Source organism: Mesoplodon bidens, assembly GCF_964165515.1.
Source record: "Mesoplodon bidens genome assembly, chromosome: 2".
NCBI lineage: Eukaryota > Metazoa > Chordata > Mammalia > Artiodactyla > Ziphiidae > Mesoplodon > Mesoplodon bidens.
The window spans coordinates 54450402-54738759 of record NC_138177.1 but is presented as its reverse complement, the minus strand read 5'-3'; the positions used below and the strand labels follow the sequence as shown (position 1 = coordinate 54738759).

The following is a 288358-nucleotide window of genomic DNA, read 5'->3' as shown; positions in this document are numbered from 1 at the left end:
GTTAGTTTGCCAGGGCGGCCATAACGAAGTAACACCAATTGCGTGGCTTAAGCAATTGAAATTTAATTTCTTACAGTTCTAGAGGCTAGAAGTTTAGATCAAGGTGTTGGCAGGGTTTGTTCCTTCTGAGGACTGTGAGGGAGAATCTGTTCCATACTAAGCCCTTAGCTTCTGGTGGTTGGCTGGCAATCGTTAGCATTCCCTGGCTTTTAGAAGCATCACCAAGATCTCTGCCTTCATCCTGACAAGGCATTCTCACTATGTGTGTGTCTCTATGTCCAAATGTCCAAATGTCCTCTTTTAATAAGGACACCAGTTCTGTTGGATTAGGGACCACTCTAATGACCTCACCTTAACTAATTATATCTGGAATGACCATATTTTCAAATAAGGCCACCTTCTGAGATACTGGGGGTTAGGACTTCAACCTATGAATGCTGGTGGGGGGGACACAATTCAACCCATAACATACAATGGAGTGTTCAATATATATCTGACACGCTGAACTGAAACATAATATACTTGTGAAGAGCTAGAGGGGCATGTACTTGAGAGGAGACACTTCTCAAAACCTCTAATGACAGTGTAACCATGTATATATCTTAGCAACCAAAGTAATCCAAATCTCTATCCTTCTTTAAAGTAACTTCTAGCGGCTGTTCTTAATTTTAATTCTGAAGTATCTGTAACACCAAAGAATGAACACATGGAAAATTTTTCCAGAAATGTATTTGAATGTTCCACCATCCTCCATAACATACGTATGTTTTCTAATACATACAAAGAAGATTTCCATGAGCTCCACCTGGGTAATCTTGACTCTCTACTGTAAAGATGGGTCATGCTTACACGGTAGTTTCTCATTCTCTCAGGAACATATTGGTTTTGACTTTCACACAATTTGAGGAGGGTGTCCTTACTGCCTAAGGACTTTATGTTCCTGAGAATATGTCCAAAGCAGTGAGATAGGCCCTGGATAAGTCTTTGGTTGAAATAATTTGAAGGAATGTGTTTAACCCAGACTTAAGTTCCAAATCAAACTTAAGGAAGAACTTTCCCTTTACTACTTATTTTTCCCCCGATTTCTATTGAGGATACTTATATACATAGTTTAAAATGTCAAAATTCTGTAAGTCTTATAACTAAAATTGACAATCCCTATCCCACCTCTCCCCATCCCAAATTATTGCTACCCAGAAACAACCTCTGGTAACACTTTTAGGTCTTTCTTTTGGTATTTACCTTCATATTTCTGAACAGCATTTTCATAATGTTTCTTCCTTGTGTTTTTCATTTTGATTATCATTTATCATTGATTTCTGTGTAAGAAGGGGCTTTAATACTCTCATATCTCTTTTTATTCTTCCCTCTTCTCACTTCATCTTCCTACTACATGAGTTGGCCAAAAAGTTCATTTGGGCTTTTCCGTAAGATGTTACAGAAAAACCCAAACAAACTTTTTGGCCAACCCAATAGTTATATCGTGATTTTTGGTTAGTTGAATATGTGTTTAGATTCTTATGACTATGTAAATACTTTGCACAACTAGCCATGTAGTGAACCTTTTTTTGTAAAATAGGTTTTTTTTTCCCTCTTGTATTAATAATTGTCAGGGCTGGGTTTTTTTCTTTCTTCCTTCCTTCCTACCTTCCTTCCTTCCTTCCTTCCTTCCTTCCTTTCTTTCTTTCTCTCTTTCGCTTAGTTTTTGATATATCTATCATTAATTCACCTTCAAACTCACTTCCAGAGCATAAATACCTTTCAATAGTTCATCAGTAGTTCAAACCTTTTTCTTTTCTTTCCTTCCTTCCTCCTCTTCACTCCCCCCTCCCTCAAGCGCTCCCCCGACTCTTCTCTCTCTCTCTCTCTCTCTCTCTCTCTCTCTCTCTCACACACACACACACACACACACACACACTTTCTGTCTTTTGATGCATCCCTCCTGGAGCCCTGTATCTTCCTGCTCCAATCAGAGATCCTGATTGCTCCCTAGGCTGCTGCCTTTAGCAGTCATTCTGGGTCTTTCATTATCATCATTCTGGGATTCCCTTTACCTCATTCCTGTGATCAATCCCCTATCTCTTGTTTCTTGGATTTCATATATTCTTCTTTCCTAATTTACTTTCTTTTGGGGGATCACATTTTTAGTAGCTTCCTGAGAAAAGGCACTTGGGAGGTAAATATTCTGAGACTTTGTGTGCCAGTTATCAATTACTGCCTCTCGGCTCCATTGTCCTTCTTTATGGAAGTAGAGGTGGACCTTGTGAACATGTCTCCTTTTCCAGCAGTGTTAGGTTCGGTCAATAACCAGGTTCTGGAAGGACATTGCAAGGCATGGCAGAGGAAAGGGTTTCTCCTTCTAGGTCCCACGTGCAGCTGCCAACAGTTGTGCAGGGAACTCAGTGGCTCTTGCCCTCCAACAAGTTTCTCCACTCACCTCCAGTGAGTTCCTCCAGTTCTCCAACAAGTGATTTCTAGTGAGCCACCTCTCGCTTGCTCCAGTGGGTGGTCTCCTGCACACTGGCTGCAGTTCACCACACCCCAGTGGGCAGCTTCCTGTGGACCAGCTGTGGCCCACGGTACCCTAGTGAACATCTCCACCAACTAATGGGTCTCAGCAGCGCCCTCTATGATGAGGTCTGAATCTCAGCCTTAGGGAGAAGAGGCTCTTCTGAGTTTATTCCTTCCTTGGTTTGGGGTACTCTGCCTCAGCCCTAGAAGTAACTGCTGCCTACACCTGGTACTCCTGTATGCTTTAGGGTTCTTTTTCAAGGGATCTATTTTTCTTTTTTTTTAATTGAAGTATAGTTGATTTACAGTGTTGTTAGTTTCAGGTGTACAGCACAGTGATTCAGTTATATATATATATATACATATATATACATATTCTTTTTCCAATTCTTTTCCTGTATAAGTTATTACAAAATATTGAGTATAGCTCACTGTGCTATACAGTTGGTCCTTGTTGGTTATTTATTTTACATATAGCGATGTATATATGTTAATCCCAAACTCCTAATTTATCCCTCCTCCCCTAGGGTTCTTTCTTTTCTTTTCTTTTTTGTGTTTTTTTTTTTGTTTGTTTTTTACCACATTTATTAGTTAAGCATCTTCTACTAATTAATAATTCTTCATAATAAATTTTCCTTGTTCCAGTCAGAATACCCACTTGGCACATCTAAAAACGTCTTTATCCTCTTATTTGATTACTTGGTTAGGTAGAGAATTCTGGGTTGAATATAATTTTCCTTAGAATTTTTAATATTGTTACATTTTTTCTACTTTCCATTGTTATTATGGAGAAGTTTGATGCTCTTCAGCTTCCTGATCTCTTGTATATGATATTTTGAAAATCTGTGGAAGCTTTTAGGATCTTATCTTTATTACCAGGGTTCTGAAATTTTATGACATATCATGGCATGGTAGGGTGTTGGGCATAATCCGAAAACTCATGTCATTGAGTTCTGGGACATTCTCTTGGATTATTTCTATACTAACACCCTCCTCTTCATTTTCTCTACTCATTCTTTCCAGAATACCTATTACATGGATTATTGGTTAGTCCACACTAGTCCTCTAATTTTCTCTCTCTTATTCCACCTCTGCCTTTTTTTCCTTCTGTGAGAGTAATTCAGCTCTATCTCACAATCTTTCTCTGCTATTGTGCGTCTTACTTAAGGAGTGAGGCACTAAGAAACTGTATTCAAGCCCTTGTGTGAGTGGTGGTGATGCTCCTGGAATGGTGATCTTCATCACAGGGTGACCGGGGTGGACAGTGTCATAAGTATCCTCTGCAGTCAGTATCTGTGAGTTTCTCGGGTTGGTCAATTTTCCCAGAGAAGAATCTTCCCATTTTCTGCTTGGGGGTATCAGCCTGGATGCCAGCATTCTTGGGCATCAGATTAAAGAAAGGCAATGAGATTCTCACCTTTCATATGCAGACTTTCATTACCAGCAGTGTATCCCTGTCTTTGGCTTCCTGATGTCCTATGTTCTGAGCCACCTGGTGCAGCTCCTTCAGAGATTAAACCAGTCTTCTACTGGGATGTTGAAAAGGTAGTCACTATGTGAGGTAGAAGAAGGGATTTGAGAGCTTTATTTCCTACACAGATTTACCCTGTCCTGTTTTTAGCCCCACCTGACCAGCACTTTGAGGTATATGGTACCCATAATTTCTGAGACCTTTTGAGGTTCTGTGGAGTTCATTGTTTTGATTCTGGATAACCCTACTTCGCCTCGCTGCTGGTTTAAGTTTCAGCGTTCTTTTCTCTATAAGTCATTTACCACTCGTCTATTTACTTTTCAAATTCTAACATGTTATGCTGCCATATCCTTTCTCTTTCTCATGGCCTTTCTTGGTTTATGTCTTTTAGGAAATCTATTTCATGTCATGAGGTTCTGGAAGGAAGTGGAGGTAAATATATGTGCTTAATCTGTCATGTTTGATCAGAAGTCTCTTTTGCTTCTTAAAGCTTCATTCTAGGACTTCCCTGGTGGCGCAGTGGCTAAAAAGCCACCTGCCAATGCAGGGGACATGGGTTTGAGCCCTGGTCCGGGAAGATCCTACATGCCACGGAGCAACTAAGCCCGTGCACTGCAACGACTGAGCCTGCACTCTAGAGCCCGTGAGCCACAACTACTGAAGCCCACATGCCTAGAGCCCGTGCTCCGCAACAAGAGAAGCCACCGCAATGAGAAGTCCACGCCGCAACTAAAGCCCGCACGCAGCAACGAAGACCCAACACAGCCAAACATAAATAAATAAAATAAATAAATTTATTTTAAAAAAAGCTTCATTCTAAGAGATATGGAATAGGAAAAATGTTCTCCCATTAGGCCTGTAGGGTTGACCTAGATGAAAAGGCCACATTTTCTAAATGCAAAGCTTACTACTGGGAGAACAGAGAATTTGAATCAGGATATCCTACATGAATATAGACCTTTCAGACTGCAAGCATCAACACTTCCAGCATATTAGAAATTTGCTAAATTAATAGATTAAAAAATACAATCAAGATTAATAGATTAAAAATATAATCAAGATGGCCAGAATTAAAAGCAGTCTATACATTCCACGATAACATGCTTCTTGATATGAATGGACTGGATAATCTATCCCAAATCTCGAAAGATAATTGGAAGCAGAAAGTTATGCCCTTCATGTATCTAAATTGGTTTGCAACCTAAATTATTTATAAAAGAGAAAATTAACTAATTAATTTCTTTCTTTCTTAATATTCTCCATGTTTAGAGATTTTCTATCTATTGTCACTTCTCTAAAATTTCAGAGAAAGAGAGAAAGGGGTTTGGTAGAGATGAGCAGAGGGGAACAGGTTACAAGCTGTAGGAGGTGACCACTTGGACCTTTAGATTCATTCATCAGCAAATTTATACTCATCAGCCACCAGAAATGTGTGAAAACAATGTATGAAAATGTCTGCTTCTCCTCACTCTCACCGTTAATCTAAAATAATTTAAAATTCCTTGATTCTTTGTATTTAAAATGGTTTTTTTCTCTGTACATTTGTAATAGATATAATAATTTTGAAGAATTTAAACCAACGTAGTCTTAAGTTTCTTTTAAAAATGTGAAGCTCACAGGATGATGTCTTTACTCACTGAATCAGTATTTCATTGTTTTAGAGAGAGGGCAGATACCAGCTAGAAAAACAAAGTTATTGTTCAGTTCTGACTGCCATTTTTTTTTTGCATCTGAATAAGAGAAAAGTCTTAAAAGCCAGGCTTGGTTGAGAGAGAAAATGTCAAGCCTTCCCTTTACTTGCTAACACCAAAGCTCAAAGATCTGAACGTAAAGTTCTGCATAAGAGAACTTGGAATATGAAATAAAGCAACATCTCCTTGCCTGGAGAGGAAGTGGATGGCATTTTCAGCTGAAAGGTGGAGTGGGTGGAAGGAGGAAGATTCAGAAAGTGCAAGATTAGGGTGGAGAAACCAGGAGATTCCTGAGAAAGGATCCAGCAATCATACTCCTGTGCTTAAGGGTGAGGGTGTGCATGTGAGATCAGAGAAACTTCAGATGGATTGAGGGAGACTCTGGTAATATCTAAGCTTGCACTTTGGGCTATGAAGGATAAGGCTTAATCTATTCCCACTTGAGAATAAATAAGGAACACCATCTGCAAATAAGTGACACCTTGCAACTTGGTCTTCTATTCACAAACTGCTATTTTAATAATAATAATAATAGGTAATTATAAAAGCTCTTTTTATGGGTTGGACACTATGCTAAGTATGCTACATGGATTATCTCATTGTTTTTTCACAGTAGTCCTAAAAGAGACACTATTTCGCTGAGGGGCAGTGGAGTTTAAAGATAAGTACCTTGCCCACCGTGACTTGTTAGTAAGTGGTGGAAACAGGATAGGGACCAAGCTCTAGCTCTCCAAGCTCTGAATCCCTCTGCAGTGCTGCCTCTCTCCTGTACGCCTCCTCTTCCCTTCCACCCTCCCAAAAAGCCTTTCTGCTCTCCTCAACCTCTCCCCAAACAAAAGAGGCTAAGCTCTATAACTAACCACCCATATTAGTTCAGAGTTTGACTAACTGCAGTGTACTTGAGACTCATTCACACTAAACTGTTACCTCAAACAGGCACTCAGTTATTTTTTAACTTTATTGAGGTATCTTCTACATATTGTAAAACTCACTCATTGTAAGTGTCCAATTCAGCAATTTTTAGTAAGCTTACTGAGCTGTGCAACAATCCCTATAATCCAGTTTTAGAATATTTTCTTCACCCCCTCAAATTCTCTTATGTCCATTTACAGTATATCCCTGTAGTCACCCTCAACCCCAGACAACCACTAATCTACTTTCTGCCTCTATAGATTTGCCTTTTCAAGACATTTCATATAAATGAAAGCATACAGTATGTGGTCTTCTGTGTTTAGCTTCTTTTACTTAGCATAGCATTTTTTAGATGCCGTAGGAGGCATCAACACATTCTCTTTTATCACGGAATAGTATTCCATTCTGTGGATATACTACATTTTGCTTATGTGTTCACTAGACCTTCACTGGACATTTGGGTTGTTTCCAATTTTTGGCTATTATGAATAATGCTGCTGTGAACATTTGCATGCTGGTCTTTGTGCAGACATATGTTTCCATGTCCCTTGAATAGGTATCTAGGAGTAGAATTGCTGGGTCATATGGTAAGTTTATGGTTAACTTTTTAAGAAACAGCTAGCTGCATTTTAAGCCTCATCTCTGAATGTGAATTTCAAGTCTTTTCCCTCAATTAAAGGAACTTCAACCATCAGTAAGCAATGGGAACTCTGACTTCATTCTCTCTCTTTTTTTAAAAAATAATTTTAAAAACACATTTGTTTATTTATTTTTGGCTGCGTTAGGTCTTCATTGCTGTGCGGGGGCCACTTCGCTGTGATGCATGGGCTTCTCATAGCGGTGGCTTCTCTTGTTGCAGAGCACAGGCTCTAGGCATGCGGGTCTCAGTAGTCGTTTGTGGCCTCAGCAGCTGTGGCTCAGGGGCTCTAGAGCGCAGGCTCAGTAGTTCTGGTGCACGGGCCCAGTTGCTCTGCAGCATCTAGGATCTTCCTGGACCAGGGCTAGAACCCGTGTCCCCTGCATTGGCAGGCCAATTCTTAACCACTGTGCCACCAGGGAAGTCCCTGACTTCATTCTTTAAGGATGCTCTGCAGAGTGCCCCAGGCCCTCACTGAGGACAGCCGTAGCTCCCTGTGCCACACAGCTCCTCCCTACTTGGGGTCAATTGTTGAAGGCTCCTGAGGTCAAGCCTCGTTGTCATGGGAATTGCAGAGGACTCCTGCAAGGGCTGGTGCTCTACAAGAGATCCACCAGGAAGTCTTTTCCTTCTGACAAACTGGCAGTCTACAGACTGAATTCAGCCTACAGATACGAATTGTTGGCCTACACAAATTTTTAAAAATTAGAGTGTTTATAGATTGATCATACATTCTCCACTTTACCTGCATTTCTTATCACTTCCCACTGACTTACACAAGAACAAAATTGGAGGACTCACACTATCTGATTTCAAGATGGGCCATCAAGCTATAGTAGTCCAGACTCTGGTATTTGGTGAAAGAATGGACATATGGATAAATGGAACAGAATAGAGAGTCCAGAAATAGACCTGCTTTGTGCAGTCAATTGATATTTGACAGAGATGCCAAGGCAACTTAATACAGAAAAGACAGTCTTTTTAAGAAACAGTGCTAGAAATTCGACACCCATATGTAAAAAAACCCCACAAAAACTAAACAAAACAAAACTAAATACCTCTGCTCTTCAAAAACACTGTTAAGAGAATGAAAAGAAAGTCACAGACTGGGAGAAAATATTTGCAAAACACTTACCTTCTGAAGGACTGGTAACCACACTACAAACGTAAAGAACTTTAAAAAACAATAATAAAAAACCAAACAACCCAATGTGAAAATGGGCAGTGTTTAAACATATACCACACCAAAGAAGATATACAGATGGCAAATAAGTGCATGAAAAGATGCTCAACGCTACCGGTCATTAGGGAAATGCAAATTCACATCACAGTGTGTTACCATTACACATGTAATAGGTGTGTAACATAGGTAATGGCTAACATGAAAAATCAAAATAAAAACTTCTTTTGATAACAAATGCTGACAAGGATGCAAAGCACCTTCACCTTTCATACATTGCTAGTGGGAATAAGAAATGTTAACAAGCTTTGTGGAAAACAGTTTGGCAGTTAATAAAGTGTTAATAAAGTTAAACATATACTTCCTATAAGGTCCAGAAGTCCCACTCCAAGAAATTTATCCAAGAGACATAAAAACTTATGTTCACACACACAAAATTGTATATGAATGCTTATAGCTGTTTTATTTATAATCGCCCCAAACTGGGAACAAACCAAATGCTTGTCCACTGGTACATGGGTATGGAAACTGGTACACCCACACTGTGGAAGAGTGTTCAGTCATTAAAAGGAACCGACTGCAGATAAACATGACAACATGAGTGAATCTCAAATGCATTATGCTGAGTGAAGGAAACCAGCCTCAAAAGGTTTAACACTGTATGAGTCCATTTATGTGACGTTCTTAAAAAGGCAAAACACAGAAAAAAGATTAGTGCACTGCTGGGTTGAACTTGGGGGAAGAGGTTGAATAGAAAGAAGCATGAAGAAACTTCTGGGGAGAGGGAGATGCTCTGTATCTTGGGTGTGGTGGTGGTGATGGACTGTGAATGTTTGTCAAAACTCACAGGACTGTACACTGTACACTAAACATGACGAATTCTACTGCATGTAAATTATTCCCCAAAGAACCTGAACGCAATATAGGACTACTTTCAACTTTAGCATTTATAGGATAGTAACCTAATGGTTCCAGGTAACCTTACCATATGGACAAAGTCTCTCTCTTTTTTTGGATTAATTATTAAGTTTTCAATATGAGAAAAGGAAGGTTACCAAAGTTAGCTTGTATAAAAAATGCTTACAATTGTAGAGTATCTCTCTAGCATGAATCTAAATAACACTTTTCCGTTCATATTTATAGGCATGCTCACATTTTTACCTCCCTAATATAGCTGTTAAGAGTGTGAAATCTTCCCAGTTTCCACTTCAGCTATGAGCATTTTTCATTTGCATTTTCTGGTGTGCAAGCAGTATAAATTTTGTTGCGTCACTTTACACCTTTTGTTATTTCTGACTGCACCATTTGCAAATCACGTTTAATTTTGTTTGCCCAGAAGAACAACGAAATGCTATACATATATAAATTTTTTTCCTATTCACCCTTCACACTCTTATAGTAACATAAGAGCCTTAATGCACTTCTGTCCTCTGAGGAAGCTTGTGGTAAAACAGGAGAAACATTATGAATAATTAAAAATATGATATTTACTCCAGGAGGAAGATGAATCTTTGAAAAGAATCTCTGCCAGCAGAAAGCCTCACAATCAGGTACCATATCCTGATAAATAAATTGCTAGTCTTTTCAGGTGTCAAGGGATTACACAGTCAGATATTAATGAGATAAAGATGCTCAGCTTGATCATTAAGGGGAGAAGAATAAGGATTGAGTTGCTTCTTATTAATTCTTATCATTCTTCATTATTAGCTAACAAGTAGGTACCAGATGCTTACCTATGTGCCCAAACTAGAGTTATAAAAAGATAAGGAAGATTCTAAGTTGAAGAATTAATTCTGAGAGATTCCATTTCAAAATATTCAGAACTTAGGATATTAACTTAATTTTTCTTCATTATAGAGATCTGGTGTCTTTTGTGTGATTGGCCAATGACCCCATTATTCTTTTGTATATTATTACAGAAAAATCTCACTTTTCTCTAGTTAAGGAATATGATCAATTGAAGAAAAAAGTATTCTGTTAGTCAACCTGGCCAATAAATGGATACAGTAGTTGGCTCGAACTCAGTAGATTTGGGATCCAGCTGCACTGTGACATTAACCAGCTGCATGGCTTTGGACAAGTGACTTCACCTATCTGGGTCCTTAGTTTTCTTATCTGTACAATGATGCAGTTGAATTTGATAATCTCTAAAATCAACTATTGTTCTAAAATTATTGCTGATTCTGCATGCAATGTCAATTTTCAAATTATTTGAATATGATGCATAAGCCTATATTAAATATAATTAAGTCCTTGATAATTCAGAATGCATTTCAAAACAATGCAAAGTTTAGAGTTGTCATTATGAATGTCTAGCAAAATTCTGGTTAAATAGAAGTTTCAGACTAATGAAAATACTTATTAGATTGGCTTTTGCAAACATTTTACACAAATATAAAATTCTAATTGTAATGAGAAATTTACTCTCATTTCAATAAAACAAAGCCAAATTTTGAAATTAACCAGGAAAGAAAGGGATATAAATCCTCTATACATGGGTTGAGGAAGTTCACATATAACATTCTGACAATCATCAGCCAATCCAAACTCTCTCACTAGTGTGAAAGGCAGATTATCAGCTAGTGTTTATGAAAAAATTCAGACAAGAGAGAACTTTCTTTTCTTTTTAAAGTATATATTTATTTATTTTTTGGCTGTGTCGGGCCTGTGTGGCACACGGGCTTAGCTGCCCCACAGAATGTGGGATCTTAGTTCCCCGAACCGGCGCCCCCTGCACTGCAAGATGTATTCTTAACCACTGGACCACCAGGGAAGTCCCAGAGAGAACTTCCTGATGGGCTCTAGGTAGGCATCTGCAATGCATTCTATGTGGATTTTATTATAATTGACTGATTTAGAAGCCAACATATTAATTAAAAAAAGGATACAGTTAACCTATTTTAATATGATTATGTGAACTGAAATCTGTGATTCTGTGGACAAAGACCAGGTTGAAATTCACATTTCTTTCCCTCATTTCTTCCTTCATTCCAGCCTTCCTTCACCAAACCTGTATTGAATGGTTATCATACCAGACTCTGTAGTTGTGAGATAACTCAAAAATATATAAAACAAAAATCCCTGACCTTAAGGAAGGTCACAATCTATCAGGCAAAACATACTTTGATAATTATAAAGTGATGTGACAATTTAGTGATAGAAATATGTATATAGGTTGTGAGGGGAGAATTTACTTACCTTGGCACTGTGTCACACACACACACACACACACACACACACATTTGTGTGACATGACCATTCCACATCAAATTTTAAAGAAAAACTTTGAACCACTCTGAAGCATTTTCAGAGCACTAGGTTTACATACAAGTAACACCATTCTCATTGGGGGCTTTTTTGTTTTTTAAGATTTATTTATTTATGGTTGCGTTGGGTCTTCATTGCTGCACGCCATCTTTCTCTAGTGGCAGTGAGTGGGAGCTGCTCTTCATTGCAATGTGCGGGCTTCTTACTGCGATGGCTTCTCTCGTTGCCAGGCTTCAGGTGCGCGGGCTTCAGTAGTTGTGGCTTGCAGGCTCCAGAGTGCAGGCTCAGTAGTTGTGGCACACGGGCTTAGTTACTCCGCGGCATGTGGGATCTTCCCGGACCAGGGATCGAACATGTGTCCCCTGCATTGGCAGGCAGATTCTTAACCACTGCATCACCAGGGAAGTCCCCATTCTCATTGTTTTTGAAAGCAGATACAAGAGTCCATACTTAAAAAAAAATTACTATACTTTTGTAGTCACTATCAGTAGGAGAAATCAGAAGTAATAAAACCACATTTAAAAACAATCTTAGATGGAATGGCCATCTTGTTTTGGTGAAAATGAAGAGAGGCAGGCATTTTTCATATATTTCTGGCTAGGAGTAAAAACTGGTGCAACCTTTCTGGAGGACAATATGGCACGATTTATCAGAAGGTTTAAAAATGTACATACCTACTTCCAGCAAATTTATCCTAAGAAAATAACTGAGTATGAATGCAAAGATTCAGCTCTAAGTGCATACACATTTAGGATTGTTATGTCATTTTGTTGAATTGACCCTTTTATCAGTATGTAATGTCCAGCTTTATTTCTAAAGACTGTGAGAGAAGTAAGATTCTCAGTAGAGGGATACAAATAAATCAATTCCTGTTGTAAGAAGTGGAAACCTGGAAAAATATGTTCTTTAACTTACAGTTAAAAACAGTTGCATGGATTCTGCTTGAGCCAGAGCAGGTACCTGTTAGTGATAACGTATATTTGTAGAAACAGCTTCCTATTATCAAAAATCTGAGAGGCATGACTTCTAATTAGTCACAAAACAAAAGTAAACTTTACACATTGTTCATAATCATATTAAGGGTTTATTGTTTCTGTAAAATTCACATGACTTATTATCCCTTTGGATAAATTTTATTGCCTTCCTATGGCTTTGTGATTTTTCTTAATATCATTTTAGAGCACCCCTTTGAGTTCATATTATAGGATTTAAAAATGATTAGAACTAAATAACTAAGCAGAATGCCAAACACAAAATAGAGAAACTAAGCTACATTGCCTTCTTTAGACCAACTCTTCCCTACCCAATTATCCAGATATTTTGATGAGAATTAATTGAATTCAAGCTTGTGCTGACACCTTGTGTCTAAATATATTTGAGTGAAGTTTTGCCAAGTTAAAAGAATACGAATATGAAAACTAATGTACAGCTGTATCTGCTTCACCATTTCAATGGTTTGAATTTTTCTTAATTATAGTCAATCACCCATTTCACTTTCCACTTGCTATATTTTTTTGCGGGGGTGTTGCATTGGGTCTTCATTGCTGCGCGTGGGCTGTCTCTAGTTGCAGTGAGCGGGGGCTACTCTTTGTTGTAGTGCGCGGGCTTCTCACTGCGGTGGCTTCTCTTGTTGCAGATCACCGGCTGTAGGCGCGCGGGCTTCAGTATTTGTGGCTCGAGGGCTCAGTAGTTGTGGCTCATAAGCTCTAGAATGCAGGCTCAGTAGTTGTGGCGCACAGCATGCTTAGTTGCTCTGCATCATGTGGGATCTGCCCCGACCAGGGATCGAACTGTGTCTCCTGTACTGGCAGGCAGATTCTTAAACACTGCACCACCAGGGAAGTCCCCATTTGCTATTATTTGACATTGCAATATATACAAATGTTCATATTCCAAGTAATTAAATCATGTTATAAAAGTAGATCTCTTTCAAACAAAGATGGCTGAAAATTCTCTGCTATTCTTCCCATTAACAGGTGGAATCTAATTTCACTCCCCTTAAATCTGGGCTGGCCATAGGGATTTGTTTGACTGATACAATGTGGCAAAAGTGACATTCAAGGACCTTTGAGGCTATGTCATGAGAAGCCTTGCAGCTTCCTCCTGGGCCACAGTACACTCATTCTTGGAGCTCTGAGCTACCACTTTTAAAGGTCTGACTACCTTGATGCCTCAACGCTGTAAGGACACCCAAGCCAGCTCCTACTCTGTTATAGTTTCCAGCCATTCAAGTCCTACCTGCTGAGGCCTCAGACATCCGGAGTAGAGATTAACCCTCCCCACTGTTCTGTGTCTGAATTCCAACCCACGGATTCATGAGCAAAACAAATGATTGTTATCCTGAGGAGCTGCACAGCGTTGATAACTGAAACAGAATTTGGTGCCAAGAATGGGGTGCTTGTAACATTGGTTTGGGACTGGGTGGTATGTGGAAACTGGAAGGGCCTCAGGAAACTCTTCATAAGGCCTTGAAGGATGATGAGGAAAATGTTATCAGAGGCGGGAGGAAAGGGCACACGCGTTCTGTCCTGGTAGAATAGTTAGCCAAACTGTTGCCTGTGGTAATGTGGGAAAGAGAGATCTTGAGCATCTGGCTGTATAGATCTCCAGGCAGAATCCTCAAAGTGCTACTTGGCTTTTCCTAGTTACTTATTATAAAATACGAGAAGTGAAGGAAAAAATTAAAGATGGAACTGTTCAATTTTTGAGAATCTAGAGGACCTATTAAGGAGTCACGACATTTTTTGTTTTTTGTTTTTTTTAGTATGAACTCAATACATATTTATTGAATATTTGAATAACAGTATGATTTTCAACTCACTTGGAAAATGTCTTCTTTTTTTTTAACATCTTTATTGGAGTATAATTGCTTTACAATGGTATGTTAGTTTGTGCTTTGTAACAAAGTGAATCAGCTACACATATATCCCCATATCTCCTCCCTCTTGCGTCTCCCCCTCACCATCCCTATCCCACCCCTCTAGGTGGTCACAAAGCACCAAGCTGATTTCCCTGTGCTATGCGGCTGCTTCCCACTAGCTATCTGTTTTACATTTGGTAGTGTATATATGTCCATGCCACTCTCTCACTTCTTCCCAGCTTCCCCTTCCCTCTCTCTGTGTCCTCAAGTCAATTGTATATGTCTGTGTCTTTATTCCTGTCCTGCCCCTAGGTTCTTCAGAACCACTTTTTTTTTTTTTTTTAGATTCCATATATATGTGTTAGCATACGGTATTTGTTTTTCTCTTTCTGACTTACTTCACTCTGTATGACAGACTCTAGGTCCATCCACCTCACTACAAATAACTCAATTTCATTTCTTTTTATGGCTGAGTAATATTTCATTGTATGTATGTGTGACATCTTCTTTATCCATTCATCTGTCAATGGACACTTAGGTTGCTTCCATGTTCTAGCTATGGTAAATAGAGCTGCAATGAACATTGTGGTATATGCCTCTTTTTTTTTTTTTGCTGTACGCGGGCTTCTCACTGTTGTGGCCTCTCCCGTTGCGGAACACAGGCTCCGGACGCGCAGGCTCAGCAGCCATGGCTCACGGGCCCAGCCGCTCCGCGGCATGTGGGATCTTCCCAGACCGGGGCATGAACCCGTGTCCCCTGCATTGGCAGGCGGACTCTCAGCTACTGCGCCACCAGGGAAGCCCTATGCCTCTTTTTGAATTATGGTTTTCTCAGGATATACGCCCAGTAGTGGGATTGCTGGGTCGTATGATATTTCTATTTTTAGTTTTTTAAGGAACCTCCATACTGTTCTCCATAGTGGCTGTATCAATTTACATTCCCACCAACAGTGCAAGAGGGTTCCTTTTTCTCCACACCGTTTCCAGCATTTACTGTTTGTAGATTTTTTGATAATGGCCATTCTGACTGGTGTGAGATTATACCTCTTTGTACTTTTGATTTGCATTTCTCTAATGATTAGTGATGCTGAGCATCCTTTCATGTGTTTGTTGGCAATCTGTATATCTTCTTTGGAGAAATGTCTATTTAGGTCTTCTGCTCATTTTTGGATTCAGTTGTTTGTGTTTTGGATATTGAGCTGCATGAGCTGTTTGTAAATTTTAGAGATTAATCCTTTGTCAGTTGCTTCATTTGCAAATATTTTCTCCCATTCTGAGGGTTGTATTTTCGTCTTGTTTATGGTTTCCTTTTTTGTGCAAAAACTTTGAAGTTTCATTAGGTCCCATTTGTTTATTTTTGTTTTTATTTCCATATCTCTAGGAGGTGGGTCAAAAAGGACCTTGCTGTGATTTATGTCATAAAGTGTTTGGCCTATGTCTTCCTCTAAGAGTTTAATAGTGTCTGGACTTACATTTAGGTCTTTAATCCATTTTGAGCTTATTTTTGTGTATGGTATTAGGGAGTGTTCTAATTTCATTCTTTTACATGTAGCTGTCCAGTTTTTCCAGCACCACTTATTGAAGAGGTTGTCTTTTCTCCATTCTATATTCTTGCCTCCTTTATCAGAGATAAGGTGACCATATGTGTGTGGGTTTATCTCTGGGCTTTCTATCCTGTTGCATTGATCTATATTTCTGTTTTTGTGCCAGTCCCATACTGTCTTGATTACTGTAGCTTTGTAATATAGTCTGAAGTCAGGGAGCCTGATTCCTCCAGCTCCATTTTTCTTTCTCAAGATTGCTTTGGCTATCCGGGGTCTTTTGTGTTTCCATACAAATTGTGAAATTTTTTGTTCTAGTTCTGTGAAAAATGCCATTGGTAGTTTGATAGGGATTGCCTTGAATCTGCAGATAGCTTTTCACAATGTTGATTCTTCCAGTCCAAGAACATGGTATATCTCTCCATCTGTTTTATCAGCTTTATTTTCTTTCATCAGTGTCTTATAGTTTTATGCATACAGCTCTTTTGTCTCCTTAGGTAAGTTTATTCCTAGGTATTTTATTCTTTTTGTTGCAATGGTAAGTGGAAGTGTTTCCTTAATTTCTCTTTCAGATTTTTTCATCATTAGTGTATAGGAATGCAAGAGATTTCTGTGCATTAATTTTGTATTCTGCTACTTTACAAAATTCATTGATTAGCTCTAGTAATAATTTTCTGGTTGCATCTTTAGGATTCTCTATGTATAGTATCATGTCATCTGCAAACAGTGACAGTTTTACTTCTTGTTTTCTGATTTGGATTCCTTTTATTTCTTTTTCTTCTCTGATTGTTGTGGCTATAACTTCCAAAACTACGTTGAATAATAATGGTGAGAGTGGACAACCTTGTCTTGTCCCTGATCTTAGAGGAAATGCTTTCAGTTTTTCACCATTGAGAATGATGTTTGCTGTGGGTTTGTCATATATGGCCTTTATTATGTTGAGGTAAGTTCCCTCTATGCCTACATTCCAGAGGGTTTTTTTATCATAAATGGGTGTTGAATTTTGTTGAAAGCTTTTTCTGCATCTATTGAGATGATCATATGGTTTTTCTCCTTTAATTTGTTAATATGGTTTATCACATTGATTGATTTGCATATATTGAAGAATCCTTGGGATAAACCTCACTTGATCATGGTATATGATCCTTTTAATGTGCTGTTGGATGCTATTTTGTAGTATTCTGCTGAGGATTTTTGAACCTATGTTCATCAGTGATATTTGCCTGTAGTTTTCTTTCTTTGTGACAACTTTGTCTGGTTTGGGTATCAGGGTGATGGTGGCCTCATAGAATGAGTTTGGGAGCGTTTCTCCCCCTGCTGTGTTTTGGGAGAGCTGGAGAAGGATAAGTGTTAACTCTTCTCTAAATGTTTGATAGAATTCACCTGTGAAGCCATCTGGTCCCGGGCCTTTGTTTGTTGGAAGATTTTTAATCACAGTCTCAATGTCAGTGCTTGTGATTGATCTGTTAATATTTTCTATTTCTTCCTGGTTCAGCCTCGGAAGGTTGTGCTTTTCTAAGAATTTGTCCATTTCTTCCAGATTGTCCATTTTTTTGGCATATAGTTGCTTGTAGTAATCTCTTATGATCCTTTGTATTTCTGCCGTATCAATTGGTACTTCTCCATTTTCATTTCTAATTCTATTGATTTGAGTCTTCTCCCTTTTTTTCTTGATGAGTCTGGCCAATGGTTTATCAATGTTGTTTATCTTATCAAAGAACGAGCTTTTAGTTTTCTTGATCTTTGCTATTGTTTGCTTCATTTCTTTTTCATTTATTTCTGATCTGATCTTTATGATTTCTTTCCTTCTGCTAACTTTGGGATTTTTTTGTTCTTCTTTCTCTAATTGCTTTAGGTGTAAGGTTAGGTTGTTTATTTGAGATATTTCTTGTTTCTTGAGGTAGGATTGTACTGCTATAAACTTCCCTCTTTTTTTTTTGCGGTACGCCAGCCTCTCACTGTTGTGGCCTCTCCCGTTGCGGAGCACAGGCTCTGGACACGCAGGCTCAGTGGCCATGGCTCACGGGCCCAGCCGCTCTGCAGCATGTGGGATCTTCCTGGACCGGGGCACGAACCCGTGTCCCCTGCATCGGCAGGCGGACTCTCAACCACTGCGCCACCAGGGAAGCCCTAAACTTCCCTCTTAGAACTGCTTTTGCTGCATCCCATAGGTTGTGGGTTATTTAGTAGTGTATTGTTTAGCCTCCATGTGTTTGTATTTTTTTACAGATTTTTTCCCGTAACTGATATCTAGTCTCATAACATTGTGGTTGGAAAAGATACTTGATATGATTTCAATTTTCTTAAATTTACCAAGGCTTGATTTGTGACCCAAGATATGATCTATCTTGGAGAATGTCCCATGAGCACTTGAAAAGCAAGTGTATTCTGTTGTTTTTGGATGGAATGTCCTATAAATATCAATTAAGTCCATCTTGTTTAATGTATCATTTAAAGCTTGTTTTTCCTTATTGATTTTCATTTTGGATGATCTGTCCATTGGTGAAAATGGGGTGTTAAAGTCCCCTACTGTGATTGTATTACTGTCAATTTCACCTTTTATGGCTGTTAGCATTTGCCTAATTGAGGTGCTCCTGTGTTGGGTGCATAAATATTTACAATTGTTATATCTTCTTCTTGGATTGATCCCTTGATCATTATGTAATGACCTTCTTTGTCTCTTCTAATAGTCTTTATTTTAAAGTCTATTTTGTTTGATATGAGAATTGCTACTCCAGCTTTTTTGTGTGTGTGTGTGGTATGCGGGCCTCTCACCTTTGTGGCCTCTCCCATTGAGGAGCACAGGCTCCGGATGTGCAGGCTCAGCAGCCATGGCTCACGGGCCCAGCCGCTCCACGGCATGTGGGATCTTCCTGGACCAGGGCACGAACCCGTGTCCCCTGCATCGGCAGGCAGACTCTCAACCACTGTGCCACCAGGGAAGCCCTCCAGCTTTCTTTTGATTTCCATTTGTATGGAATATCTTTTTCCTTCCCCTCACTTTCAGTCTGTATGTGTCCCTAGGTGTGAAGTGTGTCTCTTGTAGACAGCATATATATGGGTCTTGTTTTTCTATCCATTCAGCCATTCTATTTCTTTTGGTTGGAGCATTTAATCCATTTACATTTAAGGTAGTTATCGATATGTATGTTCCTATTACCATTTTCTTAATTGATTTGTGTTTGTTTTTGTAGGTCATTTCCTTCTCTTGTTTCCTGCCTAGAGAAGTTCCTTTAGCATTTGTTGTAAAGCTGGTTTGCTGGTGCTGAACTCTCTTAGCTTTTGCTTGCCTGTAAAGGTTTTAATTTCTCCATCGAATCTGAATGAGATCCTTGCTGGCTAGAGTAATCTTGGTTGTAGGTTTTTCCCTTTCATCACTTTAAATATGTCCTGCCAGTCCCTTCTGGCTTGCAGAGTTTGTGTTGAAAGATCAGCTGTTAACCTTATGGGTGTTCCCTTGTATGTTATTTGTTGTTTTTCCTTTGCTGCTTTTAACATTTTTTCTTTGTATTTAATTTTTGATAGTTTGATTAATATGTGTCTTGGCATGTTTCTCTTTGGATTTATCCTGTATGGGACTCTCTGTGCTTCCTGGAGTTGATTGACTATTTCTTTTCCCATGTTAGGGAAGTTTTCAACTATAATCTCTTCAAATATTTTCTCAGTCCCTTTCTTTTTCTCTTCTTCTTCTGGGGCCACTATAATTCAAATTTTGGTACATTTAATGTTGTCCCAGAGGTCTCTGAGACTGTCCTCAATTCTCTTCATTCTTTTTTCTTTATTCTGCTCTGCAGTAGTTATTTCCACTATTTTATCTTCCAGGTCACTTATCCATTCTTCTGCCTCAGTTATTCTGCTATTGATTCCTTTTAGAGAATTTTTAATTTCATTTATTGTTTTGTTCATCGCTGTTTGTTTGCTGTTTAGTTTTTCTAGGTCCTTTTTAAACGTTTCTTGTATTTTCTCCATTCTATTTCCAAGATTTTGGATCATCTTTACTATCATTACTCTGAATTCTTTTTCAGGTAGACTGCCTATTTCCTCTTCATTTGTTTGGTTTGGTGGGTTTTTACCTTGCTCCTTCATCTGCTGTGTGTTTCTCTGTCTTTTCAATTTTGCTTAACTTACTGTGTTTGGGGTCTCCTTATCACAGGTTGCAGGTTTGTAGTTCCCGTTGTTTTTGGTGTCTGCCCCCAGTGGCTAAGGTTGGTTCAGTGGGTTGTGTATACTTCCTGGTGGAGGGGACTGGTGCCTGTGTTCTGGTGGATGAGGCTGGATCTTGTCTTTCTGGTGGTCAGGACCACATCCAGTGGTATGTTTGGGTGTGTCTGTGACCTTATTATGATTTTAGGCAGACTCTCTGCTAATGGGTGGGGTTGTGTTGCTGTCTTGCTAGTTGTTTGGCATAAGGTGTCCAATACTGTATCTTGCTGGTCATTGAGTGGAGCTGGGTCTTAGCCTTGAGATGGAGATCTCTGGGAGTTCTTTCACCATTTGATATTACATGGAACTGGGAGTCCCTGGTGGACCAATGTCCTGAACTCAGCTCTCCCACCTCAGAGGCACAGGCCTGACACCTGGCCAGAGAACCAAGACCCTGTCAGCCACATGGCTCAGAAGAAGAGGGAGAAAAAAGAAAGAAAGAAAGTAAAAAATAATAAAATAAAGTTATTAAAATAAAAAAATTATTAAAGATAAAAAATTTAAAAGTCATAAAAAAAAGAAAGAACAACCAAACCAATAAACAAATCCAACAATGATAACAAGCACTAAAAACAATACAGAAAAAAACAAAAAACAAAAAAACGGACAAACAGAACCCTAGGACAGATGGTAAAAGGAAAACTATACAGACAAAAACATACAAAGAAGCATACACATGTACACCCATAAAAAGAGAAAAAGGAAAAAATATATATCTTTTGGGAAGTCTGAGGTCTTCTGCCAGCATTCAGTCAGTGTTCTGTAGGAGTTGTTCCACATGTAGATATATTTCTGATGTATTTGTGGGGAGGAAGTTGATCTCCAAGTCCTACTCCTCTGCCACCTTGAAGGTCTCCCATTTTGGGGTTTGAAATAAAACTGTGTTATCCCCAGATTCTTTCAGCAAAAATTCTCAGTGTAAGAAATGGCTTCAGAGCAAATGAACTCTTGATATGGATCTGGATGGATTTCACAATGATTGTGAACCAGTGACTATTAGAAGCCTTTTATTCCAAACTTCTCTGTTTTGAATGGCAGTGTTTATTGCAGTTACCTTACAGCAGATAACTTGTATCTTTATTTCCCAAGTCTTCAGATTCATATGAACTGTATTTAAGGAATGGCACCCAGGTGCTTCATCCTGATTTGCACGATGAGATGCTGGACTTTGGGTCAGTGCTGAAATGGAATGAGACTTTTAGGAGCCTTGGGAGGGGGTAAGTGTATTTTGCATGTACAATGAATGTAAATAATGTGGCCAGAGGACAAACTATGGGAGATTGAAGATGGCTATGAATTCCTTGCTACTGCTTCCACTGAGAGGCGGAGTCTATTTCCTTCTTCTTGAATCTAGCCTGGTCTTAGAGACTCACTTGACCAATAGAAATTGGCGGAAGTGATGTTCTGGGACCTCCTGAGGCTAGGTCATAAGAAGACCTGCAGCTTCCTCCCAGGCCCTCTTAACGACACTTATCTTAGGGCCCTGACTGCCACGTAAGAAGTCTGAAAACACAGAGGCTGTCATGCTTTGAGGATGCTCAAGCTAGCCATGTGGACAGGCTGTGCGCAGAGAGAGAGACAAGGGGTGGGGGAGGTTGTGGGAGCTCCCAACTTTGGGGTCATCCCAGCTAAGACCTTCAGACATCATGGAGCACAGATGAGCCATTCCCTCTGTGCCTTGTCCCAATTCCTGACCACAGACTTATGAGCAAGATAAATGATTTTTTCTTATAAGGCATTAAATTCAGGAGTTGTTTTTATTTAACAATAATTAAGACATCCCCCTTTGCTCTTAGGGATCCCACAGCCATTTCCTGTGATCCAGACTTGGTTTGGTCCTACCTCAGTTCATCAGAAATGTTGTTTTATTCTTAAGCCTCATTGGATGGCAGTTACATTCTTGCTGCTTCCCCTCTCAAGGGGACACCTCAGTCCATGTGTAAATCAATGGATGCAAAGCACTTCAGTGGAAGTTAAGCTGACTGAATCTACACTTTAGTACCTATGAAGTTGGCTCAGTTCCAAAAAGATTCTAGTAGTGACAAGGGTTAAAGAGAAGTTCCTGCCCAAATAAAATGTCCTGCTAGAAACAAACATATTTAATGAACACATAACTGGACTGAAACATTTTGAAAACAATATTCAATGTATAACAAATATAGTTTAGTTCTACAATAAACATTAAAGCCAGGTAACATTTTCTAGACCTCCAGAGAACACACATTCATTCAAAGCCTGAAGATGCTTGAGAGTAAACTCTGCACCTGAAATTTTTCCAGGTGACATCAGGGTTTGGCCTCACGTTCAGGCTACTTCAGAAGAAACATTTAAAGTGTTTTCAGAGGAAGGAACCAGAAAGGGTAATTCTCCCAAGTTTAGAGGAATTGATGCATAGATCCAGTCAAGGGTTACTCCGTTGGCCCTAAATCTATTTGATCTTTGGGGTTGTCTCGGGATGCATCTATGAGGCCTGAAAATCTGTATTTTTAACACTTCTCCCTCCCCAGGTGATTCTCAAGCACATGGAAGTCTGAGATCCACTGATTTAAGAACTGTGATGCCTGAGGTTTTTGCCTATGCGCCCCCCCACACCACCGTCTACCACCTGACCTCCCAAATGCCCTTTGAGACATTTCACTCTGTTGCTGTCAAAGAGAGACCCATTTAGAATAAAATCAAATGCAAGGAGAGAATCAGAAATACCTTTATTGGAAACAAAGTGATTAGATTTGTAGTGATAATGAGTAGGTAGATGACCATCCACTAATGGGTTTCAAGAAATAAAGACTAAAAAGCCTTGGATGGTCCAAACGATTTTTCTTTCTTTTCTATGCCTCAAGTGCTAGGCACGTGTCTCTAGTTTCTAGTGCATTTGGCATTATTTCAGTGAGCATTTCATTTTCATACCATGACCCCCAATTTGACATCTTGAAATATAGCCCTGTAACTCACATATTATTTCACCCAAAGGTTTTTATGGATGATAACTTCTTCACTTAATATTAATATTGCTGCATTCAGAGCCCCAATCAATCCAATTTGGTAGGTATTTTATTTCAAAACTATCATATAGAGCAATTTCCCCTTCAAGAAATTTTACTCCGTTGCTGTCAAAGAGAGATCCATTTAGAACAAAATCAAAATCAAAATGAAGGAGAGAATCAGAAACAACTTTATTGGGAGCAAAATGATTGTGTTTGTAGTGGCAATGAGAAGGCAATGACAAACCTCCACTAATAGTTTTCAAGAAATACAGACTCAAAAACCTTGAATATACCTTGAATAATATGAATAACCAAATTCATTTTCACCTTTTAAGATTCCCTATAGCCTACCAGTACAGTGTTAAAGAAGGTTTATTATCTATCACCTATCATCTATCTATCTATCTCTATCTATCTATCTATCTTTAATAATGATTCAAAAGAACAAACTTTTACTTTAATTTTTTTTAAAAAAGAACATAAGCGGGACTTCCCTGGTGGTCCAGTGGCTAAGACTCCATGCTCCCAATGCAGGGGGCCCAGGTTCAATCCCTGGTCAGGGAACTAGGTCCCACATGCTGCAACTAAGAGTTCGCATGTGGCAACTAAAGATGCCATGTGCCACAACTAAAAAAAGATCCCTCATGCAGCAAGGAGGATCCCGCATACCGCAACAAAGATCCTGCGTGCCGCAATGCTGAATAAATAAATAAATATTTAAATATTTAAAAAAATAAAAAAGAACATAAGCAAGGAAGTTTCCTTTGCATTCAAAGGCTGACATTAAGATTTATGTAGTAAAATCAGTATTTATATATTAGTAATTAGTATGGCTAATGTTTAAGTTTACTTTTGGCTTATAGAGTAATTCAATTAATTAATCAAAATACTACAATGACTCAAAATAAAATTGATCTGAATTATACTTTTAAACATCTTATTATCCTTTAAGAAGTATTTCAAGTCCCACAATCTCCATAAGGCTCTCTCTCCTTGTTCTCAATGACAAAGTAGAGTCAGTTGAAGAATCAAGATCATATGACTTGGAAAAATTAGGTTGATGCTTAAATCTAGGAGAGAAAGCTGAGGAGCTGTAGCAACCCTCCTAAAGATGGCTCACATAATGTAAATAGAAGAAAAATCTGTCAGTTTCTCTAAAGTCATGCTTAAACTATTCTAAAACAGTATTACCTCCTGAATCTATGACTATATTTGCAAATCTGATACTCTAAAGTTTGGGTGTTTCCTTCCTTCTGCAGTTAGAATAGAGCAACAGTAAATGGCGGTGAGGTCTTGGTAAGAGTTACATGGTCCCAAGTGAAGGCTGTCATTCCAAGCATGCTTATTTGACATGTAAAGATGCAAATTTTTCTTTTAAAATCTATTTTTAAAGAAATTTTTTTGGAGCATAGTTGATTTACAATGTTGTGCTAGTTTCAGGTGTTTTAAAAGTTGAACTTGTAACTATTACTAACATGATTTAAACTGTTATACCTACACAGCAAGTATGTAGAGAAAGACACCCAAGTAAAACCTGCTAATTTTCACTAAAACATAACTTATTAATCACTTTTGAGTAAGAAACATTTTTTTATTACTCATTCTGCTTCTCTTACTTTTAAGTCAAAAGTCCTGTTCAGGGTGACTGCAATGATCCAGACTATCTGTAGCCACTCCAAGCATCTCTCTTCCTGTGCTTATTTTTCTTCTGTAGCCCTATGCCTATAGAATATTCTCCATGTGTTGAGTGTCTCAAATATAGCAGAAAGGATTATATATTAAATACTTCTCAGGGATTCCCTAAAAGTCTGCATCAGTTATGTCTTCCTTTGGATACAGAATTTAGCAAAAGATCCTACAACCAACTTTTAAAAAGCTACCTCTTGGAAGAATTAAGCATACAATTAGATTGTTACATACTCTTGGGCTATATTCACAGAAAGTATATATTAGTTGATTTTCTTCATGGAAGTGTGTTAGTGGGAAAGAAAAATTAAGCATGCTAATAATTAACCATATCAAAGGTCTCATAAAGTTATTCACAGGTTTTGGGAAGCTTGGGAAATTAACTAGTCTGCCCCTTGCCAGCAAAATTTAATTCTCTTCTTGATAGTGATAATCTAACCATTGTAATTGATAGTCGAAGTAGACAATGCATTCAATTACACATATAAACAATCTATTTTAAAGGGTTGAGTTAGAATTTGTTCAAACAGTTAGACTGTTCAAACAGTCTTTCCAATATCTTTGTTCAAAATATTTAAAAAACTCTTTGGGTATTTGAAAGCCTCCATGGTATTCTTCCCAATACCTCAGTTATAGTTCCTTGAAAATGGGTTTGATCTTCAGAAATATAAAAATATCATTTGGGACCCAGACTTGTGAATGAGATACAAGTTAAAACTGTAAGTTAAAGCTAAGTAATATCCCTCAACAGTAGTGTGGCAGATTTTTTTTCCCCAAAGATGGCTGCCACCTCATATTATATCTCCCATATTCCCTCCATTCTCACCTGGATAGACCTGTGTAACTGTGTCAACCCACAGAGAATGGAGGAAGTGACACTATGTGGCTTCCGAGGCTAGGTCATACAAATGCCACACACTTCTGCCAGTTCTCTTGGGACACTAGTTCTTGGAACCCAGACACTATGGTGCTAGGAAACAAGAAGAATTCATGTGTAAGTGTCCTAGCTGACAGCTCATTATCGACTGAAAAGAAATTGAGGAAAATGTTATTGGGAATTGGGGAAAAAGACCTTTTTTTTATAGTAGTGGAGAGTTGTCCCCAAAGTCACCTGCAGTAATATGGAAAATAGGAAATGCACCCAATGCAATCAATAATCCAGTTAAGGAGATTTGCAGGCCAAGTGTGAAAGTGCCACTTGACCTCTCACTGGCTCTGGATTAGAAGAGAGATAAGAGAAAGAACAGTTAAACTTAGAAGAACCCAGGAATTGCTGGGTGCAAAAATTAAACTTTCTCATTTTCAGCCTCTCCAGATGGTAAATGACACTCAAATTAAGAAATGGCTTCTAGGAAAATCAGTGGTGCTGCAGAAAAATGTGGTCTAAATATGAAGCCAAGGACATGACTGGAAATTTCTTTGTTAAGATCTCAGAAAGACAAGATGGTGTTTTATGGGCCTTTTCAAATGGACAAAAAATCCTTCTAAAGATCTTGAGGGTGTTGTCAAGTAGCAGCCCCACAGAGATTCCTAGGTAGAGAAGGGCTTTTCTTAAAAGCCCTTCTACATTTAATGGCAAAGAAAGGACTACTCAGAGGGCAGAACTCTTTTTGAACAGCAGGGTTTGGAGTGGCTATCCTCTGCCTGAACCATCATTGTATGGAGAGTCTATGTTGAGTATAAAATGTATTTCTTTAGTTCTTAGTTCTTCAGAACTCTATTCAAGGAGCTGAATTCAAGGAACTGCTCCCAAGGAGCCTCAACCACACTTAGACTTGAATGACATGACATAATGAGATCTTGGACTGTCAGTGAATACCATAATGGTTAGAGGCTTAGGGCTCTTGGGAGAGGGGTTGAATGTACTTTGTATGTGGGAGGGATGTGAACTCTTATGGCCGAAGGGAGACTGTGGCAGATAGCATTATCCAAAGATGGCTATCATAATATGCTCTATCCCACACATCTTACAGTGTGACATTGACACTTATGAGTCATGAAGTCTATGTGCTATTCCATTGAACCTAGATAGAACTTTATGACTGTGATGGCCAATAGAGTATGAAGAAAGCTATGCTCTGTGATTTCTGAGACTAGGTCATAAAAATGCCACACTCCTGCCTTGTTCTCTTGGGATGCATGTTCTTGGAGCCCAGCTGCCAGGCTGTGAGGAAGCCAAGGCCCCAGCTCAGTTCCCAGCTAACAGCCAGCATCAACCATCAGGCATGTCAGTGAGTCTTCAGATGATTCCAGCCTCTAGCCCTCAAGTGACCTCCAGCCTTTGAGTCACCCCAGTTGACGCCATGTAGAACAGGGAGAAGCTGTCCCTCCCATGCCACAGACAAAGTGCAGATTCATGAGTGAAATAAATGGCTGTCAGTTTTTTAAGCTACTTAGTTTGGAGTGGTTTGTTAGGTGGACATAGGAAACTGGGACAGGGAGGATGGATAAACAGATTGTGGGCTATCCATACAATGGAATAGTATCCAGCCATAAAAAGGAACGAAATGCTCATACATGCAACAACACAGGTGAATCTCAAAGCTCTTATGCTGAGCAAAAGAAGCTGGACGTGAATAGCATATACTGCATGATTCCATTTATTTGAAATTCTAGAACAGGCGAAATTAACAAAAGATGAATTCACTAAATAGTGGTTGCTTTTAGGTGCAACTGACTAAGAAGGAATACAAGGGGACATTCTTAGTAGATGAAAATGGTTTATATCATGATAGAGGTGTAGGGTTCCAAAGGTGTATCCATTGTCAAAATTGTACAGCTAACATTGGTGTATTTCAATGTACGTGAAATTTACCTTAAAAACTAAAAAATTATAAATAAAAATTAAGTGAGAGTGGGAAGTGTGTCTGAAAATATAGATGCATTAAGAACAGCAAAATGTTGATAACTATTAAATCTGAGTGAGCAATACATAAAAGTTCATTTTTTTCTATTCTGTTGAATTTGTTTATGTTTTAAATTTCCCATAATAAAACATTAAAAAAGAGGAAAAAAAGTTCTGATTTTTCTGAAAAATGAGACTTGACTATAAAAAAATGAAGTTTTTTTTCTTGTATATGGCCACTAGGGAGGCTCTGAAAATAATACCAAAAGAATATGTTTCTAAAATGTTTTGAATAAGCAGTATTATTTATTTAAAATTAATTTTTATTTTATATTGGAGTATAGTTGATTAATAATGTGTTAGTTTTAGGTGATTCAGTTATACATATACATGTATCTATTCTTTTCAAATTATTTTCCCATTTAGGTTATTATAGAATATTGAGCAGAGTTCCCTGTGCTATACAGTTGGTTCTTGTTGGTTATCTATTTTAAATATAGCAGTGTGTGCATGTCAGTCCTAAATTCCCAATCTATCCCTCCCCCCGACACTTCCCCTCCGGTAACCATAAGTTCTCTAAGTCTGTGAGTCTGTTTCTGTTTTGTAAATTAGTTCATTAGTATCATTTGTTTTTTAGATTCTGCATATAAGTGATCTCATATGATATTTGTCTTTCTCTGTCTGACTTACTTCACTTAGCGTGATAATCTCTAGGTCCATCCATGTTGCTGCTGATGGCATTATTTCATTCTTTCTAATGGCTGAGTAATATTCCATTGTATGTATGTACCACATCTTCTTTATCCATTCCTCTGTCAATGGACATTTAGGTTGCTTCCATGTCTTGGCTATTATAAACAGTGCTGCCAGAACATTGGGGTGCATGTATCCTTTTGAACCATGATTTTCTCTGGATATATGCCCAGGAGTGGGATTGCTGGATTATATGGTAGCTCTATTTTTAGTTTTTTAAGGTATCTCCATATTTTTCTCCATAGTGGCTGTACCAATTTACATTACCACCAACAGTGTAGGAGGGTTCCCTTTTCTCCACACCCTCCCTGGCATTTATTGTTTGTAGATTTTTTGATGATGGCCATTCAGACTGGTGTGAGGTGTGATATATCACTGTAATTTTTTTTTTTTTTTTTTTTTTTTTTGCAGTACGCGGGCCTCTCACTGCTGTGGCCCCTCCCGTTGCGGAGCACAGGCTCCGGATGCGCAGGCTCAGTGGCCATGGCTCACGGGCCCGGCCGCTCCGCGGCATGTGGGATCCTCCTGGACTGGGGCACGAACCCGTGTCCCCTGCATCGGCAGGCGGACTCTCAACCACTGTGCCACCAGGGAAGCCCCACTGTAGTTTTGATTTGCATTTCTCTTATAATTAGTGATGTTGAGCATCTTTTCATGTGCCTTTTGGCCATCTGTATGCCTTCTTTGGAGAAATGTCTATTTAGGCCTTCTGTCCATTTTTGGATTGAGTTGTTTGTCTTTTTGTTATTGAGCCACATGAGCTGTTTGTAAATTTTGGAGATAAATCCCTTGTCGTTCGCATTATTTGCAAATATTTTCTCCCATTCTGTGGGTTGTCTTTTGGTTTTGTTTATGATTTCCTTTGCTGTGCAAAAGCTTTTGAGTTTGATTAAGTCCCATTTGTTTATTTTTGTTTTTATTTCCAATACTCTAGGAGACAGATCGAAAAAGATATTAGTATGATTTATGTCAAAGAGTGTTCTGCCTATGTTTTCCTCTAAGAGTTTTATAGTGTCCGGTCTTACATTTAGGTCTTTAGTCAATTTTGAGTTTATTTTTGTGTATGGTGTTAAAGAAAGGGCAGTATTATTTAAATGTATAAGTAGCACACGATGTTTTAAGACTACCAAAGACAACGCTCGGGCCTCCCTGGTGGCGCAGTGGTTGAGAGTCCGCCTGCCGATGCAGGGGATACGGGTTCGTGCCCCGGTCTGGGAGGATCCCACATGCCGCGGAGCGGCTGGGCCCGTGAGCCATGGCCGCTGGGCCTGCGCGTCCGGGGCCTGTGCTCCGCGGCGGGAGAGGCCACGGCAGTGAGAGGCCCGCATACCGCAAAAAAAAAAAAAAAAAAAAAAAAAGACAACGCTCAATGTAACATGTAAATACTTGTTTTAAAAATGTTTTATTACTTTATATGGTTCAACGTGTTACTTTAACCAGCTTATAAAATTTTCATTATTTAGTTAGTATTTACTGTCCTTCCACCTAACATCAGTTATGTCCATCCACCAGAAAACATCAGTTGTAGAAACTAGTTCCAAACAGAATAAAAAACACAAACAAAAGGAAACAAAAAACAAAGAAAAAGAACTAGTTCCTAATAATGATCTAAATGGCAGAGGGACAACAGCCACTTAAGTAAACACAACATTAATTATGGTTGCTCTTTACAATCTAGTGTGAATTTTTAGTTGTCATTTAATTTATTTGAAATCTCTTCTAATTATTTTATAATAATCCTTTTAGTGAACAGTAGGAGTGTTTGTTAGACACTATGCCATCTTCCCATTGGGTTTAGTGTTGCCTAAATGATTTTTTAAATGTTCACGTAACATATACTGCTTATACTATATACTATTGGCATATAACAAACCCCATTTATCCAGACTTCAAATAATTTGAAATTTGATGAACCACAAATTCATTTCTTCACGTCAGAGTTTTCTTTTTTTAATGTAAAAAATTATTTTTATTTTATTTATTTATTTTTGGTTGTGTTAGGTCTTTGCTGCTGCATGCAGGCTTTCTCTAGTTGTGGCGAGCGGGGGCTACTCTTCGTTGCAGTGTGTGGTCTTCTCATTGCAGTGGCTTCTCTTGTTGTGCAGCATGGGCTCTAGGCACATGGGCTTCAGTAGTTGCAGCACACAGGCTCAGCAGTTGTGGCTCACGGGCCTAGTTGCTCTGCGGCATGTGGGATCTTCCTGGACCAGGGCTTGAACCTGTGTCCCCTGCATTGGCAGGCGGATTCTTAACCACTGTGCCACCAGGGAAGCCCACCTCAGAGTTTTCTTCTGGGCTTTGGATCTGCACATGCAACAACCTGTTGGAAATCTTCTCTGGGTTATCCTCACAAGCATCTGAAACAAACTTACCTTCAGAGAGGCTCACCCTGTTAGTAGATAGCAACATCCTGTATCCAACTGTCCAAACCAGAAATGGAGTATCTTCGCATACTTCTCCCTCTCTAATCCTCCACATCTAGTCACTCACCAAGGTCTGTTCTGTCTTTTTGAGCATTTTCTCTTTTTTCCCCCTGCTATTATCCTAGTTCAAGCCCCCAACATTTCTTACCTAGATTACTGCAATGACCTATTTATAGGAGGTTGTGCTTCTAGTTTTTCCCTTTGCTCAGACGCATCCTCCAAATAGCTGCAAGAATGGTCTTAAGAATATGAAAATCTCATCGTGTTACTATCTAGCTTAACATTCTTCAGGGATTCTCTGCTGCCTATTGATAAATGAAACTCTTAGCAAGGCAAACACAGACCTCTATGGTCTAATCCTTGCCTGTCTCTCCAGCATTATCTTTCATCCTATCATCCTCACATGTTATGCTCCAGCCGTGATCAATGATGTATGGTACTCATAAGGAAGCACGCTGCCTCTGTCTTCATGCCTGTGTTCAATCTGCTACCTCTTCATCCCAATTCCCTAGAAAATATGTACTTCTCTTTTTAGATTGTACTCACGTGTTAGATCCTTGTTGAAATGCCCCCCTCCCCAGATCCCAAAGAAGAACCAACCATTATAGCATTTGTAAGCCTGGGTACAATTTATAGCCTTATAGCATTGCACTTTAACGATTTTTTGCCTTGTTTGGTTTTCAGGCCCAAGTAAAAGTGGCTTTTTTTGATGTTCTACTTTTATCAAATAATAAGAAAAAATGAATATCATAAAATCTACAGGATAGATTCAGATTATAAATAGTTAAAGTCCTTTGACAAGTATGAATATTTCTACAAAGAAAATTTTACACACATTCAATCTCTCTCTCTGTCTCACACACTCACACATGTAGTCTGAAATCCTATCACTTGTAAAGCTGGGATTCATAATAAATATTCTAGGGTTCTGTTTCTGATTCATTAAAAAATCTCCACTGAAGTTTAACATATTTTTGTTGCTTTCAAATTCTCTGGATATCTATATGCATGTATGATATGCAATATATGGCAGCTTCCAGTTAACAAAATGTGAAAGTAATTTGGGTGAACATCTGCATTGCATAGTTTAAGAACAAATATAGCAAAATACTGCCTAGTAGTTAAAAATAATCTCAAAATTTTTGTTTTGTTTAAACAAAACTTTTGCTTAAAAAGTCTGTAAATAATTAAAATTGAATCCTCATATGTGATTCAAAAATAAAGAAAATGAGTGGTGTAAAATGTAGGGTCATAAAGTAAGCCCTTATCATGTTCTGACCCTTGATAGATAATTAAGTAGTGGTTTAGATTTCACAGATTAAGAGGATGTTAAGATAGTAGTTCAAAAAGATCTAGAGGATGGAAAAGCTGGAAAATAGAATTTATGGAAGGTATTAGTATTATTTAGAATAAAGATGGTCGATTTAATAATGCTTCTTAAGCATATGAAGTTACTATTCTAAAGCTCATGAGTTTCTTTTCATTAAGCATGAAAAGATGGAAATAAAGAAATAAAAGTACCTAAACAATAAGTAAGTGCTGGATAATCCCAGTCAAGCTACTTAAAACTCATAACTCTGTGCTGAGTAAGTGTATGGTCAGGCCACTCAAGACGGCTGTTCTCTTGTTCTCTGTAACTCCCCTGCCCGACCAGTGCCTGTCTCACCTGTACCCTTCTCACATGACTCACATGACTGACCTTCCTACATACTTGCCCCTGCCCCAGCTAGTGACTCTTCTTATCAAAGGGGCGGTGAGGGGCGTGCCCCTCTACTGGTTTCCTTAGTAACTAATGAGCCCACCTGATGCCAATGTCAATTCCCTTATAATCTCCCCCCCCCACTCATCTTCCCCCCACCCACTTCGCCCCCTCCCCCCACCCCGGGAGGAAAGACCGCCACCATGTCCTCCTGCCTGTCCTCAGAAGTGTAAGCTCCCCCATCCATTAAACCACTGATGTCTCTGTTGCTGACTCTGGGCTCTTTCTTTGGTCTCAAAGCTGGGCAAGCACAGGCCTTATAGGCCTGTAGGGTGTAGCCCAACAGTAAGTCATATCTCCAAATGAGAAAATAAGCTCAAGTGGTTAAAAACCTTTCCAAGGACTTCTGGTTTCAGCTTTAACATATAGAGCTTGGAAATTGTCACTTATATCTTTAAAATAAGAAAAAGCTGAACAAAGTAAAAATCAACTACATTTCTTGATTTGGAAATTAAATAACATGCTTCTAAATAACACATACAACAAAGGAGATGTCTCAAGAGAAATTTTAAAAATATTTAAACTAAATGAAAATAAAAAATATAACATCAAAATTTGTGGGATACAGCAAAAGCAGTGCTTAAAGGAAAATTTACAGCTTTAAATGCATATATTAGAAAGGAAGAAAGTTCTAAAACCAATCATCTAAGTGGACCTTAGGAAACTAGAGAAAAAAGACCAATTTAAAATTAAAGCAGGCAGAATAAAAGAAACAATAAAAATTGAGCTGAAACCTATGAAACTGAAAACAAGAAATCAACAGAGAAAATCAACAAAACCAGAAGATGGTCTCATAAAATGTTAATGAAGTTGATACACTTCTAGGCCAGGCTAGTACAGGAACAACAACAAAAAAGAAGACACAAATTACTAATACCAGAAATGAAAGAAGGGACATCCCTATAGATCCCATGCACATTAAATGGATAATAATGGAATATTATTAAGAACTCTGTGCCCACAAATGTGATAATTTAGATGAAATGGGCAAATTCCTTGAAAGACACAAAGTACCAAAACACACAAAAAGATGTGTGTTTCTGTGATGATCTGAATAGGGCTTAATCTGTTAAAAAATCAAAGCAGTAACTTACAACCTTCAAAAAAGAAAGCACCAGGCGCAGATGGTTTCACAGATGAACTTTAACAAACATTTATGAACCTGACATTACCCCAATACAAAAACCAGATAAGGACATTACAAAGAAGGAATCTACAGACCAATATTTGTTATAACATAGATGCAAAAATGCTCAACAAAATATTAGTAAATTGAATACAACAATATATAACAAGAATTATATACCATGCCCAAGTGATATTTGTTCCAGATATGCAAGGCTGGATCAACATTAGAAAATTAACCAATGTAATCCACTACTTAAACAGGCTAAAGAAGAATCATGTGATCAGTATCAATTAATGCAGAAAAAGCATTTGACAAAATTCAAACCTATTTATGATAAAAACTCTCAGCAAACTAGGGGCAAAGGAGAACTTCCTCAAATTGATAAAGAATATCTACAAAAACCCTACAGCCTAACAGCCTTAATGGTGAGAGACCAGACAATGTCCCCCTAAGATTGAGAACAAGGCAATGGTGTCCTCTGTCACCACTCCTACTCAATATTTTACTGGAAGTCCCAGACAATATGTAAAGAAAAAGAAATAAGATACACACATTGGGAAGAAAGAAAGAAAACTGCCTTTGTTTGCAGATGACATGATGGTCTATGTAGAAAATCCCAAAGAATAAACAACAACAAAAACTTTTGAAACTACTAAGTGAGTATAGAAAGGTCACAGGACACAAGATTAATATACAAGTCAATTGCTTTCCAACATACGAATAATGAAAAACTGGAATTTGAAATTAAAAATACAATGCCGTTTATAATAGCACTAACAAGAAAAGAAGTATTAGGGACTTCCCTGGCAGTTCAGAGGTTAAGAAGCCATGCTTCCAGTGCAGGGGGCAGGGGTTTGATCCCTGGTCGGGGAATTAAGATCCTGCATGTCGCATGGTGTGGCAAAAAAAAAAAAAAAAAAAAAAAATTAGGTCTAAGCCTACCAAAGTATGTACAGGAGCTGTATATGGAAAGTTATAAAGTTCTGATGAAAGAAATCATCTAAAGATCTAAATAAATGAAGAAATATTTTGTCTTCCTGAATTATAAGATTCAATATTATGAAGATGTCAATTTTTCCCAAGTTGATCTTAATATTCACCCCAATTCCAATCAAAATTGCAACGAACTATTTTGTAGATATCAATAAACTAACATTAAAGTTTATATTGAAAGGCAAAATACCTAGAATAACCAACACAGTACTAAAGAAGAACAAAGATAAGAGTACTCACAATACCCAATTACCAAGACTTATTACAAGTCTACACTAATCAAGACAGCATGGTATTGGTGAAAGAATGGACACACAGATCAATGGAAAAGAACACAGAGCCCAGAAATAGGCCCATACAAATACAGTCAACTCATCTTTGACAAAGGAGCAATAGGCCCATACAAATACAGTCAACTCATCTTTGACAAAGGAGCAAAGACAATTCAATGGAGAAAGGATAGACTTTTCCACAAATGGTGGTAGAATAATTGGACACCCAAATGCAAAAATAAACAAACAAAAAACACATATGATATACCTCTCAAATTTTTTTTACTCAAAATGAATCATAGATACAAATGTAAAATGCAAAACTATAAAACTTCTAAAAGAAGATCAAGAAGAAAATCAAGGTAACCATGGATTTGGCAAAAAGTTTTTAGATACAAAACTGAAAGCATAATCCATGAGGAAAAAAATAGATAAGTTTAACTTTTTAAAAATTAAATACTTCTTCTCTGTGAAAGACAATGTTAAGAGAATGAAAAGACATGCCACAGACTGGGAGAAAATATTTGCAAAACTTATTATCTGATAAAGGATCTGTATGCAAAATATACAAAGAACCCTTAAAATTCAGCATTAAGAAAACAAACCAACCAATTTAAAAATGGGCAAAGATCTGAACAGATACTTCATCAAAGAAAATGTACAGATGGAAACCATATACCCCATCTGTAGGGAATTGCAAATTAAAACAACAGTGAGATACCACTCCATACCTATTAGAATGACTAAAATCCAAAAAACTACCAACTGCTTGCAATGGAGTAGAGCAACAGGAACTTTCATTCATTGCTGGTGGGAATGCAAAATGCTACAGCCACTTTGGAAGACAGTTTGGCGGTTTCTTACAAAGCCAGACATAGTGTTAACATACAGTCCAGCAATTGTATGCTTAGATATTCACCCAGTTTTAGTTTGAAAATGTATGTCCACACAAAAACCTGCACATAAACGTTTGTGGCAGGCTTATTTAAAGTTGACAAAAACTGGAAGCAACCAAGATGTGTTTCAAAAGGTGAATGTATAAACAATAGTATATCCATACAATGAAATAATAGCCAATGATAAAAAAATACGAGCTATCAAGTCATGACAAGACATGGATGGTTTTTTAACGCATATTGCTAAGTGAAAGACGCCAGTTTGAAGAGGATATATACAATATTATTTCAATTATATGACACTCTAAAAAGAGGCCCCCCAAAAATGATTGTAAAAAGATCAGTAATTGCTTGAGCTTGAAGGAGAGGGTTGAATAGTTAAACACAGAAATTGTGTTCATTTAGGGTGGTGAAACTATTCTCTATGGTACCATAATGGTGGATACATGACACTGCATTTATTAAAACCTATAGAAGTTTCAAATACAAAGAATGAATCTTAATGTATGAAAATATTTAAAAATCATTTAGGAAGTCAAGGAACCCCAAGACGGAATACAGGATGTAATAAAATGATCCAACTGTATTATGAATATATAAGACAATCTCACTGAAGGGAGTAGGGAAAGGTGCTCACCTAAGTAGCTTTGAAAATGGGAGGAATTTGTAAGAAAGAATAAAGGCAAAATAAACTGTACTATTCCCTAGTTGATACAGTTGTTACTCATGGGGTATGGTTTAATGCTGTACATGTATACTGGAATTGAACAGATCCAGCAAAGGGATGGCGAATGCTCACTGCTGGAGTGGGATTTTACAGACAAGCAAGGAGAGGAGGCTAGAATGATCCATGTGGTAATGGGTTAGAGTTGAAGACAGTATGAACTCATGTTTAGCTTAATATAGATACAGATTGTTAAATACACACATTTGTAGATATATGTATACGCAGGTTAGTATACACATTATATATTTCCTGTCAGCTTAGAGGGCCTGGAGTCAATGATACCCCAGTAGCAACAAGCATACCTAGTGCTCAGATATTGGTTTCTGATACCTTTCCCTAATAGCAGGAAAAGAGACTTCTTGGAGAAATGGCTGATTCTAGGACTGGGGCCAGAAATGTACAAGATGAGCTGAGCTTGGAGCATCTCTACAGTGCCAGAAAGTAAGGAAGTACTAGAAAGAAAGAGAGGGCAAGAGGATGAAAGAAAGAAAGAATGAAAGAAAGAAAGGAAAGAAGGAAGGAAGGAAGGAAGGAAGGGAAGGGAAGCAAATAATGCACCTACAATGAAGGAGGTATGTCAAAAGGACACCGGAGCCAAATGAAGGAGTTCCTAATTGGCAAAGCTAGAACATTTTGAACAACAAAATAAATATAGTAGTATATACCCTAAGTATAAGATATCTATGAGTCTATACTGATATTAAATGATTGAATAAATGGGAGAAGAGAACAAATCTCCTGTGCAGAATTCCAAATAATTTATGTAGATACTCTGCCTTCAAGAAGGTGGAGCACAACTCCTTAAGTGTTGGTGCATAGTGACTTCCTTCCAAAGAGTACAGTATACAAAGGGAAAAAAGAATAACTTTACATTGGAGAATTACGTTGGAGAAATCTGACAAACACTACCTTGGCCAGGTGATCAAAAGTCAGCATCAACAGTGATAACGCATGTGGATAGTATGCACCCTTGATAAGATGCACTGAAAATGGCACTTTGCTTCTGTGGTCTTCCTCCTGAAAGCCCATACCCTCAGTTCACTCGCGAGAAAAACATTCGACAAAGCCCAAACTGAGGGACATTCTACACAATACCTCACCAGTACTACCTGAAACTGTCAAGGTCATCGAAAACAAGGGAAGTCTGAGAAACTGACAGGATGAGTAAATGTAGTGTGGTGTCCTGGATCAGGAAAGGACATTAAGTGGAAACTAAGGAAATCTGATTAAATGATGAACTCCAGTTAACTGTAATGTATCAATATGGGTTCATTAATTGTAACAAATGTGCCACACTGATGTAAGATGTTAGTAATAGGGGAAACAGGGTGCAGGGTTTGTGGGAACTCTGTATTATCATGTTATTCTTTTTCTGTAAATCTAAAACTGTTTTTTTTTGGTTGTCTCTTTAATTTTTCTTTTTTTAATTTAAGTTTTATTTTATATTGGATTATAGTTGATTTACAGTGTTGTGTTAGTTCCCGGTATGCAGCTAAGTGACTCAATTATACATATAGCCATTCTTTTTTCAGATTCTTCTCCCATATAGGTTATTACAGAATATTGAGTAGAGTTCCCTGTGCTATATATACAGTTGGTCCTTGTTGATTATCTATTTTATATATAGTGTTGTGTATATGTTAACCCCAAATTCCTTATTTATCCTCCCCATAAAACTGTCTTAAAATAAAGTTTATTTAAAATATTTATAAGCTTAATATTAGCTTAATATTGCTTTCCCATTAACAATTATAACTATGTCAGAAATGGAATTTTTATCAACTAATGAACCAGAGATCACAGATGCCATGGGGCTTCATAAATCAAATTTCATGGTTAGACAAGAAATTTTTCATTTCAGGTACTAGGAAATATTTCCAAAATGTATTTGTATATTTTTCTTGCTTTGGTAAATTTCACACATTAAATAGCACCTTTCTGGATAATTCTATTCAAACAAAATAATTACCAAAAAAAGAGACAAAAAACAAAAAAAGAAAACACCAAAGAATCCTCCCACCCATACTTCTCAAGATTTCAAACCTCAGTCAGAGGTTCATTAATATCAGTTATGCCCTAGACACTGTTCTAAGCACCGGGAATACAGTTATGAACCAAATGAATAAACAGTTTCTGTGCCCAGAGGACTCACATTCTAGTGAGAGGATGTGTTGGCTCTTGACTCCTGTGACTTAATCACTCTACGGCTTTGCACGACACCCAAGACACATTTTAGTTTGTATCTTTTCCCTAAATTTCAGTCCTTCATTTCCAATTCATGGACATTTCCCACAAAATGTCATTTGAAAGCCAACATAGCTGAAACCAACCCTTATAAACCCAGCTTCTTTTCTGGACTCCTTTATTTGGTGGTCCCACTCCTCACTCACCTGATCCTCAAAAATCACTCTATTTAATTCCATCCTCTCTCAAGCACTATCCCCATCACCACTTTCAATTAGTCATCAAGTCGCAGAGACTTTTCCTTAAACAACAGTGTCTTACCAATTTTATTATTATTATTTTTTTGGCTACGCCCTGTGGCTTACAGCATCTTAGTTCCCCGACCGGGGATTGAACCCAGGCCCTAGGCAATGAAAGCACTGAGTCCTAACCACTGGACCGCCAGGGCATTCCCTCACCAATCTCATGTTTTAAAAAATATTTATTTAGTTATTTGGCTGCACCAGGTCCTAGTTGCGGCATGCAGGATCCTTAGCTGCTGCATGAGGTTTTTAGTTGTGGCATGCCAGGTCTTAGTTGAGGCATGTGGACTCTTAGTTGCAACATGCGAACTCTTAGTTGTGGGCACGCACGTGGGATCTAGTTCCCTGACCAGGGATCGAACCTGGGCCCCCTGCATTAGGAGCTCCGAGTCTTAACCACTGGACCACCAGGGAAGTCCCACCAACCTCATTGAAAAAAAAATTTTTTTTTTTAACCTCATTTTTAAAAAACATTCTCCACCCACCTAAGCTAAGCTGCTGGTATCACCTCATGTCTAGTTATTTAACATTTGTAAAACATCTGGATTCTAAGAATAGCTTCCTAACTGATCCCCTGTTCGACGACAGTTCTTAAAACCCACTCATCTACTCTAAACCTTATCTCAAGTCCAGAAGTCTCTGAACTGGATTCAAGGTGTTTTTTTGTTTGTCTGGTTGTTTTTAACAATCTGGCTCTCATCTCATCCCTCATAATGTTTCCTGAGGTCCTTGCCTTAACTGTGCTGTGTTATCTGTTCCAGCTCGATTTCCTCCTCTCCCTCACCCTGTGGTCCTCCAATGTTCTTACTGCCTTAGTTCTGTCTCTAGGTTTGATGCCTAGGTTTTAGGCTTTCCACCCATCACCTCATCTCATCTCTTGGGTCACAGTTTAAACCCACTTCTCTGGTCAAGGTGGAGAGACAAGTAATTTGAATCGCTCCAGTAGCCTTAAAACCTGTTCCTCAAAATAATCTCTTCAGGGAGTGCTGGCAGGCAGTGTTCCTGAGACCTACCTCGTTCCTTGGTTTTGGCTCCTGAACAATCAGGTGTCAGACATGGTCCTTCCAAGTCACATCATATGAAAGTCTCGTCTTTTTGGCAATGGTGACATCCAGACTTCTCTCAGTTGCTAGCTTGGAACCCATGAGCTTACCTATTAGTGTAAGGTAGGTGCTGCAGGAACAAAATAGGCCTGAAATGTAATTGATATAACAGCTCACAAACACAGATGTTTATTTCTTGCTCATGTAACATGGGAAGATGGCTGCTAGGAAGACGATCTCCAAGCAGTGGTTCAAGAACCTAGGCTCCTTTCGTCCTGCGCTCCACCATCCCCTTGGGCACTCATAATCAGCTAATGGATAGGGAAAGAGAAGATGAAGGAGGCATTTGGCCTAGAAATGACATGTATACTTCCCTTCAAATTCCAGGTGGCTAGAACTCAGTCACATAGCCACAAACATTTGCAAGAGAGGCTGAAAATGTCGTGTAGTGTGTGTTGAGGAAGAGGAGAACAAAGAGTTTGTTAAATAGCTTACATTCTCCCTAAGGGAGACAACCTCAAGTGCCACCCAGTTACTGCAGTCCTTTCAAAGTCCCATATCTCTGGGGATGCGCTCTCCTTCCCATCAAATCCAGGGATCTGGGAATTTAAAGACAAGTTACCTGCCCCCAACTTCCACCAAATATACAGTGTGGAGCTGGAAGTGGATAACTGCAATTAAAATTCTCATTTGAAAAGGGGAACAATGAGAAACATATGGCAGTCATTGATAAATAGCAGTGAAAACACCTACTTCCCTCCTAGTAGAGGAGTTTTGATTTGCTCTGGGCTTCTTCTCTAAGAGAAACTCCCTCATCCATAATTCTCAGTGGTTCCCCGCTTTGACTTCTGGGAAGGTTTTCCTTTTCCCTCTTATGCTATGGTTTCATTGGAAGTAGGCATTGAGAATTATTTCCTTCTTGGGGGTTATACAACTTTCATAGCTTGCTTCATGAGCATGCAAGTTTACCTTTTCTTTGAAATGAGGCATCGCTTTAAAAATTTTGAACTTTGCCACATGGTTGAGTCCTTTTGTTTTCTTGTGCAGATTTAATGGGTCTTTTTAACTCAAGACCCGTTTTAGTCTAATCTTAACATTTGGGGTTCAGAAGCAGCAGACTTTTCAAACCCCTAAGGGACTTTATCTCCGGGCCCTCTCCATTCCCTTCAGTCTCTGCTGGAAGACCATTTATTTATAGCCTGAGTTGACTGCTTTCTTGTAATATCTTTTAACAAAAAAAATCTCAAACACACTGTTACTCTGGCTTTTCTGTCCAATTCCCCTAAACTATAGGTTCAGCAGTCACACAGACCCCCTTCCAAGTAAAACTCATATTGCCACTGCATAATATGAATTACAGTTTTTCAGCCTGCTGTATCTATTTCCTCTCTGCTGGCTGCTTGGCTGCTAAATAAACCAATGAACCATATTGAAGGTTTTCATCCTCACAGAGCACCCACTGTAAGGTCCCAATATTTGTTTCAGTTTCAATTGTTTGCAGTAACAAATGAGTCTAAATGTGTATGGCTCAAATACAATAGAAGTTTTTCTTCTCATTTATGTTAACGTTCCAAGGGAAATATATCTGGTTGTCTCTTTTCTGTGATGTGACTCAGTGACCCAGGATCTTTCCAACTCATGGTTCTGCCATTCCCTCGGCTTTCATTTTCCCCCGCTTCCAGCCAGTGGAAAGGGAAAGAAGGCATGGAGAGCACAAAATTGTTTCTTAAAAAGCCTCCTCGAAATTGGTGCACATCACCTTATGCTCATATTCCATTGGTTGAGCTCAGTCACACGGCCTTACCTAATTTCAAGGGAGGCCAAGAAAAAGTAAGCTAGCCATATGACCAAGAAGAAGAGAAAACATGAATTTCGGTAGAGTGGGTATATTAAAAGTATTAAAAGTACTGTTTGGAAAGTTTCCCCTTAGATATATTTCCTTACGTCAACTGAGAATATACTCTCATTTTTTTCCTTTTACTGATTGAGTTTGTGAGATCCTTCTAAAATTTGTTCCCATTTTTTGGCATTTACTTAGTAGAAGCCTTTAGTGTGTTATACTATTATTATTTTTTCTAATGTATGCATTAATATTTTTTATTGGAGTAATATTGCTTTACAATGTTGTGCTAGTTTCTGCTGTACAATGAAGTGAATCAGCTGTATGCCTACATATATCCCCTCCCTTTGGGCCCCCCTCTTCCCCTCCTCCCCCCACATCTAGGTCATCACAGAGCACCAAGCTGAGCTCCCTATGCTATAGAGCAGGTTCCCACTAGCTATCTATTTTACACATGGTGTGTTTATGTCAAACCTAATCTCCCTGTTCGTTCCACCCTCCCCTTCCTGCCGTGTCCACATGTCCGTTCTCCGCCTCTATGTCTCTATTCCTGCCCTACAAATAGGTATATTTCATTATAAAGTACTATTCAAACAAAATACTTCACATATTTTACTGAGACCTTTTATTTTTGAATGGGAAATGACTTTATTTTCAAATGGGAAACATCATGGAATATTTTGATAATCTATGGAGAGAAAAAAATTGACTTAAATATTACTTTGTATATTGAAGATCAAAGGAGTTATAGTCAATTTACAATTAAAACTTAATCTTAAGTATGTAACATGGTATGATGAATAACTAAATCTCTCTGTAACAATAAAAAATGATAATTTATTGATTTGCTTGTTGTAATGCAGATGTGCCTATTTTCTGCTGGAATTTCATTTTATATCAATTGTAATTCTGTGAAAGACAAGCCATGACCCAGACGAATATGACTTTTTTTGCATAAGCAGGTCTATTATTTTTCCTTCTTCAACCTTAAATGTCTTAATAATGGAAGCCCAACATGGGGGAAGGGGGGAATGCAGCAGCACGTACTGGGAAGGGATACAAATTCTGTAAACTTAGTTGGAGATTAAATTATGAGTCCATTTATTTTAAGCAGAAGTGTTTCATGTTTTCCTTGTGTTTAAGTAACGATGACTCTTATAAAAAGAAAAAACCTAAACCAGACCAATTGGGCACTGGTGTTCTATTGTTTAAAAAATTAACTTAAAAGGCTTCTGGTTAGGTTATGGAACTAAGGATTCAAAGGCAATCAGAGGTTAATGTAGCAACTTTAATTTCTGTCAATTTTAGAGCACTAAAAGTTTAAACTCTTTTGAATATGGAAAATAGTACTTGTTAAGTCTGTTCTTATAAATCTTTGTTGCTGGAAATAAAATGGACAAGGGAATGAAATATGAAAAACATCTAAATTCAAGGTCTTTAGGAAACATACAATAACTACCTAATTAAAAAAGATTTAGGGGGCTTCGCTGGTGGCGCAGTGGTTGAGAGTCCGCCTGCCGATGCAGGGGACACAGGTTCGTGTCCCGGTCCGGGAAGATCCCACATGCCACGGAGCGGCTGGGCCTGTGAGCCATGGCCGCTGAGCCTGCGCCGTCCGGAGCCTGTGCTCCGCAACGGGAGGGGCCACAACAGTGGGAGGCCCGCGTACCGAAAAAAAAAAAAAGAATTAAAACTCAACAAACTAGTCTTGCCAAATAGAAAGTGATTTTGCTAAACAGAATGACAATACTCATATGAATTATGACAAGTTCACATTAAATGGAAGAGCAGGCTAGATAACAGTGTGTATGTATGCATACTGCAGCTAAAGATACTATGATCACTTTAAAGCTACTTAGTTTTATTCCTGATTTGAAAACTTTAAAGGAGATTATTTTAAAATTTGTTTGTAGTCTATTTTCTTTGCATGTCAGATTTGACTTAGAATTAAAGAAAATAATATGACCCAAACATTTTGATAGCAATATTTTATAGCACATTTAAATAAGATTCCTTTCAAACTCAAGATCTGAATAACATCTACATATATCCACTTGATATCTGCTTATGGAACTGACATTATTTTATTTTGTGTAACAGTCACAGTAACACTTATTTGTCGATAAGAATTCAGGCTGATTTTTGTGTATCATCATCAGAGAAGTCAGATGCTTACCCATTCCAAACGAGCACTAAAATGTAAAGAGATTTCTTACAGAAAGGTGAAGAAAAGTAACTTGTAACCCACACAAAAATTTATTCTCTGGAAAATTAAACTGCCATTAAAATCTCCTTGGATTAATAATTTTAACAGTTTTTACATTGTTTACACAGAGGTCAGCAATTTCTTTAAGTAATACAATTATACAAAAGGAAAAACGCACCGAGACAATCGGTGTATAGATAGTAGAAAAGTTGATATGAGAAAAAAATGCAACATACAGCACATTTTCAATTACATGAAAATGGTTAGATATATGCTCATTCTATAAAATGGGTTGTTTCACACACACATCTGTTTATATTTTTAATCAAAAATGCAAATTAATATGTGATAATAATACAACACTGTTGATAACCATACAGACGCTATATTAGTAAGGTCCATTAATGGTATAGAATCACTAGAAAATATTTGGAGACAATTTAAGACCAAAGGAAATGTTAATCAGCAGTGCATTTCTTCAGGTTGTTTAATAGAGTATTTTGCTCATAGAGCATTTAAACTTCATCACGCTGTTATATACACTATTAGAAAAATAAGTAAGAAAGCTCTGTAGAAACTATACTATTCAGCTTCTTGCCTCGAAAAGAAAGAAAGAAAGAAAGAGAAAAAAAGAAAGAGGAAGGAAGAAGGAAAGAAGAAAATAAGGGAATACTGAATAAAAGATTCCACTAATTGAGTTTTCCATAAAAATTACATTATTTTGACAAGTAAAACACAACGTAAGAGTACTGAGCAGTGATAACCATCATGAGTTTTAGAAAAAGAATAGATGCCAACATTTATCAAGACCCTTAAAGCCCATATAATAACTGTTTCTCATCAAGACTAATTGAACTGAAAAGTAATATTGATACATTTTCTTATTTCAAAATTCTAGTAAAAATCCAGCCAAAGTTTGGCTATCCCCTCTGTGACAGCTTTAAAGATTCCTCAAAATTGTTGCCACTATATTATTTTCACCACAAAAAGAAAACTCATCTCAATAAAATTATGTAGAAACATTATAAATTAATTTTGTAATGCAAGCTACTACTGGAAATTTTCTCTTAGTAAATTTAAAGTAATATTTATAATTGCAAAATACTGTTGGAAATGTCACCATTATTTCCTAGCTGTGTTTCAAATGACTGTTTAAATATACGTAAATACTAAGAGAGCCAATTTCTATGTAAAAGGTACCCTGGTCTCCCCTCACAAAACAAATGTGACATAATTATAGAATGTTGTAAATATTCTCAATATTTATGCAAACAGACTGCCCCAACAAAAACCCTCCCTGCTCAAAGCCTTCCAATGACACTATCTACTTCAGTTTTCCTTTTTAATTATGAAAGTGCCCAGTTAAGTCAACATTAACAATTTTAAAACCAGGAATTTAGAAAAGGGTTTCTCATAAAATTTATAATAAAAAGAATGTTCAAGCTAGAGGAGGAAGAGAGAAGACCAAAAGGATAGAATTTATGATATAATGACCTAAAATCTCATTTCCAAGAAGTTGGCTTCCACTCCATTACGACTGAAATCATATTGAGGTATTAACGGGGTCATCTTATACCAGAGTGCTAAGATATTGATCCTTTACACTTTAGGGGTCTTTTCTTCTACTGGTGCTTATGTATTACTTTCATCAACATTAATGGGGGGCTTCCCTGGTGGCGCAGTGGTTGAGAGCCCGCCTGCCGATGCAGGGGACACGGGTTCGTGCCCCGGTCTGGGAAGATCCCGCATGCTGCGGAGAGGCTGGGCCAGTGAGCCGTGGCCGCTGAGCCTGCGTGTCTGGAGCCTGTGCTCCGCAACGGGAGAGGCCACAACAGTGAGAGGCCCGCATAACGCAAAAAAAAAAAAAAACAAAAACAAACATTAATGGGGGTTATGAACAGGAATCACTGGTAAGGACCAACCTTGAGGGTATAAAATGTTTGGTGGTTACCCAAAATAATACCATCTGGAGGAGGTGAGCACACTCAGAAATTGACAAATGAAGTGCTGGCAAGAGGTTCACAGCCTTCAACCAGATGTAAAAGCCAAGAGAGACAATAAATCTCAGAGATAAGGGGAAAATCCCTATTTTCTCATTGAATACAATAGCCATATTTAATATTAACTGCTTAGATTTATGGAAATAAGCATTCTAGCAATGCCTGAATATATAAACAAATTTCAGATAATTATTTTTTCAGTGTATAATAGAGTAGTATATTTCATCTGTTGGGTGTTCACTTTAATCACAAAAAGTGTCAGGTGAGAGATCACATGTGAAAGGAAGAAACAGAAAGGTGTTAGGTTTTTTCTTTTAAAAATAGTCTCGAATATTTAAAAGACAAACTCAAATATCAAACAGTCATCAGAATAATAAAAAAAGAGTGAAAAAGGACCCTGAAATAATAGGACAATTTGAGATGCAGACTGTCAAAATGACATTGAAATAACGTCAAACATCTTGCAAAACTACTGCCACATCAGTGACTTTGTTCTCATAATTATTTAGAAATTTTTATGTACTAGGGGGTTGAAATTCTACAATAAAATTATGCCATATTTTTGTTAGATTAATAATCAAATTTCCTTCTCTGCTCCCAACCCATACAGCATGATATTAGGGAACTTCACCCTATTCAAGATTAGGTGCACAGCAACAATAGCAACCATCACAAGAGATACAACAAACTTAATGACTAAAGAGGGTTATGCTTTGCTCTCTCTCTAGTCTCTGAGAAAACCTATCCAGTCCTCTCTACTATCCAGCACATGTGATTAAAATGAAAAAAGTCAGGGTATCACTTTTTGTTAGGAATTATGCAGCTGTGATGAACTCAGAAATCCAGTGTGAATGTACATGAATAGGACTGGGGAAAAAAGTCTGGGAGGAAGAAAGAAGGAACATTTTAAGCAAGATACATACTTGTCTATTAGGGAGAGAATAAAGCAAGATTCTTACATTCATTTTTGATAATGGACTAATAATTCAAGTTTATCAAACACTTTCACGTTAAGATTATGTTAACCAGATTTCAAGCTATAACCGGATCAAACACAATAATACAGCAGCAGTCACAAAACAGCCTAATTCCACACCATATTATTTCAAAGTTCAAATAACCTCATTTTTCAGTGGGTTAATCACAGATATTTGTTGGGAAAAATACTTTCAAAATGTAAAATACACTCATGCAAAATATTACACCAGAGAAGGAGGTATGCCTACATTATAAATGAGGGAAAATAGGAACTCAGATGAACCTATATATGGCATTTATTTTTAGAGAACAAGGAGGACTTGAGGCTGCTGTATTAACTTGTTATTTGAAATAAAAGACCCTAAGAAAGAGCCAAGCAATCAAGGAAATAGAGATCAGAGCAGAAGTGATAGAAACATTGCTATTTCTAGTGAAGAATCCAGGAATGAGTTCAGGAATGACGTTCATCTGATGAGTGTAATGACAATGAAGCCATTCAGGATGATGATAAAAGACGAGAAAGCTTACTATACACAAGAATGAAAAATGCCACCACCTATGGCTGCCACTATACATACTTAAAGGTCAGCCTTATTTCATTTAGAATATTGACAGATGTACTAGGTAAACACCTTCCTCAGACTCTCTCTTTGCCTTGTGTCTATCATTGTAAGGACAGTTTGGAAGGAAATATTTGAAAATAATCCAAAGTAATTTTCAGGAATCATAAAACTAACATAATAGAATTTATTTATTATACCATGAAACACTTTGAAAAAGTTATCTTGAATGTGAATGCACGGGAACTCACAATTAAATATCACTTTTAATTTCTCATTAAGTCTCTTTCTCTTTAAGGCAGCACGCACACACACACACACACACACACACACACAAATCAACAGCACTAATCCTAGTCTTAATCTTGCTCTTCTTTATTACTATCACACTTCAAGAACTAATCTATGGTTAGACAGCTGCCAATAATTCTATATAATGAGCTCAATATTCTATACCAGTGCAGCACAGACAGAATTTCCTGGGGAGCTTAATAAAATGTAGATTCTTGGGCTCCACTCCAGACCAAATGAAATAGAATCTCTGGAGGTGGGGATTTGGAATACAAATTAAGCTCTCAAAGTACTTCTTAAACACACCATAGTTTGGGAACCCCTGTTTTAAATTTTGCCCTCGGGGAGAGTAAGTTCCTTGATGGGAGTCTAATCTGTATTTATTCTCTAAGACCCAACCCAGGGGTTATTTTCTCCAGGAAGACTTTTTTGAACTCCATGTTGTACTCCTGTGCTAAAGTTATATCATTCTGTGGCTATCCCCACCTTAGCATGCAAGCTCCATTAGGGCAAAGACTTTGTCTACCCAATTTGTTATCTCTGCATTTGTAGCACTTAGAAAAACACATGGTACATAGTAGGTACTAATGGAGACATAAATAAGTCCATGCATAAGATTCATAAATATTGAGACATATAACAGTATTATTGATTTCCTCCATAGGGAATTTAGTTTATTCAATATTTATAGTGTGCCTACTATGAACAAGGGGCACATAAAGATAACAAGACAGAGCATTAAGTACTACCAAGGGGAGAGACATATGTAATAAAATTAGCTGTAATCCAGTTAAACCCTAAGAAAGGGTAGAGAAGCAACTTAAATTGCAATCAGAGTGCAGAGGAAGACAAAAGTCTTTCCTTTCACCACTGGTGTTGGCAAGATATGTGCTCATGGACACAGGCTATCCACTTCGTAGGGTAGAAAGGGGATCATGTACAATTAAAATATTTTGGATTCCCAACAGTGGACAAGGAGCAGAACAAATTGATTAATACACTTTCAGAATATAAGTAAGTATAGGGTAAACTGGCAGAGTAAATTAATCCCCAAGTCTTTGAAAATATGTCATCTACGAAGTACCATTTGTGTCCCAAGAAGAAAAAAAACCCCTCTAATCTTCTTTTCTTCTTTGCCTTGTACTTCTTTTTCCCAAGCTCTGTTTTTTCCTTCTCTTTTTCTAGCTCTGCCATCCAATTAAAGTGGGTGGGGTTACTGATGAATATAATGTTGTCCTGTTTTTTCTTGCAACTAGTAAAGAGGGATGCAATTGCAATATGTATAATACAGGGTCTAGAGTAATTTATATCTGGGCTCTAATCCCAGTTCTATTATTTACTTACTGGATGACCTTAGGCAAGTCTGTTTAACCTCTATCCTGCAGTTTCTTCATCTATAAAATGTTGATAATATTACTTACCTCATACCACTGTTGTGAGAATCAAAATAATAAATTATTGTGCTAGATCTTACTAAATTATAGCAGTTACCATCATCATTATTAGACATTTTGGTGGATACAGATGATGTTTTAAAGTGAAGTTAAGAAAAATGCTCCATAGTATGTTTAACCTTGTGCTCAGTATTGAGTTTGGTTGGTGATGATGATACTGATGGCCACCTCCAGTGTAGGTCATGGGTGAACTGGGGACAGTAAAAAGGAAAAAAAAGGGAAAACTTCTGAATAATAGCTATCAATGAGAAAAATCTCTATGAGTAGACTATCTAGTCTATGTAGGCAAATGGCAATTTCATGGAAGTGAATTTGTGTTATCGCTATTAACAGCTGGATAGAGACCTTGAAAAATTTGTTGGTGACTACTGTTCTAGTTTCATCTAAAATTTACACTTTCAAATAGCCTATCTCTCAGTTCACTTGAAAAACTATGATATCATTTGATCTCTATCATCTTCATCTTAAAGAACACCCTCAGTTCTATGAACTCTTGCCCCACTGGTTCTACCTTCCTTTTGCAAGCATTGATTATGCTTCTGATTCACTAGGTAAGTGAAAATGATGATGGTATCAAGAAAATGATTTAACATATAGCCCTGGGCTTCTGAACTAGACTAGATGAAAGTGCCCTACCAGGCCCTACACTTAAACATGTATGTATTAATAAGGGTCGTTTAGATATTTTCTCACTGGTTTTTCTTTTTTAAAAATTATGATTCAGTTTATTATTTTTGTCACTAAATACAACATTACTGAGAACTCACTGAATGCACAGTAAGAAAATATGCAAAAAGATTTCACACAAAATGCGAGTAGTATAGAAGACATAAGATTATGGAAGAAAACTTCTTAAAGGTAAGAGGATATACTAAACAAATTCTTTTTTGATTTAAAATACACTTTGCTTCCTGGGCAGTAATAAACAACTACATGTTGCAGCTCATTTGGGAGACAAATAAAGCTTGTAATTCCATGCTCAGGAGCTCCCATGAATGCCAGTCAGTCGCTGTATTTGGACTATCTCATTTTATTATAAAACTTAGGAGATTTTAAGAGAACAATAAGAAAGTGGGTTGTCTTTCTCAAATTTCTCAGACAACACCTGCTGCCCACCAGTGGGCCCCTATTTGCTTTAATTGCTAAGATACAAGATTTTGCCTTTAAGCTTTCATGCAAATCCAAGCACACAAAAGAGCAGTAGTACTGTCTCGTACATTAGATTCAGTAGAGTGAGTGGGTCTCTTGAGCCCTATTTAATCTTTTTCTAAAATAACAGACAAAGTTGGGGGAGTAATTACTCTAAGCTGTGTCAATCCAAAGGATAAAAAGATATATATTTTGCTGTGTGTGGAGGAGAATGGCAGCAAATAGCACCCAAAACCAAATATAATTTCTAGTAAACATACGGAGGAGAAAAATAATCCATAAACTTGATAAATGCTTTTCTATTTAGTTATCTGAGAAAGCCAGGGCACCTTCACCTATACAAATACATATATATATATGTATATACACACACACACATATACATATTGTATATATATGTTGTGTGTATAGGCATGTGTGTGTGTGTATACAGATACACATACATACACTTCATGTGAGGACTTGGCAGCTGGGGTGGAGGTAGGGTCTTTCTTGAAATATTTAAAAATTGTTGATTAAACTTTAGGCCATACTGGATTTGATATACTCAGACCAGATAAACCCCTAAGGATATATCCAAGCACACACACACAATTCTGGGCATAGTCTGAAGAAAGACAGATTTAACGAATAACATTTAGTTAGTGTTCTTTTCCTTGCTGTAGGAGGAAGCACCAAGCTGGTCTCATATGTATTTGATTAGGCTTTGTTACAGCTACAGATAAGACTGGTAACTCTTTTTATTATTAGGACGATCCCAGTTGTTAGCAATGCAGTCAGTTGTTTCAAAGCCAGAAAAGATACTTGCAGCATCCAATGCCTAAAACCAATTTCTCAGTAAAATCTACAGCCCCCCTTCCAATCTCTTTCCATAACTGTTGCTAAAAATACTTTCATGAGATATTTTATCATTTGATTCATGTTTTAACTTTATAACTTAACTCATTTATAAAACCCTGGAAAATGCTCATTAATGTAATAATAAAAGAATAGATTTTTCCCTTTAATGCAACTCTCTAACACACATTCTTAAACCCCATGTCACCTGATATAGCATTTGTATTTTATCATATAACTCATGTGTATGAATGCATAGAGCTGCCATTTTTTAAACTAAAAAATATTAGGAGTTCACTGTCTTTTTGGATTTCTTTTAAGGCCTTTCAGTACAGCCAAGCTGAAGTAATAATATCTATGCATGGTTTTGTTATTATGGTAATAACAAGTTCTAGCTTATAATAATACATAGTACTTAGTTGGGACTAGGAACAATGATATACCGCTTTTTAGTAATTGGTAAATAGTATGTTTCTAATTTAACTAGAAATTAGAAAGAGAAAAAAATATTTTCATATATACAAAACATATTCTATTTAATAAAGTATATGCATAAAATTATATATTGGATAAGAAGCAAAATTAAAAAGAAAACAGCTTATAATATTCCTGGTAATCAGAGTTCCTAAATATAAAACAACAAATGCCTTGCCATTTAAAAAAATTAGCACATTATACAACTTTTACATACTTCAGAGGAAATAAAGATCTTGTGACACTGTTCTGAGGAATCTAATCTTCACATTTATAAAAATTGAAGGCCTAATTTTGCAAATACAACTTTCAAGCTGTATGAGCAAATTTAACTTACATGGAAGGCACAGGATGACATCACGCTGAAGAACGTACCTGTAAATTTCATAAAATCTAGTCACAAGTCACTAGAAACTTCTTAAGGAATCTCAGAACTGTTTTTAACATGATGTTCTGATTCACACTTAGAACTGGAGAGTCTTTAGATCACAAATACAAATTGAAGTAAGAGTGAAGAGAACTGTTTCTTATTTGAATGCTACCTGCTTTATGCAGTGTTGGTTACTAAATACTCAGAGCAGATGATTAAAATTTTCTTTAACTTGAATTGTTTTCAATTTTCAACAGCTTATTCACTATATTTTTTTAGTTTGTAAAAAATGTATTTTCACATTATTACAATTTTAAAGAGTCAACCATTGAAAGAGATTTTAAAGTGAAGTCCTGCTCTATTAGCTTCCTACATTGGAATACAAGAATACAGGAAGTGCTTTCAACAGAAAGTTACATGGTCTACAGTACAACCTGTCTAGAAGACTTGCAAGGGACCAGTAGAGTAACTTGGTCTCTTTGGATCAGGCAAAATCAGAGGCAATTGAAGAAGTGAGCTTTTCTTAAAATAACACATAAAAAACATTCCCTTATGAAAATGAATACTTGCTTGCACTTAGATTTAGTGCTATTGAGAAGAACTGAGGCACAACAAAACTAAGTGCACAAAGGGAAAATATCTGAAATAAAATGATTTTCAATGTGATTGAAACCTTTCACCATTAGATCTGACTGACAACGCTGGAGAACGACCTTCTCATATTAAAGAACATTATGAACACCAGGGATGAGCCAGTCAAAATATGTCTTGTGTATAGTATGTAGGGTGACCTAAAAGGGTGCTGCAACTAAAAATTCTGATTTTCAAAATAATTTATAACTTTGATTTTTCATAAAATTATTGGCTCTTTTGTTAAAGTTAAATTAACTTCAAACCAAAAGGATGCTCTTAAAGCTCTGGAGGATTGTCAGTTTAAGAAAGATGAAAGTTTCTCATTTTCTCAAACAAGCTCTACTAGAGACACTTCTTTTCTTCATTTATGTCAGTATTAGATGTTCTTTCCACAGAATTTAAAGCATTTGGGTAGAATGTTAAAGATGATTCTTCAAAGAAAAGATCTTCCCATGGTGACTAGGTAAGAAGAGTAATGTTGTACTCAGAAATGATGCTGCCTTGAACTGCAATTGCTCATTAATCCTAGTCATCACGACTCTAGCAACGCGTGCCATCTACATACTTGCTGTCCTTTCGACTCTTTCATTTCAGTCCAGTGATTGAGTTCCTCTTCTCCAGAGCTGTTCAGACCTAAAGAAATCCAGCCTATCATCTCTTTTCTTTTCATGCTGCGTTTGTTATACACAGACAGTATGAGTGTCACATCAGAGAGTTGAAATAGGGCCACTTGAAAAACAAAAGTTTCCTTGTATACTGGATTTGGCTGCCCTCTGCGGATGGATGTCTTGCATTTGGACATCTCTTGACCCATGGAATTCAGTAGAGTTAATTTAACATATGTATCTATAGAAAAAAACAACATACCACAAATATCATTTGAAACAAACTCAAAACGTCTTTCTTGTAACACTTGCTGAGAAGATTAAGTGTTTATACTTTATAAGGATATGGTGTATACCATGTTTAGTAGAAATCCAATAATTCCATTTTGATTAAATGATAATAAAATGTGACAAGTACAGAGAATGCTAAGTAGGCATAAAATCTTTTGGGGGTAATAATATCTTAACCTCACTATTTCTACATTATAGTTAGAATTTAAAGGTATACCTCATAATCCTTCCTCCACCCTCCCACCCCCATCCTTGACCTCCCACTACCCACCCTTCCCATCCCCACCCCCGTTTAGCTTCACTAAGCAGGACATCATAGCATTAATAAACACTTAGCAAGCTCAATTAGCCACAACACTGTAAAGCATTCCACTGTGCTTTCAGAGTGTAAGAATAAACAAACAAATAGAAATGAAGGCAAATGGTAAGGAGGAAAAGAGAAAGACAAGAATGCAAAGATGACATCAAAACAGCTTAGGATGAAATGTCAAAAAAATCTCTGCATGGATGTGGTTTTTAAATATATTTTTAAAACATTTAAGGGCCAAAATGAAGCCAAATGCACTAAGGGCTCAAAGTTTAGCAAATCAAGTAAAACTGTCTTCTGGTTTCATGCAAGAATACATTTAATGTGCTTTTTGGATAGTTAAATACTACAGGATTCCTTTTTGGCACAATTTAATGTGAAATTTTAGGTATGGTATCTTAACTATTTTCATGAATTATAAAAAAAAAATTGATGTGATGTTTAGTGTACCAAGTGAAACATAACAGTTCATTACCTGGTTACTTGGGAGATAAACCCTCTTTTCAAACAACTGTGTTTTCAAGTTCTTTAGACTCATGCAAATTATATTCAGCATGTAGATCCATCATGTGTACTTCATATCAAAATTTCAATTAATTTTAATGAAAATTGCAATATTTCTCATGAAATATCTATTTCTACTTATGAATCAAAATATAATGAATGAAAAAATAAACCTTTAGTTTAAAAAGTTTTGCTAGTTTTGTACATACTCTGAATACCATCATCCATAATCAGAGATAAATTCTAAGTTAGTTTTATTTAAAGTACCACAGATAATAAATGTGCATTTTTTTGGGAAATCAACATGGTGGACAGCTTCACTGCTGGCAAGTTTTAGGGTATTTTGTTTTTGCATGAAAAGACAACATCCAATTAGCCTCTACAGGAACTCACCTCGGATTATATAAACCTGTCCACCTATCAAGTGTTTTAGACAACAGAACAGTCCATCTGACAACAGGGGGTGGAAAGCAGTAAAAGAAATAATGACCAGATGTCAATTGTTGGGTGAAAGAGGGTCAAAGGTTAGAATTAAAGAGGAAACACTGTTCACTGGAGTGGAAGAACACAAAACTTTAGCATTTTAATTCAGGTAGAGGGTTGAAAAAAGGGTATGTTGGGTAAATTTCATGGAATGAGAATTTTTAAGGTCATTGTGTAATCTTAAACAAAAATTACACTGTTTTAAAGGGGGACACCTTTATAATGATATTTTCTTGGTCTAAAGCACATTGAACATAGAATCATGCAAATTATCGGACCATAAAAGACTGAATAAAAGTCATTAAAGGATCATTATTATTATTATTTTCCTAAATTTTTAAGTTTATCCATGCAATATTTAACATTTCAAACACTTTTTTTTTACTCCCAATGTAATATAAAATTAAGTTATGCAAAATAAAATAGAACTACCAAAATTTTTGTTCTTGAATGTTACCACTGTTCCTTTGGGATAAAAATTGAATTAGTCAGTCTATAACATAGTTCAAAGTTTAGAACCTAGGTATATATGAAGGGTCACAATCTTATATACAATAGACAAACTGATAAAACTGTCATATTTTACTTTGTAAATACTCTACTTCATATAGTTAGTTTTAATGTTGACTTACATTTACCTACTAGTTACTTCCCAGCTAATACCATGAACTGTCCTACTACTGAAGATCTAATTCTAAAATAATGGAAATTGCTACAACCTATTCTTTAACCTGATAGATCTACTCTATGTTGTGGATGCAAAGTTCTCTTAACTTGTTTATTGTCCACCCCTACCTCCACCCACCCCCTGCTTCATTTTAGTTCTGATTAGTGTTTCTCTGTTTCTATCAGAGTGGGTTCAGCAGGGACAGAAAGGCAAATCTGTCATTTCATTCTGCTGCTTTCTAGCATTTCAAGTTAAAGATTTGTTGAAGAGTTAAACTATTAGCTAAAGCAGGAATTGCAAACTGACAGCTTGTGGCTAAATGTAACCCCAAATAATAGACCGTGTTCAAAAATTTTGAACCTGAATGTCTTAAGGCAGGGTGTGCATCCCTGCATTTATCACAGGCCTCTCCATGCTCCTTCTCTTTCATCTACAAATTCTGCTCATTTAAGTTACTTCTCAGGCCATTTGAGTTTGCATTCCTAGTGTGGATTAATGAAGATAACCAAGTCACACTTCCAAAGCTCTTTACTCTAGTAATTGCTTTTTTCCACCCTCTGAATGTTTCCTTCTGAAAGGAAAAAGGGGACAATAATAATTCCATCCTTTTTTTTTTTTTTTTTTTTTTTTTTTTTCTTTTTGCGGTATGCGGGCCTCTCACTGTTGTGGCCTCTCCCGTTGCGGAGCACAGGCTCCGGACGCGCAGGCCCAGCGGCCATGGCTCACGGGCCCAGCCACTCCGCGGCATATGGGATCCTCCCAGACCGGGGCACGAACCCGTATCCCCTGCATCGGCAGGCGGACTCTCAACCACTGCGCCACCAGGGAGGCCCTAATTCCATCCTTTTTATGTGCCTTTATCTGATTTGAGTATCACAGTTACCCTGTGAGAAACACAACCTTAATTTTACATATAAGGCAACAGCCTTAGGGAAGTTAGGTCACTGTCCAACGGTAGAAATAGAAATCTAATTTTGGCCTTCTGACGTTTAATGAAGAGACAGATACATTGCATGATGTATGTAAGAAGTGAGGTTTCCAGTACTACTGAGGGCACACTAAATATATTTTTATGACTTTTCACTTTGATTGAAAAAATAATTTTTAGGATATTTAGAAGTAAAGTTAATTCAAGGGTGGAAAAAAGTTTCCCCTCCAACAATTATTTGATACTTGGAGTGAAATATTGCTTCAAGCAAGTCTGTGAGAAATTGTTAAACAAATTTAAGATTGCCATTATTATTCAAGATTTCCTTTAAAATTTTGAGTTTAGGCCGTTATTAACAGCTTTAATTTTAGAGAAATATAAAGAGGCTGCTACTTTCCCAGTTTATTTCTACAGATAACAATAAACAATTTTGGACGTATACTGCGTGACAATTTCTCTGTGCATAACCTATCCCCAGCCTCCTGAGCTGGGAGGGAGATAAGGAGAGAGGAGTGAGAGGCATATAGACAGGGCAGAGGTATCTATACCATCTAGCTTTCTTTTCCTAGCATCGAGCATAAATATCAAACTATTCCTTATTCTGTTTGTCCTGGTAAAAGCAAAGCACATTCCATGTAAGAAAAGATTCTGCTGGCAGTACTGATTTATAATTTTAAAGGAGGAAAAATGTGAAGAAACAGTTTTTTCTTAAATTGTTAAGGGAGAAAAGAAGGAAAAATATAGAAGTATACACATTAGTTCATAGTACTGCATGCAGACAGGAAACACGACATCGATCTTCAGTTAAAAACAACAGCTATAAGCATTCGTCATCATATTTGTGGAGTGTTACTACCTTTAAAAAAAAAAAACCTGTAACTTTTTCTGGCATTAGAAGATAATGGCTATGATAGGGCTAATTCATTCTGCAGATGCTGAAAAAGTTAAAGTCTTGTCACCTTACAATTAATATTTTGAATTTCAGATCTGTCTACTTCCCCAATGGCTGGAAATAGAAAACATGAAACAGATTAGCTGATGATTAAACCATCATTGATTGGTTAAGACTAAATGATAGGACTGAAGCCCCTACACTGCGAGTCTCATAAGTACAGAAAGCACTAGAATTAAGAAAAATATTTTTCACTCACTGGGTGGTCTGTTTGCTGCCAAGTTTTTGAAGTGGCTGCCTTTTATCACTTCTGCTGATAGTCTTCCAGTTGTGGCATTATAAAGCAGGCCAATGAGAATTTCTGGAACTGAGCCATGTTCAAGAGACTGACAGGAGGATGTACTTTCACTACAGGAGACTTCTGACACGCTCATTTGGGAGTTACAGCCCTGCAATCAAAAATGAAATCTTTATAGTATTTTGTAAAAAAAGATATATTAATAGATACATTGGCAATGCCCTGTTTATTGGAATTAGGTAGATAAGTCATGATAAAAACAAGAGTTGTAAGCAAAATTCCCAAAACACTAGATTAGAAATGTTCTTAGCATATTTTAGTTCCTGGATCTCTTTTCATTATACAGCAGTCAAAGGAATGACAGGAGATGAGAAGGTCTCATAAATTCTTGCATGTTTGGATACAAATCAGAGAAGATAAATTTCTTAAACTCAAAGGTGTCAATGAACTCTTTCCTGAATGTAAAAAATTGTTTAAAAGATGTATTGACCTTAAAAGACCGACACAGATTCAGACTCAATTACATTAAATGTAAATGTCTTAACTGTCCTTTAAAGACAAAGATTGGCAGACTTTGATTAAATAAACACAAAATCTGCTACTTATAAGTCAATATGTAAAACACTGATATACAGAAATTGAAAAAAAAAAGGGTGGGAAAATATTTACCATGCAAATAATAACCAAAAGAAAATCGGTGTAACTACATTAGTATCAGCCAAGGTTAGCTTTAAGGCAGTAACTATTACTAGAGATAAAGAGGTACACTCAATAATGATAAAACTGCAAACTTACCAGGAAGATAAAGTAATTCCAAATTTGCATTATTTAATAACATGGGCTCAAAATAAAAGAAGCAAAAATTGCCAGAACTAGAAAGAGAAATAGGCAAATCCACAACCAGTGGGGTTGTCCACATACTCCTTTCAGTAACTGACCAAACAAGCAGGCAAATAAATACAGTAATGATGTAGAAGATTCGAATATCACAATAAGTAAAACTGACCTAATGGTAATATGCAGAACACTCCATCCTACAACTATAAAGCATACATTTTCTCAAGCATGCAGTGGATTTTTTACAAAAATATTTATTAACAAAGCAAACGGGGGCTTCCCTGGTGGCGCAGTGGTTGAGAGTCCACCTGCCATTGCAGGGGACACGGGTTCGTGCACTGGTCTGGGAAGATCCCACATGCTGCAGAGCGGCTGGGCCCGTGAGCCATGGCCGCTGAGCCTGCGGGGCCACAACGGTGGGAGGCCCACGTACCGCAAAAAAAAAAAAAAAAAAAAAAAAAAGCAAACGGGAACTTCCCTGGTGGCACAGTGGTTAAGAATCTGCCTGCCAATGCAGGGGACATAGGTTTGATCCCTGGTTTGGGAAGATCCCACATGCCACAGAGCAACTAAGCCTGTGAGCCACAACTACTGAAGCCCACGTGCCTAGAGCCCGTGCTCCACAACAAGAGGAGTGCACTGCAATGAAGAGTGGCCCCCACTCGCTGCAACTAGAGAAAGCCCGCGCGCAGCAACAAAGACCCAATGCAGCCAAAAACAAACAAACAAACAAATTAATTAATTAATTTAAAAAAGCAACCGGATTTCAAAAATGAATTTCAAATGATGGAAATCATTCAGAATGTTTTTTGAATCAGCTAGAAATCCAAACTAAGTTCTAGTGAAGAAAATTCCTATAAATTTGGAAACTAAGGATACAAATATAAATAATCCATGGGTAACTAAATGATAATGAAAACAAGTTATTTGAAAAGATTAATAAAAATAGATAAATGTTAGGCCAATTAAGAAAAAAGAGACAAGGCACAAATGAAAACATATCAGGAATGAAAAAAGACACTACCACATATTCTATAGGCCATGAAAATATTTTTTAAAAATGAGTAAGAACAGCTTTCTTCCAACAAATTTGAAATTTTGACGAAATGGACATACTCCTAGAATAGTATAACTAAGCAAAATGGACACAAGAAGAAATAGAATATCTGAACAGTCTTAATGAAGAAATTGAATTTGCAATTAAAAACCTTTCCAAAACCAACAAAATAAAACTCAAAAACTTTAGCCGGATGGCTACAATAGTGAATTCTAATTAATAATATTAGTCTTATGCAAACTCTTTCAGATAACAGGAAAAGAGGAAACACTCCCCAGTTTCCTTTAAGAAACTAGCAAAACCTTAAAACCAAAACCTGACAAGGACATTATTAAAAAATTACAGGATTTTCTCATTCATAAACTTAGATTCAAAACTCTAAATAAACACTGAGCAAACCAAATCGAGCAACATATAACATCATACTTAATTTTTTTTAATGTTTCCCCTTTGAAATTGGGGATGTGACAGTGATGTCCACTATTACCACTTCTAATCAGCATTGCACTGGAGATTCCAGCCAGTGAAGGTCGTAGCCTTATGAAAGGCAATAAAATGAAATAAAAAGTATAATGACTTGGACTGTCCTTATGTGCATACCATATAGTTATGCACATGCGAAATCTAATCAACTCCACAGAGGTATTACAGTTGCCTGCAAAGCTAAAATTTAAGAATCCATATATTGCTATATACCAGGAACAAATCTGAAAATAACATTTATTTCAAAATAACATTTATTACAACATAAAATATAAAATATCTAGGAATAAATGTATAAATGACATGCGAGGACTCTATACAGAAAACTATGACTATTATTGAGAGAAATTTAGAAGTGCTATATATACTATGTTAATGAGTTATAAGGTTCAATTTTGCAATACTGTCTCCAAATTGATGGATAAAATGCAATCATAAAGCTAGAAGGGAGTGGCAGGACATATTTAAAGTGATGAAGGAGAAAAACCTGCAACCAAGATTACTCTACCCAGCAAGGATCTCATTCAGATTTGATGGAGAAATTAAAACCTTTCCAGATAAGCAAAAGCTGAGAGAGTTCAGCACCACCAAACCAGCTTTACAACAAATGCTAAAGGAACTTCTCTAGGCAAGAAACACAAGAGAATACCTACAATACCTACAATAACGAACCCAAAACAATTAAGGAAATGGGAATAGGAACATACATATCAGTAATTACCTTAAATGTAAATGGACTAAATGCTCCCACCAAAAGACTCAGATTGGCTGAATGGATACAAAAACAAGACCCATATATATGCTGTCTACAAGAGACCCACTTCAGACCTAGAGACACATACAGATTGAAAGTAAGGGGATGGAAAAAGATATTCCATGCAAATGGAAATCAAAAGAAAGCTGGAGTAGCAATTCTTATATCAGACAAAATAGACTTTAAAATAAAGACTATTAGAAGAGACAAAGAAGGACACTACATAATGATCAAGGGATCCATCCAAGAAGAAGATATAACAATTGTAAGTATTTATGCACCCAACATAGGAGCACCTCAATACATAAGGCAAATACTAGCAGCCATAAAAGGGGAAATCGACAGTAACACAATAAAAGTAGGGGACTTTAACACCCCACTTTCACCAATGGACAGATCATCCAAAATGAAAATAAATAAGGAAACACAAGCCTTAAATGATGCATTAAACAAGATGGACTTAATTGTTACTTATAGGACATTCCATCCAAAAACAACAGAATACACATTTTTCTCAAGTGCTCATGGAACATTCTCCAGAAAAGATCATATCTTGGGTCACAAATCAAGCCTTGGTAAATTTAAGAAAATTGAAATTGTATCAAGTATCTTTTCCGACCACAATTCTATGAGACTAGATATCAATTACAGGAAAAGAGCTGTAAAAAATACAAACACATGGAGGCTAAACAATACACTACTTAATAACGAAGTGATCACTGAAGAAATCAAAGAGGAAATTAAAAAATACCTAGAAACAAATAACAATGGAGACATGACGACCCAAAACCTATGGGACGCAGCAAAAGCAGTTCTAAGGGGGAAGTTTATAGCAATACAATCCCACCTTAAGAAACAGGAAACATCTCGAGTAAACAACCTGACCCTGCACCTAAAGCAATTAGAGAAAGAAGAACAAAAACCCCCAAAGTTAGCAGAAGGAAAGAAATCATAAAGATCAGATCAGAAATAAATGAAAAAGTAATGAAGGAAATGATAGGAAAGATCAATAAAACTAAAAGCTCGTTCTTTGAGAAGATAAACACAAAATTGATAAACCATTAGCCAGACTCATCAAGAAAAAAAGGGAGAAGACTCAAATCAATAGAATTAGAAGTGAAAAAGGAGAAGTAACAACTGACACTGCAGAAATACAAAAGATCATGAGAGATTACTACAAGCAACTCTATGCCAATTAAATGGACAACCTGGAAGAAATGGACAAATTCTTAGAAATGCACAACCTGCCAAGATTGACTCAGGAAGAAATAGAAAATATGACTAGACCAATCACAAGCACTGAAATTGAAACTGTGATTAAAAATTTTCCAACAAACAAAAGCCCAGGACCAGATGGCTTCACAGGCGAATTCTATCAAACATTTAGAGAAGAGCTAACACCTATCCTTGTCAAACTCTTCCAAAATATAGCAGAGGGAGGAACACTCCCAAACTCATTCTACAAGGCCACCATCACCCTGATACCAAAACCAGACAAGGATGTCACAAAGAAAGAAAACTACAGGCCAATATCACTGATGAACATAGATGCAAAAATCCTCAACAAAATACTAGCAAACAGAATCCAACAGCACATTAAAAGGATCATACACCATGATCAAGTGGGGTTTATTCCAGGAATGCAAGGATTCTTCAATATACGCAAATCAATCAATGTGATACACCATATTAACAAATTGAAGGAGAAAAACCATATGATCATCTCAATAGATGCAGAGAAAGCTTTTGACAAAATTCAACACCCATTTATGATAAAAACCCTGCAGAAAGTAGGCATAGAGGGAACTTTCCTCAACATAATAAAGGCCGTATATGACAAACCCACAGCCAACATCGTCCTCAATGGTGAAAAACTGAAACCATTTCCACTAAGATCAGGAACAAGACAAGGCTGCCCACTCTCACCACTCTTATTCAACTTAGTTTTGGAAGTTTTAGCCACAGCAATCAGAGAAGAAAAGGAAATAAAAGGAATCCAAACTGGAAAAGAAGAAGTAAAGCTGTCACTGTTTGCAGATGCCGTGATACTATACATAGAGAATCCTAAAGATGCTACCAGAAAACTACTAGAGCTAATCAATGAATTCGGTAAAGTAGTAGGATACAAAATTAATGCACAGAAATCTCTGGCATTCCTGTACACTAATGATGAAAAATCTGAAAGTGAAATCAAGAAAACACTCCCATTTACCACTGCAACAAAAAGAATAAAATATCTAGGAATAAACCTACCAAAGGAGACAAAAGACCTGTATGCAGAAAATTATAAGACACTGATGAAAGAAATTAAAGATGATACAAATAGATGGAGAGATATACCATGTTCCTGGATTGGAAGAATCAACATTGTGAAAATGACTCTACTACCCAAAGCAATCTACAGATTCAATGCAATCCCTATCAAACTACCACTGGCATTTTTCACAGAACTAGAACAAAAAATTTCAAAATTTGTTTGGAAAAACAAAAGACCCCGAATAGCCAAAGCAATCTTGCGAATGAAAAATGGGGCTGGAGGAATCAGGCTCCCTGACTTCAGACTATACTACAAAGCTACAGTAATCGAGACAGTGTGGACTGACACAAAAACAGAAAGATAGATCAATGGAACAGGATAGAAAGCCCAGAGATAAACCCACGCACATATGGTCAACTTATCTTTGATAAAGGAGGCAGGAATGTACAGTGGAGAAAGGACAGCCTCTTCAATAAGTGGTGCTGGGAAAACTGGACAGGGACATGTAAAAGTATGAGATTAGATCATTCCCTAACACCATACACAAAAATAAGCTCAAAATGGATTAAAGACCTAAATGTAAGGCCAGAAACTATCAAACTCTTAGAGGAAAACATAGGCAGAACACTATGACATAAATCACAGCAAGATCCTTTTGGACCCACCTCCTAGAGAAATGGAAATAAAAACAAAGATAAACAAATGGGACCTAATGAAACTTCAAAGCTTTTGCACAGCAAAGGAAACCATAAACAAGACCAAAAGACAACCCTCAGAATGGGAGAAAATATTTGCAAATGAAGCAACTGACAAAGGATTAATCTCCAAAATTTATAAGCAGCTCATGCAGCTCAATAGCAAAAAAACAAACAACCCAATCCAAAAATGGGCAGAAGACTTAAATAGGCATTTCTCCAAAGAAGATATACAGACTGCCATCAAACACATGAAAGAATGCTCAACATCATTAATCATTAGAGAAATGCAAATCAAAACTACAATGAGATATCATCTCACACCAGTCAGAATGGCCATCATCAAAAAATCTAGAAACAATAAATGCTGGAGAGGGTGTGGAGAAAAGGGAACACTCTTGCACTGCTGGTGGGAATGTGAATTGGTACAGCCACTATGGAGAACAGTATGGAGGTTCCTTAAAAAACTACAAATAGAACTACCATATGACCCAGCAATCCCACTACTAGGCATATACCCTGAGAAAACCATAATTCAAAAAGAGACATGTACCAAAATGTTCATTGCAGCTCTATTCACAATAGCCCGGAGATGGAAACAACCTAAGTGTCCATCATCGGATGAATGGATAAAGAAGATGTGGCACATATATACAATGGAATATTACTGAGCCATAAAAAGAAATGAAACTGAGCTATTTGTAATGAGGTGGATAGACCTAGAGTCTGTCATACAGAGTGAAGTAAGTCAGAAAGAGAAAGACAAATACCGTATGCTAACACATATTTTTGGAATTTAAGAAAAAAAATGTCATGAAGAACCTAGGGGTAAAACAGGAATAAAGACACAGACCTACTTGAGAATGGACTTGAGGATATGGGGAGGGGCAAGGGTAAGCTGTGACAAAGCGAGAGAGAGGCATGGACATATATACAGTACCAAACGTAAGGTAGATAGATAGTGGGAAGCAGCCGCATAGCACAGGGAGATCAGCTCGGTGCTTGGTGACCACCTGGAGGGGTGGGATAGGGAGGGTGGGAGGGAGGGAGACGCAAGAGGGAAAGGATGTGGGAACAGATGTATATGTATGACTGATTCACTTTGTTATAAAGCAGAAACTAATAAAAATGCAATCATAATCAAGATCTCAACAGGTTTCTTTGTGGAACTTAACAAGCTAATTCTAAAATGTATGTGGTATATATATACAATGAAATATCATTTAGTCTTAAAAAAGAAGGAAATCTGCCATATGTGAGAACATGGATGAACCTGGAGGACATTATGCTAAGTGAAACAAGTCAGTCACAGACAAATACTGTGTGGTTCCATTTATATGCGATATCTAAAATAGTCAGTCATAGGAGCAGAGAGTAGAATGGGGGTTGCTAGGGGCTGGAGGAGGGGGAAATGGAGAGTTGCTGTTCAATGGGTATAAAGTTTCAGTTCTGCAAGATGATTAAGTTCCAGAGATCTGCTGTACAACATTATATCTACAGTCAACAATATTGTACACTCAAAATTTGTTAAAGGGTAGATACCATGTTAAATGTTCTTACCAGAATAAAAATAATAAAATAAATTACAAGATAGGGGGCTCTGCTCTACTGAGTATCAAAATTTATAATAAAGGTACATTATTTAAGACAATGTGATAAAACAATGTCTAAGAGACTGTTAAATAGAAAGTCCACTAATTAATCCATGCATAATAGACAGTTAATTTACAACAAAGGTGGAACATCTCTGAAACACATATACTTCACAATTAGCTCAAATCCCAAATATGTAAAGAATACCTATAAATCAATAAGAAAAAGACAACACAATATAAAAACACTTGACAGATACTTGAATCAGCACTTTCACAAAAGAATGGTCAATAAATATGTGAAATGATGTTCAACTTCATTACTAATCAAGGAAAAGGAAATTAAAACCATGAGCTAACACTACACAACAAATAGCTGGGCTAAAACAATAGTGTGGTGAGGACACAGAGAAATGGGAAGTCTCATATTCCAATGGTTATAGTGTAAAGTGATATGTTTTTTTAAAATGTTAAAAATACACATACCTTAATACCTGTCAATTCCATATATATACATCTCGATCAGAAATATGTGCAATGTTTACTAAGAGACATACGAAAGTATGTCCATAGTAGCATTATTTATAATGACCCCAAAGAGTGGAATGGATAAACAATTTGTGGTGACTTCATATAATTCAGCAACTATACTGTACATACAGTATATATACACTATACAGCAATGAAACTAATTATAACTACATTTACAAACATGATTTTGAGTGTAAAATGCTGAACCTAAAAGGATATTTAGCTGTATGGTTCCATTTATGTAAATTTCAACAACAAAAAACCAAAACAAAAACCAAATAAAGACCAGGCAAAACTAAACCATAGTATTTCAGATGCATGAATAGGTGGTAAAACTATAAAGAGAGCAAGAAAGTGATTAATTTAAAAGTCAAAATTGTGGTTAACTCTAGGGGTGGGGAGAGAAGAAATAGTGATTAGGAAGGACATGGGGGCTTCTGAGGGGTACTGGTAATGTTTTATTTCTTGACCTGGATGGTAGTCAGATGGGTTGTACATTTCTGCCTTTTACACTTTTCTACTATGTGCTTGTTTTCACCGGAAAAAAGGTTTAATGAAAGAATTACATGATACAAGGATACAACATATACAAATAAACAATAATAAAAATGTTTAGGACTTTCTTTGAACATTCCTAAAGGGATTCACTCCATGAGTTTAAAAAAAAAGACTATAATACTATTTTCTATAACAAGTTTTTAGATTTAAAAATTACAGATTTAGATTTTTAGATTTAAAAACTCTAAAAATGTCTTATACAAGTCTTCAAGTTTGAATCTAGGTTGGCCTATACGAGTAATCAAGGAGTATTAAAATACATACTTGGTGACTGAATTAGTTCATGGGACTAATATTCAGAGGGATAAAAATCTCATATTTTCAAATATAACTCTAAACCATAGAGGAGAAAACCAAAAGGAAGATAAATCTTATATTCCTAAATCATGGGTACACAAAACACAGTTTGGTATGTTTTCATGACAGTTGGAGGAGAAAACATAATTTTAGTAAGCTTCAATTAGGATACATCGTCACTTATGAAAATAGTGTCAAAAACATGCTCAAGCACATTTGGTGCATTTGCTACATTAGGCTTATACTAGCAGCATCTGTTAGAATACTGTGAAATACATTTTTCATAGTATAGCATTTTTCATATTAATCTACTGTCAGATAATAAGATGTGAATCTAGTATTTTCTTATCAACACAGAGGTCATATTGCCAAGTTTGCGCAACAAAGTGATGTCCTGAGAAAGTCTTGGGAAAGGTCTTTCTTGCTCCTGAGAAAAACAGCTAACTTATCTCCCTGCTTTACTACTGCAAAAATGTTCTTGTCTCTAAGCCCAACAAAAAAAAGCAAGAGTGATAAGATTCTTGGTGATCATATTCTATTTTAGTAAGCCCAGCTGAAATACAGTAGTATTTAACAGAAAAAACAAAAACCAAAAACCAAAAAACTATTGTCTGAAGAGTTCATTCTGCATTTATACCTTAGAAAAAGTGCTAATCTCATGGTCTTTCTATTGCTATCAGTGTAACTGCCTATCCAGGATTGGTATAGGTGTGGCAATCCAAGGGGATCACTGATTACAACAAAAGCAGTACAGAATAACTATATAAATAGAGCAACTGCAGTAAAGACAAATTAAATACAGATACTATATACTCAAGTGGCATCTTTCCTCCAACTATTCCTCAGGGCATGCTGCTCCATTCAGTGTGTATTCAGGAATCTCTACCTACTCTCACTGCAGACCCCATCATTAATTTATAATTGAGGCTTCCCTAGGTGGCAGTAACTGCAGGTGATTAACCCAAAGTCAAACAAATCCCAGTCATAATTGGGTCTACTTAAAGGAATCATCCCATAGGCTCCCTAAAGTAAAAGTATAACTTCCTGCCATCTAACATAATACTTTATTTCTTTTTTAATACTTCTTCTCTTTCCTCCTGAGTCCTCTGCCCTAGGGTGAAGGATTATAAGCAATTTTGTAAAAGTAGAAAAAAATTATTTAATTTTTCAGAAAAGTGAATAAACTCTATATAATGTTTACCATAAGCAGAATTAGTACTTATGGCAGCCATTACATGTCTTTAATGGTGCTAATAGGTTAAAATCAGGTAGGAACTTGTAAATATGGAGAGAAAAAAGTAAGATTGAAAATACAACAGAACTCCTATTAAGTAAACGTATGGGGCTTTTTATTAAGACTAAACTGACTCCACCTTACTTGTAACCACTTCTACTCAGTACTTTTAAGGTAAAACTGCTGAACTCTACAATGATAATTATTATGAATTTTAATATTTTCTGTTGAATTTATTTTTCACTGTGGCTAGAAGAAATTTTCTGCTTTTTAAGGTAATTTGACCCCAAATGCTTCCATTATACTTTCCTGGAAATGGAGCGATGAGGGCACTGAAGTGTAACCAGAGGGCAGCCACCTGCTGCAAACCTGGTGAGCTGCATCTCCAATAGCGGTGCTCGCTCCTCGGGGGCCCTTCCCTAGCCCCAAGGCACTGAGTGCCTATCAGACAAGGTAAGGAGGAGATAGCCAGTGGCAATTTCAGGAAGGAGAAAGCAAGAACAGCATAGCTGCTCCAAATCCTACCCCACTTCCACTTCCACGCCCTCCCCAATCCAGTGTAAAGGAGAGACATTCTGTATTTTGGTAGGGGTAAAAACACACCCATTGACTCTAAGGATAACTTACTGGGATGAGCAGTGGATGGGTGGACAGTTTAAATTTCAGAGTGGTGTTGGAATCAGGATGCTTTTGGTTGCAAGTGACAGACAATGGCTACTGGCGGGGGAAGAAGTGGCCCTCCCAGGAAGGGTCTGCCCCAAAGCAACAGGGTACAGAGGCCATCAAGAGCTCCCAACCAAAAACACAGGAGGGACAGAAACAGAAAGCATCCAAAAGTAAGGACAGAGAGCCGGATGGCAGCAGCAAGCCCTCCTGCCATCTATGGGCCCCTGCACTTGCACTAGGATTCAGCCTGACATCAGTCTGTCTCCCTCCCTCCAGGGAAGCCTGGTGCTGAGAAGCTTCAGGCACTTAACCACCAAACCGCTACCAAATTTAACTGGCTTAAAAGACACAAGGGAATTTACTGGCTTCTGTACTATAACAGTTAATACAAGGGTAGCTTCAGGTGCTCACCGATCCAGGCTTCAACCCATGTCACTAGGAAACAGTTCTCCTCCATTCCTTGGGCTTGTTTCCCAAATTTGGCTTTATCCTCAGGTAGACTCTTCGCTCCAAGTTGCCAGAGTTTTCAGTGGCTCTGAGTGTTGTGGAAAAGAGGAAGACAGCATCCTGATTGCTCTCACCAAAACCCTAGAACTCACACTAGTTAAGGCCCGTGAGATCTAATTCTGGGCTTTGGAATGAAGTCACTTCACCCAAAGTACAGGAGCAAGTTGGTCTCCCAAGCAAAATCTGGATACTGTGGCCACAGAAGACATGGATGCTAGGCAGAAAAAACAGATGTCTACTACAGAGCCTATTCAACTGACTTGTTTGCCCTGCTTTTTTTCCCCTTGGCCTTCAGTAAGGACTATCAGCCCTGCTACTGAGGGGTTGCACCAACTGTGACTACTTCCCTCTGTCTCTTTGCTGGGTCTGGTCTGAAGGCCTTAGCCTTGCAAGAACCAAGGAAAAGGAAAAGATGGTTCAGCGAAAGGGAATGTTACTACACTCAGGGAACACAGTATACCTGATATACAGGTTAGCTAATGAAGAGTGGGAAAAAAAAGTAGAAAATTCTCACTTTCTCTTTCATACAGAAAGATGTTTCATATTAACACTGAAAACTTATTGATAAGATTTAAAATACAGCAAAAATTGTAAAACAAAAACAAAATCTTTTCTATTGCTAATGTTTGAATATTTCATCATGGAGAAATGGTCATAAAAACTCCTGCTCTTATCAAAACTCCTGCTCTTATCAGAAATTTTGCACGTATACACATGCACATTTATTTTTTGCTACATTCAATGTGAACATATTTAAATTGGCACTTCTGCACACATGCTTGTGAGATTTGTTTATAAAAGTTTATAAAATTGGTTTAAAAAGTTTATAAAAATTTCCCCATGCTCTCAAACAACTCCTATGCTATACAAACTATTTCAGAGGATGAAAAGGAAAAGTACCCAGCTTCTCTTTTGAGATGTATAATTTTGACACTAACTAGACAAGAAGAACATAAAATTATAAACCAATCTCACTTAGAAACATATGCAGAAACCTCAAGTTAAACAATGTTAAACTGAATTCAGAAAAAAATGCACATATATATGTGTATGTGTGTGTGCATGTATATATATACACATTTCATCAGATAGATGTTATTCCAGGAAAGTTATTTGTTCATTGAAGTTGGGTAAAACTTGCCTTTGAAACTCAACTATCTTTTTTTCTTTCTCTTTCTGTTATGAGAATCTTTTTGACTACTGATTGAATTTCTTAATGGTAATAAGTCATTTCATGTTTTCTATTATTCCTAAATCAGTTTTTAGAAATTTGTATTTCCAAAAATATTGCTCATTTCATCTAGGTTTCCAAACTTGTTTTTCTAGAGTTATTCTCTTTATGATTCTGAAATGTCCACTGAATTGGTGATTATGTCCTCCCTTTCATTTAATGTAATGTTTTTCTTTCCTGATCTATCTCCAGAGGCTTACTTATCAGCAATTAAAAAAACCCAGCTTTTGATTTTTAGACCTCTTTACTTTTTTTCTTTCATTAATTTCTCCTTGTTTTTCTTTTGTAACTTCCTGAGTTGAAGAATATTTAGCTCATCGATTTGCACTCTTATCCTCTTACAAATATATTTAAGGCTATACATTTCCCTATAATATTGTTTTATCTGTACACCATAAATTTAATAGTGCTCTCATTTTGTCTGATTCTAAATATTTCTAATTTCCATTATGCTTTCTTCTCTGACCCTGAGTTAATTTAGAGTTTTTTGTTTGTTTGCGTATCTAGATATATAGATTTGAGGGGTGAGAGGAGGAGGAGGACTGCCTCTTTTACCTTACCTCCTACTATTCTACTCCTCAGTCTTGGACTTCTAGCTAAATGGGCCTCCTTGCTCTTTCCTGAAGACAACACATGTACTCTGGGCTCTGGGAACTGGCTGTTCCATCTGCTTGCAATGTTCTTTCTCCAGATATGCAAATGACTAAGCCTTCCTCTCTTCCAAGTCTTTGCCCACATGTTACATTGTCTCCAATGACCTCTTATTTAAATTACAATTCCTTTCCAACTAGCATTCTTGATCCTGTTCACTCTGTTTCTTTTACCCATAATACTTATAACCTTCTCACATACTATATATTTACTATATTTATTACCTTTACTGTATCTCAAGTCTCCCCTCCCCGCTAATGAATTAAATTCCATGCAGGTCAAAATTTATTTCTGCTTTTCATTAATGTACACCAAATAACTAGAACGATGTCCAGCATGTAGTATGTGTGTGTGCCACAGATACTTTTGAATGAACTTTTAATTTCAATCCAATGTGGTCAAAGAACAAAGTTGATATTGACTCCTTGATATTTGTGGAGACTTCCTTTGTGGCCTGGCATATATATGGTTGACATTTGTAACTGTTCTACATAGGCTTACGTTTATTAAGTAGAGGTCCCACATACGTACATTAAATTAAAGTGTTACTCAAATCTTTCATATCTTTGCTAGTATTTTTCTGCTTGATCTATCTCTGTTATTTAGATAGTCTACATAGTTAATAATCTCTCGGCTCACCATCACTTCTCCCATCTTATTTCTTCCTTTTGAATTCAGTGCTCTTCATACACAAGTATATGCTTTAGTAATTATCCCAGCAATGAGCTAAGAGTGCTAAACTCTCCTGGTCTTTGACTGAAAATACCTGGAGTTTACCCCCTTTCTTAGCGATAATTTAGGTGGCTATAATATTCTAAGTCCATAGTTTATTTGCCTTATCACCTTACAGATATTATACTAATGCTGTTTGGTATCTAGGGCTGTTGAGAAGCTTTCTGGTAGACAGTTGTTGTTCCCTTTCCTTATCTTTTCTCTGTAGTTACTTTTATCATTTTTGTCTTTGGTGTTTCATCCTACCACTGTAATCTTTATAGGTGTGGATTTATTTTTGATAATCCTGCTTATGAGCACCTGCACTTTTTCAGTCTGATGATCTATGTACTTCAAATGTTGCCTCTCACTTTTTCTAGTTTCTCACTCTGGAGTTTTTATAAGAAAATATACTTAACATTCTCATTCTACCCTTCATTCTCCTTACCCTGTTACTCATATTTTTCATTGATTCTATTTTTTTTTTTTTTTTTTTCTTTTTGCGGTATGCGGGCCTCTCACTGCTGTGGCCTCTCCCGTCGCGGAGCACAGGCCCCGGACGCGCAGGCCCAGCGGCCATGGCTCACGGGCCCAGCCGCTCCGCGGCATATGGGACCCTCCCAGACCGGGGCACGAACCCGTATCCCCTGCATCGGCAGGCGGACTCCCAACCACTGCGCCACCAGGGAGGCCCTGATTCTATTTTTAATGACTCCATTTTTTCATTCCAGAAGTTCCATATGGTCATTATTTAAATCTGCCTCTTTTCTCGTATTGTCTTGTTCTTTCCTTGTGGTTTGTTACTTCTTTTAGCTCTTTATTCATTTTAAGCATATTTATTTTATAACCTCTTTCACAGTGTTCTATTAGTTCATGTCCTAGAGATGCCAACCTATCTATCTTTTGGGTCTGCTGTCATTCATGATGGATCATTTCTTTCTGCTTATACTCTTTTTTAATGTGAGTTCATCTTCAAGGGGGATTGTTTTTTCTGTGGGAATTATGTATTACCTAGGTTTGGCTACTTGAACAAAATAGGATGTTATGTAAGGAAAGAACTAAGAAGTAATGGGGACAGTAGACTGGTAGAAAATCAACAGCATCTATTACATCTTCATATCTAATATTTATATTCTCATTTGTTTAATAATTTTTAGAAATACTCTAATTCATCTCACAATCCTGATTTAATTTATTTGTGACCAGACTTCAGGCTACTTGCAAAAAAGTAATCAATAGACCAAATACTGTTTTATCTCACTGAAGGAAACAGAATTGAATGAAACAAAACAGTTTTGGAAGTCAGCAGTATAAGAGTTTATTGGATGTCTATTCTCCACAAAGCACTGCTCTAGGGGAGAGATGAATTGATTTTAAGGCAGACTATGATGTCTTGAAAGGTTTATGGGAGAATACAGGTAGATGTGATAAACTCTGGGATATCAGAAACTTTATTCCTGAGAAGAGATTTTGAAGTAGGCCCCAAAAGGATTTTAAAAGGCACAGGGAAGGATGGGCATTTTAGACAGTGTGATGAGCTAAGGCCCACAAGTTGATAGCACGTTTGGTAAATAAATTGATCTAGTGTAGCTGATGCATGTGGGGAGAGGGGTGGAAAATGTAGCTCTAGGAAGTAAGGTTGAAGCCAAATTTTACTCACCTAACTAGGTGAACATTTCCATCATAAACTTACTATACTGCACTGTAACTGTTGCTCTGTCTTTCCTACTAGACTGTAAGTCTGTTGAGGGTAGAACCTTTGTTTTATTCATCTCTTATGTCCCCAAATTAGTACAGTACCTCTTGCTCAGCAAGCACTTAATAAAGATTGTTTAAAGAAAAGAATAAGTTGTGAAAAACATGAAATGCGGGAGTGAGAAAAAGTGGACCTGCTCTGCAAGCAGTGGAGAGGAAGAGAGGCACAGTGAATGGAGAGCAACATCTCAGGTCAGAAAAAAATGTAAGGCCAAACATGCACATGACCGAGTGCTTAGGGAGAAGTCACAATTTACTTTGCTGGGCTAGTGACAGATAGGTCTTTCCTTGAAAATCACTTGTAGTCTGTCTTTGTGTATATTTTACCTCTTGAGCAAAAAATTGCAATTTTTTACCCTGGAGGGAAAGCACAGACTTTAAAAATATCTGATTTATTATGATTATAATATAATTTATTTAGAAATAAATATAATTTATTATAATTATTACTAGAGATGTAGAAACACGTTAGAGTGGGCGTAATCATGTAAGATTTTTGTAACTGACAGCTTTAGCACATGTTAAAACCTAGGGCTTTTGTTTCAAAATTAATGTAGCTGACTTCTCTGTCTTCTTACTGATCTATCATATTTCTGAAAACCGTAAAAGCTTTCTTTCTCTAAGGTATCTGAGTCATGGAAACATATATTGTATTGCTAATGTAGTACAGACTCTGCACCCCAGAAATGCCCTCACATACATACCCAGGGGAGGTGTGAGCTTTTTAAAATTGGACACTAACCTAACAGAGTGCTAGAATCACAGTTATTCCTATGCAAGTCAGTGTATTCCAAATGTGTTAAAGCTTCCCTTTAAATAATTTGTTTTGAATGAGATGATCTGAATCTGTGTTTTTAATAGAAATATAATTTTTTTTTTACTATTGGAAACTGAAATAGAATGATAATTGTAAAACAACAGCCCAAAATTATTACAAAATGCCTCCTAAGTTTTGGGTTATATTCTGTTATCCAAAGGCTACTGGTTTTCTAACTGTGGTTAATGGAATCTATTCAATTTCATTTAAAAAATATATTTTTAACTATTAAAAAACTAAAATAATAGCTATGGATGCACATAAATGAGTATTAAGATAGGTGATACAGTGTACTTGTAAGGAAAGCAAACCTTGGAGTCAGACTACCAGGGTCTGTCAGTTATGGAATATGACTTTAGGCAAGGTACTTAGCATCTCCATGCTTTAGTTTCTTTACCTAAAAAACACGGAATAACCGTCAACTTTCTTAGTAGTTACACCAATTGTTAACATATTAGAGAACACCAGTGCATTTCTGTATTGGAGATTTAATTTTGTATTTTGGACTAAAGATTCACCTGCCATTTCTGTTTATTGAGAAGTATTTGAAGATGGCAGAGCAAGCTGTTTTTAAAAAGTTACCATTTGTAACTCCTTATCTGTGTGAATCAGACTTATCTTTTTGTTGTGTAATATTTAAAAAAGAAATAATATGGATTTAATTTCAGAGCTGAAGCAAGGCTAAAACATATTATCAGCAATTGTATAGTTGTAAGTATCTGTGCTTTGAAGTAAGACAGTGGGTTTGCATGTAAACTCGACATTTTGCCATCTGTATGACCTTGGACATGTTTTAAAATTTCCTTGATACTCAATTTCCTTATTTATAAAAGGAAGACAGAAATAGTACTATCTCAAAAATTTTATTCTAAATTTTTTCTTCAAGAAACAGCTCCATTATTTTTGGTGTTTGATGTTATAAATAAATATTATAAGGTAAGATTTCTGTTAGTAAAATCACTTTATATATTTGGGTTACCAATAATATTTCATTTGAAATAAAGGATGTGAATGCTTGAAAAACCTGAAAAACATGTACCACACTGTCTTTATATCTTTCTGTTTCTGAATGGTCCTTTCAAATGACCAAATTTTAAACATTATAAGACTGTGCTGCCCCCTGCTGACCCAGTTTCTCCAATATGTAATATTTTGAATCTTCTGAGAAGTCAAAACTTATACTTTAGTATTATAGTTAGGTAACCCTACAGTAGGCTGGAAGGCTATAAAAATGCAGATGGTAAAATAGTGACTGTAGCAGTAAATAATATATGAAATTTGTCAATTACTTAAGTACAAACAATCTGATAGTGGGAACAAATAACAGAATAATATACTCCCAATTTGCATAATATTTAGCAAATTTAGATATCGCATTCCAAGTAACCTCTACAATTGCTATTGTTTAAAGTGCTGCTGACACCTTGTGGAAAATTAGCAAAATTGGTACACTTTGGCTTAAATTAAATCTTCAGTAATTATTTCCCTGATTCTTTCACTGAATTAACAATTTGAATTAGCAATTTGATCTTTATTTGCCCATGTTAGAATAGAACTTATATTCTGGATAGTTGCAATGCACATAAATTATACTTTCTATGCTAGAAATCTTAGGCATCTTCTCTCTTTTAAATCTCACATATCCAATCAGACACATCTCGGTGGTTTTTCTTCCAGAAATCATCTCAAAATTGGTTCATCCTTACTATAAAAACTTCTCTAAGAGAGTGTTATCACCTAGTAATGCAAAGAATACTTGACAAAAAATCAAAAGAGCTGAGAGCAATGCTACCAGAGTCTCACTCTTCTCCATTATAAAATACAGATTCTTGTTCATGGCCTGTCCAGTTATAAGGTTATATGAGCTAACATCTGATAAGTGTTTTGAAAATAGACCACTACAAGAAAACTTTATGTCTACAATGCAATAGCATCTTGGTTAGCTTTCCCCCATTCTGACGCTTCCTGTACACCATGATCTATGCACTCTGTCATGGGTACATGGAGTGAGAAACAGAGGATGTGAAAGATGGGGAGAGAGAAGGCAAAGGAGAAGTCCCCTATGTTCAATTAGGTCATCCTTCTGGTCCACTCAGTCTGTTACTTACTTTTGATTCTTTGAACTTTTGGCCTTGTAGCTCTCTTCTGATAATGTTATTAGATTTTACTTAATTGGATGACCATTTTGAGTCCACATACTGCACTCTGTGTCACCAATCTCCATGCCAGGGGAAAGACATGAGACACTGGTAAACTAGATGTCCATAAAATTAGCTTTGACAGTGACACACTTCTACTCAAAAGTACTTAAGAGGAGAATGGTGAAGTAAGGACCTCTGACAATCTGTTCCTCCATAAAAGCAATAAGAATACTGGCAAAAATTGTTAAAATCAATGTTTTCAGAACTGTAAACTAACCAAACATTTGCAATGATCCAAAAAGTATTTATTCAAGAAAAGTGGCTGAAAACCAAGCTTTGGGGCATTTTAAATTTACCCTATTCCCATCTCCCTCTCCCCAGTTCCATGATAGCCTTGAAAACCAACAGCCTCACAACTATGGTAGCTGTGAAAACAAGCAGTCTAGCTGACACTGGAAGGGTAAGAAAAGGTTTGGAGCTTCTCCAAAGTTTGATTCCCAGACAACTATCATTTCTTGAGTTGTCTTTCAAGTCCCTGAAAAGCTCCATTCTCAGGCTTTATTTTGATTTGACCTTACTTAGAGCCTGATATAGGTGTACAGTACAGCTGTATCCTTAGGATGTTTGTTGGAAACAATCAGTGGCAATTGTTTAACATCACAGCCTCACAAGAAGGCAGTATCAACTAGGGCTAACAAGAGGTTGACAGAAAAGCTTATAAGGAAAATCTTGGGAATGAGAGGTTCATAGGGGGTTTCAATAAATTCCAACACATTCCTAGGAATCTAAAATCCATGCACATGTGTAAGACTATGCATATGCCTAAGAAAGACCTAAGAAGGTCATAAACTCTCATGTCTAGCTGACCTTGAGGCTTTGTGCATGCATGGAGTGAAAGCTAAGACAGTTGTAAACTTAACACTGGAGCACTGAAAGCATGCCCCAAGAGCAAACAAAAAAAAAACAAAAAAACAACAACAGCAACAGCAGCAGCAACAACTTCCAAAGTTGAAACATTATATTATTTCTAAATGTCCAGTTTTCAAAAAAAATTACAAGCCATGCAAAGAAAAGAGGAAAATATGGCTCAAACACAGGAGAAAAAGCAGTCAATAGAAACTGTCCTGAGGAATCCCAGATATTGGACTTAACAGATAAGATTTTAAATCAGTTCTTTTAAATATGTTCAAAGAACTAAAGAAAACTATGTCTAAAGAATTAAAGAAAAGTATGAGAACAAATGTCTCACCAAATAAAGAATATCCATAATGAGATATAAAATATTAAAGAAAAACACAGAAATTCTGGAGTTGAAAAACATAATAACTGAAATAAGAAATTCAACAGAGGGGTCAACAGCAGATTTGAAGTAGCAGATTTGAAGATAAGTCAACTGAGATTATCCAGTTTTTATCCAGTCTGAGTGGAAGGAAAAAGAAAATAATCAAGAAAAGGAAGAGAGCCTTAAAGACCTGTCAGACACCATCAAGTATTCCAGCATATGCATAATGGGAGTTCCAGGAGGAGAGAAGACAGAAAGGTACAGAAAACATTTGAAGAAATAATGACTGAAGACTTCCCAAATGTGTTGAAAAACATTAATATACACATCCAAGAAGCTCAACAAATTCCAAGTAGGATAAACTAAAAGATATTCACACCAAGACACATAGAGTCAAACTGTAGAAAGTGAAGTAGAGAGAACCTTGAAAGCAGTAAAAAAAAAGAAAACAATTCATCTCGTACAAGGTATCCTCAATGAGATTAATAGCTGACTTCTTATCAGAAATCATGGAGGCCAGGAGAAAGTGTAATGACATATTCAAAGTGCTGAACTGAAAATCCAGTAAAACTACCCTTCAAAAATGATGAAGAAATCAAGAAATTTCCAGATAAACAAAAATGGAGAGAATTCACTACTAATACACCTGACTAAAAGAAATATAAACAGGAGTCCATTAGGCTGAAATGAAGGGACACTAGACAATAACTTGAACCACACAAAGAAACAAAGAGCATCAGTAAAGGTAACTACATAGGTAAATATAGAAGTCAGTATAAATGTATTTTAGTTTGTAACTTGTGATAGGCTGATATAATGCTTCCCCTGGCCCTAAAAGGTCCACATCCTAATCTCCAGAACCTATGAATATTTTGCCTTATATGGCAAAAGAGACTGTAGATGTGATTAAGTTAAGGATCTTGAGATGGGTTATTATCCTGGATTATCTGAATGTACCCAACGTAATCACAAGGGCCCTTATATAGGGAGGCAGAAGAGCAAGAGGCAAAGAGAGAGAGAGCTATATGAAGATGCTATGCTGCTGGCTTTGAAAATGAAGGAAGGGGCCATGAGCCAAGAATGCAGATGGCCTCTAGAAGTTGAAAAAAGGAAAAAAATAAAAAACAAAAAGGATCCCTCTCTGGTGCTTCCAGAAAGAACACAGCCCTGCTGATACATTTTGGACTTCTGACCTCCAGAACTGTAAGATAATATATTTGTGTTGTATTAAGTTTGTGGTAATTTGTTACAGCAGCAACAGGAATATAATACATAACTCTTTTATTCACTATCTAATTTAAAAGACATGGAATAACTATAAAATTTGTTGATGAACTTATAATGTATAAAGATGTAATTTGTATGACAATAATAACATAAAGGAGAGGGGAACGGTACAGAGCAAAGTTTCTGTATACTACTGAAATTAAGTTGGCATTAATTTGAATTAGATAATTTTATATTAAGATGCGAATTGCAATCCCCAGGGAAACCACTAAGAATATAACTTAAAAAATAGAGTGAAAGAAACAACAAGGCAATTAAAATGGTATACTAGAAAATAACACAAAATATATGTTGTCTACAAGAATAATAAGTTAGAGTCAAAGATACAAATAGATTGAAAGTAAAATGACTGAAAAAAGATATACCATGCAAACAGAAACCAAAAAAGAGCTGGAGTGGCTATATCAACATCAGACAAAATAGCTATTAAGACAAAATTGATACCAGAGACAAATAACACTTCATAATTATAAAAGAGTCAATCTATCAAGAAGATATAACAATAAAAGTATATATGCATCCAATAACAGAACTCTAAAATATAAAGCAAAAAGTAACAGAATTAAAAAGAGAAATAGACAATTCAACTGTAATAGTTGGAGCCTTCAATACTTCATTTTCAATACTGGGTAGAACAGCTAGATAGACCAATAAGGAAATAAAAGGCATGAACATTATAAACTAACTATATCTAAAAGATATCTACAGGATATTCTACCCAACAATAGCAGAACACACATTCATTTCAAGTGCACATGGAACATTTCTCTATGAATAGACCAAGACAGACCATATATTAGGTTAAAAACAAGTCTCAATAAATTCAGAAAGACTGAAAATCATACAAATTATGTTCTCCAATGACAACAGCATTAAATTAGAAACCACTGACAGAAAGATTTTTTTGGAAGTTCATAATGTGCAAATTAAACAACACTTTCATAAATACCCAATGGGCCAAAGATAAATCTATGAAGGAAATTAGAAAAAAAGTTTGAGATGAATAAGAAGAGAAACATACCATATCAAATCACATGGGATGCAGTGAAAACTAGCTTAGAGGGAAATTGCAGCAGACAATGTCTATATTAAAAAAAAAAGAAGAAATATTTCAAATCAATAACCTAACTTTCTACCTTAAGAAACTAGAAAAGAAGAGCAAACTAAACCTGAAGCAAAGAAAAGAAAAATGATAAAGACTGGAGTAGAAAGACTACAAAAAACAACAGAGTAAAGCAAAAAACTGAAAACTGATCCTTTAAAAAGATCAATGAAACTGACCAACTTTTAGCTGGAGTGACCAAGAAAAAAGAGCACTCAAATTACTGAAGAAGGTATGAAAGAGGGGTCATCATTACTGAACTTCCAGAAGATTATAAGGAAATATTACCTACAATTCAACGAGTTAGATAATCTAAATGAAATGGAAAAATTCCTAGAAATACATAAACTATTGAAATTGACTCAAGAAGAAACAGAAAATCTGAACATCTATAACAAGTAAAGACTGAATTAGTAATAAAACAAAAAAACCCCAAAACTTCCCACAAAGGAAAGCCCAGGCCAGAATGGCTTCACTGGTAAATTCTACCTGTTGTGGATTGAATGTGCCCTCCAAAAGATATGTGTAAGTCCTAACACTTGTTACCCATCAATGTAAAGTTATTTGGAATCAGGGTCTTTGCAGATTGATTAAGATGTACGTTAAGATGAGGTAAAAGAGAAGCATGGAACAAATTCTCCTTCAGAGCCCTCAGAAGGAACCAACCCTGCTAACATCTTGATTTCAAACTTCTTAGCCCCCAGATCTGTGAAAGAATAATTCTGATGTTTTAAGCCACACAGTTTGTTACAGCAGGCTTAAGAAACAAATACACTGCCAAATGTTTAAAAAACATTCCACATAATAGAAGAGGAGGGGGACTTCCCTGGCAGTCCAGTGGTTAAGACTTCGCCTCCAATGCAGGGGATGCAGGTTCAATCCCTGGTCAGGGAACTAAGATCCCACATGCCTCCTGGCCAAAGAACCAAGACATAAAACAGAAGCAATATTGTAACAAATTCAATAAAGACTTTAAAAATGGTCTACATTAAAGAAAAACTTAAAAAGAAAAATAGAAGAGGAGGGAACACTTCCCAGTTCATTCCTTGAGGCCAGTAATACCAAAGCCAGGCATAGACATCACAAGAAAAGAAACTACAGGTATATTTCTCTTATGAATATCACAAACATCCTCAGTTCACTAAAATACTATCAAACCAAATCTGCAACATATAAAAAGGATTATACATCACGACTAAGTGGAATTTATCCTAGGACTGTAACAATATTTAACATATGAAAATCAGCCAGTGCAATACATCATAATAACAGAATAAAGGACAAAAACCACATGGTCATCTCAACAGATGCAGAAAAAACATGTGGCAAAATCCAACATCCTTTCATGATAAAAACAGTAAACAAAACTATGAATAGAAGGGAACTTTCTCAACTTGATAAAGCACATATATGAAAAACCTGTAGACAATATCATGCCTAGGTGTCAAAGACTGAAAGCTTTCCCCTAAGAACAGGAATAAGACAAGGATGTTTGCTTTCAACATTTCAATTCAACATTGTACTAGAGGATCTAGTCAGGGCAATTAGTAAGAAAAACAAATAAAAGGCTGTTAAAAATTATTCTGACACTTGTTAATATAGTAAGGAAAACTTTATTCAGGACTACTGAAATAGGTGTTAAGATTATCACAGCTGGGGAGAGAGATAAGGCTCACCTCCAAATATAGCAAAGACAACTATGGATTTGTAGCCAATGAGCAGAGTGAGGGGGGTCAGTGAATGGAAAATTTTTGAGACGTCAAGGGTAGGGAAATTCTTCTTAAACTGACTTAACAGTACTACTGCTTAAGGCAGGCCAAAGACTTATATATCAAAAGTGGGGGGATGAAGAATTTGATCAGATATCAAAGTGGGGGGATTCTCCCTAAACTGACTTAGCAGGATTCTTTGCTAAGACTGGACTGGGCTGAGCTGGTTAAAGACAAGACCATGATCAAGGCAGAGTCCTAGTCAAAAAGAGGGCTCAGGGGAGCCTGATTAAAATTTGGTCAAGGAGAGAGTCTCTGTTAAAGCATTCAGATTGGGGGAAAAAAGAGAAATAAAATTATTTCTATTCACAGATGACATGGTCTTGAATACAGTAAATCCTAACATACATGTTACAAAAACACACACATACACACAAACACACACAAAAAACATTAGAACTAATGAGTGTGTCTAAGCAAGGCTGCAGAATGTGTGATCAACATACACAAATCAAGTGTAGTTTGACATAGAGAACAGATTGTGGTTGCCAAGGAGGAAGGTAGGTGGTGAGGGGCGGGAATGGATTGGGGGGTTGGGGTTAGCAGATGCAAACTATTATATATAGGATGGATAAACAACAAGGACCTACTGTATAGCACAGGGAACTATATTCAATATTCTGTGATAAACCATAATGGAAAAGAATATAAAAAAGAAGGTATATATATATGTATAACTGAATCACTTTGCTGTACAGCAGAAATTAACAGAACACTGTAAATCAACTATACTTCAATAAAAAAAATCAACTGTATTTTTATACACTAGCAATGAACAATCTGAAAACAAAATTAAGAAATAATTCCATTCACAAAACCATCAACAAGAATAGAATACTTAGGAATAAATTTAAGAAAAGAAGTGTAAGACTTGTATACCAAAAGCAGTAAAATATTCTTTTGAAAGAAATTTAAAGAAGACCTAAATAAATGGAAAGACATCTCATATTAATGGATTGGAAGACTTAACACTGTTAATATGCTAATACCTCCCAAAGCAATCAACAGATTCTATGCAATCCCTATCAAAATTCCAAAGGTATTTTTTTTCAGAAATGGAGAAGCTGATTCTAAAATTCATGTGTAAATATGACCAACAAGGGGTTAATATCCAACATATACAGACAGCTCATACAACTCAGTATCAAAAAACCAAACAACTCCATAAAAAAATGGGCAGAAGACTTGAAAAGACATTTTTCCAAAGACATACAGATGGCTAACAGGCACATGAAAAGATGCTCAACATTGATATTAGAAAAAGGCAAATCAAAACTACAATGAGGTATCACCTCACACCTGTCAGAATGGCTATCATCAAATGTCTACAAATAACAAATGTTCGTGAGGATGTGGAGGAAAAGGGAACCCTGTAGCACTGTTGGTGGGATTGTAAATTGGTACAGCCACTACAGAAAGCAGTATGGAGGTTCCTCAAAAAGCTAAAAATAGAACTACCATATGATGATCCAGCACTTCCACTCCTGGGTGTGTATATATATATGGAAAAAACAAAAACACTAATTTGAAAAGATAACATGCACCCCAATGTTCATAGCAGAACTCTTTAAAATAGCCAAGACGTGGAAGCAACCCAAGTGCTCATCAACAGATGACTGGATTAAGAAGATGTGGTATAAACACACACACACACACACACACACACACAATGGAATATTAGCCATAAAAAAGAATGAAATCTTGTCATTTGCAGCAATGTGGATGGACCTAGAGAATATTGTGCTTAGTGAAATAAGCCAGACAGAGAAAGACAAATATTGTATGATATCACTTATATGTGGAACCTAAAAAAAATGAATGTATATGCAAAACAGATCCACAGATACAGAAAACAAACTTGTGGTTTCCAAAGGGGAGAGAGAAGTGGGGAGAGATAAACTAGGGGTGCAAGATCAACAGATACAAACTACTATGTGTAAAATAGATAAGCAACAAGAATATACTGTATAGCACAGGGAATTATAGCCATTATCTCGTAATATCCTATAAAGAAGTATAATCTGCAAAAATACTGAATCACTATGCTTTACACCTGAAACTAAGATAATATTTAAATCAACTATACTTCAATAAAAAAGAAAATGTACCAGGACTCAGGATTCTGAACTCACTATTCTTAGTCCAATAGTCATTTACTACTAATAAACCTAAATCCCCATTCTGATTTTCAAGAATCTCTATAATCTGGCTTCATCTTAAAATTCAATGTTATACTTTTTTTCCTGCACAGTTTGTAACATCAATGAGGCCGCAAAATATCTGCTGAGGGCACTGGTGGGATGGTGATGGGGATGCTGGTGGGAGCATATCAACAGCTTATCAAGAAAGTGAACACAGGAGCTGGAGGTTGTGTCTTACACAATTCCCTCTCAAACATGGGGCTCACACCCTCTTCCTTGAGAGTTCACATTATTATCTGAGGTGCTTTCAGTGGGGGCTGATACAAAATTATGGAGTAAGCCCTCAAACCTGCCCATAACACTGAAAAAAATTTACTTTTATAAAATTTGAGGCATATATTTTCAAAATCCCTGAAGCATTTTTGTGCAACACAGTTTTGTCCGAAGCTCCCGCCATCTGACTGCACCATCCTCTTCCCTCTCAGCCATGTTTTCAACTACTCATCATCTAGTAAGTCCTGCTCATTTATTGAAGATTCCCACTGGGCTCCCAGACTTACCCTTTCCCCTAACGTCTTTCTGACTTAAGGGGAATCAAATTTCTACACAAAGGACCCTTCTAACATCCATGGGCACTAAGGTATTTGATTTTCTCACCTCTAATGATTTCTTCCTCCCAATCTCATTATTTCTGGATCTCAGCATCATCAGAGGCTCTGTTAGCTCTTCACCAAAGTTACTAAGTAAAAATCCCAGCTGCTAAGCACATCCTCTTAGTCATCTAATTTGCTCATTCAACTACTGCTCTCACAATACCACTACTTTGACTGGACCTCCATTCCCTTGATGCTAGAATTTTGTTCATCAGCCCGTTCCTGTCTGCACTTCCTCCTCCATCAAGATTCACCATTTCAATCATTCTCTTGCCTTAAACTTCCTTGCTTCTCTCTCTATTCAACATACTTAATAGGCTGGCAAAATACTAACCATGGATGAATTTAGTAACTCCTTCATTGTACTGGGGAAGTTATCACACAATGCAGTGGATTAGAACCTTGTCTGGGTCATTGTCTGGTTATACTTACAGTCTTGTTATACTTCCCTAGTAAATGTATTTTTCCTTTTTCTCAATGATTATAAATCATTCATTCTCCTAAAATAACTTGACACCATTTTTTTTCTCCGTACTTATCCTTGCTTCCTGCTACACACACACACACACACACACACACACACACGGAATCTTCAATTTCCTGCCAAAATATCTACAACCTTTCTTACATCTGGATCATCTCCTCCCTTCTTATCATTGTTATGAGGAGGAATCTCTTCTATTTCAGACCAATTTCTCCACATGTTGTCTAGATTCTATTTCCTTAAACCTTCTTAAAAATAGTGTATGTCTCTTTTTCTCTCATACCCTAAATATCTCTCTTCACTGAATTCTTCTCATCCATATTTAAATATGCCCAAGTCTCACTCCTATTTTTAAAAAACTCTATTTGGATCCCAAACCCTCCTCCAGATACCCTATTCTCTCTTTACCCCTTTTTCTTCTGTTTTCCTCATTCAGTGTCAAACCTGGTTAAAGAGTTGGTCTACATTACCCATATCCTCAGCTCTCACTCATCCCTGAGCTCATGTTCCTATCACTCCACCAAAACTACTTTCATTAAGGTCACTAGTGAGACCTGCATGTTAAATCTAATAGGTAACATTCAATACAGCCACCTACCCTTTCTTGTTTAAAACTCAATCCTTTGCTTCTGTGATACCTCCCTCTCTTTGTTTTTGTTTTCTTTTCCTATCCTTTTCTCTAGTTGTGACAGAGACTGCTAATTGTCCACAAGAATCTATTCTTCACTTCCTTTTGGGCACGCGGTGTCACATTTTTTCAGCTTCTTTTGGAGTTATGTAAGGACATGTGACTGACCTCTTGAAAATGGAATATAAGCAGAAGAGATGCATGCTACTCCTAAGCCCAGGCCTTAAGACATTGGGCATGCCTCTTCTCTATCCTCTTTTCCCCTTTCTCATCACTTGGAATCTGGATGCAACTCAGACCAAGCTTTGAACAATCACAATGATGACACTGTTCTAGAGCAGGAGTTGGTAAAGAACAGTTTGTGGGCCAAATCTGGCCTGAAATCTGTTTTTCTATATCCTACAAGCTAAAAATGGACTTTATACTTTTTAAGGATTGCAAATAAATAAATAAATAAATAAATAAAAGAAGAGGAAGAAGAAGAGTATGTGACAGAGACCATACATGGCTGGCAAAGCCTAAAATACTGACAATCTGGTCCTTCATAGAATAAGTCTGCTGACCTCCTGTTCTAGGGGATATGTGACAGAGCAACACAATGAAAGAAACATGGACCCCTGAGGGACCACGTAGAGCAGAGGTTTCCCCTTTATGGGATCTGATTTGCAGGCATTCATCTGGGTCCACCTATATTGCCCCTATGGAACTTGAGGGCAGGGGAACTGATGCAAACATGTTGATGAGACAATGCTGCTTACAATGGCAAGCACTGTAAAGTCCTTTACTGCCAGCATCCACTAAACTGTGGCAGCCTAACTTGTCAACTAGAAGGAGGTTAAATTCTCAGCCTCTTCACAGTTAACAGTAACCTTGTTTTAAACATTTTTCTTTTAAACAATATACAGTTTAAAAAAATCCATATGAGATTCTTTATCTTTCACTAGAGTAGTCAATTACATGTAATGTTATTACTGACACATCTATCATGTTCCTTTGTGCTTTCTATTTTTACTAACTGTTCTGTTCGTTCCTTTCTATATTTTTTTGATTTTTAAAAATCAACTTTACTGAACAATCATTTCAGATATGAGATTAATGTAGCAATTTTAAGTGTACAGTTTAATAAAATTTGATAAATGTATAATTTTTGTGTAACCACTTCCCAACCAATATGCAGAACACTTAAATAATCAGAAAGTGTTCTACTGTGACTTTTCTCAATCAATTCTCCCATCCCAGACAACCACTGATCTTATTTCTACCACTATAGACTAGTTTCCTTTTTAAAAACTTTATATAAATGTAATCATATGGTACATATCTGTCTTCTTTTGCTCAGTATGTTTTTGAGATCCAACCATACGGCCCTATCAGTGCTCATTAATTTCTATTATTTATTTGTATTTCATGGCATGACTAGTCAATATTTTATGTATTCATCTGTTGATGGGCATCTGGGATGTTTCTAATTCTTGGCTAATATTGATAAAGCTTCTATGAAAAATCAGGTACAAATCTTTGTTTAAATGTTTTCATTTATCTTGGATAAATACCTAGGAATTGCTGGGATATATGTTAAGTGGAAGCTTAATAAGAAACAAAGTGATTGTATTATTTTACATTCCCACCACCAGTGTATGAAAGTTCCAGGTCCTACATAGCCTTCCTTAGCAACGGTTAGTAGGGTTAGTCTTTTCAATTTTAGATATTCTAGTGATTGTGCAATAGTATCTCTTTGGCTTTAATTTGCATTTTCGAAGACAGTTAATGATACTAAGAACTTCTTTCATATGCTTATTGGTCAACTGCATTATTTTCTTTAGAAAAGTGTTCAAATCTGATGCCTGTGAATTATCATGCTGTTTATCTTTTTATTATTTTAAGAGTTAAAAACAATATATAGTCTTGATACAAGTCTTATTGTATTAGGAATATTCTCTTCTACTCTATGAATTGCCTTTTTGTCTTTCATTAACAGTGTCTTTGAAGAGCAGAAGTTTTAAAAATATTTGATAAAGCACAATTGTTTATGATAGTGCTTTCTCTGACTCAAGAAATCTTTGCTTACTCCAAGGTGCTGAAGATTTTCTACTGTTCTCTTCTGGAAGTTTTATAGGTTTTAGATTTTACATTTAGGACTATGATCCATTTCAACTTAGTTTTTACATATGGTGGAAGTTCATTTAGTTTCTGACACATATCCAGGTGTTACAAAGCCACTGGCTGAAAAATAATCATTATCCATTGCATTACTTTGACAACTTAGTTGAACATCAATTGTATAAGTCTATTTATGGACTTTCTATTGATCTATCTGCGTATTTAGCCAAGAGAAATAAAAACATTTCAACAAAGATTTGTACCTGAATTTTCATAGAAGTTTTATTAATATTAACCAAGAATTAGTCTATCCTTATACTAATATCATACCATCCTAATTACTGGGCCTCCGGTAGTAAATCTTGAGATCAGGAGTATAAATATTCCATCTTTTTTTTCCTTGCAAAATTGTTTTGTCCATTTTATGTCCTGCACATTTTTTTTTTTTTTTTTTTTTTTTTTTTTTTTTGCGGTACGCAGGCCTCTCATGTTGTGGAGCACAGGCTCCGGACACGCAGGCTCAGCGGCCATGGCTCACGGGCCCAGCCGCTCCGCGGCATGTGGGATCTTCCCAGACCGGGGCACGAACCTGCGTCCCCTGCATCGGCAGGCGCACTCCCAACCACTGCGCCACCAGGGAAGCCCCTGTCCTGCACATTTTAAAATAAATTTGTCACTTCTATTTTCAGCCATGATGGAGTAACAGGAACTAGATTTACTCTTGTTTTAAACAAGTAAAATAACAGACAAAATGAATGTAAAAATAGTTTTTATATAATGGGCAACAGGCAGTGCAGGATAGTCTAGTTTACTGCTTGGAGAGAGCTTCTAAGCTGCAATGTAGGTAGGGAGAAATCAGAGACTGGGGTCTCCATGAGTTGGGGACACAGTATGGAAAATTTGGGGAGGCCAAAGTAACTAAGATTTAACAGGGCAAATTTTAGAAAGTAGAGAGCAGCACAAAGAGATCGTCAAAGATCCAGAAGTCTTCAAAAGATACACCTTGAATCTTCCTCTGAGTTTTGACTAGTGTGCATGCATGTGAGGAAACTACTTATAGCCAAGGAGAGAAGCAATGAAAAGAACCAGGCAGAACAATTCTCAGAACTCACATAAGCCTGGGAATAATTCACACTCTGAACAGCCAAATGGAGAAAACTCATAACATATGGGGCATCAAGTTGAGTAATTAGAAGGATAATGCCTGAGTTGTGGGGTTAAACTAGCCCTAGACCAAAGAATCTCTGGCTTTGTAAAACAAAACTTAAAAGGATCAAACTGTTTTCAAGTAACCTGACTGCATCCAAGAACAAAGCTCAAAAATATTAAAGGCAAAGAAATTCAGCATGCAACAATGGAAAATCCACAATGTCTGGCATTTAATAAAAAATTTACCAGCATGTAAAAAAGAAGGAAAATATAATCCATAATAAGGGAAAACAACCAAGTGACAGACCTAGAAATTACATAGTTGATGGAATTTCTAAAAAAGGACATTAAAATGGTTATTATAAATATACTCCCAGCGTTCAAGACAATAGAAGAATGCATGAGCATGTTAAGGAGAGATAAAGAAGATATAAAAGAGACCCAAATTTAACTCCTAGAAATGGAAAAATACAACTGAGATGAAAAACACACTAAACTGAATTACCAACACAGACAACACTGCAGAAGAAAAGATTAATGAACCTGAAGACATAGCAATAGAAGCTAGCCAAAAGCAAACCAGAGAGAAAAAATAAAAATAAAAAAGAACAGAGTATCAATCAGCAAGCTGTGGGATAACTTCAAATGGTCTAATACATGTGTACATGGGCCAAAATTAATATTTGAAGAAATAATGGCAAAAAATCCAAATTAAAATTAAATTAATACTAAAAACCTATAGCTCCAAGGAGTTTAACAAATACTGAGCAAAAGAATAATGAATAAAGTTATACCAAGTAATATAACAATTAGGTTGCTTAAATAAAAAGAGACAATCTTTAAAGTAGCCAGAGGAAAAAATAACATTATATACAGAGGAACAAAGATAAGAATTAAGGAGACTTTTTGTCAAAAACAATGTAAGCCAGAAAATAATGGTGCAACATTTCTAAAGACTGAAAGGAAAAAAATAACTATCAACTTAAATGTCTACACCCAGCAAAATATCTTTCCAAAACAAAGGCAAAACAGCCTTTTTTGAGATGCACAGAAAGTGAGACAGTTTGTCACCAGCAAACCAGCACTATAAGAAATTTAAAAGATGTCTTCAGGCAGAAAGAAAATGATACCATATGGAAATCTGGATCTACACAAAGGAATATAAAGAGCACCAGAAATGGTAAATATGTAGGTAAACATAAAAGACTTTTTTCCCATGTTTTAAATCTCTTTAAAATGTAATTGAATTTTTAAAGCAAACCATAATAACAATGTACTGTGGGATTCATAACACAGAAGCATAATGTATGACAACAGTAACAGAGACTAAAAGAAGAAAAATAAAATTATATTATTATATGGTTATCAGCCTGTATATGAAGTGAAAAATATTACTGCTGGTACAGTATAAGTTAAATATGTACACCATAATGCCTAAATCAGCCACTAAAACAACACAGTAACAACATCAACAACAAAATAAAGAGATACAGGTAATTAAGCCAATAAAGGAGATAGAATGAAATAACAAAATATTCAATTATTCCAAAAGAAGAAAGAACAAATGAGGAAAGGGGAACACAGAACCAATAGGAAACAAATAGCAAGATGACAGACTTAAACAGAGCCAAATAAGTGATCATAATATTTATTTATTTATTATCTGGTTTGACAAATGACTTCAAGGCAGAAGTGGCTTTAGGGTTATGCTTATCTTTTTGGGTTCCAGTCTCTTCCCTATATTTGAACCTGGTAATTCCTCAAAATCTTATTACCTCTTAAGTGCTTAAGATATTTTTCCATATTTCATCCAGCTTTATTCAGTTACATTTAGCGAAAGGGTTAATCTAGTTATCCTAGCCCACCATTACCAGTCATGATTACCCTTCTAATTTACAATCTAACAATACTTTAAAATATCTCATGAAATATAAATGTGCAAAAGAGCCTGATGTTTAAAATTTCAGGATTTGTAAATTCAAAAGAAATTAAAGCCTAGAATAGAAATTAATCTTACTTGCAACATACCCATAGCAGAACTGCAAAATTTTCAAGCATCCTAAAGGTACCTTTAAAAAGTGTTTGCTAAGTTTTCAAGAAAAGACATGTCTGTTGGATAAAAGTTAGACAATATTATTTATAAAATTAATCATGATATTAATAATGAGATAATCCTAGGACTGGATGTAATTGGTATGGTCTTCAAAAAGATTGAATGATTAAAAGAGACAAAGAAGATCCTTATATAATGATAAAGGGGTCAATCCATCAAAAAGATGTAACAATTATAAATATCTATACACCCAACATCAGAGCACCTAAATATATACAGCAAAACCAAACACAGCTATAAGAAGAAATAAACAGCAATACAATAATAGCTGGATAATAGCTGGGGATTTTCATACCCCACTCTCAACAATGGATAAATCATCTAGTCAGAGAATCAGCAAGGAAACGGCAGATGTGAACAACATTACAGACCATATGGATCTAAGAGACACATAGAGACCATTCTATCTAACAACTGCGGAATATATAATCTTCTCAAGTGCACATGGAACATTTTCTAGGATGGACCATAGGTTAGGCTCCAAAACAAGTCTTATCAAATTCAAGAAGACTGAAGTCATACCAAGTATCTTCTCTAACCACAGTGGTATGAAAGTAGAAATCAATAACAGAAGGAAAACTAAATTCACAACTACACAGAAATTAAACAACATTCTCTTGAACAATCAATGGATCAAAGAAGAAATTAAAGGTGAAATAAAGAAGTTTCTTGAGACAAATGAAAATGGAAATACAACATACCAGAACTTATGGGATGTAGCAAAATCAGTTCTAAAAGCACAGTTCATAGCAATAAACATCTACATTAAGAAGCAAGAAAAATCATATATAAACAACCTAATGCTATGTCTTAAGGAGCTAGAAAAAGTAGCACTGAGCCCAAAGTTAGCATAAGGGAGGAAATAATAAAGATTAAAGCAGAAATAAATGAAATAGAGAACAGAAAAATAATAGAAAAGATCAACCAAACTAGGAGTTGGTTCTGTGAAAAGAAAAAACGAAGTTGACAAACCCTTAGCTACACTAACCAAGTGAAAAAAAAAGAGGACACACTGGGCACCTAGAAGAAATGGAAAACATACAACTTACCAAGACTGAATCAGGAAGAAATAGAAAGTTTGAACAGACCAATTACTAGTTAGGGGATTGAATCAGTAATCAAAAATCTCCCCATGAAGAAAACCCAGAACCAGATAGCTTCACTGGTGAATTTTACCAAACATTTAAAGAAGAATTAACACCAATACTTCTCAAATTCTTCCAAAAAATTTAAAAGGAAAGACTATTTCCAAACTCATTTTACGAGGTCAGCATCATCCTGATACCAAAGTTAGATGAGGACACTACTAGAAAAGGAAACTACAGGGCAATATCCTTGATGAATACAGATGCGAAAATTCTCAACAAAATACTCACAAATCAAATTCAGCAGCACGTTAAAAGAATCATTCACCATGATCAAGTGGAATTTACCCTGGGATGCAAGGGTGGTTTAACATATGCAAATCAGTCAATGTGCTACATCATATTAACAGAATGAAAGACAACAATCATATGATCATCTCAATATACGCAGGAAAAGCATCTGACAAAATCAAACATCAATTCATGGTAAAGACTCTCAACAAATTAGGCAAAGGAGGAACATATCTCAACATAATAAAGTCCATAGAAGACAAATCCATGGCTAATATCATACTCAACAGTGGAAGCTGAAAGCTTTTCCTTTAAGATCAGGAACCAGACAAGGTAGCCATTCTCACCACTCCTATTCAACATACTAATGAAAGTCCTAGCTAGAGCAATCAGGGAACAAAAAGAAATAAAAAGCATCAGAATTGGAACAGAAGAAATAAAACTGTCTCTATTACAGATGATATAACTTTATAGAGAAAATCCTAAAGACTCAATCAAAAAACATTTAGAACTAATCAAGGCATTTGGTAAAGTTGCAGGATACAACATTAACATCTAAAAATCAGTAGCATTTCTATACATGAAAAACAAATACTCTGAAAAAGAAATAAAGAAATTGATTCCATTTATATAGCATCAAAAATAAATTTGAACAAGGAGGTGAAAGATCTCTACTCTGAAAACTGCAAGACACTGACCAAAGAAATCAAAGACAATACGAATAAATAAAAAGGTATCCTATGTTCATGGACTGAAAGAATTAATATTGTTAAAATATCAATACTACCAAAAGCCATCTATAGAATCAATGCAATCCCTATCAAGATTCCAATGGAATTTTTTACAGAAATAGAAAAAACATTCCTAAAATTTCTATGGAACTACGAAAGACCCTGAATATTGAAAGAAATCCTGAGAAAGAAGAAGAAAATAGGAGGTATCACAACTTCTTGATTTCAAAATATACTATATAGCTATAATAATTAAAACTGTAGGGTACTGGCATAAAAATAGACAAACAGATCAATGGAACAGAATTGAGAGCCCAGAAATAAACTCAAGTATATACTAATATTTGAAAAGGGAGCTATGAATATTCAATGAGGAAAAGATAGTCTTTTCAATAAAGAGTGTCATGAAAACTGGTTATTCACATGCAAACGAATGATATTTGACCCCTGTCTTACACTACTCACAAAAATTAACTCAAAATGTATTACCCACTTAAATGTAAAATGTGAAACTGTAAAACTCCTTGATGAAAACACAGGGGAAAAGTTCCTTGACATCAGTCTTGGCAATGATTTTTTGGGGTCTGACAGCAAAGCACAGGCAACAAAAGCAAAAATCAACAAGTGGGACTATATCAAACTAAATAGCTTCTCCAGAGCAACAAAATGAAATGACAATTATAAAACGGGAGAAAATATTTGCAAACCACATATCTGATAATGGATTAATACGCAAAACATATAAAAAACTCACACAACTCAACAGCAAAAACCCAAACAATCCAATTTAAAAATGGGCAGAGGGCCTGAATAGACCACTTCCCAAAGAAGATATACAGCTGGCCAACAAGCACATGAAAAAGTGCTCAACCTCACTAATCATTGAGGAAATGCAAATCAAAACTACAATGAGATATCACCTCACACCTTTTAGAATAGATATTTAAAAAAAGACAAGAGACAACAAACACTGGCAAGGATATGGGGGAAAAGGGAAACCTACTGCGTTGCTGGTGGGAATGTAAACTGGTGCAGCCACTATGGACAACGGTATGGAGGTTCCTCAAACAATTAAAAATAGAACTATCATGTGATCCACCAATTCTACTTCTGAAATCACTATCTTGAAGATATATTTGCACACCCATATTCACTGCAGCATTATTCACAATGCCAAGATATGGAAACAATCTAAGTGTCCATCAACAGATGAACAGATAAAGAAAATTTGATACACACACACAGCTTTAAAAATGAAGAAAATTCGAACAAAAATGAAAACAGACTCATTGATTCAAAGAACAAATCAATGGTTGACAGAAGGGAGGGAGGTGTGGGGTGAAACAGGTGAGGGGAATTAAGAGATATAAACATCCAGCTATAAAATAGAGAAGCCACAGGGATCTAATATACAGTATAAGAAATATGGTCAATAATATTATAGTAACTTTGTATGGGGACAGATGGTTATTAGGCTTATTGTGATCATTTCATAATGTATGCAAATGTCAAATCACCTAACATAATATTTTATTAACTATATTTCAATTTTTTATAAAAGGGAAAAAAAAAGCAAAAGTCAGATAGACAAGCACTGTACAATCTCACTTTTATGTGGAACCTAAAAACATAAAACTCGTAGAAACAAGAGAGTAGAATGGTGGCTGCCAGGGGCCGAGAGGTGGGGGAAATGGGGAGATGTTGGCCAGAGGGTACAAAGTTTCAGTTATAAAATGAGTAAGTTCCAGGAATCTAATGTATAGCACGGTGACTATAATTAATAATACTGTATTGTGCACTTGAAAATTGCTATGGGAGTAAAGCTTTAATGTTCTCACCATAACAACAACAAAATGGTAAGTAAGTGAGGTAAAGGATGTACTAACTAACCTTATTGTGGTAAGCATTTCATACTATACATGTGTATTAAATCATTAAAATTTAAAACACCTTAAAGTTACACAGTGTTATATGGAAATTATATCTCAATAAAGCTGGGGGGGGGGAAATCTCAGGAACAGTTAAGAGGTATAGTCAGACCTATAACAAACAGTAGGGAAGATTCAGGCCAGATACATGAGAATCCAAGAGACACCAGGGACTTGTCAGTACCACGGACAGTTCCATGCTGAAACAGTTTCCCTTAGGCTTTAATCCCAGGAGGCCAAAATTTATATCTAGTTGCAATATTCTTAAGTTTATACCTGATGGCCATTTTATAGACACCTAGACAAGATAAATATCTCAATTATTTGTGACATAGAGTATAGCCATATGTTCTGTCTTAGTGGCCAATGTAAGTTAGTTGCTATGATCAGCACAAGCATAATCATTATCATCGTCATTATTCCTGACCTCACTGAGGGCCTGGCAAAGTGTCATTAACTTAAAAAAAAAACCTATTAAGTCCAAGCGGGCTGAGGAGGGTATCCTCAGACGAGTGGGCCACCAGCCCACGCAGGATGAGGAGCATGTCCATGCTGGGGTTGGGCAGAAGATATGAAGTGGTCACTTAGCGTGGGGAGAAAGAATCCAGATGGGCAGCCTGATGCTGGCTATCAGATCCTGAGCAGGATGAGGAGGTGTGGCCTAGCCTGGGGTGTAGAGGCCCCAGCAGGGTCAGGAAGACATCCTGCTGAGGGCACTGAGGTGTGAAACAGAATGGGCTGTCAGACACTTAGCAGGGTGAGGGCACCCATTAATAGGATGGGTCAGTATGGGCTGTCAGATCCCACATAGGGTAGGGAGGCTGTTTCCACAGAAGGGTGATGCAACGCAGGGTGCCACAGCCAAGCCTACGCAGGCTGAGAGATCCTCTAGGCAGTGGTGGCGGTGGGGACGCAGACCGGTAGGGATGTCAGAGGACAAGCACGATAAGGACTTCCATGCAGGAGGAGCAAAGAGACACAGGAATCTGGAGCCTGAGTCTGGGGAGGAGGGTATGGGTATGGAGGATGTGATGGTTGCAGTGGAATACTGGCTACATATAAAAAGATTGATAGGGCTTCCCTGGTGGCGCAGTGGTTGAGAGTCCGCCTGCCGATGCAGGGGACACGGGTTCGTGCCCCGGTCTGGGAAGATCCCACATGCCGCGGAGCAGCTGGGCCCGTGAGCCATGGCTGTTGAGCCTGTGCGTCCGGAGCCTGTGCTCCGCAACGGGAGAGGCCACAACAGTGAGAGGCCCATGTAACGCAAAAAAAAAAAAAAAAAAAAAAAAGATTGATCAAATTAAGTTAATACATTAAGGATAGCAGGAGGCTTCTCACTATCGAAGATGGTACTTACAAATTAGAATGAACCCTGTGGTGAAGTGGAACTGGTCATCTCAGTGTGAATGCATAGCTTTCAATACAGACATAGAAATAAATATAAATATGTATGTATACACATACATATTAATAGAATACTACTACTTAAAAACAGAATAAATATTTCATGTCTTGTATCTATGAAAAAGCCATGAAAGATATTTTGGATGGTTTATATGGTACCAGTGTAAAATTAAAGCTTCCAAAATTTACATTTTCTTTCATATTTTATAAGTCCTACTTCTATATTAATGAGACTATCCATATCAAAAGGGAAAATATTTTTAAAAATTACCACATAGAATGTTAACAGGGACCAAATGAATCGTGAAGATAATGAACTGTGGGTTCCTACCAAAAGAAAACGAAACTAAGCCACTCTTATGCAAAAAATAGGTAAAAGGTGAAAGTAGTAGTGTGATGGTAGTAGTAATGTAGTGATGATGATGATGGTATTGGCATAACTAATATTTACTGAGGGCTTACTAAGTCCCAGGTACTGTGTAACTACTTTACACAAATCTTCATGACACTCTCACTAATGCATTAGAACAATGATGATTTCAGTTTAAATCTATAAACACCTTGAACTTCAAATTTCCTTTCTTAAACTTTAAAATGGTAATAACAATTCTCTTATGCCACAAAACAGACTATTTGAAGATTAGCTCTGATTCAAAATTTGAACGTTATCAATAATTTAGTGACAAATAGCAAAATATGATTTATATGTTCATTAAAATATGAACATAGAAGGATATTTCTGAGAGTCTTAATGGAACTTCATTCGTAATGAATTCCCTAGCTATCAGAGTTATTTCACATGACTACTGTTGCTTTTGTACATATCCTCATAGAGCATTCAAAGCAGTTCCCAGGAAATGAAATGTTAACAGAAATAGCAATGCCTTTTATTTCACTTTATCACGACGTGTACTATTTTGGAATAAAATTTGTAATGCTATTCTCATTCCCTACCTATGTAATTTTACAGTCTGAATTTCAGGATAGTCCAAGTGGCACTACACTATAAAGATGGCCTTGAGGACAGTTACTGGGCCCTCGGCATATTTTCCCAAATTCATGTTCCTAAAAGACCACTGAAACCCAGGAAATGCTGAATTTGTCAATTTCTGAAAAATTTAGTTCTAATATCTTCAGTGTCTCAATAAACTTTGTTTAAATAAACTGAATCCAAAGAAAATCTAATCTATAATATTCTAGGTTTTATATACAGTGAATATTTTTGGTGACACAATTTTTCTTATTGGCCATAAGGACTTTAATTCCCTTCAAAATGTTTTTCATCTTTTTCTGTTCTCAAAATATGTCAAGCTTCTAATGAGTCAAGGAGATAAATAATTTTAATATTTTATAATATATCTGAAATACAAAGTTTTTAAAGAAACCAAGGCAATGAAACTTAACAGTTACTAGTATGCATAACCATTTCTTCCTATTCAGCCTATTTCAAAATAATTTATAAAAATCTAATTCTCTTTTCAAGTATTTAAAATAAAACTCTTTGTGTTAAAGGTGATTTTTAATAGTTGGTTACAATTTGAGCAGATTGTTTTGGAAAAATGTAGTATTAACAAGTCTTACAGTAGAGTTTTCTGAATGATATGGTTAGTTTCACATTAAATCTTATAGTCAGGTGCAACAGGTGTTTCAGAACTTGGCAATGACTTGTTTTAGTCCTCTGGCCATCCAGGAAATGACAGTGAAGAATAAGATGTGGAGATAAGATAGGTTCTATAGGGCAACGATAATCAATGCTGCTCAGGCATCTGGGTCTCCTGTAGAGCCTTTTAAAGATGCAGATACTCTGGCCCCACTCCTTTAAGTGTTTGATTCAACAGGTCTACATGGGGGCCTATTCATCTTTCGTTTAAAAACTCCCCAAGTCATACTAGTGTAATCAGGATTGAGAAGCACAGTTTTTAGGATTTGGTACATAGCCAATTAAGCATATCAGAAAGACACTGTGTGAAATACAGAACTCAAGATTCCTGAAGCGACATGCAGAAAAGTATGCCTAATTCTGAGGTATTATCAAATTTTCTGAAATAGGATTTCATTGACGGTATGTCCAATCACTAAAGTTTTGGTGAATTTTATTTTCAAGGAATTGAAATAAACATTATATTGGACATGAGTCAGTTATCTCCCTAGCATCTATTCACCACTTCCTTCCAGTTGTGAACGAACTCCTTTTCATTTCTTATCTAATGTGGTTTGGGAAGTGACCCACTGCTCAGCTCTAGGGCTAAAGCTAATCAGTGCAGCCCACCCCTGTAGCCATAGTGATTGGTTCTGAATGGGCATGTAACCTAGTGAGACACAAAAAGTTTCAACAGGGCCACTACATGAAACCTGATTATAAAGTTGACACATGGAAGACAGGGTGGTAGGGGAGTAGAAAGAGAAAGAAACCAGGACCTTAGTGATATTTGAATCGCTGGATCAAGCCATGCCTGAAAGCAGCCTACTATCTGAACCTTCCCTTATTGTTCAAGCCATTTTGAGTTGGTTTGCATTCTCTTGAAACTGACAGAATCTTAACTGATGTATTTACTCAGTGTAATCACTGGCTCTTCATGGGTAATTTCAGTTAAATAAATGAAGGTGCGGGATTTTCCAAAGAGGAAACTTTTCTTCATATTTTTACTATCATTTCATTGACATTTCTTTATAATTCTACTTCCCTTAATTATTTTTGAATGCCCAAAGAACATACACTGCTAAATATTTTAAAATGAAACCAAAGGCAATAAAAGATGAAGAGATCTAATGAAATACAGAAAACAAATAAAAATATATCCTCTGAAGTTACCCCAAAGTATAAACCTTATATATTTTATTATTAACATTTTCTATACCAGTGGCCTTGAAATTTTAATGTATTTAATGACCACTTGGGGAATTTGTTTAAAATAAAGATTGCTAGGCTGCTTCCTAGTGATTCTGATTTTGTGGATCTGGTGTTGAGCCCCCAAATTGATGTAAATGACTGAGAGAGCTCACTGTGAGAAACTGCTTTTAAACTACATGAGAGAAGAGAGTTAGGTATTAGATTAGTTTCAGAACAAACATTTTAGATTTTAATTTTGCATTTTAAATATTCATTGTTTGGAGTGGCATTTATAATATGTATGTAAAAATATGAAACAAACCCAAAGGTAAAAAAGTCTTGAGTTCTTATTAAAAGAACAATTAGGGGGAAGGGAAGAAATACTTTATATAAGGTATAAATTTGCTTGCTTTAACAGTATAAGACAGCTGTTCACCAGTGCATAAACTTAAAACTGTACCCAGCACATGGAAGCACTATTCAAGTTGAAGAAAGTAAATGAATGTTCCTTTTCTTTTCTTTCTTTCTTTCTTTTTTTTTTTTTTTTTTTTGCAGTACGCAGGCCTCTCACTGCTGCGGCCTCTCCCGTTGAGGAGAACAGGATCCGGACGCGCAGGCCCAACGGCCATGGCCCACGGGCCCAGCCGCTCCACGGCACGTGGGATTCTCCCGGACCTGGGCACGAACCCGCGTCCCCCGCATCGGCAGGCGGACCCCCAACCACCGTGCCACCAGGGAAGCCCTGTTCCTTTTCTTTAACCTCTTTTACTGGTGTAATTTTCAGAAATTATATATTAAAAATTATTTTAACTAGGATCAAACCCTAGTTACAACTGACAGTGTCCTTGTACAGCATGGACTACCTAGATACAAATTTTAAAACCTGAAAATTTAAAATCTAAAATCTCAGACCTCTTATTCCAACATTAACAATAAGCCTTTACTGTGAACTGTGTCAGTCTGGGTTCAGTGAAGGAAACAGAAATCTCTTCAGGTATTTTAAGAAGAAGAAGATTTAATTCAGGAAATCAGGTGTGTAAAGAATTGTTGGGAGAGCTGGAGCAGCAGGGTCCAGGCTGGTCCTGCAGGAATGACTCTTAGAACACGGAAAATCTGACTCACCAAGGAATATATTGTACTTACCAAGAAGGTGGGGAGATACAGTATGAGTTAAAAAACATAACTATTTTAGCTTCATCAAGGGATCAGGAAGTCATCACTGCCATTGCAATTACTTCTTAGCATCCATGAAGCTGAAAACTAGCTATTAGAATGTTGCTAGAGGTAGACAAACACCTTCCCTTGAACTTGCCTGCCTGGGGCAGCAGGAAGATGGCCTCTGTCTCACGTTCACCTTGCAAATCTTGCATGAATGCATTTAATTGGGGGAAGCACCCTGATTAGCATTCAGAACTCTAGGGAATCTGGGAAGTGTATTCCTCTGAAGCACAGGAAAGAAACTAGAAAAGGTTGGGAATATTTACAGATTGCCAAGCAATCAAATGTAACACAGTGACACTGGAATAGTCAAAGTCACTAAAGTACATTTTTCTCATCTGTAAAATGGGGATAAATAATGATACCCATAATAGAGTTATGATGAAGATTTAAGAAGCTAATACATACAAAACACTTAGTACAGTGAAAATTACTTTCCTTTGCAATTTTGAAGGCTTAAGCTTCTAGCATCTAGCATTGTAGCTGAGAAGTCTGACGCCATTCTGATCTTCATTCATTTTTATGTGACCTGGGCCCATTTAGGATCTTCTCTTTACCCGTGGTGTTCTGAAATTTCACAATGATGCGCCTAGTCTGGACTTTTTCATTTATTGTTCAGGTTCTTTATTTGGAAACTCAAGTCCTTCAGCTTTGGCAAATTTTCTTGTATTTTAATACAACTTCCTCTCTGTTGTTTTTTTTTTTTTGTTTTGTTTTTTATGATTCACTATTTAGTCATATGTTAAATCCTCTTAGATTGTCTAAGTCTCTATTTTTTGTCTTTACATCTACTTTTTCTACTCTATTTTTCTTTTCTATTTCTGGAGATTTCTTTTCATTTCTATCTTCTGAATAATGGATCAGCAAAATTTTTCTGTAAAGAGCCTGAGAGTAAATAATTTTGGCTTCATGAGCCGTATGATCTCAGTCACAACTACTCACTCTGCTGCTGTAGTGCAAAAGCAGCCATACACAGTATGTAAGCAAATGGGCATAGCTATATTGCAAGAAAACTTTATTTACAAAAACAGCTGGTGAGCTGTATTTGACCCATGGGCCATAGTTTGCCAATTTGTACTGACCCGTCCAGAACATGCTTTATTTTGGCAATCATATTTGTAATTCACAAAAGCCCTTTCTTCTACGATTGTTCCTTTTTCAGAGTATTCGTCCTCTTTTTAAAAAGTGTATATGTATATCTTATAATATCTTATCAAATCTTTCTGAAAATTCTAATTTGAATTAGTTTTTAATTTTCTTCTCATCTCTACATTATGTACTCTTCCCTGAGGGTAATTTTTAAAAAAATGTTTATTTTTGGTTTTCTCTTTCCTGGTAGAGTTTTTCCCTTGGTGTCTCCTGAGCTATGACTGCCTGTTCATATTTAAGAATGCATCATCAAAGAGCTGATCAAAAACTCTATACTTTTAAACATAATTTGTTCACTGACCATCATAAATGTGTGGGGGACCCACACATATCAGCATGAGGTGGTCTTAGCTTGGACCACTGAGTTTTCCCTGAGAAGTAATGATATGATATGTATTGCCCAGCTCTAGGCACAAGCCTGCCACTATTTTTCATGCCAGATGGAGATACAACAGCGCATTTTATAGACTTTGAGAGATTCGCATTTTTAATTCCCAGACTCACACTATCCTCCACTGTACCTAGAAGTATGTATGGTTTTGTGGGTCAGATTAGTTCTCTCCTGCTTCTATGTTCACTTTTCACTAGGTTCCTCCATCCACACTGTCTTCCAGACTAATCTCTCACATCTGCTAATGCCCTCATTCCATTTCTCTTTGACCTTGTGGGTACAAGTGTGAATGTGTATGTGTGTGTGTATTTAATTCTTTAACCAAGATACTATCTGTTTAGGGGATCACAGAAAGAAAAGGGAATAAACGTATGTGGTTAATCCACTACATTTAACTGTAAGAATAAACAAACCATTCCTTACATTTTCTTCTGGTAGTGTCAGTTCATGCAAACATGTTTAATATATACTAGGACTTGTCATATATTCAATTTTTTCAAGTTCAATAATACGTTTATAAATTAAGAACCTGGATTCAGAAACTGTGATAACTGGACAAGGCTAAGCATTTAGGAAAGACTTTGCTATGCAAATTTATTACCTAAATAAGATTTAAAAGAATGTCTTAGACTTCCCTGGTGGCACGGTGGTTAAGAACCCGCCTGGCCAATGCAGGAGACATGGGTTCCAGCCCTGGTCCGGGGAAGATCGCGCATGCCACGGAGTAACTAAGCCCATGCACCACAACTACTAAGCCTGCACTCTAGAGCCCGCAAGCCACAACTACTGAAGCCCACGCACCCAGAGCCCATGCTCCGCAACAAGAGAAGCCACCGCAGTGAGAAGCCCACGCACCGCAAAGCATAGCCCCTGCTCGCCGCAACTAGAGAAAGCCCGCACATAGCAACAAAGACCCAACACAGCCAGAAGTTAATTAATTAATTAATTTAAAAAAGGAGAGAGAATGTGAGAATGTCCCAAGAGAGCAAATTTTTACACTATAAAAGCAAAACTTTATGTACAAGCTACTGACATGCAAATTATAAATAACATTAGTTAATTCTTTGTATGGACTATTGTTCACAATTATTCACTGCCCCTCACTGTTGATATCACATGACTTGCTTTAGACCAGAGGTCAGCAAACTACAGGTTTAAAACGAATGCTGCCTGTGGCCTCTTGTTTTTATGCAGCCGGCATGCTAAGAGTGGTTTTATATTTTAAAAAATGGTTCTAGGGGGAGTGACCAAGATGGCAGAGCAGAAAGATCTTGAGCTCACCTCCTCCCACGGGCACAGAAAAATTACAACTATTTAAAAAGCAACTATCAATGAGAACAACCAAAAGACTAGCAGAAAAGATTCTCCATAACTAAAGATATAATAAAGGAACCACAATGATACAGGTAAGAGGAGTGGAGACATGTGGTATCATCAAGACCCATACCCCTGGGTAAGTGACCTACAAACAGGAGGACAATTAAAACTGCAGAGGTTCTCCCCAAGAAGCAAGGGGTCTGAGACCCACATCTGGCCCCCAGCCCAGGGGTTCTGCACTGGGAAGACAAGCCCCCAGGATATTTGGTTTTGAAGGCCAGTGGGGCTTTACTTTTGAGAGACCTAGAGGGCCGTGGGGATTAGAGACTCCACTCTTAAAGGGCGCACACAAAATCTCACACACTCTGAGACCCTGGGCAGAAGTAGTAATATGAAAGGAGCCTGGGTCAGACCCACCTGCTGGTTTTGGCAAGCCTCGTGGAGAGGTAGGATGCCTTTGGGACTCACTCTGGGGACAGAGACCCTGGCTGCAGCCATTTTTGGGAGCCTGTTCTACCACGTGGACACCGGTGCTGGCAAGCGCCATTCTGGAATCCCCCCTCTAGCCTGTAAGTGCTGAGACCCGACCCTGTCCACCAGCTGGTCAGCACCAGTCCTGAGTCTTCCCAGGCCAAGCAGCTAGCTGGGTGGGGACACAACCCTACCTATCAGCAGGCCAGTTGCCATAGGACACCATGAGCCTCCAGCCAGCCAGGGACCTAGAATCACTCACGAGGGGCTGGGCAGCATTCCCAGGACTCCCTAGGCCTCAGCCCCACCCATCAGTGGGCCAACACCATGGCCCTTCAGCCAGCCATGTCAAGATGCAGTCCACCCACTAGCAGGCTGGCAATACCCTGGGATGCCCTGGGCCCCAACCCTGACCACCATCCGGCCAACACGAGCTCTGGGACACTTTGGGCCCCTTAGCCAGCTGTCCTGGGATCTGGACCTAACCACCAGTAGGTACCAGTAGGTACCACCAGCTCTAGAAAACCCTGTATCCTGAAGCCAGTCATGTCAGGAATGGCCCTGCCCACTACCAGACTAACACTAGCTCTAGGATCCCTAATTCAAAAAGATATATACATCCCTATGTTCACTGCAGCATTATTTACAATAGCAAAGATATGGAAGCAACCTAAGTGCCCATCAATAGATGAATGGATAAAGAAGATGTGGTACATATACAATGGAATATTACCCAGCCATAAAAAAGGATGAAATCTTGCCATTTGCAAAACATGGATAGACCTAAAGGTATTATGCTTAGTGAAATAAGTTAGACAAAGAAAGACAAATACTGTATGATTTCACTTATATGTGAAACCTAAAAAAACAAAACAAACGAACAAACGTAACTAAACAGAAACATAGTCATAGATACAGAGAACAAACAGGTAGTTGCCAGAGGGAAGTGAAGTGAAGGGAGAAGAGATATCAGTGAGGAAGATTAAGAAGTACAAACCTTCATGAGTTAGGGGTATAAAATGTACAGTGTGGGGAATATAGTTAATAATTATGTATTATTTTTGTATGGTGACAGACGGTAACTAGTCTTACCCTGGTTATCATTTTGAAATGTACAGAAATATTGAATCACTATGTTGTATACCAGGAACTAACATAGTATTGTAGGTCAGTTATACTTTAAAAACAAACAAACAAGCAAACTCATAGAAAAAGAGATCAGATTTGTGGTTATCAGAGGTGGGGGTTAGAGGGAGGGGGAATTGGATGAAGGCAGTCGAAAGGTACAAACTTCCAGTTATAAGATAAATAAGTACTAGGGTGTAATGTACAACATGATAAATATAATGAACACTGCTGTATGTTATGTATGAAAGTTGTTAAGAGAGTAAACCCTAAGAGTTCTCATCACAAGAAAAAAATAATTTTTTTCTATTACTTTTATTTTGTATCTATATAAGATGATGGATGTTCAATAAACCTACTATGATAATCATTTCACAATGTATGTAAGTCAAATCATTATGCTGTACACCTTAAACTTATATAGTACTGTATGTCCATTGTATTTCAATAAAACTGGAAGAAAATAAACAAATAAAATAAGTTAAGTAAGGGTTAAAGAATAAAACGAACATGTGACACAGACCATATGTGGCCTGTGAAGCCTAAAAATAGTTAACTTTCTGGCACTTTATAGAAAAAGTTTGCCAACCTCTGCTTTAGACCCTTGAAATGTCAGTGGAAGTAGCATGTGTCAGTTTTGGGCAGAAGCTTTAAGAAGCTTTAAAAGATAAGGTTTTAGTTTAGTTTGCCATGTCCTCTATCTGACAACCAGCAAAGTTTCAGAAAGATCCTCCCCTATCAGTTTGGATCCCAGAATGAAGATGACAAGGAATAGAGCCATAACTGACCCATAATATGGACATGCAGCACAAGTGAGAAAGAAACCTTTGTTGTTTATAAGGCATTAAAAGTTTTAGGGTTTGTTATCTCAGAATAATCTAGCCTAAACTGCCTTATACATTTTGCTAATGTAATACACATTTCTCTATATGCCTGAAAATAATAAAACTATTTATTTAGATAATATTTATAATTCAGCATTCTTAATAATTACTCAAAATATATTTCTAAAAAGCTGTATCTTAAAAACATTCAAGGATTGAATTATATTTAGTTCCTAAAAAATTATTTTACCAGCTACTTGTATTGTTGGACTAAGCATTCTTTGTATTGTTAGATCAGAGCACTTTTGGTACAGGTGAACTTATTTGCAAAGCAGAAATAGAGACACAGATGTAGACAGCAAACTTATGGATACCAAGGGGGGAAGGGAGGGTGGGATCAGTTGGGAGATTGGGATTGACAATATATACACTACTGTGTATAAAATAGATAACTAGTAAGGACCCACTGTATAGCACAGGGAACTCTACTCAGTGCTCTGTGGTGACCTAAATGGGAAGGAAATCTAAAAAAAGGGGGGATATATGTATACGTATGGCTGATTCACTTTACTGTACAGCAGAAACTAACAACACAACACTGTAAAGCAACTATACTTCAATAAAAATTAATTTTAAAAAAGCACTTTTGTCCCCTCTTTTCCAGACTGCAATGTTCCTTCTGATTTTGAAACTTGAAAAAGACAATGTAAATTTTCACTTAAGAACTAGCACTTAATTCAGATTAAATTTATTCACACATGAATAAGACCCAATAAACAACATTAGTTAACATTTGTCTAATGCTATTTAATTTATAACATTTAGAGTTCCTGCTCTGTGCCAGATGATGTTCTTTACATGGATTAACTTTTTTTTTTTATCATTCCTTTTTACAAATGAAAAAAATGAGACACACAGAGGTTGAGTATTTACCCAAGAACACATAGCTAGGAAGAAGTGGGGAACCAAGACGTGGAACCAGGGACCTCAGAACCTCTATGCTCCCAACCTCTATGCTATACCAACCCTCCTAAATGCAAATATAAACTTGATCTTGAAAATCTAACAATTTCAGTATTAAAATTATAAATTTCCACTATCAAGTAATTTTAAACCTTTTATGACAAACCACAAGTGAGTTAGTATAAAGAATACAGTTTCAGAACTTTAATTTAGCTTAAGGGACAATGACAGCTTTCATTTCAAAGAAGAATATACCCACCCCCCCGGGTAAGCTGACTAATATGAAAAATGTACTTATAGGCGGGCTTCCCTGGTGGCGCAGTGGTTGAGAGTCCGCCTGCCGATGCAGGGGACACGGGTTCGTGCCCCGGTCTGGGAAGTTCCCACATGCTGCGGAGCGGCTGGAGCCGTGAGCCATGGCCGCTGAGCCTGCGCGTCCGGAGCCTGTGCTCCGCAACGGGAGAGGCCACAACAGCGAGAGGCCCACGTACGGCAAAAAAAAAAAAAAAAAAAAAAAATGTACTTATAATACATGATATTTTCTATCAACTAAATGCTATCGTATTCCTTTAAAAATTAGCCAAATTAAAGTTCAGTTTACTTTATTATTGTAGAATACGGAAATATTAAGAGATATATAACTTTGACTATATAAATTATATACTTTGATTATGTAACATGAGATAATTAAAAATCTATGTGTACCAGACTTAAGTCTTCACTTCCAATTAGCTCTACTAGCTTTTTTCTGCTTCAAAAGAATGTAATTAGTACTACTCTAACTATCAGTTGCCCCAAAGTGACAGACTATAAAATCAACACTGTAAGTAGGTAAGATATAGCCTACATAAACAATTCTAGGTCTAAGAGGAAAAGGGAAGACAAAAGTCATTATTTTTTGTAAGACCAGAAGTTATCTTTAAACTATAAAACAATAAATAATGGCAGAATGATTAAAATATATTAAGAATACATATTTTGAGACTTCCCTGGTGGTCCAGTGGTAAAGAATCTGCCCACCAATGCAGGGGACGCAGGTTCGATCCCTGGTGGGGGAACTAAGATCCCACATGTCGCGGGGCAACTAAGCCCGTGCGCCACAACAACTGAGCTCGCGCACCTCAACGAGAGACCCCGCATGCCACAAACTATGGAGCCCACAGGCCCTGGAGCCTGAGTGCCACAACTACAGAGCCCACGCGCTCTGGAGCCTGCATGCCACAACTAGAGAGAGAAGACCCACAGGCCACAACTAGAAAGAAGCCTGCGTGCCGCAACAAAAACATTCTGCATGTTGCAACTAAGACCCGATGCAGCCAAGGAAAAAACAAAAGAATACGTATTTTATTTCAGGTTAACAACTAATATTTCTAGTCTATGAAGGTTTTCACATACCTCATCTCATTTAATCATCACACTTTGGGAAGTACTTAGGTCACGTATCCCAATAGTATCCCAATTGCTAACATGTGTACTATGGAGACTTAAGTCTTTTTTACAACAACAGCTTTGCATGCTCAACAACTAAAAATGTGTATTTCACTCAAATAGGAGTTCCCAGTAATGAATGAGCACACAGGGTACTTGCAGAGCCATGCTCATTTTCAGGGATAGAAATCATTTAAATATACCTGCTTCATATAAATAGCATCAGGAATTTATATATAAGCTTAAATGTACTATCATTTTTGACCAGAGTTGTTCCTTGCCTTGAATAGAATAAAAGAAAATGTAACTGTCAAATAGATATTTTTTCTGGCTCATTACATGTCCCTACAGAGTCCATAAAACAAATGTGATGATGAGACAGAAAACCCACTAATAAAAGGTTTCCTTCAAGTTTAATTTTTTAAAATAAAGTTCCTCTGTCCTAGACCTGAATGCAGTATGTCTTAAGCTCATATTCCACCATAAGAACATAAATGCATCAAATGTAAAAACTGCTTCTTTTTTAAATTAAATTTCAAATTTTCCAGAAAGAAAAATGTTTTTGTAATTAGTATTTATCAGTTCTCTTTAAATCCTCACTGTATGCCTAAATAGGCATCACCCTGGAAAAGCAGCATTAAACCCCATCAACCTCAAAATAAATGTCACAGCAGATAAGACCACAACTCTTTAGGAAGAAACATCCTCAATACTCCTAATTCAGATGAAAAAACTTTAATCAATACCATTACTACAGGTTGTTTTATGAAATATATTCTGATAAAATAGATTTTCATATCTACGATTTTTCAAAATTAGTATCTAGTACTTTAATGTTGTTTTTCCAATGAAGAACCTACTATTTTAAATTTTCTGTCAAGACTTTAAATGTGAAAATCCTAGAATTAAGGATTTTGGTTTCGAAATACAGTTGCCCATTGGAAACTATCCTGCTATTTAATATTAACATGATAAGGAGAATGACTAGGAAAAAATAAAATGTTGCTTCTGTTTGGTATTTCTTTTATTTCTAAAGGGAAGGCCTCAAGGACAAGCTCACTCAATGGTATTGTTTATTAATTATCATCCATTTACGAAAAGCCTAAGATAATGAACAAGAGGCACAGTGGATACAACTATTTTATTACTATGAAACAATCCAGAAGAAAGGGAATTGCTTGTGGTAATATAATAAAGTGCTTCTTTAAGGTAAAATATATATATTTCACAGTTGTTGGTAATGATGAAGAAGGCATGTGTTCAGGATGTCCACCTTATAGACGCTCCAAAAGAATTTTTAAAAATAGTGGTCAAGGGCTTCCCTGGTGGCGCAGTGGTTAAGAATCCGCCTGCCAATGCAGGGCACACAGGTTCGAGCCCTGGTCCAGGAAGATCCCACATGCCACAGAGCAACTAAGTCTGTGCGCCACAACTACTGAGCCTGCACTCTAGAGCCCGCGAGCCACAATTACTGAAGCCCACACACCTAGAGCCCACGAGCCACAACTACTGAAGCCTGCACACCTAGAGTCTGTGCTCTGCAACGAGAAGCAACTGCAATGAGAAGGCTGCACACCACAATGAAGAGGAGCCCTTGCTCACTGCAACTAGAGAAAGCCCACATGCAGCAACGAAGACCCAACGCAGCCAATAAATTAAAAAAAAAAAATTGTGGTCGATATTTAGAATTTGAATGTTATATCTCTCTCCATGGTGTTTCTTTAGAAAACACTATTTTATCCCCTCTTGCTCCATTTAATGCATTTTAATGTTCTTAATTATAGAATATGTTGCTCACCTGGACCCAAATTTACCTATCATAATATTTACTCCACTCTAAAATGATCAAATAGTACTCTCTTTCCAAAAAACATGTAATTTCTCTCATTAGTATTACAAACAATTGATATCAGTATCTTGGAAAAATTAATTGCATAAAATAAAATAAAGCAGGAAAGGAAAATATTACCTGGAATATTTATTACACTTAAGCTTATACTTTACTTTTCTGGCTTTTTTTGAAAAAATAATACAAAAAAAATGAAGTATGAGTTGGTCCTTGGTAGTTTATAGTTTAGCACTTGGATGGTTCAACTAAATGAACCCCAGTTAAGATATTTGATGTTTTTCGTTCCCCAGACTAGATATAAAAAACAAATGATTTGGGTTTTTTGTTGTTTGTTTGTTTGTTTTTTGCGGTACGTGGGCCTCTCACTGTTGTGGCCTCTCCCGTTGTGGAGCACAGGCTCCGGACGCGCAGGCTCAGCGGCCATGGCTCACGGGCCCAGCCGCTCCGCGGTATGTGGGATCCTCCCGGACCGGGGCACGAACCCGTGTCCCCTGCATCGGCAGGCAGACTCTCAACCACTGCGCCACCAGGGAAGCCCAAAACAAATGATTTTAGTCACTGAAGTTTTAGTTTCTTCCACTCAATTCTTCTGCATGTTCAAAATTTCTTGAGACTTAACATTTAAACTTGACTTATTTTTAAACTAAGGTTAAACTTAACATTTAAACTAAGACTCTGATTTAAACAAAAAGCTTCCTTCTATGCTGTAACTTAGCTTCTCCCTTTCACTGATTTATCTGATTAACAATTCTTCATGTGAGACTAGTTATTCCCCTCTACCAGTAATATATGTTCACTTACTTTCTCTTTGAATAACTGCCTCTAAATAGGCCTATAACTATTTAGTTTTATACTAAAGTGAGCCATGACTCACATTACTGTTATTGTCTAGGAAACTGAATTGCATACGTGCAGCTTTCTCTTTGATGTAGTCATTTTTAACTGTGATCATTAATTTATCATGAAGTATTTATTTTAAATTGCTTTATGATGAAGAAGTGTAACCTACATTTAGAAAACGTAGATTTTTATTGACAATGGTAGTATGTGATTTGTAGCAAATATGAAAATAGATAAAGATTAGTTTTTTAAAAAACTTTTATTTTATACAGGAGTATAGTTGTTTAACAGTGTTGTCTTAGTTTTAGGTGTAAGTTTTTTTTTTTCAAATTTATTTATTTATTTATTTATTTTTGGCTGTGCTGGGTCTTTGTTGCTGCACGTGGGCTTCCTCTAGTTGCGGTGAGTGGGGGCTACTCTTTGTTGCGGTGCGCAAGCTTCTCATTGCAGTGGCATCTCTTGTTGTGGAGCATGGGCTCTAGGCATGCGGGCTTCAGTAGTTGTGGCTCGCAGGCTCTAGAGCGCAGGCTCAGTAGTTGTGACGCAAGGGCTTAGGTGCTCCGTGGCATGTGGGATCTTCCCAGACTAGGGCTTGAACCCATGTCCCCTACATTGGCAGGCAGATTCCCAACCACTGCGCCACCAGGGAAGCCCAGGTGTAAGTTGAAAAAGCTATTTGCAAGGGGACTTCTATGGTGGTCCAGTGGTTAAGACTCCACGCTCCCAATACAGGGGGCCCAGGTCCAATACTTGGTCAGGGAACTAGATCCCACATGCTGCAACTAAGAGTTTGCATGCCACAACTAAAGACCCCGCTTCTGCAACTAAAGATCCCACATGCTGCAACTATAAGATCCTGCATGCCACCACTAAAGATCCTGCATGCCGCAAATAAGATCCTGCATGCCACAGTGAAGATCCCACACATGGCTACAAAGATCCTGTGTGCCGCAACTAAGACCCGGCCCAGCCAAATAAATAAAAAATAAAAAGCTATTAGCGAGAGGAGTCAAGATGGCACAATACGAGGATGCAGAATTCATCTCTCCTCACAAGTACATCAAGAATACATCTACAAATGGAACAGTTCTCACAGAGCACCTGCTGAACATTAGTGGAAGAATTCGGATACCTAAAAGGACAAGAAAAATCTCACAACTGGGTAGAATGAAAGAAAGAAAAAAAGAAACGAGGGATCAATAAAGGGACCACCAACCCTGGCAGGAAGCTGAAGGTGAGGAGAGGTTCCTGCAATCAGAAACCCCCCCCACAGTGCGAAATCAGCTGGGAGAGAAAGCAACCTTTGGGGGATCGAAGGAGAATACAGCACACAGTCTGTGGAAGGCAGGATGAAGAATCTATCTTGACGCCAAGACCAAGCTCCACCCAACTGCCTGCAGGCTCCAGTGCTGGACACCTCACGCCAAACAACTAGCAAGACAGGAACACAGACCCACCGTCAGCAGACAGGCTGCCTAAAATCATACTAAGCTCACAGACACCCCAAAACACGCCACCAGATGTGGCCCTGCCCATCAGAGGGAAAAGACTCAGCTCCACGCACCAGAGCAGAGGCACCAGTCCCTCACCAGGAAGCCTACACAAGCCCCTGGACCAATCTCACCAACCAAGTGGCACACAACAGAAGCAAGAGGAACTACAACCCTGGAGCCTGTGGAAAGGAGACTGTAAGCACACTAAGTTAGACAAAATGAGATGACAGAGAAATATGCTGCAGACAAAGAAGAAAGGTGAAAACCCACAAGACCAAATAAATGAAGAGGAAATAGGCAATCTACCAGAAAAAGAATTCAGAGTAATGATAGCAAAGATGATCCAAGATCTCTGAAACAGAATGGAGGCATGGATCGAGAAGACACAAGAAATGCTTAACAAGGACCTAGAAGAACTGAAGAACAAACAGTCAGTAATGAACAACACAATAACTAAAATGAAAAATACACTAGAAGGAATCAGTAGCAGAATAACTGAGGCAGAAGAACGGATTAAGTGAGATGGAAGACAGAATGGTGGAAAGCACTGCCACGAAACAGAATAAAGAAAAAAGATGGAAAAGAAATGAGGATAGTCTCAGAGACCTCTGGTCCAACATTAAATGCACCAACATTTGAATTATAGGGGTCCCAGAAGAAGAAGAGAAAGACACAGGGTCGGAGAAAATATTTCAAGAGATTATATTTGAAAACTTCCCTAACATGGGGAAGGAAATAGTCAACCAAGTCCAGGAAGCACAGAGAGTCTCATATGGGATAAATCCAAGGAGAAACATGCTGAAACACATATAAGTCAAACTAACAAATATTAAATACATAGAAAAAATGTTAAAAGCAGCAAAGGAAGAGCAACAAATATCATACAAAGGAATCCCCATGAGGTTATCAGCTGATTTTTCAGCAGAAATGCTGCAGACCAGAAGGGAGTGGCAGGACATACTTAAAGTGATGAAAAGAAAAAACTTACAATCAAGATTACTCTACCCATCAAGGATCTCATTCAGATTTGATGGAGAAAGCAAAAGCTTTACAGACAAGCAAAAGCTAACAGAATTCAGCACCCCCAAACCAACTTTACAACAAATGCTAAAGGAACTTCTCTAGGCAGGAAACACAAGAGAAGAAAAAGACCTACAAAAACAAACCAAAACAATTAAGACAATGGTAATAGGCACATATATATCAATAATGACCTTAAATGTAAATGGATTAAATGCTTGAACCAAAAGACACAGACTAGCTGAATGGATACAAAAACAAGACCCGTATATATGCTGTCTACAAGAGAACCACTTCAGACCTAAGGACACATACAGACTGAAAGTGAGGGGATGGAAAAAGATATGCCATGCAAATGGAAATCAAAAGAAAGCTGGAGTAGCAATACTCATATCAGACAAAATAGACTTTAAAATAAAAACTATTACAAGAGACAAGGAAAGACACTACATACTGCGCAAGGGATCAATCCAAGAAGATATAACAATTATAAATATTTATGCATCCAACACAGGAGCACCTCAACACATAGGCAAACGCTAACAGGCAAAAAAGGGGAAAGCAACAGTGACACGATAATGGATACACCAATGGATAGACCATCCAGACAGAAAATAAAAAAGGAAACACAAGCCTTTAATGACACATTAGAAAAGACAGACTTAATTAATATTTATAGGACATTCCAACTGAAAGCAGCAGAATACACTTTCTTCTCAAGTGCACACGGAACATTCTCCAGGACAGATCACATCTTGGGCCAGAAAACAAGCCTTGGTAAATTTAAGAAAACTGAAATTGCATCAAGAATATTTTCCAAGCAAAATGCTATGAGATCAGAAATCAATTACAGGAAAAAAATGTAAAAAACACAAACACATGGAAGATAAACAATACATTACTAAATAACCAAGCGGTCACTGAAGAAATCAGTGAAGGAAGAAATCACTGAAGAAATCAAAGAGGATCAAAAAATACCTAGAGACAAATGACAATGAAAACACAATGATCCAAAACCTATGGGATGCAGCAAAAGCCATTCTAAGAGGGAAGTTTATAGCTATACAAGCCTACCTCAAGAAACAAGAAAAATCTCAAATGAACAATCTAACCTTACACCTAAAGGAACTAGAGAAAGAAGAACAAACAAAACCCAAAGTTAGCAGAAGGAAAGAAATCATAAAAATCAGAGCAGAAATAAATGAAATAGAAACAAAGAAAACAATAGCAAAGATCAATAAACTAAAAGCTGGTTCTTTGAGAAGATAAACAAAATTGATAAACCATTAGCCAGACTCATCAAGAAAAAAAGAGAGAGGACTCAAATCAATAAAGTTAGAAATGAAAAAAGACAAGTTACAACTGACACTGCAGAACACAAATGATCATAAGAGACTACTACAAGCAACTATATGCCAATAAAATGGACAACCTGGAAGAAATGGACAACTCCTTAGAAAAGTGCAACCTTCCAAGACTGAACCAAGAAGAAACAGAAAATATCAACAGACCAATCACAAGCAATTAAATTGAAACTGTGATTAAAAATCTTCCAACAAACAAAAGTCCAGGACCAGATGGCTTCAGAGGCAAATTCTAGCAAACATTTAGAGCAGAGCTAACACCTATCCTTCTCAAAATCTTCCAAAAAATTGAAGAGGGTGGAACACACCCAAACTCATTCTACGAGGCTACCCCCACCCTGATACCAAAACCAGACAAAGATATCACAAAAAAAGAAAATTACACAAAAAGACACATGCACCCCTATGTTCACTGCAACACTATTTACAATAGCCAGGTCACGGAAGCAACCTAAATGCCCATCGACAGATGAATGGATTAAGAAGATGTGGTATATATATACAATGGAATATTACTGAGCCATGAAGAGGAACGAAATTGGGTCATTTGTAAAGATGTGGATGGACCTAGACAGTGTCATACAGAGTGAAGTAAGTCAAAAAGAGAAAAACTAATATTGTATATTAACGCATATATGTGGAAACTAGAAAAATGGTACAAATGAACTGGTTTGCAAGGCAGAAATAAAGACACAGATGTAGAGAACAAACAATATGGACATCAAGGGGGGAGAGTGGGGGTGGTGGTGAGATTAATTGGGAGATTGGGATTGACATATATACACTAATATGTATAAAATAGATAACTAATAAGAACCTGCTGTATAAAAATAAAATTCAAAAAAAAAGAAAATTACAGGCCAGTATCACTGACGAACGTAGACGCAAAAATGCTCAACAAAATACTAGCAAACAGAATCCAACAACACATTAAAAGTATCATACACCATGATCAAGTGGGATTTACTCCAGGGATGCAATGATTCTTCAATATATGCAAATCAATCAATGTGATACACCATATTAATAAATTAAAGAAAAGAAACCATTTGATCATCTCAATAGATGCAGAAAATTCAACAAAATTCAACACCGATTTATGATAAAAGCGCTCCAGAAAGTAGGCATAGAGGGAACTTACCACAACATAATAAAGGCCATATATGACAAACCCACAGCAAACATTATTCTCAATAGTGAAAAACTGAAAGTATTTCCTCTAAGATCGGGAACAAGACAAGGGTGTCCACTCTTGCCACTGTTATTCAACATAGCTTTGGAAGTCCTAGCCCCGGCAATCAGAGAAGAAAAAGAAATAAAAGGAATCCAAATTGGAAAAGAAGAAGTAAAACTGTCACTGTTTGCAGATGACATGATACTACACATAGAAAAACTTAAAGACACCACCAGAAAACTACTAGAGCTAATCAATGAATTTGGTAAAGTTGCAGGATACAAAATAATACAGAGAAATCTCTTGCATTCTTATATACTAACAATGAAAGGGCAGAAAGAAAAATTAAGGAAACAATCCCATTTACCATTGCAACAAAAAAGAATAAAATACCTAGGAATAAACCTACCTGAGGAGGCAAAAGACCTGCACTCAGAAAATTATAAAACACCGATGAAAGAAATCAAAGATGACATAAACAGATGGAGAGGTATACAATATTTTTGGATTGGAAGAATCAATATTGTGAAAATGACTATACTACCCAAAGCAATCTACAGATTCAATGCAACCCCTATCAAACACCAATGGCATTTTTCACAGAACTAGAACAAAAAATCGTACAATTTGTAAGAAAACACAAAACACCCCAAATAGCCAAAGCAATCTGGAGAAAGAAAAATGGAGCTGGAAGAATCAGGCTCCCTGACTTCAGATTATACTACAAAGCTACAGTAATCAAGACAGTATGGTACTGGCACAAAAACAGAAATATAGATCAACAGAACAGGATAGAAAGCCCAGAGATAAACCCACACACCTATGGTCACCTAATCTATGACAAAGGGGCAAAAATATACAATGGAGAAAAAGCCTCTTCAATAAGTGGAGCTGGGAAAACTGGACAGCTACATGTAAAAGAATGAAATTAGAACACTCCCTAACACCATACACAAAAAGAAACTCAAAATGGATTAAAGATCTAAATGTAAGACTGAACACTATAAAATTCTTAGAGGAAAACATAGGCAGAACACTCTTTGACATAAATCACAGCAACATCTTTTTTGACCCACCTACTAGAGTAATGAAAATAAAAACAAAAATAAACGAATGGGACTAAATTAAACTTAAAAGCCTTTGCACAGCAGAGGAAACCATAAACAAGATAAAAAGCCCTCAGAACGGGAGAAAATATTTGCAAACGAAGCAACTGACAAAAGATTAATCTCCAAAATATACAAACAACTCATACAGATCAATATCAAAAAACAAACAACCCAATCAAAAAATGAGTGGAAGAACTACATAGACATTTCTCCAAAAAAGATACACAGATGGCCAACAAACACATGAAAAGATGCTCAACATCACTAACTATTAGAGAAATGCAAATCAAAACTACAATGAGGTATCACTTCACACCAGTCAGAATGGCCATCATCACAAAATCTACAAACAATAAATGATGGAGAGGGTGTGGAGAAAGGGAACCCTCTTACACTGTTGGTGGGAATGTAAATTGATACAGCCACTATGGAGAACAGTATGGAGGTTCCTTAAAAAACTAAAAATAGAACTAGCATATGACCCAACAATCCCACTACTGGGCATATACCCAGAGAGAACGATAATTCAAAAAGATACATGCACCCCAGTGTTTACTGCAGCATTATTTACAATAGCCAGAACGTGGAAGCAACCTAAATGTCTACTGACAGAGGAATGGATAAAGAAGATGTGGTACATCTATACAATGGAATATTACCCAGCCATAAAAAAGAACAAAATTGTGTCATTTGCTGAGACACAGACAGACCTAGAGACTGTCATACAGAGTGAAATAAGTCAGAAAGAGAAAAACAAATATCGTCTATTAATACATATATGTGGAATCTAGAAAAATCGTAAAGATGATCTTATTTGCAAAGCAGAAATAGAGACACAGACGTAGAGAACAAACGTATGGATACCAAGAGGGAAAGGGGGTGGGTGAGATGAATTGGGAGACTGGGACTGACATGTATACACTATGAATAAAACAGGTAACTAATGAGAACCTACTGTATAGCACAGGGAGCTCTACTTAGTGCTCTGTGGTGACCTAAATTGGAAGGAAATCCAAAAAAGAGGCGATATATGTATATGTATGGCTGATTCACTTTGCTGTACAGCAGAAACTGACACAGCAGTGTAAAGCAACTATATTCCACTTTAAAAATAAAGAAATAAAAGCCACTTGCTAATAATAGAGACTAAAGTATGATTCTTAGAGGAGCACATATTTCAATTATGTCTGAGCAATAATTTACCTCTCTTAAAAATAAAAGTAATAGTACAAATATCAAACTAAGTTAATTCAATCCATTAATATAAAGACAGGCTGTTTTTGAGATACAGGGATTTTAGAAATTAAAGGTGGAAAATACAAGAGTCTAAAATAAGCCCATCATTGCTGTAAGTCATGAGGAAGGGTGATCATTCTTAGGAAACTGTGGCATTGTACTCTTGAATGAGAAATTATATAAGTATGTATGCCCCTAATTAGTCAATTATGAGTTAAAAATAAAGCAAATCCTGATGTGTTCCTATTTAATTACCCTGAGATGCATGCTTATTGAATACCAGGTTGTAAAATATTCCTAATAGAGCTGTTTTAAGCATGGTGATACCTATCAGGGAATAATGTTATATGGAACTTAGTAAGATTTTAAAAATGATTAGGTTTATCTGAACATGTTGATGAATCAATTTCCCCTATGTTCTAGGTTCTATGAACAATATCAAATAAGTAAAACAACAGTATTTATTCTCAAAGTGTTGAAAATCTAGAAGGAAGACATAAAATAAGTTCGAGAATAAGAAAACACATGACTAGCTGCAAAAATCAGCACCGGAGGCAATAACTCAGAAATATTATGTACTGTATTCACCTAATCACCCATCCATCCATTCAACATTTGTACAGCAATAACCAGTACTAGATATTTGGTATACAAAGATAGATAAGATCAACTAATTTAAAGTATATTCGAAATAACCTAATACATTTTCATAAAGATTTTATTTAAATTAGACTTTAAATGACATCGGAGATTTAAATAGACTCAAATTACGATTGGGATGAACATTTTGGTATAATATAAATGAAGGCAAATCCCTGATGATATTGGCCATCTCTTTTACTTTAACATTCATTCTATTATTCTTGGTACTTCTTCACTAACACAAACTTCCATCATGCTCCTCCTTTTCAGAATCTTTTCACTATGCCTTCTGGCCCTCCTGATCTATGATAGACTCGTCCAGAGCTTGAGTTTCTTCCCTGAACCCTCAACACCTTGCTTTACTTGAATTCCAATTCTTCCCTGAGGATATATCACCCTCTGTAGACTTTTCATCCTAGTTATTCTCTCATACCCAAAGTGTCTCAGAGTCAAAAAGCGAAGTTCTCTGCTGCTTTGTCAAACACTGCTTCCCTAAAATTGTGGAAAAGAATAACTAATTTCCGTTAAGGCTCATGTTATCCTGTCTTCGTAGATACTCTCTCCTAGACATTTCCTCTTCACTCCCTGAACATTTTTTCTTCATTTCTTGAGAACAACAATCTTTGATTCTATCTTTTCTCACATTTCAATTGCTGCCACCATCTTTTGTGACTTCAATCAATGTCCATGTGGATAACCTATCCAAGAACCTGGCCTCTCTTGACCAACTTATCCATCTCCAGTGTCTTTACCTTTTATTCCATCTCAGCTGCCCACTCCCACCATCATACTCTGAACCCTTCTCATCACATCACATTAATTGAAAACATTCTCCTCTCTAACCACAGCCCCTTATCTTTCCATAATTCCTGCTCAGCTACTACCCTCACATCTGTTCCTTGATGTCCTTGGAACTTTCAGTCCACTAACCTTTCTACTTTCCCCTGCCTATTAGTCCCCTTCTAGCTTCACTTCTCTCTTTATTCCACTTTGATTTCATGGTCTACAATGAAAATAAATGGCTTGAAAATACTCGTAACATTTTTGCCTCTCTGTTCATCCCAGACCTCAATTAATAGCTATCTTCAATTAGCTCTCCTATATCTTAACACTCCATATTTTACCATTTGCATTAGCATTTAAGCATGCCCAAATCTCCCCTAACCTCAGAAACATCTTTCCTGAACCCCCTCTCTATTTTCACAGGCAAATTTGGTGGAAGAGTTGTCTACATGATTGCCACTCTAGTTTGGATTCTGACCCCTCTACCCCACCAAAACAGGTCTCTCTAAGGCTACCCATTACTTGCATATCCTAAATTCAATGGACAGTTTTCAGCACTCAGATTATTGGTTCCATCTGGAGCATTTGACAAAGTTGAGTACTCCTTCCTTCAAAACCTCATTCTTGGATTTTGTGATGTTTTACTATCTCTTTCTTCCTACTCTACCCCACCTTTCTCCAATCTTTACATCTAGGAGTTCCTGAGGATTTTCTCTTCTCACCCAAGACAATCCCACCCACTCCCATGTCCATTTCTTATAACTCTTATGTGTTCACACAGAAATGAAATATGGAGCCAGATTTAATGAACTATAGACATCTAGGCACATATTACGTACCCTCTATCACTAAAACTTAAGTTTCAACACATTTTCTGTGGGTCAAAAGTCCAAATGAGCTCAGGTGGATGTTCCATTTAGGGTCTCACATGACTAATAAAAGTTTCAGCTGGGCTGGGATATTATCTGGAGGCTCTGATGAAGAAATCTACTTCCAAGCTCATTCAAGTTGTTAGCCAAATTCAGTGCTTTGCAGTTGTAGGGCTGAATTCCCAATTTTCTAGTTAGACAGACTACTTTGCATAGATTATACTAATCAAGTACTGTCTGTACAGGAAGGGTTCTATGTTTATGAGAGAAAGAATAAAGTTTCATTATTAATAAATCGAATAAATTGAATAAGAAATAAAACTTGAGGGAGGAAAAGGCGAGAGGCTATTCCAGATACCTGTAATAGAGAGATTACTATATGGTACCAAAAATGCAAGTGAAGAAAGTAATTGGGGTTAAACACTAGGAAAGAATGCCATACGAACAAGTTGAGTGTATGAAAAAGTTCAAATTATGAGAGGGGGGCTTCCCTGGTGGCACAGTGGTTGAGAGTCCGCTTGCCAATGCAGGGGACACGGGTTCGTGCCCCGGTCCGGGAAGATCCCACATGCCGCGGAGCGGCTAGGCCTGTGAGCCATGGCCACTAAGCCTGCGTGTCCAGAGCCTGTGCTCTGCAACGGGAGAGGCCACAACAGTGAGAGGCCCGCGTAACGCAAAAAAAAAAAAAAAAAAATATGAGAGGGGTATACCATGGTAGGAAGGGTAACTGACAACATTCTAACTATTGAGTATAACTTAAGAACTGACTAAAGCAAGTAAATACTAAATCATATAGCTATTTCAACATTTACCAGTCAGGGTTCTTATTTGAAAGCATTGGAAGCTAACTGTCTAAGTGGAACAGCAATTTATTAAAGGGACTGGTATGACTAGAGAACCAGGTTTATGGCTAAGCTTCTCAAGAAAAAACCTAAAACCATACTGCAGAACTGACCTTGTGAGGAAATCTGCTACTGCTTCTACTGGACACTTCTATGCCAAGGTCTTTTCTTTCCTGTAATTATTATTTATTATTGTTCAGCACCAATACAATTTCTGTACCAGCAAATCTATTTTAGAATTACTAATGACTCGATATCAGATTCCTTCAACCTGATGAGAACATAATTTGAGTGCAGCATCTGCTTCTCTGTTCAGTCTGTGCTGAGGTTTCCTAGAGATGAATATGAGTGGAGCATCTAGGTAACATGGCTCATGCCCTAGGTACCAGTGAAACTAGGGAAGTGAATTATACAGCTTAACTTAGGGAGGTGGGACTTAGTTGGGACTTCCTCAGACATTAGAAGGTTGCTGAAAAAAGTATGAAGGAGTGAGGAAACATAATAAATGCCCACAACAAAATGTCATATGCTAAGCATACAAAACTCACCTAAAATCCATTAACTTTTCTCCCAATATATATTAGTAGAATCAGAGAATATAGTGCTGGGTAGAACCTTAGAGATCATTTGTTTAATTCTCTCATTTTACAAACAAGAAACCTGATGCCCAAAATGATTAGATAATTTATCCAAACTGACACAACTAGTTAGTAGAAAGAACTCATGCTTTTCAACCCTTCATATATTTTCCACTGTTCACTGATCAAACTATACGCTTATCTTAATGTTAAACTTAAATTTTACCCTCAAGGAAACTCAGGGCTTAGTTCTCAGAAAGTCAGTTAGGTGATACTGGTCATTTTTCTCTCAATGTATTTGATTTGATCAGTTTCTGAAAAACTATCTATAAAACTAAATTCTATTTGCAGAATTCTAATTTTCTATTATTACCCATGAAAATGAACTGTAATTAAGCTTTGAATATGTTTTAACCATAGTCTGTAAATTTTTTAACTGGATTAAAACTTTCCCTTGCCAAAAGGCTAATATTCTTGCAAGAAGAAGAAGTAATTAGTCAAAAGCTATAAGAATAAATGTTTAATTATGAAAGTACCTCTCACTCATATATTATTACATCTTACAAAATTAGAGCTAAAATCACCTAAGTAATCCACAATCACATGATTTCTCTATACAGTTAATATCAACACCTAAGCAAAGAGAACATTAACACTAGAGCACAGACAGAACACATACATTCTTTTAGTATTTTATTCTTACAAGACAGCTGATAGACAGAATTATGAGTCTTAACCTCACAACTGTCATACACTAGTTGTTTTTGACACTAGTTGTTTTTGGCACAGAAGCCAAAAACAAGCAATGAGATTTTGAGCAGGTGGAGAAAGAAAGAAGGCCAAGATAGAGCAACAATTCAACACAGGCACTAACTCTGAGAAGCATAGCAATGCAGAGAAAAAATTCTCTAAGAGCAGAAGATAAATAGTTTTGTTCAGATTCAAATGTTATGTCTTAGAAGCTATCTATTTAGCACTTTTTTCTTTTTCTGAACACTCCACAGAAATTTATTGTACTGGTTGTCAGACATACAGAAATACAGAATCAAACATAAGCCAACACATGGTCCATCAACAGATGAATGGATAAAGAAGATGTGGCACATATATACAATGGAATATTACTCAGCCATAAAAAGAAACGAAATTGAGTTATTTGTAGTGAGGTGGATGACCTAGAGTTTGTCATACATAGTGAAGTAAGTCAGAAAGAGAAAAACAAATACCGTATGCTAACACATATATATGGAATCTAAAAAAAAAAAATGGTTCTGAAGAATCTAGGGGCAAGACAGGAATAAAGACGCAGACGCAGAGAATGGACTTGAGGACACAGGGAGGGGGAAGGGTAAGCTGGGACGAAGTGAGAGAGTGGCATGGACATATATACACTGCCAAATGTAAAACAGATAGCTAGTGGGAAGCAGCCACATAGCACAGCAAGATCAGCTAGGTGCTTTGTGACCACCTAGAGGGGTGGGATAGGGAGGGTGGGAGGGAGACGCAAGAGGGAGGGGATAAGGGGGTATATGTATGTATAAGTATAGCTGATTCACTTTGTTATAAAGCAGAAACTAACACACCATTGTAAAGCAATTATACTCCAATAAAGATGTTAAAAAAAATGAAAAAAAAAAAAAAAAACCCATAAGCCAACACATGTGATGTAGGTGTGGATAGAAATCATTTAGTTTGACCAGAGGAAGAAAACATATTATTTTTTATGGCTTCATTTTCTTTGTGAAAAGAAGATAATTAATACAGAATTGGGAACAGATAACTCAAAGCAAATAAAGAAACACAAGATACATACCTCTTGATGATACAGTCATTCTCTTCTAATATAAATCAGGTATTTCTATATACAAGGATGCATTTTCCACAGATTAACTAGTGATCACTCAAACCAAATAATGAGTAAGTTTAAAAATCATAGCAAGAATTATAGAATATTCAATTTTATTAAAAGTTATCTTCTTCCTTCTGAAATAGTGCTTGCACTTTTTTTTGCCTCTCCTCTGATAAACTGCTGATATCATTTAAAAAAGACATTTCCCCCAAACAGTAATTCTAAAATGTAAAATTAAAACAAGTTATCAATTTACCCAATAAAGGATAAATATTATATTAAAAACCCAAAGGGGTATACTATATTTATTATCACCTTTTGGTTTTTAAAGCTGCTGAAATCATCTAGCTAAAATGGTATGGTTCTATTGGGAATGAAGGTCCTATAAGATCAAATGCTGCCTGGTATAAATTCAGTGAGACTCTAACCTTGCACTTATGCTTAATATATTTAAAGGCTTAAAAACAACTCTAAAATATTATACCTTTATTTTAATATATAAGTCTATTCCAAATCTGTATATTTATGTGTAAAAATGCTTCTTATTCAATTATGAGAGGAATAAATATAATTCAAAATTTATATTTCCAGCATCTCACAGATTTTCTCATAATCTAAATAACTATGTGGCATAGTGTATCTCTCTGGTTTAAATAAACAGTGCAACTCTCCTGCGATTTGCAATGCCTTGCAGGACTTTAGTTAAAAATATGGAGAGAGAGATCACAGACAGACAGTAAGGGAGAGACACTTGTGTGTGATCAGTACCTGGAGGAAAAAAGAGAAAAGGGAGAATAGCTCATAGTACTAAATGGAAGTATTCTCTCAGAAACACTGCAAAATCTTTGTTTAAAAAAAAAAAAAGTGGAAAGTATAACAAGGGCAGAGTTTTTTTTGAACCTTTAAAAATAATTTCATAGCAGATCTGGAAGGATAATCAGTTATGACCTAGGCAGCAGCATAAATTCTATAAAAGCAAATAATTTCTGCAGTATATCAAATAAGATATGGGCTAGATAGCTGTTAAAGTATCACCTAGTTTTAACCTGGAAAGAAAACAATAAATTCTATAAGGAGTTCAGATGATGTCATAAGCAATCATGTAATAAATGTTTAACAAAGGAATAAATATGAAAGACATCAGGCCAGACTCTGTGAAGATAAAATAAAATACATAAGTTATACCTACCTATTTAGGACTTAGAAATTTTGTAGTTATGATTACTATGTAAAAAATAGGCTGAGAAAGTTGTTGGGTTGATCATAGATTTTAAAAATTGTGTATATTATATACCATGACATAAACTGTATTTGGGTTATTTGATCAGATACTCACAGAATGATTGTAAGAAGGTTCCAATATCACAGGTAATGACATTTTCCCTTGAAGATTCAATTTTGTTAAATAAAAAATCTTTTCCCCCACAATCTTTTCCTTTTTCATGCGATGTATACCATACAGTCTAAACCGAACTGCATAATTTCCAATCATCTCAGATTCAACATGATTAAATTTGAATGTTTCTGTGAAGACAGGGCATGGTCCTCTTTGGATGCTGGTTTTTGCTCTCTGTTTCTTTATAGGTAGAAGAACAAGGTGTACTTGCCACGAGTTGCCACCTGTCCTGTTATATGTTGGGATATCTGTGACAGCTGTCACTGTTACCAGAAGCTTCTGTTCTTGTGAGTCATAGTCAAAAGTCACATCCAGTGTGCCATATTTAGCTTCTGGCTCAGGATCAAAAGGTTTAGGAAGCTGTGAAGATGATCCTTGAGCTGACATATCCTAAGAAAAGCAAATTTAAATGTTTTCAATTTTTAACTCTATTATTTCATCTAGCATGTAAATAAGTATCTGATATTTCTTTAGAAGAATGACTGTTTTTATTTGCTATCATAAAGAAAGTAATAATAATTAACAACCAACTACAATCAAAAGCTACTCTATGGGGACAAAGTAATGTAAGTGGTAAGTTAAACTCAAAAATTTATTATAATAAAGACATAGAATTTAATATCCACCATCACAATTTAGAGAAAGTTGGATATACGTTTTTATCATGAGAAACAAAAATATACACTTCCATGTATATTTCTGCTCCTTTTGTAAAAAAAATTACTAAAATTGTAACATTATAAACAAAACAACTGACAGCTCAATATTAGGCTGGAGAGAAAGAGAACATAAATGAAAGTATAATGCTACTGAAAATTTTGGTACCATTTTCAGATTTGTTTCAAATGCCCCCATCTGTAATAGAATGTTAACACATTTAGGCTTGAAAATCAATGGAAATGTGAAATACGAAAGTATAAATACAAAGGCCTCAAAATACTTGCAGCCAAATATTTATTTTCCATAACACACACACACTATTTCAATTTTTAACCAGAATTTAAAACTACGTATGATTTTCTGATACTAATTACTGTTGAAAATGGCAGAATACAATTCCAAAAGTTCAAGAAAGTATGAAACTATATATTTTAATTGTAAGGTTAAAAGAAACTGCATCTCTTTTGCCTGGGATTGTCTAAAGTTCCTGCTAGTCTAACTATCTGGAATGTAACAGGAGTTTCAGCTAGTGACTAATAGTGCCAAATTCAGGTCTCTGACTTTTCAGCTATACCACTTCACCCCTTCAAATATTTTAATAAATATTAAGTGTTTTTCATTTTAAAATGTGGGCCAATTTTATAATTTTCTGAATTTTTCTGAACTTTTATTTAATGCGTACTGTAGTAGGCACTACTACGGACTCTTGGTCTTCCCTTACGCATGTCTCAAAAAAACTACCTGGGTTTTAGCCAGAAACACATTGTCTGGCAAGAGACTTTACTTTGCAGTCTTCCTTACAACTGATATAGCCATGAAACTCTGCTCTAGCCAAAGGGAGAGAAACAGAGTTCTGTATGAAACATCCAGATCAGGTTTGTAGAAAAAATTACATGCTCTTCACTCTCTATCTCTCACTCTTTCTACAAACAGATACACAGATAGGATGTGTGGGTCAGCTTGGACCATGTGGATTAGGCCAACACCCTAGGGGACAGAAGAGTGACTAAAAAGCAGGAACTGGGCCCCTGGATGATGTTGTAGAGCAAAGTCACCTACTCGCCCAGGAGTATTGTTAAATGAAAGACAAACAATCTTCTGTGGTTTTGTATCTGTATTTGCCATTGTACTTGTCTCCTTGTTATAGCAGCTTAACATGTGCCTAACTATTGCACCTACTATGTGCCAGGACATATTTTGGGTGGGGGATGCAGCAGAGAAACAAAAAGACACAAGTCTTTGACCTCATAGATCTTACATGTCTACCTACGATGACTCAATTTTGTATGGTGTATGGAAGAAAAGATGACAAGTGAAGAAGAATACTTTAGGAGTAGGAACAAACTCTCATAGAATAATTCAATTTTTTATGCAATATGATTAGATCAGGGTAAAAATATTCTTACTCTGTTAAACTGACAGGTTAGAACAAAATGTTTTAATGCATGCCACTTCATAATTGCTAATTAAATGATTAATTACATTATTTTTCAATTAAATATTTTCCAAAACAGTGTCATGACAGTTAAGATTTTCAAGGCAATAAAGATTTTTTATATGGGCTCAGATAACTATTTCTGAGTTTTGTTTCTCTTGGTGCCTCCCTTTTTTTTTTTCCTGGGCATTTTTTTTTTTTCCTGGGCATTCCTTGTGAAACTGAGGGTTAAAAGGGTGGGACTTTTACAGATAAAAGCTACTATTTGTACTCTACAAACAGGTAATTAGAAAATAATCCCTCTTTTCAAGGTTCTGAGTCAAAGTTTTCAATAATCTTTAGCCAGCAACAGGTCATCAATACAGTTAATGAACTCCTTGCCGGGGAATCCTTCTGAACTCTCCTCATTCCTCTCCCAGTTCAACTGTGTAGGAAGATAGGCTCTAAAATAGCTGGATCCTGGATTAAACCAATAGGAAGGCAAGAATTTTCTATTTGATAAATAATATCTATTAAAGGAATGGTAGGAAGCAAAGTAAACTTGAAAAAACACAAGAATGAGTTTTACACTAACACAGGCTATCAGCACCTAAATATTTATGTGACATGCATTTGCTGCAGTTTGAACATATTCAGTTTCGCTGTAGAAGACACAAAAGCAAGCAGGATGGAGGAGACTCAATAAGAAGTGTTAACACAGCAAGCTTCTGAAATATGGGCAAAACTCACAGGTTCTGTTAACTACAGATAATAAGTAAGGAAGTAACTTGAGAGACACAGGCAGAATTCAGAAGATGTGGTAAATATATATAATAACTAAGGTAATGACTTGTAAGATATGTCAAAGACAGAATAAACAGAAAATGAAATAGAACAAATGACTATTACCTATGGAAAGGGATAGAAAGGCCAAGCTATGATCATGTCACCTCTGGGCTGACAGCTCTGTCACCCACGTGTTCTATTTAAGAAATGCACATAAAATCTATGTCTATTTAGTAGACTAACTGCAAGTTTCACTTGTGGCCAGGAGTACTTGCCCCTGCATCTCTCCCATAAAACAAGTATGTGTTTTTGGCCCCTGGCACCCTTGTTCAAATCTCAACTTTTGTCCTTGTTACCGTGCCGTAATTAGGGAATGCTGATGGAGCAGAAAGAGTAAGACTGAACATAAGGACATTATATAAACCAGGATTCACACGGTGTTTGTTGTCTTGCCACCCGTACCTAAGGGCATCCTATCCTAAGTGTGTTCTCCTACCTTATCTTGCTTCTCTTCCTTCTTGTTTTACTTTTGAAATAGCTTAAAACACACATACACACATGCATGCACACACACACACAAGTGTAACCTGAGTATCTTAATTTGGTCTGTGAGTCCTCTGGGATAGCTTGCCTGGTGGTGTACTTGGAGGGTACCAATACTTCAAAGTAATTTTGCACACAATGATTCAGGTCAAGAGGGGCAATAGAGCATAGTTGTTAAGACCACTGTTTTTGCAGTCAGGCAGACCTGGCTTTGAATTACAGTTCTACTGTTTAAGAGCTACTTATACCTGGGCAACTTGCTTAATTCTCTGAGTCTTAATGTTTTCAATTTCTAAAGTGGAAATAACAACTTTCTGAAGATGAGGTTGTTAGAGTTAAATGAGCTATGTAAAGCTTATAGAAAAGTTCTTGGCACAATTGGTGATAGCTATTATTGTTGTTGTGGGTTCCACAATCCAGGTTTCACTGTTTATGTGTTGGCTATCTATGTAGTTTGCAAATCTATAAAATAGTTATCTCAAATTTGCTCAGGTACAAAACATGGAGAAATATTCTTTGTGGAAAATGATGAAATACTGCTATGTTAAATTTATAATACCAATGCAGAATTTCCTTCTAAGTTAGATAAGTTAGATACTATATAATAATATTAGAAATAGTAGAAGAGTAGTAACAGATAAAAAGTGTTCCTAGAAATTATATAAGAAAATCTTTAAGGAAATTCTATTCAGAGCTGTACTTTCATTATTTAATTTTGGCAGTAGATAAAAATTCACCTAGTAAGAACACTGACACACTGCAGTATCATGAAATGTTGTCTGGGACAAAAAAAGTTGTAAAAACTTGCCATCTAGAAAAAAAGGAAACCTAAAAGTAAATACTGCCTAATGAAAACCTCTAGATTACCTTTATAGTTTTTATCATCATTGAAAGATTAAAACAAATCCTTTTTAGAACATGGAAAGACTTCAAAAGTATAACACACCTATTTTTGTTGTTGTTTTCACATTTTTTGCTCCAAAAAAAGGAAATAACTTAAAACACAACCAACCAACCACTCTGAATGAATGATGTCATGAATTCAAATTTCATTAGTAAAGCTGAGCATCACTTATCCCTTCCATATTCCATGGTATGGAAATGCAGACATTATTCTGAAAGGCTTGTAAAACATTAAAGGGCCACCTCCCAATAGTAAAAATATCCAAATAAAATAATTTAAAAAATAAACACAAACATAAATAGGAACCTTAAGATAAAAGAAATGGGTAATTCCAGAATGTTTTAAGTAAAATGTTAAAAAAATTTTTTTTAAACCCCTATTGAGGTTGAAACCTGAGGCAAGATACTTCTCAATATCTTGCATATTGCTCTCATTTTTATCTACCTGTCCTCTTTTGAAAGGGAGTTGAAGGATGGTTGGGACAGCCCTGAAAAATCTGCTGGATAAAAATAGAAACTGGTACCATAAGCCATAAAGGACAAGATAGTGATAAAACCTTCTGACCAAGAGGATAAGCACAGGATTATTATCTTCCAAATAACATTCATTTAAAAATTCTATGTGCTTTTACTTACTTCAGGGCTCAGGACTGCAGTGCTGTCACTTGGAACATCTTCTTCATATCCTTTATTATGAAAACTTTCTATTTCATGACCTGTGCTTCCTTCACTTGGACACTTGTTATATGAGCATCTTGGACTGTTGCTGCAGTGGGAAAATTCACATTTACTGTCCCCAATTTCTGAGGGTGTACATGAGAGATGGGGAGAACCACTGTCATCCTGATATGGTGGTGGCTGCAATTCATCCAGTGGGGGTGTTCTTCTCATTCTCTGAATGCAGTTTCCTGATAATGATTAAGAATCTGGTCACTGTTTCCAATTAGCCTCGACATGCAGTACAGTCCACAATAATTGTAATAACTTTAAAAAACTGGATTAAAATTTTGTGGCAAAGTAACTACTAGATTTACTAATGAGTTGTCTTCTTCCCTAGTTCAGATGCAGAAATAAAATAATCTGGTTTCCCATTCCTCTCCTCCTGCATAATAAGATCAGGAAAAATAAAAGTTATATAACAAGAGAGACCCTGTTTTATACTATAAAAATGGGAGAGCAAAAAATACTAGTGAAATTGATGATTTATTTAGGTCTTTCTTTCAAAACAATCCTAGAGCATACAAACTTCATTTATTCCCTTACGATCTGTGACCTCTCTAGCCACAATAGTAAAAGTATGGTAAGTAAAACAAATATAAACCTCATTTATTGTCTTCAATTACTGAGATGAATTTAAACTAGCATTCACCTTAGCAGAGTCGGAAACTATTTTTCCACATCTATCCTAGATCCAGAATCCTGGAATGGGTGCACTCTGAATGAAGGCCTAATTCCCCCATCCCCAGCAAAGCCTGAAGTCTGCATTCCACCCCGTCTCCATTATAAAGAGGCCACACCCTGCTCCACCACACCCTGAATCTGTATTCCTTCTAAAGTATGGCTCCACCTTGTCCACAGCACACATCTCCACCTCCAGCAGTTAATTTGAAACTACATTTTCTTTCTCTCTTAAATTATGCTTTTAACTTTTACCGTAATGATTTATCTAAATAACTGAGAATAAACATGTCTGTGAACAGGATAGAGGTGGGGACAGGAGGGTATGTATGGAAATAGAGCTCAGTATACAACTTAGGAAAGCTAAGTCTGTGTAGATAAATCCTGGACACAATAACAGATATTAAATTTAAACACTGCTCGTTTTTTCCTTTAATGGACTGTGACTCTCCTTTCTCAAAAGGGACTCTGAAAAAAGGTAGTTTGTATTGTAATTCTTATAATGGAGTTCAGTTCAAATGTTCAGTAGGTCTTCTGTTTTTCCTTAGAAAAACTTTACATAAGAACTATAAAACTCGGGGCTTCCCTGGTGGCGCAGTGGTTGAGAGTCCGCCTGCCGATGCAGGGGACGCGGGTTCGTGCCCCAGTCTGGGAAGATCCCACATGCCGCGGAGTGGCTGGGCCCGTGAGCCATGGCCGTTGAGCCTGTGCGTCCAGAGCCTGTGCTCCGCAGCGGGAGAGGCCACACTGGTGAGAGGCCCGCATACCGCAAAAAAAAAAAAAAAAAAAAAAAAAAAAAAAAACTATAAAACTCATTGAAAAATTACCACAATGTCTGGTTCAAATGAAAAATATTGAACTTAGCACAGATTTACATATTTGCTCAGAATCCCTAATTTTGTAAAAAGAAATTAAATGTCTCACCTACTGAGTCTAACATACCCACTTTAGAAAACACAAGCACAAAGTAGAAAAGTTAACGACTTAATATAGCTAAATTTGAGAAGACAGATTAAATAGATGGATTGCAAATAGTAGCTAATAAAACACAATAAACCAGATTTCAGAACAGGGCTTCCAGGAAAACTTTTGTTTTCCTGACAAAAGCAGGCAGACTCAACTGGCATGCCCCTTTTGTCCACTGGCCTTTCCCCCTCCTCCTGCTTGGAGGTGCTGCACTCATCTTGTAACCATGAAGTAACAAGCATGAGAATGAAAACTAAGAATAATGAAGAAGCATCTGAAAAATCACTAAGTAGCTATCTCCAAACTTCTTGATGCCTGAGACAAATAAATCCCTCTTTGTTAACAAAAACAGGGACTTCCCTGGCAGTCCAGTGGTTAAGGCTCTGTGCTTCCACTGCAGGGGGCATGGATTCGATCCCTGGTCTGGGAACTAAGATCCCACATGCCTCGCAGCATGGCCAAAAAACAAAAAACACAACAAAACCTGATATTTGAATTTTGTTGTTTCTAAATATATTCTCTACTGATAGGTTTTAAATCACTAAAACGACATCTTCTCTCCCTTTAAAATGTACATTTAATCAGCCATTGAATTATAAGTTAAATTGTAATATCTAAATATTTACTGCACCATGAAGACAATCAAAAAATTCCCAATGTAGTAGTTCTAAGAATCAGCATGCCATCTTTTCCTTTACCTTAATTTTTTCAAAAAGAGAGATGATCTTTCCCAGAAGTCTCTCAGCATATTACCCCACAGATCTCACTGGACAGAACTGGGTCACATGTCTATTTCTAAACCCATCTGTGGTAGGGGGAATGTGATTACCATAAATGGTTTAGATTAATCAGAAGCCATCAAATTGAAGCTGGGGATGGGATCCATTTTACTGTTCATATCTATATGGAAAAGAGTAGATGCCACTCACCAAGAAAAAAAAAGAGAGAAGACTCAAATTAGAAATGAAAGAAGAGAAATTACAATTGATACCACATATAAAAAGGATCATAAGAGATTAGTATGAAAAATTATATACCAACAAATTGGACAACCTGGAAGAAATGGATAAATTCCAAGAAACATACAATCTACCAAGACTGAATCATGAAGAAATAGAAAATCTGAGCAAACCAATTACTAGTAAGGATATTGAATCAGTAATCAACTTCCCAACAAACAAAAGTCCAAGATCAGATGGCTTCACTGGAGAATTCTTAAACACTTAAAGAAGAATTAATATCAGTCCTTCTCAAACTCTTATAAATAAAACACAGGTGAGGAGGGAACACTGGCAAACTCATTTTACGAGGCCAGCATTACCCAAAGCCAGACAAGGACACTGCAAAAAAAGAAAATTACAGGCCAATATTCCTGATGAACACAGACGCAAAAGTCCTCAACAAAATATTAACAAACTGAATTCAAGAATATATTAGGAGGATCATACATCATAATCAAGTAGGAGTTATTCCAGGGGATGGTTCAACATATGGAAACCAATCAATGTAATAAAAAACATTAACAAAATGAAATATAAAAATAATATGATCATTTCAATAGATACAGAAAAAGCATTTGGCAAAATTCAACATCCATTCATGATAAAAACCCTCAACACACTGGGTACAGAGGGAACATACATCAACATAATAAAATCCATATATGAAAAGCCCACAGCTAACATCATACTCAACAGTGAAAACCTGAAAGCTTTTCCTCCAAGACTGGGAACAAGACAAGGATGCTGACTCTCACTGCTTTTATTCAACAGGGTCCTGGAAGTCCTAGCTAGAGCAATTAGGCAAGAAAAAAAAAAAAAGACATCCAAATTGGAAAGGAAGAAGTAAAACTGTCTCTATTTGCAGATGACATAATATTATATATAGAAAACCATCAGGAGTCCACCAAAAAACTGTTAGAGCTAATAAATATAATCAGTAAAGTTGGTGGATACAAAATTAATATAAAAATCAGTTGTGTTTTTATCAACTAACAATGAATTATCATAAAAAGAAATTAAGGGAGAAAAATCCCATTTACAAGTGCATTAAAAAGAAACTAACAAAAAAAGAAACTAACAACAAAAAAAGAAATACTTGTGGAATGTGGCTAAGAAGGATATTTACAGGCTTAAGTGCATATACCAGGGAGGGCAGGGGAGAGAGGAAGGCTGAAAACAATGATCTAAGTACCCATTTCAAGATGTTAAAAATTTAAAAAACATACAAGTGAAACTCAAACAAAGTAGGAGGAATGAAATTAGGAGCAGAAATCAAAAAGAGAAAACACGCATACAATAGAAAGCATCAGCAAACCAAAATAAAATTCACTGTGAACACTAATAAAATTAATAAGCTGCTAGAAGAGACTAGTCAGGAACAAGAGATGGCATAAATTATTAATATCAAGAGTAAAAATGAGGACATCATTTCAAATCCTTTAGACATTAAAAAGATAGCAAGCTTTCCCTTTGTTCTTCCCTTTTTGGAAAGTTATCAGTACTAAAGCTCTTCAGTGGGGCAGAGGCAGGCAGTGGTCTGCCTTGGCGGTGGCACAAGAAGCCGCAGTGGCCCGGAGCTGTATGTCAGAGCACAAGTGGGGTGAGGAGGGCCTTCATTCAGGGAGAGGCCAGAAGTGAGGCGTCAGAGCTCAAGGAGGGCAAAGAGGGCATCCATACATGGGGCAGCACCATGCAGCATGATGGAACCCAATCTGGATGAGAAAGGCCCAGCAAAGGGAACCAGCGCCTCAGCAGGATAAGAAGGTTCCCCATGGACAGGAAGCCTAGTCTGGGGCAACAGAGCCCAAACAGAGTGAGGAGTGTGTCTACACTGAGGGAAGGGGAGCCAGAGCCTGAGTAGGATCAGAGCCATGGAGGGGGGACTGGTGTGGGCTGTCAAGCCCAGGAAGGCTGAGGAGGACATCCACACAAACAGGTGGCCTGACACAGGCAAACCAGAACCTAAGCTGGACGGGGAGTGTATCCACGTGTGAGGATAGCCTAGAGTGAGCTGTCTGAGTCCATGTGGGAAAAGGAAGGCAACTATGTGGGGAAAAGGGCAAGTCCTGGAGGAAGTCAGAGCTTAGGTAGGATGATGAGGACATTCAATGTCGGGCAAGCTGGCCTGGGCTGTCAGAGTCCATGTTCTGAGGGTTACAAGGACATTCAGGAGTGGAAAAGGCTGTATGTGATACTGGAACCTAAATGGGGTGAAAGGGGGATGTGTGCAGAGTGATGGGGAGTGGTGTGGTGGTGATTAAACAATATATATATTATGGTTAATGGGAGCCAGTTCTTTCAGTGTTTGAAAAGGTAGTTACAAATATGGAAAGGGAAAACACTAGAATAAACTCTGTGGTGTTGAATTAGAATGAAAAGATATCAGTGTGAACTCAGGTTGTTAGTAATAGGTAGAACTATAGTGTAAATATGCATATAATGTGTGTATACACACACACACACAATCCTGAGTATACTAGCTCTAACCACTGAGAGGGCTTAAGAACAACACTTTGATAGCAATGAGCATACCTATTGCCCAGATCTTGGCTTTTCAATCAGTTCTTCACTAAAAGGAACCACGACTCCATGAAGAAATGGCTAATTCCAGGGCTGAGAAAAGGGAAATACAAGACAAGCCTAGACAAGCTTCTTGTGTGGAGAGTTAAGGACACACTCAAAGAATGATGGGGTCGTGTCAAAAGGACGAAGAAACCAGCTTGAAGGGGTTCACACTGACCAAATCCCACTAACAATTTGAGCTTCAAAATAAATAATTATAGTAACTGATTATAAGACATTGAGAAAAAGAGGAAACCATGAATCCATCTAGATATAAATAAATATAAGAGTAAACTGAAAGAATTTTGAGAAATACGTCATTTATGTAGTTAGAAATACGTTCTGACAAAGGACTTAATTATCAAGAGTAACTTAGTACAGAAGCCTGGTACACACCTCCTTAATGCGAGATCAAACTGAACATTCTGAGTAACGGGATAAATCAAAATTGTGCATTACCTGGTAAGCCACAATGAGAGGAATATGGTACCATTTCCAGCTAGAGATGCATAACCTGAATCTAATTGTGAGGAATATCAGACAAGCTCAGATATTCTAAAAAACAAGTGTAATCTCCAAAAGGGAATGACTGAAGAACTGTTCTAGACCGAGGGAGACTAACAAGACATGGTAACTAAATGCAAGGCATGATTTTGAACTAGATCCTTTTATAATGCACATTATTTGGACAACTGTTGACCTTGAGTGGGTTCCGAGAATTAAATGTTAAAAGTATATCAGTATTAATGTCTTACTTTTGATGGTTGGATTACAGTTATGTAAGAGAATATTCTTACTTGTAAAAAATATACACTAATGTATTTGGGGGTAAAGAAGCATCAGATCAGCAAGCCATTTACCCTCAAATGACTCAAGGTGGTAAAAAGGACTATAAAGTTGTTCTATAAATGCAACATGGACTTAACATTAGAAAATTAATCTATCAAATTCACTGCATTTAAAGAACAAAGGTTAGGGCTTCCCTGGTGGCGCAGTGGTTGGGAGTCCGCCTGCCGATGCAGGGGACGCGGGTTCGTGCCCTGGTCCGGGAGGATCCCACGTGCCGCGGAGCGGCTGGGCCCGTGAGCCATGGCCGCTGAGTCTGCGCATCCGGAGCCTGTGCTCCGCAATGGGAGAGGCCACAACAGTGAGAGGCCCACGTACCACAAAAAAAAAAAAAAAAAAGAATAAAGGTTAAAAGTAATGTGATAATTGTAACAGATTTTGTTTTTTTTTATTTATCCAGCTTTAATAATTATTAAAAATTGTACCACTGTATTTCATTTACACCTTCCATTTTCCACACACATCCTTTCTGGATTATTTTAAAGATTTTAAAAAGCATTTGATGAAATTAATTATCCATTCATGATAAAAAAATCTCTGTGCAAACAAGGAATAGAAGGCAATTTCTTTTAACTCATAAAGAGTATCTTTGAAAGTCCTATAGCAAACAACAAATTTACTGGTGAAATGTTGAAAACTTTACCTCTGAGATCAGGAATGAGACAAGGATGCCTTTTATCACCACCTCTATAAACAATGTACTGGAGGTCCTAGCCAATGTAATAAGGTGAGAAAAAGAAGATGTAAAGGGATTGGAAAGAAAGAAATAAAACTGTCACTACTCTTAGATGATGACTGTGATATAGAAATCTCAAAATAATTTAGAGATAAGCTATTAGAGTTAGTAAGCATATTTAGTAAGGACACTGGATACAAGATTAGTATTTAAAAAATCAATTGAATCTCTACATACACACAATGAACAATTAAAAAGAAATTTAAAACCAATTTCACATATAATAGCATCAGATAATATCAAATATCTAAGAGTAAATTTCAGAAATCCCCTTGCTGCTCTTTTTCCAGTTCTTGGGTTTACAATTAGAATGTGCACTCTGAGCAATTGGCAGAATCCACACTTTGGCTTTCCAAGCAGCGTCTATATGTTACAGGAAGGGCCAATTGGAAACACTGCAGTTTCCTTTCTCGAGCAACAAGACATCCCAAGGGAAAAGCAGAGATTAGTGTCAGTCAGAGACTTGAGAATTGCAGGTGTGGTGACTGCCTTCACTAGTTTGGCCTCTACAAAAATTAATAGGCTTGAAAATTAATGGCAGATTATCATAAAGTTAATTAGAAGATGACTTAACTGGAGCTGCCACTCCAGATGGAGCCTCCTTACTGAGCAAATTAACACAGCCTTGGTATTTGATATGTAGCTTTAATTTAGCAAATGCTTTTCCCTTCATAATAATCCAGAGAGAACAAAAGCAACAGGTTATTTACATGTGGTAAGGACAGATACGTCTACTGCCCTGCTTCAGGGAAACATAATAAAATATTCTTGCTCTATGCCGTGATCTGCTTTTGCAGAGACTTTGGCTGCCTTCACATTCCACGCTCCATCTCCTTGATCCTGCTCTAGAAGACAGCAATCTATTAGGATCTGTAAGAGTAGAAGAGTTGACAGATGAAGTTTCTTGGTAAATATACATGTGTAACAGAAGTGAGAACTAAATCTTAAGAAAACACAGAGCTTGCCTCCTCAAAAAAGTTCTTGAGGATCCAGGGTATGCTAGAATATTCCTCTCAAAGTCAAAGAGAGTTTGCTACCCCTTGTCTGCCTCCCACTAAGAAGGAGACAAAAAGTTTGGTTGGCCGCTTTAAACTTTGAGAGCAGCATGTTCCATAATTGAGTGTATAGCTCTGATCCATTTATAAGGTAAAATAAAAAGCTATTTAGCTTTCAGTAGCACCCAGAGCAAGATAAGTCTCTCCAGATGATCCAGGTACAGTAGTGTAAGCTCTACATGTGACCTTTAAGACTCAGCAAACCAAATGGTCTTCAAATGTCTGCAGTAGGTCATGATGCTTAAAAGTATCATTGAGAAGTTCTGATGGTAGAATTGCATTGGAGGCCTTTAGATTTTTTAAATTATGATGTTTTCGTACCTCCAAACACAATTTATTAGAAGACAGAGTTCAGATTATTTTTGTACCATGCCTTGAAACCCTAATCTTTCTTACTTTATCTCCCTGGTAGCTTGAAATAATTCCTGATTCAAACCATACTTCGCATGTAGCTACTGACTTTCTAACAGTAAAATCTTACTCGGCACATCTACTTTCTGAGTCGAAAATCAGTTCATTGCCTCTCATTTCTTGACTCTTAGGTTTTGATAAAAGATCATACTCACTTCCGCAAGTGAAATGAAAAGTGGTTTGTTTTTGAGAAACAGCTCCTGACCAAGTATTAGTGTCAAACAGAGACTAACTGGAAGATCACGGGACACCACGTAGCAATGTCATCCAACCGGTCCAGTATGAAGTAGATCGCATGTGACCACCTAGCTATTGAGTTACGAATGTCAAGCTGTACTCCACCATCAAGGGGAATTGGCAGATCTTGCATGAGGACTAAGTAGGCTCTGAAGGCACAGGGAGGTATGATAGTTACTCCTGCCGTATCTTGTTTCACCTGCATGCACAGTCTCAAAGTATGCTATGACTACTTAACTGAGGGTTAAAAAATTATGTCTAATGATATGCCCCAAACCAGCAGAAGTGGAAGTTTCTGGTATTATATAGGATTATAATCTTTATAATCTTTCAGAGATGGCCCTGAAAGATAAGAAAAAAGGAAACTCTTCTCAGTGGATAGAATTTGTAGCAGTTCATTTGGTTTTCAACTTTGCTTAGAATAAGAGTTGGCCTCAATTAGTGGGTCCAGCTGGATGTAAGAACTTAGGAGAAGAAAGACTGGCAGACCTAGAATGGCTCTTGTGCCTGAAAATATTTACATTTCCAATATAGTTTAAAACACAAATACGCAGCAGATAACATGATTTCTAAAATTTAACCTCACACATTCTAATTCTTTCCCAGATTGAAGAAGTTTCTAAGTTGTATAACAACTGCATTACTTTACTTTTTTGCCCTCCTCCTTAGATTGGAATCCCTAGTTTTATCCAATAGGATTTAAAATATAAACATTTCAGGGCTTCCCTGGTGGCGCAGTGGTTGAGAGTCTGCCTGCCGATGCAGGGGACACGGGTTCGTGCCCCGGTCTGGGAAGATCCTACATGCCGCGGAGCGGCTGGGCCCGTGAGCCATGGCCGCTGAGCCTGTGCGTACGGAGCCTGTGCTCCGCAACAGGAGAGGCCACAACAGTGAGAGGCCCGCGTATCGCAAAAAAATAAAAAAATAAAAAATAAAAAATAAACATTTCACATTAACTCTCTCCTAGCCTTCTCAGTTGTATTCATCACCTACCCCCGAAATGTATCCACCCTCCCCCCAAATACACACATCATGCATGTAGATTAGCCTAAGTGTTCCTACTAAATATTTCTACAACACACTTTGCTTCTATCGTGTACACTGTATTGTAGTTATCTGTTCAGATATTATGAACTGTGAGCTCCCTGAGGGAGCAGGTACTGTCTCTTTTACCTTTGTACCTGCAGTGCCTAGCAACACAAAGCTTGAAACACAGTATATTACCTTAAACATTTTTGTTGATTAATGGGCAAAATAATTGTTGCAGAGGGATCTCAATGTGACCCAAACATAACTGGCAAGGCAGTGAGACTTCTGGGTTTACAGACCATGAACTCAAACTGTATTTTCTGTTTTAACATTAAGGAAATAAAAGAATTGCCGATGTTACAAGATGTCACTAACTAACGCCCAACATTTTAGAACTCTTCAAATTAAAGCATGTCACATTATTTCTGTGAACAAGAACTGGAGTCTAAGCAGGCCAAAACAGTCATCTGAGCTGAGGAGGCAGCTGAAGTGTGAAGTTTGAAGTGAAGGATTTGAGGCAGCTGAAGTGGCTGGAAATTGTGGGGCAGGTCACTGAAAAGGAGAAAGCTGTGCAGAGAACGGGGCCTCCAAAGTCTGTGTGGAGGACCCCAATGAGTCTGTGACCAAGAGTTAGCTGTACATGTGCAAAGACAGACCACCCAAGGCTTACCAGGTAGCAGTAACAGAGATATTAGAAGCCAATCAGTGCTAGGGGGAATTCAGAGTGCCTTCCCATAATGGTTAGTTAGAGGATTACAATTAAGTCCTCCATTTAAAAAATCTTCTTTATTGTGGTATAATTTGTAGACAATAAAATCCAGCCATTTTGATGTACCGTTCAACGAGTTTTGACAAATGCATATAGTTCTGTAACCACCACCACAAAGGAGATATAGAATGTTTCCATTCCCCTTAAGTTTTCTCATGTCCCTTTGTTCCCCACAAGTTTTGCCACAGGCCAACCACTGATCTGCTTTCCTTCACTATAGTTATGCCCTTTACAGGATACCATATAAATGGACTCACACAGTATATAGTCCTTTGTATCTGGCATCTTTTACTTCCTGTAAATGCTTCTGAGGTTTAACTACATTTTTGCCTCTATCAGAAGTTTGTTACTTTTTGTTAATCTGTATTCTACTGTAGGGATACAATTTATCTTTTCAAACTGTTTTCCAATTGGCTCTACCATTTTGCATTCAAACTGCAATGCATAAGAGTTTCATTTATTCCACATCCTCACCAATATTTGGTACTGATAGTCTTTTAAATTTTAAGCATTTCACTGGCTGTGTAGTGATATCTCATTGTGGTTTTAGTTTGTGTTTCCCTAAATGACTAATGATTTGAGCATCTTTTCATGCATTTATTGCAAACGAGAAATTCATTACCAAGAGAGAAAAACTACTGAATCTCTGAATATAGTTGTGAATTTCTATTTCTCCTTTGCAATACATTTAAAATATTTTGTCCACGTCTGTGGCTTGCCTCTTCATTTTCTTAATAGTGTCTTTTGAAGAGCAAAAGTTTTTAAGTTTTAATGTAGTCACAGTGATTCCAATTTTCTTCTATGATTCATGCCTTTTGATTCCTATCAATGAAATCTTTGCATAACGCAAAGTCACAAAGATTATCTATGTCTTCTCTAGTAATTAAATAAGTTTTAACATTTACATTTATGACCTATCTAGAATTAATTTTTGTGTATGGTGTGAAGCAAGGATTGGTGTTTATTATTTTTTCCATATGGATATCCAGTTGTTCCTGAACGACTTGCTGAAAGACTTTTTTCCTCATTGAATTACCTGGGCACCTTGTTGAAAATAATTGTCATACGTGTGTGAGTCTGCATTCTAGTCTCTTCTGTTTCACTTAATTATATGTCTATCCTTGTGCCAATACCACACTTCCTTGATTACTGTGGCTTTACACTAAATCCTGAGATCAGGTAGTGTAAGCCCTTTAACTTTGCTCTTCTTTTCCACAACAGTTTTGACTATTCTATGCCCCTTTAATTTCCATAAATATTTTAGTCTGTCATATGCTACAAATAAAAAAAGGCCTGGTGGAATTTTAATGGAGATCATATTTAATCTACAGATCAATTTGGGGAGAATAAACATCTTCACAATATTGAATCTTCCAATCAATTAACATGCTATACCACTACATTTAATTCTTGTTTACAGTCTCTTAACAACGTTTTGTAGTTTTCAGTGTCTTGCTTATTACTCTTATTCCTAAGGATTCGGTTTTATGATACTACTATAAATGATATTGTTTTAAAAATCATATTTCCCAATTGTTTTTGCTAATATATAGAAATACATTTGATATTTGTATATTGACCTGGTATCCTAAAAATTCCTTGTAAATTTCTTAGAAATTTCTACATAATCATATCATCTGCAAGTAAAGATAGTTTGATGACTTCTTCCTTTCCAAGCTCTATGACTTTTTTTCCCCTTGCCTTATTGTCCTAGCTAGACTCTCAATTAAAAACACTAAATAGAAGTAGTGAGAGTGGAAATTCTTGTCATATACTGGATTTTACTAAAAAAAAAAAAAAGCATTCAATATTTCACCACTAAATATTATTAGCCTTGTGGGATTTTAAAATTTTGTTATTTTTTAGAGCCTGTAATCAGAGATTGAAAAAGTTTGATGGAAGGTTTTTATCATGAATGGAAGTTGAATATAGTCAAAAACATTTGTCCATCAAGTGTATTTTGCTACTTCTGAGTGGAGTGTTCTATCAATGTCAACAAAAAAAAACCTGGTTGATTTTGTGGCTGAAGTCTTCTGCATCCTTATTGATTTTCAGTCTACTTCTCTTATTCATTACCAAGAGAGAAGTACTGAATCTCTGAATATAATTGTGAATTTCTGTTTCTCCTTTGCTTCAAGTTTATTGAAGCTGTTATTTAGGATTATTATGTCTTCTTGATGAATTGACTCAAATTCTTGTGGAAATGTCCCTCTTTATCCCTGATAATAATACTTATTCTAAAGTCTTCTTTGATATTAACACAGCCTTCTCAGCTTCCTCTGAATTCATGTTTGCATGGTAGGTATATCATTTTTTTCTATCCTTTAACTTTTAAATTATCTACGCCTTTATATTTAAATTAGGTTTCTCATACACAATATATGTTTGGATATTGCTTTAAAAAATCTCATCTGACAATATTTGCCTTTTAACTGGCATATTTAAATCATTTAGATTTAGCATAATTATCAAAATCAGGGACTGACAAGCTTTCTCCAACAGACCACACAAAATAAATATTTTAGACTTTGTAGGCCACATATAGTGTCTTCCACACATTCTCTGTGTGTGTTTATGAGTTTTATAATACTTTAAAACTGGAAAAATCTGGTATATACATACAAGAGAATATTATTCAGCCATAAAAAGGGATGATGTACAGCAGAAACTAACACAACATTGTAAAGCAACTATACTCCAGTAAAAATTAATTTAAAAAAACCTGATAATACCAAATGCTGGTGAGGATGTGGAGCAACAAGAACTCTCATTCATTGCTGGTGGGACTGCAAAATGGCTACAATCATTTTAGATGACAATTTCTTACAAAGCTGAACACAGTCTTACCTTACAATCCAGCAACTGCGCTCCTAGATAGTTACCCCATTGAAAATGTATGTCTGCGCAAAAATCTGTGCATGAATGTTTATATCAGCTTTATTCATAATCACCCCAAACTGGAAGTCATCAATATGTCTTCGATAAGTGAATGGATAAACAAACTATGGTACATCTATACAATGTAATATTATTTAGTTATAAAAAGAAAGGAGCTATCAAGCCATGAAAAGACATGGAGGAACCTTAAATGCATATTGGTAAGTGAAAGAAGCCAGTCTGAAAAGGCTACATACTATTGATTTCAACTTTATGACACTTTGGAACAGACAAAACTATAGAGACAATAAAAATATCATTGGTTGCCAAGGATTCCAAGGGAGGGAGGTATGACATGAATAGCTTGAACACAGATTTTTCAGGGTGGTGACACTATTCTGTATGAAACTAATGGTGGATACATGTTATTATGCATTTTTCAAAACCCCTATAACTGTACAACACAAAGAACAAAACAATGTAATTATTGACTATAATTAATGATAATGTTTCAATATTGGCTCATTTATTTTAACAAATGTACCACACTAATACAAGATACTAATAATAGGCCAAACTTTGGGTGGGAATAAAGGGTTAAGGGGTGGGAGCGGGGTAGGTATATGGAATTCTTTTTTTTTTTTTTAATTCTGTCTCAATTATCCTTTATTTGTAGTTTACCTTGAATTACTCTGGTAACCTATTGAGGTTTGTTTTTTTTTTTTCTCCAATTCGCGCTGTCTCGGCGCACGTACGTGTCACCAGCTCTTTTTTTTTTTTTTTTTTTTTTTAATTTATGGCTGTGTTGGGTTGGGTCTTCGTTTCTGTGCGAGGGCTTTCTCTAGTTGTGGCAAGTGGGGGCCACTCCTCATCGCGGTGCGCGGGCCTCTCACTATCGCGGCCTCTCTTGTTGCGGAGCACAGGCTCCAGACGCGCAGGCTCAGTAATTGTGGCTCACGGGGCCAGCTGCTCCGTGGCATGTGGGATCTTCCCAGACCAGGGCTCAAACCCATGTGTCCGGCATTGGCAGGCGGACGCTCAACCACTGCGCCACCAGGGAAGCCCCAAAACAATGTAATTATTGACTATAATTAATGATAATGTTTCAATATTGGCTCATTTATTTTAACAAATGTACCACACTAATACAAGATACTAATAATAGGCCAAACTTTGGGTGGGAATAAAGGGTTAAGGGGTGGGAGCGGGGTAGGTATATGGAATTCTATGTGCTATCAGCTCAATTATTCTATAATCTAAAAATATTTTGTAAAAAGGGATGAAGTTCTGATATTTGCTACAACATGAAAGAATCTTGAAGACATTATGTTAAGAGAAATAAACCAGACAAAAAAACGACAAATATTGTATGTTTCCACTTTTATGAGTTACTTACAGTTGTCAACTCGTAGAGACAGAAAAGAAAATGGTGATTGGCAGGATCCTGGGGGATGGGCAATGGAGAGTTACAGTTTAATGGGTACAGAGTTTCAGTTTGGGAAGATGAAAAGGTATGGATGGTGGTGATGGTGATGTGAATTTACTTAGTGTCACTGAACTGTACACTTAAAATGTTTAAAATGGTCAATTTTGTTACATATATTTTTCATAATTAAGAAAAAAGTAAAAGTCATTTTTAGCTTACAGGCCATACAAAAACAGGCTGCATGCCAAATTTGGTTCATGGGGAATAGTCTGTCAATACCTCATCTATATAGTTAAGTACAAATCTACCCTCCTGTAATTTCTTTTTTATTTGCCCTAACTATTCTTTGTTCATTTTTCTTCTTTCTCTGACTTCTTTTAGACTGAGTACTTTTATAATTCAATTCTCTCTCCACTATTAGCTTATTAGCCTTAAGTTTTGTTTTATTTTCCAGTGGTTCTTCTAGGATTTATATAATATATATCTTTAACTTATCACAATCTATCTACAAATAATTTCATATATAACATAAAAATCTTACAACAGAATACTTCTCCTCTCACTTTTTGCGCTATTTTCACATATTTTTAATTCTACATACATACTTTGGTTTTACCTAGTAATCAATATTAATGAAGACCCTAAGTTACCATTAAAGATTCAATTAAACTACATATAAAATACAAATCAGAAAGATTTCCATTAAAAAAATTAAAGAATTCTCATGCTTAAGGAAGAATTCCCAGCTATCTTTGAGGAATATAGATAGCTTGGGACACATACTATTTATATTACATTACATCAGATTACATAGTATTTATACTTATGTTACATCAGAGATGCAACGAATCTATTAGAGTAGAGCTGACTTTATTTTCAAGTGCAAAGTTTAGATATTCAGTACTTTCTCAAGTGTCCAGCATATTATATGCTCCTAAAATTTTATATGTTCATGTCAATCAGCACATAAAATACGCTTATCAGTAAATGAAAGTAAAAAATTAATACAACTGTATTATAAAATCCTATCTGGCAGTCCCTCCCATCAGGAAACTTCCACAAGCCTCTTAGATAGCCTCATCCACCAGAGGGCAGACAGGAGAAGCAAGAAGAACTACAATCCTGCAGCCTGTGGAACAAAAACCACATTCATAGAAAGACAGACAAGATGAAAAGGCAGAGCGCTATGTCCCAGATGAAGCAACAAGATAAAACCCCAGAAAAACAACTAAATGAAGTGGAGATAGGCAACTTTCCAGAAAAAGAATTCAAAATAATGATAGTGAAGATGATCCAGAACCTCGGAAAAACAATGGAGGCAAAGATTGAGATGTAAGAAATGTTCAGTGAAGACCTAGAAGAATTAAAGAACAAACAAACAGAGATGAACAATACAATAACTGAAATAAAAAATATACTAGAAGGAATCAATAGCAGAATAACTGAGGCAGAAGAACGGATAAGTGACCTGGAAGACAGAATGGTGGAATTCACTGCTGCAGAACAGAACAAAGAAAAACGAATGAAAACAAATGAAGACAGCCTAAGAGACCTCTGGGACAACATTAAGCGTAACAACATTTGCATTATAGAAGTCCCAGAAGGAGAAGCAAGAGAGATAAAGGACCCGAGAAAATATCTGAAGAGATTATAGTCGAAAACTTCCCTAACATGGGAAAGGAAATGGCCACCCAAGCCCAGGAAGCACAGAGAGTGCCATACAGGATAAACCCAAGGAGAAACACACCGAGACACATGGTAATCAAATTGGCAAAAATTAAAGACAAAGAAAAATTATGGGAAGCAGCAAGGGAAAAATGACAAATAACATACAAGGGAACTCCGATAAGGTTAATAGCTGATTTCTCAGCAGAAACTCTACAGGCCAGAAAGGAGTGGCATGATATACTTAAAGTGATGAAAGGGAAGAAACTACAACCAAGATTACTCTACCCAGCAAGGATCTCATTCAGATTCGATGGAGAAATCAAAAGCTTTACAGACAAGCAAAAGCTAAGAGAATTCAGCACCACCAAAGCAGCTCTACAACAAATGTTAAAGGAACTTCTCTAAGTGGGAAACACAAGAGAACAAAAGGACGTACAAAAACAAACCCAAAACAATTAAGAAAATGGTAATAGGAACATACAGACAATTACCTTAAACATGAATGGATTAAATGCTCCAACCAAAAGACACAGGCTTGCTGAATGGATACAAAAACCAGACCCATATATATGCTGTCTACAAGAGACCCACTTCAGACCTAGGGACACATACAGACTGAAAGTGAGGGGATGGAAAAAGATATTCCATGCAAATGAAAATCAAAAGAAAGCTGGAGTAGCAATACTCATATCATATAAAATAGACTTTAAAATAAAGAATGTTACAAGAGACAAGGAAGGACACTACAGAATGATCAAGGGATCAATCCAAGAAGAAGATATAACAATTATAAATGTATACGCACCCAACATAGGAGCACCTCAATACATAAGGCAACTGCTAACATCTCTAAAAGAGGAAATTGACAGTAACACAATAATAGGGGAGGACTTTTAACAGCTCATTTACACCAATGGACAGATCATTCAAACAGAAAATTAATAAGGAAACACAAGCTTCAAATGACACAATAGACCAGATAGATTTAATTGATATTTATAGGACATTCTATCCAAAAACAGCAGATTACCATTTCTTCTCAAGTGCACACAGAACATTTCCCAGGATAGATCACATCTTGGATTACAAATCAAGTCACAGTAAATTTAAGAAAACTGAAATCATATCAAGCATCTTTTCTGACCTCAATGCTATGAGATTAGAGATCAATTACACGGAAAACAACGTAAAAACCACAAACACATGGAGGCTAAGCAATACGTTACTAAATAACCAAGAGGTCACTGAAGAAATCGAAGAGGGGGCTTCCCTGGTGGCTCAGTGGTTAAGAGTCCGCCTGCTGATGCAGGGGACGTGGGTTCGTGCCCCGGTCAGGGAGGATCCCACGTGCTGCGGAGCGGCTGGGCCCGTGAGCCATGGCCACAGAGCCTGCATGTCCGGAGCCTGTGCTCTGCAACAGGAGAGGCCACAACAGTGAGAGGCCCGCGTACCGCAAAAAAAAAAAAAAAAAAATCAAAGAGGAAATCAAAAAATACCTAGAGACAAATGACAATGGAAACACAATGATCCAAAACCAATGGGGCACAGCAAAACAGTTCTAAGAGGGATGTCTATAGCTATACAAGCCTACCTCAAGAAACAAGAAAAATCTCAAATAAACAATCTAACATTACACGTAAAGGAACTAGAGAATGAAGAACAAACAAAACCCAAAGTTAGTAGAAGGAAAGAAATCATAAAGATCAGAGCACAAATAAATGAAATAGAAAGAAGAAAACAACAGCAAAGATCAATAAAACTAAAAGCTGGTTCTTTGTGAAGATAAACAAAATTGATAAACCATTAGCCAGACTCATCGAGAAAAAGAGGGAGAGGACTCAAATCAATAAAATTAGAAATGAAAAAGGAGAAGTTACAACAGACACTGCAGAAATACAAAGCATCCTAAGAGACTACTACAGCAACTCTATGCCAATAAAATCGACAACCTGGAAGAAATGGACAAATTCTTAGAAAGGTATAACCTTCTAAGACTGAATCAGGAAGAAGTAGAAAATATGAATAGACCAATCACAAATAATGAAATGGAAACTGTGATTAAAAATCTTCCAACAAACAAAAGTGCAGGACCAGATGGCTTCACAGGCAAACTCTATCAAACGTTTACCGAAGAGCTAACACCCATCCTTCTCAAACTCTTCCAAAAAATTGCAAAGGAAGGAAAACTCCCAAATGCATTCTATGAGGCCACCATCACCCTGACACCAAAACCAGACAAAGATACTACAAAAACAGAAAATTACAGACCAATATCACTGATGAATATAGATGTAATAATCCTCAACAAAATACTAGCAAACAGAATCCAACAACACATTAAAAGGATCATATACCATGATCAAGTGGGATTTATCCCAGGGATGCAAGGATTCTTCAATATACGTAAATCAATCAATGTGATACACCATATTAACAAATTGAAGAATAAAAACCATATGATCATCTCAACAAATGCAGAAAAAGCTTTTGATAAAATTCAACACCAATTTATGATAAAAAAAAAAAAAACCTCCCGAAGTAGACATAGAGGGAACTTACATCAACATAATAAAGGCCATATACGACAAACCCACAGCAAACATCATTCTCAATGGTGAAAAACTGAAAGCATTTCCTCTAAGATCAGGAACAAGACAAGGATGTCCACTCTCACCACTATTATTCAACATAGTTTTGGAAGTCCTAGCCGTGGCAATCAGATAAGAAAAAGAAATAAAAGGTATCCAAATTGGAAAAGAAGAAGTAAAACTGTCACTGTTTGCAGATGCCATGATACTATACATAGAGAATCCTAAAGATGCCACTAGAAGAGTACTAGAGCTAATCAATGAATTTGGTAAAGTTGCAGGATACAAAATTAATGCACAGAAATCTCCAAAATATATAAACAGCTCATGCAGCTCAATATTAAAGAAACGAACAACCCAATCCAAAAATGGGCTGAAGACCTAAATAGACATTCCTCCAAAGAAGACATACAGATGGCCAAGAAGCACATGAAAAGCTGCTCAACATCACTAATTATTAGAGAAATGCAAATCAAAACTACAATGAGGTATCACCTCACACCAGTTAGAATGGGCATCAGCAGAAAATCTACAAACAACAGATGCTGGAGAAGGTGTGGAGAAAAGGGATCCCTCTTGCACTGTTGGTGGGAATGTAAATTGATACAGCCACTATGGAGAACAGTATGGAGGTTCCTTAAAAAACTAAAAATAGAATTACCATATGACCCAGCAATCCCACTACTGGGTATATACCCAGAGAAAAACACAATTCAAAAAGACACATGCACCTCAGTGTTCACTGAAGCACTATTTACAATAGCCGGGTCAGGGAAGCAACCTAAATGCCTATTGACAGACGAATGGATAAACAAGATGTAGTACATATACACAATGGAATATTACTCAGCCATAAAAAGGAACGAAATTGGGTCATTTGTAGAGATGTGGATGCATGTAGAGACTGTCAATACAGAGTGAAGTAAGTCAGAAAGAGAAAAACAAATATCGTATATTAATGCATATATGTGGAACGTAGAAAATGGTACAGATGAACCAGATTGCGGAGCAGAAATTGAGACACAGATGTAGAGAACAAACATATAGACACCAAGGGGGGAAAGCGGCGGGGCGGTAGGGGTGGTGTGATGAATTGGGAGATTGGGATTGACATGTATACACTGATGTGTATAAAATGGATGACTAATAAGAAAATAAATAAATAAATAAATAAATAAACACACATTAAAAAAAAATCCTATCTGCCACATTTCCCATTGTGTTTTATTTTATTCATATAAAAGAAGATAACAGATTTTTTCACATGTGTTTTAATTTAAATCAATCAATAATCTGAAATAACTTTTAGCTCTGTTTGCCTTATTTAATGTATCAAATCAGAAAATAAAAATTTTAAGTACCATATATGCAAATAATACTATAACACATACCAAAGATTTAATTTTAAAATCGAGCTTAAGTCTTGTTGAGTTTATATACTACATTTTTTGCTATGAATAATTTGGTGAGAAATTGTTGTATTTGTTTTATGAAACGGAAAAAAACCCCCAATATTCTTAGAAAGACAAAAAAGGAGTTCAGTTCTGGCCTGTAAAATATGCACAGATTTATACTGGGTGATTTTAACAGTGTAGTTTGGGGTGGGGTTGGGGGTGGTGGTGGTTATATACTAATAAGGCAAGAATGAGAACAACTAATTAGCTTTTCCTTCTGACATAAACTGGGGATGTGATCTCAATTCTTTGAGAATGAAACAATAAGGCAGATTTCATTACCATTTTGTGTAAAAAGACTTCAGGCATTCCAAGGATTTTTATTTTTTCATTTTTTACAATACCAAGTAACCAGACACTTCAAAAATAGATGGTTGAAATAGTAGCAATTTAGGATTATGAAGCAGTTAAGTGCTTCACAATGTTGATGTAATATGGCAATTATAGACCTTTGTAATTCAGCTAAAAGGTTTTGTTTTCTTTTTATTCATATTGAAACTATACAATAAGAATACCTCTATTTCCATAGAAAAGGGCTCATTAAAAAAAAATTCCATTAATGTTTTGACCATTGTTATGAACTCACCATTTGAAATTTATTATTTTGTAACTAAAAATAAAATGAAGCACTAAGGGGAAAAAAGGTTGTATAATGTTAGAATTTTGATTAGCAATCACAGCTGCACTAGAATTAGTTTCTATAGCAACAGGAAGAAATAATGTGTTGAACTGCAATGCAATACAAGATTATTCTTTACAGATTGCAATTCAAAAGGAAATCTTTAAAGAATTTTGTCTTAAAAGAGTTATTAATCTTTTATCCACCATAATTCTCTAACAGAAAATACTTAATTATTCTAGTCTACTTTTCCAGAATCCTATCTTAACTCATTCAAATGTAATATGTTCCAAAGAAGACTGAAAATTTAATATACCTGAACAATAAGAATTTTGGCTACTGTCTTATTTGCATTTTAAAATAAAAATGCATGGACTCATTCTTGCACATTGTGTAGACAGAAAGTATGTTTCCCATGTACATTAGAATCTATAAGAAAAAGCCTAAAGAGTGCTGTTTTAAATAAACTATGTTGTAGGGATAAGAATTAAGAATGATAAGCAAATTCCACATTTGTATCAATATGAAACTAAGCCTACCTTTTACCAATGTGCACTCTCATGATCAAATTATGATTAAGAAACTATACTACCGTGAGTATTCAGAGTGTACATTTCCCTTACTTTAGTACGAAAAAAAACAATCATCACATTCAAATGCTGCCCATACTATTTCCAACACTGAAAAATATTACTTCACTGCATCTTTTCCAGTCCTAGCTATTTTTGGAAACTAATTAAAAGCATATGCCTGAACCTTTTATGTATTTTGCCCTTTATAATGAGACCTATTACTGTGGCTTACTCTATCCATCTGAGTTCCAAAGTATCTTTGGAGTTACCATGGATACCCGTGACAAGCATTCTCCCACAACTGCTTTACGTGTCTCATCAAACACAAGAAAACTGACATGGCAGGAATGAAGCCATCTAGATACCATGAATTTCTAATTGTTTGTACCATTATTCATGGTGTTTTAAAAAAAAGAAAAAAAATTTTAAGTAAACAAACCAGCTGACCAGCAAATTATTTTAAAAATCTGAGTTGACAACGAATCACTGGGCAAAAAAAAAAAAAAAAGGTATTATAAAAGAAAATGTACAAATATTAAAATAAACTAGTACAACAGTCCATCAATAATTCACAGGGTCCAAAGTGAAACTTAGAGTTAGGTTTTGAGATCATTAGTGTTGAACACTTCTAATTATAGTAAAGAAAATATCTCACAGGGACGTTCATATTATATAGCCCACAATAAAAATTTTCAGAAGAACTCATTTATGAGAACATATACAATGCCAAACTTAACTGCTGCCTTGTACCAAAAACACCATTGCAAAATAGAATAGAATCTGTATTATCAGGAAAAATTACCAGAAAAAATTATTTGGAGAATTTCAGAAATCATCTCATTCTATCTACATTTTTTTCTTCCTTACTGTAGCAATCTAATTTTCTTAATAAGTTAAAAGTTTTCACTACATAAAACATTTTTTAAAAAAAATCAGGAATTTAAGATCAAACTCTACTTCTAACAAGAAATAATTTCAGTATCTCCTTTTGTGACCTACATTAAAAAAAATAATATAAATACATAAGGGGTGGTGAGGTAGACTTCCTATAGAGTTATATAATTTTACTTTTAAAGACAAATGTACATACACAGTTTCCTTCTCTTCACATGACATAACAATTTGCAAGAATTACTTTATTAAATGTGGACAGATATGTCCTTCAGTGAACGTTTAATTATTCTAAATTTTATGATTAAGAAACATCAACCTAGTAATACATATCATTCCATCTATAAGGACTTGTGATCTAGAGATCATAAAGATTAAGTAAACACAAACATTGATTTACTTAAGGAAAGCTCTTGAATTTATAAGCAGCACATATAATACACAAATTCAGTCTGATACAGTGAATTCTACACACAAGTTCCAAGTCAAACCTCATATTGCTTCAGTTTCTCCATCTGTAGAGGGGGAAAGCATCTTTTGTAGTTACTGAAAGACTATGAAAGTTTCTAAATAGAAACCATAAGAACGGTTAAGGGAAATGGGGATTACTTGGTTTAAATCAGAATTGGCTGAGGGAAAAATAATACATCTCTGAAATTCTTATAAGGACTCACAGGAAATATTTAATATCTGTTTTCTTTACCACTAATGACTGCAGCAAAAGTTTGTGGAAAAAATTATACTCAAACTATCCTTGTTGAATTTAGCTGAATACCAGAGAAAATGTATCCACCTGAATCAGATTCTCTCATGATTGCCACAGGAGACCCAACGCCATGTTCCGTTAAGAGTGGTTTGGAGAAATAACATGCAGACCCATACTGAAAAGCACCCACCTGATTTCAGCGGGCCTCTTCTGTGCTCACATATAACAAAGTGTAAAACACTTAAAACAGAGCAATTCCAAGTTTACCTATCTTTCTCTTTCAGAAAAAGGTAAATGTATTTATTTTGGTACCTATTTTGTGCTAGGCACTATGCAAGGTACTGAAACTCCATTGGCCCCCAGAAGAAAACCTAATTTGCTTTTATGCCAGAGATAAGAAGAAAAGATAAAGAACATTGAACAGGGAGGGAGGAAATCTGGGTTTGAAACTATAGTCTGCTACTAAGAAGCTAAGTAAGCATATAAACTCTGGGCCTGTGTGCATAAAATGAAGAAAATGAGTTTATAATTTAAAAGATCTTTACAATTAAAAAAAACGATCCTTGCAATTTTAACTATTATGAATCCATAACATTTAACAGTTCCATTTTGGAACTGGAATAAAATAAGAGATTAATTGAAAGTGAAAATTACTAAAGATGCGATGAATTATAAGAGAGAACTAGACCAGACTTCTACTTTCTTGAAGTCTATTTGCTCAGAACTACTTTTTGCTTTTGATATTTGAGATGTAGACCTCCCTGCATTACTCCATAGCTCTCAAGATCCTATCTGGATTCGTGATTCTACAAATAAATGGATGGTGATTGCACAATGCAAAAGGAGATGGAAAGCATGTCAAGAAAGGTTACAGGTAAAGATTAAAAGAGGAAAAGAATAAAAAACACTTTGCCCTCTGAGAAGAAGACGTTTATACCAAGTAATATAAGTGACTGTTACATTTTGCAGACATTTTACATTAATATTATGCTAGATCTCAGAAGTAATATCCTCTTTTCTGAGGATATTTCTATAGACACAGATGCCATCAAATAAAAATCACATCAGGATAAAGGCAACAAAGAGAAGAAAAAGCAGCATAGAGGGACTTCCCTGGTGGCCCGGTGGTAAAGAATCCACCTTACAATGCAGGGGATGCGGGTTTGATCCCTGGCCAGGGAACTAATATCCCACATGTCACAGGGCAACTAAGCCCGCACGCCACAACTACTGAGCTCGCGTGCCTCAACTTGAGCCCACGTGTTGCAAACTACAGAGCCCACGCTCTCTGGAACCCGTGCACCACAACTACAGAGCCCACGCACCCTGGCGCCCACATGCCACAACTAGAGAGAGAAAACCCGCACACCACAACTAGAGAGAAGCCCGCATGCTACAACGAAGAGCCCGCGCTGCAACGAAAGATTCAGCATGGCTCAATGAAGATCCCTCATACCGCAACTAAGTGCAGACACAGCCAAAAATAAATAAAATAAATCTTAAAAAAAAAACACAGCATAGAAAAAGTGGAGTGAATAGAGCAAAATAACATGGTGGAAATAAATTCAAACATGTGAATAACTGTAATAGTTTTGCAATAAATATATAGGAAATATATAATACTATATATAATATATGTAACATAATAGTTTTTGAGCCCCTCCTCCAAAAGGTATAAAAATAAAAAGATAAAGATAGTTAATGCAACATAATGATAGATGGGATGATTTACCAGAACATATAAATTTATAAACATAAGTCCCTGAAAACATAACTTTAAAATAATTAAGGAAAAACTGACAGAATTCCAAGAGAAAAAATGGATAAATTCACAGTAATAGTGAAAGATATAACACATCTCTCTCAATGATTGAAAGGTAAAGCAGATACACATTAGATAAATGAAAAATCAAAACCACAGTGAGATAAGATATTACCTCACATCTGTCAGAATGGCTATCATGGAAAAGACCACAAATTACAATTGTTGGTGAGGATGTGGAGAAAAGGGAACCCCAGTACATTGTTGGTGGGAATGTCAACTGGTGCAGCCATGATGGAAAACACTATAGATATTCCTCAAAAAACTAAAAAGAGAACTACCATTTGATGCAGCAATTCTACTCCTGGGTATATATCCAAAGAAAATGAAAACACGAATTCAAAAAGATACATGCAGCCCAATGTTCATAGCAGCATTATTTACAATAGCCAAGATATGGAAGCAACCTAAGCCATCCATCAACAGATGATTGGCTTAAGAAGATGTTTTATATATATATATTTTTTGTTTTATATGTATATAATATATATATTTTTTATTTTATATAACAAAATATTACTCAGCCATAAAAAACAACCATTTGGGGCTTCCCTGGTGGTGCAGTGATTGAGAGTCCACCTGCCGATGCAGGGGACACGGGTTCGTGACCCGGTCCAGGAAGATCCCACATGCCGCGGAGTGGCTAGGCCTGTGAGCCATGGCCGCTGAGCCTGTGTTCCGCAACAGGAGAGGCCACAACAGTGAGAGGCCCGCGTTCCACAAAAAAAAAAAAAAAAAAAAAATTTGCAACAAGGTGGATGGACCTAGAGAATATTATGCTAATGAAGTAAGTCAGACAGAGAAAGACAAATACTGTATGTTATCACTTACATGTGGAATCTAAAAAATAAAATAAACAAACGTATATAACAAAACGGAAACAGACTCACAAATATAGGGTACAAATTATTGGTTACCAGTGGGGAGTGGGAAGGGGGTAAGGTCAAGTTAGGAGTACAGGATTAAGAGATACAAACTACTATGTATAAAATAGATAAGCAACAAAGATATATTGTACACCACAGGGAAAAATAGCCATTGTTTTGTAATAATGTTAAATGGAGTAAAATCTATAAAAATACTGAATCATTACGTTGTACAGCTGAAACTAACATAATATTGTAAATGAACTATACTTCAATTTTAAAAAAAGGTAAAGCAGAAAAATATTTAGGAAGGATACAGCATTTTGAACACAGTAAGTCTGACTAAAGGACACTCATAGAAACTTGCAGCCAAGAATTAAAGAATACATATTCCTTTGATGGAGATATTGAACATTGACAACCTTTCCCCTCCTCCAAAAAAAAAATACATTAACCATAAAAAGCAAGTCTTAACAAATTGCAAGAGTCAATATCACATAGATTCTGTTATCTGATCACAACATAATTACTTAGAACTCACAAACAAGAGATTTTTTAAAAGTTCAATTTTTTAAAAAAATTAATTTTTGTTGGAGTATAGTTGCTTTACAATGTTGTGTTAGTTTCTACTGTACAGCAAAATGAATCAGCCACATACATATACATATATACCCTCCCTTTTGGACTTCCTTCCCATTCAGGTCACCACAGTGAATTAAGCAGAGTTCCCTGTGCTATACAGTATGTTCTCATTAACTACCTATTTTATACATAGTATCAATAGTGTGTATGTGTCAATCCCAATCTCCCAATTCCTCCCACCTGCCACTTTCCCCCTTGGTATCCATACAAAATCTTCTGTAAGTTTTAATATTTCTTTAAACTTCAAAATAACTTACGAACTAAAACAGAAATCATGACAGAGATTAAGGAAATCATAGAAACAAATGTAAATGAATATATTATATACTAAAATGTGTGATACAGTTAAAGTAGTAAAGAGATGTATATCCTTAATTGCAATATGTTAGAAAACAAAAAAGAGAAGGATAATAAAGTTTTCAGCTCAAGAAGTTAAAGAAAGGATTAAGTCCAAAGAAAATAGGGGAAAAAAGGAAATAATATAAAACACAGCATAAATAAAATTTTAAAATATATTCAACAGAGAAGATTGCTAAAAACCCAAACCAAGTTCCTTGGAAAAACTAAGGAAAAAAAAATAACCCTTTGGGCCATATAAAGAATACTATTAATAACTTTATAAGCATAATTTGAAAATGTATAAAAATAAAACAGAATTCCTGGGAAAATATAATTTACCAAAACTGATTGAAGAAAAAAGAACCCAATTATGCCTACAACATTTAGGTATTGAATCAATAAAAAATCAACCCACAAAAAAATTATAAGGTACAAGTGATTTTACAGATTGATTCTACCAAACATTTAAAGAACAGATACTCAATTTTATATAATGTTCTAAGGAAATGGGAAAGAGGAAATAATCTAAAATCCATTTCGTGATTTTAGTAAAACCTTGATTCTAGAACTCAACGAAGGGCAATATGAGAAGGGAAAAGTTTATAGTAAGTTCCTTTAGGAACATAGCTGTAAAAATCCTAAGGGAAACAAAACAACAATAAACCAAATATAGTATGACAATTTGATTCTATCTCAAGAATGCAAGGTTGGTTTATCATAGGAATACCTTTTAAATATAATATATAACATAAACAGATTAAAAGTTAAAAACTATGTAATCTTGTAAAATCAGAAAATGTAACTGATAAAGTTAAACATCAATTTATGACTAAAAAATTAGTCTTAGAAAACTAGGAACAGAAGGGTTATCCTTAAGTTATACTTAACTCAATAAATAATATCTTCTATATACCTATAGCAAATATAACAAAAGGAAAACATTAGAAGAAATCCCTTTAAAACAGGATCGAGAAGCATTTGTTAGCATTCAACACTGTACAGGAGTTCCTAGCCAGAGCTAAAGGCAAATTATTACAAATTATTAGAAACAATGAACAAAGATGCTGGATAAAATATCTTTTCTAATAATTGCCTATACAGTCTTGTTCCTCTTCTAGGCCAACAATTGTATTTCCCAGAAATGCCTATCTTATTTCTTCCTTTCAAATTTTTACAAATTTCATTTCTTTTTCTATCCTATCTGTTCTTTCTAGGAACTCCACCACAATGTTGAATGCCATCTACTAGACTGCCAAAAATGCAGAAGTCTGGCAAGTACAAGTGTTGCTGAACATATAAAAGATCAGCAACAAGGCTTACACACTGTGAATGGAGGGTAAATTTTTAAAATATGTCAAAAATGCATGGGAATGATAAATACCAAACTATAGACTATAAAGGTATATATACAGAAGTCTTCAAATCTATCCAAGGTTTCATCTCTTTAAAAACAATTCTTGGAGTATAATAAAATGTTAGAATCTAAAAAAACTAGAGAATGTGTACATCATTATGAAATTATCTGTACTTACTTGTATGCTTAAAATATTTAATTTAAAAATAAATTATTAGGAGACCAACTTCTGGCTGACAATATAAGGAGCTCTACTCATCTGCTCTCCAGTGAAACTGGTGAAAACTATAAAAAATTTTTGTTTATTTTAATCTCTGGAAACAAACAGCAAATGAAGAAACATCTATTCAAGAATATCTATGAAAATTTGCAAAGAAAGACAAGAGTCTGTAGTATTTGATCCAAGACTGCACCCCTCCCTCACCCCTCCCAGTTTAGCGAGGCAGAGACTACTCCAGATAGCTGCAGCCAAGAACAAAGCTTCCATCTCCCCTCAGCCCCAGATGGAGGGCTCTTGCCAGGGAGGAGCAAAATATCAGCATTTTCATCCTGTTTCCAGTGTTGCTGAGGCTAAGTCCCAAGCAAGTGCAACTGAGAAATGGGGCTCCCTTCTTCTGCCCAGCCCCCAACCATGGAATGCAGGGTTCTAACCCTGGCCATGGCATGCTGAGAATACTGCAGCTCTGATCACCTTTGTCCAGGCTGGGGACACAGAGTTCCACACCAGGAGAGAGAAGTCAAAAAGAACTTCAGGCTGCTGCCTCCCCATAGTGAGCACTCAGCTCCTAGAGCAGAAGTGTCAGTCAGAGAGAAGCTTGCCATTGTCCCCACCCCCATTCTCCATTTCCCAAGTCCTGGCTCAGAGTACAGCCAGGGGTTGAAACAGGTCATAAAATCTACCTAGCTCCTAATCTAATCTCAAAAGACCTGACTTCTTTGCAACAAAGAGTGAAGAACTTCAAGCCTAAAGGTGCTCTCAAAATATATGTATATGTATAACTGATTCACTTTGTTATAAAGCAGAAACTAACACACCATTGTGAAGCAATTATACGCCAATAAAGTTGTAAAAAAAATAAAGTTATTAAATAAACTTAAAAAAAATAGTGGAGGGCTTCCCTGGTGGCGCAGTGGTTGAGAGACCGCCTGCCGATGCAGGGGACACGGGTTCGTGCCCCTATCCCGGAAGATCCCACATGCCGCGGAGCGGCTGGGCCCGCGAGCCATGGCCGCGGAGCCTGTGTGTCCAGAGCCTGTGCTCCGCAACGGGAGAGGCCACAGCAGTGAGAGGCCCGCGTACAGCAAAAAAAAAAAAAAAAAAAAAAAAAATAGTGGAGGTTGTGGTAAAAGACAATGAGGAGGTTTAGATTCAATAAGAATGCAGGCTGAACTGTAGGCCAGCTATTTTGCAGGCTAGAGCAGGGGACTGAGACAACTGAGAGAAGCCTTCCTAAGGTCAGAAAAAAAAAAAATCAAACACTGACCTCAGAAACTGTTCCTTCAAAGGAGGCAGACATTGACTGGATTGGTTTACAGAGCAATTTATGACTCAGGGCATTTTTGAGCAAGCAGATCCTTTTTTTTTTTTTTGGCGGTATGTGGGCGTCTCACTGCTGTGGCCTCTCCCGTTGCGGAGCACAGGCTCCTGACGCACAGGCTCAGCAGCCATGGCTCACGGGCCTAGCTGCTCCGTGGCATGTGGGATCCTCCCGGACTGGGGCACGAACCCGTGTCCCCTGCATCGGCAGGAGGACTCTCAACCACTGCGCCACCAGGGAAGCCTCGACTCAGGGCATTTTTAAAAGTACCAGAGCAATCAGCTGGAAATTAATGGAGTGTAACAGCAGGTGTGGCCAGGGAAAGAGAGAAAGAGAGCCTTACTGAAACCACTGTTAACCCGGGGTGACTGTGGGCCTTCCCCAAAGCTGTAGTTTAACATCAGAGCTGAACACTGTGGTAGAGAAACAGACTTCACTAAAACAACCCAGGCAGTCACTAAACAAGAAAATAAGCAAATAGCAATAACAAGCTCCCAGTGTGGGGGCTGTTCCATCAGTACATAAAGTTGTTATAATATATTATATAAAATGCCCCGTTTTCAACAACAAAAAGTTATGAGGCATTCAAAGAAACAGGAAAGTATGAATCACACACTAGAAAAAATAATGGCAACTGAAACGGTCTGTGAGAAACACCATTTATCACAAAGATGTTAAAGTAGCCATTAATAAGTCACAGAATTGACTGTGACATGATTAAAGAAATAAAGGAAGGTATGATCAGAATGTTGCATCTAAGAGAGAATATCATTAAAGAGGAGAAATTATAAAAAACAACCAAATGGGGCTTCCCTGGTGGCGCAGTGGTTGAGAGTCCGCCTGCCGATGCAGGGGATGCGGGTTCGTGCCCCGGTCCGGGAGGATCCCACATGCCGCGGAGCGGCTGGGCCTGTGAGCCAGGGCCGCTGGGCCTGTGCGTCCGGAGCCTGTGCTCCGCAATGGGAGAGGCCACAACAGTGAGAGGCCCACGTAAAAAAAAATAAATAAATAAAATAAAAATAAATTAAAAACAACCAAATGGAAATTATGGAGCTGAAAATTACAGTAACTGAAATAAACATTGCACTGGAAGCGTTCATCAGTAGATATGAACTGGCAGAAGAAAGAATAAGTGAACGTGAGCTATAACCATACAGATTTTACAAGCCCAGGAACCAGGAGAAAAAAGAATGTAGAAAAATGAAGAGAGTTTTAAAGAAAAGTGGATCACCATTAAGCACACCAACTGCAAGAAATGTGAATATCAGGAGAGCAAAAAAAAAGCAGAAAAATAGTCGAAGATTTAATGTCAAAAAACTCCCCACATTTACTGAAAAACAATAACTTACACATTCAGGAAGTACAACAAACTCCAAACAGGATAAAGGCAGAGAAACACAGACATATCATAGTAAAAATGCTGAAAGTCAAAAACAAGAAGAAAATCTTGCAAGCTAGCTCAAGAAAAATGACTTCTCACGTATAAAGGAATCCAATAAAATTAACAGCTGACTTCTCAGCAAAAACACTGGAAGGCAATGGGATAAAATATTCAAAACGATCAAAAAAAAAAAAAAAAAGAAAAGAAACTGTAAACCAGGAATTCTATATCCAGCAAAGTTAGCTTTTAAAAATGAAGGCAAAATAAAGACTTTTCCAGATAAACAGAAACTGATATGCTGCTGGCAGATTCACCTTATAAAAAAATACTAAAGGAAGTTCTTCAGGCTGAAAGCCAGTGACCCCAGGTGGTAATTCCAATCCATAAGGAAATATATGATGGTAAAGGTAATTAATTATAAAAGACAATAGAAATGTGTATTTTCTCCTTACTCTCTTAACTTATTTAAAAAGCAATTGTATGAAATAATATGTATATAGTATATTGTTGGGCCTATAATATATAGAAATGTAATATGTATGTAGTATATTTGCTAGTAACAGCACAAAGCGGGTAGGTGGAAGTAAAACTATGTTGGGCTAAGGAAATGACTACAATGGTAAAGTAATAATTTGTAACAATGCATTCTTCAAGTTGTAAAATTAATGGTATAATATGTATAATAATAATGCAACAGAAAAGGGGAAAAGGAACAGAGTTAAGAGTAATGTTTCTATATATCACTGGAGTTAAGCTAACAAATTTGAAGCTGATTTGGGTAAGTTAAGAGGTATATGGTAAACCCTTAGGCAAACAAACAAACAAAACAACCTCAAATAATACAATGAAAAAGTAATTAAAGAAATTAAAATGCTACATTATAAACATCCCCATCAGGCAAAAGAAAGTATTAAGGAGGAGCAGAGAAACAAAAAAGACTTGAGGTACGAAGAAAAACAAAATAAAATGGCAGATATAATTCTAATCGTATCAAATAATATTAAGTGTGAATGGATTAAACAATCCCATCAAAAGGTACAGATTATCAGTCTGGATTTAGAAAAACATGATCAACTATATGCTGTTTACAGAAGACACATGTTAGATTAAAAGATATAAACAAAATGAAATTAAAGAGTTAGAAAAAGATATATTTTGCAAAACAAACCACAAGAAAGCAGGACTGGCTATCCTGATAGCAGAAAAATAGTCTTTAAAACAAAACAAAAAAATTGTTAACTAGAGATAAAGAAGGACATTTTATAATAATAAAATGGTCAATCCAGCAGAAATATATAACAAAATTATAAACATAGAAGCACCTAGTAATGACAGAGCACCAAAATAAATGAAGTAAAAACTGACGGAACCAAGTAATTTTACTTCTAGGTATATACCCAGAAGAATTGAAAGCAAGGACTCAAACAGGTATTGGTACACCAATGTTCACCAGCAGCATTATTCACAGTAGCCAAAAAGTAGAAGCAACCCAGGTGTCCACTGATGAATGAACTGATAAACAAAAGTGGTACACACACACACACACACACACATATATATACAGTGGAATACTATTCAGTCATAAAAAGGAATGAAGTTCTGATACATAATACAACATGGGAGAATCTCAAAGACACTATGCTAAGTGAAATAAGCCAGACACAAAAATAGTAATATATATATATATATTTTTCGGTATGCGGGCCTCTCACTGTTGTGGCCTCTCCCGTTGCGGAGCACAGGCTCCGGATGCGCAGGCTCAGCGGCCATGGCTCACGGGCCTAGCCGTTCCGTGGCATGTAGGATCTTCCCGGACCGGGGCACGAACCCATTTCCCCTGCATCGGCAGGCGGACTCTCAACCACCACGCCACCAGGGAAGCCCCCAAAATAGTAGTATTTTATGGTTCTACTTCTATGGGATAAATTTTCTGCTATGTATATTTTACCATAATAACAATTAATTTAAAAATATTTCACTAGAGTGAGAGAGTTAAAATCCAGCTAGACTAGAAATAATAGCTGGTAAAGATATGAATACATTGTTAACTAGCTTTTAAAGAGAATTTATAAGGAAAGGAAAGAGGGTGTTAGCATAGAATAACTCAAAAGATTAGAAAGATATTATCTTAAGTTGATTTTTAAAAAATACTTTAAGAAAAAACATAGAAGAAGAAAATTAGAAGGATGGACACCATTTATGTAGGAAGACCTAGGAATGTTTAAGAACAGAAGGAAGTGAATCATGGAAAGAATTAAGTTGTATAATAAAAAAGTATAAGTGATTGCTGATAAATGATTCTAGCTGAGGTCATATGCAGAAAGTAGCAAAAGCATAGGAAAATTTGACCTCTAGTAGAGATGATAGAAAAAATAAAAAGATTTTGAAGTGGAAAGAAGGGGCACTGAAAAACTTCACATTGGTAATTAAAATCAGTGTTAAAAAGAAACCCAATCAAAATAGCATGTGGATTGTTCTAAAGTTCATCTGGAAGAATTAATGTATAAGAATAACCAGAAAAATATTTGACAAAGAATAATATAATGTTACAGAATATCATTAGACACAGTAATAGAGGAAGTAACTGAACAGAATAAAGTTCAGAAATAGACACAAGTCCAAAAAGAAATTTAGTGTATGTCAAATCAGTAGTTAAAATATTATATTGTTCAGTAAATAACGTAATAATAAATGGCTAGTAATTTGGAAAAGAAAAAAGCTAGATCTCCACTTCAGTCATTGTATCAAAAGAAATCCCAGCTGGATCAAAGATTTACAGGTAAAAGGTGATACCATAAAAATACTAGAAGAAAACATACAAAAATTTTCCAAACCTCAAAATATGAAAGGTCTTTCTAAACCTAACATAGAATCCAAAAGCCAAAAGTAAAAAGACTAAAAAATCTTAACATAACATTAAAATTCTGGGTTAGAAAATCAGTATCAGTAATATTAAAAAAACCAACTACAAAAATATTTATTAACAGACAACTAGGGCTAATTTTCTTAATATCCATAGGTTCTTATCAATAATATTAATGCAAAAGAAAAATGGGTCAAATTTACCAACACTAACTCACAAATATATTAATATATAATACAAGCACATAAACTTCAGAAGTGAAAACATTTAATATCAAACTCTGGAACTAGCAATTCTTTTCACAATTTAAGAGCGATTATAGCTTTAGAGGAAATTTATATTTAGAAATGTAAAATAAAATATAGGTGTCAAAGATATGGACCATATTTAGAATTGACTGTTTTTCCCCAATTTCCATGGAAGTGAAACATACAGGATTTTAAGAAGCTAGAATGTCAAATTTCATTTGTAAACTACAATGTTTAGTTATGCCCATTGCAATTCCAGAATTCAAAATGCACATGCTTGTGGTAAAGTGCTATAACTAGCAACAAAAAGCTTCCTGACTTTTTATTTTAAAGCACACACACACACACACAAACATTGTAAAGCACCTATACTCCAATTAAAAAAAAAAAACCCTTCAAAGAGTTAAAAAACAAAATAACCCCACACATGTAGGAAATGGCATGCCTAAGCAATCAACTCATAATCTGTGAAAAGTAATCCTTATTCACTCGCACATTACTGCGTTTTTGTTTTCTACTGTCAAAAGTTCAACAAATTAGAAAAAAAAATTACTGACCTAGTACACTTATCAGATAACACATTTTATATTTATAAAATACAAAACAAGTTATTATATTGGCAGTCAACCATTTGCAGAGATCATCCCTGTATAGTTTTACACTGTAAAAATCAAATATCCAAATATGCACTTGGTTATTAGTTCTATTTTTAACCTGCCACTCATATACTGTCATGTACTTAAAATTCAGAACATGTTTACATTATCCATCCAGCAGGCTAATGCAACCGCACACCAGACAGTCATGCATAATTCAAATCAATATCCTCAGGCTTGCAAATCTAAGTCAAAGCTGCCTTTAAAAAAGCTAGGGTGTGACTTTAACATGAATAAAGTACATCTAATTTTTCTTTTTATGTGACAAATTGATACTTTCTGCAATGGAATGCCAAAAATGCAAAGCCACTGTATAATAGATCTTTACACTATTGAATAAAGAGATAATTGAAAAAATAAATAAGGCACTACAGTAGTCTTAGAAAATTAATTCTAAATAGTGAAAGAGATAAAGCTGAACATGAGTCAAATAGCAAAGCTCACAATATAACAATAGATTATATGAAGTTTTGCCAACAACCAGAACATACATAAAATTACAAAATCAAGGATCTAAGTTATACTGTGAATTGGGAGTTCTTTTTACACGTAAATTCAGATTATGGTTTTAATATCAGTAAAGTTGATTTCATTTAAATTTCTTAAATAAAAACTACTAAATTTCTATAACTAGTAATATGTCTAGAAATGGCCTAAGTCTAGAAAGGCTTGATTCTATTGAATTTAAATTGAGGTTTATCCGCTAAGTATGTCAAGAGATAGCTCTGAATATCTACAATACCAGACTCTAGTCTCTGTCACCTCACAGTGGATATTTGCTTTTTAAAAAATAAAATACGAAAGATAACTGGGTCTTAATCTATAAAGGTCTATTTTTGAGGCTACTAAAAACATAACTATATCTAACAATAACTTGAAATGTGACACATAATTGATGCGCTTCTGGACTAAAATTCTCATAAACAAGAATAAATGTATATATTTTGATAGTTTTTCCTCCTCGAAGCTTCAAATTTGACTCGTCATTTAAAGAAACCCTCCAGATATGAACGACAACCTTGCTTGGGCAACTCAACTTAATTATAAAAATTTCCTATTAGTGCTATTCAGTATTACAGACATACCAAACACAATATCCTCTACCATGACAGTCCATTAATATCAAGGTACAGTAATATGAAGGATGAAATTAATGGGATGGTGAGAAAGGATTCAATGGTATCTGAGATAATGAAAAAAAAGATTAAATGGCAGGCCTTTGGGAAATACAGTAAAGGCATGGAAGTCCTTTCAATGAAGACAGAGAATCTAGTTCACTTACACAGAATATATCTTTTCAGTTTTCTTGCAGAGATGGAAAATTTAAACAAAAGTTCAGATGACAGAGTGGATAAATCAAAGATATCCTCATTGATTAAGACCTGAATTTAATTAGGAGCTTATAGATAGCACTATTAGCCACACCAGTCCAAGAACTATCCTGTAAGAAAGTAGCAGGAAAAAAGTTTTAGAGTAATTCAACAACCAATTAACGCTAGAGAAACTGATGTACAGAAATTCAAAATTACAATAGCAATAGCAAGTAGAAAACTGCCCTAAAAAGATGGAAGTTTGCTATCACCTAGCCAGAACAATGGCATGGACCATGGACCAAATTTTTTTTTCCTTCCTTTAGAGGATATTTCCCTTTAAATTTCTATATTTCTTGCCCACAATTACAACCATGTAATATTTTTAAAGCTCTCCAAAGATAAATTATTAGCTCAGAGTTTTCTTCCTTTATTTACAAACCTACTTTGGACAATATTTGTCATATAGCCCCAAAGAGCAGAGTATTTTCATATTAATTTGGACACAGAGGCTACTAGTCAACAAAAAAGAACTAAAAGAATGATTACAGACTATAAACTGCATACATAAATAATTTATTTTTCACAACTCACTTTACCTATTATACTGGAAATTATGAGGGCAACAAAATGAAATTTTAACAGTTCTACTTAGGAACACAGGACCTCAGAATGTGAGAACCGGAATGAACCTTAGGTCATATGGCTCAACCCTATCATTTCCGCAAAAGGAAGCAGAGAGAGCCCGTGACATGCCCAAAGTAACAGTTTATAGGAAGGGTAGGGTGAGAAGCCACATCTACCACTTAAGGGCTGCTGAGTACAGACCTGTACAACCATACATGGTGGCTCGAACCATTTATCTTAAGTAGGTTTAAGCAAAAAAAAAAAAAAAAATGAAGTTGCATATGAAGTTTTAACAGTAATATAAATATGGCAAAGGCCAAAGCTAGACTAGAGCTAAGATGCAGATACAGCTCATATATGGAATTAGATGACACGCTTATCCCCCAACTTCCCACCTCCCACTTCACATCCCCACATTTCTCCACTCTCCACTCCCTGTTGAGCTACCTGCACCCACTGGTTTATATTCAGGGACGAGAAGCCTCCCGGAAAACATCTTAAGCTAAGACTACATGCCAGTGTGTCTGGGCTATTAGAGGGTGAAGTGAATGAGACAATCCACATTTCTGAGAGGAGCAATGGAAAGGAGATACCTGTCACAGAAAATCACTCTAAGCTTTAGAGCCTGGAGTTAGAGAAAGAGGAGACCCCCATGCAAGGCAATGAACCCATCATGCCAAACTACTGTGGACAGGTATTCACACTCTGGGAAGAAAAAATGCTGTGTATGAACTGAAAGAAGAGCCTCTTTAGACCCTGTTAACACTTTGGAGCTCACAACTTGGCCAGGATTCCACAAACTAAGCATAATGCAAAAAGATAATTCTTTTTCTCGCTTGCAAAAGAATGCTGAGCTGTCATGTCTCAGGGATTACTGAGTGTCATGGTGGTAGAGGCCAACTAGTACAGTTAAAAGCAGTGATGAGAATGTGTTTTGGGTGGCAGAAGAAAGAAGATCAGTTTAGAGCAACAGAGGTAAAAAGGGAGTAGCAACCTGGCCTAAATGGCACCCCTTGAGAACGCCCTAAAATAGTTGAAGGAACGGGAAATGCAAGAGATTAGAGTGTCTGCATGCATAGGTAAAGCTGGTATCACTAAGATTTGACCATTAATGCTAATGCGATCCTATTCATGTCTACATGACAGAGAAACTTGGCAATATTTGAGATGGATACACACATACACACACACACTTTCTCTCATTCAGGTTAGCAGGAATGAGTTTATCAACACTTAAATATTAAATTCATTGCCAAATTACTAAATATTATATACTCTATAACTCTAATATTGGATTTCATTAATTACAGAAAAACATAAAAAGCTGGGTTTTCATTATATACTATATATATTTGTATTTATTATATATGTTTTAAATATATGAAAGCTGAGTCCAACTGATTTTAAATATGTAAGCAGTGTTTTAAACATTCTCAATTCAGTAGACTATAGCATGAAGTAGCACATTTTTTTCTCTGATCTCTATCTTTCAGTGGTATGATACTGAATTTCCCCATACTGACCTTAATTTGGTCTTAGGGCAAAGTTCATACATTCCCAGTCACTTTCTGCTTGTAAGAAATCTCAAGCTAGTAGAATTTAAAAACTCCATTCCCAGGTCTAACTCAAATCTAATCTAATCTCTATAACTAAGTTTTCTAATTTGTAAAATAGTTAATAACAGTTAATAGTTAACAGCTCATAGATCTGTTAAAAGATTGAATGAATTAATACAAGTAAAGCGCTTAAAACAGCACCTTTCACACAGTAAGCACTATACAAGTATTAGCTTTTATTACTCCCTCCCACAGATGCTAAGCTTTTGTTCACAGAACTCTGAGTGGGGGACATAGGATAGTCTACAAGGATACACTTTCAATCCTCCTTCTACTCCAGCACTTTGGTACCTTAATTCTGGGACATGTTCTTCCCCTTATTCTCCCAACTCTAATTACTATGATGTGTTGAAGAGGGAAAATGGCAGAAATTACTAGGACTGCCTTACCGGCTGCCTATAGGTGGTAGGGAACCCCAAACCTCACTGGAGTTCTGACCAGCTGTGGCAGCTTTTGCTGATGTGGTGGTTTCTTCCTAGGTGATGCACATAATTCACTTAGGTGATGTTCAGCCTCACCTCAGCTTCCCCAGAATAGGGCAGCCATGTCTTCCCTCCCCTGTGGTCAGCAGCCCATGCCCCTAGTCCCCTTATTAGGTAGGGCAACTTCTAGCTTGTTGGTTGCCTGATCAGTCCCATGACTATGCTCTCTTTGACTTTCCATGTTCCTTCTCATGAAACTTTGAAGACATCTCCTTGCCTTCCAAGAATTTTAAGTGCCCACTGAGAGGTGGAATGGGAAAAGAGCTGTTAATATACCATCTTCAAACTTTCAAACTCCAACTCTCTCCTCTTTTCCTTTCTCAGTCTTCTATTTGATATGGAATGGGAGTGGAGATGTGGGAGTTGGAATATTTGGGGGTGATAGAATCAGTCTGGGCTTACCTCGTAATAAATACTCAGGGAAGTTTCTGACTCAGACTGTCAGTTGGCTCTAGATTTAGGACAGGGTGTGCGGAATGTAGTAGTATCATGTCCTCAATCCATCTTTGGGCCCTGACTTACCAATTACAGAATAACAGATGTCTCAATAAAAGTCCCATTAAACATTCTGATCTAGGGATAAACTATCATCCCCAAACATCACTGTAATTTGTTGCAGTATAGGTCCTGATATACAAACTAAAAAGATTAAATGCCTATGTGAGAGCAGACAGGGATAGAAAGTATACATATTCTATATATTCTGAAGGATGATCCTCTTTACCCCTAAACAGTCAAAAGGAATCTACATATACAAAGGAGTATTCTGTTGCCAAGGTATAGAGAAGTAGGAGTATAGCTGTCAAATATGAATGATTTATCATTCCATTCTGTGGGCAAATCAAGATGAATGCAAAATGAGAAAGAGCATAAAGCACATTAAAGCATCACACTCAAAAGTCCAAATATGCAAATAATTAACAAAATTAATGTTTCATGGTAATGAGGGAAAAAGAGATTTTAATTGGGAAAATCAGGTTCATGATTTTGTTTCAGTTAAATTAAAAAATTATTGATTTATTAAATTTGTACCCTGTGAGCACTATGTGACAAACTGGAATTCACACTGTAGTGAAGTGAAATAAATTACTGTATGTAACAAAAGAACAACCCAAAGTAATATAATCAAGAGCTACAGAAATTCTGAGAATAAAAGATCAATGTGTGGGAGTGTTAGTATGAAAGCTTCATGGCAGGAGCTGGCCTTAACTTTTGCTTTGAAATATAGAGCTAACTAGGTAGAAAGAGACTATGATATTCCAAATTTGGGTACAATATCAACAAAGGTACAAAGTCAGGAAAAAGCATGACGACCACAGGGAACAATAACCAACCGAAGGAGGTGTTTAGCAACAGGAGAACAAGGAAAGCCTGATTTAGATATTTATATACTACCTCATGCTCAAATTTGTCTTCAATCTTTTGATTTCAACTATCAATACTACTAGCTAATGCCTTTCAGAAAAAAAACCTTCTAGGTACAGAAACCTATGTTCAAATAAAATCTAACTTATTTAAACGAATAAGAGATGAGGAGCTAGATCTCCATCTCCCCATTTTCATTTCCCACCCCTCATTTGATCTCACTCCTAGAGCAAACTACTCCTAAGGATCCACAGGACCCATCCAAGGGGCACAAGTTTAAAATTATTGTGGAATATTTTGGGGGTCTCAACTAGCTTTAGTTGGTCCAATTCTCATCTGATTTCACACCCTTTAGATTCCTTTATACATGGTTTCACTGCAAGCTCTTGAGAGACATCAGCTCCATTAGTCTAAATGTTGGAAATATTTAAGTCAGTACAACTTTTGTAACACTGTCATCGAATGTACTTTAAAGAACATAAACTTATGAAAATAAGGCTTTGGGTCTAATTTATATCAATATTTTAAGTGATTTTAAAATAGGCAAACTTTGCGTCTACCTGTATAATTAAAGAACTTTCACCAAAATCCTGGTTAGTTATAGGCAAAAGAGCAAAATTACTTTTCAAATATAGCATCAAAAATCTTAATTACATGGTGTTTCTAAATGTTCTCTAAGAAGAGAGACATCCTTGTTTAGAGGTAGTTTCTAAAAGGTTTGTTAGAGGTGAAGTGAAAATGGTAACTGAGAATTAATTTAAAATTAATTTAAATTTTAACTATCTAACCAGTAACTATAACTGGAATTAACTTTTTGGATGGGAGATAATTCTGTTTTTAAGAGTAACATTCTGATAGGGAAAAAATGGGATACTTTTGCTTTCTTGACTAATAAAACATCAGTGAAAAGCCAGCTGTTCCCATTTCTGTAGATAGTTCCAAGTTTATGAACTCAGTTTTTTCAATAAATTATACTCACAAAAGCTAACTGTGTTACACCGATAATAATAATCAAAGACGGATTCGAATTAAGTTTGTCCACACTGTATTCATTTCCTGACTCATATGACTAAGTTAGAATATGATGAGAAACAAACCAATTCACTCCACAGAACTCCAGAAAGGCTCAGGTACTATACAAGGTGGTAGGGGAGGTGTTTGCCAAAAACAAAAGAAGGCAGATAAAAGCTTCATGATAAGGAATTAGCATCCTGACCTCAAACTGCATCCTCCATACTAAGCATCCACGTATCCAATTAAGGGACATCGACATAGGCACAGGAAGAAGAGGGAGAGTCATCATACTGAAAACAGAGAATAAGTGAAAATCTGTATGATGATTGGCAAGACACTTAGCTGCCTATTATTACTCAGTTCCTAGAGAGCTGGCAGTCAAGCATATACCACATGCCTACCAAAAGAAGGGTGATGGAGGATTCTTCTGAAAAACTGAATGGCCGGGACTTCCCTGGTGGCGCAGCGGTTAACAATCAGCCTGCCAATGCAGGGGACATGGGTTCAAGTCCTGGTCCGGGAAGATCCCACATGCCGCGGAGCAACTAAGCCCGTGCACCGTAACTCCTGAGCCCATGAGCCACAACTACTGAGCCTGTAGGCCACAACTACTGAGCCTGTGCTCTAGAGCCCATGCTCCACAAGGGAAGCCACCACAATAAGAAGCCTGCGCACCGCAACGAAGAGTAGCCCCCTCTCGCTGCAACTAGAGAAAGGCTGTGAGCAGCAACGAAGACCCAATGCAGCCAAAACTAAATAAATAAATTAATTTAAAAGAATAAAAATTAGTATTAAAAAATCTGAATGGCCTCAGAAACTACAGTTATAATTAAGTTGTGCTCAAGGTACATCATTATAAAATTGTACAATATAAGAGAAAGAGAATATGCTAAAATTTCCAGAGAAAATAAGTCATCGAAAAATGACTGAGAATCAAAATGGAATAGGCTTCTTACAGCAACATTGTAAATGCAAAGACAATAGAGCAATGTCTTCAAAATCCTAAGGGAAAATGATTTCTAAACTAGCATTAAATATCTGGCCAAACCAACCATCACTTAGGAAGTTAAAATAAAGATAAGTGCAACATTTCAAAAAGCTCACATTCAAAACAACATTTCTCTGGAAGCTACTGGAAGATATATTGTACACCAAAATGAGAAAGTAAACCAGAAGACTGCTTATTTTTTATGTACTTATCTACATGAATTAGTTTTATAAAAACTAAAAGGTGTTCTGATAGTAAGACCAGGGTTAGAATAATGGCTAATGGCTTTAGGTTTTAATGAGTTTGATACCAGAAGTTGAACATTTAAGCACTCATTCTATAGACATAATCCACAAAATTGCCTAATGAATGCTAGAAATTATTACATTTAGCTACTTGACAAGATTCCTATTATTGCTGAAGTAAACCATAAAAATTTCTTGCCTGAACAGTTAACTTATCTTCCTACCTCTAATTTCTCAGATCTCTAATCCATTCTTCATAGACTTTGCAGTGTTATCTTCCTGGAACAAATGTCAGGTCATGTAATGCTCCTATTTAAAAATCTTATAATGGCTCTTCATCACTAAAAATAAAGTTTAAGTTGCTTAGCCCAGCAGCGAAGACATAAATGACCTATACCAACAACTTTTCAGTCTCATATTTTACTACTACCAGCAACACATGACCACTTGTCGCTGTTCAGACTCAGGAGAAAGAAGTTCATTTCTCTTAAAAAGCTATTTTTCTATATATGCATAGCACAGCAGGCATTCAAAAAAATACCGTGGCATAAATCAGTAATTCACTGTAGTAAAAGAGCAAAGAAGAATTAAGTAAATAATGGATTACATGTATGGATACCAAATTTCCATGTTTTGGTATAATTTGGCTTTCTTTGATTTGGACTATGTCTTTATGTGTAAATAAATGAAGGGAGAAAATCTACAGCCATGTAGCAGATTCTGTATAAAATTATAATACTGGAAGTTGTAAAAAAATGTAGAGAATACAGCAGAATGACCTTGGCATTTAATGTCATGCCTAAAACTTAAAGGTAACACATTATGGATTGAGATTTTTAAAAAGGAAAACTTATAAACTTTTAATAGACAGGTGGAACTTTTTATTAATTAATATACCTCTTTAATTCCCTGTGAGCAATCTGTTGAATGGACCCCTAACCATTCACAATGCTTCCTGCCTGGCAACTCTTTATTATTTATTAAATTGCCTACGAATGCCATTGTTTCTGTGCTTAGGAAGCTTTTAATACCTAAAATTGGTTCTAAACAGTTTATCATGGGGGTAAAAAAACGCAAGAGCCTGAATATACTAAAAGTTCTGTAATTAAGAGTTCAAATAAACTGCTCTTAAAGAGTAACTTAACAGATAAGAGCTTGAAAAGAATTCAGTAAGTCATTGTTAGTACTTTGAGTATTCCTGATAGATTTCAATTCAGAATACAAACCAAGAAATTTGACTGTATATATATATATGTGTGTGTGTGAAAAAAGGTCCAAAAGTTACCATATATAACAGCCAACAAGAAAGTTCAATAATCTGCTAAAAACAACTAAAATATACTTAGTAGTCTCAACCATATTAAGTATAAAGGAAACAAAGTAACAGATATAAGGCTGATTAGTCTTCAAAGAAACTTGATATTAATATTGTATAGAAAGTAATCTGACCCACAGACATAGAAAACAAACTTATGGTTACCAAAGGGGAAAGGGAGGGAGGGATAAATTAGGAGTTTGGGATTAACATATACATACTACAATATATAAAATAGATAACCAACAAGGACCTCCTGTAGCACAGGAAACTGTACTCAATATTTTGTAATAACCTATAAGGGAAAAGAATTGGAAAAAGAATATATATATATATATATATATATATATGTATAAATACTGAATAACTTTGCTGTATACCTGAAACTAACATAACATTGTAAGTCAACCATACTTCAATTAAAAAAAAATTTTTTTATATAAAAAAAATTTTTAAAAGTAGTCTGAAAGATATTTCCCCGATATGTAGGAGACGGGTTGACTATGCTACGTACTTATTCAGGTGTACTCTGTAGGTGTAAAAAGAAGGAAGATGATCTCTATATGACCTAGTGATTTCCTAGATATACTAAGTAACAAGAAGAAGATGCAAAAGAAAAAAATTTATATATTTGTATACTACCTTTTACATAACAATGGGGAAATAATAAAACACACACTCTTATTCCTGCAAAAACAAAAATAAAACCATAGGAAGGATATACTAGAAACTAATGAAAGTGGTTACATACTTGGGCCCACCAGTTGCTAGGTGTACGATGTTAACGTAATTTTACAGCTTCCTCATCTGTAAAATGGGGATGATGTTACTATTTAACATACAAAGATGTTGTGAAGATTAAATGCATTAAACACAAAGATCTTAGCATACTTACTGGCAACCACATGAAGACTTGCAGGTGACTTCATAACAGCATTATTTGCAATAGTCAAAAACTGAAAATGCACTAAATGTTCAGCAACCAATGAATGGATAGAGAATATGTGGTATATCTATACAATGAAACAGGACTCAGTAATAAAAAGGAACAAACTACCGACACATCTACATCAACAGATAAAACTCAAAAACATTATGCTAAGTGAAAGAAGCCAGACACAAGAGACTACACATTGTATGCTTTCATTTATATGTAACGTCCAGAATAGGCAAACTTATAGAAAGTAGATTAGCAATTGCCTGAGACTAAGGATGAGAATAGTGATTAACTGTAAGAGTGCATGAGAGATCTTTTTGGAGAATAAAAATGTTCCAGAAATAATTTAAGGTGATAGTTGTACCATTCGGTATAAAGTTACTTTAAAAATCACTGAATTACACACTTGAAATGAGTAAATTTTATATGTACAATAATCTCAATAAAGCTGATTTTAAAAAATACTTACTAAACAATGTATTCAATAAATGGGTAATTACTATTAAAATAAATCAAGTAATATTTTTGTACTGTGTAATTTATATTATCAAATAAGACACAAAAAAATATATTTCCCAAGGACAAATAGACCATACAATAAAATTTGCAAAATATGTGAGGATTAATTAGAAGATGATAATTTTCTAAAAATTCAGAAATTCTAAAGTCACTGGAAAATGTTCTACCTATAATAGAAACAAAGAAAAATATTCCCGTAAAGACTTACAAAATCTAGTTTCTGTTTTGGGTTTTTTGGTTTTTTTTTTGCGGTACGCGGGCCTCTCACTGTTGTGGCCTCTCCCGTTGGGGAGCACAGGCTCCAGACGCGCAGGCTCAGCAGCCATGGCTCATGGGACCAGCCGCTCCGCGGCATGTGGGATCTTCCTGGACCGGGGCACGAACCCGCATCCCCTGCATCGGCAGGCAGACTCTCAACCACTGTGCCACCAAGGAAGCCCTAGTTTCTGTTTTAATATAATGATTTTACTTATTTATTATTAATATTTCATTTGACTTCATATACACAGAGTCTACTAGTTATTACTGATAAATGCACCTCCAAAATGTTATCTCCAAGTGCTATTCTATTTAAAAGTTTTCCTTCTTTTAACAGCTTCATTGAGGTATAACTGATACACAAAAACTGCACATATTCAACATACATAATTTGATGAGTTTGGACATGTGCATACACCCATGAAACCATCACCATAATCAAGGTAATAAACATATCCATCACCTCCAAATGTTTCTTTGTGCCCTCCATTTTTAAAAAATATGTGGGGTTTTTGTGTGTGTGTGTGTGTGACTGGTGAGAACACAATAGGAGATCTTAAATTTTTATTACAACGGTAGATTTCATCCAAATGCTATCCTAAACCAGAGTTCAGAAAGATGAGTTTTGTTTCATTTGGTAAAAACACTTTTGTTTATTCATGTAACTACATTTACATCAGAGACACGAAATGGTTAGAGGAAGGTTTTTTTCCAAGCCTTCATCTCATAGGAAGGAATATTCCTTCACAGATGCTGGTAGCATTATTCTGTTTTTAAAGTTTATTTTATCTGAATGCAAAAAAACCCACACATACAAAAACACACAGAATATGTCCTCCCTTAAAGTATGCTAAGCTTACAACATTTAAAATGTATTAATTGGAAATGTAAGATTCTGAAATAAATAAACTTCAAATTAAATGCATTCAAAGCATCTCATATGTACAGAAATCTTATTAATTTGGGAAAAGCATTTACTTTATATTTAGCATTATTTTGAATAAACAGATCTTCATCTGACGAGGTTTTGTCAAATACATTAGGAAAATATTTTGTGGATTAATCACACTGATGAAATTACTTCCACAATTTTCACTGTATTAGAAACTTTCAACTGAATGTGTGCAGCACTGAATGCTTCTATTATTTTAAAATCTAAATACATGTGAAAATTTTATACATATATATATTCAATAAGAATATATAGTATTATTAAAGAGAATCAGGACTTCCCTGGTAGCACAGTGGTTAAGAATCCACCTGCCAATGCAGGGGTTTCAGCCCTGTTCCGGGAACATCCCATATGCTGCGGAGCAATTAAGCCTGTGAGCCACAACTACTGAGCCTGCCCTCTAGAGCCTGCGAGCCACAACTACTGAAGCCCATGCGCCTAGAGCCCGTGCTCCGCAACAAGAGAAGCCACTGCGATGAGAAGCCCGTGCACTGCAACGAAGAGTAGCCCCCATTCGCCACGACTAGAGAAAGCCCACGTGCAGCAACAAAGACCCAACGCAGCCAAAAATAAATAAATTTATAAACAAAATAAAAATCAAAAAATAAAAGAGTATCACTTTCTGAAAATTCCAAGGAAGGGGAAAACTTTTAAGACATTTTTATCCTTAGAATAAAAATGTCTGAGCAGGAAGATATCTTTAATATCAACACTATTAGATCCAAAAAGAATAAATCTATCACATTTGCTGGAGGAAGCATCCTGACAAGTTCTGAAACTGAAACAAAAGATTCTTACGGCCTTGATTCACTAAACGATTGTCTCAAGCAGTAGAAGTTTTCCACAAAAGGATAGATGCCAGCAATGGCTTAAATGGGGGAAAAATTGAAGTGAAATTTCTAAAGGATCTCAAAGTTTAACAAAACTCAACACAGAGCCTCAGATAGTAAAACACAAGGGTCTCTACATACATTTCTGTATTAGTTAGCAACAGAAACCAACTACAGCTACCGTAGGCTAAAGATATAAATGTATACAAAAAAGGATATATGTCACATGATCCAAGAAATGACTGAAAAACTAAGCCTTTAAAAAGGGGCATGGGGCTTCCCTGGGGGCGCAGTGGTTGAGAGTCTGCCTGCCGATGCAGGGGACACGGGTTCATGCCCTGATCTGGGAAGATCCCACATGCCGCGGAGCGGCTGGACCCGTGAGCCATGGCCACTGAGCCTGCGCGTCTGGAGCCTGTGCTCTGCAATGGGAGAGACCACAACAGTGAGAGGCCCGAGCACCGCAAAAAAAAAAAAAAAAGGTGGGGGGGCATGAACCAGGATCCCTCTAGGGACCCAAAAGTGGAAGTTGACGCACCTTCTCTTTAGAACACTGAATCAATCAACCACAGCCACAGGGGTAAGGTCATGAAATACAGATGTGACTGCTGGGGCTCCACCCCTAGAAATTAGAGATAGTCCTCAGAGAAGGGGGAACCGTTTTAAACCGTTTTAAACCATTTTAAACTGAGATGCCAATACAAAGGAGTATAATATTTTACATGATTTTTTTTAAAAAAAAGAAGCATACTCCATTTGTCCACATTACTGAAATTCACTGTGTCAATATTATCCTAATCAAAAATCTGGAATAGTCTGCGAGGCAGATTTGATTATAGTGTAGTATATAATAAATAGGTATCATTAAAATAGTCCCTTGTTTTAAATACATCTACACAGTTATGATTCCCAAATTCATATTTCTAGTCCAGAACTTTCCTTGCAGTATTCAGATGCATACAGTGAACTATCAAATTGATATTTTAAGTGGATATCTCAAATTGTCTTAACATGTCCACAAAATCCTTATTTTTATCCTTATTTTATGAGTTTTTCTCATACCATCCTCACTGATCAACCGAAAACCCAGGAATCTATCCTAGATTTCTCACTTTCTGTCACCCCCCATATTGAATTGAAAGTTTGTCGATCTTCATAACAAAATATGTCTCAAATGTCTCTACTTCTATCCCTACTGCTACTACTGCAGGTGATAACTATGATATGCCCTTTGGATTACAGTAACATCTTCCTACCAACCTAACTTTCACTTAAAAAAAAAAATTAAACATCCCTCTCTGTATGGTTAAGCTAACTGAATACACAACTACGTTCCTTTGTTTTACTGTAATTTTGGTTTTTAGGGTGTGTTTTTAAATTTAATTCTGTTTTATAATTGTGTAAAACAAGGCTTTCCAGAGAAGTCTAGTTTCTATCCCTGTCCCCTCTACCCCATTCCCTCTTTCCGTCCCTCCCTTCCTCGCAGATAACTATTTGTAAAAGTTCTTGTTTTCCCTTCCATTATTTTTAAATATAAACAAATACAAACATATTCTCCCTTTCTCACATTAAGAGTAGTATAGTATACACATTTTTGTGGACCTTGCTTTTTTTCCCCACTTAATATATGCTGGAGATCTCTCATTAGCAGTGTAAATATTAAGCATTCATATATTGCCTACACACATATACTACCCCTAGGAAATAATTTTTTGGTAAATTATTGCGCTTTACCTATTTCACTAGTAATCAAACCATGATCAGCGATCAGCTCAGGGCTGACATTCACCATACAGTACCAGTATAGCTTCAGTTTCCTCATCTGGAAATTTCCTTTAGGCTGGTTGTTGTCTAGCAAGTAGCCACCACAAGTTCCATCTCCTGGACACCATAGGGACTCTAGAGGGTTAACCTAAGGCCTCCTATCTGGCTACCTCAGGAGCCCTGGGTAAAGGATGCCTTAGCACCCACCCAGTAGTGGTCCAGGCCCTATCCTGACATGTTCCCACAGACACTACAGGAGGAGACACTATTGGCACTGGCCCTCCAGCAAATGAATGCTCAATGTCCATCTGGTCTACCCAAGTTATAGCTACCTGCTGCCTGTCTACATCCCCTCATGCAGCTCCTTATGGTAACTACAGCCACTATAGGACTGGCTCTGAAAGATCTAAGGATGGCAGAGGAGTAGGTGGTAATGGAAGTCACTGCAGGCATCATCTTGGTATTGCACTGCAAACATTCCTGTAATGGGACAGAGATCACAGTAGGCTGGCAATATGAAGCTGGGGAGATGCCCAGGACAGGGAACTCCTTCCTAATATTCTTCTGAGTTTCACAGACTCATTGAATGCCTAGCCAACACTGGCATAATAATATTAATTTCAATACTAAAAATGAGAGTTAACCTTTACCTATCAGTTTTCCAGTGACTGGCACTGTTATAAACAAATATTAGCTTGTTTTGGTATTATATTTATTATCATCATATCTGTTTACCAGATAAGAAAATATTAGCACAGAGAGGAAGATGGCAGAGTCAGGATGCAAACCTGGGCAGCTCAAAAACAGAGCGCCCAAGTTCACCTCTTTCTTTTTCTTTCTTTTTATTTCTCTCTCATCTACCTCGATGGATTAAATTCAACCTTATTAAATATAGCATTCCAATAAATTATTTTTGTGCATTTAGTGTTTCTAGAGATAGTGAATATATAAAAAATATCTGTCAGTATTATGAAGTCTAGAAAACATTTTCATATAATTTTTTAGCTCAGCAGAAGCTGATATAGGATTCTGTATCATAAATAACATTACTATTAAGAGAAAGTTTCTAGTTATTAACACAAATCAACTAATGACTACAAATTTAATGGGAAAATAACTGGAAGAGTTTGAGATAGTTCCCAATGTCAAATAATGGCTCAGAAAAGCATATCATTTAGCTGGTAATAGCAGCAAACAGAAGATCATAGCAACAATTTCTAAAAACAATTAAATGAGTATGAAATTATTAGAATAACTTGATAGTTTTTCCTATAACTTATATCCTTTGGTAATTAGTTTTATAATAGGAAAACTTTAATTTAGGTAGAGAATAAAATGACTGTATTCAATTTTTATTTCCTCTTGATTAATATATTAGTTTATATTATCACACCAGTTGTTAAATATTTTTAATATCACCATTTCTGAGTCACTATAATGCCCTTACAAATGTACTGCACCTTGAACTGTTTTTGGCACTATACAAAACATGAACATGCACAAATCACATCCAGATGCCTTATTAAAAACATAAGCACAGAATGAAAAAAGCTCCTCTGAGCAGTGCAATTCAAGTCAGTATCTTGAAGGAACAGAGAATGTCAAAGAACACGGTAGAAGTCAAATTTTAGGAATTATTAAGAACAACCTTATTCATAAGGGAAAAGAAACAGACTAAATGTCAGTAACTGGAAATTACTAAATAAATATGGTACATCCATGTAATAATATATTATACAATTTGTATATCTGATGTCATAGAAGTATACATATTGGCAAGGAAAACTATATTTCTGAGTGGAACAAAAGCAGATTACTACACACTGTGTAAAGTAGAAGCCATTTTGATTTAAAAATATACATACAAAGAGAAATATCTATAAAAGGATACATGAAAATGAAAGCAATGGTTTTGTGATGGTGGGAATATGAGTAATTGTTCTATTCGTTCATCTGTAATTTCTGATTTTTTCAATAATGAACATGTATTACTTACAGAATAAAAACAGCAATATTAAGAACTTATTTAGGTATAAAAGTTACATAAAAAGACAGAGGTATTTCAGTGGAGAGGTTCAGGGCATCAGATCTGAGGACAGATGGCTGTATTTGAATCCTGGCTCCCTCACACAGTTGCTGTACAACCTCAGACAAGTTACTCGGCCTCACTGTGCTTAGTGTCCTCATCTGCAAGATACGGACACTGACAGCATTTGTCTCTTAGGATTATTATAAAAATTAAGAGAGGTAATTTATGTAAAGTGTTTAGAATAGTGTTTACTAAAGTGTAATCATTCAACATATTATAACTAATGTAATTTATGGAACTGTAATTAATCTTTTGTCAATGTAGTAAAAATACAGATTTTTAGACTTCAAAAATATTTTAATCTATCATCTTGAAAAAGCTGTTCATTATGAAATTTTAAAAGATTTGGTTTATAAATATTTTCCTCATAGATAATTGATGCTTAATTAAATTTATACTTAAAGAAGCATTTCCAAAGTTACCAATGACCAAAATCCCATAGTATGTTTTTCTCTTAACTACTGAGACAAGGCACAATGACTAAAAGATGGTTTAAATTGTAAAAAGAAAAGAACTTTCTTCGTAACTGTCTAGGCCTTAAATAACTACCATACTAATTCTCAAAATCCATTTAAATTACCTTAGTTTCAGTTGACGGTATTTCTGAACACCTCAGAGACTTAAATATAACCATATGTTCTAAGAAAATCGTTATCCTTATGAGTAGGTATCAAGCAAAAGGAAAGAGATATGCCAAAGCATCAAAACACCTCTCAGCTTCTCAATGTAATTTTGAATTCACGCATCAGAGATTTCAATGTAATCTATTTTCTCAAAGGCAGCAAGTCTCCAAAGGAGAGCCCCACATCAAGACTGCTTAGATGAGAGATTTTTCAGAATTTTAAAATTAAAATAGAACCTCAATTTCATTTCACCAAAAACTGATAATTAAGTTGATATTTTCCTCTTTGAAACAGCTCAGTAATTATTCAACATGAATGGAGCAGGAGTATGCCATGATGTATGATTTGTATAGTTACATGTCTGATTCAACTTTCACAGTCTATCCCCACTGCCCAATAAAAGTTTGCATTCACTCAGGTCTCTTTTCTCTTTCCTTCTGAAATTCAAACCATGATTAATATCTGCCCAAACACGGCACAGGTAAGACAGAGCCTTCTGACGTTATCATATAAACAATTTGGTTCATGCCTTCGTGATCATAACTGTCTTCCTTGCTCTTCCCTTAACTTCGTATTCTGTATTTTGTTATAGCAGAAACTGGAAAGAAAGGATATTTGAATGATCTCTCCCCACAATGAGGTTTAGTTTCAAGACAAACTCTTTTAAAAAAAAAGTGCTAAAATTTCAGAAGTGTTGTGAACAAGTTTAGAGGACATGTAAATAAATTTAGTGCAAATGCCTAGTTAAGTCTGTACCACACTCAACGTGCAGAATGAGAAACCTTGAAGAGCAAACTGGGAAAACAGTATAGGGAAATTAATCAATTTCTAATTATTGTCTTCATGATAAAGTTTTTAATAAGAAACCAACATAACACTGATATATTCTTCAGTTCCAGTATTCATTTATAACTATTTACATTATTTCTCAGTGATGGATTTTTAACTAAGCAGTACAGAGTCACAATCACTTCTGAAAAAATGAGAGAAGGATATATGAGGAGTTAACATCATAAATAGACAATTATGATTTCATGTTTTAATGCTCTGATTAGGTTTTCCTTTCCCCCTTTTTCCTGTTTAACTTCTTTTGTTTTAGATAGACAAGTGATAATTTAGAAACTTCTAACTGTAATGAATCTTCCACTGGTCCACTAACTGTAAATTCATTTAGATTAACTCTTTGAGATATAAACCCGCCCTACGAAAATTACTTAATGGCTTTAATCAGATTACATTAGGCACGAGGGGATAGAAGGAAAGGTGTATTTAAAAACAGAAGACTCGGGACTTCCCTAGTGGTGCAGTAGTTAAGAATCCGCCTGCCAATGCAGGGGACACGGTTGGATCCCTGGCCCGGGAAGATCCCACATGCCGCGGAACAACTGAGCCTGTGTGCCACAACTACTGAAGGCCGCGTGCCTGGAGCCCGTGCTCCGCAACAGGAGAGGCCACCATAAGGAGAACCCTGCGCACCGCAACGAAGAGGTGCCCCCTCTCGCCACAACTACAGAAAGCCCGTGTGCAGCAACGAAGACCCAACGCAACCAAAAATAAATAAATAAATAAAATTGATTCTTTAAAAAAACAAAAACAAGAACAGAAGACTCAGTCCCTGGTCTAAAGAAATTCAGAGTCTAATGAGGAAAATTTTTAATCTTATCCAGCTGTTCCATTAACTGATATTTCCTGACTTCCTTTTACTCACTGTCTACTTTATTCCTCTTCCCACAAGGAAAAAGGTACATTAATGTAAGCTTAAAAACACGCAAAAGTATACTTTCTTTGAACAGTTTATATGTAAAGTATGAAAACAAGGACCAGAAGCATATATACCAACGTTATAATGGTTGCCTCTGAGAAAGGATGAAGGGATCAAGATAAGGGAACATTTAGCTTTCAGGTTAAATTTTTTAAAATTATAGTTGATTTACAATATTGTGTCAGTTCCACATGTACAGCAAAGTGATTCAGTTATATATACATATATTTTTTTTCAGATTCTTTTCCATTATAGGTTATTAAAAGAGATTGAACATAGCTCCCTCTTTTATACAGTAAATCCTTATTGCTTATCTATTTTATGAATAGTGGTTTGTATCTGTTAATCCCAAACCGCTAATTTATCCCTCCCCACCATGCTCCCTTTCCCCTTTGGTAACCATGAGTTAGTTTTCTATGTCTGTGAGTCTCTTTCTGTTTTGTATATAGATTCATTTGTATTATTTTTTAGATTCTGCTATATAAATGATACCATATTTGTCTTTGTCTGACTTACTTCACTCAGTATGATATTCTCTAGATTCATCCATGTTGCTAAAAATGGCAACATTTCATTCTTTATTATGGCTAAGTAATACTCCATTTGATAGACAGACAGAGAGATAGATACCACATCTTCGTAAGCCAATCGTCTATTGATAGGTTCTTTTTTTTTTAACATCTTTATTGGAGTATAATTGCTTTACAATGGTGTGTTAGTTTCTGCTTTATAACAAAGTGAATCAGTTATACATATACATATGTTCCCATATCTCTTCCCTCTTGCATCTCCCTCCCTCCCACCCTCCCTATCCCACCCCTCTAGGTGGTCACAAAGCACCAAGCTGATCTCCCTGTTCTATGCGGCTGCTTCCTGCTAGCTATACTGATAGGTTCTTGGGTTGTTTCCATGTCTTGGCTATTGTAAACAGTGCTGCTATGAACATTGGGGTGCACAGATCTTTTCAAATTAGAGTTTTTGTCTTTTCCAGATATATGCCCAGAAATGGGATTGCTGGATCATATGGTAGCTTTTAGTGTTTTAAGAAACCTCCATTGGGATTGACATATATACACTAGTATGTATAAAACAGATAACTAATTTTTAAAAAAACAATTAAAAAAAAAACCCTCCACACTGTTTTCCATAGTGGCTGTACCAATTTACATTCCCACCAACAGTATAGGAGGGTCCCCCCCTTTTTTTATTGGAGTATAGTTGCTTTACAAACCCCTCCTTTTTTTTTTTGGCTGTGCTGCACAGGCTTGCGGAATCTTAATTCCCCAACCAGGGATTGAACCCAGGCCCTCGGCAGGGAAAGTGTGGTGTCCTGGACCACCACTGGACCACCAGGGAATTCCCCATTTGTAGACTTTTTGATGCTAGCCATTCTGACAGGTGTGAAGTGATACCTCATTGTGGTTTTGATTTGCATTTCTCTAATAATTAACAATGCTGAGCATCTTTTCATGTGCCTGTGGGCCATCTGTATGTCTTCTGCTCATTTTTTGATTAGACTGTTTTTCTGATATTGAGTTGTATGAGCCATTTATATATTTTGGAAATTAAGCCCTTGTTGGTTGTATTACTTGAAGATATTTTCTTCCATTCCATAGGTTTGTCTTTTTGTATTGTTGATCATTTCCTTTGCTATGCAAAAGCTTTTAAGTTTGATTAGGTCCCATTTATTTATTTTTGCTTTTATTTCTGTTGCTTGCAAGATTGATCTAAGAAAATATTGCTACAAATTATGTCAGAGAATGCTTTCCCTATGTTCTCTTCTAGGAGTTTTATGGTGTCATGTCTTATATATAGGTCTTTAAACAATTTTGAGTTTATTTTTGTATATGGTGTGAGGGAGTGGTCTAATTTTATTGATTTACATGTAGCTGTCCAGCTTTCCCAACACCACTTGCTGAAGAGACTGTCTTTTCTCCATTGTATATTCTTGTCTCCTTTGTTGTAGATTAACTGACCACAGGTGTGTGGGTTTATTTCTGGGCTCTCTATTCTGTTCCACTGATCTATAATATATGTCTGTTTGGGGGCCACTATCACACTGTTTTGATTACTGTAGCTTTGTAGTCTTGTCTGAAGTCTGAGAAGGCTATGCCTCCAGCTTTGTTCTTCTTCCTCAGGATCGCTTTGGCAATTCTGGGTCTTTTGTGATTCCATATAAATTTTAGGATTATTTGTTCCAGTTCTGTGAAAAATGTTATGGGTAATTTGATAGGGATCGCATTAAATCTGTAGATTGCTTTGGGTAGTATGGTCATTTTAACAATATTAATTCTTCCAATCCAAAAGCATTGGATATCTTTCCATTCCTTTGAATCCTCTTCAGTTTCCTTTATCAATGTTTTATAGTTTTCAGCATATAGGTCTCTCACCTCCTTGGTTAAGTTTACTCCTAGGTATTTTTTCTGACATGATTTTAAACTAGATTGGTTTTTTACTTTCTTTTTGATATTTCATTGTTAAAGAAACGCAACAGATTTCTGTATGTTAATCTTGTATCCTGCTACCTTGCAGAATCCATTTATTAGTTCTAATAGTTTTTGTATGAAGTCTTTAGGATTCTCTATATAGAGTATCATATCATCTGCATATAGTGACAGTTTTACCTCCTCCCTTCCAATTTGGATACCTTTTACTTCTTTTTTTTTTGTCTGATTCCTGTGGCTAGGATTTCCAATACTATGTTGAATAGAAGTGGTGAGAGTGGGCATCCTTGACTTGTTCCAGAATTCAGCAGGAAGGCTTGCAGCTTTTCATCACTGAGTATTATGTTGGCTGTTGGGTTTGCTGTAAATGGCTTTAATAAGTTGAGATATGTTCCCTCTATACCCACTTGGTGAAAGTTTTTGTCATGCATGGATGTTGAATTTTATCAATTGCTTTGTCTGCATCTATGGAGATGATCATATGGTTTTTGTCTTTTCTTTTGTTAATGTGGTGTATCACACTGATTTCTTTGCATATGTTGAATCATCCTTGCAAATCTGGAATGAATCCACCCTGATCATAGTGTATGATCCTTTTTATGTACTGTTGGATTTGGTTTGTTAACATTTTGTTGAGGATTTTTCATCTATATTCATCAAAGATACTGGCCTGTAATTTTCTTTTTTTTGTAGTGTCTTTGTCTAGTTTTAATATCAGGGTGATGGTGGCTTCACAGAATGAATTTGGGAGTTTTCCCTCCTCTTCAATCTTTTGGAATAGTTTGAGAAGGATAGGTATAAGTTCTCCTTTTTATGTTTGGTAGATTTCCCCATTGAAGCCATCTGATCCTGGATTTTTGTTTGCAGGAATTTTTTTTTTTTTTTTGCGGTATGCGGGCCTCTCACTGTTGTGGCCTCTCCTGTTGCAGAGCACAGGCTCTGGACGCACAGGCTCAACGGCCATGGCTCACGGGCCCAGCTGCTCCATGGCATGTGGGATCTTCCCAGACCGGGGAACGAACCGGTGTCCTCTGCATCGGCAGGCGGACTCTCAACCACTGCGCCACCAGGGAAGCCCTGCAGGAAGTTTTTTTTATTACAAATTCTATGTCACTTCTAGTGATTGGTTTGTTAAAATTATGTTTCTTCTTGACTCAGACTTGGCAGGCTGTATGTTTCTAGAAATTTGTCCATTTCTTCTAAGTTGTTCAATTAGTTGGCATATAACTGTTCATAGTATTTTCTTTTTTTTTGTATTTCTGCAGTATCATTGGTTATTTTTCCTCTTTCATTCCTTATTTTGTTTTTTTGAGTCCTCTCTCTTTTCTTTTTAGTGAGCCTGACTAGAGGTTTGTCAATTTTATCTTTTCAAAAAACCAGCTCTTGGTTTTATTGATCTCTTCTATTGTTTTTTAATTTCTATTTTATTTATTTCCTCTCTGATCTTTATTTCCTTCCTTTGCTGACATTGGGTTTTGTTGTTCTTATTTTTCTAATTCTTTTAGGTGGTAGGTTAGGTTGTTTGGGATTTTTCTTGCTTCTTGAGGAACTTCCCTCTTAGAACTGCAATTGCTGCATCCCAATATGTGCTGTCATTATTGTTTGTCTCGAGGTATTTTCTGACAGCCATGCCCCGCTATGTGCGTACTGACATTGGGTTCAGTCCAGACCACATCCCAGGCCCTCAGGGCTGTCTCCATGCACCTAGATGGAGTCCTCTCCCACAGCTAACCACACGAGTTTCAGTGCCTAGCTACTGCATGTACTAGCAGCCTCCCTCCCCACAGTGCATGTTTCCAGCTTGGAAGTGTGAGGAGGTGGCAGCCAATAGTACTCGTCCCTCTCCACCCTAACAGGTTAAATTTTTAAAAGCAAAATGTATCCATGTATTACTACATAAAGTTTTTAAAAATATAGCCATAAAAAATTTCTGAAAAAAGTATGCTAAAGTACTAATGGTGGTTGATTCTGGGTGGTATGAACATGAGTGAAGGACATTAACTTCTTAGTATTTACCGAAGTTCCTACCAGTCCATCACAAGGGAAGGTGTAGCATTTTATTGGTTGATTAGATTATTATTCTTATTAGAGATGCCCATATTAACAACAGTTGCCTTCTCACAGTTCCTAGAACTATACCTAAGTATCATAGTGATAGTGTTACCTTTATTACTGTTGAGACTGTTACAAAGACTTACAATATTAGATGGAGCTTCCTAAATCTCCTATCACATACTCTAAAGCAAAGGTATACAGTCAAGATTTCTGCCAAACATTAAAAAATAATAATAAAACTAAGGTGCAGGCACAGGTAGTGTGCCACCTGCATAGACCCTTATACTCTTTGCTGTGGTATGCTTAATACAATCACATCTGCAGGTGACAGGAGACTAGTTCTAGATTTCTGTACCCAAGATAATTGGAATACTTCCCATAGGAACCAACTCTCAAAATCCTTCCCCTTATCTACGTGATTTCCCACAATAGTCCATCATGAAGTTTTATAGTATGTCAAAAACCCAGCTCTGTCTTTTTTGGAATAAGCCTAGCAGGTAAAGTAATAAGTCACCAATATTTCCTTAAGGGCTGCTCAAGTTTTCTGCTAAATACAGCAGCCATAATATGCTTCATATCTGAGTTTGAGACCAAAACCCCAGATATTTCCCAGTTGTATGGTTCTTGATTTTCCTAGGTGTCCAAAGTCTTTATGAAATTCTCTTAGAACAATGAGATAGCAATCTTGGGCATGTTAATGTACCTCTCTAAGCTGCTGCTTTTTCAAAATTAATTAATTAAACAGATAAGTAAGTAATAAAATCAAAATATTTCTGTGAAGATAAAATTAAGTTCTATACAAAGACTTCAGCAGAGCCTGAAACACAATAAACATATATATTACTGTAGCCACATTAATAAACATCCCTCTGGCTGGAGGGCTCCTTTACCATAGGGCCTTCCCACCATGCTATCCTCCAGATTTCCACTATACTCTAAAACAGTGAGGGTTTCTTCCCTGAGCTCCAAAGTTGACAGCCATGTTGGGCCTAGTCTTCAGAAATAGCTTTGAGTTTTCCATTTCCTTAAAGAGATTACCTCACAAAGTACAAACACACTTGCCTCCCTCATTAGGGACAGTTTCCTAGGAGATGTACCTTGTTGGTAAGCTTAAACTTACAGCAAATACAGATGTTCTAGTCAGTTTAAACCACCCATTATTGCCCTCAGGTAATGAGATTATTGTCAGTCCATTTGTGACTCTATGTAATGCTCCCTAAATGTATCTGAGACTGAGTTCCTATAGGCTTTGCTAACAGAAACCTGTAAAGTGTCAGGTCCTATTAACTGTCAGATTGCCATTAGCATTATTCCTCCACTTCCCAGACATGCCTCAACCCCTAGCAATGGACACAGGCCATGTTTGATTTATAGTGTATCTCTCTTATTTACTTGCTTGGTTACTGAATAGTTCTTTTTAAGAGCACTGACCTCTGTTCTCTGGTTACAAACACTTAGAGCCTCAGTTTTGCTGCTAATAAACTGTATGATCTTAGTAAAGTTGCACGTCTCTAGGTGTCAGTTTTGTAATCAGTCAATTAAGGATATCTTTAATGTCTATGATTTAATTTCTATCATTCCACTACTAGACAAGTAGCTCAGACAAAAAAAATTATGAAAGATATATATATAGATTTACCATGGAAAACACAGCAATCCCACCAGCTTATTTTAAGACTGGAAGTGTATAAAAATAGGTTTTTAGGACCACTGTGTACGGCTGTGTAGGCTGTGCACTGCCATAAGTACCTGGCTGATGGGGGTGCTTAAGTACAGTGTGCGTTGGGTCCACCAAAGCTTACACCTGGAGGAAGGAATGTCTTTTTCTTCTTACATAGGTGGTATCTGCTAACTGAACTATATTCTCATGATGAACTGTTTGCTCAAAGGTGGTACTGTTTTCTAATTCATCCACCCAGCAGGCTATGCCTTTACCTAAATTGCACAAAGACATCTCATTTTACAGGTCACAGGTGGCCTGCAAAAGTAGCACTATAAACGAATTCTACACTACTAGTAACAATTGATCTCATCATATAAAAAGATCTCCAAAACACAAAGATGCAGGAAAAGTCTTCAAGATCAATTTCTCCCCAAATTGGTCATACTTAAGAGTGCAGACACACACACACACACACACACACACACACTAAAGAATTCTTCAGAGGAGAAATGTTCACGAACAAAAACCTGAAGTCAAAGAAAAGGCTTATCAAAAATCTAAATAAACCATGTAATATAAATAACTTTTACTATTTTAAGACTAAAAATTTTTGTGTAAAAGCCATCTGGAAAACACAGACACAATTTTTTTATACTTACCCTCTTCACACAGAAATTGTGAAAATCAATAGAACAATATAAAGCAGTTAAAATACACTTAAAGAAAATATAAACAAAGAATTTATTACTCTTAAGTATTAAATTATTTTTAAAGTAACATTTAAATAAAAGGAATAAAGAAATGTGTTTTAATGACCCTAATTTTAAGAAAACATCAAAATCAATAGCATGGAGCTTGTGAAGCAGCCATAGAAAGAGAGTGGCAAGTGTGTGTGTGTGTATATATATGGGTTACATGTACCCTAAGACATAAGTGATGCTGGAAATTATTTTTAATAGCATTTAAAATTAACTCACCAAAAAAAATAACATCATATGATTTTTAATAATATAGCTATGCCACCATATGTAAATATAGCTTGGTAATCTCTATGGTGAACTGAGAATGAAAAGCTATAAATAACAGAGACATTCTAATAATTTTACACTGTTTGTTTATATAAAATCTAATAGGCTTCTCCCATCTAATATAAAAATGGGAAGTACTAAATAGCATGAATGGAATTTCAAAGGTTGTTCTATCTTACCAACTTAAACAAGATATCACAACCTACTATTTAACTCTTAGGCCTTTTTAAAATAAGATGATTATCAGAAAATCTGCTTAATTTTAAGAAGAACAAAGTAAAATAAATTAAAATTGTGAACAAAGAAATTTGATAAATTATTTTAATGTTTATTTTTCCTAGAAAAATTTCTTATAGATATTATCCCCTTTTGTATTCCAAAAAATGGAAGATTAACATGGCCAACTAGAGGAGAAAATATGATCAACAAATAGAGGCCATAATATTTTCTTACTTTTTCTACAATATCTGTATTTCAGATTTATAATATATAAACTGCTCTAAAGGACCCAACTGAAGGGGTTAATTATGAATGAAAGAGACTTAGGGAGGACACTAAGGCATCAGTGATGACCAAACAGAAGCTAAAGCATCATTCATTTTTGCAGTGGACTTGACAAGTATAGCCTTTATAAACTTACTGTGTGACCTTAGGTTAAAAATTACTTATTTGGGGCTTCCCTGGTGGCGCAGTGGTTGAGAGTCCGCCTGCAGATGCAGGGGACACGGGTTCGTGCCCCGGTCCGGGAAGATCCCACATGCCGCAGAGCGGCTGGGCCCGTGAGCCATGGCCTCTGAGCCTGCGCGTCCGGAGCCTGTGCTCCGCAACGGGAGATGCCGCAACAGTGAGAGGCCCGCGTACCGCAAAAAAAAAAAAAAAAAAAATTACTTATTTGATCTAAAATCTCCTCTCACTTCTGTAAAATGGAAATAATCTTATCTACCACAATGTGTTGCAGTGAAGCCTAAGTATAACAATGTGTACAGAAACTAACAGAGTCAGGCACACAGTAGGAGCTCAATGAATGGTAGTTCTCCCTACTTGATCAGAAAGTTCTCTTACACTGGTCCTCCTAATCCCTATCCAGGCCCTTTCTGACCCTCTCTATTCTTGTAGATATTTCCAATACTGGCTGTTCCAAAGCTTCTCTACTGAAATTATTCAGAGTTTGAGGAATGGGGTAATAGTTCTTTACCAGCCCTAATGAGGTAGCAATATGTCATGTAAAAAATGTACATTTAGGGCTTCCCTGGTGGCGCAGTGGTTGAGAGTCTGCCTGCCGATGCAGGGGACACAGGTTCGTGCCCCGGTCCGGGAAGATCCCACATGCCGCGGAGCAGCTGGGCCCGTGAGCCATGGCCGCTGAGCCTGCACGTCCAGAGCCTGTGCTCCACAACGGGAGAGGCCACAACAGTGAGAGGCCCGCGTACCGCAAAAAAAAAAAAAAAAAAATTTAAAATATTTTTCCTTCTACCTTGTAATTCCCTTTAGTCACCTCAACCCACATTAGTCAAGTGTGACCTTCATAAACCTGCAGAATAGTATGCAGAATAAAGGGTCAGAGCAGTAAAGAGAAGCATAACCTACTCTACCGATCCCTTTCCTTGTACCTCAGGAGAATGAACCAAATCCTATAAAAGAACTATACTCAGTAGCCCTCTTAGGTGACTGGACGGACATGAAGTGAGCAGTACTTCTCCTGAGTCAACTATGCAGAGGCACAACCACCTGGCAGAGACTCATATGTGTATTAGAAGCAAATCCCCATCCTTCCCAAATATACACCAGAGGAGGGTTACTATTGTTGGGTTGGAGGGAGAAGGTGAACCCCTTCAACTACCTCTCTTTCTTGACTCTGAAAGTTGATAGAGAACAAGTGGTATGAAAGTGCAGGCAGCAAATGTACACTCTCTTCCACTTATTCTCTCCTAACCACCTTCAATCTCATGTATGATTCTACACTACTAAAATGTACACTGAAAGTAACTGATCATCTTCTACTGGACAAAGGGGCTTGTCTGAATTCTCATCCTCCCCAGTCTCTCTGTGGTGTAGTATTCAAAACTCCCCTTCCGTGTCTGATGAAATGCAACATTCTCCTAATTCCCCACTTTATGGTTGTTAATTTCTCTTCTCTGTTTAAGTGACATCCTTAATTCTCTGTTAATGAAAGGAAATGACTCTCTTACCTTTTCTCTCCATACATTCTCCCTCAACAATTTAATCCCTTCCCTTGGTTCCTATTCTCTAACTATATACAATCTGAAAAAACCTTCTCCCAAACTCCATTCATGATTTCAAGATCCACAGCCATTTCCAGTTGCCTAAATATTCTGCCTTACCATATACACAAAACCACTTTTATCTTCCACCCCAACACACCATCCAAGAAAAAACCATCCCTCTCTGGATTTCTTATTTATATTAATAACCTCATCATTTTCCTAGTCATACTTGCTGGAAACTAGTGTCATCTTTGACACTTCCTTCCTTCTTTCTTTTTTTTTTTTTTTTTTTTTTGCAGTACGCGGGCCTCTCACTGTTGTGGCCTCTCCCATTGCGGAGCACAGACTCCGGACGCGCAGGCTCAGCGGCCATGGCTCCCGGGCCCAGCCGCTCCGCGGCATGTGGGATCCTCCCGGACCGGGGCACGAACCCGTGTCCCCTGCATCAGCAGGCAGACTCTCAACCACTGTGCCACCAGGGAAGCCCCCTTCCTTCTTTCTAATGTTCCAAATACATTTAGTTCCTAAATCCAGTAAATTGCACCTCTGTAATGTCTCTCCTGTCCTCCTATATTCCTCTTGCCACTACTTTAATTCAGATTTTTACCATTTCCCTCATAGATGACTCCAAAGACCTCCTTAATTGGTGTCTTTTCCTATAGCCTTCCTGTTGCTACATTACTCTTTCTAAAGCACATCCCTGGTCATGGTTCCTTGGTGAAAAACTTTTAGTGAGTTTTCACTGGTTAACAAATTAAATCCAAACTTCTATTCAGTGAGGCACTCCAGGCTTTAGACCTCATCTCTTTCCTTTTTATTTTACATATATATATGTGTGTGTGTGTATATATATATGTGTGTATATACTGATATACAGTATATATACTGATATACTGATACATATACATATATATACTTATGTACACACATACACACACACACACATATACATACATACACCTATGTTAGACCCAAGAGGACTTTTCTCTTGTCCTGAAATAGTCCCTACATTTTACCACTGCATACTCTGGTGTTTATGAACTTCCCTCTATCTAAAATACCTCTGCTTATTCTTTTCAACTTTATACCCATTCTTCAAAGCTGAACCCAAATGCCATTTTCATGGATGTTGTCTCACATCTTCCCCAATGGATGGTAATTCACTCCCTTCCTTAAAACCTTTTAGCATTTTATATGTACTTCTGCATCTTTGCTTGTGGGCATGTTCAGAACTTACTATCACTTGAAATTGCTTTTCTCTAAAATCTGGAGCTCTGAAATCTCCCTCTCTAATCAAGTTTTCCTATTCTTCCCCAACTCCACTGATTGCTGTGAGTGTATTTTGCACTCACAGCAATCTTTGATTTTTCAATTAGCAATAATCTATGATACACAAAACTATCCTCCTAGTCTACTGTTATCTTACATTACCACTTGATCATCTCCCCATCCTAAATCCCAACGACAGTATTTTAACAAGGATATCCATCTCTACCTGGATATTCCACAGACACCTCAAATTCAGCATGACTGAAACTAAATTATCTCCCTCCCACAAACTTACTTCTCTACTGCTTTCTAAACTAATTAAACAATCTTAATTCCTTACTCATTGCATATGTTCAGTCACTCACCAGGATATACTGAGACCATCCCTCAATCTACAAATTCTTTGTCCCTCAATTAACATTGCTAATGAGGATCTCATCACTGTTTATCTAACCAGTCCTTTTGCCTCCAGTAGTACCTCCAATTCATCTTCTATTACAATAGTTAAATAACCTTTCTTAAACACACTGACCTAAAAGTGCCACACTATCCAGCTTAAAAACCTTCCAGGGTTCTACATTCTCTATAAGACAACATCCAAACTCCTGAGCATGGCATTCAGCACAGATCCTAGGTTAAAGACACTGAAACACACTGTCTTCTGCTTTCCTGCAATCACTATTACATGGTGGTTGAACAGTTCTCGCTCAAGTCTAGTTCACCTATCCTGTGAAGACTGCATCATACATCAGACTTCCCCTTTCACCACCTCCCAAACCAAGTCTCAGTCCTCCTCCTCTGTATTTCTACATTACGTTGTTCATGTAACTAGCAGACCTCTTAACACACTACATTACACATGTACTCACTGGTCATCCTCCTCCAGTCTGTGGGCTCTTTAAAACAAGCTTGTTTTTATTCATCTTTACATCCACAGGATCTAGTATGGCACATATAAAACTTTCAACAAATGTTTATGAAATAAATAATTTCAGAATGCCTAAAATCAATCTACCCTGGGTGCTTTATCAAATGATTTAGGGTAGAAATGGTAGAAAAGTACAAGTGGGTCCTAAACATATAGGTGAAATGAAATGAGAGGGTGATTCCAGAGGTGAGGGCAGGAACAGAAGAGCCACTGAGATTATGCTTCTCTCTTCACCCTTTTTCCCACAGATTGTTGAGCCATGAGAGAATAATAGGACTACAAGGAAGAAGCAATCAAGCCTGCAGAGAGGCAGAAGAAGGAGTGAGCAGGGAAAAATAAAACCCTAAACTGAAGCTGCAGAAAGGGAAGTGTCTAGGGTCACAGACTACACACTCAGGGCTTGCTTGCAGCCACTCACTATCATCACCATCAATGTTTCACCACCCATAACTAAGACTACCATTTACTGATCACTTACCTATCACGCACCAGACACTATGCTAAAAACACCACATATACCATTTAATGTCCATGACAACCCTATCAGCAAGGTATTATTCACACTTAGAGACAATGAAACAAACCTAGAAACTATCAAGTACACTGCCCATTAAGTACACTGCCCAAGGTTTCGCCGCTAATATGGTAAGTCACAGGGCCAGAATGTGAACAAGGATCAGGCTTCAAGACCCATTCTCTTTCTGCTCTACTACTCATGAGCCAGGGTTTACATAAGTTGGGGACTGGCTTTACTGCTTTTGCATTATTTAGTTATCTTTGTAAGCACATGTCTTATTTTCTCTAGTACTAAGAAAGGTATTTTTGAGGGTAGAATCCATGTCTAATATTTTTTATTTCTTTCCTAGCATCTCATAATGAGCCTTCCATATTTGATTAATTTCTTACTGTACCTATATACTAGCAGAAATAAAAGGGAGGTATATCAATCTTTAGTTAGCATGAAGTCAAATACCAAAATTTAACTCCTTTGACAACTGTATATGCCAGAGTAAGTCATCAATAGTAATGGGCCCCAAAACACAAACCATAGCTACAATATTAAGGTTAGTTTCTGTTTGATATAATAATAAAAATGCTATTTAAAATATATTGCCCTTTTCTTCATATCTGGGCATAAATATAATAATTACTAGGAGTAGTCACACATTGTATCAAGCACACAAACAACTTACTTAGATGTGGAAATAAAAATGCTTTAGGTAATGGTAAAACCTTTTTTATTTCTCTTTTAGAAAGATATAGAAACACTTGAGAGTGGACCTGTATCTTCTACATAGGTTGAGTTCTAATGTCAACGTCAGCACATGAGGCAAAAATCAACAGGGGACAAAAAAATCCTTGAAAATTCCTTAAATTTCCCTTAAAGTCTCGTACAATACAGTACTGGCTCTCAATAAATCTATCTCAGACAGTTTTTCCTCCTACATGGAAGAGATCACCACTCCTTCTGCTTCATACTACATGAAGTATCTGGCTCATGTTAGGGCCCATACTGAATGAAAAAGCATTCATTTACACACTAGAATCATATTCAACACTGTGATATTCTTAGACCATATCAGTTCCTGTAACAGGTATTTAGGAACTGATTCCATCTGAGACAACAGCAGATTCACACTTCCCATCTCATGATTGCTAGGCATATGTTCATTATGAAAAGAGAGCTAGAATTACCACTGTATTTAAATTATTTGGTGTTTTGCTTTTGGGTGTTTTGGTTTTAGTTTGGTTTTTGGCTTGAGCCCAAAGACTTGAATTTGAATAAATTATATTCCCAGAAATGTGACCCTACTATATATGCTATCTCTTATTTATTGTACAACCACAGACATCTAGAGCTTTAGAAACAAATAATCAAATACTGTAGTGTAAAAAAAAAAAAACTTAACCTATCTTACCTTCATCTATTGATGCTTCACTACTGTATCCATCATACTCTGCAGAGAGAGGGCTATATTTCTGTCTTGTTTCCCAAGTATAGCTCTTTTGTCTAGAATCTGCCAATGGTAGTCTGGAATTATGTGTTCTGGATAAGGCCTCATGATATTTACCCAGTGCTTCATCTTCACTCTCAGAGGAGGAACCATGCTCATCTTTGTCAATGTAGGAATTATCTGTTTGGAAGGACAAGGAGAGCAGATCAAAATATAACGCAATAAAATGTAGCAAATTTGCTATAGTTACATACATGTTACATGCTTATATATGTATCACATATATTCATACACACACAAATATATATATATAAACATATATATACACATACACACAATCTGAATTTTCAGCTTTAGAAAAATATTTTTTCATTTAAGAAGCCCAAGCTTTAGATTTTTATATAGAAAAAACTGACTTGTATATTTGAATTATATAAATAATATTAGTCATAGGGATTTTCCAACCATGGTACAGGTAAACAGAGTAATAAGGCTCTCCATCTTACACAATTATTTTTAAAGCATCAGTAGCACACAAAGGAAGTTATAAGTATTGCCAATACATATGGGCCTGATTCAAATAATTCATGCTACAAGAGACGTTTTTGGTTATCATCTTAGTCAGAATTTCGTAACTGATGACGTTCAGTGTTAGAAGCAGAACAAAGAAATGGACAGAGATACACTATTGATGGAATTGTAAGTGGTACAACTTTTCTAGAGAGCAATCTGGCTATACATATCAAACTTTCTAATCTGCATAGTCTTTGACCTATTTCTAGGAATTTACCAATTCCAATTTTTAAGAATTCAGCCTAAGAAAATAATTAACAAGTGAGCAATGATATGTATTTGAGACAATTTACTGCACTGTGTTTAACAGCAAAGGAAAAAAATAAAATAAAATATGAGCTAAATGTCCATCGCTGAGCCTTGGTTAAGTAAATTATGATACATCTATGCAATGATATACTATACAGTCATTAAAAATGAGGAGGTGAACTTACAAGTATTCACAGGGAAAGAATAACTACCACATCATGTTAACAGAAAAGAGAAGCTTTTCTCATGTTAAGAGAAAAGAGAAGAGATTCACATACCTATGGTTACATGCAACATATACACACATACATGCAGTATAAGTTTACACGTACATACAAAAACGTCTGGAAGCATATGCACCAAGCTTAACACATTATCTGTGAAAGGCAGACTTACTATGAAAATTCTACTTAAATATACCCAAATTTCAAATAAATTTTTCAGAAGGTAAATTAATTTTATATTATTTTAAAAAGCACTAGTTATTACCATTTTTTAAGGTAAAAATTTTGAAACTGCATCATGTTGAGATTCATTTAGACCATGATGCAACCTTCTCAGAATTATAAAACAACTCTAGAAGGATAAAGAGACCATAGCAGTCAGAATTTATTAGTTCAGTCTAGATATTTCTCTCATTATACTCAGCTAAGATCATCTGCACTAGAGGAATCAATGTTTGAAATTCAGGTGGGGAGACACAGAATGAGTAATTTTAAAATATGGGATAGAAATTCAATGTTTAGAGTTAGAAGTAAGGGAGCTTGGGAGCTTGGACGTCACTAGTCTAAGTCCTGCTTTTTAATTCAGCAAAATAAAACCATCAAAAGGTAAAACTATGACTGATGTTATATTCTGCACTGTCCAATTTCGTAGTCACCAACCACATGCAGCTATTTAAACTAAGTAGAAATAATAAAATTTAAAATCTAGTTCTCCAGTGCTACTAACCACATTTCAAGTGCTCAATAGCTACATGCGGACAGTGGTTACTGTATGAAGCAATATAGGTATGTAAAACTTTTCCATCATTGCAGAAAGTTCTATTGGACAGAGATGGCATCTGCTGAGATGGCAGATCTAGTCTAGAACCTAGGCATTCTGACTCCCAGGGTTTAACACTTGTGGGATACCATGGTGGTGGTCTTAAAGCAGCAGGAGAGCTCTGAGGAGGGTAACTAGAAATTCACCTATTACAAAATATTACCTAAAGTAGCCCTGCATTCAGGAACAAAGAAGGAAACTCTTCTTCCTCTTATTATACCTTGTAAGCTCTGTCAGAACCTAGGACACAGGTACTAGCAACATTATAGTTCAGCTAATGAACGGACAATCCATATGGGTCAAATGATTTTCAAAACGATTTTAGAACATAACATGTTTCAGTTTAGTACTGACTATAATCTAGAATACTTCAGAAATATTTGATTTCTTTTAGGTAGCAGCATGTTTCTTAATGAAAACAAATCAAAACAAAATTTAAAATTCTGTATTGCTACTGCAGTATTTATTACTAGCATCCATTCTACTGTTATTTTATGAATAAAATAATATGTAAACTACTCTTCTTAATTTTATTTCTCTTTTAATTTTTGCTACTTCAAGTAATAAGGCTACCAAAACTAAACCAAGGCTACCAAAAAAACACTGAATCTGACATTCAAAAAACTGCTACAAGAATAGACTTCAAAATGGAGGTATTTCCAAAAATTGGCATTCCTTTTTAATTAGCTCATCTATCCTGGATCAGCCTCTATTATATCATTTAAAAAACATTCATATAATTGATAAATAGCAGACCCTATTATGCACAAAGTCATGTAGCAGAACTGAAACAGTCTTCTTCATTTCTACTGCTACTCAGTATTTTGGTTATTTTGAGAATGTAAATATACACAAAAATTCTATATGTATCTTTTATAAATAAAAGCTAGTGTACTTCTGGCCTTGTGATCAGATCAGCAATTAATGAAAATGACTAAAGTATAACCAGGTGTACTAACTAGTGATATGAAGCAATTCTGCAACCCAAACCAAGTAACTGTCAGCTAATTGTTTTAAAAATTGTCACAAATATTGTGGATGAAAACTATAACTGCTTAGTTGGAATCTTAATTCTACATAGAGAACTCATGAATAATAATAGATTGCTCATGTATACACACTGGAAACATATAAGTCATATAAAATTCTTAATGTATGGCTAAATGAATACATATCCTGAAGCATGTTATTCAATAAGATAAAAATCTATTGCTCTCAAGGAAAAACATAAAACATTTGGTTCAATCTTACTAGGAAAGATGTGAAGAGCAACACGGTATAAAGGGCTTAAGGGTTGGTTACAAAAATATAAAATTTTAAAATCTAACTATAGCACACCAAATAAATTCCAATTAAAGTATGCACACTACTTAAGAAAACCACAGAATTTCTGATTGTAAAATAAATGGGCATTAAGTAAAATTAAGGCCCTTAAAATTGGCCAAATAATGCAGGGACCAGGGGCAGTAACTAAATTAGAGATATATATAACATGAATGCTTTTGAAATGACTGTGAGAAAAAACTGTATGACTTTAAAAATGTCTCCCAGTAAGAGGATTCAAGAAAGTCTTAAATTAGATATACAGACATGTATAGAAAAATTTAGAAATTTGGATGATGTTTTCCTAACGTAGAAAATCAAGAGAAAATTTTATCACTCAAACTCACATTAGGAGACCTCACCTTTTTCTGGTATTATCTCAGAATATTTTTCATCTTTACTCTTTGCTGTTTCTTTTTTGGCAGAAATGGCTTCGTTTTTCTTTGTTTTTATGTCTCCTTTCACTTTGTAGTATTTTGTTGATTTGTTCTTTGATTTTTCCATAACACTTACCTTTAGAATTAGTTGATGCTGCTGGATGTATGCCTTCTTTCTTAATGGATTTCTGTATCATATGTCTATTGCTTTCCAAAATACCTTTTGGAGAACATTCATTTCCTGAACACTTATTCCCTTTGGATCCTTTACTTTTAATATGTTTTTCAGCCTTCTTTAAATAATTTTCTTGCATTTCTTGAAATCTTACCTCCTTTAGGTCATGCTTACCATTATTGGAAATTCCTAATCCATATTTCCTACATCTGTCAGTACTTTCAAGTTCTTGACACGTAGATCCAGCCCTTGCATACTGCTTGCTAACTGATATCCTACCATCACTCATCTGGCCTTTCAAAGAAGAATCACCAGCAGTATTGGTTTCTTGATATTTTGATAGCGTCTGTTGCCTATTATTAATATGTTTAAATACTCCTTCTTCATTCATTCCTTGATCTTGCTTTTGTGAAACTGAAGTATTATAGCTATTTATTCGATTTGCTTGGTGCTGTAAATCGAATTGTGTTTTCTGACAATTAGTGTTTTTGGAGACTTCTGGTAACGTGGTATTTTCTCCTTTAGAAGTATCTACAGCTTCTGTTGCTGCAGGGCTTTCCTCTTCTGGGCGAAAGCCACTTATCATACTTGCTACCTGTTCAGCAACCGAGTCAGTGAAAGCATAGCTGACTTCCCCCACAGCAGTGGTCAAATCTTCCACAGCATTACTGATTGTGTCCACCAGAGAGGACACTGAAGGCAGATTCTGCTGAAAATTTTTGAAAAATGCCATTTTCTAATTCCTTGTTCCTAAAAGGTGCAATAATGGAATTTCCTCTTCTCAAAAAATCAACCACTTTCAAGTCTGAATTTAACATCTATTTAAATGGTGCTATTCATTAGCTCAATATCAGTATTTCACATTGTATCTTTTAATTTTTCTGTAAATGCTTATGCAATGGAAGAAATATGTTGAAGTAAAGACGCTTCAAAAAAAAATCAAACCACTTGGTTTAAACGTAATGACTTTTTTCCCACTCCACAGCTATCATAACAGCAGCAAGACAATATTTTCCCCTCAAATACTATTGAGTTTTTATTCTATACCTGCAAGAAGAAGTATAAAAAGGATTTTTATTATGTACTTTTTAGTTTATTTATTAATAGTCTATGTATGGGAACTACCCTATCTTATTAACAAAGTACCAATATCATTTCTAAATAAAAAATATATTAAGGGTTTCCCCTATATATTCCCCTGAATATATATTTGTTTACATATCTAAACAATTTTGCATAGAGGTTAGAATAGGGAAGAGCAGAGGATGAACATTTGCAGAGTTGCTATTACATGTAAGGCATTGTGATTTACAAATTTTATCTTACTTGATCTTACAATAACTCTAGGAGGTAAATATTATTATTCTTATTTAATAAGTGAATAAGAAACAGCCTCAGAAAAATTAATAAGGTCCCCGAGACCTTTCCAATGGATCCTCAAGGTCAAAACTATTTTTACAATAAGAGTAAGAGGATATGTAACTTTTCACTTTCATTCACTCACAAATGAGCACTTGGATTTTCCAGAGGCCATATGACAGACTGAATGCAGAAGCAGATGTGAGAATCCAGTTGCTTCCTTCTTCTGTGCCAGTCATTAAAGAGATTTGCAATGTAAAACAATGTCACTCTTCTCACCAAACTGTTTTTTTTTGGTTTTAGAAAATATATAGTTTTTAAAATTAATACATTTATATTAACATGTAATAGGCTTATTGTTGGGTTTTCTATAATAAATCAATAAAAAATATTTTAAAATTTTCTTAGCCTTTAACTTCTAATTTGGTACATACCAATAGGTACAACTCACATAAACAAAAGCTCTTTGGGGTCCTCAATAATTTTTAGGAGTGTAAAGGGATAGACCAAAGAAAAACCAAAAATGCTAAAACACAGAATTACTGGAGGCTGCTAAAAGAGGTATCTTTAACTAGTTCATTCTACACAAATGATGAAAAAACAGGACTGAAGTGACGTATGAGAAACATTAAACTTGATCGAACCAAAACCACATAAAGTACTATAGTTTCCTAATGCAAAGGCTGCATGATGTAATTCAATAATAAGATTTTCATAAACAATGAGGCTATCACTTTTTAAGTTATCAGAAATAAGAAAAAAGCACCTCTTCAACATATATTCATGGATAAGAAAAGCAAGGTTTCTCTTCTATTGTTCCTTAAAATTCTTCTCAATTAATGTCTTACTTTTACAATTTTCAACTTGCTCCTGCTATCATTTACATAAGCCAGTCTTTGGAAATAGCAAATAAAGAACTCTTGTAATTATTTTAAAATATAAAATGTTTTCATAAGAGAAAGAACAGTTTCACAGCCCTCATCTTTCCTGCTATCTAGTAACAGTAAGTCATATAATATGCCTGTGGTTCCAAGGGAGGGAGAGGAACATTAATTTTCATAATCAGACTTTATACACGAAGTTACCAGGGAAAACCACCTTCTCCAAACAATAAAATTATCCATCACTGAGAACTCAACAGCACGTAAAGATAAAGGGTGAATACTTTCAAAAGCCTTCTAGGGACACGGGAAAAATGCTCTCTAGGGAACTATTTGGACAATGGATTAAAGCATAAAATGTAATAAGATACGTCCTTCTTCTTAAAGCATATATCTGTTCACATAGCAGGCTAAAAAGCATACCTTATATTTGAAAAATAAAAATGTCATTCAATGATAGTATACAATTCATCTTTATGCACTATGATAGCAATTCATGGGCAATAAAAAGATAACTGAACATAATTTACTTAATACATCTTTTACTCTCAGAATAGTGGCTCAAGGCTAGTTTACTACATGTCAAAGTCAAGCTTTTTATTGTATATATATATATTTTTTTAAAGAAAGTAATAAATAGTACAGACAGAAAGACCAAACAAGGGAAAGCAGTGATATGATACTTACAAATTTTATCTTGTGAATTCTTCTTTGTACTGTATCCTGAACCAAGATCTGGAAACCCGCCAACATTTTCAAAACAGAACTTCTTATTAATATAGAGAAAAAGGAGCAGCATCAAGATAATAAACACCCCAACAGCTGACAAAAATCCAACTGCCTCTGGAGATACTAGAGGGGAAAAAAAGTCACAGCTGTAAGCATTTATTCTTCTTCAAGTTACAAACAAGAAGGAAACCCCTATACATGTGTTAGATTACTGCCTTATTTGAATATTTAAAAATTTTCATAGTTCACAACAGTTCAGTTTATAAGAAAAACAAATTGCACAGTTTAATGAGTTGTTCAATTTATTCAAGGGTATTAAAATCTTCTAAAACTTTCCCTATAAATTATGTGGGAACAATCTTAAAAGACGAGTCTATAAAAGACGCAGTTATCATATGTTTAAGTCCATTGAAAAGTATTACAAAAATTTAAAAACAAGAATTAGAAAAACTTACTTCCCAAGCATAGGTCTATCACTTAATCGAATTTATGAGAATGTATATTATTCTTCTTATCTCTAATAGTTTCAATGGCCTTTTTTTATTAAACAAACTCTGGACTTCCTGACATTGAAAGCTGCAGCCTCTCTTTTCAATATTACACTCCAATCAAATGATTCCACTCACTGCCTCAGAATCAGCTATATGCGTTACCACATGCCTTGTTTTTGTTTGCCCTCTTCCCCTTGCCTGGAGTGACCAAGTGTCCTCTCTACCAAATCCCACTCATTCATTCAACCAACAAATATTTTTGGAGCAGCAGCCATTTACCAGGTATTATCACATATGCATTTCCTGTCTTCCCTGAACAGTCTAGTGAAGGCAGTTACAACATGGTGCAATAAAGGTTATGATTGGGGAAGAACAAGGACTATGAGAACTATAGAAATACTTAACCCAGTGTTGAAGGATGAAGTAAGCTTTTCTGAAAGTAACGGCTGCTGTGATTATATTTTAAGAATTAGCCAAGTTAACACTATTTCAGGCAGAAGAGACAGCATGTGCATATAGAGACAGGAGATCACGATATATTCCAGAAACTCCATGAAACTTTGTTATGATGAACTACCAGGTTATCAAGAGAATCTGATCTCAAGAGAATACATGAAATCATCCAGGGAGATGTGGTAGAGTGAGAACAGACAAAACCTTCTCCAACTTCTCCAATCCTCAGCAATCGCTTTTCTTTCAACTTTTGCATTATCTCTCTACACCAGTCATTTGGAGTTAAACAGGAACTAAATTTTTCTATCACCAGTGCCTTCCATATAATACTCAACTATTAGTGGAGAATGAATCTTGAGCCTCAAATATCCCCTAATCTTTCTTCCTCCACTGCTCAAGCAGCATCTAAAATGTCATCTCCTTCAAGATTTTTCTTTCAATCAGAAGAGCCATGACAATTAGCATCTAATTCATTTGTTAAAAATGAAGTCACCCACCAATGATGAGTGCTTTAACCTCCTAGTTTTTCATTATTTGTGAAATCCAGGCATCCAGGTGTAGAATTGATATGACATCACAGCCTATTTAAAGCTGGCTCAGTAATATTGTCACAGAGGATGGAGCAGAGAATGATATTGTAAGGGAGGGGCGATGAGGGTGAGGGAGAAGGTGGCAGGAATGGTAGGAGTGCTACCTGAATATAAGGCTGGTGTTGAGGACCAGATCCTGCTACCAAAACCAAGAAGTTATGCCCAGACATTAGCCACGTATAATTGCTTTACAATGTTGCATTAGTTTCTGCTATATAACAAAGTGAATCAGCTATATGTACACATATATCCCCATATCCCCTTCCTCTTGCATCTCCCTCTCACTCTCCCTATCCCACCCCTCTAGGTGGTCACAAAGCACCGACCTGATCTCCCTGTGCCATGCAGCTGCTCCCCACTAGCTATCTATTTTACATTTGGTAGTGTATATATGTCAGTGCTACTCTCTCACTTCTTCCCAGCTTACCCTTCCCCCTCCCCACGTCCTCAAGTCCATTCTCTAAATCTGCATCTTTATTCCTGTTCTGCCACTAGGTTCTTCAGAACCATTTTTTTTTTAGATTCCATATATATGTGTTAGCATACAGTATTTGTTTTTCTCTTTCTGACTTACTTCACTCTGCATGACAGACTCTAGGTCCATCCACCTCACTACAAATAACTCAATTTCGTTTCCTTTTATGGCTGATTAATATTCCATTGTATATACGTGCCACATCTTCTTTATCCATTCATCTGTCAGTGGACACTTAGGTTGCTTCCATGTCCTGGCTATTGTAAATAGTGCTGCAATGAACATTGTGGTACACGTCTCTTTTTGAATTACGGTTTTATCAGGGTTATATGCCCAGCAGTGGGATTGCTGGGTCATATGGTAGTTCTATTTTTAGTTTTTAAGGAACCTCCATACTGTTCTCCATAGTGGCTGTATCAATTTACATTCCCACCAACAGTGCAAGAGGGTTCCCTTTTCTCCATACCCTCTCCAGCATTTATTATTTGTAGATTTTTTTGATGCTGGCCATTATGACCAGTGTGAGGTGATACTTCATTGTAGTTTTGATTTGCATTTCTCTAATATCAGTGACATTGAGCATCCTTTCATGTGTTTGTTGGCAATCTGTATATCTTCTTTGGAGAAATGTCTTTCTAGGTCTTCTGTCCATTTTTGGATTGGTTTGTTCGTTTTTTTGATATTGAGCTGCATGTATATTTGGGAGATTAATCCTTTTGTCAGTTGCTTCGTTGGAAAATATTTTCTCCCATTCTGAGGGTTGTCTTTTCGTCTTGTTTATGGTTTCCTTTGCTGTGCAAAATCTTTTAAGTTTCATTAGGTCCCATTTGTTTATTTTTATCTCCATTTCTCTTGGAGGTGGGTCAAAAAGGATTTGGCTGTGATTTATGTCACAGAGTGTTCTACCTATGTTTTCCTCTAAGAGTTTTATAGCGTCTGAACTTACATTTAGATCTTTAATCCACTTTGAGTTTATTTTTGTGTATGGTGTTAGGTAGTGTTCTAATTTCATTCTTTTCCATGTAGCTGTCCAGTTTTCCCAGCACCACTTATTGAAGAGGCCGTCTTTTCTCCACTGTATAGTCTTGCCTACTTTATCAGAGATAAGGTAACCATATGTGCGTGGGTTTATCTCTGGGCTTTCTATCCTGTTGATCTATATTTCTGTTTTTGTGCCAGCACCATACTGTCTTGATTACTGTAGCTTTGTAGTATAGTCTGAAGTCAGGGAGCCTAATTCCTCCAGCTCCGTTTTTCTTTCTCAAGATTGCTTTGGCTATTCGGGGTCTTTTGTGTTTCTGTACAGATTGTGAACTTTTTGTTCTAGTTCTGTGAAAAATGCCATTGGTAGTTTGATAGGGATTGCACTGAATCTGTAGATTGCTTTGGGTAGTATAGTCATTTTCACATTGTTGATTCTTCCAATCCAAAAACATGGTATATCTCTCCATCTGTTTGTATCATCTCTAATTTCTTTCATCAGTGTCTTATAGTTTTCAGCAGACAGGTCCTGTGTCTCCTTAGGTAGGTTTACTTCTAGGTATTTTATTCTTTCTGTTGCAGTGGTAAATGGGAATGTTTCCTTAATTTCTCTTTCAGATTTTTCATCATTAGTGTATAGGAATGAAAGAGATTTCTGTGCATTAATTTTGTATCCTGCTACTTTACCAAATTCATTGATTGGCTGTAGTAGTTTTCTGGTAGCATCTTTAGGATTCTCTGTATAGTGGCATGTTATCTGCAAACAGTGACAGCTTTGCTTGTTCTTTTCCAATTTGGATCCCTTTTATTTCTTTTTCTTCTCTGATTGCTGTGGCTAAAATTTCCAAAGCTATTGAATACGAGTGGCAAGAGTGGACATCCTTGCCTTGTTCCTGATCTTAGAGGAAATGCTTTCAGTTTTTCACCATTGAGAATGATATTTGCTGTTGGTTTGTCATATGTGGCCTTTATTATGTTGAGGTAGGTTCCCTCTCTACCTACTTTCTGGAGAGTTTTTATCATAAATCGCTGTTGAATTTTGTCGAAAGCCTTTTCTGCATCTGTTGAGATGATCATATGTTTTTCATCCTTCAGTTTGTTAATATGGTGTATCACATTGATTGATTTGTGTATATTGAAGAATCCTTACATTCGGGGATAAACCCTACTTGATTATGGTGTATGATTCTTTTAATGTACTGTTGGAATCTGTTTGCTAGTATTTTGTTGAAGATTTTTGCATCTATGTTCATCAGTGATATTGGCCTGTAGTTTTCTTTTTTTGTGACATCTTTGTCTGGTTTTGTTATCAGAGTGATGGTGGCCTCGACGAATGAGTTTGGGAGTGTTCCTACCTATCTGGAAGAGTTTGAGAAGGATAGGTGTTAGCTCTTCTCTGTTTGATAGAATTCACCTGTGAAGCCATCTGGCCCTGGGCTTTTATTTGTTGGAAGATTTTTAATCACGGATTTAATTTTAGTGCTTGTGATTGGTCTGTTTATATTTTCTACTTCTTCCTGGTTCAGTCTCGGAAGGTTGTGCTTTTCTAAGTTTTTGTCTATTTCTTCCAGGTTGTCCATTTTATTGGCATATAGTTACTTGTAGTAATCTCTCATGATCCTTTGTACTTCTGCAGTGTCAATTGTTACTTCTCCTTTTTCATTTCTAATTCTGTTGATTTGAGTCTTCTCCCTTTTTCTCTTGATGAGTCTGGCTAATGGTTTATCAATTTTGTTTATCTTCTCAAAGAACCAGCTTTTAGTTTTATTGATCTTTACTATCATTTCATTTCTTTTCATTTTTTTCTGATCTGATCTTTATGATTTCTTTCCTTCTGCTAACTTTGGGGTATTTTTATTCTTCTTCCTCTAACTACTTTAGGTGTAAGGTTAGGTTGTTTATTTGAGATTTTTCTTGTTTCTTGATGTAGGAGTGTATTGCTATAAACTTCCCTCTTAGAACTGCTTTTGCTGCATCCCATAGGTTTTGGGTTGCTGTGTTTTCATTGTCATTTGTTTCTAGGTATTTTTTGATTTCCTCTTTGATTTCTTCAGTGATCTCTTGGTTATTTAGCAGCATATTGTTTAGCCTCCATGTGTCTGTATTTTTTACAGATTTTTTCCTGTAATTGATATCTAGTCTCACAGTGTTGTGGTCAGAAAAGATGCTTGATATGATTTCAATTTTCTTAAATTTACCAAGGCTTGATTTGTCACCCAAGATATGATCTATCCTGGAAAATGTTCCATGAGCACTTGAGAAGCAAGTATATTGTGTTGTTATTGGATGGAATGTCCTATAAATATCAATTAAGTCCATCTTGTCTAATGTGTCATTTAAAGCTTGTGTTTCCTTATTTAATTTCATTTTGGATGATCTGGCCATTGGTAAAAGTGGGGTGTTAAAGTTTTGGATTATCTGGCCATTGGTGAAAGTGGGGTGTTAAAGTCCCCTACTACGACTGTGTTACTGTCGATTTCCCCTTTTATGGCTGTTAGCATTTGCCTAATTGATGTGCTCCTATGTTGGGTGCATTAATATTTACAATTGTTATATCTTCTTCTGGGATTGATCCCTTGATCATTACGTAGTGTCCCTCTTTGTATTTGTAATAGTCTATTTTAAAGTCTATTTTATCTGATATGAGAATTGCTACTCCAGCTTTCTTTTGATTGCCATTTGCATGGAACATCTTTTTCCATCCCTTCACTTTCAGTCTGTATGTGTCCCTAGGTCTGAAGTGGGTCTCTTGTAGACAGCATATATATGGGTCTTGTTTTTATATCCGTTCGGCCAGTCTATATCTTTTGGTTGGAGCATTTAATCCATTTACATTTAAGGTAATTATTGGTATGTATATTCCTATTACCATTTTCTTAATTGTTTTGGGTTTGTTATTGTAGGTCTTTTCCTTCTCTTGTGTCTCTTGCCTACAGAAATTCCTTTAGCATTTGTTGTAATGCTGGTTTGGTGGTGCTGAACTCTCTTAGCTTTTGCTTGTCTGTAAAGGTTTTAATTTCTCCATTGAATCTGAATGAGATCCTTGCTGGCTAGAGTAATCTTGGTTGTAGGTTTTTCCCTTTCATCACTTTAAATATGTCCTGCCGCTCCCTTCTGGCTTGCAGAGTTTCTGCTGAAAGATCAGCTGTTAACCTTATGGGGATTCCCTTGTATGTTATTTGTTGATTTTCCCTTGCTGCTTTTAATATTTTTTCTTTGTATTTAATTTTTGATAGATTGATTAATATGTGTTTTTGTGTTTTTCTCCTTGGATTTATCCTGTATGGGGCTCTCTGTGCTTCCTGGATTTGATTGACTAGTTCCTCTACCATGTTAGGGAAGTTTTCAACTATAATCTCTTCAAAAATTTTCTCAGACCCTTTCTTTTTCTCTTCTTCTTCTGGCACCCCTATAATTCGAATGTTGGTGAGTTTAATGTTGTCCCAGAGGTCTCTAAGACTGTCCTCAATTCTTTTCATTTTTTTTTCTATATTCTGCTCTGCAGTAGTTATTTCCACTATTTTATCTTCCAGGTCACTTATCCATTCTTCTGCCTCAGTTATTCTGCTATTGATTCCTTCTAGAGAATTTTTAACTTCACTTATTGTGCTGTTCATCATTGGTTGTTTCTCTTTAGTTCTTCTAGGTCCTTGTTAAACGTTTCTCTTATTTCCTCCATTCTATTTCCAAGATTTTGGATCATCTTTACTATCATTACTCTGAATTCTTTTTCAGGTAGACTGCCTATTTCCTCTTCATTTGTTTGGTCTGGTGGGTTTTTACCTTGCTCCTTCATCTGCTGCATATTTCTCTGCCTTCTCATTTCGTTTAACTTGTTGTGTTTGGGGTCTCCTTTGCACATGCTGCAGTTTCGTAGTTCCCATTGTTTTTGGTGTCTGCCCTCAGTGGGTGAGGTTGGTTCAGTTCCTTGTGTAGGTTTCCTGGTGGCCTGTGTTCTGGTGGGTCAGGCTGGATCTTGTCTTTGGCGTGGGCAGGGCCGCATCCGGTGGTGTGTTTTGGGATACATGTGAACTTAGTATGATCTTAGGCAGCCTCTCTGCTAATGGGTGGGGTTGTGTTCCTGTCTTGCTAGTTGTTTGGCATGGGGTGTCCAGCACTGGAGCTTGCTAGCTGTTGGGTGTAGCTGGGTCTTAGCACTGAGACAGAGATCTCTGGGAGATCTCTCACTAATTGATATTATGTGGGGCTGGGAGGTCTCTGATGGTCCAATGTCCTGAACTTGGCTCTCCCACCTCAGAGGCTCAGGCCTGACACCAGGTGGGAGGACCAAGACCCTGTCGGCTACATGGAATTATCAAGATAGTGGTCATTGGCAAGTGAAACCACAAGAGGCCCGTGTTATGCCTGGTCCTGCTGAGCAATTTTCAGACCTCAGCTCATTCTGGCAACAGGGCAACTGGGTCAGTGACATGAAGGAGGACGGGGTAAATGAGGTGGGCAGTGCTCAGCCAGTGTGCAGCCTGAGGGGCTCGGTCAAAGCCCTCGGGGAAGGCCGACAGCAGCCAGGACTCCAGCCTCCTGTGGCTGCAGCCTCTTTGGGGTCTCCCTCCCAATGTCAAGTCACTCTCACTCCTGCTTTGGCAGCTGTGCCTTTACCCTGAGCTTCTTGACGAGGCGAGTGCTCCCTGAGGCGATGCGTGAAAAGCACAGGCCACGCTCAGAGTCTGTGTCTTTACTGCTCATACTGCTTCTCCTGTTTTCCTTCTCTCCTTCCCTTCTTGTCTCTTCCTATGCCTTGCCTTAATCCTTATTTCTGTATTCCTCCTTCATTTCTCTCCTCCCCTCCCACTTTTAAATTTAACCAAGGGAGAAACGTCAACTATAAACAAGTATAATATAGCAAGCATATAATAGAAGTATAGAATATAAAGTACTACTGAAACACAAGAAGGAATACTACCTGGCAAAGTTTATAACACTTCAGAAAGGAGATGACACTTGGGTAGGGTATGAAAGATTACTAGAAACTCTATTAAAGTGTAAAGGGCAGATGAAAAAGCATGATCAAAAACGAGAAACAGTGTGCATGGCATTCTATCAGCATTAATGGGCAACATTCTTGGCTGTCTTATTTACCTTTGTATCCTCCAAGCACCTAGCACCACCATCTGACATTATACAAATATTTGTAAATGCACGAATGAATGTGTGTTCAGGAAAGACCAAGAATATACCAGAATGGCTATGACTGGAAATGAAAGCAAGGTCCAAACTGTCAAAGAACATTGAATACCATCCTACGTATTTTGTACTTGTAGAACGATATTGCTTAAAACAATAGAAAACCTGGAAAATAGCAGGGAGTGAATGGCAGCAAAATATGAGGACTAAGCAGTAGCAGTGGTGGCAGAGAAGAGGGGTGACTTTGTTCAGGGAAAACTGATAATAACCCAGTCAATTAATGTAGAAAATGAGGATAAAGAGAAGTTGAAAATAATTCTAAAGTTTCTGGCTTGAGTGAATGGGTGAATTAGTAACAGCATTTACCAAAATGAAAAAATACGAGAGGAAAGGCATGTGGTTTAGGGCATGGGAACTAAGAGAGCAGTAGGAGAGAAGCAGGTACCAAGTTTAGGTTTTGACATGTTACATTAGCAATGTCAGCGGACTACTTCAGTGTGGATGCCTAGTAAACAGAGGGAAACATGAGGATAATGCTCTGATGAAGGTCAGGTTCGTTATAAAAGAGTTGGGAGTTTTCCTCTTTGCTCATCCAGTTGCATGTCAAAGATATCACTGACTAAATACAAACCGAACTGGCAGATGATAGGTACTAGGCTTTAATGGTAAGTCTCTTACTTTACAAGTTTTTAGATAAATATATACTGTGAAATTTGAACAAACTACAAAAAGAATCTTTTCTCACTAAGAAAAGGTGAAAGAAGCCTTATACTTACAAGGCAAATATACTACTACAAGGTAAATATACTATACAACTCCCTTTTTATCCATTGCTTGACTAAATGCCCATTATCTACATTTCATTGAAAACATTTTGTATTTAAAATGTTAAAACAGTAATGTAATTGTAGAAAAGAAATAATTTTCTAATAGAAAATATTAAAAAGCTTCAGACTTCTATTTTTCATCCTTATCTCAGGATTGAAATAATATTTATGATTTCAAATGAGATAATACCAGAAGTTGATCAGTAACAGTTCTAGGTATAAAAACATTTGATAAACCCCACGTGTCCATAAAACTACAATAGAAAAATACACTGAAATTACCCTAAAGATATGAATGCTATATACCATCAAAAATGTTAAATAAAGTTACGAACTCAGATCTCACAAATATAAAATATATTTTCATTCAGTATAAGATGGAATTTACTCCAAACTCTTATTTATGCTGTGAATCTGCTTATATTATAAAGCCATTCAACATATTTCTAAGATTATGATTAATTTATCTATAGATAAATCTACTCTTTTCAAACATTCTAGATCATCCACTGCAAGCAAGTAAATGTTATTTAAAAATGTATATTACCTCTTAAGGAGAACCTCCAAAATCTCTAACAGTGCACAGTTAAACTGTTTAGCTTAATATTACAGATTTGAAGAAATAAATTTGCTGAATCAAATTTAGAGTTAGTTAGTAAGTCAAAATTCACTGATGTATTGTTTTCTCATATCCAAATTTTTAAAACTTTAATGTGGTAAACAATAAAACCAAGACCAACAAATAACAAAATTAACAATACCAAACATTTAAAGAGTGCTTAATATTTGCTAAGGGCTGTTTTAGAAAGTGCATTATGAGCATTATCTAACTGAATCCTCACTACAACCTAATTTTTCAGATATGGGTACTGAGGCTCAATAAGAATAAGTAGAATTTTCCAGATCTTAAAATTATTATTCAGTGACAAAATCTTGATATGAATACAGGCACACTGATTCCTGCTCCCAAAATGTTAAACGCTAATCCTTACTGCTTCCTCTTTGCCAGGCACTATTATAATCTCTTTCATTTAAAAATGTAATGCTCAAAACAATTCTGTGATAGGTAAATACTATACATTATCTTAGTCTTTAGATGAGTAAACTGAGGCCCAGAGAGTAATAAATTTGTCCAAAGTCACCAATCTAGGAAATGGTAGAACCTGGATTTAAACCCTGACACTTTGACTCCAGAGTCCATGGTCTTAAACACCAAGTAACACTACTGCTTTCTTATACGTCAACCTGCAGTATAAAAAACAAGGGAAAGCCATGCAACCAAATAATATAGCTTAGTACATATATTATGAGAAAACATTTCATGGTTTAGCTTTTTATATACATTGAAATACAGCAACTGATTTCAGCTCTCTCAAAATAAATATATAAATCATAAAACTGGAATCATAATATTCTCTATTGAAGACACTTTTCAAAATATTCTAAAATTAACTTTAGAACTCGGCTTAGAAGCAAAAATAAATACTATATACTTATTATTATATGCCATGTTTGAAAAGCTAATAAAATAAATAAAAATTTAAAAACAAAAAAGTATTCTATAGAACAATAAGCTTGATATGTATTAGTAATGCTCAATAAAAATATAAGGAAAGTGTCTGTGAACTATATGATTCTCTATATGAAGTTATCTAAAGACTACATTGAAAAGTCAAGAAGCATACAAGATATAATATTTCACCAGAAAATACAGTTTAGCTTGTCCAAGATTAATAATTATTTATGCTATGTAGATGGAAATGGCTTTAGTAGTTATCTGTACTATATACTTAGAAATGAATATATATATTTATAAAAGATAAACTAAAAAATACCACTTTTGTCAAAATTCAAGCTTCAGTAATAATAGTAAAATTCATTTTAATTTCTATAGATAAAATGGTCATGGAAACAAAAAAATTACAATCTTATAAAATAAAAGCAATATCAAATCTATTTTGACTTTGAAAGTATTGTAGAATTTACTTAAATTCTACTTTCTGTTATCACAAAAGAACATTTTCTATGTAAAGTTAATGAGAAAAACACAAAGATATACAGAAATATAATTATAAGGAAGGTATTTATTTATTAAGCCAACACATTTTCAATATAAACTTATTTATATAATAATATTCTTCTCTAAATAAAATTTGTGTCAAAACAAATTAACTATAAATTACAAAATAAATATTACAAAACTATTTTATCCATTATATTTTAAATGCAAAATTAAACAAGGAGTACCTATGATTCTTATAATTCTTTAAAAAAGAAGGATAAAAAGAAACAACTTACAATTTGCATTATAAGGTCTGTATTGCTGATTTGTTCTACTGGGCAGGAAACACTAGTCCTCTAAAGTCATGGAGACTTTAATAATTCATTTAATAGATGCAATTCTATCTCTTGAACAAAATGGGAACTACAAAAGAAGTCAACTTTCATTTTAAAAGAAATACTTGCTTCCTATTTAATAAGGCCTAAATATTTTTCACATATTTTCATCAGAAAATATTCACAATTTATTTTGCTCTGGTTTGGACATAAAATAGAGAATTTATCAGAGATTCCAAGAAACAATGTGGGAATATAAAAGATTAATTTGATATGTTTTGTTTAAATTTCCTTTTGTAACATCTCAGTTACTTCTACAAATGAAAACTTACGTGAAATTTTTATTTTATAATATAAATGATGCAAAACTGGAAGAATGACATATAAATCAAAGAAAGGAATAATACATATCTATCAATATAATACTATATTTTATTAAAAAACAATCAGTAAAAAAAATATTTACTCATAAGTGATATAATTCACTGCTAAGTAATTTAAAGGGACAACGGGGGTTGGGGGGAGGCACAGATGGCAGTGACGTGGGCCACTGACTAAGATCTTAGAAACAAAACTCCCCCCTGGGAGACAGTTACCTGACAAGGTTGATAAAATAGATGCTACCCAACTTATTTCAAACATCAAACCATCAATAAATTAAACCTATGTTTCCTATAAGTAACATGTAGTAAATTGAAATTTCATTCAAATATCGTAACAGCAGCAGAAAATACTAAATCTTAAAAACTCAAACATTTATTAAGTATGAAACACCAAATATATATTTAAACGTTACACTTAAAACTTAGACTTGATAATAATATACTTACTACACTTATGATAATATATTTAAAGCAAATACTTATTAATTAATAATTAAGCTCTGTCTCTGGGAGAGATTTGTCTTCAAGGGCAGTCTTGATTGAGGCTTAAGAATTATAATTCCAATGAAGTTTAGACTAAGAAAAACTTTTTTCCTGGTGAATCACCCAATAGCAAAGCATAGTCATTCTTTTAAACAACAAATTAGGGTTCCCTGCTTCAAATTTTTTGTCTATTCAATGTATATGAATTTCTCCAAAATTATCTGAATGTCAAATGGTATGGGCAAAAGATGAGGCCACTTCTTCCTCTACTTTACTTTTCCAATGATTATTTGCCCATCCCTTTCAGTAAGATCCTCATTAGTAAGATTTTGAAAATTCAACACCAACTGCAGGAGAATCTTCTAGTTAAAGCCAATTTGTGATGTCAAACAGTTTCAGATATGCTTATTTCAGACTTTAATTCTGAACCATTAAATTCTGATAAATACAAACAAGTTTCTTTCAAACCTAAGACCTTCCTCCTATATTTTAATATTATGTCAACTAGTTCTCTTCTTTAAAAATTTTTTTGGCTTTATATATCTTTTCCAACTTTACTGAGGCATAGTTGACAATTGAAAACTGTATATATTTAAGGTACAATTATGAAATAATTACCACGATCAAGCTAATTAATATATTCATCACCTCACAGTTATCATTTTTGTGGGTGTGTGTAGTGAGAGCACTTATAAATTATTCTCTTAGCAAATGTCAGGTAAACAATACAGCATCATTAATTTTAGTCACATTCTTGTACATTAGATCTCCAGAACTGATTCATCTTGTATAAATAAAACTTTGTACCCCCCTCCACCAACATCTTCCCATTTCCTCCTCCCCCCAGCCCTGGCAACCACCATTCTACTCTATGAGTTTAACTGTTTTAGACTGCACATTTAAGTGAGGTCATGCAGTATATGTCCTTCTGCATCTGGCTTATTTTACTTAGCATAATAATGTCCTCCAGGTTCATCCGTATTGTCACAAATGGCAGGATTTTTTTCTTTGTTAAGGGTGAAAAATATCTCATTGTACATATATACATTTTATTTATCCATTCATCCATTGATGGACATTGAGGTTGTTTCTGTATCTTGGCTGTTGTAAATAATGGCTGAAATGAACATGGAAGTGCAGATGCCTCTTAGAGATTTTGGTTTCACTTGCTTTGTATATATACCCAGAAATGGTGGATCATATGGTAGTTGTATTTTTACTTTTTGAGGAACTTTCACTCTTCCATAATGTCGGTACCAATTTACATTCCTACCAACAGTGTGCAAGGGTTCCATTTTCTCCACATCCTCTTCAATACTTGTTATCTTTTGTCTTTCTGATAAAGGTCATTCTAGTATGTGTGAACTGATATCTCGTTGTTTTCATTTGCATTAATGAAGTTGAGCATCTTTACATATATACCTGTTGGTCATTTGTATGTTTTCTTTTGAACATTTTTGAAGCAGGTTATTTGCTTTGTTTTCTGTTTGTCCTTGCTTGTTATTTCTTTCTCTTTTTTTTTGCTATTGAGTTTATAAGTACATTATATATTTCATTTTTTAATTGAACTATAGTTGATCTACAGTATTATATTAGTTATTAATTCTTTATCAGATACATGGTTTGCAAATATTTTCTCCCACTCCATAGGAAGCCTTTTCTCTTTGTTGATGGTTTCCTTGCCATGCAGAAGTTTTTAAACGTGATGCAATCCCACTGGTCTACTTTTGTTTTCACTACTTGTGCTTTTGGTGTCATATCCAAAAAATCCTTTCCCAGACCAATGTCAAGAAGCTTTTTCCCTATGTTTTCTTCTAGTAGTTTTATTGTTTCAAGTCCTACATTTAAGTGTTTAATCCATTTTAAGTTGACTTTTGCATATGGTGTGAGATAAGAACCTAATCTCATTCTTCTGCATATGGATATCCAGTTTTCCTAACACCATTATTGAAGAGATTATCCTTCACCTTTGTGTGATCTCAGCACCCTCGTGGAAAAATTGTAGATGCATGAATTTATTTCTGGGTTCTCTGTTCTTTCCACTGGTCTATATTTTATGGTCTTATCTTATGCTAGTACCATAGTTTTTTGATTACTGTAGCTTTGTAATGTATTTTGAAATCAGGAAGTGTGATGTTTCCAGCTTTGTTCTTCTAACTCAAAATTGCTTTAGCTATTTGAGGTTTTTTTGTGATTCCATACAAATTTTAGGACTGTTTTTTCTATTTCTGTAAAGAATGCCATTGGGATCATGATAAGGATTGCACTGAACCTATAGTTCACTTTGGGTAACGTGGGCATTTTAACAACATTAATTTTTCTAATTCATGAACACAAGACATCTTTCCATTTATCTGTGTCTTCTTCAATTTCCATCATCAACGTTCTATTTTCAGTGTACAAGTGTTTCATCTCTTTGGCTTTTATTCCTAAGTTTTTAATTATTTTTGTTGTTATTGTGAATACAATTGTCTTTAGGGTTTTCTATGTATATGATCATGATAATGTCATCTACAAACATAATTTTACTTCTTCCTTTCAAATTTGAATGCCTTTTATTTCTTTTTCTTATCTAACTGCTATGGCTGGGGCTTCCACTACTATTTGAAAAGAAGTGGTGGATTGGAAATTCTTCCCTTGTACCCTACACCAGATCTTAGAAGGAAAGTTTTCATTTTCTTCCCCCCACTTATCATAGTAAGTGGGCTTTTCATATATGGCCTTTATCACATTGAAATAAGTATCTTCTATACTAATTTTGTTGAGAGTTTTAATTATGAATGGATATTGAGTTTGTTAAATGCTTTTTCTGCACTTATTGAGATCATCACATGGTTCTTTCCTTCCATTTTGTTAATGTGTTATAGTAAATTGATTGATTTGTGTATGTTAAATCACCCCTGCATGCCAGGGATAAATCTCAATTGGTAGTGTTCCAGTGCATGTGAAAGAACTGTGAGCCAGGATCTGAAGCATGAAGACAGTGGCACCAGGCTGGGGAGGGGTGAAGGGAGGATATGGTAGCTCCAGCCTGGGAGTGGGGAGGAGCAAAAAGGTGGCTCTAGCCCCCATACAGGTGTTGCAGCAACTCTAATCCTGCACAGTGGGGTGAAGGAGACACAGTGGTGGTTACTCCAAGGAGACTCAGTGGGGTGGATTCCAGGCAGCTCCATCAGCTGAGGTCAGTTTTGACAAAGATTGTGGAGGTCCTCAGTGGGTGAAAGCTGCAGGTGTCCACAGCAGTGGTGAGGGCCACTAGGCTCCTCAATGGCAGTGGCAACAGCTGGAAGAGTCTTGCTGCTTGTCTTTCCCCCCAAGGGCAGGTCATGCCAACGGTATCTTTCTTGGTGTCAATCTGTAGTGGACTTGGAGATGGAGTGATTCAGGTAAAATGCTTCTTATACTTTTCTATGAAACTATTCTCAGTTTTTATGTTCCACTGGATAGCTCCAGTTGCTTCACTGTACTCCAGAGCTGTCCTAGAGCTATTTTCATTGGTACTTAGTTGATTATTCATTGTTTTTGTGGGGGGACAAGTGTTGGGACCGCCTAATCTGTTATCTTGCTGACATCACTCTACTTCTTTTCCTGAAGTGATTAAAACATTCTTTGCTCACCCTAAAAGAAAATCTTTCTTTAGCACTAAACTTGATCCATTTTGGGAAGACACAATCTTTGCTGAAAATAAGGCATATGGATTTACTGTGTCTGAATATGTATGTGTGCAATCAAAAGTGCATCTACCTTAACAGCATATCATGTTTTCTTCTTACCACTAAACAGGTCCAGCACACTTTATTTAGTGGTGATAAAAGCTCAACATCATACTGCATTCCTACTTCAATACAGCAATTTGAAATTTAAAAACTATTTACCTGAATTCCCAACACATATTGAATAAAAATGTGGAGCTCCATTTGCAAAGTTATGCCTTTCTACCTTTTTTGTTGATATAACATACCAGATATAATGAAAGCTAAAATATTTGACATTTTAAAGAAAAATTACTCTGAGAGCTTTGCAAACAGCTCTAATACATCCCCTCTGATTTCAGCTGCAGTTAGCATTACTGAACAAGCAAGGTAGTGTTGGAGCAGAAACAAATAGGAAGCAGTTTGAGTCTTGGTACTTAGAGGCTGTGAATACGATTTTTAAATATTAAAATAGGGACTAATTAAAAATGTTTCAAAAATAAAGAGTGGTTCTGTAAGTTAACCAAATCACCTGTAACAAAATCAGCATTAATCACACAGCTGAAGAAAGAATATGTCTATCAAAAAGAGAAGAGATAAGCAATGGAATGATGAAACTAAGAGGAATAAAATCTGGTGGTGTACCATGACACATCTTTCAGTAATGTCTATTTTAGTTAGAGATTTAGGGAGATATTATATAATTTAGCTAGTAAGTAAACTTTTTTATATTTTAAATGAACAAAAAACAAAACTAAATAATAAAATTTGCAGAAATTTAAAAAATAAAATTCAAAATGATGAAACTTTAATGCTTTTAGTGGGTATCTTTATGTACCCATAGGGGGCAAATGTTCTTTTTTCTGTCAGTGTAAATGCCTGAGAAGTACTAAATTGTATCTTAATTTATTCAATAAATACTAAGAAATAGAAATGAAAGCCTGAATAAGACAAATGTGGTCCCTGAACCCAGAGGCTTAATAAAGTACTACAGGGGCACCTAACCTTGGCTTGGGAGATAGAGACTTCCCAAAGGAACTGACTCCTAAACTGAAATATGAAGATTCTAGAGTAAGAAAGAAGAAACAAAGCAAAAAGAAAAAATAGTATTTATAGTATTAAAAAAAAGCCCACAGGAAAGAGATAATGACATATTAAGAGAATAGAATAAAAAGTATAAAGTACCAAGAGATAAAGCTGGATAGTAAGCAAGGGCAAAATCATGAAAGACCTTGTAAAGATTGTTGAGGAGTTTGAACTTTATCCTGAAAGCAACAGGGGCTCTATAAAGTATTTTAAGCATGGAAGTGATAAGTTCACTCTGTTGCAGAAATAAAGATGGGAGTGGACTAGTAAAAGACATTTTGTAATTTCAGTAATCCAAGCGAAAAATGGTGATACCTGACAGGTGCCTCAACTGAACAGGCTAGAAGAAAGAGGTACTTCTTGGAGCCTACCTTCTAGGCGGTCTCAAATATATAAACTGGTAAATGTGTAAACACATATATAAGGGCCTATATTAATTTTTAAATACTTTTCCTATACTTGCTCCATTAATGCTTCTGTTTCCAATGACAGAGAACGTCCAATCCATGGCATTATACACACTCATCTAACAAAATATAAATTACTTATAGATTTTGTGAATGCATATAAAAGCTGGCAATCCATTCACATGCTTTGACAAGTGATCTTTCTTCTATGAATATCAACTGATATTCAAGTAAATGAAATACAGTCTGTGGGTTAAATGCCAAATGCTATTATTTTTTAAAGATAACCATGGCAGATACATGAGAAATTATTAGTACAAGTTATCAAAATACCAAGTTTCAATTATCTAGAAAGACATGTGACACCCAGGAACAATCTTCATGTCTCAGTGAAATATGTCAGGATAACTTGTTAATTTCTTTGTGAAAGAATGACTAGTTATGTAGACAAGGAAAACACATATGATGTCTAGCTTTCTTGGGAAAAACTCACCATTTTCTCTAAAATGAAATTTCAATTTAATCTACAAACTTACAGACAGGATCTAGATTCTAGATGAAGGTCTGAAACTCCAACAAGTAAGTCACTAGGCTTCATGGCAGGCCATACCACTTAGGCTATCTCTCAGGCGAGCACTGATATTAGAGCCAGTCTTGCCTTGTGCCAACCTCTCTAGTTGATCATAATTGCCCTAATTGGTGACTAGGTCTAATGTCAAAGAGGCCATATAAGTCACTCCCTCCCTAACTGAATATTCTCTTTTTCTGGCCCAGCAAACTAAAGTCAGAGAATAGCAAATAGCTGTGGCCATGACTGAGGGTTGAGATATGGATATGGATAGAGAAAGAAAGAATGAATCTACACAAAAGGATGTAAGATTACATCTAAAACTCAATGATTCATAATCAGCCTAAAAAGAATCACTCTATAAAACTGTAACTTAATACCTTTACCAATAACCTGAATGAAGGAACTGAGAATATGGTCATTAATTCTGTAGAAGATGCTAGGAACATTAGGTTGGGCGTGGTGGCTAATTCATTAAAAGAAAGATACATGAGGAACTTCAATATATTAAAGAAATAAGGCTCGCGGTGTTGGAGCTGTAGGCCTGGTGGAGGTGCCGCCGGTCTGAGTGTCCTCGGCGGTTGGTCAGTGTGAGGCTGTGACAGCTGCTGTTGCTCCCCACCCCCGAGGAGCCGAGGTGCGTGGGAGAAGGGGAGGAAGGAAAAGGCCCGGGTCCCGTTTCCTCTCACTCCTTGCCAGGGCTGAGGCGACTCCGGAGAGCAGAGGCAGGGATAATCCTCGACGTGAGAGCTGCCGGCTTCCCTGCAGACAGGTATGTCTGACTGCAGCAATGATACTACAACTCTTGGTACATCTAAGCCAGCCACAGAAGAAGTCAAGTCTAATTCTGAGAGGTAGTGCCTGAGTTGGAGTAACCGGCAAGGCTGGAACACAACATGGGTTCTTCCAGCTCCAGTTGCAGTGTTTCTGAACCAGTTTGCCTTCTGTGTATGTGGCACAGTGCTAGCCACAGTGTTTCATCATCACGCCAAGATGCTGAGTCTGTGTGATAGACTTTAATGTAGGGTTTAGAGCTGGATAATTTATTTTTCGCCCACAAGTCAAAGATGAGTTCTGGTTGGCAAAATATGTATTATCTGTGAGGGATTCAGGATTCTTCTTGATTTAAAATAGTTTGGCTGGGACTTCCCTGGTGGTGCAGTAGTTAAGAATCTGCTTGCCAATGCAGGGGACACGGGTTTGATCCCTGGTCCGGGAAGATCCCACATACCACAGAGCAACTAAGCCCGTGCACCACAACTACTGAGCCTGCGCTCTAGAGCCCGAGAGCTGCAACTACTGAGCCCGCATGCCACAACCACTGAAGCCCGCGTGCCTAGAGCCCATGCTCCGCAGCAAGAGAAGCCACCGCAATGAGAAGCTCGCGCACCACAACAAAGAGTAGCCCCCGCTCACTGCAACTAGAGAAAGCCCGCGCACGGCAACAAAGACCCAACGCAGCCAAAAATAAATAAATTAATTAATTAATTAAAAAAAGAAAAAAAAAAGTTTGGCTGTTTACCATTTGTCAAAGCAGTGTTGTAGTTATATTTAGTTCTGAGAACCTAGGGAATTATGTATACCGTATTTGTCCTAACTCATGGATTTGATTTTTTATGATCAGATCTCTGAATCTATACTGCTGAGAGATGGTCAGAGGAAGTTTAATGCTTGTGAACTACAGGAAGGATTGGCAGCCCTGTCAGTGATGGGACTCATCATAATAAATGAAAGTATTCCCTCAAAAAAAAAAAAAAAAAGAAATAAGACATCAAAACAAAATAAAGTTCAATACAGATAATGGCAAGTTACTATCCCACCAGGGGCCAAACGCTGATAAAGGTTAATGAAAATGTTGGCTTAAAATGTGCTAGGAAAAAATGTAAAATAACGGTATAATACAAGTAAGATAGAAATCAGCAGTGTAAAGTTTCTAACAAGTGAAAACTAAGTCTTCTGTTATGCTATCAGATTCTTATTAAAGCAGTATGGTCTCCAATTTCAAAATACACCCGAGAACAATAAAAAGGTTCACAGAGAAATAATTAAATTCACTAAATATCTATTAAAAGTCCTTATGCCAAAGGTGAAATTACTTTGCACTGTGGAAGAAATGACAAAAGGTGTTGAAGTTTTTAGTATATACAGATCAGTTAGACCACATAATACAGAACTCTAAGATTAGAAAATATAGAAAATGATGTGTAATGATACTCAAAAACTTGATTAGAGAAATAACTATTTAACTGTGAGGATTAAGAACTAAAACAGGCTATCAAGAAAGGCTGGAGGAATATAAAATTTAGAGCACTGAGATTAGCAATTTGCTTGAAAGGCTAAGAACATCCTGTTTTAAACAAGTCCCAAATGGCTAAAGTTAGTGTGATGAAGATATTTAGAAAGTTCATATTCATAAAGGAATTTTGAGACCTTTCAAAAACAGGGATATAAATTAGTGTTGATAGATGATAATTATAATACTGAATATAATTGTATAAAAATGCTAAGGTAGATCCAGAAACTCAGAAAAGTTGTAAAAGAAGAGTAAAGGATGGATTTGGAGAGTATTTTACAGGAAGGAATAAGTCAAAACAGCAGAAGAAAATAAACAGAAAAAGCATTTGTTAGAAACAACCTAAATGTCCATCAATAGATGAATGGGGGACTTCCCTGGTGCTGCAGTGGTTAAGAATCTGCCTGCTAATGCAGGGGACACGGGTTTGAGCCCTGGTCCGGGAAGATCCCACATGCCGCCGAGCAACTAAGCCTGTGCGCCACAACAATGGAGCCTGTGCTCTAGAGTCTGCGAGCCACAACTACTGAAGCCCGTGCACCTAGAGCCCATGCTCCGCAACAAGAGAAGCCAGCGCAATGAGAAGCCCACACTCCGCAACGAAGAGTAGCCCCTGCTCGCCACAACTAGAGAAAGCCCGTGCACAGCAACGATGACCTAACACAGCCAAAAATAATAGATAAATAAAAATAAATAAATTTTTAAAAATTATTTTTAAAAGAGCACTTGTAAATGAAACTAAGAAAAAAGTATTAACAAAGAAAAGTGATATTTGTAAAGATCAGGCAATGTTTAATAAATGTTAGAAGGCAAAGTCTTTGCTGGTGCAAATAAAGACCTAAAGGTCAGGTCAAAGTCTATTACAATTCTGACCATTAGATTAAAGAGAGGGAATCAACTCCTCCTGTCTCACATTCTCTGCTCTTTTATTAAGTCTCCCACCTTCAGTCTTGGCGAGTGTGGCAGCCAAACCTCTTTAAATTGCTTGAAAACTACTTCCTATGTTTTTACTCCTCTCAACACATAAAAACATACATATTCTTCCACTTAGCCTTTAGTTTCAAAGCAGTGAAAAATTCCTAAAGGAAAAAAAATTTCTGAGAACTATATTTCAATTAACTTTGATACTTATTAGAATATTCGTTTGGACAAATCACCATCTTTTAGTTAAATGGATGACTTAAGTCAATTATTAATGAGGTTTACTACATCATTCCCCTAGATCTTTTAGAGTGAAAAGATCAAAAGATCAAGACGATGGGGGTAATTCCTTTGCATGTTTTATATGCAAGTAGCCTTTTACACTTAAAAGAGGGGTATCAGAGCTCCTACAAATCACAGAAATAGAAACAGCTTTTACTAATTGTCAAGATAAATTGCCAACTACTCCCTATAAATCAGGAAGGATAATTTCTAAGACAGAGTTGCTTATTCATAATAAGTGTTATGTTTCCAATAAGCCCCAGCCCTTTTTTTCACTCCAGTTTTTCCCACATACTTGGTTGAACCACCCTTTGTCTCCCTTCTCTCTTCACTTGACCTTGCCAATTCAAATCTCTTACCTTTCACGACCCTGCGCAGATGTGGACTTCTCCAGAAAGTCCAATAGGACTTTAAGGATGAGTAAGAGGCTCTAAATGTATGCTCCCATGGTGCCTGAACATGCCTCTTTCATAGGACTTATCACAATGGATCGTAACTGTCAGTTTATTTGTCTACCTCCGCCAAAATATAGCTCCATAAAGACAGGGACTTTAAAATACATCACTGTTTCCCTTCCTAATGCCTAGCACAGGACCTAGAATATGGTAGGTATTCATTAAGCATTTGTTTTAGGAATGAGGAGTAACTGTTTCATAAAAAATTTATAATCTACACTCAAAAAAATTCACATTTTACTTACAAATTCTAACACCACTAAGGCATATCATGTAATGGATTAAAGGGAGCAAGTTAAGAAGCACTTGCCAGCAACTGATTGGCCAGAAAGCAGCATTCCATAATAGCATTATCTTTGATGAGTTCATCACTGTCTAATGTCTTGTCTTCACTTTTAGAAGTCCAAGACTTGTCTTTATTAGGGCCTAGAAGACCTATATGAGGAATAAAAATAAATTTTGGCATAGAAATGATCAATCCATCTTTCAGATTCTGCTGCACAGTAGCCACATTCAAATGGGAGAGGATATACGAACCACTTTTAAAATTTACACTGGAGAAAACTTTTACAATAACAGGACAACCATCATCCTGGTATTAGGGTAGCTGAAACAGTAATTAAAACGTTGCCTGATGGGCACAGAATAAAAACCTGTCTGGTGATGCTCTATCAAGACATCAAGAATTATTTTAAAAGTTTAATAATTAAAATGAGGTGATACTGACATAGGGATTGACAATAGACCAATAGTACAGGATAGATAGGCCAGAAATAGACATATGAATATGTGGATTCTGATGTATTACTTAGATGGCTGCAGACCAGTGGAGAGAGAACATCTTCTCAATATACTGTGCTGGGAAAACCAGGAATGGGGGAAATGAATTTACATACAAGCCAATTCCACATGGATTACAGATCCAAATGTGAAAAGCTTTGCATTCTTTTTTTAAATTACAAAGACTTGTCTTCACAATTAGAAGACAAGTCTTACCAGGGTAAAGAAGGATTTCTTATTAACAAGACACAGCAAGAACAAACTACAAAGAAGAAAATTACTACATTAAAAATTAGAATTTCTAGTCATCAGTAGATACCATAAAATGAATAAGCACACCAAAGAATGGGATAATACATTTGTAACACATATAAGGGGGAAAAGGCTCATACCTAAAATATATAAAGAATGCCTATAAATTAATTTTATATATACATAAAATCAGGAAAGGTACATGGGAACTTCTAAAGAATAGCAGCATTCTACTTCTTTCCTGGGTAGTAGTTACATAGGTGTTGGCTTTAAAACACTATTTTTTAATGTTTATAATGCTTCAAATTTAAAAAGAACTAATATTATGGATAGTCCTTAGGGGCAGTTTACCTAGGTTATGGTGACACCTGATAAATCTTTCCAGCTCTGCAAGAGCTCTTATCTGGACTACCTACTTCCAATCCTGTCCCTCTTAGTCTATCCTCACCACAGGATCCAGAATGAGCCCTTCAAAATGTAAATCGAAACTAGCTATCCTCTGCTCAAAACGTCCCCATGGTTCCCCATCTCCTACCTGATCTGGCTCTCTATTACTCCTCTGATCTCATCTCCTACCGCTTCCCGACTAGCTCATTCTACTCCAGCTACACAGGCCACTATGATGTTCCTCAAATATTAGCCAGGTTGTTTTTGCCTGGTTGTTCCCTCTGCTTAGATGGCATTTTCCCAAATTGTCACACAGCTAATTCTTTCACCTCCTTCAAGTCTTTGCTTCAATGTTACCTTCTTAATGAGAACTATTTTGTCCCTCCTACTTAAAAATGCAACCCATTACCAAACTTTCCTCTCCTTTTCCCTTGTCTACTTTCCATATCTATTTTCAAAAGTACCAAATAATTTATTAATTTTGTTAATTGTTTATTATTGCTCTTGCCCTACTAGAATGCAAGTTCCAAAAAGGCAAGTAACCGGCTGACCTTCAGATATGTGAAAATAAATGCTTATTTTTATAAGAGATTTAGAATAGATTGTTCTGTAGCATTACTGCAGTGATAGCTTGATCTCCATGTTCATGAACATAAATGTAAAAAATGATTATCAAAAACCGAATCCAGAAAGACTTGGAGAAATATATCAAGACAAAGTTAGATTTATCCCCAAATGCAAACATGATGTAACATTAGAAAATCAACTGATATTATTCATCCCACTAACAAAGTAAAAAAGAAAACACAAGATCATTTCAATAGAGGTAAAAAATTCATTAAGAAAATTCAACATCCGTCTATAACATAAAAAAGAAAAAACTCAGTAAATTGAGAATGGAGGGAAACTTTCTTAGCTTGACAAAGAGAATCTACCAAAAATGAATAGAAAACAAAATTAAAGGTAAGACATTAGAACACAAAAGCACTCACTTTAAAATGAGGAAGACAGCAAAGCTGCCAACTTATCACTGCAAATTTTCATAATTGAAATGAAGGTCTTAGGTTATCTCAGATTCAAAACAATGTTCGATTTCTAGTCCCAATGAAAACAAGAGTCACTGATCTTAAATTTCTGATTATCTCATCTCCTGTATTTTCACAAATATCTTGAAAATAAAACTTCATTACTTGGAGGCTAGTGGAAACATAATTCAGTCTTAACTGCTGTATTTTTAATCGCAAGAGGATGAAAATTATGAAGCATTCCATTGAAGAAGTTTTGAAAAGGCGTAAAATAGCCAGAAAGAAAGCAGTAGGAAGAAATAATAGATAAAAGCATCAATAACTAAAATTAGATAAAAACAGTAAAAGAATCTAAGAACTTTTTCTTAGATTTGGTGGGGGTGGAGGAGAACTAAAATAAAATACACAAACCTTTAGCAAGTCTAATCAATAATTACAATAAAACTAACACTAATTTAAGTCTTACTATACCATATTTTACAGGTAATATTTCATTCATATTCCATAACCCTTGAAGAAAAGGAAACTGAAACTTGATAAACTGAATAATTTCAAATTCACAGAGCTGTAAGTGGTGGAGTCAAGATTCAAACAAAGATTTTTTTTAACTCAGATCTCATCATCTGAACCAATATAGCATTTACAAATACAGAATACTATATACAAGAACAGGGACATAACCATAGGTAGAGATGATATTTAAATTTTTAAAGGCAAATACTTTGTACACTTCAGCACAGATACATTTCCAAACATCTACAAGATTAGCATAAAATAAAAATGTGTAAGTATAAAAGAATTACCTTAAATAAAAGTACTAGGCCCAAAAAGATTTATAAGCAAGTTTTCAAATATGTTCTAGGACACAAGATAAAAAGCTTTAAGTTCATTTTTCAAAGCTAGCATCATTCTGACATCAAAATCTGACAAAAAGAATATTTTGTATGAAACAAATTATAAATTAGGGGGTGAAAACTCAAATACATTCAGAGTTAAGTAAGCAAAATAAATGTGTAAACCTAGTTGGATAAAAGATTACGATTAGCAAGAATTACAAAGAAAAAAAGAGAAGACTCAAATTACCAGCATCAGGAATGAAACAGAATATCACTATTTATCCTGCAGATATCAAAAGAATAATAAAGGCATACCACAAACAACCTTACACATATAAATTTGACAATTTGGTGTAATGGACCAATTCCTCAAGCTATATGAACTATCCAATATAAAATAGATAATTTAAATAGCCCTAAAATTATGAAAAAATTTGATTCATGATTTAAAAACTACTGAAAAAGAAATCTTCAGGCCCAGAAAAAGTTTGAATGGAAAACTCTAACAAACATTTAAAGAATTTACACAAATTCTATGAAATATTTTCCATAAAACACAAGAGGAAGAAATAATCCCCAATTCATTTTATGATAGTATTATTGCCCTGATACCAAAACTAGACAAAGTCAGTAAAAAAAGAAACTTATGGGCCAATAAATCTCATGAATACAGGCAAAAAAAAATCTTTGACAAATTTTAAGCAAAAACAACTCAGTGATACATAAAAAGAATTACACACTATTACCAAAGCTGGTTCAAGTTATAAAGCAGAAATTAACAAACCACTGTAAAGCAATTATTCTCCAATAAAGATGTTAAAAAAAAAGCTGGTTCAATATTCGAAAATCAATGTAATTCACTATATTAATGGACTACAGAAGAAAAATCACAAGATCATAATGATTTACGAATCAAACAAAATTCAATACCATTCATGATTTAAAAACTCAAAACAGAAAAAAAATCTAGAAATAGAAGGGATCATCCTAAACTTAATTAAAAAACAAAACAACAACTACAAAAAAAACCCTACAGTTAACATCTTACTTAATGGAGAAAGCCTGAATAATTTCCTCTAAGTCTGGGGAGAAGGCAAGGAGGTCAACTCTCACCCATCCTATTAAACATAGTACTGAAAGTTCCAGCCACTGCAATAAAGAAAGAAAAGGAAATAAAAGCCATACAGATTAGAAAGGAGAAATAAAACTGTTCTTACTTGCAGATGACATGATTATCTAATAGAAAAACCCAAAGAATCTACAATAACAACAACAAAAGCCCCTCCTACAACTAATACGTAAGTTCAGCAAAATCACAGGATACAAGATCAACACTGAAAAATAATATTTCCACTTATTAGCAATGAACCTGTGGAAACCAAAATTTTAAACACAAAACCAGACTCCCTCTTGCGAGAGCACCAGAATCACAACTAACTGCTGAACAATCGACAGGAAGACACTGGAATTCACCAAAAAAGATACCCCACATCCAAAGACAAAGGAGAAGCCACAATGAGATGGTAGCAGGGGTGCAATCACAAACAAAATCAAATCCCATAACTGCAGGTTGGGTGACTGACAAATTGCAGAACACTTATACAAACAAGGGTTCCCAACCTGGAGGTCCGGCAAAAGGAGGAGGAATTCCTAGAGAATCAGACTTTGAAGGATAGCGGGATTTGACTGCAAGAATTTGACAGGACTGGGGGAAACAGAGACTCCACTCTTGGACGGCACACACCAAGTAGTGTGCGTGTCGGGACACAGGGGAAGGAGCAGTGACCCATAGGAGACAGAACCAGACCTACCTGCTAGTGTTGGAGGGTCTCCTGCAGAGGTGGGGAAAGGCTGTGTCTCACCGTGAGCACAAGGACACAGGCAGCAGAAGTTCTGGGAAGAACTCCTTGGCATGAGCCCTCCCAGAGTCCATCATTAGCTCCACCAAAGAGCCTGGGTAGGCTCCAGTGTTGGGTTGCCTCAGGCCAAACAACCAACAGGGAGGGAACTCAGCCCCACACATCAGCAGACAAGCAGATTAAGGTTTTACTGAGCTCTGCCCACCAGAGCAACAGCCAGCTCTACCCACCACCAGTCCGCCCCATCAAGAAACTTGCACAGGCCTCTTAGATAGCCAAATCCACCACAGGGCAGAGAGCAGAAGCAAGAAGAACTACAATCCTGCAGCCTGTGGAATGAAAACCACATTCACAGAAAGATAGACAAAATGAAAAGGAAGAGGGCTATGTACCAGATGAAGGAACAAGATAAAACCCCAGAAAAACAACTAAATGAAGTGGAGATAGGCAACCTTCCAGAAAAAGAATTCAGAATAATGATAGTAAAGATGACCCAGGACCTTGGAAAAAAGAATGGAGGCAAATATCGAGAAGATGCAAGAAATGCTTAACAAAGACCTAGAAGAATTAAAGAACAAACAAACAGAGATGAACAATACAATAACTGAAATTAAAACTACACTAGAAGGACAATAGCAGAAAAACTGAGGCAGAAGAATGGATAAGTGACCTGGAAGACAGAATGGTGGAATTCACCACTGCGGAACAGAATAAAGAAAAAAGAATGAAAAGAAATGAAGACAGCCTAAGAGACCTCTGGGACAACATTAAACACAATAATATTCGCATTATAGGAGTCCCAGAAGGAGAAGAGAGAGAGAAAGGACCAGAGAAAATATTTGAAGAGATTATAGACGAAAACTTCCCTAACATGGGAAAGGAAATAGCCACCCAAGCCCAGGAAGTGCAGAGAGTCCCATACAGGATAAACCCAAGGAGAAACATGCCAAGACACATAGTAATCAAATTGGCAAAAATTAAAGACAAAGAAAATTATTGAAAGCAGCAAGGGGAAAATGACAAATAACATACAAGGGAACTCCCATAAGATTAACAACTGATTTCTCAGCAGAAACTCTAGAAGTCAGAAGGGAGTAGCATGACATATTTAAAGTGATGAAAGGGAAGAACCTACAACCAAGATTACTCTACCTGGCAAGGACCTCATTCAGATTCGATGGAGAAATCAAAAGCTTTACAGACAAGCAAAAGCTAAGAGAATTCAGCACTACCAAACCAGCTGTACAACAAATGCTAAAGGAACTTCTCTAAGTGGGAAACACAAGAGAACAAAAGGACCTACAAAAACAAACACAAAACAATTATGAAAATGGTCATAGGAACATGCATATTGATAACTTCCTTAAACATGAATGGATTAAACACTTCCACCAAAAGACACAGGCTCACTGAATGGATACAAAAACCAGACCCATATATATGCTGTCTACAAGAGACCCACTTCAGACCTAGGGACACATACAGACTGAAAGTGAGGGGATGGAAAAAGATATTCCATGCAAATGGAAATCAAAAGAAAGCTGGAGTAGCACTACTCATATCAGATAAAATAGACTTTAAAATAAAGAGTGTTACAAGAGACAAGGAAGGACACTACATAATGATCAAGGGATCAACCCAAGAAGAAGATAGAACAATTATAAATATATATGCACCCAGCACAGGAGCACCTCAATACATAAGGCAACTGCTAACAGCTCTAAAAGAGGAAATCGACAGTAACACTGTAATAGTGGGGGACTTTAACACCTCACACCAATGGACAGATCATCCAAACAGAAAATTAATAAGGAAACACAAGCTTTAAATGACACAACACACCAGACAGATTTAATTGATATTTACAGGACATTCCATCCCCCAAACAGCAGATTACACTTTCTTCTCAAGTGTGCATGGAATATTCTCCAGGATAGATCACATCTTGGGTCACAAATCAAGCCTCAGTAAATTTAAGAAAATTGAAATCATATCAAGCATCTTTTCTGACAACAACGTCATGAGATTAGAAATCAATTACAGGGAAAAAAAGGTAAAAAACACAAACACATGGAGGCTAAACAATATGTTACTAAATAACAAAGAGATCACTGAACAAATCAAAGAGGAAATCAAAAAAATATCTAGAGACAAATGACAATGAAAACATGACAATCCAAAATGTATGGGATGCAGCAAAAGCAGTTCTAAGAGGGAAGCTTATAGCGATACAGTCCTACCTCAAGAAATAACAAACATCTCAAATAAACAATCTAAACTTACACCTAAACTAGTTAGAGACAGAAGAATAAAAAAAAACCCAAAGTTAGCAGAAGGAAAGAAATCATAAAGATCAGAGCAGAAATAAATGAAAAGAAATGAAGGAAATGATAGCAAAGATCAATAAAACTAAAAGCTGATTCTTTGAGAAGATAAGCAAAATTGATAAACCTTTAGCCACGCTCATCAAGAAAAAAAGGGAGAAGACTCAAATCAATAGAATTAGAAATGAAAAAGGAGAAGTTACAACAGACACCACAGAAATACAAAGCATCCTAATAGACTACTACAAGCAACTCTATGCCAATAAAATGGACAACCTGGAAGAAATGGACAAATTCTTAGAAAGGTATAACCTTCCAAGACTGAACCAGGAAGAAACAGAAAATATGAACAGACCAATCACAAGTAATGAAATTGAAACTGTGATTAAAAATCTTCCAAGAAATAAAAGTCCAGGACCAGATGGCTTCACAGGTGAATTCTATCAAACACTTAGAGAAGAGCTAACATCTATGCTTCTCAAACTCTTCCAAAATACAGCAGAGGGAGGAACACTCCCAAACTCATTCTATGAGGCCACCATCACCCTGATACCAAAACCAGACAAAGATACTACAAAAAAAGAAAATTACAGACCAATTTCACTGATGAATATAGATGCAAAAATCCTCAACAAAATACTAGGAAACAGAATCCAACAACACATTAAAAGGATCATCCACCACGATCAAGTGGGATTTATCTCAGGGATGCAATGATTCTTCAATATATGCAAATCAATCAATGTGATACACCATATTAACAAACTGAAGAATAAAAACTATATGATCAGCTCAATAGAGGCAGAAAAAGCTTTCGATGAAATTCAACACCCATTTATGATAAAAACTCTCCAGAAAATGGGCATAGAGGGAACCTACCTTAACATAATAAAGGCCATATACGACAAACCCACAGCAAACATCATTCTCAATGGTGAAAAACTGAAAGTATTTCCTGTAAGATCAGGAATGAGACAAGGATGTCCACCCTCACCACTATTATTCAACATAGTTTTGGAAGTCCTAGCCACAGCAATCAGAGAAGAAAAAGAAATAAAAGGAATCCACATCGGAAAAGAAGCAGTAAAACTGTCACTGTTTGCAGATACCATGATACTATACATAGAGAAACCTAAAGATGTTAACAGAAAACTACTAGAGTTAATCAATGAATTTGGTAAAGTTGCAGAATACAAAATTAATGCACAGAAATCTTTGCATTTCTATACACTAATGATGAAAAATCTGAAAGAGAAACTAAGGAAACACTCTCATTTACCACTGCAACAAAAAGAATAAAATACCTAGGAATAAACCTACCTAAGGAGACAAAAGACCTGTATGCAGAAAACTATAAGACACTGATGAAAGAAATTAAAGACGATACAAACAGATGGAGAGATATACCATGTTCTTGGATTGGAAGAATCAATATTGTGAAAATGAGTATACTACGCAAAGCAATCTACAGATTCAATGCAATCCCTATGAAATTACCAATGGCATTTTTTTACAGAACTAAAACAAAAAATCTTAAAATTTGTATGGAGACACAAAAGACGCCAAAGAGCCAAAGCGTTCTTAAGGGAGAAATATGGAGCTGGAGGAATCAGGCTCCCGGATTTCAAACTATACTACAAAGCTACAGTAATCAAGACAATATGGTACTGGCACAAAAACAGAAATAGAGATCAATGGAAAAGGATAGAAAGCCCAGAGATAAACCCACGCACCTATGGTCAACTAATCTATGACAAAGGAGGCAAGGATATAAAATGGAGAAAAGACAGTCTCTTCAACAAGTGGTGCTGGGAGAACTGGACAGCTATATGTAAAAGAATGAAATCAGAACACTCCCTAACACCATACACAAAAATAAACTCAAAATGGATTAGAGAACTAAATGTAAGACCAGACACTATATAACTCTTACAGGAAAACATAGGAAGAACACTCTTTGACATAAATCACAGCAAGATCTTTTTTGATCCACGTCCTAGAGTAATGGAAATAAAAACAAAAATAAACAAATGGGGCCTAATGAAACTTAAAAGCTTTTGCAAAGCAAAGGAAACTATAAACAAGACGAAAAGACAACCCTCAGAATGGGAGAAAATATTTGCAAACGAATCAACGGACAAAGGATTAATCTCCTAAATATATAAACAGCTCATGCAGCTCAATATTAAAAAAACAACCCAATCCAAAAATGGGCAGAAGACTAAATAGACGTTTCTCCAAAGAAGACATAGAGATGGCCAAGAAGCACATGAAAAGCTGCTCAACATCACTAATTATTAGAGAAATGCAAATCAAAACTACAGTGAGTTATCACCTCACACCAGTTAGAATGGGCATCATCAGAAAATCTACAAATAACAAATGCTGGAGAGGGTGTGGAGAAAAGGGAACCCTTTGCACTGTTGGTGGGAATGTAAGCTGCTACAGACACTATGGAGAACAGTATGAAGGTTCCTTAAAAAACTAAAAATAGAACTACCATATGAGCCAGCAATCCCACTACTGGGCATATACCCAGAGAAAACCACAATTTAAAAAGACACATGCACCCCAGTGTTCATTGCGCACTTTTTACAATAGCCAGTTCATGGAAGCAACCTAAATGCCCATCGACAGACGAATGGGTAAAGAAGTTGTGGTACATATATACAATGGATTATTACTCAGCTATGAAAAGGAATGAAACTGGGTCATTTGCAAAGATGTGGATGAATCTAGAGACTGTCATACAGAGTGAAGTAAGTCAGAAAGAGAAAAACAAATATCGTATATTAACACCTATATGTGGAACCTAGAAAAATGGTACAGATGAACCAGTTTGCAGGGCAGAAATTGAGACACACATGTAGAGAACAAACATATGGACACCACGGGGGGAAAGCAGTGGGGTGGGGGTGGTGGTGGGATGAATTGGGAGATTGGGATTGACATGTATACACTGATGTGTATAAAATGGATAACTAATAAGAACCTGTTGTATAAAAAAATAAAATTCAAAAAATAAATAAAGCACAATACCACTTATAATCATTCCAAAGGACATGAAATACTTATAAAGGTAAGTCTAACAAAACATATACAGGACTTGCATTTTGAAAACTATGAATTACTGATGAGAGAAATTTTAAGAGATCTAAATAAATGGAGAGACAGAATGTTAATAAATTGGAAGACTCAACATATTAAAAATGTCAATTATTCCCCAACTGATACACAAATTCCCAACAAAATTCCAGCAAGATTTTAAATTCAGCCTGATCTAACTTTATGTTCATTCTACCATTAGGCCACACCCTTAATAGCCATTCTATCTATATAAATTGTAAAAATCATGCAGTTCTTTTGGATTATGGAACACCTCCTCATGGATCACACTTTGTACCTCTCCTTTAGGGCAGCTAAGACTCCAGTCCACTCATAGATCTAGAAGTAAAGAGGGATAGTGAAGGAGGGCTTTAAGGAGAATCAGGAGTGTCTCACACAGCAACTACTTCAGGGGAGGCCATTACAGTTTCCTTGGGCAAAGCAGGGCTAACTCCAAACTCATCAGGATTTTCCCATATGTCCCCATTCCAATTTTCGGGATCCCATTCCCTCCCAATCAACACCCTCATTTCAACAGCAGACATCCTGTGAAGCTGGGAATCCAATTTGCATTGTAATTTAGCCATTCCAAGGAAGAGACTTTGGATTTCGTTTTAAGCCATCTCAGCCCTTGACTACAGGAGATAAGGATCTCTTTCAGGGAAGACATAGAAACTTTCAGGTGATTTATGCGGTACTTGAGCTGGGAATTCAAATCCCTAAGTTCATCCTTTTCTTTCCTGCCATTGTCATGAAACTTGTTATTTTGAACAATGTTCTAAGGTATCAAAACATATGGCCACCCAAAGTCTGGCCTCTTAAAAGTATTTGATTAGGAGTATCCACTGGTGATATTTTGCATATCACTACTGACACATCACGCTATGGACTACCAGTACTCTCTTTACTACTTAAAACAGAATCCGTATCTTTAAATCAAATCAGATCAAGGAACCAACTGGAGAAATCCCAAAACAAATTCAGAAAATGCATTAAGATACTGTTCCTCTAAAAGTATTCTCAGTAACAAAATCCGTATTAGGGTTCTCCAGAGAAACAGAACCAGAATAGGAGGTATATATACATATCTATATCTATATCTATATCTATATCTATATATAGATATATATATATCTATATATATATATAGAGAGAGAGATTTATTTTGAGAAACTGGGCCACATGATTGTAGGGGCTGGCAAATATGAAACCTTCAGGCCAGCTGGCTGAAGACCCAAGGAAGAGTTGATGTTGTAGTCTTGAGTCAGAAGGCAGTCTGTAGGTAGAATTCCTTCCTTTTCAGCTGGATCTCAGTCTTTTCTTTCAAGGTCTTCAACTGGTTAGACAAAGCCCATCTGTATTATGTAGGGTAATATGCTTTGTTCAAAAAATTACTAATTTAAAAATGTCAGTCATATCTAAAATATACATCACAGAAACATTTAGACTGGTGTTTGACCAAACAACTAGGCACTACAGACTAGCCAAGTTGACACATAAAATTAACTGTCACAACACCCATACAAAAACCTGTATATAAATTTTTAAAATAGTTTTATGTGTAATACCCCCAAAATGGAAAGCACACAATTAGCCTTCAACAAGTCAATGTTTAAACAGACTGTGGTACACCTACACCATGACACACTCTCAGCAATAAAAAGGAGCAAATTACTGATACATGCAACAACTTGGGTGGAATTCAAGGGCATTATGCTAAGTGAAAAAAATGCAGTCTCAAAAGGTCACATACTATAGGATTCTAATTATATAACATATTAAAATAACAAAATCATAGAGTTAAAAAACAGAGTAGTGATTGCTAGACATTAATGATATTCATTCAAGTCATTATGAAGGTGTATTTGTCAATATAAGAGGTTTTTTGTTAAGAATTCATGGTAAGGTATAGAGAGAAAATGTTTAAAAATATGTATAATGAGATTTCACTAAACCAGATATTAAAATAATTACCAATATTAACAAAATGATAGAACAGTGAGACACCATAAAAAGTTCTGGAGACTCTAGTATACATAGTGAGCCAGGATATGATAAAGAAGGTACTTCAAATCAGTGAAGAAAAAATAAGTTTGCTGGTTATTCAATAAGTAGTGTTGTCCTCTCTGGGTATAGATACAGGGATTTCACGTGATATTTAAAATTTTTCTAAATCTCTATTTCTAAAATGTTTGGTAGTGAATAAACAGTTCTTTTATAATCAGAAAAATACGTATCAACTATTTGAAAAAGAACTTAAGTTTAGATGAATTTTGATTTTAGATAAAATTTACAAAAATAAAACAAAAAACCATAAGTAAAACTGATTAATACTTTTTTCCTACATACAAATATAAAAATTCTATGTATCAAAAGACACCACAATCAAAATTCAAAGTTAAACAATAAAGAGGACAGCAAATATTAACATGGCAAAAACAGAGAGAAAAGTTATCACCCAACACATCCTTAATGTTTTTAAGTAAAGATAAACCTACAAGAGTAATTCAAATGGACTTTCACTAAAGAATTGTAAATCATCATTAAACTTGAAAAATATCCCAAGACTCTTTGTATATTCCAAAAGTCACTGATAAATGTAATCCATTTGATCCATGCAAGGGTAACAAAGGCAAATTAAGAGAATTAGAACTAAATTCTCTTTGAGGTCTGGTAAAGCCATTCCTATCTTACCAAGAAATTTTTTTTTTTTTTTTTTTTTTTTGGCTGTGCTGCACATGGGCTTTCTCTAGCTGCGGAGAGCAGGGGCTACTCTTCGTTTCAATGCGCAGGCTTCTCATTGAAGCAGCTTCTCTTGTTGCGGAGCACAGGCTCTAGGCGCACGGGCTTCAGTAGTTGTGGCTCGCGGCTCGAGAGTACTGGCTCAGTAGTTGTGGCACACGGGCTTAGCTGCTCCACGGCATGTGGGATCTTCCCGGACCAGGGCTCGAACCCGTGTCCCCTGCATTGGCAGGTGGATTCTTAACCACTGCGTCCCCAGGGAAGTCCCAACCAAGGAATTATTTGCCTCTAATTTCTCCATAAAAGTGAAAAATCTGTAAATCTTTTATGCCTAAGTTTCCACCTAGTCTGAAGACTGAGGTACATATGACACTGTTGAATATTTTGGTCACTGTGTCATTTCAAATCACACTGCTCTAGCTGCAGCATTTTCTTTCATAAAGTTAAAAATAAACTATCAAGTAATGCCGGTTATTATTCTTAAATCAAATAGATGCCTAGATGATTGTATAGTCCATATGGGATAAACTAATACAGCAGTCTTGGTAGCTATAAAAGTTAAGTGAAGGTTCCTCAAAGAACTGCATAACAGGCTATATAATAAGGGAAATTCTGAAACTTTGAGTTAAGAACTTATACATTTTTCATTAAAGACAAAAGGAAAAAAATTAACATGAATAATGTCCAAACTCACGGTAATCAGAGAAATGGAGGGTAAAACAATATACCAATTTGACAAAGTTTTTTTAACCAAGAAATGAGAAAATAATCTTGTATGTGATTATTAGTAATGTAAACTACTACGAATTTTATAAAATACCTTAAAAATAAGGATATTCTTTTAGGGCTTCCCTGGTGGTACTGTGGTTGAGAGTCTGCCTGCCGATGCAGGGGACACAGGTTCGTGCCCCTGGTCCGGGAGGATCCCACATGCCGCGGAGCAGCTGGGCCCGTGAGCCATGGCCGCTGAGCCTGCGTGTCCAGAGCCTGTGCTCCTCAACAGGAGAGGCCACAACAGTGAGAGGCCCGCGTACAGCAAAAAAAAAAAAAAAAAGAAGGATATTCTTTTACCCTGATAATCTATTTCCAGGAATTCTGTGTCAATGTAAAAATTCCTTTTTTCTAAGGAAGTAATCAGAGCTACTGAAACATTATAAATATTTGTATTCACTGAAATTATTCTATTTGTAATAATAGAAATTTGTACGTTTAAAAAATCCAGAAATAGCAGATTAGTTAATAAATAACAGTATTCCCATACAATGGAATGCCATATCATCATTAAAAATCAGATAAACAGTCAGAAAATAAAATGAAAAATGGTCGCTAATGTGGGAAAATACTCATAATGTTACATTAGGTTAGTAAAAATTCTGGATGCAAAACAATCTACAGAAGTGAAACCTATTTTACTTAAATTATGTATATATATATAAAAAGTTACATGATAATACTCTAAAATACTAATAGTTGTCATTGTGGAGGGGAGAATTATGTGTTATATATTTTCTAAACAATTCTCTGCATTTTCTAAATTACTGATAATGAACAAACATTATTAGACAACCAGAAAAAAACCCACTGTATTTCATTTAAAAATATATATAACGGATACTTTTATTCTTAAAAAGGGGATACAGGGGACTTCCCTGGTGGTCCAGTGGGTAAGTCTCCACACTCCCAATGCAGGGGGCCTGTGTTCAAACCCTGGTTGGGGAACTAGATCCCGCATACATGTCACAGCTAACAGTTTGCATGCCGCAACTAAAGATCCTGTATGCCACAACGAAGATCCCACGTGCAGCAACTATGACCCAGCAGAGGCAAAATAAATAAATTAATAATAAAAAATAATAATTTTTTAAATAAAAGGGAATACAGAACAATTTCCAAAATAAGGAAGACAAGGGTTCCATAATGAAATATATGTAGGAAAAACTGGATTAGGACTTCTAGAGCCCTCAAAATGCTAATTCTCCAACCTTAGCCACCTCCATGCCAGCCCCTGGAGTGACTCCACAGAATCTCTAAGAATCTGGAGCAGCACTTAAAAATTGCCAATCTCTTCTATCGTTCTCACGTTCTGGATATATTTTATAAAACGTAAATAGAGAGAGAAGGAGGGAGGAAGAATGAATTATGTTACGATAGTAGTGAACTTCCACAAGGCGTTAATTTCTAAGTACATATTGGGACCAGGAAGAGGGAACAAGAACTAAATAAGATAGCAGATGGAAAGATTTGCAAACTTGATGTGCTTATTAAAATTGGTTTTACATGCAAAATTTATACTGAATAAATTTTAAAATATGTAAATTGCACACATATGCTTTTATATGTGATGACAAATCATACTGATGTAGTTGAATTTTAAAGGTACTATAAACTGAAATGAAAATACACATATACCTTAGTGTTTAAATAAAAAATGTACCTTGGACATTAAAAGCACCAAAGATTTCAGTGTTAAATTTACTCAGCATAAAACAAACTGCTGAGCATTATGCTATTTACCAAACAGATTTTCACATTAGCCATTAGATGGCACCATATATCTACTAGTTAACATAACTGTATACTAAACTCTAATTTTTCCCCCATGTGTTTAAAAAGTATTACAAAATATATCTAACTTTTAAGTAAATATGATACATCTTTTATCATTGTTAAATTTTAAGTTTTCAAGTGAAGAAAAATAATATAAGCAATTACCTTGGTATCACCCTTTCTGGAACATTACAATTTAAAATAAGTAATTCAGGATATGGGGATGTATGTATACATATAACTGATTCACTTTGTTATACAGCAGAAACTAACACAACATTATAAAGCAATTATACTCCAATAAAGATGTTAAAAAAATAAAAATAAAAAAATTAGAAATGTGACATACTATATTCTCTTTTCATTATGTAATAAAACTGGAAAATAAACAAATTTTAAAATTAAAAAAATAATAAAACAAATAAAATAAGTAATTCCATTCAGAAATCAAGCTGGAATGTTCTAAAACAATTGTTCAAAAGTTAAATGTCAGGTGGCTAGAGAATGTCTTCCCTTAAGATAAATAGAAGATAAAACTAATTTTCTACCTTAATTTATTTTTACTTCTTTTCATTCATAAATCTACACTGTCCAATTTCTAATTCTTCTCAATAATCAAATTTCTATCTACTGTTCTTAACTAAATTTCATCATACCTTATTCTCTAATCCAGGACTCTCTCAATGCATATCAATTTAAAGTGTAGCTTCCATACAACCCAGCAATCCCACTACTGGGCATATACTCTGAGAAAACCATAATTCAAAAAGAGTCATGTACCACAGTGTTCACTGCAGCACTATTTACAATAGCCAGGACATGGAAGCAACCTAAGTGTCCATCGACAGATGAATGGATAAAGAAGATGTGGCACATATATACAATGAAATATTACTCGGCCATAAAAAGAAAGGAAATTGAGTTATTTATAGTGAGGTGGATGGACCGACAGTCTGTCATACAGAGTGAAGTAAGTCAGAAAGAGAAAAACAAATACTGTATGCTAACACATATATATGGGATCTAAAAAAAAGAAATGGTTCTGAAGAACCTAGGGACAGGACAGGAATAAAGATACAGACGTAGAGAATGGACTTTAGGACACAGGCAGGGGTAGGGTAAGTTGGGACAGAGTGAGAGAGTGGCACTGACATATACACACTAACAAATGTAAAACAGATAGCTAGTAGGAAGCAGCTGCATAGCACAGGGAGATCAGCTTGGTGCTTTGTGATCACCTAGACGGGTGGGATAGGGAGGGTGGGATGGACACACAAGAGGGAGAGGACATGGGGATATATGTGTATGTATAGCTGATTCACTTTGTTATACAGCAGAAACGAACACACCGTTGTAAAGCAATTATACTCCAATAAAGATGTTAAATATATATATCATTCAATAATCCATATTTATGTAGAAACATGAAGGGTATGGAAGTGTGGTTATAGAGCAGGCTTTTTCGATAAATACCTAACTAATTTGTAAGATGATAAGCATGTGCTCAGCTTCAGCCTACTCCTGGTTGCCTGGTTACTAGGGGTAAGATAGGGAAGATAATCCATTCTTGCTACTATCATGGAAGGCATTTTAAAAAAAATACTTAACAAAGCTTGAATTGGCTTTTCAACTTCTTTTTCTTTACTTTGGTCATCTGGGCATAAAGTGGAATTTGATTTAATTTTGTACAAGATCAATAGAAGATGGCTCTCAAATGTCTGTGAAATTCTTATTGATTGTTCTGAAAATCAAATATCACCCTGTTTAAAGTCATCATATCAGAAGTGAAATATCTGTTCCTAGAGTAATTTAAAATCTCATTTAGTGTGACGGAACTTAGACATATACTTGTTTAATTTTCTTTCAATTAAGCCATTATATAATTGAATCTCACCAGAACTACTGGATTATGTTACAGTTGAATAAATTGAAAGAGCTTATTTTAAAAATAATAAAATAAAATAAAGTGTAGCTTCCAGGACTCCTCTGGTGGCGCGGTGGTTAAGAATCCACCTGCCAACACAGGGGACACAGGTTCAATCCCTGGTCCAGGAAGATCCCACCTGCCGCAGAGCAACTAAGCCCGTGGGCCAGAACTACTGGGCCTGTGCTCTGGAGCCCATGAGCCACAACTACTGAGCCTGCATGCCACAAATACTGAAGCCCGCGCGCCTAGAGCCCATGCTCTGCAACAAGAGAAGCCACCACAATGAGTAGCTCGCGCACTGCAACAAAGAGGAGCCCCCGCTCACCACAACTAGAGAAAGCCTGAGTGCAGCAACAAAGACCCAACACAGCCAAAAAAAAAAGTGTAGTTTCCTAGTCTCTATCCTGATATCCTCTGCTCCACATGTATGTATCAACTATTTAGATACAAAAAATGGCCCTATTCTGATCATCACTTTTTTTTATTCCAATTAAGATAGAGTAACAGGGATAAGATTTATCCTACTACCTTAAAACAAGAGACAAAATATATGAAATAATGGCACTAAGACACTGGACACAGGCAAGAAAGGGCAGTGATCATTGAGGGAAAAAAAAAGAGAGAGATTATTATTTTCCAAGCTTATCCTAGAGAAAGTTTCCAGGCTGCAGCAAAAAGAAAGGGAACGCAAGCAGAGCCCAGTGGTCTCCCTGAGCTGAGATGAACGTGGGGATAAAAGGAAGCTAAGGAGGCTAGAGTCTGCCTGGTTGAGTAGCAGAGAACAGAAAGCTGTGCAGAGAGAGAAGTCCAGAAAGTCACACGGAGGCACCCATGAGTATACAGCTGAGTATTGCTCAAGACATTCATGTGAGAAAACCACCAGAGTCTGGGAAAAGAATCCTGAAAAAGAATTAAAGAGAAGAGTGATCAAATATCACACAGCACAGAAACAGTGTCTATTCTCAAGTCCAAAATGAAAAATATCGAACCTTATGGGGCACTGATTATAATACTACAATATCTTGCTCAAAAGTGAGGAAAAGTTAACTCTAGAGTAAACCAGGGTATGATCCCACCAAACAATATTAAAAGCAAGACCAAAAGGAACAAACTGTTTCCAAGTAACAACCTACTACAGAACAAAGGTCAAAAAATAAACAAAATAGCCAACACAACAAGGAAAACTTCAAAATGTCTGGAATCCAATAAAAAATAGTTAGGCATGCAAAGAAGGGGGGTGAAAATTAGAAAAAATAAAACAATCAAAACTGACTCAGAAAGGTGACAGAATTAGTAGACAGGGATACATGGTTACAGGTAATTTCGCCGTAAGCATCTTTTCTGTATACATCTTTGCTACATATCAGCCATAAATATTTTCACCACGTAACTAATTAGTCATAAGGTAATTTTGCCATAAAGGATAAAATAACAACAAAAAAGGACGTTTAAAAGGACATAATGAAACATAAAAATGAAATTAAAAAGACTATATAGCAAAATATAAAAATGTTGAATATATTTAAAACATGTATAAAAAAATTCATAGCAATACTATATGAATAACTGATTTTATTTTATGAGTTGTAACAAGCACTGTTTCCAAGTCTTTCATTCACAGCATTTTATACCTTTTTTTCCTTCTTAATACACCTCCATGTTTGGCACTGCACTTGTACTTTTTCAATAACATTTCTTTCTTCATTAAAAGAGATATCAGTTTCCAAATACTAGGATGCAAACCTGTAAACTGAGCTTTGAATTTCCTGTGAAAGCCTTCTACACCAGGGCTCCCCAACGTGGGCCACACAGTAGGAGGTGAGCGGGGGGCGAGCAAGCAAAGCTTCATCTGCCGCTCCCCATTGCTCCCCATCACTCACATTACCGCCTGAACCATCCCCCCACCCCTTGTCCGTGGAAAAACTGTCTTCCATGAAACTGGTCCCTGGTGCCAAAAAGGTTGGGGACCGCTGTTCTACACTGTTGTTTGTTCTTGGTATGCTGTCACATGTCTGTTGATAGACACTGCAAACTGCTACGGGAAATGTGAGTTCAGCTCTGAACCTTCAAATCGCTAAAGGACTTGAGAAATAATACATTATTTTCTAGTATAGTATGCAATCTGGCTTTACACTCTCTTATTTCACACTTCTAGTAAGTTTTATCACCATATTTTCTATCAACTCAATATACGTAGGTGTTATCATGCACTGTTTTAAGACCACACGCCTACTGGTCACTGTATAGACCATTATGAGGGCTAAGATTTGCGTACTATAAAAATGGGTGCACTGTGTCAATGGAGAAATGAAACCAAACTGTCAACGAGTTATTTTATCTTTTACGGTAAAACTGCCTTACACCCGATTAGTTAGGTGAAAATGCTTGCAGCAAAGATGGTTAAAGCAAAAATACCAGACACAGATACTAACAGTTATTATGCTGTATCCCATGGGTTCAAAAAGCTAAAGACTGAATGTGTTAAGAAGCATGGATATACATTTTTAAAAACCTAAATCAACCTCTACAGATGAAAACTATACTAGCGGAGGTAAAAAGATTAACAGCAGATTAAATATAACAAAATAAAACATTAGTCAACTTGAAGACATACCAATAGAAAGCATCTGAATAAAACAGAAAGAAAAAAGATGGAGAAAATAAACAGAAAAGCAGTAAACCGTGAGACAACTTCAGGTGCACAAATACATACGTATATAATTAGAGTCCATAAAAAAGAGGCCAGAGAAGGGAGAACTAAGAAAACATTTGAAAAAAATGAAGTTCATAATTTTTACAAATTTAATGAAAATGACAAACTAAAGAAGCTGATTGAACCCAAGTATAAGAAACATGAAGAAAACTACAAAAAGGAGTATGATACTCAAATTGCTTAAAAATAGTTATTAAGATGAAATCTTAAAAGTAGCCAGAAAAAAGTTACAGATTATGTATAAAGGAAAATAGATACGGTTAACAACCAATTACTCGTCTGAAACAAACACAAGCTAGAAAAAGTGGAGCACCATCATTAGAGTACTGAAGGAAGGGAAAAAAGTGGTTAGCCTAGAATTTTTTACCAGTGAAAATATCTTTGAAAAACAAAGGTAAAATAACAACAAATTGTTTTTAAACTGTGAAACATTCAAAAGCCAAAAGAATTAATCACTAGCAAACCTGCTTGAGAAATGTTAAAGTCCTTCAGGCAGAAAGAAAATGATACCAGATGGAAACCTAGATCTATTGAAAAAGAATACAGAGCACTGGAAATGGTAAATGCATGGGTAAATACAGTTTTTATCTTATGAATTTTTTAAAAAGATAATTGAGAGTGATCTCATGGAAAATGGTGGAGCAGAAAGCTACAGGGCTTGGTCCCTGCACTGGAACAAGTATTAAACTGGAAAAAAGTATCAGAACCAACTATTTCTCTAGGAGTTCTGATCACAAGAAAAAAAAATTTTTTTCTATTACTTTACTTTTCTACCTATATGAGATGATGGATGTTCACTAAACTTATTCTGATAATCATTTCATGATGTATGTAAGTCAAATCATTATGCTGTACATCTTAAACTTATACAGTGCTATATGTCAATTACATCTCAATAAAACTGGAAGAAAAATGTTTCTTTTTAAATCAACTATTTCTGAATTCTGCAACCTTACTGGACACTGACAGCAACCAGAGACATACTTGATGAAAGAAGAGGTTGCTGAAATTCGGTAGCAGAGCAGTGGTGTGCGAACCAGTTATTATCCTTCATCCTCGGCCCTGCCTTGGCAGTGGGGAGAGCAGCTGGCTGGTGCTGGGGCTGGCAGTAAGCACTATGTCCTATGAAAATTTGAGGTTGCACATTTTGGTCATTCTAGCAATTCCCTGAAGGACCAGCTCAGATGTTTGCCTTTGTTTTGGCCTTCTCAAGCTACAGTGACTTCCCTGGCAGGAACTACTGAAAGATTTATAGACACATATGACTTTGTTTTGCTAGTATTTTGCATTCAGACATTTAAGGAAACCTCTATAAGGTCACTGGCTGACCACAGATATAATGTAAAAGAAAATTCTGTGACCACACACAAGAAGGGACACAGACTTTTCAAAAAGTCTAGAAAAGGCACTAAATAGATAACTGTAGCTCCCAACAGGCAAAAATCAGCAATCCCTGATGAGCAAGAGAAACTGATTTTCATACCACATTACAGTATTCAAAATATCCAGTTTCCAACAAAAAATTAGAAAGCAAAGAAACAGGAAAGTATTGCCCATTCACATGAGAAAAATATTTTGACACAAACTATCTCTAAGAAACCCAAACATTAAAATTACTAGTAAAAAATGATAAATCAACTTATTAAATATGCTCAATGAGCTAAAAGAAACAATAAGCAAAGAACTAAAGAGGACAATGTACTAACAAAAAAAGGAATGTCAATAGATAGACACTATTCAAAAGAAACAAATTAAAAAATCTTATGATGAAGATGATTGGGAGATAAGACAATGGAAATATTCAGTTTGAGAAGCAGTAAAAAAAAAAAAAAAAAAAAAAAGAAGAAGAAAAATGAATAGAGTCCAGGGGGGCTGGGGGGATACCATCAAGCATACCAACATAATATGCATCACAGGAGTCCCAGAAGGAGAAGAGAGAGTGACAGAAAAATATTTGAAGAAATAATGCCCCAAACATCCCAAATTTGTTGAAATAAATAAACTAAACATCCAGGAAGGTCAGGAAATTCCAAGCACTATAAATGCAAAGTGATTCACACTCAGACATGTTACAGTTAAACTGTCGAAAGACAAAGACAAAGAGAGAATCTTGAAAACAGCAAGAGAGATACAGCTCATCACACACAAAAAGTTCCCAATAACAGCTGATTTTTTATCAGAAACCATGGAGGGCAGAAGGCAGTAGGATAACATATTTAAAGTACAAAAGGAAAAAGAAAAAAAAAAAACCTGTGAACCAAGAGTTCTAAATCCAGCAAAAGTATCCTTTAAGAAAGAATGAGAAAGTAAGACATTTCCAGATAAACAAAAGTTGATGTACTTTGTTATTAGTAGAACTGCCCTACAATAAATACTAAGGTAGTCCTCCAGGCTGAAATGAAAAAAAAAACATGACAATAACTAGAAGCCATATGAATAAATAAAGAACACAGATAAATGTAACTACACAGATAAATGTAAAAGCCAGTATTACTGCATTTTTGGTTTTTAACTCCTTTCCTTCATCACTATTTTAAAAGAAAATGAATAAAACAATAATTATAAATATAGGTTAATGGGCACACAATGCACGACAACATACTGTGTGACAATAACAACTAAAAGGGGGAAGATGAGAGATATATAAAAGCAGAATGTTTTAATGCTACTGAAAGTAAGTTGTTATTAATCATACTAAGTTATTATAAATTTATGATGTTAATTGTAATTTCCAATGTAATAACAAAGAAAATATCTAAAAATACATGAAAAGGAAGAAAGGGAATCAAAATGGTACATTATAAAAAGATAAACCGCATGCAAAAAAAGTAGGAATGGAGGAATTGAAGAGATAAAAACATTTAAGACATAGAGAAAACAAACACCAAAATGGTAGCAGTCCTTTTGTATCAATAATTACATCAAACATAAATGAATTACAATTAAAAGGCAGAGACTGGCGGGATAGGTTAAAAAAAAAGATCCATCTAGGGCTTCCCTGGTGGCGCAGTGGTTGAGAGTCCGCCTGCCGATGCAGGGGACATGGGTTCGTGCCCGGTCCGGGAAGATCCCACATTGCTGCGGAGCGGCTAGGCCCGTGAGCCATGGCCACTGAGCCTGCGCATCCGGAGCCTGTACTCCGCAACGGGAGAGGCCACAACAGTGAGAGGCCCGCGTACCGCAAAAAAAAAAAAAAAAAAAAAAGGATCCATCTATATACTGAAACTATATACAAGAGACTTACTTTAAATACAAACACACAAAGGTAAAAAGTTGTAAAAGATACTTCATGCAATAGTTACCAGAAGAGAACTGAGGTGGCTACACTATTATTAGTCAAGACAGACTTTAAGACAGAAAAGGGTCACAAAAACAAAGAATATTATATTAAAATAAAAGATTTAATAGAACAAAAATATGTAAGAATTGGAAACATATACACACCTAACAACAGGGTCCCTAAATATATGAAGACAAAATTGAAATAACTGAAGGGAGAAATAGACAGTCTACAACAAGAGTTGGAGACTTCAATATACCATTTTCAATACAGAACGTCTAGGGAGAAGATCAGTAAGGACATAAGGGACTTGAACAACACTATAAACCAATTAGACCTATCTTATCAAACCTATATAGAATATTCTACCCAACATGGGAGAATACACACTCTTTTCAAGTGCATATATAATAGTCCCCCATGACAGGCCATAAATCAAGTCTTACTAAGTTTAAAAAGACTGAAATCATACAATCGATCTATTCTTGACCACAGTGAAATGAAACTAGAAATCAGAAACAGAAGGAAAACTGGAAAATACACAAATAAGTGAAAATTAACACACTTTTAAACAAAAAATTGTTTAAGAAGAAATCAAAAGGGAAATTAGAAAACACCCTGAGATGAATAAAAACAGAAACACAACATATCAAAACTTATGGGATGTAGCAAAAGCAGTACTAAGAGGAAAAGTTCTAACACATACATTAAAAAGATCTCAAATCAATAACCTAAATTTCCATCTTAATACACTGGGGAAAGAAGAGCATATTAAACACAAAGCTATCAGAAGAAATGAAATGATAAAGATTACAGTGGAGATAAACAAAATAGAGAATGAAAAACAACAGAGAAAAATGAATGAAACCAAAAGGTGGTTGCTTGCAAACATCAATGAAATTGACATACCTTTAACTAGATTGACGAAGAAAAGGAGAGAAGGCTCAAATTACTAAAATCAGAGTGGGGACATTACTACCAACATTACAGAAACAGAAAGAATTATAAGAAAATATTAGAAACAACTGTACATCAACTTGCATAATGTAGATGAAATGAAAAAATTCCTAGAAACACACAAACTACCTAACTTAAAAAAGAAACAGAAAATCTGAATAAATCTATGAGAGTGAATAAGTAACTCAGAAGCCTCCTAACAAAGAAAAACCAAGGACCACGTGGCTTCTCTGGTGGATTCTAGCAAACATTTAAAGAAGAATTAATACCAAACTTTCTCACACTTATCCAAAAAACAGAAAAGGAGGGGGACTTCCGTCGTAGCCCAGTGGTTAAGAATCCGCCTGCCAATACAGGGGACATGGGTTTGAACCCTGGTCCAGGAAGATCCCACATGCCGCAGAGCAACTAAACCTGTGCACCACAACTACTGAGCCTGTGCTCTAGAGCCTGTGAGCCACAACTATTGAGCCCGTGTGCCACAACTACTGAAGCCCATGGGCTCTTAAGGCCTGTGCTCCACAACAAAGAGAAGCCACTGCAATGAGAAGCCCAAGCACCACAACAAAGAGTAGCCCCCGCTCACCACAACTAGAGAAAGCCCATGCACAGCAACTAAGACCCAATGCAGCCAAAAATAAATTAATTAATTTTTAAGAAAAGAAAAGTAGGGAACACTTCCTAACTCATTATATGAGGCCAGCATTAACCTGATACCAAAGTGACACAAACCTACTACAATAAAAGAAAGCCACAGGCAGACAGTCCTTAAAAATATACATGCAAAAATCCTCAACAATATACTAGCAAACTAAGTTCAGCAGCATATTAAAAGCATTCTGCACTATAACCAAGTTGGATTTATTCCAGGAATGCAAGAGTTGTTCAACATCCATCAATGTAATACGCATCATTTATAGAATGAAGGAGGGCAAAAAAATAATCATCTCTCTGTTGATGCAGAAAAAGCATTTGATATAATACAACATGCTTTCATAATAAAAAAAAAGTCTCAATAAACCAGGAATAGAAAGGATCTTTCTCAAAATGGCAAAAGCAATATATGAATAACACACAGCTAGCATCATAGTCAATGGTAAAAGACTGAGAGCTTACTCTCTAAGATCAGGAACAAGACAAAGATGCCTGCTTTTGCCACTTCAATTCATTATCATACTGGAACATCTAGCCAGAACAATTAGGTAAGAAAAAAGAAATAAAAGGCATCCAAATTGGAAAGGAAGAAGAAAACTTATCTCTGTTCACAGACAATATAATCTTACATGAATAAAACCCTAAAAAACACACACACACACCAAAAAATAAATAAATATTCAAAAAAATAAATAAATTCAGCAAAGCTGAAGGGTACAGATTAACACAAAAAATCATCTGTATTTCTATACATTAGCAATCAATAACCTGAAAAGGAAGTTAAAATAATTCCATTTAGAAAAGCATCAAAAATAATAAAACACTTAGGAATAAATTTAACCAAAAAACCACAGGATTTATACACTGAAAACCACAAAATTTTGGTGAATAAAATTTTAAAAGATGGAAATAAATGGAAAGACATCCATTGTTCATGGATTGAAACTTAATATTGAGGTAACAATACTACATAAAGCAATCTAGAGAATCAATGAAATCTCTATCAAAAGCCCAACTGGGAGGGGGTGGGAGATCAAGATGGTAGAGTAGAAAGATCCTGAACTCATCTCCCCCCATGAGCATATCAAAATTACAACTACTTACAGAACAACTATCTATGAGAATGACCTGAATACAAGCAGAAAAGATTTTCCACAACTGAAGATATAAACAAGGAGCTACAACAAGACAGGTAGGAGGGATAGAGACACAGTCCAGTCAGAACCCACACACCAGGGTTGACAACCCCAAAACAGAAAGGATATCACAACTGCAGAGGTCCTCCCTGAGCAGCAAGTGGTCTAAGCCAGCCCCAGAGTCCTGCACCAAGAAAATGAGCCCCCAGAATATCTGGTTTTGAAAACCAGCACGACTCACATTCAGGATAGCTGGGAGGCTATAGAAAACAGAGACTACTCTTAAAGGGCACAGAAGCAGTAGTCTGAAAGGCACCTGCATCAGACCCACTTGCTAATCTTTGAAAGCAGTCATGCATTGCCAGGACACACAGCCAGCCTCAAGGGGAGCCTGCTCTACCCATTAGCAGGCCCAAAACAGTTGCACACTGACAGGCTGCAGAGCCACTCACACAGGGAGCCTGCCCAACCTACCAGAGGGCCAACAATACTCAGTCCAGCTTCAACAGAAGGGTGCATGCTGCCCACATAGAGGACACCACTGGAGAATCCAGCTCTGATGGCCAGAGGGGAGCACACTGCTAGGCCCCATAGGACACTCCCACATAATTCCACTTCTCCAAAACTGGGACATGTAAAAACCTACTAAATACACAAAAATAAACACAGAGGATTAGGCAAAATTAGGAGACAGTGGAATATGTTCCAAATGAAAAAATAAGAAAAAACCTCAAAAAAAAAGAACTGAAATGGAGATAAGCCATTTCCCTGATAAAGAGTTCAAGGTGATGATTATAAAGATACCTGTCGACCTTGAGAGAAGAACTGATGAACAGAGAAAATTTCAACAAAAAATTAGAAAATATAAAAAAGAACCAATCAGTGCTGAAGAACATAATAACTGAAATGAAAAATATACTAGAAGGAATCAACAGTAGATTAGATGATACAGAAGAATGGATCAGGAATCTGGAAGACAGAGTACTGGAAATCAAGCTGAACAGAAAAAAGACATTTAAAGAAATGAAAGATAGCTTAAGAGAACTTAGAGACAACATCAAGTGTATTAACATTCACATTATAAGGTCCCAGAAGGAGGTGGGAGGAACAGAGAACACACCTGAGAAAAAAAATAGCTAAAAACTCCCCTAGACTGGAGAATGAAACACATCAGGTCCAGGAAGCACAGAGAGTTGCAAACAGCATGAATACAAATAGGTCCACACTAAGACACATTATAATTAAAATGTCAAAAATTAAAAATAAAGAAAGAATCTTAAAAGCAGTAAGAGAAAAGCAACTAGTTATATGCAAGGGGAACTTATATAAGAATATCAGCTAACTTTCAGCAGAAACTTTACAGGCCAGAGGGAGTGCCATGATATATTCAAAGTGCTGAAAGGAAGAAAACCTACAACCAAGAAAACTCTACCTGGCATTGTTATCATTCAGAATTGAAGAAGAGATGAAGAGTTTTACAGACAACAAAAAAGTTAAAAGAGTTCATCACCACCAAACCAGCCTTACAAGAAATTCTAAAGTGACTTCTCTAAGCAGGAAAAAAAAAAATCCACAACTACAAATAAACAAATGATGGAAGGAAAAATCTCACTGGTAAAAGCAAACATACAGTAAAGGTAGTTGATCAATCACATACAAACCTAGTAAGAAAGGTTAAAAGACAAAAGTAGTAAAATAATCTATACATACAATAAATATACAAGGGATACACCAGATAAAAGATGTAAAATATGACATCAAAAACATAAAACGTGGGGTGGGAGAGTAAAAATGTAGGGCTGTTAGAATGCATTTGAACTTAAGAGATAATCAACTGAAAACAGACACCTATAGATAAATAGAATGTTATATATGAGCCTCATGGCAACCACAAACCTAAAACCAATGGCAGATAAACAAAAAATAAAGAGAAAGAAATCCAAACATATCACTAAAGACAGTCATACAATTACAAAAGAAGAGAGCAAGAGAAGAAGAATGGAATAAAGAAAAGGCATAAAAACAATGAGAAAGCAATTAACAAAAGGGCAGGGCTTCCCTGGTGGAGCAGTGGTTAAGAATCCGCCTGCCAATGCAGGGGACACGGGTTTGAGCCCTGGCCCGGGAAGATCCCACATGCCGCGAAGCAACTAAGCCTGTGCACCACAACTACTGAGCCTGCGCTCTAGAGCCCACGAGTCACAACTACTGAAGCCCACGTGCCACAACTACTGAAGCCCATGCGCCTAGAGCCCGTGGTCCGCAACAAGAGAAGGCACTGCAATAAGAAGCCCACGCACCACAACGAAGAGTAGCCCCCGCTTGCCGCAAGTAGAGAAAGCCTGTGCACAGCAATGAAGACCCAACACAGCCAAAAATAAATAAATTAAATAATTTTTTTTAAAAAGGGCAATAAGTACATACCTATCAATAATTATGCTAGTTGTAAATGGACTAAATGCTCCAATCAAAAGACACAGAGTGGCTAAATGGATAGAAAAACAAGACCCATATATATGCTGTCTACAGGAGACTCAGTTCAGATCTAAAAACACACATAGATAAAAGTGAGGGGATGGAAAAACACATTCTATGCAAATGGAAATAAAAAGAAAGATGGGGTAGCAATACTTAAATACTTACAGTCTTTAAAACAAAGACTGTAACAAAAAAAAAAAACAAGAAAGGCCTTACATAATGATAAAGGAATCAATCCAAATATAACGCTTGTAAATATATATGCTCCCAACATAAGAGTACTTAAATAGAGGAAATATTAACAAATATAAAGGGAGAAACTGACAGTAACACATTAATAGTAGGGGACTTTAACATCCCAGTTAAATCAATGGACAGATCATCTGAACAGAAAATCAATAAAAATCCACTGGCCTTAAATGACACCTTAAACCAGAAAGATATATAGAACATTCCATCCAAAAGCAATAGGATACATATTCTTTTCAATGTGTGAATATGGAACACACTCCAAGATAGATCACATGCTAGGCCACAAAACAGGTCTCAATAAATCTAAGATGATTGATACAGTATCAACTATCTTTTCTGACTTCAACACTATGAAACTAGAAACCAACTACAAGGAGAACATTGGAAAAAAACACACACACCGGGAATATAAACAATATGCTACTAAACAACCAGTGTGTCACTGAATAAATCAAAGAAGAAATTTAAAAAACATCTGGAGGGGCTTCCCTGGTGGCACAGTGGTTGACAGTCCGCCTGCCGATGCAGGGGACACGGGTTCGTGCCCCGGTCTGGGAAGATCCCACATGCCGCGGAGAGGCTGGGCTCATGAGCCATGGCCGCTGAGCCTTCACGTCCGGAGCCTGTGCTCCGCAATGGGAGAGGCCACAACAGTGAGAGGCCGGCGTACCGCAAACAAACAAACAAACAAAAAACATCTGGAGACAAAGGAAAATGGAAACACAACATTCCAAAATCTATGGGACACAGCAAAAGCAGTTCTACAAGGGAAATTTATAGTGAAACAGGCCTACCTCAGGAACCAAGAAAAATCTCAAATAACCTAAACTTACACCTAAAGGAACGAGAAAAAGAACAAATAAACCTGAAGTTAATCTAAGGAAGGAAATATTAAAGATCAAAGCATAAATAAATGAAATTGAGACTAAAAAAAAATAGAAAAGATCAATGAAACTAAGAGCTGGTTTTTTGAAAGATAAACGAAATTGATAAACCTTTAACCAGACTCATCAAAAAAAAAAAAGAGAGAGAGCCCAAATCAATAAAATCAGAAACAAAAGAGGAGAAGTTACAATGGACAGCAAAGAAATACAAAGAATCATAAGAGATTACTAAAAACAATTATACATCAACCAATTGGACAACCTAAAAGAAATGAATTCCTAGAAATGTATAACCTTACAAGACTGAATCAGGAAGGAATAGATAATATGAACAGGCCAATTACCAGTAATGAAATTGGATCCGTAATCAAAACTTACTCAAGAAACAAAAGTCCAGGAGCAGAAAAATTCACAGGTGACTTTTACCAAACATTTAAAGAAGTGTTAACACCTATTCTTCTGAAACTACTACAAAAAATGTAGAGAAAGGAATGCTTCCAAACTCATTCTATAAGGCCAGCATCACTGTGATACCAAAATGAAACAAAGACACAACAAAAAAAGAAAATTATAGGCCAGTATCTGTCGGAAGCCATCCTGGAGCCATTGCACCATGACAAAGTCATGAGCAATGGAAGGCAAAACTGCAAGGCAGCGCCGTGCCAGGAAGGTGGACTACAGCTCTGTTGTTATGTTTTTTTTGGGGTTTTTTTTGCGGTACGCAGGCCTCTCAGTGTTGTGGCCTCTCCCGTTGCAGAGCACAGGCTCCGGACGCGCAGGCTCAGCGGCCATGGCTCACGGGCCCAGCTGCTCCGCGGCATGTGGGATCTTCCCGGACCGGGGCACAAACCCATGTCCCCTGCATCGGCAGGTGGACTCTCAACCACTGCGCCACCAGGGAAGCCCCTGTTGTTATGTTTTATGATAATAAATTTACATATAGGGGCAATTTTGGGGGGATGTTGCTCCACGTGAAAGAATAATTCCTCTAGGACTCCCCCTCCTGAAACTACCACAGAATGGGAAGTACCCACTAAAGCCCCGGGGAAATGGGTAAAGAATTAAGAGCCTGGAACTAAGGGGATGTTTTTATGAAAAACACCCTCTAGTATGGAGTTATGGCCATGGGCCGGAGTTCCTGATGACATAGGAAATTTATGGTTCTATTATAAAGGAAGATTAATTATAGAAAAGCAAATGACTAGAGCAGAATTGGTTGCTAGGATAGGGAGAAAACACTGTCTCAGTTGAAGGAAACAACGAGAAAGGGCATGCAGGGTATATTGTAAATATTTTCATGGAACCATTGTAAAAGGTTGCCCATGCAAGAAGAGAAATAGGAACAAGTAGCTCCAACTTTTACAATTAAAATAATCATATAACTGCTTGGCTTGGTTACTAAGAAATAACCTGTGATTAATGGGAACTTGGGGAAATATTTTAATAGGACATCTAGAAACTAGGGGATTTTTTTAAAAAAAAAACCTTTATAGAATATTTTGAGGTTTGATTGTGCTAAGATTGTTTGGCCACGTACCCGGTAATATAATCAACTACAACATATAAACCTGTGATTGAAAACAATAAAGAAGAATGAGAAAGAGAAACATGCAATGCTGATACTTTAAGAAGTGTAAGAGTTATTTCCTTCGCCGACGCTATCCATCCCTCGGGTATCCCTGGACTCGCTGGAGCTGGACTCCGGCAAGTATCACTGATGAACACAGATGCAACAACCCTCAACAAAATATTAGCAAACCAACACTCAACGATAAGTTTAAAGGATCACACACCATGATCAAGTAGCATTTATCCCAGGGATGCAAGAATGATTCATTTTCTGTAAATCAATCAGTGTGATACACACATTGACAAAATGAAGAATAAAAACCACATGATCATCTCAATAGATGCAGAAAAAGGTTGTGACAAAATTAAACATCCATTCGTGATAAAAACTCAAGAAAGTGGGTATAGAGGCCATATATGACAAACCTACAGCCAACATCATATGCAACAGTGGAAAACTGAAAGCATTTCTTCTAAGATCAGGAATAAGATAAGGATGCCCACTCTCACCACTTTTATTCAACATAGTAGTAGAAGTCCTCGCCATGGCAATCAGACAAATAGATATAAAAGGAATCCAAAGTGGAAAAAAAGAAGTAAAACTGTCACTGTTTGCAGACGGCATGATACTATATATAGAAAATCCTAAACATACCACCAAAAAACTATTAGAACTAATAAATAAATTCAGTAGAATTGCAGGATACAAAATTAATATGCAGAAATCTGTTGCATTTCTATACACTAACAACTATCAGAAAGAGGAATTAAGAATACAATCTCATTTATAACTGCATCAAAAAGAGTAAAATACCTAGGAATAAATCAAACCAAGAAGGTAAAAACATCTACTCAGAAAACTATATGACACTGACAAATGAAACTGAAGAAGACACAGACAAATGGAAAGATATACCATGCTTAGGGATCAGAAGAATATTATTAAAACATCCATACTACACAAGGCAATCTACTGTGGTTCCAGAAAAGACAAATCAATAAAAGAAAATTTAAAAATCTAAATACAGAAACTGACCCTTGTATATATAATTTAGTTTATAATAACAGAGGTATATCACATTAGCAAGGATGAATTATTCAACAACTGGTATTTGTATAACTGGTTAGTTAATCAGAGATAAATGATAAGCTGGATCCTTCCTTCGCACTAAAATAACCTGCAAGTTAATTAAAGACTTAAATGTTTAAAGATGCCCACATTTTACAATAATTAGAGATTCACTGAGTTGAAAACTGAATTCTTTAGGGAAATCATCTCCAAACATAAGCCATATTCACCACCTGTATCACTCTCACTCTGTGGACATATTTCTTAAAAGTCTGTTTGTGGTAATCTAACTTTGGGGGTTGAAAGGTGGAAAAGAGGGACTTCCCTGGTGGCACAGTGGTTAAGAATCCGTCTGTCAATGCAGGGGACACGGGTTCGAGTCCTGGTCCAGGAAGATCCCACATGCCGCGGAGCAACTAAGCCTGTGCACCACGACTGAGCCTGCGCTCTGAAGCCCACAAGCCACAACTACTGAGCCTGCGTGCCACAACTACTGAAGCCCAAGCGCCTAGAACCCGTCCTCTGCAACAAGAGAAGCCACCGCAATGAGAAGCCCACGCACTGCAACGAAGGGTAGCTCCCGCTCGCCACAACTAGAGAAAGCACAAGTGGAGCAACAAAGACCCAACGCAGCCAAAATAAATAAATTAATTAATTTTTTAAAAAAGGTGGAAAAGATGAAGCATATTTCAGCTGATGTATGGAAACTTTCCTCTGTAGATATTTTCCCTCCTCTTGAAAATGGTCATAAGGCAGCATAAATAACCAGAAAATTAAATTTATTGCTCAAAGAACCCAGCCAGATATATCTCTTTGTATATGAAGTTCATATAAATAAAAATGTACTTAAGCCAATGTTAATTAGTATACGTGCCACTCTTTTGTCTGGGCCTTAGAATGAAATAGATCCATAAGAACAACAACAAAAATCTCCCTTCTCAAAAAAAAAAAAAATCTCCCTTCTCCCCTCCCCTGCTTCTGATGGGAAAAAAACCTTAGGAGAAATCAAAACTAAATTGATAATGGGGTCATTCTGTAAAATGGCAGTAGTGGTTGGTATGTATGACATCAATTGTCAGGGTGACATCGAGAATCCATCCCTAATCCTCTTCTCTGAAGGGTTAAAAAAAAAAAAAAGGATGGGTAGTATACCCTGGACATCTCCACTTCAAATCAGTGAGACATCTATCCTGAGCCAAAGTATGCCTAGAACTCTTCCCTTGGACCAAGGGCTGGGCAGTTAAAAACATTCTGGTTCTTCTGTTCTAGTGCCTATAAATAACTTCCTTTCCTTTTTCAGGGTCAGTTATTAAAGAGTGTATATAACACAGCTGAATAATGCATATTGGCTTAGGAAAAATGGAAAGAGCCTTTAACTTTATGAAGTTGGTCCACAGATGTCATTCTGCAAAACACCTTAGTTTTATACTCACAAAACTCCAACTAACACAGGCTTTAGAAAAAGAAATAAGAGGATAAGATAGTAGTAAGTGGTACTTTCAGACAGAAGTATTTCAGAGAAAGACAGGACCTGGTGAGGTATAGGACTGGCTCTCACAGTGTTCATCATGAGTGTGCTCTCCATTTTTATGACAATGACTCCAGATTCTTGTACTCCTGTGACCTTCACAATACATTCTTTCCCCTTAAGTCCTGAACTTCAACCTCCCCCTTCAACTGCTGAGGGGCTGCTTTACTCACTTAATGCTGATATTAACTTATAGCAGCCGCAATTTGGAATATAAAACTAAAAATAGCAAGCATGTGTCAATGCAGTAGGCTCTTTTCCCTCTGGGTGCACACAAACCTCTCATTAAGAAGTTCAAGGAAGCTGAGAATGAATGAAAGAAAATACAGCTCCATGATTTCCACCTTCTATTAAATTGTAAGTGAAAGTGCCATTTTAATTATAGTAGCAAAAGCCCTATTCTTTGTTACCATCAAGGCTGTATAAATTCACAACCTAATTGAAAATTCTTGAGCCAGGAAAAAAAAAAAAAAAAAACCTTAAACCTTAAAATGTACTTCAACACAATAGCTACAAAAATCTATTTGTCCCCTCAACTCAAGAATATCTCTTAGGGCTTCTCTGGTGGCGCAGTGGTTGAGAGTCCACCTGCCGACGCAGGGGACACGGGCTCGTGCCCCGGTCCGGGAAGATCCCACATGCCGCGGAGCGGCTGGGCCCGTGAGCCATGGCCGCTGGGCCTGCGCGTCCGGAGCCTGTGCTCCACAACGGGAGAGGCCACAACAGTGAGAGGCCCATGAACCGCAAAAAAAAAAAAAGAATATCTCTTATTAGCACGACCTAGAAGTCACTGAGCTATACTGAAAGGGAAAGACAGCTATCCTAAGTGCCAGAAAAAATGAAAATAGTATAAATAGGGAGAACTATATTATGACTCTAGATATTTTTAAAAGATAAATTCAAACTAAATTACATGCTGGGAAAAGGAGCACATTATTTATAACATACTGTTTAGTCACAATAAAGAAACAGAGGAATAAAAAACATAATTACGATTTTTACGTAATTTTTAGTATTTGAGTGTTGATTTAACAATATATGAAGAATGATTTTACTGGATTTGCATAGAAATTGAACATAGAGATCTGCTTATATGCCAACATCCAAGATTAGTGGTCAGAATTTTCCATACTAGGAGCCACTTCCTTATTCAGAGATCAGCAAAGTGTTTCCTATATACATATTCCATCATTTAAATGAATTCCTGAAACATTTTGGAAGACTCATGTTAGCGAACTCACTAGTAGCTCTCATACGCTCAAAATGCTGAATGTCAAACCACTAAAAGAATGAGCAGAAGAAACTATCAGAACATACCTTCCAGATTCATACACACAGAATACATGTGTCCCATTGCTAAGAGTCTGCAAGTTCCAAGAGCTGTCACTACCCCCTTAAGTAAGGTAATAATATGCCTATGCCAACTCACTGGCTACAAATGCTTTCATGTGCTTTGTTTTATCCAGTCCTCATAAAAGTCTTGTGAGTTAAGTTCAGAAAACATTAATTGTATCACCATTTAATATATAAGGAAATTGAGACTCAAAAAATTTAGTGACTTATTCAATTGTCCAGCCTGGATAAAGCAAATTGGAAAATTTAAGCCATGTCTCCTGAATCCAAAACGTGGATTCTTTCTACTAAACACTAGCTCTTCTAAATACTAGAAAGAAGAAAAAGTACTTTATTGTTCTTTTACTCTGGATCATTAAAACTACAAAAGGTCTGAAGTGTGGTCACTAACCAAAAAATTCCTACCCTACTCCAGCCCCCCAAAAGTCGTAATACAGTTCTATAACTTTGCAAATTCTACATTCAAAATTATTATCTACATTTTCAGATACTTATCCAATGTTTCCCCAAAAAGAGATAGCTAAAAACACCAGTAAAAGAGGGAAATGGAAATGCTCAGACTGCACTGAAGGGGAGAGAGGAGGAAAGAGAACAAATTTGTCCACCAGCTGAAAAGGAGGATCTGAGGGCACAGGCAGGAAAGGATGGAAACCTAATTGGATGACCATTTATCCACAAAGCAGTAGCATCCAACTCAAAGGAAAAAGCATAGAACATACAGAAACGCTCCTTTAATTGTCAGAAGCTGGGGAAGGCAGCACCACGCCCAGCTTCCCCTCCTAGCTCTATTTACTATCATCACTCTAGCTATTGTCTACAAATTCTCTTTCTCTCTTATACCTTGTACTCTCTTCACACCTGTATCAGGACAAGAAACTATCAGAATTGAATGGATAGAAGATATTCTCTAATCCAGCCCCATAACTTGTAACCCTACCGTTACCAAACACAACCTTGTCAACACTCATATAAGGCTTTTCTGTCAGGTGGGTGATAACTACTCCCCCTAAGATGTTAACTGATGAGGTTTACATTATTATTCAGGATCATATTTGGAAGAAATCATAAAGGTCGGTCATCTTGACTAGTGATGAGCAGCACACAACCACACAGGTGACCACTTAGCTTCAAGGCAGTCTTGGATTCAAACAGGTTAAAAGATTAGAAAGCTGGGCTTCCCTGGTGGCGCAGTGGCTGGGAGTCTGCCTGCCGATGCAGGGGACGCGGGTTCGTGCCCCGGTCCGGAGGATCCCACATGCCGCGGAGCGGCTGGGCCCGTGAGCCATGGCCACTGAGCCTGCACGGGCGCAGCAGTGAGAGGCCCGCGGACCGCAAAAAAAAAAGATTAGAAAGCTGATCTCTGTTACTATTTCTCAACTGTGACCAGTCGTTTACATTTTACTGGCTTACCTAAGTGATTTTCTTCTAGTCAAGGAAAAATATAGCAGATAATAAATCTGAACATCTATACATTTTCCCCGTGGAAAATAAAGCCATTTTCATTTTTACAGAAAAAAATTCACCACTGGTATCTCCTATTCTCTAGCCACTAATACAAGAATTCTTTTCTACAATTTCCTAAACAGGCTGTCATTTGTATTAGGATATTGTATGTTGATTTGTGAATACTAATTAAACTCAGCTCAGTAATGCTATAAAGATAGATTTAATATATAGAAAATACTATATTCAAGACCATAGAGAGAGTCCTTTAACATAAAACTAAATATCACTTTCCAGGCTAATATGACTTGGACATATTAACACACATATTCACCTGTGTAAGGCATAGCATTCTTAATTATGAGTTCATAAAAGACATAAACGATCTAAAATAATAAACATCAAAGGAACATAATTTCAGGTGATGCAAACTTTTGCATAGAAAGAGTGGCCAATAAGACTAAAATTAGTTAAAAAAAAGACTAAAATTACACTATGTAAGCAGTTTATTTTTTTGAGATAAAATACAAATCTCACAAAAGCAATCATTTTAAAGTGTATAATTCATTGGTTTCTAGTATATTCACAGAGTTGTGTAATCATCACCACTATCTAATTCCAGAACATTTTCATCACTCCTCAAGAAAACCCCATACCCATTAGCAATACCTCCCCAATCCTCCCTCCTCCCAGCCCTGGCAAGCACTGATCTATCTTCTGTATATTTTTCTATGTATTTATCTATTCGGGACATTTTATATGAATGGAATCATACGTGGCTTTTTGTGTCTGGCTTCTTTTCACTTAACATAATGTTTTCAAGATGTGTCATGTTGTGGCTTGCATCAATATTTTATTCCTTGTTATGTGTGAATAATATTCCACTGTATGGATATACCAATTTTGTTTAATCCATTCATCAGTTGATGCATATTTGGGTTGTTTCTACTGTTTTGGCTATTATGAAAAATGCTGCTATGAACATTCATGTACAAGTTTTATATGAACATATATTTTCAATTCCCTTGAATATACACCTAGGAGTGGAATTGCCAGGTCATCTAATAACTACAGTTGTCCCTCAGTATCCATGGGGGATTGGTTTCAGGACCTGCTGTGAATGCCAAAATCCAATGATGCTGAAGTCCACAGTGAGCCCACTGTAACCACGATTCTGCATCTATGGATTCAGACAACCATCAATCATGTATTAAGTTCGCCATCTGAAGTTGGTTGAATCCACAGATTCAGAAGCCACAGATGTGGGGTGTCGACTGTACATTTATTGAAAAAATCTGCATATAAGTGAACCTATGCAGTCAAACCCATGTTGTTCAAAAATCAACCATATATTTTTAACTTTTTGAAGAATTTCAAACTGTTTTCTAAAGTGGTTGCACCGTTTGACATTCTCACCAGCAATACATGAAGATTTCAATTTCTCCACATCCTGACCAACACTTGCTACTGTCCATTTTTAAGATCATCCTTAGTCAAGCATTTGGAAGAGGACAACAGAGAATCCTTATAGAGTTCTATTTTGTTTATTTTTCCCTAGAAGCTGCCAAAGAAATAAAAAGTATAACTGAAAAGGAGTAAATAAAACTTTCATTATTTGCAGGTGATATAACTGTCTACATAGAAAACCCAAAATATCTACAGAAATATTAAAACAGTTTAGCAATAAGACTGGATATAAAATCAATATACAAAAATTTATTGCATTTCTATTATCAGATTTCTTTTACCACAGCAACAAAAAAATATGAGATTTCTAAACATAAATCTAACAAAAATTATGTAAGATCTTTATAGAGAAATTTTTAAAACTTTATTGAAAGGCATTAAACAAATGCAAAGATATACCATGTTCAAGACAAGAAGTTTAACTCCATATTTATGTAAAAATTCAATGTAATTCTCATTAAAATTTCAAAAGGGCTTTTTGAGAAACTGGACAAACTGATTCTGAAATTTATACAAAAATATCAAAGGCCCAGCAATAACCATGACACCACTGAAAAAGAAAAAGAATCTGCCCTAATAGATAAGAATCACAAAGCTCTAATAATTAGTGAAGTAAAGGAATAGATAAGTGTTTATTAATGGAACAGTGGGAAATATTTGGAATACTTAGTAAATTGTGCTAGGACTCTATAAAGAAAAAATGAAATTAGGTTCCTACCTCAACCATGTAAAAAAATTAATTTCATCTGTTTTAATGACTTAAATATGACTTTAAGGTTTAAAAGGTAAGACTTTAAACTTTTAAAAGTAATATATTATTTCCCCCCCCAAAGTCTCAAAGAGTGCTAAAGAGAGAAAAAGAGAAAGAATGAAAAAAAGAATATTTAGAAGTCAGACTAAATTAATATTAAAATTTTTGCTCAAAGACCATAGACATTTGTGAGTATCTGCAAAAAATGGAAGCTGCCTAGCTCCATGCCTCCCAATTTTTCCTCCCCAAACCATACAAAACCAGAAGTAAAAAGTAAATCTATATAAAAACCATGTCCTCAGAATAACGTGAATACAGAGAATACTGAAACCTCAAAATAACTGTTAGTAAAAAGACAAAACTTAACAAATCATAGGGCACAATCTCTCACATCCCTACCCCCCTTCCAACCTCACTGAAAGGCTTTGTCATGAGCAAAGAAAAAGAAAAACTGCTGAGAAGACAGAAGGGAGAATAAAACAAGGGGGCCAAAGGCTGACCTAAAACTACAGTCAGAAAAATAAGCCCACCCTAAATCTGAAAATATAAAAAATAAATAAATAATTGAGTAGATTAGAGCACAGGGAAGGAACCTCAAAGTATCAATACATGGGAGCTGACAAGGCAAGCATGATTTAAACCGGTGGTCTGGTGGTCTTTGTAACTCCATTTCTGGAGCAGAAAAAGGCAAGAAGGGAGAAGGCCCTTTGGCAACTGGGTGGAGATGAGGAAAAGCAGCAAAATGGGATAGAGTCCAGCAAAGACAAAAGAATCACAAAATCAGAGGATTCAGAACCCCTTCTCCGCCAAAACAAAATACAACAAACGACCCTTATTCTATCTGTCCATTTCAATCTCCTCTTCTACTTAGCCTGAAATTCTCTCACTGAAGTCACACCTTTAAAGTACACAACTACATCTAGAGGGAATTTACCCAGATGATTACCCTTAACATAAACAGAACATGTAAGACTTGGAAAAAGTAGGCATATTAGAGTGGATTCATTGATAAGTGGGAGCATGTAACTCACTGTACTTCTTGGGCTCAGTGGTTCATTAACATTTCCCAGTCTGTTTTGAGGTTAGATGTAGCCATGACTGAATTATTGACAAGGGATATGAATCTGAGGGAATGTGCACTGCTTCCAGGCCTAGTCCATAATCATCTCCTAGGCATAATCCTCCTTTCCCTTCCCTCTCCCACAACCCCTGCTTGATGCAGATGAATGCAGCAACCTCCACAACTACACAATGAAGGTGCCAGAGCCGCAAGACAGAAGACTGGATCCCTGAATCACTGCTCAAGAGTGTGATGTAGCAATCTGCTACACCTGATTTAGACAAGTGAGAAATAAACCTTTATCCTATTCAAGTCATTATTTGTTCGGGTTTGCTTCACATAGCAGCTAACAATACCTTAAATAATACAATATGCTGACTAATTACTTCCTAAGGAAGCAGAAAAACACTAACTAATGACGTAAGATAGAGAAGAGATATATGTCAACATGGAGGGAAGAGTAGTGGCAGAAGTAAAATGTTAATGACAGAGAAATCAGCAAGGATTCTGAACTCTGGTTAATGAGGAGTTGAAGTGGGTACCTGAAAAGTGTACAATAAAAAGAGAGGGGTGGGCTTCCCTGGTGGCGCAGCGGTTGAGAGTCCACCTGCCAATGCAGGGGACGCGGGTTCGTGCCCCGGTCCGGGAAGATCCCACATGCCGCGCAGCGGCTAGGCCCATGAGCCATGGCTGTTAAGCCTGCGCGTCCGGAGCCTGTGCTCCGCAACGGGAGAGGCCACAACAGTGAGAGGCCCGCGTACCACCAAAAGAAAAAAAAAAAAAGGAAATATAATTTTATTGTGTAATAAGCCTTTACTGCAAACATTATTGATCATAAAAATGTAAATTCTGAAAGCTAAAACTGAAATACAACTATACAGAGGAAATAGGATGTGGACAACTGCATGAAGAGGATGAAATAATATTATTTTCATAGTGATTAAAATTATTGAATTTATTATTTACTTTTACTGATTGGTTTTACTCAATAAATGTACTCACATTCACTTAACATGTATTAACTAGTTTAATCCTCACAACAACACACAAGGAAGACAATACTGTTATCCCATTTCATAGATGAGGACAGTGAGATACATAAGGTTACCCAACTAAGGTCAAACAGTTAATAAGTGGCATGAAAACAGTATTAGAACCCATGAGTCTTGATTCTAGAACCATATACCTAACCAATATGATAATCCACCAGAACTAACTCTTTACCTACAAGAGCAGGAAAACAACAGATGCCTAAATATTTTCAAAAGCAAGAAATAGAGACACTTTATTCAGAATATGAAGGTAAGCAGGAAAAAAGACAGCTAAAAGGGTTAAGAGCCTTTGCCTCTGAGTAGGTTGGGTGGAAAGGATGGAAGGGCTAAGAGAATGCTCTTATTAACAATGTAAGAAGCATTACTTTGATTTAAAATCAGAGCTTTAACTTTTAAAGAAAAGAGATAATTAAGACAAATGTTACATACATCATAATTTTGCTTGAGTTCAGACTTGCTGCAGCTTCCCTTTTAAAAGTAGATCTAACACAAACCAACACCACAAGTTCCTTTGTAACAGAACACTTTAAGGTGAAATTCAACTATACCATTTCTATCCGCTTAGTATACAAACTATGGCTTGTTACCTTGTCGACTCTCTAATTGTCAAAATCCCAACCCCTAGAAGAACCACTAAATTAAAACTGACTGAGAACATTTATTCCTGCATGATGCTTTTAGTTGAGAAAATCAAATAATTATCCTTGGCAGAATGCAAGACAACCATTAAGTGTGTATTTTAAAATTAATTCCAAAGATAATAAATTCATTAAGATAATAAACTATTCATGTTCAACAACTACAACATAAACATCTTTTTAATGTTTACATGCAAATCTATATTCTCCTTAATCCTGTATTTGGTCTTCTCTTTTCTACCTAAACTCACTTCCTGGGTGATCTCAACTAGCCTCACTGCTTTAAATACCACGTACCCCCAAATTTATCTCCTACTCTGACCTTTCTCCTGATTTCCAGATATCCAACTAACTGCTTTCCTGATATCTGTGATAAATAGACACCTCAGAGCTAACTGCCCAAGACCGAGTTCCTGATTTCTGTGCATCATCACCCCTGCCCCAGCAGCTCCTCCCTCAGCCTTTCCCATTTCACTTAATAGCACCACCGTTCAGAAGTGATGCCAAAACCTCTTAGTCTTCCTCCCTTACCCTTCCGCCCCCCACCCATATTAATCTTTCAAGTTTTGTCAATTCTACCTGTAAAACACGTCCTAAATCTAAGCATTTCTCAACTTCTCCACAACTAACATCATAACCCAAGCCCCATCATTTCTTACCTAGACTATTTCAATAGCTTCCTAACTGGTCTCCTTACTTCCACGTTTAACCCCCTACAGATCATGTATTACCAACAAATCACATCACTCCCCTGCTTAAAACCCTCTTTTAGCACCCTATTGTGTTTCAAACTAAGCACAAACCCCTTACTATGGCCTGTAAGTCCATACAGGATCTGGATACCATCCATCTCTCCTATCTTATTTTGTGAGGCTTTCCACACTCACTCACTCACTACTTTTCCAGCCATACTTCTTTCGACATCTTGGACGTGCCAAGCCTTGTTTCCACCTCAGAACACTTGCATTCCCTGTTCTCTAACTATGACCTTCCCTGACCTTCACACTCCAGCTCCTTCTCATCATGTAGATATCAGCTTAAATGTTATCTCCTCAAAGAGTCCTGTCCACACACACACACAAACACACACTTTCTCTCCCTCTCTCTCTCACTCACTCACCATTGTGTTTGTTCTTTGGTCTTAATAGCATTTATGGTTAGCTAGAAAAATCCTATTTGTTTATTGTCTGTTTCCCATCAGCCCCAAGAATATAAGCTACAGGAGAGCGGGTAAGTTGTTTTATTCACCACAATATCTCCAGTACCTAGAACAGGACCTGGTACTTAACCACTTGCTGAACAAATTAAATATACAAGAATACATAGACACACAAGAGGAAGGTAACACAAGAAATTCAATCCCCTACCTGCATAACCAGCAGGCATTCTATAGGCTTTTGGTTTCCATCAACTACACAAGGAGAAAGCTGACATGTGGACCTCTAAAACTGGATCCCTGCCTGCCACTGCTACCTCTTTCATGGCACTGCAGCCCATAAACCCACATCATCTCTTCCACCAAAGAGTAAAATGCTACTGGAGGACAGAAGACATAATAAAATAGCCATAGAAGCCAACTCAAAAAGGAAAAAGAAAAAAAGAAAGGATGAAAAGCCAGCCCTTGTCTGCCACTCTAGGACCTTAGACTCAGGGGTTGGTGAGACAGAGACAGAGAGGTTACAGTGCCACACAACCGGTAGGACCATATTACTAATATGGCCTTTCCCTTCAGATTTTAGACTGTTTTATTCACCCTAAGTCAAGAAAGGGATGAGAATACCCAGGGGGGCTTGGGTCTCCTCTACACATGGAGAAAAAATAGGGACAATGCCAAGCAACTTATAGTAAAACTATAGTACAGATGCAGTTTTTCTTTAGTGTCCTCTATTTAGATTGCCCTTGGCATCTATGACCTACCCATCCTGGACAGCGTCCTAGACTGTCCCACTTCTGCTTTCCACCCATCTACCCAACCCCTTCTCCACAATGTCCTGGGTATCATGCCTTCAGGTCCATAATTTCCCACTTTCCACAATTAAAGTGAAATATCTGATAAACTATGGTAATATGTTTAGATTCAAATGCTAGAGGACCAAGGAATAACTCTCCATCTTCTCTACCCACATAATACATTTTGAAATGAATTTCTAAAGATCAGATATACTGTAATTATAGCAAATGTCAGATGAGAGACCATGGGACACTGATAGGAAAAACATTTCAGATGAAGCAGGTTCTTCCAGTGTCCTTTAAATCATACCATGCAAACATTTATATACTTTATAGACAGAGGTTAAAGAGATACTCAACCTCTCTTATAGGAGAAATGAAAATCTGAATGATGCAGAACTACAATTTTTTACTTACCAGATTAACAAAAAAATCCACAAGTCTAAGATACACTCTGTTGACAGAGCTGTGAATTCATATATTTCTGGTGGGAATGCAAGATGGTACAATGCGTAAGGACAAGAATTTTGCAATTTCTATACAATCGTGTAAGAATTACTCTTTGACTCAGCAATCGCATTTTAAGATAAATTTACTTAAAAACAGACCACTAATAACAAATGTACAACAGTATTCATTGTGACGTTATGCCAACAGCAAAAATATTAAAACAAAGCAATTTCCATTGGTAGGAAATTAGTTAAATAAATGATGGTACGTTCACAGAATAGAGCACAATGCAGCCAGGAAGAGGACTAAGAGAGATCTCTACCTACTAATTTGAATTCAACTCTGATGTAAAGTTTGGTTTTTTTACAAAAGCAAGATATAAAACAATATACATATATTTCACCTTTTGTAGAAAAAAAAGTTATACATTTCTTATATTTACCATATATATGTATCACATATTTTTCTATATTATTTATTAGACAATTAAATCCAGAATGTGGGACATTCTAAAATCTACTAAGTTGGTCTCTTAAAAAGTATACATAGGGCTTCCCTGGTGGCGCAGCAGTTGGGAGTCCGCCTGCCAATGCAGGGGACAGGGGTTCGTGCCCCGGTCTGGGAGGATCCCACATGCCGCAGAGCTGCTGGGCCCGTAAGCCATGGCCGCTGAGCCTGCGCGTCCGGAGCCTGTGCTCCGCAACGGGAGAGGCCACAGCAGTGAGAGGCCTGCGTACCGCAAAAAAACAAACAAACAAACAAAAAAACTGCATAGCTGCAGCAAACATAGAAAATGAATATAATTGTTGAATTTAGGTGAGGAGTCTATATGGGTTCACTATTTTATTACCTTTTCTGTATGTTTGAAATTTTTCATGATTAAAAAAAGAAAAATGTAACTTGAGATATATTAATACCCCTTAATGTCTTCCCATTTCATTTACAGTAATGTCAAAATACTTTCATGACCTACAAGACCCTATACAACCTAGACCTCTATTTATTACTTGTCTGGCTTTATCTATTCCTTTCTCTGTTCCAGCCACACAGTGGCCTTCTTTCTGTTCTTCAGGCAAGCCAAGCACACTCCTGCCTCAGGGTCTTTACACTTGTTCCTTCTGCCTGGAATGCTCTTCCCTCAGATATTGGCATGGCTTACTTCTTTCACTCTAATCATTCTCAATCTTCTCAATAAGGCCTTCCGTGAACACCCTAAATTCCTGAAGAGATAAGCCACAAGCCCTATTCCCTTTCCATGATTTACCTTTCTCCATATCACTTATCACTGCCTAATATAGTGTACACATTACTTAATTATTATCAGTCACCTTCCCCTAGAAAATAAGCTCCATGAGGGCAGCCATTTCTATGTTCTCTACTCCCAGCACCTTTAACAGCACCTGGCACACATACATTAGTAAAATTTAAAAATATATCAGAAGTCATTATGTAGTTTGAACTCTAACTTTCATTGCCCATATGAAGTGCAAACAGCATCTCCCATTTTGTGGCTTGTTTTTTTTTTTCCCTCTGCTTACAGTATCTCTTATGGTACAAAAGTTTTAAATTTAAAAATGGTACAATTTATCAATCTTTTCTTTCTGGGTTCTGCTTTTTGTGACTCAAGAACTTGTTTTCCACACTGAAATCATATTGTATACCAAATATTCTCCTGAAAGTTTTAAAGTTAATCCAAATAGAACTTTAGTTTAAAGCATGAAGTACAGACCAACTTTTTTTTCCCCATATGGATAACCATTTGTCCCAGCATCATTTAATAAGTATCCAACCTTACACCACTGAATTGTGATATCACCTTTTACATAAATTTCCGTGTAAATGAGTATCTCTTTCTGTTCTCTCTATAGTGTCTGATTAGACTATTTGTCTGTATCTGGGCCAATTCCATACTATCTTAATTACAGTAACTTTACAACCAGCTCTGGCTATCAGCAGGACAAATCCCTGAAGCAGAGATGACTAACTGCCTCCAATATCCATTCTCTCTCTCCTCGTTTTAGTTATGGAATCAACCTCTGGATTTTGCTTGTTCTGCCCTGGCAAAACTATTTTAAGCTTCCCTTGCAGCTAGATATGACCACATGACTAAGTTCTGGCCACTTACATGTGAGTAAAAATTATGTGTTTGCAACTCCTGAATCACATCCTAAAAAAGAGCTACTTTCTCCCTTTCCCTTTCTGGGGACTGGAATGTAGACATGGTAACTTCAAACATCCCAAGGAAGACAACATCTAAAAGACATGAAAGCAAGATAGAAGGAACTCATCAAATATAATCACCTAATTCCATCCTGCCTATCAGCTTGGACTTTTACATGAGATAGAAGTAAACCTTTCTTGTTTAGCCACTTGGTCTCTGAGAAGCAACCAAATGAGTATCTTATTAATACATATCCACCACACACCCATGTTCCTTACCTAAAAGCTAACTTAGTTCTTCTTGACTATTTGCTCTACCATATACATTTAAGAATTAACTTGTCCACTCCCTGAAAATTCCTGATGGGATTTAGATTAGAATTGCACTGAATTCATAGATTAATTTGGGGAGTACTGCCAATTTAAACATACTGCATATTTTTACCCATAAAAATTATTTATCTCTTCATTTACATTTCTTCTTTTAAGTCTGTATATAAACCTTTTTAGTTTTCCGCATAAAAGCCATACATAACTTTTGTTCATTTTGTTCCTGGGCATTTACAGATTTCATAATACTCTAAAAGAGATCTTTTGTTGCATTTTCTAATTGTTTGTTACAGGAATGTAACTGATTTTTATATAATGATCTTGTATTGATCAAATTTACTGAACTCTTATTCTATTAATTTGATTATAGAGTCTTCTGGATTTCCAATATTGATTATCAACATCACCTATGAATACTATTAGCATTATCCTTTCCTTTTTAATCTTATACTTTCTGTTTCTTCGTCATGGCTTACCATACTGGCTAAGATCTCCAGCATGATGCTGAATAGCAACATTCATACTTCTAATGCTTCATCATTAATATTTAGTTTATTATCTATTTTTGACAGATACCCTTCATTAGGTTAAAGAAGTTTCTTTCTATTCCTTGTTTAAGAGCTTTTATTATAAATGAGTAATAAATTTTATCAAATGCTTTTTCTGCTTCTATTGAGGTGCTCACATGATTAACATGGTAAACTGTATCAGTAGATTCCCAGGCAACATTTTGAGATGAACCAACTTGTCATACATCTGTATGTTTTCTTCCTCAAAACATTGCTGGGTTTGGTTTGCTAATTCTTATATTCATGTTTCTAAGTAAGATTAGCATGTATTTCCCTCTTTCACACTGTACTAGTCTGAATGAGTATTGAGGTTATATTCTAGTCTCATGAAGTAATTTGGGGTAATGTTCCATTTTTCTTAGTCTCTGAAACAGTTTTAATAAGACTGGGTTCCTTTTTTCTTTGAAGGCTGGAAAGTAGTTGTCAGAAAAAATCGTTAGTGATTAATTCAACTTCTCTATGAGTTTAAATTATATTTTTTGCTGAAATTGTCCATTTCATCTATGGCTTCAGTTTTGCTATCAAAAAGTCATTAACGCTTTTAGGATTTTTGAAAGCTCACTTGTAACTGCAATTATATCCACTCTTACAAGCCTAATATTATTTACATGTTGCTTCTGTCTGATTGTCTTAATTATCAATGCTGGAGATATTTCTATTTCATAAGTCTTTTCAAATTACTAGCATTTTGCATACCAATGTTTTCTTAGGTCAGTCTCCCGAATAAAAACAAAAATAAACAAATGGGACCTAATCAAACTTACAAGCTTTTGCACAGCAAAGGAAACCATTAAAAAAAAAAGAAAAGACAACCTACAGAATGGGAGAAAATATTTGCAAATGATGCGACAGGGGCTTAATCTCCAAGATATACAAACAGCTCATACAACTCAACAACAAAAAAGCAAAGAATCCAATCAAAAATTGGGCAGAAGACCTTAACAGACATTTCTCCAAAGAAGACATACAGATGGCCAGTAGGCACATGAAAAGATGCTCAACATTGTTAATTATTACAGAAATGCATATCAAAACCACAGTGAGGTATCAACTCACACCTGTCAAAATGGCTAGCATCAAAAAGTCTACAAATAATAAATAGTGGAGAGGGTACGGAGAAAAGGGAACCCTCCTATACTGCTGGTGGAATGTAAACTGGTACAGCCACTATGGAAAACAGTATGGAGGTTCCTCAGAAAACTAAAAATAGAATTACCATATGATCCAGCAATCCCATTCTTGGGCACATACCTGGACAGAACTATAATTCAAAAAGATACATGCACCCCTATGCTCATAGCAGCACTATTCCCAATAGCCAAAACATGGAAACAACCTAAATGTCCATTGACAAATGAATGGATAAAGAAGATGTGGTACATATACAAAATGAAATACTACTCAGCCATAAAAAAGAATGAAATAATGCCATTTGTAGCAACATGGATACAATCAGAGATTATCATACTAAAAGTGAAGTCAGTCAGAAAGGGAAAGATAAATACCATATGATATCACTTATATGTGGAATCCAAAATATGGCACAAATGAACCTATCTACAAAACAAAAAGAGATTCATAGACAGAGAACAGACTTGTGGTTGCGAAGGGGGAGGGGGGAAGGGAGAGGAATGGACTGGGAGTTTGGGGTTGGTAGAGGCAAACTATTACATTTAGAATGGATAAACAACAAGGTCCTAATGTATACCACAGGGAACTATATTCAATATCCTGTGATAAACCATAATGGAAAAGAATATTCAAAAAAAAGAATGTAAAAGTAAATAAATAAATTTATACTAAAAGCTAAAAAAAAGAAAGTACTAGCATTTTGGCTCTCTTGATCCTCTTACTGTAACTGTTTCTATTTCATTAATTTTCTTTTACCCTTAGTGTTTCCTTCTTTCAACTTTCTCTGCACTTATGAGATAGCTCTAACTTCTTGCACTGAATACTGATCTCATAAGTTTTCATTCTCTTCTAACTTAGGCATGTAAGGTTTTTTGATTTTCTTAAAAATGGCCCAAAATTCTTTGGCACTATTCCCATTAAGAAGTAGGGCCTATGTCTCCTCCCTTTGAATGTTGGCAGGCTTGTAAATGCTTATGCCAATGTGGCAGAAGTGGTACCATGTGTGTACTTCTAAGATTAGATCATAAAAAAGTGATACATCATCTACCTTATCTGTTAGATCTATGACCACCATGTGAGAAGCCACTAAATATATCTACAGCTCTCATTTTCAGTTCCTGTTATTTTTTAATAACAACTTTATTGAGATAAAGTTCACATACCATAAATTATATTCTTTTAAAGTGTATAGTTCAGTGGTTTTTAGTATATCCATAGAGGTGTGCAACCATTACTACTGTCTAATTTCAGAACATTTTCATCACTCCAAAAAGAAACTCCGTACCCATCAGTAGTCACTCCATTCCCTCTTTCCCCCAGCCCCTTGCAACCACTAATCTACTTTGTCTCTTTGGATTCACCTATTCTAGACACTTCATATAAACTGGATCATACGTGATTCATATAAATAGAATCATACATATTTTATGTCTATCTTCTTTTACTTATAATGTTTTCAAGGTTTATCCATGCTGTAGTATAATCAATATCTCATTCCTTTTTAGTGCTGAATAATATTCCATTGTATGGATATACCACATTTGTTTATCCATTCATCAGTTCATGGACATTTAGGCTGCTTCTACTGTTTGATTCTTATGAATAATGACACTACAGCTATTACTATCCACGTTTTTGTGTAAACATGTTCTCAATTCTCTTGGGTATGTACCTAGAAATAAAATTTCTGGATTATCTGGTAACTCTATTTTTAACTTTTTGAGGAAGTGCCAAACTGTTTTCCAAAGTGGCTGCACCATTTTACAATCCCACCAGTAATGTATGAGGTTCCATAACCTCATAATAATTATTATAATAAATTAACAATATTTTATTTAATGATTATTAATAATAATTCATCAACATTTATTATTGCCTTTTTGGTTTTAGCCATCCTAGTGGGGGTGAAATGGCATCTCAGTGTGGTTTTTATTTGCATTTCCCTAATGACCTTCTACACTGTTAAACCCTGAGGGTTCCCTAACTTTTCTGTGGGCTCAAAAACACATTTAAAGGTATGCTTGCTATATTTCCTCTAGCAGTTTCGGGTGTTTTACAGCAGAAATTTTTATATGATCAAGTTCAAAATATCGCTGAAAAAAAGAAATCCCTGTTTCTTTAACCAGTCATTACATTTAGAATTTTGCTTGCATAAAGAAAGTATTCTATAAATACCTTGTAACTAACTAGTAGGCATCAGATTAAATTATTCAGGATCAATTCGCCAAATCCACTTCAATCATTCATTTATTAACTCCAATAACATCTATCATATGTCCTATGCTCTTTCAGGCACTGGGGATAGAGCAGTGAACAAGTCCATCAACACTAATGCCCTCTTAGAGCTTTTATCGTAATGGAGGAGACGTACAGCTCCTCCCCGCAAAGTTAATGACTATTTAGGTGATAACTGCCAATTAAAATAGATGTTATTAAATAAGGAGGGTGATATCATTGAGATTAAGAATAAAAAAGGATGAGGGGGCGACTTAAGACTTATGTCAGTAGGGAATGTGTGACTGCAAAGGAAAGAACTAGAGGAATCAGTCATTCAAAGAGCTGGTGGGGGAGAACATTACATGGATCAGCAGAGGCAGAGTTCAAAGTGATACGCCTTGAAATGGAGGAAGGGACCACAAGCCAAGGAAGGCAGATCATGGCCCCGAGATGATGGAAAGGTTCAGGAAACAGATTCTCCCCTCAAGCCTCCAGAAGAAATGTCTGCCCTCAGCCCAGTGGAACTGACTTTGGACTGTCACCTCCAGAACTGTAAGAAAATAAATTTGTGTTGTTTTGGCCACCAAAAGTTGTGGCAAATTATTACAGCAACTGAAGGAAACGAACACGGATTTGGGTACCTGAAAGTGGGGTGCCACTAAAACAAATACCTAACGATGAGGAAGTTAGGTATTTGTTATGATTAAGTAATTGGAATTAAGTAATGGGAGGAAGTTTGAAGAATTTTGAGGGGCACAACTGAAAAAGCCTAAATTGCCTTGAACAGACTTTTAGTAGAAATATGGATGTTAACGACCCTGGTAGTGAGGACTCAGAAGAAAACAAGGAGCATGGTACAGAAAATTCGTATCGTATTAGATCTAGAATACCTAAATAGTCATAAACAGACCACTGGTAGAAATATAAATGTTAAAGGTGCTACTGGTGAGAGTGCAGAAGGAAGTAAAGAACATAAGAACATGTTATTGGAAACTGGAGGAAAGGAGGTGCTTGTTACAGAAAGATTAGCTAAATCGTGTCCCACAATTATATGGAAAGTAGAACTTGTAAACAACAAACTTGGATATTTAGCTGAGTAGATTTCCAAGCAAAGTGCTGAAGGTGCAGCCTGGGTTTCTTCATGCTGATCGTGGTTACATTTGAGAGGAATGAGATAAAGTGAGGGAAGAACTGTTAAGCAAAAAGGAACCAGTACTTGATGATTTGGAAAATCCTCAGCCTACCCAGATTGTAAACTATGCTAAAATCAGGGATTCAATGTTAAGAAAGTGTGCTCTGGAGACAAAGCCAAAGTGTGGCTAGACAACCTTTGGCCAGTGCCTCAAAATGAACAAAAGATCACACCGTTCAGTGACACAGAGGGCTCTCTGAAGAGATTAGACATGTGACTCATGGATCTCCTCAGCCGTCCAGGCAGAAGCCAAAAACAGAGATGGAATCATCCAGGAAAGACATGTGGAGGGGCGTCTTGTCTTATGGAAGGAACCCACATAACAAACAGAGAAGACTCACGAGAATCTTTCCAGAGACTGTTATACCAGCAGAGCACCACCACCTCAGACTGAAAGGGACAAGAGCGGCCAAAATGAAAGAAGACAAACAGACCAAAATTCTACAGACAGGAAACAGGCTGATAAAAATACTCAGGTGCAGATATACACTACCTTTCCTGAAAAAGGAAGGACGACTCCAAGGGTAGAGTCTTAAATTCTGAGAGTGGAGCCTCAGACCTCAGGGCCAAGAGCAATAGAGTATTATTTCCAGGCCTTGAAACCGAATACATCTTTCCCAATTGGATTTCAAAACTGCTTGGTACCAGTGACTCCTCTCTTCTCTCCATTTTACCACCTTTGGGCTGGAAATGTCTGTAATCGTTATCCTGTTCCATCATTGTATTTGAAGTGCAGGTAACATATTTGCTAGTTTCACATGTCTAGAGATGGAGAGGAATTCTGAACCAGGATGGATCATATCCAGTGTTTCACCCATACCTGATGTAAATGATTTAGATGATGTGACTTCTGAGTTGATGAAATCTAGATGACATTTTGACGATTTACAGATGAGACTTCTGAGTTGATGTTATAATGTAAGGTTTTGTAGATCAGGGTAAGGCACTTTGATTTTATTCTAGGTATAGCGGGAATCCACAGAAGAATTCCAATCAGCAAAGTGATATGACCTGATTTCAATGTAAACATTTAAATGTAAACATTTAAGAGGATCATTGATATGTACTGAAAGGAGATAAGAGTGTAAGTAAGGGAACCTGTTAGAAAACCATTACAGCAGTGTGATCAAGAGAAGATAAGGACACAGGAAGGAAAAAAGAGGATAGATTCAAAATATATTTTGAAGGTAGAATTGACAAAACTTGCTAATAATAATAAATTAAATGCAGAAGATAAAAGAAAGAGAGAAATATGGATGATTCTTAAGTTGGGACTTGAGCAACTGGGTAGACTGTTCTATTTATTAGCTGAGATGGAGAAGAGTGAGGAAGGTATAGATTCACGTGAGAAAATTGAGATTTGCACTTTAGACACGCCAAGTGTTTATTCTAACAGACATCCAGATAGAAATATCGAGTAAGTAGTTTGATATAAGAGCAGGAAGCTCAAGGACAGCTCAGAGCCAGATTCATAAATCTGTATGGCATTTAGAACAACAGAACCAAATAAAATTAAACAGAAAGAATAGATGGAAAAATGAAGCAAGCCCAGGACCCAACTCTGGTATGTTCCAACATTTACAGGTCTGACAGAGGAGAGAAGCCAGCAAAGGAGACAGAGAACAGCCAAACAAGGTAAAAACAAGTTGAACATAATGTTAGAGATGTCATTTTACCAGAACCATTGATACTAATTACAATTATTCCACTTGATATAACCTTCACAGGCTCTACTCTATGAAAGTCCAGTTTAAAATGCAAAAGCTTTAGGGACTTCCCTGATGGTCCAGTGGTTAAGACTCCGTGATTCCACTGCAGAGGCGCAGGCTCGATACCTAGTTGAGGAACTAAGATTCCACATGTCATGCAGTGCAGCCAAAAAAAATTTTTTTTTAATTTTTTAAATAAAAAATAAAATGAAAAAGCTTTAGCTCTGAGCATTCATTTTTAAAATATTCAAATACTTATGGAACTTCCACTAGAAGAGGACACTGAATGCTGAGGGGATACACATAGATTCAGAGACATTTCCATTGCATAGCTGCCCTGTGATGATTTTTAACATTTTAATCACAGATTTTAAATTCTTTAGGAAATTGGAAGAAGTGAAAAAGCTGGACTAATAGAGAGAAATCTGGGCAAGGCATGGTCTGAGAACCACCTGGATAGGAATGGAGATAGCAGTAAAGAAAAGCAAGAAGAGGCATAATAAAAAGGTGTGTGTTCAGATCATCATCTATCACTACCTACACTATTTTCTCCACTGTAGCTTTCTGTTCCCCTTGTAGCCATGAAAAGCCCTCTACACATTTTATTTTCCTCCCCTCTAGCTATCTCTACTCTTGTCTTGATTCTCTCTTCATCTGACCACAGTTTTATAGTTTTTGATTTCAACTGATTTGTACGGTGTCTCTTCCTGTCCAAGTAAGTTCTGTGTTTTAAAAAGTTTTCCTGGGACAAGGTAGTAACTATAAAATTATTTAAAACATTTTGAGCAAATCTGGATTAATATGTTATAGATGAAGACTAAAAATGTTTACATAGATGAAGAAAACAACATATAATTTGTCCCCTCTCTCCCCCATCTCCACAATCCTAAATTTGAGATTTCAGGGAACTGACTTCAATTTTCTCTTTTGTGGTACCAGACATATAGATAGATTACACTTTAATACAGGAAGGAGACGATTTTTAAATGAACAGCAATCAAAGGCAGTGACACACAGATAAACTAGCATGATTACACCAAATTCACCTAAAAAAGAATTAAAAACCTTTTACTCAACTCTAAAGAAGCTGAGGCTTTTCAGACCTGTTGAAGACTTCCTAAAAGTATGCTGACATTCCCTGGTATGTCAATCATACCCACGTACCACAAATACTGACATTGTCTCAAACCTCCTTAGGGTGAAATGTTAGGGCAAGGAGTGCTGCTAGTTGGCCAGACTCAGGAGAGCCAACTCGGTTTTCAAGAAAGACGTAAGAAAAGGAAAGTCCCCCAAGTTTAAAAAGAGAAAAGAGTAGTACATTTATGAAGATTTCTTCCCCTGACCTCCCCTTTCTTCACACCCTTCCACAGGTGTGACTGCTTAGGAGTGTGGGGACTCCCAAGGTTTTCCTGATTCTTCCAAATCTACAGAATACCTGATTCCTTGCCTCCCACCTAATAACTGAATTACCTTTCCTGGGGCCACCTTGTTCAACCACCCAGTTGTCAGGTGGCTCCTTCTAAGGAAGCATAGACAGTTGTTGGTGTCAAAAGATGTTGTGGTCTTTGGACATGTTCCCGATTTGAATTTCAACCAACTCCTCACATCTCTCTGATGGGGTACAGTAATAGAACAGAAGTCAATGGGAGATCAGCATGCACTCAGATTCCAGATTCTGAAAGGGAACAAAAATCAAACCCTCCATTCTTTGCCTCTTCACCACATCTGATAACCAATATGCTAGAAACCAGGCTTTATCAGCCCATGAAAACTAAATATAAAGTAACAACTCTCAATAACCACATAATAAGCAGTATGTACTTGATGAATGGTTAAGTCTACAATACAAATAACAAACGTTAGTATTTATTAAATTTTATACTCTGTAAGTCCAAATTATCTGCCATTGTACTAAAATGTATCATACACTGTGAAGTGTTCATTTTGTATTTAAATATCCATGCAGAGCACTGACTCACCTTTTCTAATACAGATAAGTTCATGTACTCCACAGGTTCTTTCTCCACCTGTTAAGAAAATTTTTGTTAGAAATTAAAACCAGATCATAACCTGAGTTTGACTGTTACAAAAAACTGTTTTAAATTAGCTTCTAGAAATGGGCTCATAAAAACGTTTCCTAATTCTTCTCTTTAAACTTACCTATACAAATATGATAAATCTGATACGCAGAATCTTCCTGAACCCATAAATCAAGGTCTTATAAAGTCTTGGAATAAGGAAGCTCCACTCAAGTATTTTATTTTAAATGGCAAGCTTCTCAAGAGCAGAAATCATAGCACCATTTCCTAAGCATCTCTTTACATCATCTAGAAGGAAAGAATGCAAGGAAGACCCACTTTTGTATCTGAGCCTTAATATATACAGGTAAGTTATTATGGAAGGGTCAACTCCTTAAAGGCACTATTTATATTTTATCACATATACTCATATTGTGATCTTTCCCCATTCTCCACCTACCCACTCTTATAAATCTATAAGACAAATTTTATAAGTACTATGATGATAAAACTAACAAATTTAACCAAAAAATACTTTATCTTAATCATTATCAAAAATTACATTAGTTATAAGAGTAATATTACTTGTTACCATAAAAATAGGTATTTCCTTCACTCTAAAACATAGTGCCACTACCTGAAATGAATGTAAGCTGAATAAAATTCTGTAGTGTTCTATATATGCATAACCTTATAATTATGCCGAAAATTATGTTTAAACTTTGCATAATAAAAATATTAAATAATTTCATCATCTTACCTCATTACAGAAGCTTATTATGAACAGTTACTTTATAAGAAACAGAAATATCTTACAGCAATAACATGAGAAATAAAACCCATGATATCCACTAAAAAAAAAAGTAGGTCATCCAGGAAGCAAGCTAAAAAACTAGAAAACAGTATTTCTATCACTAAAGTAGGTTAGAGCTACATTCTAACTTGGCTGTAACAATGCCGTTGCTTCTTTATTATCAACAATACAGACTAATCACTGTTATCAGGAAGACAGACTTAGCAAGAAACACATAACATAAAGTTATGATTAGAAAAGAATTATTATTCAGCAAACCTCAGTATAAATAGTGAAACCTTATCAACTGGAATATTACCAATGAGTAATCACTGATCGGTTGCTGAAGGGGTAGAATGAACTATACCTATATACCACCTTATCTTTAAAAATGAGAAACTAGTCAAATGGCAGGAAGGGGAATATTTACCAAATTATAAGAAGAAACTACTTTCAAGAAATTTAGAAGAACCACATAATAACAACATAACTATAATGTATACTGACACCATCACTGATATTTTCATAGGCTACTTAGAAACAGTTCTTATATAATCATTAAGACCTATTCTCCAGATGGTAACACTTATAACTTAGTTTGAGTTATCTACTTAATTCATGTAACAAGCCTGCACTTTTTAAAGCTTGTAATTGAAACTAGACTTCCCGCATATGTAATATAAATTTTTTAGGTTTTACTATACACACCTAATCTTCACTATAACTGCACCATTTTTACAAGGCTTAGTATTAACAATAACAAAAACTACTGTAGTCTAAACTTTTCTCAAAATTGCAAATGACAATGAAAGCTAACTCCCACTTTTAAAAGTATACAATTTATCTATATCAAATGAAAGAATTTTATAAATAAAAAGTTAAGTCAAATAATTACTATATTTAAAATTTATAGTCAATTGACAATTAAATTTGTCAAAATATGCACAAAAATCACATAATTAGGAAAAGCAACTAATATTGAGCTCTACTCTTCTCGATATTTGTTCTGAAAATTCTAACCAACAAGTGAGATTTCACTGATGCACATGTCTAACTCAAGAGCAATCACTCTTATTACTGAAATAAAAAGGAATATTAAAGATAGGTAAATGTCAGACAAAGTAAAATTTGGGAGGGGAAAACTTACTTTTAAAAGTACAAAAGAAGAAACACAAAAAGTTAAATAAACTTTATTACATTATCAAACAATAAAATCAATATTCTTTTTATCCTCAACCCTTCCTAAGAGAGAAAGAGAGTAAGGAAAAAAATACGCATTGCATAGGTTAAATGTATATTTTTAAGGTACATGTTTGGGAATCAAAAGCCTTCAACACTTCTTCAATCTGAGATACAGTGAACTATGTACAAATTTTATGCCTTTTTCAAAACTTTCTAAAAGTAATCTGAAAAGTTTACAAGATAAATGTCAGATTTGTAAGCAAAAGGCAAGTCACAGTAGGCATATCTTGACTTAGCTATGGTGGTAATCTGAAAGTGGTTTACTGATTTTAAGAGTATAATGCACAAGGGGAATGATTATTGACTTTTTAAACTTCAGCTTTTTGAGGTATAACCGACATAAAAAATTTTAAGATATGTAAAGTGTATATCATGGTGATAATCAAGTATGCATATCCAATACATAGGGGAATAATTATTTTTTATTTATTTTTACTGAGATAAACTGCCATACAACACTGTTTAAGGTGTACAACGTGTTGATCTCACACTCTCACATACTCCCGTAAGACTTTAGTGTAAGCTAATACCTCTATCGTGTCACATGATTATCTTTTCTTTTTTGTGGTGGGAACAATTAAGATCTAGTCTCTTAGCGACTTTGAAGTTTATATACATTATTGCACTATGCTGTGCATTAGATCTCCAGGACTTATTTATCAACTGGTTGTGAGTTGCCCTTATACAACATCTCCACACTTCCCCACCCTCCAGCCTCTGGTAACCACCCGTCTATTCGTTTTTATTTTATGAGTTCAGCTTTTTCAGAATCTACACATAAGTGTTATCATATATTTGTCTTTCTCTGACTTGGCATAATGCCTGTAAGGTCCATTCATTTTGTCACAAATGGAAGGATTTCCTTCTTACCCATAGCTAAATAACATTCCATTGTATGTATACATATACATGTGTGTGCATATGTGTGTGTGTGTATCTCAAATCTTTATCCATTCATCTGTTGACAGACATTTAGGTTGTTTCCAATCTTGGCTACTGTGAATAATGCTACAATAAACATAGCAGTGCATACATTTCTTTGATATACTGTTTTCATTTACTTTGGATATTTACCCAGGAGTGGGACTGCTGGATTATATAGTAGTTCTATTTGTAATTTTCTGAGGAAACTCCATATTGTTTTCTGTAATGGCTGAACCAATTTGAAGGAACGATTATTTACGTAATCAATTAGTCAATCTCTTTAGAAAAAGATGAGTTTTCCACTAAAATGAATAGTCAAAATGAACTCATATAAATACAATTTTTCACATACCAAATTACTTCAAAGACATAATAATAAAGACTTGGAAATCATATTAAAATGACTGAATATAAAATGACTAAAATTCAGAAATAAATTTGTCTAGTTCATTATAGATAAACAAACCAAGGCACTAACGGTTAAGTAACGTTGCCCAGTCACTAGTTAACTGTCACTACTTAATTGTCAGAAAAAAGTAATTGGAATACTAAGTTTAATAGAGTGAAAAAGTAAACATTGACATTTCTTCATTTTTATGAAAATTATTATATTGTTTTCTAATTCTTTAAGGTAATTTAAATAAAAGTGAATTTCTCAAAACTATTTTTGGAGACAATACTAGCATTGTCCTGAAATAAACATCTCAACAACATGGAAATGAGAAACAGAAATTGACAAGCTTAGTCAAAGTTACCATCTTTTCCCTCAGGCAAACCCATGTAGGAACATAATATAAACTAATCCTCTACAATTGGAATAAGTCAGGGTACAAGAGGACATAGATGTGTGTGGGTTCACACACGTGTGCTGTGAATGTCTGCATGTGTATGTTTGTATATGACTGTGCACATACTTAAGTGTGCCTGGGAACCAGCAATTCGCTTTAGAGGGGAAGGGACAGATATTATAGAGTATGTATGTACTTTTCACATGTCTACAGAAGGAAAATATGTAGTGATGTTATATTCCCATCAAAATACGCCCAGGTATACAAAAACGAAATTAAACCCAAACATTTGGTTCCTTTAAAATGAAACCTTTTTAAAACTGACTTTCTTTTTTCTGCCACGTTTACTTTGACCATTAGCCTAAATCACAATTTACAGCTTCTATTCTTCTATTAATTTCTTCTAAGTCAAACACTGCAAGACTACTTTAGAAATATCTTAAATTCCATCTCATCTAAAGATTTCTCTCCAAAACACATGCATTAAAGTAGCCACAGCCTTTTAATTAATGTCTAGCTCACATTAATAAACTGTTGTAGCTAATTCTTCAGCAGATATCTATACTTCCATAATAGGCATAAAACTTTAAATATTTCCTATTAATGTTGCCAACTCCTCCCAACCAACTTAACCCATTTAGACTACAGTCCCTAAGCTCTAGACACTTTTTAGTTTGTCCCTATTTAAGTCATTCAAGGAATAACCCCAATTTTAGTCCCCAGTGTTGTCCCAGTGTTGTTGAAAGATCATGGTTTGCACAGCATAGTAAATACAGTTTCTCTTTTGAGCCATACAAATTCCTATAAATTTATTCAATAATTTTTCTAACAGGTATAAGTTTTACCTTATAAAGTAAATTTACTGTTCACAAACGTAATCCATTTTTCCCACTTTTGACCACTCTTAATTCAGTTTTTTTGTTAATTATGTTTTTGACTCTTAGAAGCTCATTATTATAACAAAACCTTGAAGAGGTATATGCTCACAAGAAGGTAGTCTACTTAATTTAATTTTCTATTTAACTGAGAATACCTTTTATTTCCACTACTGCACCAGATCATTTTTTAAAGCTACTAATATTCATTACTGCATCAGTGAGCTCAGAATACTGAACATAATTTAATATTTCATTAAAATCCTCTATCTTTTGATGACTCAATATCAATTCTAATAACAGCCCTAACATGTGAAAATAGGAAACTGTACTGAATACACATATGGATCCTAAAAGTTTGTTTTTAAATAAATTCCTAATAACAGCTTGCTGTGTTGTCACTATTTCTTCCTCCTAAAAAATGAAAAATCAAGGATTCCAATTTGTTAGGTTTCAATTAAAATTTTACTACATATACATATAAAATATGTGAATATTCATTTTACTCAAAAACTTGGAATGTTTTTATTTACAGTAGTTTGATCAGCCTTATGTTATCTCTATATGCATGTTCACATTAAGTATTAACAAGTGAGGATCTGGGGAGGGTGGAGGTAAGAATGAACGTCAGCTGAATGGAAATCAAATTCATGAAGACAATCTACTCTACTACTACACACAGGCTATGGACAAACATTATAGTCATTTTAAAGAAAGCAACAATGCCAACAGTATTACTCAACAAATTGTATAAATAAGCCAATACTTGATTCTCTCTGCTTTCCACACTGGCATACACTGTTGCATTCTAATACTACTTAAAATATCAAAAAGTGAAATGCTTCTTCATACAAATATTTCCCTAGTGTTCCCTACTTTTTTCTAATTTTGTTTAATGAGTTAGAAAAGGAACCTAAAATAAACTGTAAATTACTCAAAAGTACTGTGAACAAATTTACCTAATATACAAACATGTCTTAAATCTCTGTGAAATATTAGACATTTTATTCCTGCCGAAAGCCAAAGGATCTCTTCTAGGAACATCACTGCTTAAACTGAACTCTAAATCTTCCAAATATAAACTGTTCAATAAATTGCCTTAGTCAGCCACAGACTGACAGGTAGGACTTTCTAATTATATTATCCCCTGTATACATTGTAATGATATAGCTTTAACAATAGAATGGAAAGAAGGAAAGGAGTGTGATGTTCTCCCTCAAGACTAATAATACAACATGTTTGTATTGTTTTTTTAAAATTGGTCCTTTTTTTAAAAAATTTATTTATTTTGGCTGTGCAACATGCAGGATCTTAGCTGCCCGACCAAGGATTGAACCCATGTCCCCTGCAGTGGAAGCACGGAGTCTTAACCACTGGACTGCCAGGGAAGTCCTGTATTGGGTTTTTTAATTCCACATTTCAAACGGCTTTTTTTTTTTTTTTTTTTTGCGGTACGCGGGCCTCTCACCGCTGCAGCCTCTCCTGTTGCAGAGCACAGGCTCCGGACACGCAGGCCCAGCGGCCATGGCTCACGGGCCCAGCCGCTCCGCGGCACGTGGG

At 36.3% G+C, this 288358-nt stretch overlaps 1 protein-coding gene across 1 annotated transcript; it reads right to left on the bottom strand.

The window, feature by feature from the left end:
• Positions 1-53593: 53593 nt before the first annotated feature.
• SYT14 (synaptotagmin 14) lies at positions 53594-202286 on the bottom strand (the record flags this gene model as incomplete). Its single annotated transcript, XM_081224577.1, is given in 7 exon segments — positions 53594-53907; positions 57998-58187; positions 125658-126107; positions 130660-130931; positions 197771-197986; positions 201358-201473; positions 201475-202286. Coding segments are annotated over 7 exon segments (2364 nt in total). The 5' UTR covers positions 202281-202286.
• Between the last annotated feature and the right edge of the window lie 86072 nt (positions 202287-288358).